General features: G+C 41.2%; 1 protein-coding gene and 17 long non-coding RNA genes across 25 annotated transcripts; all 18 read right to left on the reverse strand.

The window, feature by feature from the left end:
* Window positions 1–31,509: 31,509 nt before the first annotated feature.
* LOC140694083 (uncharacterized) lies at window positions 31,510–36,570 on the reverse strand. Its single transcript, XR_012069839.1, has 3 exons — window positions 36,410–36,570; window positions 31,965–32,035; window positions 31,510–31,756 (listed from the first exon to the last, which is right to left on the reverse strand). It is a non-coding gene; the product is annotated as an uncharacterized lncRNA (long non-coding RNA).
* Window positions 36,571–41,855: 5,285 nt separating this feature from the next.
* On the reverse strand, window positions 41,856–42,679 carry LOC140694068 (uncharacterized). Its single transcript, XR_012069820.1, has 3 exons — window positions 42,562–42,679; window positions 42,263–42,353; window positions 41,856–42,132 (listed from the first exon to the last, which is right to left on the reverse strand). It is a non-coding gene; the product is annotated as an uncharacterized lncRNA (long non-coding RNA).
* Window positions 42,680–47,404: 4,725 nt separating this feature from the next.
* On the reverse strand, window positions 47,405–52,476 carry LOC140694082 (uncharacterized). Its single transcript, XR_012069838.1, has 3 exons — window positions 52,304–52,476; window positions 47,860–47,930; window positions 47,405–47,651 (listed from the first exon to the last, which is right to left on the reverse strand). It is a non-coding gene; the product is annotated as an uncharacterized lncRNA (long non-coding RNA).
* Window positions 52,477–52,525: 49 nt separating this feature from the next.
* On the reverse strand, window positions 52,526–53,275 carry LOC140694074 (uncharacterized). Its single transcript, XR_012069827.1, has 3 exons — window positions 53,158–53,275; window positions 52,859–52,949; window positions 52,526–52,728 (listed from the first exon to the last, which is right to left on the reverse strand). It is a non-coding gene; the product is annotated as an uncharacterized lncRNA (long non-coding RNA).
* Window positions 53,276–57,749: 4,474 nt separating this feature from the next.
* LOC140694066 (uncharacterized) lies at window positions 57,750–58,573 on the reverse strand. Its single transcript, XR_012069818.1, has 3 exons — window positions 58,456–58,573; window positions 58,157–58,247; window positions 57,750–58,026 (listed from the first exon to the last, which is right to left on the reverse strand). It is a non-coding gene; the product is annotated as an uncharacterized lncRNA (long non-coding RNA).
* Window positions 58,574–63,047: 4,474 nt separating this feature from the next.
* On the reverse strand, window positions 63,048–65,106 carry LOC140694063 (uncharacterized). 2 transcript variants are annotated; one of them, XR_012069813.1, is made up of 4 exons: window positions 64,921–65,106; window positions 63,754–63,824; window positions 63,455–63,545; window positions 63,048–63,324 (listed from the first exon to the last, which is right to left on the reverse strand). It is a non-coding gene; the product is annotated as an uncharacterized lncRNA (long non-coding RNA). The 2 variants fall into 2 exon arrangements; XR_012069812.1 differs by lacking the exon at window positions 64,921–65,106 and having other exon boundaries at window positions 63,754–63,871.
* Window positions 65,107–68,345: 3,239 nt separating this feature from the next.
* On the reverse strand, window positions 68,346–69,169 carry LOC140694067 (uncharacterized). The gene is made up of 3 exons (XR_012069819.1): window positions 69,052–69,169; window positions 68,753–68,843; window positions 68,346–68,622 (listed from the first exon to the last, which is right to left on the reverse strand). It is a non-coding gene; the product is annotated as an uncharacterized lncRNA (long non-coding RNA).
* A 4,474-nt stretch (window positions 69,170–73,643) lies between these two features.
* On the reverse strand, window positions 73,644–75,702 carry LOC140694073 (uncharacterized). 2 transcript variants are annotated; one of them, XR_012069826.1, is made up of 4 exons: window positions 75,517–75,702; window positions 74,350–74,420; window positions 74,051–74,141; window positions 73,644–73,920 (listed from the first exon to the last, which is right to left on the reverse strand). It is a non-coding gene; the product is annotated as an uncharacterized lncRNA (long non-coding RNA). The 2 variants fall into 2 exon arrangements; XR_012069825.1 differs by lacking the exon at window positions 75,517–75,702 and having other exon boundaries at window positions 74,350–74,447.
* Window positions 75,703–78,940: 3,238 nt separating this feature from the next.
* On the reverse strand, window positions 78,941–84,262 carry LOC140694064 (uncharacterized). Of its 2 annotated transcripts, XR_012069815.1 has the most exons (4): window positions 84,090–84,262; window positions 79,647–79,717; window positions 79,348–79,438; window positions 78,941–79,217 (listed from the first exon to the last, which is right to left on the reverse strand). It is a non-coding gene; the product is annotated as an uncharacterized lncRNA (long non-coding RNA). The 2 variants fall into 2 exon arrangements; XR_012069814.1 differs by lacking the exon at window positions 84,090–84,262 and having other exon boundaries at window positions 79,647–79,764.
* Window positions 84,263–84,311: 49 nt separating this feature from the next.
* Window positions 84,312–85,061, reverse strand: LOC140694075 (uncharacterized). The gene is made up of 3 exons (XR_012069829.1): window positions 84,944–85,061; window positions 84,645–84,735; window positions 84,312–84,514 (listed from the first exon to the last, which is right to left on the reverse strand). It is a non-coding gene; the product is annotated as an uncharacterized lncRNA (long non-coding RNA).
* A 4,474-nt stretch (window positions 85,062–89,535) lies between these two features.
* On the reverse strand, window positions 89,536–94,867 carry LOC140694065 (uncharacterized). 2 transcript variants are annotated; one of them, XR_012069817.1, is made up of 4 exons: window positions 94,686–94,867; window positions 90,242–90,312; window positions 89,943–90,033; window positions 89,536–89,812 (listed from the first exon to the last, which is right to left on the reverse strand). It is a non-coding gene; the product is annotated as an uncharacterized lncRNA (long non-coding RNA). The 2 variants fall into 2 exon arrangements; XR_012069816.1 differs by lacking the exon at window positions 94,686–94,867 and having other exon boundaries at window positions 90,242–90,359.
* Window positions 94,868–94,907: 40 nt separating this feature from the next.
* LOC140694070 (uncharacterized) lies at window positions 94,908–95,657 on the reverse strand. Its single transcript, XR_012069822.1, has 3 exons — window positions 95,540–95,657; window positions 95,241–95,331; window positions 94,908–95,110 (listed from the first exon to the last, which is right to left on the reverse strand). It is a non-coding gene; the product is annotated as an uncharacterized lncRNA (long non-coding RNA).
* Window positions 95,658–100,205: 4,548 nt separating this feature from the next.
* LOC140694069 (uncharacterized) lies at window positions 100,206–100,955 on the reverse strand. The gene is made up of 3 exons (XR_012069821.1): window positions 100,838–100,955; window positions 100,539–100,629; window positions 100,206–100,408 (listed from the first exon to the last, which is right to left on the reverse strand). It is a non-coding gene; the product is annotated as an uncharacterized lncRNA (long non-coding RNA).
* Window positions 100,956–105,503: 4,548 nt separating this feature from the next.
* Window positions 105,504–106,253, reverse strand: LOC140694076 (uncharacterized). The gene is made up of 3 exons (XR_012069830.1): window positions 106,136–106,253; window positions 105,837–105,927; window positions 105,504–105,706 (listed from the first exon to the last, which is right to left on the reverse strand). It is a non-coding gene; the product is annotated as an uncharacterized lncRNA (long non-coding RNA).
* Window positions 106,254–116,276: 10,023 nt separating this feature from the next.
* On the reverse strand, window positions 116,277–121,348 carry LOC140694079 (uncharacterized). Its single transcript, XR_012069834.1, has 3 exons — window positions 121,176–121,348; window positions 116,732–116,802; window positions 116,277–116,523 (listed from the first exon to the last, which is right to left on the reverse strand). It is a non-coding gene; the product is annotated as an uncharacterized lncRNA (long non-coding RNA).
* A 226-nt stretch (window positions 121,349–121,574) lies between these two features.
* Window positions 121,575–126,654, reverse strand: LOC140694081 (uncharacterized). Its single transcript, XR_012069837.1, has 3 exons — window positions 126,474–126,654; window positions 122,030–122,100; window positions 121,575–121,821 (listed from the first exon to the last, which is right to left on the reverse strand). It is a non-coding gene; the product is annotated as an uncharacterized lncRNA (long non-coding RNA).
* A 7,295-nt stretch (window positions 126,655–133,949) lies between these two features.
* LOC140694062 (uncharacterized) lies at window positions 133,950–158,841 on the reverse strand. Its single transcript, XR_012069811.1, has 4 exons — window positions 158,567–158,841; window positions 155,753–155,903; window positions 154,888–154,995; window positions 133,950–134,208 (listed from the first exon to the last, which is right to left on the reverse strand). It is a non-coding gene; the product is annotated as an uncharacterized lncRNA (long non-coding RNA).
* A 12,312-nt stretch (window positions 158,842–171,153) lies between these two features.
* Window positions 171,154–188,979, reverse strand: LOC140694060 (uncharacterized). 4 transcript variants are annotated; one of them, XR_012069805.1, is made up of 11 exons: window positions 188,380–188,979; window positions 186,807–186,892; window positions 186,219–186,339; window positions 183,997–184,060; window positions 182,562–182,629; window positions 180,470–180,601; window positions 179,015–179,122; window positions 177,055–177,165; window positions 176,616–176,678; window positions 174,309–174,393; window positions 171,154–171,409 (listed from the first exon to the last, which is right to left on the reverse strand). XR_012069805.1 is itself a non-coding variant. In XM_072957528.1 (3 exons), exons 1-2 carry the CDS (start codon window positions 188,957–188,959, stop codon window positions 186,837–186,839), a joined length of 636 nt encoding a protein of 211 aa, XP_072813629.1. In that variant the 5' UTR covers window positions 188,960–188,979; the 3' UTR covers window positions 186,483–186,525; window positions 186,807–186,836. The 4 variants fall into 4 exon arrangements, 2 of the variants coding, with proteins under 2 accessions (XP_072813629.1, XP_072813628.1); XR_012069804.1 differs by lacking the exon at window positions 171,154–171,409 and having other exon boundaries at window positions 174,126–174,393; XM_072957528.1 differs by lacking the exons at window positions 171,154–171,409; window positions 174,309–174,393; window positions 176,616–176,678; ... (4 more) ...; window positions 183,997–184,060; window positions 186,219–186,339 and adding an exon at window positions 186,483–186,525.
* Between the last annotated feature and the right edge of the window lie 99,379 nt (window positions 188,980–288,358).

Raw genomic sequence — 288,358 nt, forward strand, 5'->3', positions numbered from 1 at the left:
AAACGCTCCTGTTCTTGGAAGAGGTCGTGAGAATCCACACGTCCCAAGGGGCATTCCCAAGCCATTCAGACCAAAATTCAACCAGCCCAGGTAAGCCTTTTCCCAGGTTTGGGCCTAGCTAGTGAGCACTTGCCCTTCCCTCCCCTCCACTCAGGCATCCATTTGGAAGGATCAGTACCTGAGCTGCAATGAAGCCATTACGAGAAGAGCAAGCCCCTCCTAGAATCAGAGTTCCTCCAGCTTCACTCTCTGTGAACAACAGTGAACACCTTAAAGGTCAAATAGTCTCGGCTGAAATAGGTAAACTTGAATACTTAGCTCACACCTAGAAACGATGTCCTTCCGCTAGATTCAGCAAATGTTGTGTTTATGTCTTCCCTGGGGTGAAGGGAGTGTGGTAAGTGAGGGGAATCTTTGACTGAACATGAATCTGTATTAGGCTTCAGTTTTTCAAGACAGTGAAGGTAAATAGTACAAGTCAGAAAGTGAACTGAACTGTAAAAGTCGCCAATGACATTAAAGACACAGCTTATGTGGATCGTCTTTCACTTGAGTCAAGCCCCCGGGGGCACTATATCATGGGGGTGCAGACTTGGTTGCGTTAAATGGCTTTAAACTACAGGATCGGATGATTAAGCGTTCTCAACACTGATAGAAAAACACCTGGTTCTCAATAGACTAGCATAACTGCAGCAGGATTCTCCTAGCTAGAATGCCTCTAGGTGCTTTTGGATTCAAACCTAAATGTATATATTTGGTTTGTTTCCTCTTGTATTTTCCTAGAGAGGGATGTTACCCCTTGAAATGCCAACATTGGCCAGTAGGTGTCATTGGGATAAAGGGCACCACATGCACAAGTGTATCCAAGGTTGGGGGTTATTCCATGTTTCCAAAAGTTATTTCATGGTTCCTGTTGGTTTCGGAGGCTTCAACCTTAAAGAGCTGACATGACCCCTTGAACAGTTTGGACTGCTAGTTTGCATTCTATCTGTCTAGCTTTTCCGTAGAGCTGACACAATGTTACCAAAATTGACAAGTCTGGCTTCTAGGTCGATTTAGTGTGTTTCAAAAAATAACTCCATTTTCGTATAACTCCCAAAACATGTAAATGAGTTCTGTTAAACTTCTTAAAGACTGCAAATGGGATATCAACACAATGTCAAAATAGTTGTCTTCGGACAATCCCTCCCACCACGGCTGTATAGAAACAAAGAGCTAAGCAAATATCACATTTCTGTGAAATGTATCTGGATAGTGTTGATTCATCGATGCCCAGTTGGCAGAGAAGAAGTGCAACCTGCACTCACTCGCTCCCATGTACAGAGCAATGGAAACATCCACTCACCCAGCCCTTAGCATAGGACACTGGCCGAAGAGAGGTCTGTTACTCCCAAAGACAGGATGAGGCCTCAGGACACCTGGAAGCAGGAGAATGCAAAGCAGGGAATGGAAACCAGTGCAGGTTCGGACCCCTGGTGATGGAGCAACAAGGGTGAAACTCTGTTTAACTTGGACGCACACTCTCAAGCGGACAGGAGACATGGGTTTGAAGGTGATGTGCTGAGATTTACAAGAGTGCACAGCAGATGCTTGGCTGAGAGAACTCAAAGAAACCAGCGCAAAATATCCCCACAGTTAATTCTGAGACCAAGATCCAAGCTGCCAAATTTGAGGTAGCAGAGGCAATGGTCAGTGAGGCATAGAGCTACGGATGATGGCACACGCTGAGTCTCAGGGATCTGGAGTGCGTTGTGGGATGTGGTGGGTCGAATCAAGAGAGCAAACCGAACTGTGTACCAATAATAAATCAACCACACTGGTCGCGCGGTTGCGATTACCGATATGTCCCATGGCCACACCCAGTACATCTGCAGGACCAGGGACCAATTGGGAATTTTGCCAATAGAGCACGTGTGGGGCTGAATCAGAGATATCGTGCATCTGGTCTGAGGGATCCAGGGGGCCTTGAATTTGAAATCAGAATGAAAAGCCTTAGGATATGCTACATTCATAACCTGGGCTGGGATTATGGTTTGGTTTGAGGCACAGGATGCGCAACAGCTCTGTGGTTGCCTTCGTGCACCCGTGCCACAAGGATGAGAGGACAAGGGAGAGTGGTCCAAGTCCACAGCGTGAGAAGAGGAAGCATTCCCTTCAGCACTATCTCCCAAAGGCGGATGCTACATTTTGGATGGCACCGGCACGGTACGGCACCTAGGACAACAAGGAAGGTCTGCGGGATCATTCCAGCAGGCCCTGATATGTGACATCCATAGATATGCTTCCACTGGTGTTTCTGTAGACAGAGAAGCTCTGGAAAGAACTGATTTCATTGGGACATTCCCGTGGCAATAAAAAGCAGAAGAGCACTCTCAGTTTGCTGTTTTGGAAACACTCCAAAATGACATAGAGAAGAATGCAGAGCTGAGAACTTTTAGAAGCTTCATTTCCACAAGAGGAAGTGTCCTGTGCACTTTCAGAAGTGTGAGATAAGTATAATCAAAATGAAGTTATGCTAATCGAAGTAGTATGGGTTGTTCATCACAACTAATGCAACACCAGCAATTGGAGATATACCAAACAACACACACAGGTACAGGTTATGGCATCAATGTCTAGGAGAAATTGTCCTCACAGAAATCCCATGGAATTGCGTAGAGACAAGAGTCTAAAATTTTCAATTAACAAAGCCCTAGAAGTCTACATTAGATACCTGATATTACCTGACCAGTAGAGATGAAGAAGAACAGTAAAAGAAACAGGAAGTACCATTTTCAGTTCCAAAGATATTGAAGGCGCAAAAGATAAGCTTTCAAACAACTAGTCTGCAAAACGCTATCCAGAACAAGTGTTGAAAATGAAGGTCAGGAAAACACTGAAGAACACCAGTGTCTCAGAATCACAAAAGGCAGAATACCAGAAAAGGGGAAGAGAAAGTCTCAACACGAGCCAAAAATATCAGGAAACTCAATGGTTGTGATAATATCAGGGCTAAAATTCAGTCCTTAGCAGACTAGATAATGCAGAGGGACGCGTGAATGACTGTTGAAGACAGGGGAAGAGAAAAACCTCGGTCAGAAGCAGACATAGGAAAGCAAGTGCAAACAAATGAAAACATTGCAGTTGAACCCTGGGTTAAGACAGGGCATGAAAGAATAGAAATCATGAGTCCCAGATGGAAAAGCAAGAGATAAAGAAACAAAAAGTGTCTGAAAATTTATCTGTAGAAAAATCAGACTGAAACTTGCTGAAAGCCAAGAAAGAATCATCTATGCGAATTCAGGAATTACACAGCATCCGAAGGAGGTGGAATCCCAATAGACCTACCAGCAGCTGTATGATTCAAATCAACAAAGCTCACGAATATCCGAGTGATTTAAAATGCACCTGGAGGAAACAACATAGTCACAAGGAAACCTCCAGAGGGGTTTCAGCTGATATCTCGGCAGCAATATTGCAGGACAGGGAGGAGTGCCAGGACACAGACCATATCCTGAATGGCCAAATGCTGCCACCTAGGGTAGCCTATGCCACATGAACACCATTTCAATAACGGCAGAGCTAGAGAATTCTACAGACCGGCAAATCTTAAAAGAATTCAGCAGTTCAAAAGTTTTTCTAAAAGAAAGGTTGAGAAAACTCCCCTGAATAGAAAAGCAGCAAGATGGAATGGAAAGAAGAAACCATTATTGGAAATGCAAGAAGAGCATGTGTGGCAGAGAAGAAAGAAGAAGAACTTAAGGAGGACATCAAAACCCTAAAGATGGGAGAGGGAAGCAGGAAATCATAGGTGATTGGAAGCACTCTCTTAAGTGAATCAGCTTATTTGACTCTGTTTGAAGCGAAAGGAGAGATGCATGGCCTGACGTGTTTGCAAAACAAGCGAGAAGAAGACCAACAAAGAATCAAACCAACAAACAAGCACCAAAATGGTATGGTTGGCTGACATATACAAAGGGAACCATGATTATTCAAAAGAAAATACTCAAGGTGAGGTCAAGGGTCATTCAGAACGCATCGACCCAGTATCGTGGCTTGCATGTACTCAGCACACTTGTATTCGGAAATCAGAAGCGTGCATTCATATTCGTAAATTTTGATTCATAAGAGCATATCGTGACCTAACACTAATGCCGATTTGGAATCAAATGGTTTCCTAGTCCGTGATGTAGACTTGTATGTCTTCCAACAGGATGAAGGAATGCCATATTCTAGGCTACGTAGAGAAGAAATGTAAGAAGCCTATAACAAAGGCAAGTAGCTCTGCCAAAGTGTACTAAGTGCAAAAGAGACCGACAGCAAAGTGCACATTGGGGTTGGTTTCATTTCTTGGAATTTCAGCCCCCATGAATCCAATGGATCCATGTCCTGAGAGTGTGGGTGTTTCAGCAGAAATCAGGCGACGCATATGTATTCCGGGTATACGGATATTATAGGAACATAAGTCTCCTTTAGTGGGTCCCTGTGTACTGTGAACTGTTAGAAAGTTTAAAGACGTGTGAAACCATCAACTGAAAAGGGACACACTTCCCTCCATTGGTACGGTGCATAGAGCTCTGAACAAAAGGAAAGAGGGAAGAAGAAAGGCCCATGGGACGCTAGTGGGTAGAATCACATTTACCTTAGGAACCTCTCGTCGGATGCAGCCCCTCCCCCAACACTGACAAGATGCAGCAGCCATTGGGGATGGCAGTTAGCGGTTGGATTCCAGGTGGAATGTTGGTGTTTACCGCGAGGCTTGTTGTGGCTGTTGGATCCTAGGTAACCGGGCAGAGTTCTGTGGGTGGATCAGTGTGATGGAGGGGCTGCCGCCCTCTGTGGAGCTTGGCTTAGGTGTTTGGTCCGGGAAGCTGTGTAAGTTCGAGATACTGCTGCTGCCCAAAGACCTGAGGTCACAGGTCAGTTTCCAGAACCTGAAAGGGCAGACAGTGGAAGATCTGCCTGTCATCAGCTTACTGGTCAGGCTCCGAGGTACTTTCAGACTTGCCCAGTCCTGGTGAAGTCGACTTTAGGGGAGACACGAAGAGAAGCTGGCCGATAACCTGGCTGCACGGATTGAGGAGCGATGCGAACACATGGATGAGACATGTTCTGCTACAATGGAGAATACTGGCGTGGAGACAGCTGTAGAGGATACCAGGCTCAAAAGACATTCATGAGACATATTGAAACTCACTGATACAGGCAGAAACATACGGAGTGCCAACGTGGACTTGAGGAAGTTCCTCAATTCTCTTCTCCAATAACGGGTCCAAGGTCCCTGACGTCTGAAGGAGAAGAAATGGCAGAGATGATCAAAACGCTCCTGTTCTTGGAAGAGGTCGTGAGAATCCACACGTCCCAAGGGGCATTCCCAAGCCATTCAGACCAAAATTCAACCAGCCCAGGTAAGCCTTTTCCCAGGTTTGGGCCTAGCTAGTGAGCACTTGCCCTTCCCTCCCCTCCACTCAGGCATCCATTTGGAAGGATCAGTACCTGAGCTGCAATGAAGCCATTACGAGAAGAGCAAGCCCCTCCTAGAATCAGAGTTCCTCCAGCTTCACTCTCTGTGAACAACAGTGAACACCTTAAAGGTCAAATAGTCTCGGCTGAAATAGGTAAACTTGAATACTTAGCTCACACCTAGAAACGATGTCCTTCCGCTAGATTCAGCAAATGTTGTGTTTATGTCTTCCCTGGGGTGAAGGGAGTGTGGTAAGTGAGGGGAATCTTTGACTGAACATGAATCTGTATTAGGCTTCAGTTTTTCAAGACAGTGAAGGTAAATAGTACAAGTCAGAAAGTGAACTGAACTGTAAAAGTCGCCAATGACATTAAAGACACAGCTTATGTGGATCGTCTTTCACTTGAGTCAAGCCCCCGGGGGCACTATATCATGGGGGTGCAGACTTGGTTGCGTTAAATGGCTTTAAACTACAGGATCGGATGATTAAGCGTTCTCAACACTGATAGAAAAACACCTGGTTCTCAATAGACTAGCATAACTGCAGCAGGATTCTCCTAGCTAGAATGCCTCTAGGTGCTTTTGGATTCAAACCTAAATGTATATATTTGGTTTGTTTCCTCTTGTATTTTCCTAGAGAGGGATGTTACCCCTTGAAATGCCAACATTGGCCAGTAGGTGTCATTGGGATAAAGGGCACCACATGCACAAGTGTATCCAAGGTTGGGGGTTATTCCATGTTTCCAAAAGTTATTTCATGGTTCCTGTTGGTTTCGGAGGCTTCAACCTTAAAGAGCTGACATGACCCCTTGAACAGTTTGGACTGCTAGTTTGCATTCTATCTGTCTAGCTTTTCCGTAGAGCTGACACAATGTTACCAAAATTGACAAGTCTGGCTTCTAGGTCGATTTAGTGTGTTTCAAAAAATAACTCCATTTTCGTATAACTCCCAAAACATGTAAATGAGTTCTGTTAAACTTCTTAAAGACTGCAAATGGGATATCAACACAATGTCAAAATAGTTGTCTTCGGACAATCCCTCCCACCACGGCTGTATAGAAACAAAGAGCTAAGCAAATATCACATTTCTGTGAAATGTATCTGGATAGTGTTGATTCATCGATGCCCAGTTGGCAGAGAAGAAGTGCAACCTGCACTCACTCGCTCCCATGTACAGAGCAATGGAAACATCCACTCACCCAGCCCTTAGCATAGGACACTGGCCGAAGAGAGGTCTGTTACTCCCAAAGACAGGATGAGGCCTCAGGACACCTGGAAGCAGGAGAATGCAAAGCAGGGAATGGAAACCAGTGCAGGTTCGGACCCCTGGTGATGGAGCAACAAGGGTGAAACTCTGTTTAACTTGGACGCACACTCTCAAGCGGACAGGAGACATGGGTTTGAAGGTGATGTGCTGAGATTTACAAGAGTGCACAGCAGATGCTTGGCTGAGAGAACTCAAAGAAACCAGCGCAAAATATCCCCACAGTTAATTCTGAGACCAAGATCCAAGCTGCCAAATTTGAGGTAGCAGAGGCAATGGTCAGTGAGGCATAGAGCTACGGATGATGGCACACGCTGAGTCTCAGGGATCTGGAGTGCGTTGTGGGATGTGGTGGGTCGAATCAAGAGAGCAAACCGAACTGTGTACCAATAATAAATCAACCACACTGGTCGCGCGGTTGCGATTACCGATATGTCCCATGGCCACACCCAGTACATCTGCAGGACCAGGGACCAATTGGGAATTTTGCCAATAGAGCACGTGTGGGGCTGAATCAGAGATATCGTGCATCTGGTCTGAGGGATCCAGGGGGCCTTGAATTTGAAATCAGAATGAAAAGCCTTAGGATATGCTACATTCATAACCTGGGCTGGGATTATGGTTTGGTTTGAGGCACAGGATGCGCAACAGCTCTGTGGTTGCCTTCGTGCACCCGTGCCACAAGGATGAGAGGACAAGGGAGAGTGGTCCAAGTCCACAGCGTGAGAAGAGGAAGCATTCCCTTCAGCACTATCTCCCAAAGGCGGATGCTACATTTTGGATGGCACCGGCACGGTACGGCACCTAGGACAACAAGGAAGGTCTGCGGGATCATTCCAGCAGGCCCTGATATGTGACATCCATAGATATGCTTCCACTGGTGTTTCTGTAGACAGAGAAGCTCTGGAAAGAACTGATTTCATTGGGACATTCCCGTGGCAATAAAAAGCAGAAGAGCACTCTCAGTTTGCTGTTTTGGAAACACTCCAAAATGACATAGAGAAGAATGCAGAGCTGAGAACTTTTAGAAGCTTCATTTCCACAAGAGGAAGTGTCCTGTGCACTTTCAGAAGTGTGAGATAAGTATAATCAAAATGAAGTTATGCTAATCGAAGTAGTATGGGTTGTTCATCACAACTAATGCAACACCAGCAATTGGAGATATACCAAACAACACACACAGGTACAGGTTATGGCATCAATGTCTAGGAGAAATTGTCCTCACAGAAATCCCATGGAATTGCGTAGAGACAAGAGTCTAAAATTTTCAATTAACAAAGCCCTAGAAGTCTACATTAGATACCTGATATTACCTGACCAGTAGAGATGAAGAAGAACAGTAAAAGAAACAGGAAGTACCATTTTCAGTTCCAAAGATATTGAAGGCGCAAAAGATAAGCTTTCAAACAACTAGTCTGCAAAACGCTATCCAGAACAAGTGTTGAAAATGAAGGTCAGGAAAACACTGAAGAACACCAGTGTCTCAGAATCACAAAAGGCAGAATACCAGAAAAGGGGAAGAGAAAGTCTCAACACGAGCCAAAAATATCAGGAAACTCAATGGTTGTGATAATATCAGGGCTAAAATTCAGTCCTTAGCAGACTAGATAATGCAGAGGGACGCGTGAATGACTGTTGAAGACAGGGGAAGAGAAAAACCTCGGTCAGAAGCAGACATAGGAAAGCAAGTGCAAACAAATGAAAACATTGCAGTTGAACCCTGGGTTAAGACAGGGCATGAAAGAATAGAAATCATGAGTCCCAGATGGAAAAGCAAGAGATAAAGAAACAAAAAGTGTCTGAAAATTTATCTGTAGAAAAATCAGACTGAAACTTGCTGAAAGCCAAGAAAGAATCATCTATGCGAATTCAGGAATTACACAGCATCCGAAGGAGGTGGAATCCCAATAGACCTACCAGCAGCTGTATGATTCAAATCAACAAAGTTCACGAATATCCGAGTGATTTAATATGCACCTGGAGGAAACAACATAGTCACAAGGAAACCTCCAGAGGGGTTTCAGCTGATATCTCGGCAGCAATATTGCAGGACAGGGAGGAGTGCCAGGACACAGACCATATCCTGAATGGCCAAATGCTGCCACCTAGGGTAGCCTATGCCACATGAACACCATTTCAAATAACGGCAGAGCTAGAGAATTCTACAGACCGGCAAATCTTAAAAGAATTCAGCAGTTCAAAAGTTTTTCTAAAAGAAAGGTTGAGAAAACTCCCCTGAATAGAAAAGCAGCAAGATGGAATGGAAAGAAGAAACCATTATTGGAAATGCAAGAAGAGCATGTGTGGCAGAGAAGAAAGAAGAAGAACTTAAGGAGGACATCAAAACCCTAAAGATGGGAGAGGGAAGCAGGAAATCATAGGTGATTGGAAGCACTCTCTTAAGTGAATCAGCTTATTTGACTCTGTTTGAAGCGAAAGGAGAGATGCATGGCCTGACGTGTTTGCAAAACAAGCGAGAAGAAGACCAACAAAGAATCAAACCAACAAACAAGCACCAAAATGGTATGGTTGGCTGACATATACAAAGGGAACCATGATTATTCAAAAGAAAATACTCAAGGTGAGGTCAAGGGTCATTCAGAACGCATCGACCCAGTATCGTGGCTTGCATGTACTCAGCACACTTGTATTCGGAAATCAGAAGCGTGCATTCATATTCGTAAATTTTGATTCATAAGAGCATATCGTGACCTAACACTAATGCCGATTTGGAATCAAATGGTTTCCTAGTCCGTGATGTAGACTTGTATGTCTTCCAACAGGATGAAGGAATGCCATATTCTAGGCTACGTAGAGAAGAAATGTAAGAAGCCTATAACAAAGGCAAGTAGCTCTGCCAAAGTGTACTAAGTGCAAAAGAGACCGACAGCAAAGTGCACATTGGGGTTGGTTTCATTTCTTGGAATTTCAGCCCCCATGAATCCAATGGATCCATGTCCTGAGAGTGTGGGTGTTTCAGCAGAAATCAGGCGACGCATATGTATTCCGGGTGTACGGATATTATAGGAACATAAGTCTCCTTTAGTGGGTCCCTGTGTACTGTGAACTGTTAGAAAGTTTAAAGACGTGTGAAACCATCAACTGAAAAGGGACACACTTCCCTCCATTGGTACGGTGCATAGAGCTCTGAACAAAAGGAAAGAGGGAAGAAGAAAGGCCCATGGGACGCTAGTGGGTAGAATCACATTTACCTTAGGAACCTCTCGTCGGATGCAGCCCCTCCCCCAACACTGACAAGATGCAGCAGCCATTGGGGATGGCAGTTAGCGGTTGGATTCCAGGTGGAATGTTGGTGTTTACCGCGAGGCTTGTTGTGGCTGTTGGATCCTAGGTAACCGGGCAGAGTTCTGTGGGTGGATCAGTGTGATGGAGGGGCTGCCGCCCTCTGTGGAGCTTGGCTTAGGTGTTTGGTCCGGGAAGCTGTGTAAGTTCGAGATACTGCTGCTGCCCAAAGACCTGAGGTCACAGGTCAGTTTCCAGAACCTGAAAGGGCAGACAGTGGAAGATCTGCCTGTCATCAGCTTACTGGTCAGGCTCCGAGGTACTTTCAGACTTGCCCAGTCCTGGTGAAGTCGACTTTAGGGGAGACACGAAGAGAAGCTGGCCGATAACCTGGCTGCACGGATTGAGGAGCGATGCGAACACATGGATGAGACATGTTCTGCTACAATGGAGAATACTGGCGTGGAGACAGCTGTAGAGGATACCAGGCTCAAAAGACATTCATGAGACATATTGAAACTCACTGATACAGGCAGAAACATACGGAGTGCCAACGTGGACTTGAGGAAGTTCCTCAATTCTCTTCTCCAATAACGGGTCCAAGGTCCCTGACGTCTGAAGGAGAAGAAATGGCAGAGATGATCAAAACGCTCCTGTTCTTGGAAGAGGTCGTGAGAATCCACACGTCCCAAGGGGCATTCCCAAGCCATTCAGACCAAAATTCAACAAGCCCAGGTAAGCTTTTTCCCAGGTTTGGACCTAGCTAGTGAGCACTTGCCCTTCCCTCCCCTCCACTCAGGCATCCATTTGGAAGGATCAGTACCTGAGCTGCAATGAAGCCATTACGAGAAGAGCAAGCCCCTCCTAGAATCAGAGTTCCTCCAGCTTCACTCTCTGTGAACAACAGTGAACACCTTAAAGGTCAAATAGTCTCGGCTGAAATAGGTAAACTTGAATACTTAGCTCACACCTAGAAACGATGTCCTTCCGCTAGATTCAGCAAATGTTGTGTTTATGTCTTCCCTGGGGTGAAGGGAGTGTGGTAAGTGAGGGGAATCTTTGACTGAACATGAATCTGTATTAGGCTTCAGTTTTTCAAGACAGTGAAGGTAAATAGTACAAGTCAGAAAGTGAACTGAACTGTAAAAGTCGCCAATGACATTAAAGACACAGCTTATGTGGATCGTCTTTCACTTGAGTCAAGCCCCCGGGGGCACTATATCATGGGGGTGCAGACTTGGTTGCGTTAAATGGCTTTAAACTACAGGATCGGATGATTAAGCGTTCTCAACACTGATAGAAAAACACCTGGTTCTCAATAGACTAGCATAACTGCAGCAGGATTCTCCTAGCTAGAATGCCTCTAGGTGCTTTTGGATTCAAACCTAAATGTATATATTTGGTTTGTTTCCTCTTGTATTTTCCTAGAGAGGGATGTTACCCCTTGAAATGCCAACATTGGCCAGTAGGTGTCATTGGGATAAAGGGCACCACATGCACAAGTGTATCCAAGGTTGGGGGTTATTCCATGTTTCCAAAAGTTATTTCATGGTTCCTGTTGGTTTCGGAGGCTTCAACCTTAAAGAGCTGACATGACCCCTTGAACAGTTTGGACTGCTAGTTTGCATTCTATCTGTCTAGCTTTTCCGTAGAGCTGACACAATGTTACCAAAATTGACAAGTCTGGCTTCTAGGTCGATTTAGTGTGTTTCAAAAAATAACTCCATTTTCGTATAACTCCCAAAACATGTAAATGAGTTCTGTTAAACTTCTTAAAGACTGCAAATGGGATATCAACACAATGTCAAAATAGTTGTCTTCGGACAATCCCTCCCACCACGGCTGTATAGAAACAAAGAGCTAAGCAAATATCACATTTCTGTGAAATGTATCTGGATAGTGTTGATTCATCGATGCCCAGTTGGCAGAGAAGAAGTGCAACCTGCACTCACTCGCTCCCATGTACAGAGCAATGGAAACATCCACTCACCCAGCCCTTAGCATAGGACACTGGCCGAAGAGAGGTCTGTTACTCCCAAAGACAGGATGAGGCCTCAGGACACCTGGAAGCAGGAGAATGCAAAGCAGGGAATGGAAACCAGTGCAGGTTCGGACCCCTGGTGATGGAGCAACAAGGGTGAAACTCTGTTTAACTTGGACGCACACTCTCAAGCGGACAGGAGACATGGGTTTGAAGGTGATGTGCTGAGATTTACAAGAGTGCACAGCAGATGCTTGGCTGAGAGAACTCAAAGAAACCAGCGCAAAATATCCCCACAGTTAATTCTGAGACCAAGATCCAAGCTGCCAAATTTGAGGTAGCAGAGGCAATGGTCAGTGAGGCATAGAGCTACGGATGATGGCACACGCTGAGTCTCAGGGATCTGGAGTGCGTTGTGGGATGTGGTGGGTCGAATCAAGAGAGCAAACCGAACTGTGTACCAATAATAAATCAACCACACTGGTCGCGCGGTTGCGATTACCGATATGTCCCATGGCCACACCCAGTACATCTGCAGGACCAGGGACCAATTGGGAATTTTGCCAATAGAGCACGTGTGGGGCTGAATCAGAGATATCGTGCATCTGGTCTGAGGGATCCAGGGGGCCTTGAATTTGAAATCAGAATGAAAAGCCTTAGGATATGCTACATTCATAACCTGGGCTGGGATTATGGTTTGGTTTGAGGCACAGGATGCGCAACAGCTCTGTGGTTGCCTTCGTGCACCCGTGCCACAAGGATGAGAGGACAAGGGAGAGTGGTCCAAGTCCACAGCGTGAGAAGAGGAAGCATTCCCTTCAGCACTATCTCCCAAAGGCGGATGCTACATTTTGGATGGCACCGGCACGGTACGGCACCTAGGACAACAAGGAAGGTCTGCGGGATCATTCCAGCAGGCCCTGATATGTGACATCCATAGATATGCTTCCACTGGTGTTTCTGTAGACAGAGAAGCTCTGGAAAGAACTGATTTCATTGGGACATTCCCGTGGCAATAAAAAGCAGAAGAGCACTCTCAGTTTGCTGTTTTGGAAACACTCCAAAATGACATAGAGAAGAATGCAGAGCTGAGAACTTTTAGAAGCTTCATTTCCACAAGAGGAAGTGTCCTGTGCACTTTCAGAAGTGTGAGATAAGTATAATCAAAATGAAGTTATGCTAATCGAAGTAGTATGGGTTGTTCATCACAACTAATGCAACACCAGCAATTGGAGATATACCAAACAACACACACAGGTACAGGTTATGGCATCAATGTCTAGGAGAAATTGTCCTCACAGAAATCCCATGGAATTGCGTAGAGACAAGAGTCTAAAATTTTCAATTAACAAAGCCCTAGAAGTCTACATTAGATACCTGATATTACCTGACCAGTAGAGATGAAGAAGAACAGTAAAAGAAACAGGAAGTACCATTTTCAGTTCCAAAGATATTGAAGGCGCAAAAGATAAGCTTTCAAACAACTAGTCTGCAAAACGCTATCCAGAACAAGTGTTGAAAATGAAGGTCAGGAAAACACTGAAGAACACCAGTGTCTCAGAATCACAAAAGGCAGAATACCAGAAAAGGGGAAGAGAAAGTCTCAACACGAGCCAAAAATATCAGGAAACTCAATGGTTGTGATAATATCAGGGCTAAAATTCAGTCCTTAGCAGACTAGATAATGCAGAGGGACGCGTGAATGACTGTTGAAGACAGGGGAAGAGAAAAACCTCGGTCAGAAGCAGACATAGGAAAGCAAGTGCAAACAAATGAAAACATTGCAGTTGAACCCTGGGTTAAGACAGGGCATGAAAGAATAGAAATCATGAGTCCCAGATGGAAAAGCAAGAGATAAAGAAACAAAAAGTGTCTGAAAATTTATCTGTAGAAAAATCAGACTGAAACTTGCTGAAAGCCAAGAAAGAATCATCTATGCGAATTCAGGAATTACACAGCATCCGAAGGAGGTGGAATCCCAATAGACCTACCAGCAGCTGTATGATTCAAATCAACAAAGTTCACGAATATCCGAGTGATTTAATATGCACCTGGAGGAAACAACATAGTCACAAGGAAACCTCCAGAGGGGTTTCAGCTGATATCTCGGCAGCAATATTGCAGGACAGGGAGGAGTGCCAGGACACAGACCATATCCTGAATGGCCAAATGCTGCCACCTAGGGTAGCCTATGCCACATGAACACCATTTCAAATAACGGCAGAGCTAGAGAATTCTACAGACCGGCAAATCTTAAAAGAATTCAGCAGTTCAAAAGTTTTTCTAAAAGAAAGGTTGAGAAAACTCCCCTGAATAGAAAAGCAGCAAGATGGAATGGAAAGAAGAAACCATTATTGGAAATGCAAGAAGAGCATGTGTGGCAGAGAAGAAAGAAGAAGAACTTAAGGAGGACATCAAAACCCTAAAGATGGGAGAGGGAAGCAGGAAATCATAGGTGATTGGAAGCACTCTCTTAAGTGAATCAGCTTATTTGACTCTGTTTGAAGCGAAAGGAGAGATGCATGGCCTGACGTGTTTGCAAAACAAGCGAGAAGAAGACCAACAAAGAATCAAACCAACAAACAAGCACCAAAATGGTATGGTTGGCTGACATATACAAAGGGAACCATGATTATTCAAAAGAAAATACTCAAGGTGAGGTCAAGGGTCATTCAGAACGCATCGACCCAGTATCGTGGCTTGCATGTACTCAGCACACTTGTATTCGGAAATCAGAAGCGTGCATTCATATTCGTAAATTTTGATTCATAAGAGCATATCGTGACCTAACACTAATGCCGATTTGGAATCAAATGGTTTCCTAGTCCGTGATGTAGACTTGTATGTCTTCCAACAGGATGAAGGAATGCCATATTCTAGGCTACGTAGAGAAGAAATGTAAGAAGCCTATAACAAAGGCAAGTAGCTCTGCCAAAGTGTACTAAGTGCAAAAGAGACCGACAGCAAAGTGCACATTGGGGTTGGTTTCATTTCTTGGAATTTCAGCCCCCATGAATCCAATGGATCCATGTCCTGAGAGTGTGGGTGTTTCAGCAGAAATCAGGCGACGCATATGTATTCCGGGTGTACGGATATTATAGGAACATAAGTCTCCTTTAGTGGGTCCCTGTGTACTGTGAACTGTTAGAAAGTTTAAAGACGTGTGAAACCATCAACTGAAAAGGGACACACTTCCCTCCATTGGTACGGTGCATAGAGCTCTGAACAAAAGGAAAGAGGGAAGAAGAAAGGCCCATGGGACGCTAGTGGGTAGAATCACATTTACCTTAGGAACCTCTCGTCGGATGCAGCCCCTCCCCCAACACTGACAAGATGCAGCAGCCATTGGGGATGGCAGTTAGCGGTTGGATTCCAGGTGGAATGTTGGTGTTTACCGCGAGGCTTGTTGTGGCTGTTGGATCCTAGGTAACCGGGCAGAGTTCTGTGGGTGGATCAGTGTGATGGAGGGGCTGCCGCCCTCTGTGGAGCTTGGCTTAGGTGTTTGGTCCGGGAAGCTGTGTAAGTTCGAGATACTGCTGCTGCCCAAAGACCTGAGGTCACAGGTCAGTTTCCAGAACCTGAAAGGGCAGACAGTGGAAGATCTGCCTGTCATCAGCTTACTGGTCAGGCTCCGAGGTACTTTCAGACTTGCCCAGTCCTGGTGAAGTCGACTTTAGGGGAGACACGAAGAGAAGCTGGCCGATAACCTGGCTGCACGGATTGAGGAGCGATGCGAACACATGGATGAGACATGTTCTGCTACAATGGAGAATACTGGCGTGGAGACAGCTGTAGAGGATACCAGGCTCAAAAGACATTCATGAGACATATTGAAACTCACTGATACAGGCAGAAACATACGGAGTGCCAACGTGGACTTGAGGAAGTTCCTCAATTCTCTTCTCCAATAACGGGTCCAAGGTCCCTGACGTCTGAAGGAGAAGAAATGGCAGAGATGATCAAAACGCTCCTGTTCTTGGAAGAGGTCGTGAGAATCCACACGTCCCAAGGGGCATTCCCAAGCCATTCAGACCAAAATTCAACAAGCCCAGGTAAGCTTTTTCCCAGGTTTGGACCTAGCTAGTGAGCACTTGCCCTTCCCTCCCCTCCACTCAGGCATCCATTTGGAAGGATCAGTACCTGAGCTGCAATGAAGCCATTACGAGAAGAGCAAGCCCCTCCTAGAATCAGAGTTCCTCCAGCTTCACTCTCTGTGAACAACAGTGAACACCTTAAAGGTCAAATAGTCTCGGCTGAAATAGGTAAACTTGAATACTTAGCTCACACCTAGAAACGATGTCCTTCCGCTAGATTCAGCAAATGTTGTGTTTATGTCTTCCCTGGGGTGAAGGGAGTGTGGTAAGTGAGGGGAATCTTTGACTGAACATGAATCTGTATTAGGCTTCAGTTTTTCAAGACAGTGAAGGTAAATAGTACAAGTCAGAAAGTGAACTGAACTGTAAAAGTCGCCAATGACATTAAAGACACAGCTTATGTGGATCGTCTTTCACTTGAGTCAAGCCCCCGGGGGCACTATATCATGGGGGTGCAGACTTGGTTGCGTTAAATGGCTTTAAACTACAGGATCGGATGATTAAGCGTTCTCAACACTGATAGAAAAACACCTGGTTCTCAATAGACTAGCATAACTGCAGCAGGATTCTCCTAGCTAGAATGCCTCTAGGTGCTTTTGGATTCAAACCTAAATGTATATATTTGGTTTGTTTCCTCTTGTATTTTCCTAGAGAGGGATGTTACCCCTTGAAATGCCAACATTGGCCAGTAGGTGTCATTGGGATAAAGGGCACCACATGCACAAGTGTATCCAAGGTTGGGGGTTATTCCATGTTTCCAAAAGTTATTTCATGGTTCCTGTTGGTTTCGGAGGCTTCAACCTTAAAGAGCTGACATGACCCCTTGAACAGTTTGGACTGCTAGTTTGCATTCTATCTGTCTAGCTTTTCCGTAGAGCTGACACAATGTTACCAAAATTGACAAGTCTGGCTTCTAGGTCGATTTAGTGTGTTTCAAAAAATAACTCCATTTTCGTATAACTCCCAAAACATGTAAATGAGTTCTGTTAAACTTCTTAAAGACTGCAAATGGGATATCAACACAATGTCAAAATAGTTGTCTTCGGACAATCCCTCCCACCACGGCTGTATAGAAACAAAGAGCTAAGCAAATATCACATTTCTGTGAAATGTATCTGGATAGTGTTGATTCATCGATGCCCAGTTGGCAGAGAAGAAGTGCAACCTGCACTCACTCGCTCCCATGTACAGAGCAATGGAAACATCCACTCACCCAGCCCTTAGCATAGGACACTGGCCGAAGAGAGGTCTGTTACTCCCAAAGACAGGATGAGGCCTCAGGACACCTGGAAGCAGGAGAATGCAAAGCAGGGAATGGAAACCAGTGCAGGTTCGGACCCCTGGTGATGGAGCAACAAGGGTGAAACTCTGTTTAACTTGGACGCACACTCTCAAGCGGACAGGAGACATGGGTTTGAAGGTGATGTGCTGAGATTTACAAGAGTGCACAGCAGATGCTTGGCTGAGAGAACTCAAAGAAACCAGCGCAAAATATCCCCACAGTTAATTCTGAGACCAAGATCCAAGCTGCCAAATTTGAGGTAGCAGAGGCAATGGTCAGTGAGGCATAGAGCTACGGATGATGGCACACGCTGAGTCTCAGGGATCTGGAGTGCGTTGTGGGATGTGGTGGGTCGAATCAAGAGAGCAAACCGAACTGTGTACCAATAATAAATCAACCACACTGGTCGCGCGGTTGCGATTACCGATATGTCCCATGGCCACACCCAGTACATCTGCAGGACCAGGGACCAATTGGGAATTTTGCCAATAGAGCACGTGTGGGGCTGAATCAGAGATATCGTGCATCTGGTCTGAGGGATCCAGGGGGCCTTGAATTTGAAATCAGAATGAAAAGCCTTAGGATATGCTACATTCATAACCTGGGCTGGGATTATGGTTTGGTTTGAGGCACAGGATGCGCAACAGCTCTGTGGTTGCCTTCGTGCACCCGTGCCACAAGGATGAGAGGACAAGGGAGAGTGGTCCAAGTCCACAGCGTGAGAAGAGGAAGCATTCCCTTCAGCACTATCTCCCAAAGGCGGATGCTACATTTTGGATGGCACCGGCACGGTACGGCACCTAGGACAACAAGGAAGGTCTGCGGGATCATTCCAGCAGGCCCTGATATGTGACATCCATAGATATGCTTCCACTGGTGTTTCTGTAGACAGAGAAGCTCTGGAAAGAACTGATTTCATTGGGACATTCCCGTGGCAATAAAAAGCAGAAGAGCACTCTCAGTTTGCTGTTTTGGAAACACTCCAAAATGACATAGAGAAGAATGCAGAGCTGAGAACTTTTAGAAGCTTCATTTCCACAAGAGGAAGTGTCCTGTGCACTTTCAGAAGTGTGAGATAAGTATAATCAAAATGAAGTTATGCTAATCGAAGTAGTATGGGTTGTTCATCACAACTAATGCAACACCAGCAATTGGAGATATACCAAACAACACACACAGGTACAGGTTATGGCATCAATGTCTAGGAGAAATTGTCCTCACAGAAATCCCATGGAATTGCGTAGAGACAAGAGTCTAAAATTTTCAATTAACAAAGCCCTAGAAGTCTACATTAGATACCTGATATTACCTGACCAGTAGAGATGAAGAAGAACAGTAAAAGAAACAGGAAGTACCATTTTCAGTTCCAAAGATATTGAAGGCGCAAAAGATAAGCTTTCAAACAACTAGTCTGCAAAACGCTATCCAGAACAAGTGTTGAAAATGAAGGTCAGGAAAACACTGAAGAACACCAGTGTCTCAGAATCACAAAAGGCAGAATACCAGAAAAGGGGAAGAGAAAGTCTCAACACGAGCCAAAAATATCAGGAAACTCAATGGTTGTGATAATATCAGGGCTAAAATTCAGTCCTTAGCAGACTAGATAATGCAGAGGGACGCGTGAATGACTGTTGAAGACAGGGGAAGAGAAAAACCTCGGTCAGAAGCAGACATAGGAAAGCAAGTGCAAACAAATGAAAACATTGCAGTTGAACCCTGGGTTAAGACAGGGCATGAAAGAATAGAAATCATGAGTCCCAGATGGAAAAGCAAGAGATAAAGAAACAAAAAGTGTCTGAAAATTTATCTGTAGAAAAATCAGACTGAAACTTGCTGAAAGCCAAGAAAGAATCATCTATGCGAATTCAGGAATTACACAGCATCCGAAGGAGGTGGAATCCCAATAGACCTACCAGCAGCTGTATGATTCAAATCAACAAAGCTCACGAATATCCGAGTGATTTAAAATGCACCTGGAGGAAACAACATAGTCACAAGGAAACCTCCAGAGGGGTTTCAGCTGATATCTCGGCAGCAATATTGCAGGACAGGGAGGAGTGCCAGGACACAGACCATATCCTGAATGGCCAAATGCTGCCACCTAGGGTAGCCTATGCCACATGAACACCATTTCAAATAACGGCAGAGCTAGAGAATTCTACAGACCGGCAAATCTTAAAAGAATTCAGCAGTTCAAAAGTTTTTCTAAAAGAAAGGTTGAGAAAACTCCCCTGAATAGAAAAGCAGCAAGATGGAATGGAAAGAAGAAACCATTATTGGAAATGCAAGAAGAGCATGTGTGGCAGAGAAGAAAGAAGAAGAACTTAAGGAGGACATCAAAACCCTAAAGATGGGAGAGGGAAGCAGGAAATCATAGGTGATTGGAAGCACTCTCTTAAGTGAATCAGCTTATTTGACTCTGTTTGAAGCGAAAGGAGAGATGCATGGCCTGACGTGTTTGCAAAACAAGCGAGAAGAAGACCAACAAAGAATCAAACCAACAAACAAGCACCAAAATGGTATGGTTGGCTGACATATACAAAGGGAACCATGATTATTCAAAAGAAAATACTCAAGGTGAGGTCAAGGGTCATTCAGAACGCATCGACCCAGTATCGTGGCTTGCATGTACTCAGCACACTTGTATTCGGAAATCAGAAGCGTGCATTCATATTCGTAAATTTTGATTCATAAGAGCATATCGTGACCTAACACTAATGCCGATTTGGAATCAAATGGTTTCCTAGTCCGTGATGTAGACTTGTATGTCTTCCAACAGGATGAAGGAATGCCATATTCTAGGCTACGTAGAGAAGAAATGTAAGAAGCCTATAACAAAGGCAAGTAGCTCTGCCAAAGTGTACTAAGTGCAAAAGAGACCGACAGCAAAGTGCACATTGGGGTTGGTTTCATTTCTTGGAATTTCAGCCCCCATGAATCCAATGGATCCATGTCCTGAGAGTGTGGGTGTTTCAGCAGAAATCAGGCGACGCATATGTATTCCGGGTGTACGGATATTATAGGAACATAAGTCTCCTTTAGTGGGTCCCTGTGTACTGTGAACTGTTAGAAAGTTTAAAGACGTGTGAAACCATCAACTGAAAAGGGACACACTTCCCTCCATTGGTACGGTGCATAGAGCTCTGAACAAAAGGAAAGAGGGAAGAAGAAAGGCCCATGGGACGCTAGTGGGTAGAATCACATTTACCTTAGGAACCTCTCGTCGGATGCAGCCCCTCCCCCAACACTGACAAGATGCAGCAGCCATTGGGGATGGCAGTTAGCGGTTGGATTCCAGGTGGAATGTTGGTGTTTACCGCGAGGCTTGTTGTGGCTGTTGGATCCTAGGTAACCGGGCAGAGTTCTGTGGGTGGATCAGTGTGATGGAGGGCTGCCGCCCTCTGTGGAGCTTGGCTTAGGTGTTTGGTCCGGGAAGCTGTGTAAGTTCGAGATACTGCTGCTGCCCAAAGACCTGAGGTCACAGGTCAGTTTCCAGAACCTGAAAGGGCAGACAGTGGAAGATCTGCCTGTCATCAGCTTACTGGTCAGGCTCCGAGGTACTTTCAGACTTGCCCAGTCCTGGTGAAGTCGACTTTAGGGGAGACACGAAGAGAAGCTGACCGATAACCTGGCTGCACGGATTGAGGAGCGATGCGAACACATGGATGAGACATGTTCTGCTACAATGGAGAATACTGGCGTGGAGACTGCTGTAGAGGATACCAGGCTCAAAAGACATTCATGAGACATATTGAAACTCACTGATACAGGCAGAAACATACGGAGTGCCAACGTGGACTTGAGGAAGTTCCTCAATTCTCTTCTCCAATAACGGGTCCAAGGTCCCTGACGTCTGAAGGAGAAGAAATGGCAGAGATGATCAAAACGCTCCTGTTCTTGGAAGAGGTCGTGAGAATCCACACGTCCCAAGGGGCATTCCCAAGCCATTCAGACCAAAATTCAACAAGCCCAGGTAAGCCTTTTCCCAGGTTTGGGCCTAGCTAGTGAGCACTTGCCCTTCCCTCCCCTCCACTCAGGCATCCATTTGGAAGGATCAGTACCTGAGCTGCAATGAAGCCATTACGAGAAGAGCAAGCCCCTCCTAGAATCAGAGTTCCTCCAGCTTCACTCTCTGTGAACAACAGTGAACACCTTAAAGGTCAAATAGTCTCGGCTGAAATAGGTAAACTTGAATACTTAGCTCACACCTAGAAACGATGTCCTTCCGCTAGATTCAGCAAATGTTGTGTTTATGTCTTCCCTGGGGTGAAGGGAGTGTGGTAAGTGAGGGGAATCTTTGACTGAACATGAATCTGTATTAGGCTTCAGTTTTTCAAGACAGTGAAGGTAAATAGTACAAGTCAGAAAGTGAACTGAACTGTAAAAGTCGCCAATGACATTAAAGACACAGCTTATGTGGATCGTCTTTCACTTGAGTCAAGCCCCCGGGGGCACTATATCATGGGGGTGCAGACTTGGTTGCGTTAAATGGCTTTAAACTACAGGATCGGATGATTAAGCGTTCTCAACACTGATAGAAAAACACCTGGTTCTCAATAGACTAGCATAACTGCAGCAGGATTCTCCTAGCTAGAATGCCTCTAGGTGCTTTTGGATTCAAACCTAAATGTATATATTTGGTTTGTTTCCTCTTGTATTTTCCTAGAGAGGGATGTTACCCCTTGAAATGCCAACATTGGCCAGTAGGTGTCATTGGGATAAAGGGCACCACATGCACAAGTGTATCCAAGGTTGGGGGTTATTCCATGTTTCCAAAAGTTATTTCATGGTTCCTGTTGGTTTCGGAGGCTTCAACCTTAAAGAGCTGACATGACCCCTTGAACAGTTTGGACTGCTAGTTTGCATTCTATCTGTCTAGCTTTTCCGTAGAGCTGACACAATGTTACCAAAATTGACAAGTCTGGCTTCTAGGTCGATTTAGTGTGTTTCAAAAAATAACTCCATTTTCGTATAACTCCCAAAGCATGTAAATGAGTTCTGTTAAACTTCTTAAAGACTGCAAATGGGATATCAACACAATGTCAAAACAGGTGTCTTCGGATAATCCCTCCCACCACGGCTGTATAGAAACAAAGAGCTAAGCAAATATCACATTTCTGTGAAATGTATCTGGATAGTGTTGATTCATCGATGCCCAGTTGGCAGAGAAGAAGTGCAACCTGCACTCACTCGCTCCCATGTACAGAGCAATGGAAACATCCACTCACCCAGCCCTTAGCATAGGACACTGGCCGAAGAGAGGTCTGTTACTCCCAAAGACAGGATGAGGCCTCAGGACACCTGGAAGCAGGAGAATGCAAAGCAGGGAATGGAAACCAGTGCAGGTTCGGACCCCTGGTGATGGAGCAACAAGGGTGAAACTCTGTTTAACTTGGACGCACACTCTCAAGCGGACAGGAGACATGGGTTTGAAGGTGATGTGCTGAGATTTACAAGAGTGCACAGCAGATGCTTGGCTGAGAGAACTCAAAGAAACCAGCGCAAAATATCCCCACAGTTAATTCTGAGACCAAGATCCAAGCTGCCAAATTTGAGGTAGCAGAGGCAATGGTCAGTGAGGCATAGAGCTACGGATGATGGCACACGCTGAGTCTCAGGGATCTGGAGTGCGTTGTGGGATGTGGTGGGTCGAATCAAGAGAGCAAACCGAACTGTGTACCAATAATAAATCAACCACACTGGTCACGCGGTTGCGATTACCGATATGTCCCATGGCCACACCCAGTACATCTGCAGGACCAGGGACCAATTGGGAATTTTGCCAATAGAGCACGTGTGGGGCTGAATCAGAGATATCGTGCATCTGGTCTGAGGGATCCAGGGGGCCTTGAATTTGAAATCAGAATGAAAAGCCTTAGGATATGCTACATTCATAACCTGGGCTGGGATTATGGTTTGGTTTGAGTCACAGGATGCGCAACAACTCTGTGGTTGCCTTCGTGCACCCGTGCCACAAGGATGAGAGGACAAGGGAGAGTGGTCCAAGTCCACAGCGTGAGAAGAGGAAGCATTCCCTTCAGCACTATCTCCCAAAGGCGGATGCTACATTTTGGATGGCACCGGCACGGTACGGCACCTAGGACAACAAGGAAGGTCTGCGGGATCATTCCAGGAGGCCCTGATATGTGACATCCATAGATATGCTTCCACTGGTGTTTCTGTAGACAGAGAAGCTCTGGAAAGAACTGATTTCATTGGGACATTCCCGTGGCAATAAAAAGCAGAAGAGCACTCTCAGTTTGCTGTTTTGGAAACACTACAAAATGACATAGAGAAGAATGCAGAGCTGAGAACTTTAAGAAGCTTCATTTCCACAAGAGGAAGTGTCCTGTGCACTTTCAGAAGTGTGAGATAAGTATAATCAAAATGAAGTTATGCTAATCGAAGTAGTATGGGTTGTTCATCACAACTAATGCAACACCAGCAATTGGAGATATACCAAACAACACACACAGGTACAGGTTATGGCATCAATGTCTAGGAGAAATTGTCCTCACAGAAATCCCATGGAATTGCGTAGAGACAAGAGTCTAAAATTTTCAATTAACAAAGCCCTAGAAGTCTACATTAGATACCTGATATTACCTGACCAGTAGAGATGAAGAAGAACAGTAAAAGAAACAGGAAGTACCATTTTCAGTTCCAAAGATATTGAAGGCGCAAAAGATAAGCTTTCAAACAACTAGTCTGCAAAACGCTATCCAGAACAAGTGTTGAAAATGAAGGTCAGGAAAACACTGAAGAACACCAGTGTCTCAGAATCACAAAAGGCAGAATACCAGAAAAGGGGAAGAGAAAGTCTCAACACGAGCCAAAAATATCAGGAAACTCAATGGTTGTGATAATATCAGGGCTAAAATTCAGTCCTTAGCAGACTAGATAATGCAGAGGGACGCGTGAATGACTGTTGAAGACAGGGGAAGAGAAAAACCTCGGTCAGAAGCAGACATAGGAAAGCAAGTGCAAACAAATGAAAACATTGCAGTTGAACCCTGGGTTAAGACAGGGCATGAAAGAATAGAAATCATGAGTCCCAGATGGAAAAGCAAGAGATAAAGAAACAAAAAGTGTCTGAAAATTTATCTGTAGAAAAATCAGACTGAAACTTGCTGAAAGCCAAGAAAGAATCATCTATGCGAATTCAGGAATTACACAGCATCCGAAGGAGGTGGAATCCCAATAGACCTACCAGCAGCTGTATGATTCAAATCAACAAAGCTCACGAATATCCGAGTGATTTAAAATGCACCTGGAGGAGACAACATAGTCACAAGGAAACCTCCAGAGGGGTTTCAGCTGATATCTCGGCAGCAATATTGCAGGACAGGGAGGAGTGCCAGGACACAGACCATATCCTGAATGGCCAAATGCTGCCACCTAGGGTAGCCTATGCCACATGAACACCATTTCAAATAACGGCAGAGCTAGAGAATTCTACAGACCGCAAATCTTAAAAGAATTCAGCAGTTCAAAAGTTTTTCTAAAAGAAAGGTTGAGAAAACTCCCCTGAATAGAAAAGCAGCAAGATGGAATGGAAAGAAGAAACCATTATTGGAAATGCAAGAAGAGCATGTGTGGCAGAGAAGAAAGAAGAAGAACTTAAGGAGGACATCAAAACCCTAAAGATGGGAGAGGGAAGCAGGAAATCATAGGTGATTGGAAGCACTCTCTTAAGTGAATCAGCTTATTTGACTCTGTTTGAAGCGAAAGGAGAGATGCATGGCCTGACGTGTTTGCAAAACAAGCGAGAAGAAGACCAACAAAGAATCAAACCAACAAACAAGCACCAAAATGGTATGGTTGGCTGACATATACAAAGGGAACCATGATTATTCAAAAGAAAATACTCAAGGTGAGGTCAAGGGTCATTCAGAACGCATCGACCCAGTATCGTGGCTTGCATGTACTCAGCACACTTGTATTCGGAAATCAGAAGCGTGCATTCATATTCGTAAATTTTGATTCATAAGAGCATATCGTGACCTAACACTAATGCCGATTTGGAATCAAATGGTTTCCTAGTCCGTGATGTAGACTTGTATGTCTTCCAACAGGATGAAGGAATGCCATATTCTAGGCTACGTAGAGAAGAAATGTAAGAAGCCTATAACAAAGGCAAGTAGCTCTGCCAAAGTGTACTAAGTGCAAAAGAGACCGACAGCAAAGTGCACATTGGGGTTGGTTTCATTTCTTGGAATTTCAGCCCCCATGAATCCAATGGATCCATGTCCTGAGAGTGTGGGTGTTTCAGCAGAAATCAGGCGACGCATATGTATTCCGGGTGTACGGATATTATAGGAACATAAGTCTCCTTTAGTGGGTCCCTGTGTACTGTGAACTGTTAGAAAGTTTAAAGACGTGTGAAACCATCAACTGAAAAGGGACACACTTCCCTCCATTGGTACGGTGCATAGAGCTCTGAACAAAAGGAAAGAGGGAAGAAGAAAGGCCCATGGGACGCTAGTGGGTAGAATCACATTTACCTTAGGAACCTCTCGTCGGATGCAGCCCCTCCCCCAACACTGACAAGATGCAGCAGCCATTGGGGATGGCAGTTAGCGGTTGGATTCCAGGTGGAATGTTGGTGTTTACCGCGAGGCTTGTTGTGGCTGTTGGATCCTAGGTAACCGGGCAGAGTTCTGTGGGTGGATCAGTGTGATGGAGGGGCTGCCGCCCTCTGTGGAGCTTGGCTTAGGTGTTTGGTCCGGGAAGCTGTGTAAGTTCGAGATACTGCTGCTGCCCAAAGACCTGAGGTCACAGGTCAGTTTCCAGAACCTGAAAGGGCAGACAGTGGAAGATCTGCCTGTCATCAGCTTACTGGTCAGGCTCCGAGGTACTTTCAGACTTGCCCAGTCCTGGTGAAGTCGACTTTAGGGGAGACACGAAGAGAAGCTGGCCGATAACCTGGCTGCACGGATTGAGGAGCGATGCGAACACATGGATGAGACATGTTCTGCTACAATGGAGAATACTGGCGTGGAGACAGCTGTAGAGGATACCAGGCTCAAAAGACATTCATGAGACATATTGAAACTCACTGATACAGGCAGAAACATACGGAGTGCCAACGTGGACTTGAGGAAGTTCCTCAATTCTCTTCTCCAATAACGGGTCCAAGGTCCCTGACGTCTGAAGGAGAAGAAATGGCAGAGATGATCAAAACGCTCCTGTTCTTGGAAGAGGTCGTGAGAATCCACACGTCCCAAGGGGCATTCCCAAGCCATTCAGACCAAAATTCAACCAGCCCAGGTAAGCCTTTTCCCAGGTTTGGGCCTAGCTAGTGAGCACTTGCCCTTCCCTCCCCTCCACTCAGGCATCCATTTGGAAGGATCAGTACCTGAGCTGCAATGAAGCCATTACGAGAAGAGCAAGCCCCTCCTAGAATCAGAGTTCCTCCAGCTTCACTCTCTGTGAACAACAGTGAACACCTTAAAGGTCAAATAGTCTCGGCTGAAATAGGTAAACTTGAATACTTAGCTCACACCTAGAAACGATGTCCTTCCGCTAGATTCAGCAAATGTTGTGTTTATGTCTTCCCTGGGGTGAAGGGAGTGTGGTAAGTGAGGGGAATCTTTGACTGAACATGAATCTGTATTAGGCTTCAGTTTTTCAAGACAGTGAAGGTAAATAGTACAAGTCAGAAAGTGAACTGAACTGTAAAAGTCGCCAATGACATTAAAGACACAGCTTATGTGGATCGTCTTTCACTTGAGTCAAGCCCCCGGGGGCACTATATCATGGGGGTGCAGACTTGGTTGCGTTAAATGGCTTTAAACTACAGGATCGGATGATTAAGCGTTCTCAACACTGATAGAAAAACACCTGGTTCTCAATAGACTAGCATAACTGCAGCAGGATTCTCCTAGCTAGAATGCCTCTAGGTGCTTTTGGATTCAAACCTAAATGTATATATTTGGTTTGTTTCCTCTTGTATTTTCCTAGAGAGGGATGTTACCCCTTGAAATGCCAACATTGGCCAGTAGGTGTCATTGGGATAAAGGGCACCACATGCACAAGTGTATCCAAGGTTGGGGGTTATTCCATGTTTCCAAAAGTTATTTCATGGTTCCTGTTGGTTTCGGAGGCTTCAACCTTAAAGAGCTGACATGACCCCTTGAACAGTTTGGACTGCTAGTTTGCATTCTATCTGTCTAGCTTTTCCGTAGAGCTGACACAATGTTACCAAAATTGACAAGTCTGGCTTCTAGGTCGATTTAGTGTGTTTCAAAAAATAACTCCATTTTCGTATAACTCCCAAAACATGTAAATGAGTTCTGTTAAACTTCTTAAAGACTGCAAATGGGATATCAACACAATGTCAAAACAGTTGTCTTCGGACAATCCCTCCCACCACGGCTGTATAGAAACAAAGAGCTAAGCAAATATCACATTTCTGTGAAATGTATCTGGATAGTGTTGATTCATCGATGCCCAGTTGGCAGAGAAGAAGTGCAACCTGCACTCACTCGCTCCCATGTACAGAGCAATGGAAACATCCACTCACCCAGCCCTTAGCATAGGACACTGGCCGAAGAGAGGTCTGTTACTCCCAAAGACAGGATGAGGCCTCAGGACACCTGGAAGCAGGAGAATGCAAAGCAGGGAATGGAAACCAGTGCAGGTTCGGACCCCTGGTGATGGAGCAACAAGGGTGAAACTCTGTTTAACTTGGACGCACACTCTCAAGCGGACAGGAGACATGGGTTTGAAGGTGATGTGCTGAGATTTACAAGAGTGCACAGCAGATGCTTGGCTGAGAGAACTCAAAGAAACCAGCGCAAAATATCCCCACAGTTAATTCTGAGACCAAGATCCAAGCTGCCAAATTTGAGGTAGCAGAGGCAATGGTCAGTGAGGCATAGAGCTACGGATGATGGCACACGCTGAGTCTCAGGGATCTGGAGTGCGTTGTGGGATGTGGTGGGTCGAATCAAGAGAGCAAACCGAACTGTGTACCAATAATAAATCAACCACACTGGTCGCGCGGTTGCGATTACCGATATGTCCCATGGCCACACCCAGTACATCTGCAGGACCAGGGACCAATTGGGAATTTTGCCAATAGAGCACGTGTGGGGCTGAATCAGAGATATCGTGCATCTGGTCTGAGGGATCCAGGGGGCCTTGAATTTGAAATCAGAATGAAAAGCCTTAGGATATGCTACATTCATAACCTGGGCTGGGATTATGGTTTGGTTTGAGGCACAGGATGCGCAACAGCTCTGTGGTTGCCTTCGTGCACCCGTGCCACAAGGATGAGAGGACAAGGGAGAGTGGTCCAAGTCCACAGCGTGAGAAGAGGAAGCATTCCCTTCAGCACTATCTCCCAAAGGCGGATGCTACATTTTGGATGGCACCGGCACGGTACGGCACCTAGGACAACAAGGAAGGTCTGCGGGATCATTCCAGCAGGCCCTGATATGTGACATCCATAGATATGCTTCCACTGGTGTTTCTGTAGACAGAGAAGCTCTGGAAAGAACTGATTTCATTGGGACATTCCCGTGGCAATAAAAAGCAGAAGAGCACTCTCAGTTTGCTGTTTTGGAAACACTCCAAAATGACATAGAGAAGAATGCAGAGCTGAGAACTTTAAGAAGCTTCATTTCCACAAGAGGAAGTGTCCTGTGCACTTTCAGAAGTGTTGAGATAAGTATAATCAAAATGAAGTTATGCTAATCGAAGTAGTATGGGTTGTACATCACAACTAATGCAACACCAGCAATTGGAGATATACCAAACAACACACACAGGTACAGGTTATGGCATCAATGTCTAGGAGAAATTGTCCTCACAGAAATCCCATGGAATTGCGTAGAGACAAGAGTCTAAAATTTTCAATTAACAAAGCCCTAGAAGTCTACATTAGATACCTGATATTACCTGACCAGTAGAGATGAAGAAGAACAGTAAAAGAAACAGGAAGTACCATTTTCAGTTCCAAAGATATTGAAGGCGCAAAAGATAAGCTTTCAAACAACTAGTCTGCAAAACGCTATCCAGAACAAGTGTTGAAAATGAAGGTCAGGAAAACACTGAAGAACACCAGTGTCTCAGAATCACAAAAGGCAGAATACCAGAAAAGGGGAAGAGAAAGTCTCAACACGAGCCAAAAATATCAGGAAACTCAATGGTTGTGATAATATCAGGGCTAAAATTCAGTCCTTAGCAGACTAGATAATGCAGAGGGACGCGTGAATGACTGTTGAAGACAGGGGAAGGGAAAAACCTCGGTCAGAAGCAGACATAGGAAAGCAAGTGCAAACAAATGAAAACATTGCAGTTGAACCCTGGGTTAAGACAGGGCATGAAAGAATAGAAATCATGAGTCCCAGATGGAAAAGCAAGAGATAAAGAAACAAAAAGTGTCTGAAAATTTATCTGTAGAAAAATCAGACTGAAACTTGCTGAAAGCCAAGAAAGAATCATCTATGCGAATTCAGGAATTACACAGCATCCGAAGGAGGTGGAATCCCAATAGACCTACCAGCAGCTGTATGATTCAAATCAACAAAGCTCACGAATATCCGAGTGATTTAAAATGCACCTGGAGGAAACAACATAGTCACAAGGAAACCTCCAGAGGGGTTTCAGCTGATATCTCGGCAGCAATATTGCAGGACAGGGAGGAGTGCCAGGACACAGACCATATCCTGAATGGCCAAATGCTGCCACCTAGGGTAGCCTATGCCACATGAACACCATTTCAAATAACGGCAGAGCTAGAGAATTCTACAGACCGGCAAATCTTAAAAGAATTCAGCAGTTCAAAAGTTTTTCTAAAAGAAAGTTTGAGAAAACTCCCCTGAATAGAAAAGCAGCAAGATGGAATGGAAAGAAGAAACCATTATTGGAAATGCAAGAAGAGCATGTGTGGCAGAGAAGAAAGAAGAAGAACTTAAGGAGGACATCAAAACCCTAAAGATGGGAGAGGGAAGCAGGAAATCATAGGTGATTGGAAGCACTCTCTTAAGTGAATCAGCTTATTTGACTCTGTTTGAAGCGAAAGGAGAGATGCATGGCCTGACGTGTTTGCAAAACAAGCGAGAAGAAGACCAACAAAGAATCAAACCAACAAACAAGCACCAAAATGGTATGGTTGGCTGACATATACAAAGGGAACCATGATTATTCAAAAGAAAATACTCAAGGTGAGGTCAAGGGTCATTCAGAACGCATCGACCCAGTATCGTGGCTTGCATGTACTCAGCACACTTGTATTCGGAAATCAGAAGCGTGCATTCATATTCGTAAATTTTGATTCATAAGAGCATATCGTGACCTAACACTAATGCCGATTTGGAATCAAATGGTTTCCTAGTCCGTGATGTAGACTTGTATGTCTTCCAACAGGATGAAGGAATGCCATATTCTAGGCTACGTAGAGAAGAAATGTAAGAAGCCTATAACAAAGGCAAGTAGCTCTGCCAAAGTGTACTAAGTGCAAAAGAGACCGACAGCAAAGTGCACATTGGGGTTGGTTTCATTTCTTGGAATTTCAGCCCCCATGAATCCAATGGATCCATGTCCTGAGAGTGTGGGTGTTTCAGCAGAAATCAGGCGACGCATATGTATTCCGGGTGTACGGATATTATAGGAACATAAGTCTCCTTTAGTGGGTCCCTGTGTACTGTGAACTGTTAGAAAGTTTAAAGACGTGTGAAACCATCAACTGAAAAGGGACACACTTCCCTCCATTGGTACGGTGCATAGAGCTCTGAACAAAAGGAAAGAGGGAAGAAGAAAGGCCCATGGGACGCTAGTGGGTAGAATCACATTTACCTTAGGAACCTCTCGTCGGATGCAGCCCCTCCCCCAACACTGACAAGATGCAGCAGCCATTGGGGATGGCAGTTAGCGGTTGGATTCCAGGTGGAATGTTGGTGTTTACCGCGAGGCTTGTTGTGGCTGTTGGATCCTAGGTAACCGGGCAGAGTTCTGTGGGTGGATCAGTGTGATGGAGGGGCTGCCGCCCTCTGTGGAGCTTGGCTTAGGTGTTTGGTCCGGGAAGCTGTGTAAGTTCGAGATACTGCTGCTGCCCAAAGACCTGAGGTCACAGGTCAGTTTCCAGAACCTGAAAGGGCAGACAGTGGAAGATCTGCCTGTCATCAGCTTACTGGTCAGGCTCCGAGGTACTTTCAGACTTGCCCAGTCCTGGTGAAGTCGACTTTAGGGGAGACACGAAGAGAAGCTGGCCGATAAGCTGGCTGCACGGATTGAGGAGAGATGCGAACACATGGATGAGACATGTTCTGCTACAATGGAGAATACTGGCGTGGAGACAGCTGTAGAGGATACCAGGCTCAAAAGACATTCATGAGACATATTGAAACTCACTGATACAGGCAGAAACATACGGAGTGCCAACGTGGACTTGAGGAAGTTCCTCAATTCTCTTCTCCAATAACGGGTCCAAGGTCCCTGACGTCTGAAGGAGAAGAAATGGCAGAGATGATCAAAACGCTCCTGTTCTTGGAAGAGGTCGTGAGAATCCACACGTCCCAAGGGGCATTCCCAAGCCATTCAGACCAAAATTCAACAAGCCCAGGTAAGCCTTTTCCCAGGTTTGGGCCTAGCTAGTGAGCACTTGCCCTTCCCTCCCCTCCACTCAGGCATCCATTTGGAAGGATCAGTACCTGAGCTGCAATGAAGCCATTACGAGAAGAGCAAGCCCCTCCTAGAATCAGAGTTCCTCCAGCTTCACTCTCTGTGAACAACAGTGAACACCTTAAAGGTCAAATAGTCTCGGCTGAAATAGGTAAACTTGAATACTTAGCTCACACCTAGAAACGATGTCCTTCCGCTAGATTCAGCAAATGTTGTGTTTATGTCTTCCCTGGGGTGAAGGGAGTGTGGTAAGTGAGGGGAATCTTTGACTGAACATGAATCTGTATTAGGCTTCAGTTTTTCAAGACAGTGAAGGTAAATAGTACAAGTCAGAAAGTGAACTGAACTGTAAAAGTCGCCAATGACATTAAAGACACAGCTTATGTGGATCGTCTTTCACTTGAGTCAAGCCCCCGGGGGCACTATATCATGGGGGTGCAGACTTGGTTGCGTTAAATGGCTTTAAACTACAGGATTGGATGATTAAGCGTTCTCAACACTGATAGAAAAACACCTGGTTCTCAATAGACTAGCATAACTGCAGCAGGATTCTCCTAGCTAGAATGCCTCTAGGTGCTTTTGGATTCAAACCTAAATGTATATATTTGGTTTGTTTCCTCTTGTATTTTCCTAGAGAGGGATGTTACCCCTTGAAATGCCAACATTGGCCAGTAGGTGTCATTGGGATAAAGGGCACCACATGCACAAGTGTATCCAAGGTTGGGGGTTATTCCATGTTTCCAAAAGTTATTTCATGGTTCCTGTTGGTTTCGGAGGCTTCAACCTTAAAGAGCTGACATGACCCCTTGAACAGTTTGGACTGCTAGTTTGCATTCTATCTGTCTAGCTTTTCCGTAGAGCTGACACAATGTTACCAAAATTGACAAGTCTGGCTTCTAGGTCGATTTAGTGTGTTTCAAAAAATAACTCCATTTTCGTATAACTCCCAAAACATGTAAATGAGTTCTGTTAAACTTCTTAAAGACTGCAAATGGGATATCAACACAATGTCAAAACAGTTGTCTTCGGACAATCCCTCCCACCACGGCTGTATAGAAACAAAGAGCTAAGCAAATATCACATTTCTGTGAAATGTATCTGGATAGTGTTGATTCATCGATGCCCAGTTGGCAGAGAAGAAGTGCAACCTGCACTCACTCGCTCCCATGTACAGAGCAATGGAAACATCCACTCACCCAGCCCTTAGCATAGGACACTGGCCGAAGAGAGGTCTGTTACTCCCAAAGACAGGATGAGGCCTCAGGACACCTGGAAGCAGGAGAATGCAAAGCAGGGAATGGAAACCAGTGCAGGTTCGGACCCCTGGTGATGGAGCAACAAGGGTGAAACTCTGTTTAACTTGGACGCACACTCTCAAGCGGACAGGAGACATGGGTTTGAAGGTGATGTGCTGAGATTTACAAGAGTGCACAGCAGATGCTTGGCTGAGAGAACTCAAAGAAACCAGCGCAAAATATCCCCACAGTTAATTCTGAGACCAAGATCCAAGCTGCCAAATTTGAGGTAGCAGAGGCAATGGTCAGTGAGGCATAGAGCTACGGATGATGGCACACGCTGAGTCTCAGGGATCTGGAGTGCGTTGTGGGATGTGGTGGGTCGAATCAAGAGAGCAAACCGAACTGTGTACCAATAATAAATCAACCACACTGGTCGCGCGGTTGCGATTACCGATATGTCCCATGGCCACACCCAGTACATCTGCAGGACCAGGGACCAATTGGGAATTTTGCCAATAGAGCACGTGTGGGGCTGAATCAGAGATATCGTGCATCTGGTCTGAGGGATCCAGGGGGCCTTGAATTTGAAATCAGAATGAAAAGCCTTAGGATATGCTACATTCATAACCTGGGCTGGGATTATGGTTTGGTTTGAGTCACAGGATGCGCAACAACTCTGTGGTTGCCTTCGTGCACCCGTGCCACAAGGATGAGAGGACAAGGGAGAGTGGTCCAAGTCCACAGCGTGAGAAGAGGAAGCATTCCCTTCAGCACTATCTCCCAAAGGCGGATGCTACATTTTGGATGGCACCGGCACGGTACGGCACCTAGGACAACAAGGAAGGTCTGCGGGATCATTCCAGCAGGCCCTGATATGTGACATCCATAGATATGCTTCCACTGGTGTTTCTGTAGACAGAGAAGCTCTGGAAAGAACTGATTTCTTTGGGACATTCCCGTGGCAATAAAAAGCAGAAGAGCACTCTCAGTTTGCTGTTTTGGAAACACTCCAAAATGACATAGAGAAGAATGCAGAGCTGAGAACTTTAAGAAGCTTCATTTCCACAAGAGGAAGTGTCCTGTGCACTTTCAGAAGTGTTGAGATAAGTATAATCAAAATGAAGTTATGCTAATCGAAGTAGTATGGGTTGTACATCACAACTAATGCAACACCAGCAATTGGAGATATACCAAACAACACACACAGGTACAGGTTATGGCATCAATGTCTAGGAGAAATTGTCCTCACAGAAATCCCATGGAATTGCGTAGAGACAAGAGTCTAAAATTTTCAATTAACAAAGCCCTAGAAGTCTACATTAGATACCTGATATTACCTGACCAGTAGAGATGAAGAAGAACAGTAAAAGAAACAGGAAGTACCATTTTCAGTTCCAAAGATATTGAAGGCGCAAAAGATAAGCTTTCAAACAACTAGTCTGCAAAACGCTATCCAGAACAAGTGTTGAAAATGAAGGTCAGGAAAACACTGAAGAACACCAGTGTCTCAGAATCACAAAAGGCAGAATACCAGAAAAGGGGAAGAGAAAGTCTCAACACGAGCCAAAAATATCAGGAAACTCAATGGTTGTGATAATATCAGGGCTAAAATTCAGTCCTTAGCAGACTAGATAATGCAGAGGGACGCGTGAATGACTGTTGAAGACAGGGGAAGGGAAAAACCTCGGTCAGAAGCAGACATAGGAAAGCAAGTGCAAACAAATGAAAACATTGCAGTTGAACCCTGGGTTAAGACAGGGCATGAAAGAATAGAAATCATGAGTCCCAGATGGAAAAGCAAGAGATAAAGAAACAAAAAGTGTCTGAAAATTTATCTGTAGAAAAATCAGACTGAAACTTGCTGAAAGCCAAGAAAGAATCATCTATGCGAATTCAGGAATTACACAGCATCCGAAGGAGGTGGAATCCCAATAGACCTACCAGCAGCTGTATGATTCAAATCAACAAAGCTCACGAATATCCGAGTGATTTAAAATGCACCTGGAGGAAACAACATAGTCACAAGGAAACCTCCAGAGGGGTTTCAGCTGATATCTCGGCAGCAATATTGCAGGACAGGGAGGAGTGCCAGGACACAGACCATATCCTGAATGGCCAAATGCTGCCACCTAGGGTAGCCTATGCCACATGAACACCATTTCAAATAACGGCAGAGCTAGAGAATTCTACAGACCGGCAAATCTTAAAAGAATTCAGCAGTTCAAAAGTTTTTCTAAAAGAAAGGTTGAGAAAACTCCCCTGAATAGAAAAGCAGCAAGATGGAATGGAAAGAAGAAACCATTATTGGAAATGCAAGAAGAGCATGTGTGGCAGAGAAGAAAGAAGAAGAACTTAAGGAGGACATCAAAACCCTAAAGATGGGAGAGGGAAGCAGGAAATCATAGGTGATTGGAAGCACTCTCTTAAGTGAATCAGCTTATTTGACTCTGTTTGAAGCGAAAGGAGAGATGCATGGCCTGACGTGTTTGCAAAACAAGCGAGAAGAAGACCAACAAAGAATCAAACCAACAAACAAGCACCAAAATGGTATGGTTGGCTGACATATACAAAGGGAACCATGATTATTCAAAAGAAAATACTCAAGGTGAGGTCAAGGGTCATTCAGAACGCATCGACCCAGTATCGTGGCTTGCATGTACTCAGCACACTTGTATTCGGAAATCAGAAGCGTGCATTCATATTCGTAAATTTTGATTCATAAGAGCATATCGTGACCTAACACTAATGCCGATTTGGAATCAAATGGTTTCCTAGTCCGTGATGTAGACTTGTATGTCTTCCAACAGGATGAAGGAATGCCATATTCTAGGCTACGTAGAGAAGAAATGTAAGAAGCCTATAACAAAGGCAAGTAGCTCTGCCAAAGTGTACTAAGTGCAAAAGAGACCGACAGCAAAGTGCACATTGGGGTTGGTTTCATTTCTTGGAATTTCAGCCCCCATGAATCCAATGGATCCATGTCCTGAGAGTGTGGGTGTTTCAGCAGAAATCAGGCGACGCATATGTATTCCGGGTGTACGGATATTATAGGAACATAAGTCTCCTTTAGTGGGTCCCTGTGTACTGTGAACTGTTAGAAAGTTTAAAGACGTGTGAAACCATCAACTGAAAAGGGACACACTTCCCTCCATTGGTACGGTGCATAGAGCTCTGAACAAAAGGAAAGAGGGAAGAAGAAAGGCCCATGGGACGCTAGTGGGTAGAATCACATTTACCTTAGGAACCTCTCGTCGGATGCAGCCCCTCCCCCAACACTGACAAGATGCAGCAGCCATTGGGGATGGCAGTTAGCGGTTGGATTCCAGGTGGAATGTTGGTGTTTACCGCGAGGCTTGTTGTGGCTGTTGGATCCTAGGTAACCGGGCAGAGTTCTGTGGGTGGATCAGTGTGATGGAGGGGCTGCCGCCCTCTGTGGAGCTTGGCTTAGGTGTTTGGTCCGGGAAGCTGTGTAAGTTCGAGATACTGCTGCTGCCCAAAGACCTGAGGTCACAGGTCAGTTTCCAGAACCTGAAAGGGCAGACAGTGGAAGATCTGCCTGTCATCAGCTTACTGGTCAGGCTCCGAGGTACTTTCAGACTTGCCCAGTCCTGGTGAAGTCGACTTTAGGGGAGACACGAAGAGAAGCTGGCCGATAAGCTGGCTGCACGGATTGAGGAGAGATGCGAACACATGGATGAGACATGTTCTGCTACAATGGAGAATACTGGCGTGGAGACAGCTGTAGAGGATACCAGGCTCAAAAGACATTCATGAGACATATTGAAACTCACTGATACAGGCAGAAACATACGGAGTGCCAACGTGGACTTGAGGAAGTTCCTCAATTCTCTTCTCCAATAACGGGTCCAAGGTCCCTGACGTCTGAAGGAGAAGAAATGGCAGAGATGATCAAAACGCTCCTGTTCTTGGAAGAGGTCGTGAGAATCCACACGTCCCAAGGGGCATTCCCAAGCCATTCAGACCAAAATTCAACAAGCCCAGGTAAGCCTTTTCCCAGGTTTGGGCCTAGCTAGTGAGCACTTGCCCTTCCCTCCCCTCCACTCAGGCATCCATTTGGAAGGATCAGTACCTGAGCTGCAATGAAGCCATTACGAGAAGAGCAAGCCCCTCCTAGAATCAGAGTTCCTCCAGCTTCACTCTCTGTGAACAACAGTGAACACCTTAAAGGTCAAATAGTCTCGGCTGAAATAGGTAAACTTGAATACTTAGCTCACACCTAGAAACGATGTCCTTCCGCTAGATTCAGCAAATGTTGTGTTTATGTCTTCCCTGGGGTGAAGGGAGTGTGGTAAGTGAGGGGAATCTTTGACTGAACATGAATCTGTATTAGGCTTCAGTTTTTCAAGACAGTGAAGGTAAATAGTACAAGTCAGAAAGTGAACTGAACTGTAAAAGTCGCCAATGACATTAAAGACACAGCTTATGTGGATCGTCTTTCACTTGAGTCAAGCCCCCGGGGGCACTATATCATGGGGGTGCAGACTTGGTTGCGTTAAATGGCTTTAAACTACAGGATTGGATGATTAAGCGTTCTCAACACTGATAGAAAAACACCTGGTTCTCAATAGACTAGCATAACTGCAGCAGGATTCTCCTAGCTAGAATGCCTCTAGGTGCTTTTGGATTCAAACCTAAATGTATATATTTGGTTTGTTTCCTCTTGTATTTTCCTAGAGAGGGATGTTACCCCTTGAAATGCCAACATTGGCCAGTAGGTGTCATTGGGATAAAGGGCACCACATGCACAAGTGTATCCAAGGTTGGGGGTTATTCCATGTTTCCAAAAGTTATTTCATGGTTCCTGTTGGTTTCGGAGGCTTCAACCTTAAAGAGCTGACATGACCCCTTGAACAGTTTGGACTGCTAGTTTGCATTCTATCTGTCTAGCTTTTCCGTAGAGCTGACACAATGTTACCAAAATTGACAAGTCTGGCTTCTAGGTCGATTTAGTGTGTTTCAAAAAATAACTCCATTTTCGTATAACTCCCAAAACATGTAAATGAGTTCTGTTAAACTTCTTAAAGACTGCAAATGGGATATCAACACAATGTCAAAACAGTTGTCTTCGGACAATCCCTCCCACCACGGCTGTATAGAAACAAAGAGCTAAGCAAATATCACATTTCTGTGAAATGTATCTGGATAGTGTTGATTCATCGATGCCCAGTTGGCAGAGAAGAAGTGCAACCTGCACTCACTCGCTCCCATGTACAGAGCAATGGAAACATCCACTCACCCAGCCCTTAGCATAGGACACTGGCCGAAGAGAGGTCTGTTACTCCCAAAGACAGGATGAGGCCTCAGGACACCTGGAAGCAGGAGAATGCAAAGCAGGGAATGGAAACCAGTGCAGGTTCGGACCCCTGGTGATGGAGCAACAAGGGTGAAACTCTGTTTAACTTGGACGCACACTCTCAAGCGGACAGGAGACATGGGTTTGAAGGTGATGTGCTGAGATTTACAAGAGTGCACAGCAGATGCTTGGCTGAGAGAACTCAAAGAAACCAGCGCAAAATATCCCCACAGTTAATTCTGAGACCAAGATCCAAGCTGCCAAATTTGAGGTAGCAGAGGCAATGGTCAGTGAGGCATAGAGCTACGGATGATGGCACACGCTGAGTCTCAGGGATCTGGAGTGCGTTGTGGGATGTGGTGGGTCGAATCAAGAGAGCAAACCGAACTGTGTACCAATAATAAATCAACCACACTGGTCGCGCGGTTGCGATTACCGATATGTCCCATGGCCACACCCAGTACATCTGCAGGACCAGGGACCAATTGGGAATTTTGCCAATAGAGCACGTGTGGGGCTGAATCAGAGATATCGTGCATCTGGTCTGAGGGATCCAGGGGGCCTTGAATTTGAAATCAGAATGAAAAGCCTTAGGATATGCTACATTCATAACCTGGGCTGGGATTATGGTTTGGTTTGAGGCACAGGATGCGCAACAACTCTGTGGTTGCCTTCGTGCACCCGTGCCACAAGGATGAGAGGACAAGGGAGAGTGGTCCAAGTCCACAGCGTGAGAAGAGGAAGCATTCCCTTCAGCACTATCTCCCAAAGGCGGATGCTACATTTTGGATGGCACCGGCACGGTACGGCACCTAGGACAACAAGGAAGGTCTGCGGGATCATTCCAGCAGGCCCTGATATGTGACATCCATAGATATGCTTCCACTGGTGTTTCTGTAGACAGAGAAGCTCTGGAAAGAACTGATTTCTTTGGGACATTCCCGTGGCAATAAAAAGCAGAAGAGCACTCTCAGTTTGCTGTTTTGGAAACACTCCAAAATGACATAGAGAAGAATGCAGAGCTGAGAACTTTTAGAAGCTTCATTTCCACAAGAGGAAGTGTCCTGTGCACTTTCAGAAGTGTGAGATAAGTATAATCAAAATGAAGTTATGCTAATCGAAGTAGTATGGGTTGTTCATCACAACTAATGCAACACCAGCAATTGGAGATATACCAAACAACACACACAGGTACAGGTTATGGCATCAATGTCTAGGAGAAATTGTCCTCACAGAAATCCCATGGAATTGCGTAGAGACAAGAGTCTAAAATTTTCAATTAACAAAGCCCTAGAAGTCTACATTAGATACCTGATATTACCTGACCAGTAGAGATGAAGAAGAACGGTAAAAGAAACAGGAAGTACCATTTTCAGTTCCAAAGATATTGAAGGCGCAAAAGATAAGCTTTCAAACAACTAGTCTGCAAAACGCTATCAAGAACAAGTGTTGAAAATGAAGGTCAGGAAAACACTGAAGAACACCAGTGTCTCAGAATCACAAAAGGCAGAATACCAGAAAAGGGGAAGAGAAAGTCTCAACACGAGCCAAAAATATCAGGAAACTCAATGGTTGTGATAATATCAGGGCTAAAATTCAGTCCTTAGCAGACTAGATAATGCAGAGGGACGCGTGAATGACTGTTGAAGACAGGGGAAGAGAAAAACCTCGGTCAGAAGCAGACATAGGAAAGCAAGTGCAAACAAATGAAAACATTGCAGTTGAACCCTGGGTTAAGACAGGGCATGAAAGAATAGAAATCATGAGTCCCAGATGGAAAAGCAAGAGATAAAGAAACAAAAAGTGTCTGAAAATTTATCTGTAGAAAAATCAGACTGAAACTTGCTGAAAGCCAAGAAAGAATCATCTATGCGAATTCAGGAATTACACAGCATCCGAAGGAGGTGGAATCCCAATAGACCTACCAGCAGCTGTATGATTCAAATCAACAAAGCTCACGAATATCCGAGTGATTTAAAATGCACCTGGAGGAGACAACATAGTCACAAGGAAACCTCCAGAGGGGTTTCAGCTGATATCTCGGCAGCAATATTGCAGGACAGGGAGGAGTGCCAGGACACAGACCATATCCTGAATGGCCAAATGCTGCCACCTAGGGTAGCCTATGCCACATGAACACCATTTCAAATAACGGCAGAGCTAGAGAATTCTACAGACCGGCAAATCTTAAAAGAATTCAGCAGTTCAAAAGTTTTTCTAAAAGAAAGGTTGAGAAAACTCCCCTGAATAGAAAAGCAGCAAGATGGAATGGAAAGAAGAAACCATTATTGGAAATGCAAGAAGAGCATGTGTGGCAGAGAAGAAAGAAGAAGAACTTAAGGAGGACATCAAAACCCTAAAGATGGGAGAGGGAAGCAGGAAATCATAGGTGATTGGAAGCACTCTCTTAAGTGAATCAGCTTATTTGACTCTGTTTGAAGCGAAAGGAGAGATGCATGGCCTGACGTGTTTGCAAAACAAGCGAGAAGAAGACCAACAAAGAATCAAACCAACAAACAAGCACCAAAATGGTATGGTTGGCTGACATATACAAAGGGAACCACGATTATTCAAAAGAAAATACTCAAGGTGAGGTCAAGGGTCATTCAGAACGCATCGACCCAGTATCGTGGCTTGCATGTACTCAGCACACTTGTATTCGGAAATCAGAAGCGTGCATTCATATTCGTAAATTTTGATTCATAAGAGCATATCGTGACCTAACACTAATGCCGATTTGGAATCAAATGGTTTCCTAGTCCGTGATGTAGACTTGTATGTCTTCCAACAGGATGAAGGAATGCCATATTCTAGGCTACGTAGAGAAGAAATGTAAGAAGCCTATAACAAAGGCAAGTAGCTCTGCCAAAGTGTACTAAGTGCAAAAGAGACCGACAGCAAAGTGCACATTGGGGTTGGTTTCATTTCTTGGAATTTCAGCCCCCATGAATCCAATGGATCCATGTCCTGAGAGTGTGGGTGTTTCAGCAGAAATCAGGCGACGCATATGTATTCCGGGTGTATGGATATTATAGGAACATAAGTCTCCTTTAGTGGGTCCCTGTGTACTGTGAACTGTTAGAAAGTTTAAAGACGTGTGAAACCATCAACTGAAAAGGGACACACTTCCCTCCATTGGTACGGTGCATAGAGCTCTGAACAAAAGGAAAGAGGGAAGAAGAAAGGCCCATGGGACGCTAGTGGGTAGAATCACATTTACCTTAGGAACCTCTCGTCGGATGCAGCCCCTCCCCCAACACTGACAAGATGCAGCAGCCATTGGGGATGGCAGTTAGCGGTTGGATTCCAGGTGGAATGTTGGTGTTTACCGCGAGGCTTGTTGTGGCTGTTGGATCCTAGGTAACCGGGCAGAGTTCTGTGGGTGGATCAGTGTGATGGAGGGGCTGCCGCCCTCTGTGGAGCTTGGCTTAGGTGTTTGGTCCGGGAAGCTGTGTAAGTTCGAGATACTGCTGCTGCCCAAAGACCTGAGGTCACAGGTCAGTTTCCAGAACCTGAAAGGGCAGACAGTGGAAGATCTGCCTGTCATCAGCTTACTGGTCAGGCTCCGAGGTACTTTCAGACTTGCCCAGTCCTGGTGAAGTCGACTTTAGGGGAGACACGAAGAGAAGCTGGCCGATAAGCTGGCTGCACGGATTGAGGAGAGATGCGAACACATGGATGAGACATGTTCTGCTACAATGGAGAATACTGGCGTGGAGACAGCTGTAGAGGATACCAGGCTCAAAAGACATTCATGAGACATATTGAAACTCACTGATACAGGCAGAAACCTACGGAGTGCCAACGTGGACTTGAGGAAGTTCCTCAATTCTCTTCTCCAATAACGGGTCCAAGGTCCCTGACGTCTGAAGGAGAAGAAATGGCAGAGATGATCAAAACGCTCCTGTTCTTGGAAGAGGTCGTGAGAATCCACACGTCCCAAGGGGCATTCCCAAGCCATTCAGACCAAAATTCAACCAGCCCAGGTAAGCCTTTTCCCAGGTTTGGGCCTAGCTAGTGAGCACTTGCCCTTCCCTCCCCTCCACTCAGGCATCCATTTGGAAGGATCAGTACCTGAGCTGCAATGAAGCCATTACGAGAAGAGCAAGCCCCTCCTAGAATCAGAGTTCCTCCAGCTTCACTCTCTGTGAACAACAGTGAACACCTTAAAGGTCAAATAGTCTCGGCTGAAATAGGTAAACTTGAATACTTAGCTCACACCTAGAAACGATGTCCTTCCGCTAGATTCAGCAAATGTTGTGTTTATGTCTTCCCTGGGGTGAAGGGAGTGTGGTAAGTGAGGGGAATCTTTGACTGAACATGAATCTGTATTAGGCTTCAGTTTTTCAAGACAGTGAAGGTAAATAGTACAAGTCAGAAAGTGAACTGAACTGTAAAAGTCGCCAATGACATTAAAGACACAGCTTATGTGGATCGTCTTTCACTTGAGTCAAGCCCCCGGGGGCACTATATCATGGGGGTGCAGACTTGGTTGCGTTAAATGGCTTTAAACTACAGGATCGGATGATTAAGCGTTCTCAACACTGATAGAAAAACACCTGGTTCTCAATAGACTAGCATAACTGCAGCAGGATTCTCCTAGCTAGAATGCCTCTAGGTGCTTTTGGATTCAAACCTAAATGTATATATTTGGTTTGTTTCCTCTTGTATTTTCCTAGAGAGGGATGTTACCCCTTGAAATGCCAACATTGGCCAGTAGGTGTCATTGGGATAAAGGGCACCACATGCACAAGTGTATCCAAGGTTGGGGGTTATTCCATGTTTCCAAAAGTTATTTCATGGTTCCTGTTGGTTTCGGAGGCTTCAACCTTAAAGAGCTGACATGACCCCTTGAACAGTTTGGACTGCTAGTTTGCATTCTATCTGTCTAGCTTTTCCGTAGAGCTGACACAATGTTACCAAAATTGACAAGTCTGGCTTCTAGGTCGATTTAGTGTGTTTCAAAAAATAACTCCATTTTCGTATAACTCCCAAAACATGTAAATGAGTTCTGTTAAACTTCTTAAAGACTGCAAATGGGATATCAACACAATGTCAAAATAGTTGTCTTCGGACAATCCCTCCCACCACGGCTGTATAGAAACAAAGAGCTAAGCAAATATCACATTTCTGTGAAATGTATCTGGATAGTGTTGATTCATCGATGCCCAGTTGGCAGAGAAGAAGTGCAACCTGCACTCACTCGCTCCCATGTACAGAGCAATGGAAACATCCACTCACCCAGCCCTTAGCATAGGACACTGGCCGAAGAGAGGTCTGTTACTCCCAAAGACAGGATGAGGCCTCAGGACACCTGGAAGCAGGAGAATGCAAAGCAGGGAATGGAAACCAGTGCAGGTTCGGACCCCTGGTGATGGAGCAACAAGGGTGAAACTCTGTTTAACTTGGACGCACACTCTCAAGCGGACAGGAGACATGGGTTTGAAGGTGATGTGCTGAGATTTACAAGAGTGCACAGCAGATGCTTGGCTGAGAGAACTCAAAGAAACCAGCGCAAAATATCCCCACAGTTAATTCTGAGACCAAGATCCAAGCTGCCAAATTTGAGGTAGCAGAGGCAATGGTCAGTGAGGCATAGAGCTACGGATGATGGCACACGCTGAGTCTCAGGGATCTGGAGTGCGTTGTGGGATGTGGTGGGTCGAATCAAGAGAGCAAACCGAACTGTGTACCAATAATAAATCAACCACACTGGTCGCGCGGTTGCGATTACCGATATGTCCCATGGCCACACCCAGTACATCTGCAGGACCAGGGACCAATTGGGAATTTTGCCAATAGAGCACGTGTGGGGCTGAATCAGAGATATCGTGCATCTGGTCTGAGGGATCCAGGGGGCCTTGAATTTGAAATCAGAATGAAAAGCCTTAGGATATGCTACATTCATAACCTGGGCTGGGATTATGGTTTGGTTTGAGGCACAGGATGCGCAACAGCTCTGTGGTTGCCTTCGTGCACCCGTGCCACAAGGATGAGAGGACAAGGGAGAGTGGTCCAAGTCCACAGCGTGAGAAGAGGAAGCATTCCCTTCAGCACTATCTCCCAAAGGCGGATGCTACATTTTGGATGGCACCGGCACGGTACGGCACCTAGGACAACAAGGAAGGTCTGCGGGATCATTCCAGCAGGCCCTGATATGTGACATCCTTAGATATGCTTCCACTGGTGTTTCTGTAGACAGAGAAGCTCTGGAAAGAACTGATTTCATTGGGACATTCCCGTGGCAATAAAAAGCAGAAGAGCACTCTCAGTTTGCTGTTTTGGAAACACTCCAAAATGACATAGAGAAGAATGCAGAGCTGAGAACTTTTAGAAGCTTCATTTCCACAAGAGGAAGTGTCCTGTGCACTTTCAGAAGTGTGAGATAAGTATAATCAAAATGAAGTTATGCTAATCGAAGCAGTATGGGTTGTTCATCACAACTAATGCAACACCAGCAATTGGAGATATACCAAACAACACACACAGGTACAGGTTATGGCATCAATGTCTAGGAGAAATTGTCCTCACAGAAATCCCATGGAATTGCGTAGAGACAAGAGTCTAAAATTTTCAATTAACAAAGCCCTAGAAGTCTACATTAGATACCTGATATTACCTGACCAGTAGAGATGAAGAAGAACAGTAAAAGAAACAGGAAGTACCATTTTCAGTTCCAAAGATATTGAAGGCGCAAAAGATAAGCTTTCAAACAACTAGTCTGCAAAACGCTATCCAGAACAAGTGTTGAAAATGAAGGTCAGGAAAACACTGAAGAACACCAGTGTCTCAGAATCACAAAAGGCAGAATACCAGAAAAGGGGAAGAGAAAGTCTCAACACGAGCCAAAAATATCAGGAAACTCAATGGTTGTGATAATATCAGGGCTAAAATTCAGTCCTTAGCAGACTAGATAATGCAGAGGGACGCGTGAATGACTGTTGAAGACAGGGGAAGAGAAAAACCTCGGTCAGAAGCAGACATAGGAAAGCAAGTGCAAACAAATGAAAACATTGCAGTTGAACCCTGGGTTAAGACAGGGCATGAAAGAATAGAAATCATGAGTCCCAGATGGAAAAGCAAGAGATAAAGAAACAAAAAGTGTCTGAAAATTTATCTGTAGAAAAATCAGACTGAAACTTGCTGAAAGCCAAGAAAGAATCATCTATGCGAATTCAGGAATTACACAGCATCCGAAGGAGGTGGAATCCCAATAGACCTACCAGCAGCTGTATGATTCAAATCAACAAAGCTCACGAATATCCGAGTGATTTAAAATGCACCTGGAGGAGACAACATAGTCACAAGGAAACCTCCAGAGGGGTTTCAGCTGATATCTCGGCAGCAATATTGCAGGACAGGGAGGAGTGCCAGGACACAGACCATATCATGAATGGCCAAATGCTGCCACCTAGGGTAGCCTATGCCACATGAACACCATTTCAAATAACGGCAGAGCTAGAGAATTCTACAGACCGGCAAATCTTAAAAGAATTCAGCAGTTCAAAAGTTTTTCTAAAAGAAAGGTTGAGAAAACTCCCCTGAATAGAAAAGCAGCAAGATGGAATGGAAAGAAGAAACCATTATTGGAAATGCAAGAAGAGCATGTGTGGCAGAGAAGAAAGAAGAAGAACTTAAGGAGGACATCAAAACCCTAAAGATGGGAGAGGGAAGCAGGAAATCATAGGTGACTGGAAGCACTCTCTTAAGTGAATCAGCTTATTTGACTCTGTTTGAAGCGAAAGGAGAGATGCATGGCCTGACGTGTTTGCAAAACAAGCGAGAAGAAGACCAACAAAGAATCAAACCAACAAACAAGCACCAAAATGGTATGGTTGGCTGACATATACAAAGGGAACCACGATTATTCAAAAGAAAATACTCAAGGTGAGGTCAAGGGTCATTCAGAACGCATCGACCCAGTATCGTGGCTTGCATGTACTCAGCACACTTGTATTCGGAAATCAGAAGCGTGCATTCATATTCGTAAATTTTGATTCATAAGAGCATATCGTGACCTAACACTAATGCCGATTTGGAATCAAATGGTTTCCTAGTCCGTGATGTAGACTTGTATGTCTTCCAACAGGATGAAGGAATGCCATATTCTAGGCTACGTAGAGAAGAAATGTAAGAAGCCTATAACAAAGGCAAGTAGCTCTGCCAAAGTGTACTAAGTGCAAAAGAGACCGACAGCAAAGTGCACATTGGGGTTGGTTTCATTTCTTGGAATTTCAGCCCCCATGAATCCAATGGATCCATGTCCTGAGAGTGTGGGTGTTTCAGCAGAAATCAGGCGGCGCATATGTATTCCGGGTGTATGGATATTATAGGAACATAAGTCTCCTTTAGTGGGTCCCTGTGTACTGTGAACTGTTAGAAAGTTTAAAGACGTGTGAAACCATCAACTGAAAAGGGACACACTTCCCTCCATTGGTACGGTGCATAGAGCTCTGAACAAAAGGAAAGAGGGAAGAAGAAAGGCCCATGGGACGCTAGTGGGTAGAATCACATTTACCTTAGGAACCTCTCGTCGGATGCAGCCCCTCCCCCAACACTGACAAGATGCAGCAGCCATTGGGGATGGCAGATAGCGGTTGGATTCCAGGTGGAATGTTGGTGTTTACCGCGAGGCTTGTTGTGGCTGTTGGATCCTAGGTAACCGGGCAGAGTTCTGTGGGTGGATCAGTGTGATGGAGGGGCTGCCGCCCTCTGTGGAGCTTGGCTTAGGTGTTTGGTCCGGGAAGCTGTGTAAGTTCGAGATACTGCTGCTGCCCAAAGACCTGAGGTCACAGGTCAGTTTCCAGAACCTGAAAGGGCAGACAGTGGAAGATCTGCCTGTCATCAGCTTACTGGTCAGGCTCCGAGGTACTTTCAGACTTGCCCAGTCCTGGTGAAGTCGACTTTAGGGGAGACACGAAGAGAAGCTGGCCGATAAGCTGGCTGCACGGATTGAGGAGAGATGCGAACACATGGATGAGACATGTTCTGCTACAATGGAGAATACTGGCGTGGAGACAGCTGTAGAGGATACCAGGCTCAAAAGACATTCATGAGACATATTGAAACTCACTGATACAGGCAGAAACATACGGAGTGCCAACGTGGACTTGAGGAAGTTCCTCAATTCTCTTCTCCAATAACGGGTCCAAGGTCCCTGACGTCTGAAGGAGAAGAAATGGCAGAGATGATCAAAACGCTCCTGTTCTTGGAAGAGGTCGTGAGAATCCACACGTCCCAAGGGGCATTCCCAAGCCATTCAGACCAAAATTCAACCAGCCCAGGTAAGCCTTTTCCCAGGTTTGGGCCTAGCTAGTGAGCACTTGCCCTTCCCTCCCCTCCACTCAGGCATCCATTTGGAAGGATCAGTACCTGAGCTGCAATGAAGCCATTACGAGAAGAGCAAGCCCCTCCTAGAATCAGAGTTCCTCCAGCTTCACTCTCTGTGAACAACAGTGAACACCTTAAAGGTCAAATAGTCTCGGCTGAAATAGGTAAACTTGAATACTTAGCTCACACCTAGAAACGATGTCCTTCCGCTAGATTCAGCAAATGTTGTGTTTATGTCTTCCCTGGGGTGAAGGGAGTGTGGTAAGTGAGGGGAATCTTTGACTGAACATGAATCTGTATTAGGCTTCAGTTTTTCAAGACAGTGAAGGTAAATAGTACAAGTCAGAAAGTGAACTGAACTGTAAAAGTCGCCAATGACATTAAAGACACAGCTTATGTGGATCGTCTTTCACTTGAGTCAAGCCCCCGGGGGCACTATATCATGGGGGTGCAGACTTGGTTGCGTTAAATGGCTTTAAACTACAGGATCGGATGATTAAGCGTTCTCAACACTGATAGAAAAACACCTGGTTCTCAATAGACTAGCATAACTGCAGCAGGATTCTCCTAGCTAGAATGCCTCTAGGTGCGTTTGGATTCAAACCTAAATGTATATATTTGGTTTGTTTCCTCTTGTATTTTCCTAGAGAGGGATGTTACCCCTTGAAATGCCAACATTGGCCAGTAGGTGTCATTGGGATAAAGGGCACCACATGCACAAGTGTATCCAAGGTTGGGGGTTATTCCATGTTTCCAAAAGTTATTTCATGGTTCCTGTTGGTTTCGGAGGCTTCAACCTTAAAGAGCTGACATGACCCCTTGAACAGTTTGGACTGCTAGTTTGCATTCTATCTGTCTAGCTTTTCCGTAGAGCTGACACAATGTTACCAAATTTGACAAGTCTGGCTTCTAGGTCGATTTAGTGTGTTTCAAAAAATAACTCCATTTTCGTATAACTCCCAAAACATGTAAATGAGTTCTGTTAAACTTCTTAAAGACTGCAAATGGGATATCAACACAATGTCAAAACAGGTGTCTTCGGACAATCCCTCCCACCACGGCTGTATAGAAACAAAGAGCTAAGCAAATATCACATTTCTGTGAAATGTATCTGGATAGTGTTGATTCATCGATGCCCAGTTGGCAGAGAAGAAGTGCAACCTGCACTCACTCGCTCCCATGTACAGAGCAATGGAAACATCCACTCACCCAGCCCTTAGCATAGGACACTGGCCGAAGAGAGGTCTGTTACTCCCAAAGACAGGATGAGGCCTCAGGACACCTGGAAGCAGGAGAATGCAAAGCAGGGAATGGAAACCAGTGCAGGTTCGGACCCCTGGTGATGGAGCAACAAGGGTGAAACTCTGTTTAACTTGGACGCACACTCTCAAGCGGACAGGAGACATGGGTTTGAAGGTGATGTGCTGAGATTTACAAGAGTGCACAGCAGATGCTTGGCTGAGAGAACTCAAAGAAACCAGCGCAAAATATCCCCACAGTTAATTCTGAGACCAAGATCCAAGCTGCCAAATTTGAGGTAGCAGAGGCAATGGTCAGTGAGGCATAGAGCTACGGATGATGGCACACGCTGAGTCTCAGGGATCTGGAGTGCGTTGTGGGATGTGGTGGGTCGAATCAAGAGAGCAAACCGAACTGTGTACCAATAATAAATCAACCACACTGGTCGCGCGGTTGCGATTACCGATATGTCCCATGGCCACACCCAGTACATCTGCAGGACCAGGGACCAATTGGGAATTTTGCCAATAGAGCACGTGTGGGGCTGAATCAGAGATATCGTGCATCTGGTCTGAGGGATCCAGGGGGCCTTGAATTTGAAATCAGAATGAAAAGCCTTAGGATATGCTACATTCATAACCTGGGCTGGGATTATGGTTTGGTTTGAGTCACAGGATGCGCAACAACTCTGTGGTTGCCTTCGTGCACCCGTGCCACAAGGATGAGAGGACAAGGGAGAGTGGTCCAAGTCCACAGCGTGAGAAGAGGAAGCATTCCCTTCAGCACTATCTCCCAAAGGCGGATGCTACATTTTGGATGGCACCGGCACGGTACGGCACCTAGGACAACAAGGAAGGTCTGCGGGATCATTCCAGCAGGCCCTGATATGTGACATCCATAGATATGCTTCCACTGGTGTTTCTGTAGACAGAGAAGCTCTGGAAAGAACTGATTTCATTGGGACATTCCCGTGGCAATAAAAAGCAGAAGAGCACTCTCAGTTTGCTGTTTTGGAAACACTCCAAAATGACATAGAGAAGAATGCAGAGCTGAGAACTTTTAGAAGCTTCATTTCCACAAGAGGAAGTGTCCTGTGCACTTTCAGAAGTGTGAGATAAGTATAATCAAAATGAAGTTATGCTAATCGAAGCAGTATGGGTTGTTCATCACAACTAATGCAACACCAGCAATTGGAGATATACCAAACAACACACACAGGTACAGGTTATGGCATCAATGTCTAGGAGAAATTGTCCTCACAGAAATCCCATGGAATTGCGTAGAGACAAGAGTCTAAAATTTTCAATTAACAAAGCCCTAGAAGTCTACATTAGATACCTGATATTACCTGACCAGTAGAGATGAAGAAGAACAGTAAAAGAAACAGGAAGTACCATTTTCAGTTCCAAAGATATTGAAGGCGCAAAAGATAAGCTTTCAAACAACTAGTCTGCAAAACGCTATCCAGAACAAGTGTTGAAAATGAAGGTCAGGAAAACACTGAAGAACACCAGTGTCTCAGAATCACAAAAGGCAGAATACCAGAAAAGGGGAAGAGAAAGTCTCAACACGAGCCAAAAATATCAGGAAACTCAATGGTTGTGATAATATCAGGGCTAAAATTCAGTCCTTAGCAGACTAGATAATGCAGAGGGACGCGTGAATGACTGTTGAAGACAGGGGAAGAGAAAAACCTCGGTCAGAAGCAGACATAGGAAAGCAAGTGCAAACAAATGAAAACATTGCAGTTGAACCCTGGGTTAAGACAGGGCATGAAAGAATAGAAATCATGAGTCCCAGATGGAAAAGCAAGAGATAAAGAAACAAAAAGTGTCTGAAAATTTATCTGTAGAAAAATCAGACTGAAACTTGCTGAAAGCCAAGAAAGAATCATCTATGCGAATTCAGGAATTACACAGCATCCGAAGGAGGTGGAATCCCAATAGACCTACCAGCAGCTGTATGATTCAAATCAACAAAGCTCACGAATATCCGAGTGATTTAAAATGCACCTGGAGGAAACAACATAGTCACAAGGAAACCTCCAGAGGGGTTTCAGCTGATATCTCGGCAGCAATATTGCAGGACAGGGAGGAGTGCCAGGACACAGACCATATCCTGAATGGCCAAATGCTGCCACCTAGGGTAGCCTATGCCACATGAACACCATTTCAAATAACGGCAGAGCTAGAGAATTCTACAGACCGGCAAATCTTAAAAGAATTCAGCAGTTCAAAAGTTTTTCTAAAAGAAAGGTTGAGAAAACTCCCCTGAATAGAAAAGCAGCAAGATGGAATGGAAAGAAGAAACCATTATTGGAAATGCAAGAAGAGCATGTGTGGCAGAGAAGAAAGAAGAAGAACTTAAGGAGGACATCAAAACCCTAAAGATGGGAGAGGGAAGCAGGAAATCATAGGTGACTGGAAGCACTCTCTTAAGTGAATCAGCTTATTTGACTCTGTTTGAAGCGAAAGGAGAGATGCATGGCCTGACGTGTTTGCAAAACAAGCGAGAAGAAGACCAACAAAGAATCAAACCAACAAACAAGCACCAAAATGGTATGGTTGGCTGACATATACAAAGGGAACCATGATTATTCAAAAGAAAATACTCAAGGTGAGGTCAAGGGTCATTCAGAACGCATCGACCCAGTATCGTGGCTTGCATGTACTCAGCACACTTGTATTCGGAAATCAGAAACGTGCATTCATATTCGTAAATTTTGATTCATAAGAGCATATCGTGACCTAACACTAATGCCGATTTGGAATCAAATGGTTTCCTAGTCCGTGATGTAGACTTGTATGTCTTCCAACAGGATGAAGGAATGCCATATTCTAGGCTACGTAGAGAAGAAATGTAAGAAGCCTATAACAAAGGCAAGTAGCTCTGCCAAAGTGTACTAAGTGCAAAAGAGACCGACAGCAAAGTGCACATTGGGGTTGGTTTCATTTCTTGGAATTTCAGCCCCCATGAATCCAATGGATCCATGTCCTGAGAGTGTGGGTGTTTCAGCAGAAATCAGGCGACGCATATGTATTCCGGGTGTACGGATATTATAGGAACATAAGTCTCCTTTAGTGGGTCCCTGTGTACTGTGAACTGTTAGAAAGTTTAAAGACGTGTGAAACCATCAACTGAAAAGGGACACACTTCCCTCCATTGGTACGGTGCATAGAGCTCTGAACAAAAGGAAAGAGGGAAGAAGAAAGGCCCATGGGACGCTAGTGGGTAGAATCACATTTACCTTAGGAACCTCTCGTCGGATGCAGCCCCTCCCCCAACACTGACAAGATGCAGCAGCCATTGGGGATGGCAGTTAGCGGTTGGATTCCAGGTGGAATGTTGGTGTTTACCGCGAGGCTTGTTGTGGCTGTTGGATCCTAGGTAACCGGGCAGAGTTCTGTGGGTGGATCAGTGTGATGGAGGGGCTGCCGCCCTCTGTGGAGCTTGGCTTAGGTGTTTGGTCCGGGAAGCTGTGTAAGTTCGAGATACTGCTGCTGCCCAAAGACCTGAGGTCACAGGTCAGTTTCCAGAACCTGAAAGGGCAGACAGTGGAAGATCTGCCTGTCATCAGCTTACTGGTCAGGCTCCGAGGTACTTTCAGACTTGCCCAGTCCTGGTGAAGTCGACTTTAGGGGAGACACGAAGAGAAGCTGGCCGATAAGCTGGCTGCACGGATTGAGGAGAGATGCGAACACATGGATGAGACATGTTCTGCTACAATGGAGAATACTGGCGTGGAGACAGCTGTAGAGGATACCAGGCTCAAAAGACATTCATGAGACATATTGAAACTCACTGATACAGGCAGAAACCTACGGAGTGCCAACGTGGACTTGAGGAAGTTCCTCAATTCTCTTCTCCAATAACGGGTCCAAGGTCCCTGACGTCTGAAGGAGAAGAAATGGCAGAGATGATCAAAACGCTCCTGTTCTTGGAAGAGGTCGTGAGAATCCACACGTCCCAAGGGGCATTCCCAAGCCATTCAGACCAAAATTCAACCAGCCCAGGTAAGCCTTTTCCCAGGTTTGGGCCTAGCTAGTGAGCACTTGCCCTTCCCTCCCCTCCACTCAGGCATCCATTTGGAAGGATCAGTACCTGAGCTGCAATGAAGCCATTACGAGAAGAGCAAGCCCCTCCTAGAATCAGAGTTCCTCCAGCTTCACTCTCTGTGAACAACAGTGAACACCTTAAAGGTCAAATAGTCTCGGCTGAAATAGGTAAACTTGAATACTTAGCTCACACCTAGAAACGATGTCCTTCCGCTAGATTCAGCAAATGTTGTGTTTATGTCTTCCCTGGGGTGAAGGGAGTGTGGTAAGTGAGGGGAATCTTTGACTGAACATGAATCTGTATTAGGCTTCAGTTTTTCAAGACAGTGAAGGTAAATAGTACAAGTCAGAAAGTGAACTGAACTGTAAAAGTCGCCAATGACATTAAAGACACAGCTTATGTGGATCGTCTTTCACTTGAGTCAAGCCCCCGGGGGCACTATATCATGGGGGTGCAGACTTGGTTGCGTTAAATGGCTTTAAACTACAGGATCGGATGATTAAGCGTTCTCAACACTGATAGAAAAACACCTGGTTCTCAATAGACTAGCATAACTGCAGCAGGATTCTCCTAGCTAGAATGCCTCTAGGTGCTTTTGGATTCAAACCTAAATGTATATATTTGGTTTGTTTCCTCTTGTATTTTCCTAGAGAGGGATGTTACCCCTTGAAATGCCAACATTGGCCAGTAGGTGTCATTGGGATAAAGGGCACCACATGCACAAGTGTATCCAAGGTTGGGGGTTATTCCATGTTTCCAAAAGTTATTTCATGGTTCCTGTTGGTTTCGGAGGCTTCAACCTTAAAGAGCTGACATGACCCCTTGAACAGTTTGGACTGCTAGTTTGCATTCTATCTGTCTAGCTTTTCCGTAGAGCTGACACAATGTTACCAAAATTGACAAGTCTGGCTTCTAGGTCGATTTAGTGTGTTTCAAAAAATAACTCCATTTTCGTATAACTCCCAAAACATGTAAATGAGTTCTGTTAAACTTCTTAAAGACTGCAAATGGGATATCAACACAATGTCAAAATAGTTGTCTTCGGACAATCCCTCCCACCACGGCTGTATAGAAACAAAGAGCTAAGCAAATATCACATTTCTGTGAAATGTATCTGGATAGTGTTGATTCATCGATGCCCAGTTGGCAGAGAAGAAGTGCAACCTGCACTCACTCGCTCCCATGTACAGAGCAATGGAAACATCCACTCACCCAGCCCTTAGCATAGGACACTGGCCGAAGAGAGGTCTGTTACTCCCAAAGACAGGATGAGGCCTCAGGACACCTGGAAGCAGGAGAATGCAAAGCAGGGAATGGAAACCAGTGCAGGTTCGGACCCCTGGTGATGGAGCAACAAGGGTGAAACTCTGTTTAACTTGGACGCACACTCTCAAGCGGACAGGAGACATGGGTTTGAAGGTGATGTGCTGAGATTTACAAGAGTGCACAGCAGATGCTTGGCTGAGAGAACTCAAAGAAACCAGCGCAAAATATCCCCACAGTTAATTCTGAGACCAAGATCCAAGCTGCCAAATTTGAGGTAGCAGAGGCAATGGTCAGTGAGGCATAGAGCTACGGATGATGGCACACGCTGAGTCTCAGGGATCTGGAGTGCGTTGTGGGATGTGGTGGGTCGAATCAAGAGAGCAAACCGAACTGTGTACCAATAATAAATCAACCACACTGGTCGCGCGGTTGCGATTACCGATATGTCCCATGGCCACACCCAGTACATCTGCAGGACCAGGGACCAATTGGGAATTTTGCCAATAGAGCACGTGTGGGGCTGAATCAGAGATATCGTGCATCTGGTCTGAGGGATCCAGGGGGCCTTGAATTTGAAATCAGAATGAAAAGCCTTAGGATATGCTACATTCATAACCTGGGCTGGGATTATGGTTTGGTTTGAGGCACAGGATGCGCAACAGCTCTGTGGTTGCCTTCGTGCACCCGTGCCACAAGGATGAGAGGACAAGGGAGAGTGGTCCAAGTCCACAGCGTGAGAAGAGGAAGCATTCCCTTCAGCACTATCTCCCAAAGGCGGATGCTACATTTTGGATGGCACCGGCACGGTACGGCACCTAGGACAACAAGGAAGGTCTGCGGGATCATTCCAGCAGGCCCTGATATGTGACATCCATAGATATGCTTCCACTGGTGTTTCTGTAGACAGAGAAGCTCTGGAAAGAACTGATTTCATTGGGACATTCCCGTGGCAATAAAAAGCAGAAGAGCACTCTCAGTTTGCTGTTTTGGAAACACTCCAAAATGACATAGAGAAGAATGCAGAGCTGAGAACTTTTAGAAGCTTCATTTCCACAAGAGGAAGTGTCCTGTGCACTTTCAGAAGTGTGAGATAAGTATAATCAAAATGAAGTTATGCTAATCGAAGTAGTATGGGTTGTTCATCACAACTAATGCAACACCAGCAATTGGAGATATACCAAACAACACACACAGGTACAGGTTATGGCATCAATGTCTAGGAGAAATTGTCCTCACAGAAATCCCATGGAATTGCGTAGAGACAAGAGTCTAAAATTTTCAATTAACAAAGCCCTAGAAGTCTACATTAGATACCTGATATTACCTGACCAGTAGAGATGAAGAAGAACGGTAAAAGAAACAGGAAGTACCATTTTCAGTTCCAAAGATATTGAAGGCGCAAAAGATAAGCTTTCAAACAACTAGTCTGCAAAACGCTATCCAGAACAAGTGTTGAAAATGAAGGTCAGGAAAACACTGAAGAACACCAGTGTCTCAGAATCACAAAAGGCAGAATACCAGAAAAGGGGAAGAGAAAGTCTCAACACGAGCCAAAAATATCAGGAAACTCAATGGTTGTGATAATATCAGGGCTAAAATTCAGTCCTTAGCAGACTAGATAATGCAGAGGGACGCGTGAATGACTGTTGAAGACAGGGGAAGAGAAAAACCTCGGTCAGAAGCAGACATAGGAAAGCAAGTGCAAACAAATGAAAACATTGCAGTTGAACCCTGGGTTAAGACAGGGCATGAAAGAATAGAAATCATGAGTCCCAGATGGAAAAGCAAGAGATAAAGAAACAAAAAGTGTCTGAAAATTTATCTGTAGAAAAATCAGACTGAAACTTGCTGAAAGCCAAGAAAGAATCATCTATGCGAATTCAGGAATTACACAGCATCCGAAGGAGGTGGAATCCCAATAGACCTACCAGCAGCTGTATGATTCAAATCAACAAAGCTCACGAATATCCGAGTGATTTAAAATGCACCTGGAGGAGACAACATAGTCACAAGGAAACCTCCAGAGGGGTTTCAGCTGATATCTCGGCAGCAATATTGCAGGACAGGGAGGAGTGCCAGGACACAGACCATATCCTGAATGGCCAAATGCTGCCACCTAGGGTAGCCTATGCCACATGAACACCATTTCAAATAACGGCAGAGCTAGAGAATTCTACAGACCGGCAAATCTTAAAAGAATTCAGCAGTTCAAAAGTTTTTCTAAAAGAAAGGTTGAGAAAACTCCCCTGAATAGAAAAGCAGCAAGATGGAATGGAAAGAAGAAACCATTATTGGAAATGCAAGAAGAGCATGTGTGGCAGAGAAGAAAGAAGAAGAACTTAAGGAGGACATCAAAACCCTAAAGATGGGAGAGGGAAGCAGGAAATCATAGGTGATTGGAAGCACTCTCTTAAGTGAATCAGCTTATTTGACTCTGTTTGAAGCGAAAGGAGAGATGCATGGCCTGACGTGTTTGCAAAACAAGCGAGAAGAAGACCAACAAAGAATCAAACCAACAAACAAGCACCAAAATGGTATGGTTGGCTGACATATACAAAGGGAACCATGATTATTCAAAAGAAAATACTCAAGGTGAGGTCAAGGGTCATTCAGAACGCATCGACCCAGTATCGTGGCTTGCATGTACTCAGCACACTTGTATTCGGAAATCAGAAGCGTGCATTCATATTCGTAAATTTTGATTCATAAGAGCATATCGTGACCTAACACTAATGCCGATTTGGAATCAAATGGTTTCCTAGTCCGTGATGTAGACTTGTATGTCTTCCAACAGGATGAAGGAATGCCATATTCTAGGCTACGTAGAGAAGAAATGTAAGAAGCCTATAACAAAGGCAAGTAGCTCTGCCAAAGTGTACTAAGTGCAAAAGAGACCGACAGCAAAGTGCACATTGGGGTTGGTTTCATTTCTTGGAATTTCAGCCCCCATGAATCCAATGGATCCATGTCCTGAGAGTGTGGGTGTTTCAGCAGAAATCAGGCGACGCATATGTATTCCGGGTGTACGGATATTATAGGAACATAAGTCTCCTTTAGTGGGTCCCTGTGTACTGTGAACTGTTAGAAAGTTTAAAGACGTGTGAAACCATCAACTGAAAAGGGACACACTTCCCTCCATTGGTACGGTGCATAGAGCTCTGAACAAAAGGAAAGAGGGAAGAAGAAAGGCCCATGGGACGCTAGTGGGTAGAATCACATTTACCTTAGGAACCTCTCGTCGGATGCAGCCCCTCCCCCAACACTGACAAGATGCAGCAGCCATTGGGGATGGCAGTTAGCGGTTGGATTCCAGGTGGAATGTTGGTGTTTACCGCGAGGCTTGTTGTGGCTGTTGGATCCTAGGTAACCGGGCAGAGTTCTGTGGGTGGATCAGTGTGATGGAGGGGCTGCCGCCCTCTGTGGAGCTTGGCTTAGGTGTTTGGTCCGGGAAGCTGTGTAAGTTCGAGATACTGCTGCTGCCCAAAGACCTGAGGTCACAGGTCAGTTTCCAGAACCTGAAAGGGCAGACAGTGGAAGATCTGCCTGTCATCAGCTTACTGGTCAGGCTCCGAGGTACTTTCAGACTTGCCCAGTCCTGGTGAAGTCGACTTTAGGGGAGACACGAAGAGAAGCTGGCCGATAAGCTGGCTGCACGGATTGAGGAGAGATGCGAACACATGGATGAGACATGTTCTGCTACAATGGAGAATACTGGCGTGGAGACAGCTGTAGAGGATACCAGGCTCAAAAGACATTCATGAGACATATTGAAACTCACTGATACAGGCAGAAACCTACGGAGTGCCAACGTGGACTTGAGGAAGTTCCTCAATTCTCTTCTCCAATAACGGGTCCAAGGTCCCTGACGTCTGAAGGAGAAGAAATGGCAGAGATGATCAAAACGCTCCTGTTCTTGGAAGAGGTCGTGAGAATCCACACGTCCCAAGGGGCATTCCCAAGCCATTCAGACCAAAATTCAACCAGCCCAGGTAAGCCTTTTCCCAGGTTTGGGCCTAGCTAGTGAGCACTTGCCCTTCCCTCCCCTCCACTCAGGCATCCATTTGGAAGGATCAGTACCTGAGCTGCAATGAAGCCATTACGAGAAGAGCAAGCCCCTCCTAGAATCAGAGTTCCTCCAGCTTCACTCTCTGTGAACAACAGTGAACACCTTAAAGGTCAAATAGTCTCGGCTGAAATAGGTAAACTTGAATACTTAGCTCACACCTAGAAACGATGTCCTTCCGCTAGATTCAGCAAATGTTGTGTTTATGTCTTCCCTGGGGTGAAGGGAGTGTGGTAAGTGAGGGGAATCTTTGACTGAACATGAATCTGTATTAGGCTTCAGTTTTTCAAGACAGTGAAGGTAAATAGTACAAGTCAGAAAGTGAACTGAACTGTAAAAGTCGCCAATGACATTAAAGACACAGCTTATGTGGATCGTCTTTCACTTGAGTCAAGCCCCCGGGGGCACTATATCATGGGGGTGCAGACTTGGTTGCGTTAAATGGCTTTAAACTACAGGATCGGATGATTAAGCGTTCTCAACACTGATAGAAAAACACCTGGTTCTCAATAGACTAGCATAACTGCAGCAGGATTCTCCTAGCTAGAATGCCTCTAGGTGCTTTTGGATTCAAACCTAAATGTATATATTTGGTTTGTTTCCTCTTGTATTTTCCTAGAGAGGGATGTTACCCCTTGAAATGCCAACATTGGCCAGTAGGTGTCATTGGGATAAAGGGCACCACATGCACAAGTGTATCCAAGGTTGGGGGTTATTCCATGTTTCCAAAAGTTATTTCATGGTTCCTGTTGGTTTCGGAGGCTTCAACCTTAAAGAGCTGACATGACCCCTTGAACAGTTTGGACTGCTAGTTTGCATTCTATCTGTCTAGCTTTTCCGTAGAGCTGACACAATGTTACCAAATTTGACAAGTCTGGCTTCTAGGTCGATTTAGTGTGTTTCAAAAAATAACTCCATTTTCGTATAACTCCCAAAACATGTAAATGAGTTCTGTTAAACTTCTTAAAGACTGCAAATGGGATATCAACACAATGTCAAAATAGTTGTCTTCGGACAATCCCTCCCACCACGGCTGTATAGAAACAAAGAGCTAAGCAAATATCACATTTCTGTGAAATGTATCTGGATAGTGTTGATTCATCGATGCCCAGTTGGCAGAGAAGAAGTGCAACCTGCACTCACTCGCTCCCATGTACAGAGCAATGGAAACATCCACTCACCCAGCCCTTAGCATAGGACACTGGCCGAAGAGAGGTCTGTTACTCCCAAAGACAGGATGAGGCCTCAGGACACCTGGAAGCAGGAGAATGCAAAGCAGGGAATGGAAACCAGTGCAGGTTCGGACCCCTGGTGATGGAGCAACAAGGGTGAAACTCTGTTTAACTTGGACGCACACTCTCAAGCGGACAGGAGACATGGGTTTGAAGGTGATGTGCTGAGATTTACAAGAGTGCACAGCAGATGCTTGGCTGAGAGAACTCAAAGAAACCAGCGCAAAATATCCCCACAGTTAATTCTGAGACCAAGATCCAAGCTGCCAAATTTGAGGTAGCAGAGGCAATGGTCAGTGAGGCATAGAGCTACGGATGATGGCACACGCTGAGTCTCAGGGATCTGGAGTGCGTTGTGGGATGTGGTGGGTCGAATCAAGAGAGCAAACCGAACTGTGTACCAATAATAAATCAACCACACTGGTCGCGCGGTTGCGATTACCGATATGTCCCATGGCCACACCCAGTACATCTGCAGGACCAGGGACCAATTGGGAATTTTGCCAATAGAGCACGTGTGGGGCTGAATCAGAGATATCGTGCATCTGGTCTGAGGGATCCAGGGGGCCTTGAATTTGAAATCAGAATGAAAAGCCTTAGGATATGCTACATTCATAACCTGGGCTGGGATTATGGTTTGGTTTGAGGCACAGGATGCGCAACAGCTCTGTGGTTGCCTTCGTGCACCCGTGCCACAAGGATGAGAGGACAAGGGAGAGTGGTCCAAGTCCACAGCATGAGAAGAGGAAGCATTCCCTTCAGCACTATCTCCCAAAGGCGGATGCTACATTTTGGATGGCACCGGCACGGTACGGCACCTAGGACAACAAGGAAGGTCTGCGGGATCATTCCAGCAGGCCCTGATATGTGACATCCATAGATATGCTTCCACTGGTGTTTCTGTAGACAGAGAAGCTCTGGAAAGAACTGATTTCATTGGGACATTCCCGTGGCAATAAAAAGCAGAAGAGCACTCTCAGTTTGCTGTTTTGGAAACACTCCAAAATGACATAGAGAAGAATGCAGAGCTGAGAACTTTTAGAAGCTTCATTTCCACAAGAGGAAGTGTCCTGTGCACTTTCAGAAGTGTGAGATAAGTATAATCAAAATGAAGTTATGCTAATCGAAGTAGTATGGGTTGTTCATCACAACTAATGCAACACCAGCAATTGGAGATATACCAAACAACACACACAGGTACAGGTTATGGCATCAATGTCTAGGAGAAATTGTCCTCACAGAAATCCCATGGAATTGCGTAGAGACAAGAGTCTAAAATTTTCAATTAACAAAGCCCTAGAAGTCTACATTAGATACCTGATATTACCTGACCAGTAGAGATGAAGAAGAACAGTAAAAGAAACAGGAAGTACCATTTTCAGTTCCAAAGATATTGAAGGCGCAAAAGATAAGCTTTCAAACAACTAGTCTGCAAAACGCTATCCAGAACAAGTGTTGAAAATGAAGGTCAGGAAAACACTGAAGAACACCAGTGTCTCAGAATCACAAAAGGCAGAATACCAGAAAAGGGGAAGAGAAAGTCTCAACACGAGCCAAAAATATCAGGAAACTCAATGGTTGTGATAATATCAGGGCTAAAATTCAGTCCTTAGCAGACTAGATAATGCAGAGGGACGCGTGAATGACTGTTGAAGACAGGGGAAGAGAAAAACCTCGGTCAGAAGCAGACATAGGAAAGCAAGTGCAAACAAATGAAAACATTGCAGTTGAACCCTGGGTTAAGACAGGGCATGAAAGAATAGAAATCATGAGTCCCAGATGGAAAAGCAAGAGATAAAGAAACAAAAAGTGTCTGAAAATTTATCTGTAGAAAAATCAGACTGAAACTTGCTGAAAGCCAAGAAAGAATCATCTATGCGAATTCAGGAATTACACAGCATCCGAAGGAGGTGGAATCCCAATAGACCTACCAGCAGCTGTATGATTCAAATCAACAAAGCTCACGAATATCCGAGTGATTTAAAATGCACCTGGAGGAGACAACATAGTCACAAGGAAACCTCCAGAGGGGTTTCAGCTGATATCTCGGCAGCAATATTGCAGGACAGGGAGGAGTGCCAGGACACAGACCATATCCTGAATGGCCAAATGCTGCCACCTAGGGTAGCCTATGCCACATGAACACCATTTCAAATAACGGCAGAGCTAGAGAATTCTACAGACCGGCAAATCTTAAAAGAATTCAGCAGTTCAAAAGTTTTTCTAAAAGAAAGGTTGAGAAAACTCCCCTGAATAGAAAAGCAGCAAGATGGAATGGAAAGAAGAAACCATTATTGGAAATGCAAGAAGAGCATGTGTGGCAGAGAAGAAAGAAGAAGAACTTAAGGAGGACATCAAAACCCTAAAGATGGGAGAGGGAAGCAGGAAATCATAGGTGACTGGAAGCACTCTCTTAAGTGAATCAGCTTATTTGACTCTGTTTGAAGCGAAAGGAGAGATGCATGGCCTGACGTGTTTGCAAAACAAGCGAGAAGAAGACCAACAAAGAATCAAACCAACAAACAAGCACCAAAATGGTATGGTTGGCTGACATATACAAAGGGAACCATGATTATTCAAAAGAAAATACTCAAGGTGAGGTCAAGGGTCATTCAGAACGCATCGACCCAGTATCGTGGCTTGCATGTACTCAGCACACTTGTATTCGGAAATCAGAAGCGTGCATTCATATTCGTAAATTTTGATTCATAAGAGCATATCGTGACCTAACACTAATGCCGATTTGGAATCAAATGGTTTCCTAGTCCGTGATGTAGACTTGTATGTCTTCCAACAGGATGAAGGAATGCCATATTCTAGGCTACGTAGAGAAGAAATGTAAGAAGCCTATAACAAAGGCAAGTAGCTCTGCCAAAGTGTACTAAGTGCAAAAGAGACCGACAGCAAAGTGCACATTGGGGTTGGTTTCATTTCTTGGAATTTCAGCCCCCATGAATCCAATGGATCCATGTCCTGAGAGTGTGGGTGTTTCAGCAGAAATCAGGCGACGCATATGTATTCCGGGTGTACGGATATTATAGGAACATAAGTCTCCTTTAGTGGGTCCCTGTGTACTGTGAACTGTTAGAAAGTTTAAAGACGTGTGAAACCATCAACTGAAAAGGGACACACTTCCCTCCATTGGTACGGTGCATAGAGCTCTGAACAAAAGGAAAGAGGGAAGAAGAAAGGCCCATGGGACGCTAGTGGGTAGAATCACATTTACCTTAGGAACCTCTCGTCGGATGCAGCCCCTCCCCCAACACTGACAAGATGCAGCAGCCATTGGGGATGGCAGTTAGCGGTTGGATTCCAGGTGGAATGTTGGTGTTTACCGCGAGGCTTGTTGTGGCTGTTGGATCCTAGGTAACCGGGCAGAGTTCTGTGGGTGGATCAGTGTGATGGAGGGGCTGCCGCCCTCTGTGGAGCTTGGCTTAGGTGTTTGGTCCGGGAAGCTGTGTAAGTTCGAGATACTGCTGCTGCCCAAAGACCTGAGGTCACAGGTCAGTTTCCAGAACCTGAAAGGGCAGACAGTGGAAGATCTGCCTGTCATCAGCTTACTGGTCAGGCTCCGAGGTACTTTCAGACTTGCCCAGTCCTGGTGAAGTCGACTTTAGGGGAGACACGAAGAGAAGCTGGCCGATAAGCTGGCTGCACGGATTGAGGAGAGATGCGAACACATGGATGAGACATGTTCTGCTACAATGGAGAATACTGGCGTGGAGACAGCTGTAGAGGATACCAGGCTCAAAAGACATTCATGAGACATATTGAAACTCACTGATACAGGCAGAAACCTACGGAGTGCCAACGTGGACTTGAGGAAGTTCCTCAATTCTCTTCTCCAATAACGGGTCCAAGGTCCCTGACGTCTGAAGGAGAAGAAATGGCAGAGATGATCAAAACGCTCCTGTTCTTGGAAGAGGTCGTGAGAATCCACACGTCCCAAGGGGCATTCCCAAGCCATTCAGACCAAAATTCAACCAGCCCAGGTAAGCCTTTTCCCAGGTTTGGGCCTAGCTAGTGAGCACTTGCCCTTCCCTCCCCTCCACTCAGGCATCCATTTGGAAGGATCAGTACCTGAGCTGCAATGAAGCCATTACGAGAAGAGCAAGCCCCTCCTAGAATCAGAGTTCCTCCAGCTTCACTCTCTGTGAACAACAGTGAACACCTTAAAGGTCAAATAGTCTCGGCTGAAATAGGTAAACTTGAATACTTAGCTCACACCTAGAAACGATGTCCTTCCGCTAGATTCAGCAAATGTTGTGTTTATGTCTTCCCTGGGGTGAAGGGAGTGTGGTAAGTGAGGGGAATCTTTGACTGAACATGAATCTGTATTAGGCTTCAGTTTTTCAAGACAGTGAAGGTAAATAGTACAAGTCAGAAAGTGAACTGAACTGTAAAAGTCGCCAATGACATTAAAGACACAGCTTATGTGGATCGTCTTTCACTTGAGTCAAGCCCCCGGGGGCACTATATCATGGGGGTGCAGACTTGGTTGCGTTAAATGGCTTTAAACTACAGGATCGGATGATTAAGCGTTCTCAACACTGATAGAAAAACACCTGGTTCTCAATAGACTAGCATAACTGCAGCAGGATTCTCCTAGCTAGAATGCCTCTAGGTGCTTTTGGATTCAAACCTAAATGTATATATTTGGTTTGTTTCCTCTTGTATTTTCCTAGAGAGGGATGTTACCCCTTGAAATGCCAACATTGGCCAGTAGGTGTCATTGGGATAAAGGGCACCACATGCACAAGTGTATCCAAGGTTGGGGGTTATTCCATGTTTCCAAAAGTTATTTCATGGTTCCTGTTGGTTTCGGAGGCTTCAACCTTAAAGAGCTGACATGACCCCTTGAACAGTTTGGACTGCTAGTTTGCATTCTATCTGTCTAGCTTTTCCGTAGAGCTGACACAATGTTACCAAAATTGACAAGTCTGGCTTCTAGGTCGATTTAGTGTGTTTCAAAAAATAACTCCATTTTCGTATAACTCCCAAAACATGTAAATGAGTTCTGTTAAACTTCTTAAAGACTGCAAATGGGATATCAACACAATGTCAAAATAGTTGTCTTCGGACAATCCCTCCCACCACGGCTGTATAGAAACAAAGAGCTAAGCAAATATCACATTTCTGTGAAATGTATCTGGATAGTGTTGATTCATCGATGCCCAGTTGGCAGAGAAGAAGTGCAACCTGCACTCACTCGCTCCCATGTACAGAGCAATGGAAACATCCACTCACCCAGCCCTTAGCATAGGACACTGGCCGAAGAGAGGTCTGTTACTCCCAAAGACAGGATGAGGCCTCAGGACACCTGGAAGCAGGAGAATGCAAAGCAGGGAATGGAAACCAGTGCAGGTTCGGACCCCTGGTGATGGAGCAACAAGGGTGAAACTCTGTTTAACTTGGACGCACACTCTCAAGCGGACAGGAGACATGGGTTTGAAGGTGATGTGCTGAGATTTACAAGAGTGCACAGCAGATGCTTGGCTGAGAGAACTCAAAGAAACCAGCGCAAAATATCCCCACAGTTAATTCTGAGACCAAGATCCAAGCTGCCAAATTTGAGGTAGCAGAGGCAATGGTCAGTGAGGCATAGAGCTACGGATGATGGCACACGCTGAGTCTCAGGGATCTGGAGTGCGTTGTGGGATGTGGTGGGTCGAATCAAGAGAGCAAACCGAACTGTGTACCAATAATAAATCAACCACACTGGTCGCGCGGTTGCGATTACCGATATGTCCCATGGCCACACCCAGTACATCTGCAGGACCAGGGACCAATTGGGAATTTTGCCAATAGAGCACGTGTGGGGCTGAATCAGAGATATCGTGCATCTGGTCTGAGGGATCCAGGGGGCCTTGAATTTGAAATCAGAATGAAAAGCCTTAGGATATGCTACATTCATAACCTGGGCTGGGATTATGGTTTGGTTTGAGGCACAGGATGCGCAACAGCTCTGTGGTTGCCTTCGTGCACCCGTGCCACAAGGATGAGAGGACAAGGGAGAGTGGTCCAAGTCCACAGCGTGAGAAGAGGAAGCATTCCCTTCAGCACTATCTCCCAAAGGCGGATGCTACATTTTGGATGGCACCGGCACGGTACGGCACCTAGGACAACAAGGAAGGTCTGCGGGATCATTCCAGCAGGCCCTGATATGTGACATCCATAGATATGCTTCCACTGGTGTTTCTGTAGACAGAGAAGCTCTGGAAAGAACTGATTTCATTGGGACATTCCCGTGGCAATAAAAAGCAGAAGAGCACTCTCAGTTTGCTGTTTTGGAAACACTCCAAAATGACATAGAGAAGAATGCAGAGCTGAGAACTTTTAGAAGCTTCATTTCCACAAGAGGAAGTGTCCTGTGCACTTTCAGAAGTGTGAGATAAGTATAATCAAAATGAAGTTATGCTAATCGAAGTAGTATGGGTTGTTCATCACAACTAATGCAACACCAGCAATTGGAGATATACCAAACAACACACACAGGTACAGGTTATGGCATCAATGTCTAGGAGAAATTGTCCTCACAGAAATCCCATGGAATTGCGTAGAGACAAGAGTCTAAAATTTTCAATTAACAAAGCCCTAGAAGTCTACATTAGATACCTGATATTACCTGACCAGTAGAGATGAAGAAGAACAGTAAAAGAAACAGGAAGTACCATTTTCAGTTCCAAAGATATTGAAGGCGCAAAAGATAAGCTTTCAAACAACTAGTCTGCAAAACGCTATCCAGAACAAGTGTTGAAAATGAAGGTCAGGAAAACACTGAAGAACACCAGTGTCTCAGAATCACAAAAGGCAGAATACCAGAAAAGGGGAAGAGAAAGTCTCAACACGAGCCAAAAATATCAGGAAACTCAATGGTTGTGATAATATCAGGGCTAAAATTCAGTCCTTAGCAGACTAGATAATGCAGAGGGACGCGTGAATGACTGTTGAAGACAGGGGAAGAGAAAAACCTCGGTCAGAAGCAGACATAGGAAAGCAAGTGCAAACAAATGAAAACATTGCAGTTGAACCCTGGGTTAAGACAGGGCATGAAAGAATAGAAATCATGAGTCCCAGATGGAAAAGCAAGAGATAAAGAAACAAAAAGTGTCTGAAAATTTATCTGTAGAAAAATCAGACTGAAACTTGCTGAAAGCCAAGAAAGAATCATCTATGCGAATTCAGGAATTACACAGCATCCGAAGGAGGTGGAATCCCAATAGACCTACCAGCAGCTGTATGATTCAAATCAACAAAGCTCACGAATATCCGAGTGATTTAAAATGCACCTGGAGGAGACAACATAGTCACAAGGAAACCTCCAGAGGGGTTTCAGCTGATATCTCGGCAGCAATATTGCAGGACAGGGAGGAGTGCCAGGACACAGACCATATCCTGAATGGCCAAATGCTGCCACCTAGGGTAGCCTATGCCACATGAACACCATTTCAAATAACGGCAGAGCTAGAGAATTCTACAGACCGGCAAATCTTAAAAGAATTCAGCAGTTCAAAAGTTTTTCTAAAAGAAAGGTTGAGAAAACTCCCCTGAATAGAAAAGCAGCAAGATGGAATGGAAAGAAGAAACCATTATTGGAAATGCAAGAAGAGCATGTGTGGCAGAGAAGAAAGAAGAAGAACTTAAGGAGGACATCAAAACCCTAAAGATGGGAGAGGGAAGCAGGAAATCATAGGTGACTGGAAGCACTCTCTTAAGTGAATCAGCTTATTTGACTCTGTTTGAAGCGAAAGGAGAGATGCATGGCCTGACGTGTTTGCAAAACAAGCGAGAAGAAGACCAACAAAGAATCAAACCAACAAACAAGCACCAAAATGGTATGGTTGGCTGACATATACAAAGGGAACCATGATTATTCAAAAGAAAATACTCAAGGTGAGGTCAAGGGTCATTCAGAACGCATCGACCCAGTATCGTGGCTTGCATGTACTCAGCACACTTGTATTCGGAAATCAGAAGCGTGCATTCATATTCGTAAATTTTGATTCATAAGAGCATATCATGACCTAACACTAATGCCGATTTGGAATCAAATGGTTTCCTAGTCCGTGATGTAGACTTGTATGTCTTCCAACAGGATGAAGGAATGCCATATTCTAGGCTACGTAGAGAAGAAATGTAAGAAGCCTATAACAAAGGCAAGTAGCTCTGCCAAAGTGTACTAAGTGCAAAAGAGACCGACAGCAAAGTGCACATTGGGGTTGGTTTCATTTCTTGGAATTTCAGCCCCCATGAATCCAATGGATCCATGTCCTGAGAGTGTGGGTGTTTCAGCAGAAATCAGGCGACGCATATGTATTCCGGGTGTATGGATATTATAGGAACATAAGTCTCCTTTAGTGGGTCCCTGTGTACTGTGAACTGTTAGAAAGTTTAAAGACGTGTGAAACCATCAACTGAAAAGGGACACACTTCCCTCCATTGGTACGGTGCATAGAGCTCTGAACAAAAGGAAAGAGGGAAGAAGAAAGGCCCATGGGACGCTAGTGGGTAGAATCACATTTACCTTAGGAACCTCTCGTCGGATGCAGCCCCTCCCCCAACACTGACAAGATGCAGCAGCCATTGGGGAAGGCAGTTAGCGGTTGGATTCCAGGTGGAATGTTGGTGTTTACCGCGAGGCTTGTTGTGGCTGTTGGATCCTAGGTAACCGGGCAGAGTTCTGTGGGTGGATCAGTGTGATGGAGGGGCTGCCGCCCTCTGTGGAGCTTGGCTTAGGTGTTTGGTCCGGGAAGCTGTGTAAGTTCGAGATACTGCTGCTGCCCAAAGACCTGAGGTCACAGGTCAGTTTCCAGAACCTGAAAGGGCAGACAGTGGAAGATCTGCCTGTCATCAGCTTACTGGTCAGGCTCCGAGGTACTTTCAGACTTGCCCAGTCCTGGTGAAGTCGACTTTAGGGGAGACACGAAGAGAAGCTGGCCGATAAGCTGGCTGCACGGATTGAGGAGAGATGCGAACACATGGATGAGACATGTTCTGCTACAATGGAGAATACTGGCGTGGAGACAGCTGTAGAGGATACCAGGCTCAAAAGACATTCATGAGACATATTGAAACTCACTGATACAGGCAGAAACCTACGGAGTGCCAACGTGGACTTGAGGAAGTTCCTCAATTCTCTTCTCCAATAACGGGTCCAAGGTCCCTGACGTCTGAAGGAGAAGAAATGGCAGAGATGATCAAAACGCTCCTGTTCTTGGAAGAGGTCGTGAGAATCCACACGTCCCAAGGGGCATTCCCAAGCCATTCAGACCAAAATTCAACCAGCCCAGGTAAGCCTTTTCCCAGGTTTGGGCCTAGCTAGTGAGCACTTGCCCTTCCCTCCCCTCCACTCAGGCATCCATTTGGAAGGATCAGTACCTGAGCTGCAATGAAGCCATTACGAGAAGAGCAAGCCCCTCCTAGAATCAGAGTTCCTCCAGCTTCACTCTCTGTGAACAACAGTGAACACCTTAAAGGTCAAATAGTCTCGGCTGAAATAGGTAAACTTGAATACTTAGCTCACACCTAGAAACGATGTCCTTCCGCTAGATTCAGCAAATGTTGTGTTTATGTCTTCCCTGGGGTGAAGGGAGTGTGGTAAGTGAGGGGAATCTTTGACTGAACATGAATCTGTATTAGGCTTCAGTTTTTCAAGACAGTGAAGGTAAATAGTACAAGTCAGAAAGTGAACTGAACTGTAAAAGTCGCCAATGACATTAAAGACACAGCTTATGTGGATCGTCTTTCACTTGAGTCAAGCCCCCGGGGGCACTATATCATGGGGGTGCAGACTTGGTTGCGTTAAATGGCTTTAAACTACAGGATCGGATGATTAAGCGTTCTCAACACTGATAGAAAAACACCTGGTTCTCAATAGACTAGCATAACTGCAGCAGGATTCTCCTAGCTAGAATGCCTCTAGGTGCTTTTGGATTCAAACCTAAATGTATATATTTGGTTTGTTTCCTCTTGTATTTTCCTAGAGAGGGATGTTACCCCTTGAAATGCCAACATTGGCCAGTAGGTGTCATTGGGATAAAGGGCACCACATGCACAAGTGTATCCAAGGTTGGGGGTTATTCCATGTTTCCAAAAGTTATTTCATGGTTCCTGTTGGTTTCGGAGGCTTCAACCTTAAAGAGCTGACATGACCCCTTGAACAGTTTGGACTGCTAGTTTGCATTCTATCTGTCTAGCTTTTCCGTAGAGCTGACACAATGTTACCAAATTTGACAAGTCTGGCTTCTAGGTCGATTTAGTGTGTTTCAAAAAATAACTCCATTTTCGTATAACTCCCAAAACATGTAAATGAGTTCTGTTAAACTTCTTAAAGACTGCAAATGGGATATCAACACAATGTCAAAACAGGTGTCTTCGGACAATCCCTCCCACCACGGCTGTATAGAAACAAAGAGCTAAGCAAATATCACATTTCTGTGAAATGTATCTGGATAGTGTTGATTCATCGATGGCCAGTTGGCAGAGAAGAAGTGCAACCTGCACTCACTCGCTCCCATGTACAGAGCAATGGAAACATCCACTCACCCAGCCCTTAGCATAGGACACTGGCCGAAGAGAGGTCTGTTACTCCCAAAGACAGGATGAGGCCTCAGGACACCTGGAAGCAGGAGAATGCAAAGCAGGGAATGGAAACCAGTGCAGGTTCGGACCCCTGGTGATGGAGCAACAAGGGTGAAACTCTGTTTAACTTGGACGCACACTCTCAAGCGGACAGGAGACATGGGTTTGAAGGTGATGTGCTGAGATTTACAAGAGTGCACAGCAGATGCTTGGCTGAGAGAACTCAAAGAAACCAGCGCAAAATATCCCCACAGTTAATTCTGAGACCAAGATCCAAGCTGCCAAATTTGAGGTAGCAGAGGCAATGGTCAGTGAGGCATAGAGCTACGGATGATGGCACACGCTGAGTCTCAGGGATCTGGAGTGCGTTGTGGGATGTGGTGGGTCGAATCAAGAGAGCAAACCGAACTGTGTACCAATAATAAATCAACCACACTGGTCGCGCGGTTGCGATTACCGATATGTCCCATGGCCACACCCAGTACATCTGCAGGACCAGGGACCAATTGGGAATTTTGCCAATAGAGCACGTGTGGGGCTGAATCAGAGATATCGTGCATCTGGTCTGAGGGATCCAGGGGGCCTTGAATTTGAAATCAGAATGAAAAGCCTTAGGATATGCTACATTCATAACCTGGGCTGGGATTATGGTTTGGTTTGAGTCACAGGATGCGCAACAACTCTGTGGTTGCCTTCGTGCACCCGTGCCACAAGGATGAGAGGACAAGGGAGAGTGGTCCAAGTCCACAGCGTGAGAAGAGGAAGCATTCCCTTCAGCACTATCTCCCAAAGGCGGATGCTACATTTTGGATGGCACCGGCACGGTACGGCACCTAGGACAACAAGGAAGGTCTGCGGGATCATTCCAGCAGGCCCTGATATGTGACATCCATAGATATGCTTCCACTGGTGTTTCTGTAGACAGAGAAGCTCTGGAAAGAACTGATTTCTTTGGGACATTCCCGTGGCAATAAAAAGCAGAAGAGCACTCTCAGTTTGCTGTTTTGGAAACACTCCAAAATGACATAGAGAAGAATGCAGAGCTGAGAACTTTTAGAAGCTTCATTTCCACAAGAGGAAGTGTCCTGTGCACTTTCAGAAGTGTGAGATAAGTATAATCAAAATGAAGTTATGCTAATCGAAGCAGTATGGGTTGTTCATCACAACTAATGCAACACCAGCAATTGGAGATATACCAAACAACACACACAGGTACAGGTTATGGCATCAATGTCTAGGAGAAATTGTCCTCACAGAAATCCCATGGAATTGCGTAGAGACAAGAGTCTAAAATTTTCAATTAACAAAGCCCTAGAAGTCTACATTAGATACCTGATATTACCTGACCAGTAGAGATGAAGAAGAACAGTAAAAGAAACAGGAAGTACCATTTTCAGTTCCAAAGATATTGAAGGCGCAAAAGATAAGCTTTCAAACAACTAGTCTGCAAAACGCTATCCAGAACAAGTGTTGAAAATGAAGGTCAGGAAAACACTGAAGAACACCAGTGTCTCAGAATCACAAAAGGCAGAATACCAGAAAAGGGGAAGAGAAAGTCTCAACACGAGCCAAAAATATCAGGAAACTCAATGGTTGTGATAATATCAGGGCTAAAATTCAGTCCTTAGCAGACTAGATAATGCAGAGGGACGCGTGAATGACTGTTGAAGACAGGGGAAGAGAAAAACCTCGGTCAGAAGCAGACATAGGAAAGCAAGTGCAAACAAATGAAAACATTGCAGTTGAACCCTGGGTTAAGACAGGGCATGAAAGAATAGAAATCATGAGTCCCAGATGGAAAAGCAAGAGATAAAGAAACAAAAAGTGTCTGAAAATTTATCTGTAGAAAAATCAGACTGAAACTTGCTGAAAGCCAAGAAAGAATCATCTATGCAAATTCAGGAATTACACAGCATCCGAAGGAGGTGGAATCCCAATAGACCTACCAGCAGCTGTATGATTCAAATCAACAAAGCTCACGAATATCCGAGTGATTTAAAATGCACCTGGAGGAGACAACATAGTCACAAGGAAACCTCCAGAGGGGTTTCAGCTGATATCTCGGCAGCAATATTGCAGGACAGGGAGGAGTGCCAGGACACAGACCATATCCTGAATGGCCAAATGCTGCCACCTAGGGTAGCCTATGCCACATGAACACCATTTCAAATAACGGCAGAGCTAGAGAATTCTACAGACCGGCAAATCTTAAAAGAATTCAGCAGTTCAAAAGTTTTTCTAAAAGAAAGGTTGAGAAAACTCCCCTGAATAGAAAAGCAGCAAGATGGAATGGAAAGAAGAAACCATTATTGGAAATGCAAGAAGAGCATGTGTGGCAGAGAAGAAAGAAGAAGAACTTAAGGAGGACATCAAAACCCTAAAGATGGGAGAGGGAAGCAGGAAATCATAGGTGACTGGAAGCACTCTCTTAAGTGAATCAGCTTATTTGACTCTGTTTGAAGCGAAAGGAGAGATGCATGGCCTGACGTGTTTGCAAAACAAGCGAGAAGAAGACCAACAAAGAATCAAACCAACAAACAAGCACCAAAATGGTATGGTTGGCTGACATATACAAAGGGAACCATGATTATTCAAAAGAAAATACTCAAGGTGAGGTCAAGGGTCATTCAGAACGCATCGACCCAGTATCGTGGCTTGCATGTACTCAGCACACTTGTATTCGGAAATCAGAAGCGTGCATTCATATTCGTAAATTTTGATTCATAAGAGCATATCGTGACCTAACACTAATGCCGATTTGGAATCAAATGGTTTCCTAGTCCGTGATGTAGACTTGTATGTCTTCCAACAGGATGAAGGAATGCCATATTCTAGGCTACGTAGAGAAGAAATGTAAGAAGCCTATAACAAAGGCAAGTAGCTCTGCCAAAGTGTACTAAGTGCAAAAGAGACCGACAGCAAAGTGCACATTGGGGTTGGTTTCATTTCTTGGAATTTCAGCCCCCATGAATCCAATGGATCCATGTCCTGAGAGTGTGGGTGTTTCAGCAGAAATCAGGCGACGCATATGTATTCCGGGTGTACGGATATTATAGGAACATAAGTCTCCTTTAGTGGGTCCCTGTGTACTGTGAACTGTTAGAAAGTTTAAAGACGTGTGAAACCATCAACTGAAAAGGGACACACTTCCCTCCATTGGTACGGTGCATAGAGCTCTGAACAAAAGGAAAGAGGGAAGAAGAAAGGCCCATGGGACGCTAGTGGGTAGAATCACATTTACCTTAGGAACCTCTCGTCGGATGCAGCCCCTCCCCCAACACTGACAAGATGCAGCAGCCATTGGGGATGGCAGTTAGCGGTTGGATTCCAGGTGGAATGTTGGTGTTTACCGCGAGGCTTGTTGTGGCTGTTGGATCCTAGGTAACCGGGCAGAGTTCTGTGGGTGGATCAGTGTGATGGAGGGGCTGCCGCCCTCTGTGGAGCTTGGCTTAGGTGTTTGGTCCGGGAAGCTGTGTAAGTTCGAGATACTGCTGCTGCCCAAAGACCTGAGGTCACAGGTCAGTTTCCAGAACCTGAAAGGGCAGACAGTGGAAGATCTGCCTGTCATCAGCTTACTGGTCAGGCTCCGAGGTACTTTCAGACTTGCCCAGTCCTGGTGAAGTCGACTTTAGGGGAGACACGAAGAGAAGCTGGCCGATAAGCTGGCTGCACGGATTGAGGAGAGATGCGAACACATGGATGAGACATGTTCTGCTACAATGGAGAATACTGGCGTGGAGACAGCTGTAGAGGATACCAGGCTCAAAAGACATTCATGAGACATATTGAAACTCACTGATACAGGCAGAAACCTACGGAGTGCCAACGTGGACTTGAGGAAGTTCCTCAATTCTCTTCTCCAATAACGGGTCCAAGGTCCCTGACGTCTGAAGGAGAAGAAATGGCAGAGATGATCAAAACGCTCCTGTTCTTGGAAGAGGTCGTGAGAATCCACACGTCCCAAGGGGCATTCCCAAGCCATTCAGACCAAAATTCAACCAGCCCAGGTAAGCCTTTTCCCAGGTTTGGGCCTAGCTAGTGAGCACTTGCCCTTCCCTCCCCTCCACTCAGGCATCCATTTGGAAGGATCAGTACCTGAGCTGCAATGAAGCCATTACGAGAAGAGCAAGCCCCTCCTAGAATCAGAGTTCCTCCAGCTTCACTCTCTGTGAACAACAGTGAACACCTTAAAGTTCAAATAGTCTCGGCTGAAATAGGTAAACTTGAATACTTAGCTCACACCTAGAAACGATGTCCTTCCGCTAGATTCAGCAAATGTTGTGTTTATGTCTTCCCTGGGGTGAAGGGAGTGTGGTAAGTGAGGGGAATCTTTGACTGAACATGAATCTGTATTAGGCTTCAGTTTTTCAAGACAGTGAAGGTAAATAGTACAAGTCAGAAAGTGAACTGAACTGTAAAAGTCGCCAATGACATTAAAGACACAGCTTATGTGGATCGTCTTTCACTTGAGTCAAGCCCCCGGGGGCACTATATCATGGGGGTGCAGACTTGGTTGCGTTAAATGGCTTTAAACTACAGGATCGGATGATTAAGCGTTCTCAACACTGATAGAAAAACACCTGGTTCTCAATAGACTAGCATAACTGCAGCAGGATTCTCCTAGCTAGAATGCCTCTAGGTGCTTTTGGATTCAAACCTAAATGTATATATTTGGTTTGTTTCCTCTTGTATTTTCCTAGAGAGGGATGTTACCCCTTGAAATGCCAACATTGGCCAGTAGGTGTCATTGGGATAAAGGGCACCACATGCACAAGTGTATCCAAGGTTGGGGGTTATTCCATGTTTCCAAAAGTTATTTCATGGTTCCTGTTGGTTTCGGAGGCTTCAACCTTAAAGAGCTGACATGACCCCTTGAACAGTTTGGACTGCTAGTTTGCATTCTATCTGTCTAGCTTTTCCGTAGAGCTGACACAATGTTACCAAATTTGACAAGTCTGGCTTCTAGGTCGATTTAGTGTGTTTCAAAAAATAACTCCATTTTCGTATAACTCCCAAAACATGTAAATGAGTTCTGTTAAACTTCTTAAAGACTGCAAATGGGATATCAACACAATGTCAAAATAGTTGTCTTCGGACAATCCCTCCCACCACGGCTGTATAGAAACAAAGAGCTAAGCAAATATCACATTTCTGTGAAATGTATCTGGATAGTGTTGATTCATCGATGCCCAGTTGGCAGAGAAGAAGTGCAACCTGCACTCACTCGCTCCCATGTACAGAGCAATGGAAACATCCACTCACCCAGCCCTTAGCATAGGACACTGGCCGAAGAGAGGTCTGTTACTCCCAAAGACAGGATGAGGCCTCAGGACACCTGGAAGCAGGAGAATGCAAAGCAGGGAATGGAAACCAGTGCAGGTTCGGACCCCTGGTGATGGAGCAACAAGGGTGAAACTCTGTTTAACTTGGACGCACACTCTCAAGCGGACAGGAGACATGGGTTTGAAGGTGATGTGCTGAGATTTACAAGAGTGCACAGCAGATGCTTGGCTGAGAGAACTCAAAGAAACCAGCGCAAAATATCCCCACAGTTAATTCTGAGACCAAGATCCAAGCTGCCAAATTTGAGGTAGCAGAGGCAATGGTCAGTGAGGCATAGAGCTACGGATGATGGCACACGCTGAGTCTCAGGGATCTGGAGTGCGTTGTGGGATGTGGTGGGTCGAATCAAGAGAGCAAACCGAACTGTGTACCAATAATAAATCAACCACACTGGTCGCGCGGTTGCGATTACCGATATGTCCCATGGCCACACCCAGTACATCTGCAGGACCAGGGACCAATTGGGAATTTTGCCAATAGAGCACGTGTGGGGCTGAATCAGAGATATCGTGCATCTGGTCTGAGGGATCCAGGGGGCCTTGAATTTGAAATCAGAATGAAAAGCCTTAGGATATGCTACATTCATAACCTGGGCTGGGATTATGGTTTGGTTTGAGTCACAGGATGCGCAACAACTCTGTGGTTGCCTTCGTGCACCCGTGCCACAAGGATGAGAGGACAAGGGAGAGTGGTCCAAGTCCACAGCGTGAGAAGAGGAAGCATTCCCTTCAGCACTATCTCCCAAAGGCGGATGCTACATTTTGGATGGCACCGGCACGGTACGGCACCTAGGACAACAAGGAAGGTCTGCGGGATCATTCCAGCAGGCCCTGATATGTGACATCCATAGATATGCTTCCACTGGTGTTTCTGTAGACAGAGAAGCTCTGGAAAGAACTGATTTCATTGGGACATTCCCGTGGCAATAAAAAGCAGAAGAGCACTCTCAGTTTGCTGTTTTGGAAACACTCCAAAATGACATAGAGAAGAATGCAGAGCTGAGAACTTTTAGAAGCTTCATTTCCACAAGAGGAAGTGTCCTGTGCACTTTCAGAAGTGTGAGATAAGTATAATCAAAATGAAGTTATGCTAATCGAAGCAGTATGGGTTGTTCATCACAACTAATGCAACACCAGCAATTGGAGATATACCAAACAACACACACAGGTACAGGTTATGGCATCAATGTCTAGGAGAAATTGTCCTCACAGAAATCCCATGGAATTGCGTAGAGACAAGAGTCTAAAATTTTCAATTAACAAAGCCCTAGAAGTCTACATTAGATACCTGATATTACCTGACCAGTAGAGATGAAGAAGAACAGTAAAAGAAACAGGAAGTACCATTTTCAGTTCCAAAGATATTGAAGGCGCAAAAGATAAGCTTTCAAACAACTAGTCTGCAAAACGCTATCCAGAACAAGTGTTGAAAATGAAGGTCAGGAAAACACTGAAGAACACCAGTGTCTCAGAATCACAAAAGGCAGAATACCAGAAAAGGGGAAGAGAAAGTCTCAACACGAGCCAAAAATATCAGGAAACTCAATGGTTGTGATAATATCAGGGCTAAAATTCAGTCCTTAGCAGACTAGATAATGCAGAGGGACGCGTGAATGACTGTTGAAGACAGGGGAAGAGAAAAACCTCGGTCAGAAGCAGACATAGGAAAGCAAGTGCAAACAAATGAAAACATTGCAGTTGAACCCTGGGTTAAGACAGGGCATGAAAGAATAGAAATCATGAGTCCCAGATGGAAAAGCAAGAGATAAAGAAACAAAAAGTGTCTGAAAATTTATCTGTAGAAAAATCAGACTGAAACTTGCTGAAAGCCAAGAAAGAATCATCTATGCGAATTCAGGAATTACACAGCATCCGAAGGAGGTGGAATCCCAATAGACCTACCAGCAGCTGTATGATTCAAATCAACAAAGCTCACGAATATCCGAGTGATTTAAAATGCACCTGGAGGAGACAACATAGTCACAAGGAAACCTCCAGAGGGGTTTCAGCTGATATCTCGGCAGCAATATTGCAGGACAGGGAGGAGTGCCAGGACACAGACCATATCCTGAATGGCCAAATGCTGCCACCTAGGGTAGCCTATGCCACATGAACACCATTTCAAATAACGGCAGAGCTAGAGAATTCTACAGACCGGCAAATCTTAAAAGAATTCAGCAGTTCAAAAGTTTTTCTAAAAGAAAGGTTGAGAAAACTCCCCTGAATAGAAAAGCAGCAAGATGGAATGGAAAGAAGAAACCATTATTGGAAATGCAAGAAGAGCATGTGTGGCAGAGAAGAAAGAAGAAGAACTTAAGGAGGACATCAAAACCCTAAAGATGGGAGAGGGAAGCAGGAAATCATAGGTGATTGGAAGCACTCTCTTAAGTGAATCAGCTTATTTGACTCTGTTTGAAGCGAAAGGAGAGATGCATGGCCTGACGTGTTTGCAAAACAAGCGAGAAGAAGACCAACAAGAATCAAACCAACAAACAAGCACCAAAATGGTATGGTTGGCTGACATATACAAAGGGAACCACGATTATTCAAAAGAAAATACTCAAGGTGAGGTCAAGGGTCATTCAGAACGCATCGACCCAGTATCGTGGCTTGCATGTACTCAGCACACTTGTATTCGGAAATCAGAAGCGTGCATTCATATTCGTAAATTTTGATTCATAAGAGCATATCGTGACCTAACACTAATGCCGATTTGGAATCAAATGGTTTCCTAGTCCGTGATGTAGACTTGTATGTCTTCCAACAGGATGAAGGAATGCCATATTCTAGGCTACGTAGAGAAGAAATGTAAGAAGCCTATAACAAAGGCAAGTAGCTCTGCCAAAGTGTACTAAGTGCAAAAGAGACCGACAGCAAAGTGCACATTGGGGTTGGTTTCATTTCTTGGAATTTCAGCCCCCATGAATCCAATGGATCCATGTCCTGAGAGTGTGGGTGTTTCAGCAGAAATCAGGCGACGCATATGTATTCCGGGTGTACGGATATTATAGGAACATAAGTCTCCTTTAGTGGGTCCCTGTGTACTGTGAACTGTTAGAAAGTTTAAAGACGTGTGAAACCATCAACTGAAAAGGGACACACTTCCCTCCATTGGTACGGTGCATAGAGCTCTGAACAAAAGGAAAGAGGGAAGAAGAAAGGCCCATGGGACGCTAGTGGGTAGAATCACATTTACCTTAGGAACCTCTCGTCGGATGCAGCCCCTCCCCCAACACTGACAAGATGCAGCAGCCATTGGGGATGGCAGTTAGCGGTTGGATTCCAGGTGGAATGTTGGTGTTTACCGCGAGGCTTGTTGTGGCTGTTGGATCCTAGGTAACCGGGCAGAGTTCTGTGGGTGGATCAGTGTGATGGAGGGGCTGCCGCCCTCTGTGGAGCTTGGCTTAGGTGTTTGGTCCGGGAAGCTGTGTAAGTTCGAGATACTGCTGCTGCCCAAAGACCTGAGGTCACAGGTCAGTTTCCAGAACCTGAAAGGGCAGACAGTGGAAGATCTGCCTGTCATCAGCTTACTGGTCAGGCTCCGAGGTACTTTCAGACTTGCCCAGTCCTGGTGAAGTCGACTTTAGGGGAGACACGAAGAGAAGCTGGCCGATAAGCTGGCTGCACGGATTGAGGAGAGATGCGAACACATGGATGAGACATGTTCTGCTACAATGGAGAATACTGGCGTGGAGACAGCTGTAGAGGATACCAGGCTCAAAAGACATTCATGAGACATATTGAAACTCACTGATACAGGCAGAAACCTACGGAGTGCCAACGTGGACTTGAGGAAGTTCCTCAATTCTCTTCTCCAATAACGGGTCCAAGGTCCCTGACGTCTGAAGGAGAAGAAATGGCAGAGATGATCAAAACGCTCCTGTTCTTGGAAGAGGTCGTGAGAATCCACACGTCCCAAGGGGCATTCCCAAGCCATTCAGACCAAAATTCAACCAGCCCAGGTAAGCCTTTTCCCAGGTTTGGGCCTAGCTAGTGAGCACTTGCCCTTCCCTCCCCTCCACTCAGGCATCCATTTGGAAGGATCAGTACCTGAGCTGCAATGAAGCCATTACGAGAAGAGCAAGCCCCTCCTAGAATCAGAGTTCCTCCAGCTTCACTCTCTGTGAACAACAGTGAACACCTTAAAGGTCAAATAGTCTCGGCTGAAATAGGTAAACTTGAATACTTAGCTCACACCTAGAAACGATGTCCTTCCGCTAGATTCAGCAAATGTTGTGTTTATGTCTTCCCTGGGGTGAAGGGAGTGTGGTAAGTGAGGGGATTCTTTGACTGAACATGAATCTGTATTAGGCTTCAGTTTTTCAAGACAGTGAAGGTAAATAGTACAAGTCAGAAAGTGAACTGAACTGTAAAAGTCGCCAATGACATTAAAGACACAGCTTATGTGGATCGTCTTTCACTTGAGTCAAGCCCCCGGGGGCACTATATCATGGGGGTGCAGACTTGGTTGCGTTAAATGGCTTTAAACTACAGGATCGGATGATTAAGCGTTCTCAACACTGATAGAAAAACACCTGGTTCTCAATAGACTAGCATAACTGCAGCAGGATTCTCCTAGCTAGAATGCCTCTAGGTGCTTTTGGATTCAAACCTAAATGTATATATTTGGTTTGTTTCCTCTTGTATTTTCCTAGAGAGGGATGTTACCCCTTGAAATGCCAACATTGGCCAGTAGGTGTCATTGGGATAAAGGGCACCACATGCACAAGTGTATCCAAGGTTGGGGGTTATTCCATGTTTCCAAAAGTTATTTCATGGTTCCTGTTGGTTTCGGAGGCTTCAACCTTAAAGAGCTGACATGACCCCTTGAACAGTTTGGACTGCTAGTTTGCATTCTATCTGTCTAGCTTTTCCGTAGAGCTGACACAATGTTACCAAATTTGACAAGTCTGGCTTCTAGGTCGATTTAGTGTGTTTCAAAAAATAACTCCATTTTCGTATAACTCCCAAAACATGTAAATGAGTTCTGTTAAACTTCTTAAAGACTGCAAATGGGATATCAACACAATGTCAAAATAGTTGTCTTCGGACAATCCCTCCCACCACGGCTGTATAGAAACAAAGAGCTAAGCAAATATCACATTTCTGTGAAATGTATCTGGATAGTGTTGATTCATCGATGCCCAGTTGGCAGAGAAGAAGTGCAACCTGCACTCACTCGCTCCCATGTACAGAGCAATGGAAACATCCACTCACCCAGCCCTTAGCATAGGACACTGGCCGAAGAGAGGTCTGTTACTCCCAAAGACAGGATGAGGCCTCAGGACACCTGGAAGCAGGAGAATGCAAAGCAGGGAATGGAAACCAGTGCAGGTTCGGACCCCTGGTGATGGAGCAACAAGGGTGAAACTCTGTTTAACTTGGACGCACACTCTCAAGCGGACAGGAGACATGGGTTTGAAGGTGATGTGCTGAGATTTACAAGAGTGCACAGCAGATGCTTGGCTGAGAGAACTCAAAGAAACCAGCGCAAAATATCCCCACAGTTAATTCTGAGACCAAGATCCAAGCTGCCAAATTTGAGGTAGCAGAGGCAATGGTCAGTGAGGCATAGAGCTACGGATGATGGCACACGCTGAGTCTCAGGGATCTGGAGTGCGTTGTGGGATGTGGTGGGTCGAATCAAGAGAGCAAACCGAACTGTGTACCAATAATAAATCAACCACACTGGTCGCGCGGTTGCGATTACCGATATGTCCCATGGCCACACCCAGTACATCTGCAGGACCAGGGACCAATTGGGAATTTTGCCAATAGAGCACGTGTGGGGCTGAATCAGAGATATCGTGCATCTGGTCTGAGGGATCCAGGGGGCCTTGAATTTGAAATCAGAATGAAAAGCCTTAGGATATGCTACATTCATAACCTGGGCTGGGATTATGGTTTGGTTTGAGTCACAGGATGCGCAACAACTCTGTGGTTGCCTTCGTGCACCCGTGCCACAAGGATGAGAGGACAAGGGAGAGTGGTCCAAGTCCACAGCGTGAGAAGAGGAAGCATTCCCTTCAGCACTATCTCCCAAAGGCGGATGCTACATTTTGGATGGCACCGGCACGGTACGGCACCTAGGACAACAAGGAAGGTCTGCGGGATCATTCCAGCAGGCCCTGATATGTGACATCCATAGATATGCTTCCACTGGTGTTTCTGTAGACAGAGAAGCTCTGGAAAGAACTGATTTCATTGGGACATTCCCGTGGCAATAAAAAGCAGAAGAGCACTCTCAGTTTGCTGTTTTGGAAACACTCCAAAATGACATAGAGAAGAATGCAGAGCTGAGAACTTTTAGAAGCTTCATTTCCACAAGAGGAAGTGTCCTGTGCACTTTCAGAAGTGTGAGATAAGTATAATCAAAATGAAGTTATGCTAATCGAAGCAGTATGGGTTGTTCATCACAACTAATGCAACACCAGCAATTGGAGATATACCAAACAACACACACAGGTACAGGTTATGGCATCAATGTCTAGGAGAAATTGTCCTCACAGAAATCCCATGGAATTGCGTAGAGACAAGAGTCTAAAATTTTCAATTAACAAAGCCCTAGAAGTCTACATTAGATACCTGATATTACCTGACCAGTAGAGATGAAGAAGAACAGTAAAAGAAACAGGAAGTACCATTTTCAGTTCCAAAGATATTGAAGGCGCAAAAGATAAGCTTTCAAACAACTAGTCTGCAAAACGCTATCCAGAACAAGTGTTGAAAATGAAGGTCAGGAAAACACTGAAGAACACCAGTGTCTCAGAATCACAAAAGGCAGAATACCAGAAAAGGGGAAGAGAAAGTCTCAACACGAGCCAAAAATATCAGGAAACTCAATGGTTGTGATAATATCAGGGCTAAAATTCAGTCCTTAGCAGACTAGATAATGCAGAGGGACGCGTGAATGACTGTTGAAGACAGGGGAAGAGAAAAACCTCGGTCAGAAGCAGACATAGGAAAGCAAGTGCAAACAAATGAAAACATTGCAGTTGAACCCTGGGTTAAGACAGGGCATGAAAGAATAGAAATCATGAGTCCCAGATGGAAAAGCAAGAGATAAAGAAACAAAAAGTGTCTGAAAATTTATCTGTAGAAAAATCAGACTGAAACTTGCTGAAAGCCAAGAAAGAATCATCTATGCGAATTCAGGAATTACACAGCATCCGAAGGAGGTGGAATCCCAATAGACCTACCAGCAGCTGTATGATTCAAATCAACAAAGCTCACGAATATCCGAGTGATTTAAAATGCACCTGGAGGAGACAACATAGTCACAAGGAAACCTCCAGAGGGGTTTCAGCTGATATCTCGGCAGCAATATTGCAGGACAGGGAGGAGTGCCAGGACACAGACCATATCCTGAATGGCCAAATGCTGCCACCTAGGGTAGCCTATGCCACATGAACACCATTTCAAATAACGGCAGAGCTAGAGAATTCTACAGACCGGCAAATCTTAAAAGAATTCAGCAGTTCAAAAGTTTTTCTAAAAGAAAGGTTGAGAAAACTCCCCTGAATAGAAAAGCAGCAAGATGGAATGGAAAGAAGAAACCATTATTGGAAATGCAAGAAGAGCATGTGTGGCAGAGAAGAAAGAAGAAGAACTTAAGGAGGACATCAAAACCCTAAAGATGGGAGAGGGAAGCAGGAAATCATAGGTGATTGGAAGCACTCTCTTAAGTGAATCAGCTTATTTGACTCTGTTTGAAGCGAAAGGAGAGATGCATGGCCTGACGTGTTTGCAAAACAAGCGAGAAGAAGACCAACAAGAATCAAACCAACAAACAAGCACCAAAATGGTATGGTTGGCTGACATATACAAAGGGAACCATGATTATTCAAAAGAAAATACTCAAGGTGAGGTCAAGGGTCATTCAGAACGCATCGACCCAGTATCGTGGCTTGCATGTACTCAGCACACTTGTATTCGGAAATCAGAAGCGTGCATTCATATTCGTAAATTTTGATTCATAAGAGCATATCGTGACCTAACACTAATGCCGATTTGGAATCAAATGGTTTCCTAGTCCGTGATGTAGACTTGTATGTCTTCCAACAGGATGAAGGAATGCCATATTCTAGGCTACGTAGAGAAGAAATGTAAGAAGCCTATAACAAAGGCAAGTAGCTCTGCCAAAGTGTACTAAGTGCAAAAGAGACCGACAGCAAAGTGCACATTGGGGTTGGTTTCATTTCTTGGAATTTCAGCCCCCATGAATCCAATGGATCCATGTCCTGAGAGTGTGGGTGTTTCAGCAGAAATCAGGCGACGCATATGTATTCCGGGTGTACGGATATTATAGGAACATAAGTCTCCTTTAGTGGGTCCCTGTGTACTGTGAACTGTTAGAAAGTTTAAAGACGTGTGAAACCATCAACTGAAAAGGGACACACTTCCCTCCATTGGTACGGTGCATAGAGCTCTGAACAAAAGGAAAGAGGGAAGAAGAAAGGCCCATGGGACGCTAGTGGGTAGAATCACATTTACCTTAGGAACCTCTCGTCGGATGCAGCCCCTCCCCCAACACTGACAAGATGCAGCAGCCATTGGGGATGGCAGTTAGCGGTTGGATTCCAGGTGGAATGTTGGTGTTTACCGCGAGGCTTGTTGTGGCTGTTGGATCCTAGGTAACCGGGCAGAGTTCTGTGGGTGGATCAGTGTGATGGAGGGGCTGCCGCCCTCTGTGGAGCTTGGCTTAGGTGTTTGGTCCGGGAAGCTGTGTAAGTTCGAGATACTGCTGCTGCCCAAAGACCTGAGGTCACAGGTCAGTTTCCAGAACCTGAAAGGGCAGACAGTGGAAGATCTGCCTGTCATCAGCTTACTGGTCAGGCTCCGAGGTACTTTCAGACTTGCCCAGTCCTGGTGAAGTCGACTTTAGGGGAGACACGAAGAGAAGCTGGCCGATAAGCTGGCTGCACGGATTGAGGAGAGATGCGAACACATGGATGAGACATGTTCTGCTACAATGGAGAATACTGGCGTGGAGACAGCTGTAGAGGATACCAGGCTCAAAAGACATTCATGAGACATATTGAAACTCACTGATACAGGCAGAAACCTACGGAGTGCCAACGTGGACTTGAGGAAGTTCCTCAATTCTCTTCTCCAATAACGGGTCCAAGGTCCCTGACGTCTGAAGGAGAAGAAATGGCAGAGATGATCAAAACGCTCCTGTTCTTGGAAGAGGTCGTGAGAATCCACACGTCCCAAGGGGCATTCCCAAGCCATTCAGACCAAAATTCAACCAGCCCAGGTAAGCCTTTTCCCAGGTTTGGGCCTAGCTAGTGAGCACTTGCCCTTCCCTCCCCTCCACTCAGGCATCCATTTGGAAGGATCAGTACCTGAGCTGCAATGAAGCCATTACGAGAAGAGCAAGCCCCTCCTAGAATCAGAGTTCCTCCAGCTTCACTCTCTGTGAACAACAGTGAACACCTTAAAGGTCAAATAGTCTCGGCTGAAATAGGTAAACTTGAATACTTAGCTCACACCTAGAAACGATGTCCTTCCGCTAGATTCAGCAAATGTTGTGTTTATGTCTTCCCTGGGGTGAAGGGAGTGTGGTAAGTGAGGGGAATCTTTGACTGAACATGAATCTGTATTAGGCTTCAGTTTTTCAAGACAGTGAAGGTAAATAGTACAAGTCAGAAAGTGAACTGAACTGTAAAAGTCGCCAATGACATTAAAGACACAGCTTATGTGGATCGTCTTTCACTTGAGTCAAGCCCCCGGGGGCACTATATCATGGGGGTGCAGACTTGGTTGCGTTAAATGGCTTTAAACTACAGGATCGGATGATTAAGCGTTCTCAACACTGATAGAAAAACACCTGGTTCTCAATAGACTAGCATAACTGCAGCAGGATTCTCCTAGCTAGAATGCCTCTAGGTGCTTTTGGATTCAAACCTAAATGTATATATTTGGTTTGTTTCCTCTTGTATTTTCCTAGAGAGGGATGTTACCCCTTGAAATGCCAACATTGGCCAGTAGGTGTCATTGGGATAAAGGGCACCACATGCACAAGTGTATCCAAGGTTGGGGGTTATTCCATGTTTCCAAAAGTTATTTCATGGTTCCTGTTGGTTTCGGAGGCTTCAACCTTAAAGAGCTGACATGACCCCTTGAACAGTTTGGACTGCTAGTTTGCATTCTATCTGTCTAGCTTTTCCGTAGAGCTGACACAATGTTACCAAAATTGACAAGTCTGGCTTCTAGGTCGATTTAGTGTGTTTCAAAAAATAACTCCATTTTCGTATAACTCCCAAAACATGTAAATGAGTTCTGTTAAACTTCTTAAAGACTGCAAATGGGATATCAACACAATGTCAAAATAGTTGTCTTCGGACAATCCCTCCCACCACGGCTGTATAGAAACAAAGAGCTAAGCAAATATCACATTTCTGTGAAATGTATCTGGATAGTGTTGATTCATCGATGCCCAGTTGGCAGAGAAGAAGTGCAACCTGCACTCACTCGCTCCCATGTACAGAGCAATGGAAACATCCACTCACCCAGCCCTTAGCATAGGACACTGGCCGAAGAGAGGTCTGTTACTCCCAAAGACAGGATGAGGCCTCAGGACACCTGGAAGCAGGAGAATGCAAAGCAGGGAATGGAAACCAGTGCAGGTTCGGACCCCTGGTGATGGAGCAACAAGGGTGAAACTCTGTTTAACTTGGACGCACACTCTCAAGCGGACAGGAGACATGGGTTTGAAGGTGATGTGCTGAGATTTACAAGAGTGCACAGCAGATGCTTGGCTGAGAGAACTCAAAGAAACCAGCGCAAAATATCCCCACAGTTAATTCTGAGACCAAGATCCAAGCTGCCAAATTTGAGGTAGCAGAGGCAATGGTCAGTGAGGCATAGAGCTACGGATGATGGCACACGCTGAGTCTCAGGGATCTGGAGTGCGTTGTGGGATGTGGTGGGTCGAATCAAGAGAGCAAACCGAACTGTGTACCAATAATAAATCAACCACACTGGTCGCGCGGTTGCGATTACCGATATGTCCCATGGCCACACCCAGTACATCTGCAGGACCAGGGACCAATTGGGAATTTTGCCAATAGAGCACGTGTGGGGCTGAATCAGAGATATCGTGCATCTGGTCTGAGGGATCCAGGGGGCCTTGAATTTGAAATCAGAATGAAAAGCCTTAGGATATGCTACATTCATAACCTGGGCTGGGATTATGGTTTGGTTTGAGTCACAGGATGCGCAACAACTCTGTGGTTGCCTTCGTGCACCCGTGCCACAAGGATGAGAGGACAAGGGAGAGTGGTCCAAGTCCACAGCGTGAGAAGAGGAAGCATTCCCTTCAGCACTATCTCCCAAAGGCGGATGCTACATTTTGGATGGCACCGGCACGGTACGGCACCTAGGACAACAAGGAAGGTCTGCGGGATCATTCCAGCAGGCCCTGATATGTGACATCCATAGATATGCTTCCACTGGTGTTTCTGTAGACAGAGAAGCTCTGGAAAGAACTGATTTCATTGGGACATTCCCGTGGCAATAAAAAGCAGAAGAGCACTCTCAGTTTGCTGTTTTGGAAACACTCCAAAATGACATAGAGAAGAATGCAGAGCTGAGAACTTTTAGAAGCTTCATTTCCACAAGAGGAAGTGTCCTGTGCACTTTCAGAAGTGTGAGATAAGTATAATCAAAATGAAGTTATGCTAATCGAAGTAGTATGGGTTGTTCATCACAACTAATGCAACACCAGCAATTGGAGATATACCAAACAACACACACAGGTACAGGTTATGGCATCAATGTCTAGGAGAAATTGTCCTCACAGAAATCCCATGGAATTGCGTAGAGACAAGAGTCTAAAATTTTCAATTAACAAAGCCCTAGAAGTCTACATTAGATACCTGATATTACCTGACCAGTAGAGATGAAGAAGAACAGTAAAAGAAAAAGGAAGTACCATTTTCAGTTCCAAAGATATTGAAGGCGCAAAAGATAAGCTTTCAAACAACTAGTCTGCAAAACGCTATCCAGAACAAGTGTTGAAAATGAAGGTCAGGAAAACACTGAAGAACACCAGTGTCTCAGAATCACAAAAGGCAGAATACCAGAAAAGGGGAAGAGAAAGTCTCAACACGAGCCAAAAATATCAGGAAACTCAATGGTTGTGATAATATCAGGGCTAAAATTCAGTCCTTAGCAGACTAGATAATGCAGAGGGACGCGTGAATGACTGTTGAAGACAGGGGAAGAGAAAAACCTCGGTCAGAAGCAGACATAGGAAAGCAAGTGCAAACAAATGAAAACATTGCAGTTGAACCCTGGGTTAAGACAGGGCATGAAAGAATAGAAATCATGAGTCCCAGATGGAAAAGCAAGAGATAAAGAAACAAAAAGTGTCTGAAAATTTATCTGTAGAAAAATCAGACTGAAACTTGCTGAAAGCCAAGAAAGAATCATCTATGCGAATTCAGGAATTACACAGCATCCGAAGGAGGTGGAATCCCAATAGACCTACCAGCAGCTGTATGATTCAAATCAACAAAGCTCACGAATATCCGAGTGATTTAAAATGCACCTGGAGGAGACAACATAGTCACAAGGAAACCTCCAGAGGGGTTTCAGCTGATATCTCGGCAGCAATATTGCAGGACAGGGAGGAGTGCCAGGACACAGACCATATCCTGAATGGCCAAATGCTGCCACCTAGGGTAGCCTATGCCACATGAACACCATTTCAAATAACGGCAGAGCTAGAGAATTCTACAGACCGGCAAATCTTAAAAGAATTCAGCAGTTCAAAAGTTTTTCTAAAAGAAAGGTTGAGAAAACTCCCCTGAATAGAAAAGCAGCAAGATGGAATGGAAAGAAGAAACCATTATTGGAAATGCAAGAAGAGCATGTGTGGCAGAGAAGAAAGAAGAAGAACTTAAGGAGGACATCAAAACCCTAAAGATGGGAGAGGGAAGCAGGAAATCATAGGTGATTGGAAGCACTCTCTTAAGTGAATCAGCTTATTTGACTCTGTTTGAAGCGAAAGGAGAGATGCATGGCCTGACGTGTTTGCAAAACAAGCGAGAAGAAGACCAACAAAGAATCAAACCAACAAACAAGCACCAAAATGGTATGGTTGGCTGACATATACAAAGGGAACCACGATTATTCAAAAGAAAATACTCAAGGTGAGGTCAAGGGTCATTCAGAACGCATCGACCCAGTATCGTGGCTTGCATGTACTCAGCACACTTGTATTCGGAAATCAGAAGCGTGCATTCATATTCGTAAATTTTGATTCATAAGAGCATATCGTGACCTAACACTAATGCCGATTTGGAATCAAATGGTTTCCTAGTCCGTGATGTAGACTTGTATGTCTTCCAACAGGATGAAGGAATGCCATATTCTAGGCTACGTAGAGAAGAAATGTAAGAAGCCTATAACAAAGGCAAGTAGCTCTGCCAAAGTGTACTAAGTGCAAAAGAGACCGACAGCAAAGTGCACATTGGGGTTGGTTTCATTTCTTGGAATTTCAGCCCCCATGAATCCAATGGATCCATGTCCTGAGAGTGTGGGTGTTTCAGCAGAAATCAGGCGACGCATATGTATTCCGGGTGTACGGATATTATAGGAACATAAGTCTCCTTTAGTGGGTCCCTGTGTACTGTGAACTGTTAGAAAGTTTAAAGACGTGTGAAACCATCAACTGAAAAGGGACACACTTCCCTCCATTGGTACGGTGCATAGAGCTCTGAACAAAAGGAAAGAGGGAAGAAGAAAGGCCCATGGGACGCTAGTGGGTAGAATCACATTTACCTTAGGAACCTCTCGTCGGATGCAGCCCCTCCCCCAACACTGACAAGATGCAGCAGCCATTGGGGATGGCAGTTAGCGGTTGGATTCCAGGTGGAATGTTGGTGTTTACCGCGAGGCTTGTTGTGGCTGTTGGATCCTAGGTAACCGGGCAGAGTTCTGTGGGTGGATCAGTGTGATGGAGGGGCTGCCGCCCTCTGTGGAGCTTGGCTTAGGTGTTTGGTCCGGGAAGCTGTGTAAGTTCGAGATACTGCTGCTGCCCAAAGACCTGAGGTCACAGGTCAGTTTCCAGAACCTGAAAGGGCAGACAGTGGAAGATCTGCCTGTCATCAGCTTACTGGTCAGGCTCCGAGGTACTTTCAGACTTGCCCAGTCCTGGTGAAGTCGACTTTAGGGGAGACACGAAGAGAAGCTGGCCGATAAGCTGGCTGCACGGATTGAGGAGAGATGCGAACACATGGATGAGACATGTTCTGCTACAATGGAGAATACTGGCGTGGAGACAGCTGTAGAGGATACCAGGCTCAAAAGACATTCATGAGACATATTGAAACTCACTGATACAGGCAGAAACCTACGGAGTGCCAACGTGGACTTGAGGAAGTTCCTCAATTCTCTTCTCCAATAACGGGTCCAAGGTCCCTGACGTCTGAAGGAGAAGAAATGGCAGAGATGATCAAAACGCTCCTGTTCTTGGAAGAGGTCGTGAGAATCCACACGTCCCAAGGGGCATTCCCAAGCCATTCAGACCAAAATTCAACCAGCCCAGGTAAGCCTTTTCCCAGGTTTGGGCCTAGCTAGTGAGCACTTGCCCTTCCCTCCCCTCCACTCAGGCATCCATTTGGAAGGATCAGTACCTGAGCTGCAATGAAGCCATTACGAGAAGAGCAAGCCCCTCCTAGAATCAGAGTTCCTCCAGCTTCACTCTCTGTGAACAACAGTGAACACCTTAAAGGTCAAATAGTCTCGGCTGAAATAGGTAAACTTGAATACTTAGCTCACACCTAGAAACGATGTCCTTCCGCTAGATTCAGCAAATGTTGTGTTTATGTCTTCCCTGGGGTGAAGGGAGTGTGGTAAGTGAGGGGAATCTTTGACTGAACATGAATCTGTATTAGGCTTCAGTTTTTCAAGACAGTGAAGGTAAATAGTACAAGTCAGAAAGTGAACTGAACTGTAAAAGTCGCCAATGACATTAAAGACACAGCTTATGTGGATCGTCTTTCACTTGAGTCAAGCCCCCGGGGGCACTATATCATGGGGGTGCAGACTTGGTTGCGTTAAATGGCTTTAAACTACAGGATCGGATGATTAAGCGTTCTCAACACTGATAGAAAAACACCTGGTTCTCAATAGACTAGCATAACTGCAGCAGGATTCTCCTAGCTAGAATGCCTCTAGGTGCTTTTGGATTCAAACCTAAATGTATATATTTGGTTTGTTTCCTCTTGTATTTTCCTAGAGAGGGATGTTACCCCTTGAAATGCCAACATTGGCCAGTAGGTGTCATTGGGATAAAGGGCACCACATGCACAAGTGTATCCAAGGTTGGGGGTTATTCCATGTTTCCAAAAGTTATTTCATGGTTCCTGTTGGTTTCGGAGGCTTCAACCTTAAAGAGCTGACATGACCCCTTGAACAGTTTGGACTGCTAGTTTGCATTCTATCTGTCTAGCTTTTCCGTAGAGCTGACACAATGTTACCAAATTTGACAAGTCTGGCTTCTAGGTCGATTTAGTGTGTTTCAAAAAATAACTCCATTTTCGTATAACTCCCAAAACATGTAAATGAGTTCTGTTAAACTTCTTAAAGACTGCAAATGGGATATCAACACAATGTCAAAATAGTTGTCTTCGGACAATCCCTCCCACCACGGCTGTATAGAAACAAAGAGCTAAGCAAATATCACATTTCTGTGAAATGTATCTGGATAGTGTTGATTCATCGATGCCCAGTTGGCAGAGAAGAAGTGCAACCTGCACTCACTCGCTCCCATGTACAGAGCAATGGAAACATCCACTCACCCAGCCCTTAGCATAGGACACTGGCCGAAGAGAGGTCTGTTACTCCCAAAGACAGGATGAGGCCTCAGGACACCTGGAAGCAGGAGAATGCAAAGCAGGGAATGGAAACCAGTGCAGGTTCGGACCCCTGGTGATGGAGCAACAAGGGTGAAACTCTGTTTAACTTGGACGCACACTCTCAAGCGGACAGGAGACATGGGTTTGAAGGTGATGTGCTGAGATTTACAAGAGTGCACAGCAGATGCTTGGCTGAGAGAACTCAAAGAAACCAGCGCAAAATATCCCCACAGTTAATTCTGAGACCAAGATCCAAGCTGCCAAATTTGAGGTAGCAGAGGCAATGGTCAGTGAGGCATAGAGCTACGGATGATGGCACACGCTGAGTCTCAGGGATCTGGAGTGCGTTGTGGGATGTGGTGGGTCGAATCAAGAGAGCAAACCGAACTGTGTACCAATAATAAATCAACCACACTGGTCGCGCGGTTGCGATTACCGATATGTCCCATGGCCACACCCAGTACATCTGCAGGACCAGGGACCAATTGGGAATTTTGCCAATAGAGCACGTGTGGGGCTGAATCAGAGATATCGTGCATCTGGTCTGAGGGATCCAGGGGGCCTTGAATTTGAAATCAGAATGAAAAGCCTTAGGATATGCTACATTCATAACCTGGGCTGGGATTATGGTTTGGTTTGAGTCACAGGATGCGCAACAACTCTGTGGTTGCCTTCGTGCACCCGTGCCACAAGGATGAGAGGACAAGGGAGAGTGGTCCAAGTCCACAGCGTGAGAAGAGGAAGCATTCCCTTCAGCACTATCTCCCAAAGGCGGATGCTACATTTTGGATGGCACCGGCACGGTACGGCACCTAGGACAACAAGGAAGGTCTGCGGGATCATTCCAGCAGGCCCTGATATGTGACATCCATAGATATGCTTCCACTGGTGTTTCTGTAGACAGAGAAGCTCTGGAAAGAACTGATTTCATTGGGACATTCCCGTGGCAATAAAAAGCAGAAGAGCACTCTCAGTTTGCTGTTTTGGAAACACTCCAAAATGACATAGAGAAGAATGCAGAGCTGAGAACTTTTAGAAGCTTCATTTCCACAAGAGGAAGTGTCCTGTGCACTTTCAGAAGTGTGAGATAAGTATAATCAAAATGAAGTTATGCTAATCGAAGCAGTATGGGTTGTTCATCACAACTAATGCAACACCAGCAATTGGAGATATACCAAACAACACACACAGGTACAGGTTATGGCATCAATGTCTAGGAGAAATTGTCCTCACAGAAATCCCATGGAATTGCGTAGAGACAAGAGTCTAAAATTTTCAATTAACAAAGCCCTAGAAGTCTACATTAGATACCTGATATTACCTGACCAGTAGAGATGAAGAAGAACAGTAAAAGAAACAGGAAGTACCATTTTCAGTTCCAAAGATATTGAAGGCGCAAAAGATAAGCTTTCAAACAACTAGTCTGCAAAACGCTATCCAGAACAAGTGTTGAAAATGAAGGTCAGGAAAACACTGAAGAACACCAGTGTCTCAGAATCACAAAAGGCAGAATACCAGAAAAGGGGAAGAGAAAGTCTCAACACGAGCCAAAAATATCAGGAAACTCAATGGTTGTGATAATATCAGGGCTAAAATTCAGTCCTTAGCAGACTAGATAATGCAGAGGGACGCGTGAATGACTGTTGAAGACAGGGGAAGAGAAAAACCTCGGTCAGAAGCAGACATAGGAAAGCAAGTGCAAACAAATGAAAACATTGCAGTTGAACCCTGGGTTAAGACAGGGCATGAAAGAATAGAAATCATGAGTCCCAGATGGAAAAGCAAGAGATAAAGAAACAAAAAGTGTCTGAAAATTTATCTGTAGAAAAATCAGACTGAAACTTGCTGAAAGCCAAGAAAGAATCATCTATGCGAATTCAGGAATTACACAGCATCCGAAGGAGGTGGAATCCCAATAGACCTACCAGCAGCTGTATGATTCAAATCAACAAAGCTCACGAATATCCGAGTGATTTAAAATGCACCTGGAGGAGACAACATAGTCACAAGGAAACCTCCAGAGGGGTTTCAGCTGATATCTCGGCAGCAATATTGCAGGACAGGGAGGAGTGCCAGGACACAGACCATATCCTGAATGGCCAAATGCTGCCACCTAGGGTAGCCTATGCCACATGAACACCATTTCAAATAACGGCAGAGCTAGAGAATTCTACAGACCGGCAAATCTTAAAAGAATTCAGCAGTTCAAAAGTTTTTCTAAAAGAAAGGTTGAGAAAACTCCCCTGAATAGAAAAGCAGCAAGATGGAATGGAAAGAAGAAACCATTATTGGAAATGCAAGAAGAGCATGTGTGGCAGAGAAGAAAGAAGAAGAACTTAAGGAGGACATCAAAACCCTAAAGATGGGAGAGGGAAGCAGGAAATCATAGGTGATTGGAAGCACTCTCTTAAGTGAATCAGCTTATTTGACTCTGTTTGAAGCGAAAGGAGAGATGCATGGCCTGACGTGTTTGCAAAACAAGCGAGAAGAAGACCAACAAAGAATCAAACCAACAAACAAGCACCAAAATGGTATGGTTGGCTGACATATACAAAGGGAACCATGATTATTCAAAAGAAAATACTCAAGGTGAGGTCAAGGGTCATTCAGAACGCATCGACCCAGTATCGTGGCTTGCATGTACTCAGCACACTTGTATTCGGAAATCAGAAGCGTGCATTCATATTCGTAAATTTTGATTCATAAGAGCATATCGTGACTTAACACTAATGCCGATTTGGAATCAAATGGTTTCCTAGTCCGTGATGTAGACTTGTATGTCTTCCAACAGGATGAAGGAATGCCATATTCTAGGCTAAGTAGAGAAGAAATGTAAGAAGCCTATAACAAAGGCAAGTAGCTCTGCCAAAGTGTACTAAGTGCAAAAGAGACCGACAGCAAAGTGCACATTGGGGTTGGTTTCATTTCTTGGAATTTCAGCCCCCATGAATCCAATGGATCCATGTCCTGAGAGTGTGGGTGTTTCAGCAGAAATCAGGCGACGCATATGTATTCCGGGTGTACGGATATTATAGGAACATAAGTCTCCTTTAGTGGGTCCCTGTGTACTGTGAACTGTTAGAAAGTTTAAAGACGTGTGAAACCATCAACTGAAAAGGGACACACTTCCCTCCATTGGTACGGTGCATAGAGCTCTGAACAAAAGGAAAGAGGGAAGAAGAAAGGCCCATGGGACGCTAGTGGGTAGAATCACATTTACCTTAGGAACCTCTCGTCGGATGCAGCCCCTCCCCCAACACTGACAAGATGCAGCAGCCATTGGGGATGGCAGTTAGCGGTTGGATTCCAGGTGGAATGTTGGTGTTTACCGCGAGGCTTGTTGTGGCTGTTGGATCCTAGGTAACCGGGCAGAGTTCTGTGGGTGGATCAGTGTGATGGAGGGGCTGCCGCCCTCTGTGGAGCTTGGCTTAGGTGTTTGGTCCGGGAAGCTGTGTAAGTTCGAGATACTGCTGCTGCCCAAAGACCTGAGGTCACAGGTCAGTTTCCAGAACCTGAAAGGGCAGACAGTGGAAGATCTGCCTGTCATCAGCTTACTGGTCAGGCTCCGAGGTACTTTCAGACTTGCCCAGTCCTGGTGAAGTCGACTTTAGGGGAGACACGAAGAGAAGCTGGCCGATAAGCTGGCTGCACGGATTGAGGAGCGATGCGAACACATGGATGAGACATGTTCTGCTACAATGGAGAATACTGGCGTGGAGACAGCTGTAGAGGATACCAGGCTCAAAAGACATTCATGAGACATATTGAAACTCACTGATACAGGCAGAAACCTACGGAGTGCCAACGTGGACTTGAGGAAGTTCCTCAATTCTCTTCTCCAATAACGGGTCCAAGGTCCCTGACGTCTGAAGGAGAAGAAATGGCAGAGATGATCAAAACGCTCCTGTTCTTGGAAGAGGTCGTGAGAATCCACACGTCCCAAGGGGCATTCCCAAGCCATTCAGACCAAAATTCAATCAGCCCAGGTAAGCCTTTTCCCAGGTTTGGGCCTAGCTAGTGAGCACTTGCCCTTCCCTCCCCTCCACTCAGGCATCCATTTGGAAGGATCAGTACCTGAGCTGCAATGAAGCCATTACGAGAAGAGCAAGCCCCTCCTAGAATCAGAGTTCCTCCAGCTTCACTCTCTGTGAACAACAGTGAACACCTTAAAGGTCAAATAGTCTCGGCTGAAATAGGTAAACTTGAATACTTAGCTCACACCTAGAAACGATGTCCTTCCGCTAGATTCAGCAAATGTTGTGTTTATGTCTTCCCTGGGGTGAAGGGAGTGTGGTAAGTGAGGGGAATCTTTGACTGAACATGAATCTGTATTAGGCTTCAGTTTTTCAAGACAGTGAAGGTAAATAGTACAAGTCAGAAAGTGAACTGAACTGTAAAAGTCGCCAATGACATTAAAGACACAGCTTATGTGGATCGTCTTTCACTTGAGTCAAGCCCCCGGGGGCACTATATCATGGGGGTGCAGACTTGGTTGCGTTAAATGGCTTTAAACTACAGGATCGGATGATTAAGCGTTCTCAACACTGATAGAAAAACACCTGGTTCTCAATAGACTAGCATAACTGCAGCAGGATTCTCCTAGCTAGAATGCCTCTAGGTGCTTTTGGATTCAAACCTAAATGTATATATTTGGTTTGTTTCCTCTTGTATTTTCCTAGAGAGGGATGTTACCCCTTGAAATGCCAACATTGGCCAGTAGGTGTCATTGGGATAAAGGGCACCACATGCACAAGTGTATCCAAGGTTGGGGGTTATTCCATGTTTCCAAAAGTTATTTCATGGTTCCTGTTGGTTTCGGAGGCTTCAACCTTAAAGAGCTGACATGACCCCTTGAACAGTTTGGACTGCTAGTTTGCATTCTATCTGTCTAGCTTTTCCGTAGAGCTGACACAATGTTACCAAATTTGACAAGTCTGGCTTCTAGGTCGATTTAGTGTGTTTCAAAAAATAACTCCATTTTCGTATAACTCCCAAAACATGTAAATGAGTTCTGTTAAACTTCTTAAAGACTGCAAATGGGATATCAACACAATGTCAAAATAGTTGTCTTCGGACAATCCCTCCCACCACGGCTGTATAGAAACAAAGAGCTAAGCAAATATCACATTTCTGTGAAATGTATCTGGATAGTGTTGATTCATCGATGCCCAGTTGGCAGAGAAGAAGTGCAACCTGCACTCACTCGCTCCCATGTACAGAGCAATGGAAACATCCACTCACCCAGCCCTTAGCATAGGACACTGGCCGAAGAGAGGTCTGTTACTCCCAAAGACAGGATGAGGCCTCAGGACACCTGGAAGCAGGAGAATGCAAAGCAGGGAATGGAAACCAGTGCAGGTTCGGACCCCTGGTGATGGAGCAACAAGGGTGAAACTCTGTTTAACTTGGACGCACACTCTCAAGCGGACAGGAGACATGGGTTTGAAGGTGATGTGCTGAGATTTACAAGAGTGCACAGCAGATGCTTGGCTGAGAGAACTCAAAGAAACCAGCGCAAAATATCCCCACAGTTAATTCTGAGACCAAGATCCAAGCTGCCAAATTTGAGGTAGCAGAGGCAATGGTCAGTGAGGCATAGAGCTACGGATGATGGCACACGCTGAGTCTCAGGGATCTGGAGTGCGTTGTGGGATGTGGTGGGTCGAATCAAGAGAGCAAACCGAACTGTGTACCAATAATAAATCAACCACACTGGTCGCGCGGTTGCGATTACCGATATGTCCCATGGCCACACCCAGTACATCTGCAGGACCAGGGACCAATTGGGAATTTTGCCAATAGAGCACGTGTGGGGCTGAATCAGAGATATCGTGCATCTGGTCTGAGGGATCCAGGGGGCCTTGAATTTGAAATCAGAATGAAAAGCCTTAGGATATGCTACATTCATAACCTGGGCTGGGATTATGGTTTGGTTTGAGTCACAGGATGCGCAACAACTCTGTGGTTGCCTTCGTGCACCCGTGCCACAAGGATGAGAGGACAAGGGAGAGTGGTCCAAGTCCACAGCGTGAGAAGAGGAAGCATTCCCTTCAGCACTATCTCCCAAAGGCGGATGCTACATTTTGGATGGCACCGGCACGGTACGGCACCTAGGACAACAAGGAAGGTCTGCGGGATCATTCCAGCAGGCCCTGATATGTGACATCCATAGATATGCTTCCACTGGTGTTTCTGTAGACAGAGAAGCTCTGGAAAGAACTGATTTCATTGGGACATTCCCGTGGCAATAAAAAGCAGAAGAGCACTCTCAGTTTGCTGTTTTGGAAACACTCCAAAATGACATAGAGAAGAATGCAGAGCTGAGAACTTTTAGAAGCTTCATTTCCACAAGAGGAAGTGTCCTGTGCACTTTCAGAAGTGTGAGATAAGTATAATCAAAATGAAGTTATGCTAATCGAAGCAGTATGGGTTGTTCATCACAACTAATGCAACACCAGCAATTGGAGATATACCAAACAACACACACAGGTACAGGTTATGGCATCAATGTCTAGGAGAAATTGTCCTCACAGAAATCCCATGGAATTGCGTAGAGACAAGAGTCTAAAATTTTCAATTAACAAAGCCCTAGAAGTCTACATTAGATACCTGATATTACCTGACCAGTAGAGATGAAGAAGAACAGTAAAAGAAACAGGAAGTACCATTTTCAGTTCCAAAGATATTGAAGGCGCAAAAGATAAGCTTTCAAACAACTAGTCTGCAAAACGCTATCCAGAACAAGTGTTGAAAATGAAGGTCAGGAAAACACTGAAGAACACCAGTGTCTCAGAATCACAAAAGGCAGAATACCAGAAAAGGGGAAGAGAAAGTCTCAACACGAGCCAAAAATATCAGGAAACTCAATGGTTGTGATAATATCAGGGCTAAAATTCAGTCCTTAGCAGACTAGATAATGCAGAGGGACGCGTGAATGACTGTTGAAGACAGGGGAAGAGAAAAACCTCGGTCAGAAGCAGACATAGGAAAGCAAGTGCAAACAAATGAAAACATTGCAGTTGAACCCTGGGTTAAGACAGGGCATGAAAGAATAGAAATCATGAGTCCCAGATGGAAAAGCAAGAGATAAAGAAACAAAAAGTGTCTGAAAATTTATCTGTAGAAAAATCAGACTGAAACTTGCTGAAAGCCAAGAAAGAATCATCTATGCGAATTCAGGAATTACACAGCATCCGAAGGAGGTGGAATCCCAATAGACCTACCAGCAGCTGTATGATTCAAATCAACAAAGCTCACGAATATCCGAGTGATTTAAAATGCACCTGGAGGAGACAACATAGTCACAAGGAAACCTCCAGAGGGGTTTCAGCTGATATCTCGGCAGCAATATTGCAGGACAGGGAGGAGTGCCAGGACACAGACCATATCCTGAATGGCCAAATGCTGCCACCTAGGGTAGCCTATGCCACATGAACACCATTTCAAATAACGGCAGAGCTAGAGAATTCTACAGACCGGCAAATCTTAAAAGAATTCAGCAGTTCAAAAGTTTTTCTAAAAGAAAGGTTGAGAAAACTCCCCTGAATAGAAAAGCAGCAAGATGGAATGGAAAGAAGAAACCATTATTGGAAATGCAAGAAGAGCATGTGTGGCAGAGAAGAAAGAAGAAGAACTTAAGGAGGACATCAAAACCCTAAAGATGGGAGAGGGAAGCAGGAAATCATAGGTGATTGGAAGCACTCTCTTAAGTGAATCAGCTTATTTGACTCTGTTTGAAGCGAAAGGAGAGATGCATGGCCTGACGTGTTTGCAAAACAAGCGAGAAGAAGACCAACAAAGAATCAAACCAACAAACAAGCACCAAAATGGTATGGTTGGCTGACATATACAAAGGGAACCATGATTATTCAAAAGAAAATACTCAAGGTGAGGTCAAGGGTCATTCAGAACGCATCGACCCAGTATCGTGGCTTGCATGTACTCAGCACACTTGTATTCGGAAATCAGAAGCGTGCATTCATATTCGTAAATTTTGATTCATAAGAGCATATCGTGACTTAACACTAATGCCGATTTGGAATCAAATGGTTTCCTAGTCCGTGATGTAGACTTGTATGTCTTCCAACAGGATGAAGGAATGCCATATTCTAGGCTAAGTAGAGAAGAAATGTAAGAAGCCTATAACAAAGGCAAGTAGCTCTGCCAAAGTGTACTAAGTGCAAAAGAGACCGACAGCAAAGTGCACATTGGGGTTGGTTTCATTTCTTGGAATTTCAGCCCCCATGAATCCAATGGATCCATGTCCTGAGAGTGTGGGTGTTTCAGCAGAAATCAGGCGACGCATATGTATTCCGGGTGTACGGATATTATAGGAACATAAGTCTCCTTTAGTGGGTCCCTGTGTACTGTGAACTGTTAGAAAGTTTAAAGACGTGTGAAACCATCAACTGAAAAGGGACACACTTCCCTCCATTGGTACGGTGCATAGAGCTCTGAACAAAAGGAAAGAGGGAAGAAGAAAGGCCCATGGGACGCTAGTGGGTAGAATCACATTTACCTTAGGAACCTCTCGTCGGATGCAGCCCCTCCCCCAACACTGACAAGATGCAGCAGCCATTGGGGATGGCAGTTAGCGGTTGGATTCCAGGTGGAATGTTGGTGTTTACCGCGAGGCTTGTTGTGGCTGTTGGATCCTAGGTAACCGGGCAGAGTTCTGTGGGTGGATCAGTGTGATGGAGGGGCTGCCGCCCTCTGTGGAGCTTGGCTTAGGTGTTTGGTCCGGGAAGCTGTGTAAGTTCGAGATACTGCTGCTGCCCAAAGACCTGAGGTCACAGGTCAGTTTCCAGAACCTGAAAGGGCAGACAGTGGAAGATCTGCCTGTCATCAGCTTACTGGTCAGGCTCCGAGGTACTTTCAGACTTGCCCAGTCCTGGTGAAGTCGACTTTAGGGGAGACACGAAGAGAAGCTGGCCGATAAGCTGGCTGCACGGATTGAGGAGCGATGCGAACACATGGATGAGACATGTTCTGCTACAATGGAGAATACTGGCGTGGAGACAGCTGTAGAGGATACCAGGCTCAAAAGACATTCATGAGACATATTGAAACTCACTGATACAGGCAGAAACCTACGGAGTGCCAACGTGGACTTGAGGAAGTTCCTCAATTCTCTTCTCCAATAACGGGTCCAAGGTCCCTGACGTCTGAAGGAGAAGAAATGGCAGAGATGATCAAAACGCTCCTGTTCTTGGAAGAGGTCGTGAGAATCCACACGTCCCAAGGGGCATTCCCAAGCCATTCAGACCAAAATTCAATCAGCCCAGGTAAGCCTTTTCCCAGGTTTGGGCCTAGCTAGTGAGCACTTGCCCTTCCCTCCCCTCCACTCAGGCATCCATTTGGAAGGATCAGTACCTGAGCTGCAATGAAGCCATTACGAGAAGAGCAAGCCCCTCCTAGAATCAGAGTTCCTCCAGCTTCACTCTCTGTGAACAACAGTGAACACCTTAAAGGTCAAATAGTCTCGGCTGAAATAGGTAAACTTGAATACTTAGCTCACACCTAGAAACGATGTCCTTCCGCTAGATTCAGCAAATGTTGTGTTTATGTCTTCCCTGGGGTGAAGGGAGTGTGGTAAGTGAGGGGAATCTTTGACTGAACATGAATCTGTATTAGGCTTCAGTTTTTCAAGACAGTGAAGGTAAATAGTACAAGTCAGAAAGTGAACTGAACTGTAAAAGTCGCCAATGACATTAAAGACACAGCTTATGTGGATCGTCTTTCACTTGAGTCAAGCCCCCGGGGGCACTATATCATGGGGGTGCAGACTTGGTTGCGTTAAATGGCTTTAAACTACAGGATCGGATGATTAAGCGTTCTCAACACTGATAGAAAAACACCTGGTTCTCAATAGACTAGCATAACTGCAGCAGGATTCTCCTAGCTAGAATGCCTCTAGGTGCTTTTGGATTCAAACCTAAATGTATATATTTGGTTTGTTTCCTCTTGTATTTTCCTAGAGAGGGATGTTACCCCTTGAAATGCCAACATTGGCCAGTAGGTGTCATTGGGATAAAGGGCACCACATGCACAAGTGTATCCAAGGTTGGGGGTTATTCCATGTTTCCAAAAGTTATTTCATGGTTCCTGTTGGTTTCGGAGGCTTCAACCTTAAAGAGCTGACATGACCCCTTGAACAGTTTGGACTGCTAGTTTGCATTCTATCTGTCTAGCTTTTCCGTAGAGCTGACACAATGTTACCAAATTTGACAAGTCTGGCTTCTAGGTCGATTTAGTGTGTTTCAAAAAATAACTCCATTTTCGTATAACTCCCAAAACATGTAAATGAGTTCTGTTAAACTTCTTAAAGACTGCAAATGGGATATCAACACAATGTCAAAATAGTTGTCTTCGGACAATCCCTCCCACCACGGCTGTATAGAAACAAAGAGCTAAGCAAATATCACATTTCTGTGAAATGTATCTGGATAGTGTTGATTCATCGATGCCCAGTTGGCAGAGAAGAAGTGCAACCTGCACTCACTCGCTCCCATGTACAGAGCAATGGAAACATCCACTCACCCAGCCCTTAGCATAGGACACTGGCCGAAGAGAGGTCTGTTACTCCCAAAGACAGGATGAGGCCTCAGGACACCTGGAAGCAGGAGAATGCAAAGCAGGGAATGGAAACCAGTGCAGGTTCGGACCCCTGGTGATGGAGCAACAAGGGTGAAACTCTGTTTAACTTGGACGCACACTCTCAAGCGGACAGGAGACATGGGTTTGAAGGTGATGTGCTGAGATTTACAAGAGTGCACAGCAGATGCTTGGCTGAGAGAACTCAAAGAAACCAGCGCAAAATATCCCCACAGTTAATTCTGAGACCAAGATCCAAGCTGCCAAATTTGAGGTAGCAGAGGCAATGGTCAGTGAGGCATAGAGCTACGGATGATGGCACACGCTGAGTCTCAGGGATCTGGAGTGCGTTGTGGGATGTGGTGGGTCGAATCAAGAGAGCAAACCGAACTGTGTACCAATAATAAATCAACCACACTGGTCGCGCGGTTGCGATTACCGATATGTCCCATGGCCACACCCAGTACATCTGCAGGACCAGGGACCAATTGGGAATTTTGCCAATAGAGCACGTGTGGGGCTGAATCAGAGATATCGTGCATCTGGTCTGAGGGATCCAGGGGGCCTTGAATTTGAAATCAGAATGAAAAGCCTTAGGATATGCTACATTCATAACCTGGGCTGGGATTATGGTTTGGTTTGAGTCACAGGATGCGCAACAACTCTGTGGTTGCCTTCGTGCACCCGTGCCACAAGGATGAGAGGACAAGGGAGAGTGGTCCAAGTCCACAGCGTGAGAAGAGGAAGCATTCCCTTCAGCACTATCTCCCAAAGGCGGATGCTACATTTTGGATGGCACCGGCACGGTACGGCACCTAGGACAACAAGGAAGGTCTGCGGGATCATTCCAGCAGGCCCTGATATGTGACATCCATAGATATGCTTCCACTGGTGTTTCTGTAGACAGAGAAGCTCTGGAAAGAACTGATTTCATTGGGACATTCCCGTGGCAATAAAAAGCAGAAGAGCACTCTCAGTTTGCTGTTTTGGAAACACTCCAAAATGACATAGAGAAGAATGCAGAGCTGAGAACTTTTAGAAGCTTCATTTCCACAAGAGGAAGTGTCCTGTGCACTTTCAGAAGTGTGAGATAAGTATAATCAAAATGAAGTTATGCTAATCGAAGCAGTATGGGTTGTTCATCACAACTAATGCAACACCAGCAATTGGAGATATACCAAACAACACACACAGGTACAGGTTATGGCATCAATGTCTAGGAGAAATTGTCCTCACAGAAATCCCATGGAATTGCGTAGAGACAAGAGTCTAAAATTTTCAATTAACAAAGCCCTAGAAGTCTACATTAGATACCTGATATTACCTGACCAGTAGAGATGAAGAAGAACAGTAAAAGAAACAGGAAGTACCATTTTCAGTTCCAAAGATATTGAAGGCGCAAAAGATAAGCTTTCAAACAACTAGTCTGCAAAACGCTATCCAGAACAAGTGTTGAAAATGAAGGTCAGGAAAACACTGAAGAACACCAGTGTCTCAGAATCACAAAAGGCAGAATACCAGAAAAGGGGAAGAGAAAGTCTCAACACGAGCCAAAAATATCAGGAAACTCAATGGTTGTGATAATATCAGGGCTAAAATTCAGTCCTTAGCAGACTAGATAATGCAGAGGGACGCGTGAATGACTGTTGAAGACAGGGGAAGAGAAAAACCTCGGTCAGAAGCAGACATAGGAAAGCAAGTGCAAACAAATGAAAACATTGCAGTTGAACCCTGGGTTAAGACAGGGCATGAAAGAATAGAAATCATGAGTCCCAGATGGAAAAGCAAGAGATAAAGAAACAAAAAGTGTCTGAAAATTTATCTGTAGAAAAATCAGACTGAAACTTGCTGAAAGCCAAGAAAGAATCATCTATGCGAATTCAGGAATTACACAGCATCCGAAGGAGGTGGAATCCCAATAGACCTACCAGCAGCTGTATGATTCAAATCAACAAAGCTCACGAATATCCGAGTGATTTAAAATGCACCTGGAGGAGACAACATAGTCACAAGGAAACCTCCAGAGGGGTTTCAGCTGATATCTCGGCAGCAATATTGCAGGACAGGGAGGAGTGCCAGGACACAGACCATATCCTGAATGGCCAAATGCTGCCACCTAGGGTAGCCTATGCCACATGAACACCATTTCAAATAACGGCAGAGCTAGAGAATTCTACAGACCGGCAAATCTTAAAAGAATTCAGCAGTTCAAAAGTTTTTCTAAAAGAAAGGTTGAGAAAACTCCCCTGAATAGAAAAGCAGCAAGATGGAATGGAAAGAAGAAACCATTATTGGAAATGCAAGAAGAGCATGTGTGGCAGAGAAGAAAGAAGAAGAACTTAAGGAGGACATCAAAACCCTAAAGATGGGAGAGGGAAGCAGGAAATCATAGGTGATTGGAAGCACTCTCTTAAGTGAATCAGCTTATTTGACTCTGTTTGAAGCGAAAGGAGAGATGCATGGCCTGACGTGTTTGCAAAACAAGCGAGAAGAAGACCAACAAAGAATCAAACCAACAAACAAGCACCAAAATGGTATGGTTGGCTGACATATACAAAGGGAACCATGATTATTCAAAAGAAAATACTCAAGGTGAGGTCAAGGGTCATTCAGAACGCATCGACCCAGTATCGTGGCTTGCATGTACTCAGCACACTTGTATTCGGAAATCAGAAGCGTGCATTCATATTCGTAAATTTTGATTCATAAGAGCATATCGTGACCTAACACTAATGCCGATTTGGAATCAAATGGTTTCCTAGTCCGTGATGTAGACTTGTATGTCTTCCAACAGGATGAAGGAATGCCATATTCTAGGCTACGTAGAGAAGAAATGTAAGAAGCCTATAACAAAGGCAAGTAGCTCTGCCAAAGTGTACTAAGTGCAAAAGAGACCGACAGCAAAGTGCACATTGGGGTTGGTTTCATTTCTTGGAATTTCAGCCCCCATGAATCCAATGGATCCATGTCCTGAGAGTGTGGGTGTTTCAGCAGAAATCAGGCGACGCATATGTATTCCGGGTGTACGGATATTATAGGAACATAAGTCTCCTTTAGTGGGTCCCTGTGTACTGTGAACTGTTAGAAAGTTTAAAGACGTGTGAAACCATCAACTGAAAAGGGACACACTTCCCTCCATTGGTACGGTGCATAGAGCTCTGAACAAAAGGAAAGAGGGAAGAAGAAAGGCCCATGGGACGCTAGTGGGTAGAATCACATTTACCTTAGGAACCTCTCGTCGGATGCAGCCCCTCCCCCAACACTGACAAGATGCAGCAGCCATTGGGGATGGCAGTTAGCGGTTGGATTCCAGGTGGAATGTTGGTGTTTACCGCGAGGCTTGTTGTGGCTGTTGGATCCTAGGTAACCGGGCAGAGTTCTGTGGGTGGATCAGTGTGATGGAGGGGCTGCCGCCCTCTGTGGAGCTTGGCTTAGGTGTTTGGTCCGGGAAGCTGTGTAAGTTCGAGATACTGCTGCTGCCCAAAGACCTGAGGTCACAGGTCAGTTTCCAGAACCTGAAAGGGCAGACAGTGGAAGATCTGCCTGTCATCAGCTTACTGGTCAGGCTCCGAGGTACTTTCAGACTTGCCCAGTCCTGGTGAAGTCGACTTTAGGGGAGACACGAAGAGAAGCTGGCCGATAAGCTGGCTGCACGGATTGAGGAGAGATGCGAACACATGGATGAGACATGTTCTGCTACAATGGAGAATACTGGCGTGGAGACAGCTGTAGAGGATACCAGGCTCAAAAGACATTCATGAGACATATTGAAACTCACTGATACAGGCAGAAACCTACGGAGTGCCAACGTGGACTTGAGGAAGTTCCTCAATTCTCTTCTCCAATAACGGGTCCAAGGTCCCTGACGTCTGAAGGAGAAGAAATGGCAGAGATGATCAAAACGCTCCTGTTCTTGGAAGAGGTCGTGAGAATCCACACGTCCCAAGGGGCATTCCCAAGCCATTCAGACCAAAATTCAACCAGCCCAGGTAAGCCTTTTCCCAGGTTTGGGCCTAGCTAGTGAGCACTTGCCCTTCCCTCCCCTCCACTCAGGCATCCATTTGGAAGGATCAGTACCTGAGCTGCAATGAAGCCATTACGAGAAGAGCAAGCCCCTCCTAGAATCAGAGTTCCTCCAGCTTCACTCTCTGTGAACAACAGTGAACACCTTAAAGGTCAAATAGTCTCGGCTGAAATAGGTAAACTTGAATACTTAGCTCACACCTAGAAACGATGTCCTTCCGCTAGATTCAGCAAATGTTGTGTTTATGTCTTCCCTGGGGTGAAGGGAGTGTGGTAAGTGAGGGGAATCTTTGACTGAACATGAATCTGTATTAGGCTTCAGTTTTTCAAGACAGTGAAGGTAAATAGTACAAGTCAGAAAGTGAACTGAACTGTAAAAGTCGCCAATGACATTAAAGACACAGCTTATGTGGATCGTCTTTCACTTGAGTCAAGCCCCCGGGGGCACTATATCATGGGGGTGCAGACTTGGTTGCGTTAAATGGCTTTAAACTACAGGATCGGATGATTAAGCGTTCTCAACACTGATAGAAAAACACCTGGTTCTCAATAGACTAGCATAACTGCAGCAGGATTCTCCTAGCTAGAATGCCTCTAGGTGCTTTTGGATTCAAACCTAAATGTATATATTTGGTTTGTTTCCTCTTGTATTTTCCTAGAGAGGGATGTTACCCCTTGAAATGCCAACATTGGCCAGTAGGTGTCATTGGGATAAAGGGCACCACATGCACAAGTGTATCCAAGGTTGGGGGTTATTCCATGTTTCCAAAAGTTATTTCATGGTTCCTGTTGGTTTCGGAGGCTTCAACCTTAAAGAGCTGACATGACCCCTTGAACAGTTTGGACTGCTAGTTTGCATTCTATCTGTCTAGCTTTTCCGTAGAGCTGACACAATGTTACCAAATTTGACAAGTCTGGCTTCTAGGTCGATTTAGTGTGTTTCAAAAAATAACTCCATTTTCGTATAACTCCCAAAACATGTAAATGAGTTCTGTTAAACTTCTTAAAGACTGCAAATGGGATATCAACACAATGTCAAAATAGTTGTCTTCGGACAATCCCTCCCACCACGGCTGTATAGAAACAAAGAGCTAAGCAAATATCACATTTCTGTGAAATGTATCTGGATAGTGTTGATTCATCGATGCCCAGTTGGCAGAGAAGAAGTGCAACCTGCACTCACTCGCTCCCATGTACAGAGCAATGGAAACATCCACTCACCCAGCCCTTAGCATAGGACACTGGCCGAAGAGAGGTCTGTTACTCCCAAAGACAGGATGAGGCCTCAGGACACCTGGAAGCAGGAGAATGCAAAGCAGGGAATGGAAACCAGTGCAGGTTCGGACCCCTGGTGATGGAGCAACAAGGGTGAAACTCTGTTTAACTTGGACGCACACTCTCAAGCGGACAGGAGACATGGGTTTGAAGGTGATGTGCTGAGATTTACAAGAGTGCACAGCAGATGCTTGGCTGAGAGAACTCAAAGAAACCAGCGCAAAATATCCCCACAGTTAATTCTGAGACCAAGATCCAAGCTGCCAAATTTGAGGTAGCAGAGGCAATGGTCAGTGAGGCATAGAGCTACGGATGATGGCACACGCTGAGTCTCAGGGATCTGGAGTGCGTTGTGGGATGTGGTGGGTCGAATCAAGAGAGCAAACCGAACTGTGTACCAATAATAAATCAACCACACTGGTCGCGCGGTTGCGATTACCGATATGTCCCATGGCCACACCCAGTACATCTGCAGGACCAGGGACCAATTGGGAATTTTGCCAATAGAGCACGTGTGGGGCTGAATCAGAGATATCGTGCATCTGGTCTGAGGGATCCAGGGGGCCTTGAATTTGAAATCAGAATGAAAAGCCTTAGGATATGCTACATTCATAACCTGGGCTGGGATTATGGTTTGGTTTGAGTCACAGGATGCGCAACAACTCTGTGGTTGCCTTCGTGCACCCGTGCCACAAGGATGAGAGGACAAGGGAGAGTGGTCCAAGTCCACAGCGTGAGAAGAGGAAGCATTCCCTTCAGCACTATCTCCCAAAGGCGGATGCTACATTTTGGATGGCACCGGCACGGTACGGCACCTAGGACAACAAGGAAGGTCTGCGGGATCATTCCAGCAGGCCCTGATATGTGACATCCATAGATATGCTTCCACTGGTGTTTCTGTAGACAGAGAAGCTCTGGAAAGAACTGATTTCATTGGGACATTCCCGTGGCAATAAAAAGCAGAAGAGCACTCTCAGTTTGCTGTTTTGGAAACACTCCAAAATGACATAGAGAAGAATGCAGAGCTGAGAACTTTTAGAAGCTTCATTTCCACAAGAGGAAGTGTCCTGTGCACTTTCAGAAGTGTGAGATAAGTATAATCAAAATGAAGTTATGCTAATCGAAGCAGTATGGGTTGTTCATCACAACTAATGCAACACCAGCAATTGGAGATATACCAAACAACACACACAGGTACAGGTTATGGCATCAATGTCTAGGAGAAATTGTCCTCACAGAAATCCCATGGAATTGCGTAGAGACAAGAGTCTAAAATTTTCAATTAACAAAGCCCTAGAAGTCTACATTAGATACCTGATATTACCTGACCAGTAGAGATGAAGAAGAACAGTAAAAGAAACAGGAAGTACCATTTTCAGTTCCAAAGATATTGAAGGCGCAAAAGATAAGCTTTCAAACAACTAGTCTGCAAAACGCTATCCAGAACAAGTGTTGAAAATGAAGGTCAGGAAAACACTGAAGAACACCAGTGTCTCAGAATCACAAAAGGCAGAATACCAGAAAAGGGGAAGAGAAAGTCTCAACACGAGCCAAAAATATCAGGAAACTCAATGGTTGTGATAATATCAGGGCTAAAATTCAGTCCTTAGCAGACTAGATAATGCAGAGGGACGCGTGAATGACTGTTGAAGACAGGGGAAGAGAAAAACCTCGGTCAGAAGCAGACATAGGAAAGCAAGTGCAAACAAATGAAAACATTGCAGTTGAACCCTGGGTTAAGACAGGGCATGAAAGAATAGAAATCATGAGTCCCAGATGGAAAAGCAAGAGATAAAGAAACAAAAAGTGTCTGAAAATTTATCTGTAGAAAAATCAGACTGAAACTTGCTGAAAGCCAAGAAAGAATCATCTATGCGAATTCAGGAATTACACAGCATCCGAAGGAGGTGGAATCCCAATAGACCTACCAGCAGCTGTATGATTCAAATCAACAAAGCTCACGAATATCCGAGTGATTTAAAATGCACCTGGAGGAGACAACATAGTCACAAGGAAACCTCCAGAGGGGTTTCAGCTGATATCTCGGCAGCAATATTGCAGGACAGGGAGGAGTGCCAGGACACAGACCATATCCTGAATGGCCAAATGCTGCCACCTAGGGTAGCCTATGCCACATGAACACCATTTCAAATAACGGCAGAGCTAGAGAATTCTACAGACCGGCAAATCTTAAAAGAATTCAGCAGTTCAAAAGTTTTTCTAAAAGAAAGGTTGAGAAAACTCCCCTGAATAGAAAAGCAGCAAGATGGAATGGAAAGAAGAAACCATTATTGGAAATGCAAGAAGAGCATGTGTGGCAGAGAAGAAAGAAGAAGAACTTAAGGAGGACATCAAAACCCTAAAGATGGGAGAGGGAAGCAGGAAATCATAGGTGATTGGAAGCACTCTCTTAAGTGAATCAGCTTATTTGACTCTGTTTGAAGCGAAAGGAGAGATGCATGGCCTGACGTGTTTGCAAAACAAGCGAGAAGAAGACCAACAAAGAATCAAACCAACAAACAAGCACCAAAATGGTATGGTTGGCTGACATATACAAAGGGAACCATGATTATTCAAAAGAAAATACTCAAGGTGAGGTCAAGGGTCATTCAGAACGCATCGACCCAGTATCGTGGCTTGCATGTACTCAGCACACTTGTATTCGGAAATCAGAAGCGTGCATTCATATTCGTAAATTTTGATTCATAAGAGCATATCGTGACTTAACACTAATGCCGATTTGGAATCAAATGGTTTCCTAGTCCGTGATGTAGACTTGTATGTCTTCCAACAGGATGAAGGAATGCCATATTCTAGGCTAAGTAGAGAAGAAATGTAAGAAGCCTATAACAAAGGCAAGTAGCTCTGCCAAAGTGTACTAAGTGCAAAAGAGACCGACAGCAAAGTGCACATTGGGGTTGGTTTCATTTCTTGGAATTTCAGCCCCCATGAATCCAATGGATCCATGTCCTGAGAGTGTGGGTGTTTCAGCAGAAATCAGGCGACGCATATGTATTCCGGGTGTACGGATATTATAGGAACATAAGTCTCCTTTAGTGGGTCCCTGTGTACTGTGAACTGTTAGAAAGTTTAAAGACGTGTGAAACCATCAACTGAAAAGGGACACACTTCCCTCCATTGGTACGGTGCATAGAGCTCTGAACAAAAGGAAAGAGGGAAGAAGAAAGGCCCATGGGACGCTAGTGGGTAGAATCACATTTACCTTAGGAACCTCTCGTCGGATGCAGCCCCTCCCCCAACACTGACAAGATGCAGCAGCCATTGGGGATGGCAGTTAGCGGTTGGATTCCAGGTGGAATGTTGGTGTTTACCGCGAGGCTTGTTGTGGCTGTTGGATCCTAGGTAACCGGGCAGAGTTCTGTGGGTGGATCAGTGTGATGGAGGGGCTGCCGCCCTCTGTGGAGCTTGGCTTAGGTGTTTGGTCCGGGAAGCTGTGTAAGTTCGAGATACTGCTGCTGCCCAAAGACCTGAGGTCACAGGTCAGTTTCCAGAACCTGAAAGGGCAGACAGTGGAAGATCTGCCTGTCATCAGCTTACTGGTCAGGCTCCGAGGTACTTTCAGACTTGCCCAGTCCTGGTGAAGTCGACTTTAGGGGAGACACGAAGAGAAGCTGGCCGATAAGCTGGCTGCACGGATTGAGGAGCGATGCGAACACATGGATGAGACATGTTCTGCTACAATGGAGAATACTGGCGTGGAGACAGCTGTAGAGGATACCAGGCTCAAAAGACATTCATGAGACATATTGAAACTCACTGATACAGGCAGAAACCTACGGAGTGCCAACGTGGACTTGAGGAAGTTCCTCAATTCTCTTCTCCAATAACGGGTCCAAGGTCCCTGACGTCTGAAGGAGAAGAAATGGCAGAGATGATCAAAACGCTCCTGTTCTTGGAAGAGGTCGTGAGAATCCACACGTCCCAAGGGGCATTCCCAAGCCATTCAGACCAAAATTCAACCAGCCCAGGTAAGCCTTTTCCCAGGTTTGGGCCTAGCTAGTGAGCACTTGCCCTTCCCTCCCCTCCACTCAGGCATCCATTTGGAAGGATCAGTACCTGAGCTGCAATGAAGCCATTACGAGAAGAGCAAGCCCCTCCTAGAATCAGAGTTCCTCCAGCTTCACTCTCTGTGAACAACAGTGAACACCTTAAAGGTCAAATAGTCTCGGCTGAAATAGGTAAACTTGAATACTTAGCTCACACCTAGAAACGATGTCCTTCCGCTAGATTCAGCAAATGTTGTGTTTATGTCTTCCCTGGGGTGAAGGGAGTGTGGTAAGTGAGGGGAATCTTTGACTGAACATGAATCTGTATTAGGCTTCAGTTTTTCAAGACAGTGAAGGTAAATAGTACAAGTCAGAAAGTGAACTGAACTGTAAAAGTCGCCAATGACATTAAAGACACAGCTTATGTGGATCGTCTTTCACTTGAGTCAAGCCCCCGGGGGCACTATATCATGGGGGTGCAGACTTGGTTGCGTTAAATGGCTTTAAACTACAGGATCGGATGATTAAGCGTTCTCAACACTGATAGAAAAACACCTGGTTCTCAATAGACTAGCATAACTGCAGCAGGATTCTCCTAGCTAGAATGCCTCTAGGTGCTTTTGGATTCAAACCTAAATGTATATATTTGGTTTGTTTCCTCTTGTATTTTCCTAGAGAGGGATGTTACCCCTTGAAATGCCAACATTGGCCAGTAGGTGTCATTGGGATAAAGGGCACCACATGCACAAGTGTATCCAAGGTTGGGGGTTATTCCATGTTTCCAAAAGTTATTTCATGGTTCCTGTTGGTTTCGGAGGCTTCAACCTTAAAGAGCTGACATGACCCCTTGAACAGTTTGGACTGCTAGTTTGCATTCTATCTGTCTAGCTTTTCCGTAGAGCTGACACAATGTTACCAAATTTGACAAGTCTGGCTTCTAGGTCGATTTAGTGTGTTTCAAAAAATAACTCCATTTTCGTATAACTCCCAAAACATGTAAATGAGTTCTGTTAAACTTCTTAAAGACTGCAAATGGGATATCAACACAATGTCAAAATAGTTGTCTTCGGACAATCCCTCCCACCACGGCTGTATAGAAACAAAGAGCTAAGCAAATATCACATTTCTGTGAAATGTATCTGGATAGTGTTGATTCATCGATGCCCAGTTGGCAGAGAAGAAGTGCAACCTGCACTCACTCGCTCCCATGTACAGAGCAATGGAAACATCCACTCACCCAGCCCTTAGCATAGGACACTGGCCGAAGAGAGGTCTGTTACTCCCAAAGACAGGATGAGGCCTCAGGACACCTGGAAGCAGGAGAATGCAAAGCAGGGAATGGAAACCAGTGCAGGTTCGGACCCCTGGTGATGGAGCAACAAGGGTGAAACTCTGTTTAACTTGGACGCACACTCTCAAGCGGACAGGAGACATGGGTTTGAAGGTGATGTGCTGAGATTTACAAGAGTGCACAGCAGATGCTTGGCTGAGAGAACTCAAAGAAACCAGCGCAAAATATCCCCACAGTTAATTCTGAGACCAAGATCCAAGCTGCCAAATTTGAGGTAGCAGAGGCAATGGTCAGTGAGGCATAGAGCTACGGATGATGGCACACGCTGAGTCTCAGGGATCTGGAGTGCATTGTGGGATGTGGTGGGTCGAATCAAGAGAGCAAACCGAACTGTGTACCAATAATAAATCAACCACACTGGTCGCGCGGTTGCGATTACCGATATGTCCCATGGCCACACCCAGTACATCTGCAGGACCAGGGACCAATTGGGAATTTTGCCAATAGAGCACGTGTGGGGCTGAATCAGAGATATCGTGCATCTGGTCTGAGGGATCCAGGGGGCCTTGAATTTGAAATCAGAATGAAAAGCCTTAGGATATGCTACATTCATAACCTGGGCTGGGATTATGGTTTGGTTTGAGTCACAGGATGCGCAACAACTCTGTGGTTGCCTTCGTGCACCCGTGCCACAAGGATGAGAGGACAAGGGAGAGTGGTCCAAGTCCACAGCGTGAGAAGAGGAAGCATTCCCTTCAGCACTATCTCCCAAAGGCGGATGCTACATTTTGGATGGCACCGGCACGGTACGGCACCTAGGACAACAAGGAAGGTCTGCGGGATCATTCCAGCAGGCCCTGATATGTGACATCCATAGATATGCTTCCACTGGTGTTTCTGTAGACAGAGAAGCTCTGGAAAGAACTGATTTCATTGGGACATTCCCGTGGCAATAAAAAGCAGAAGAGCACTCTCAGTTTGCTGTTTTGGAAACACTCCAAAATGACATAGAGAAGAATGCAGAGCTGAGAACTTTTAGAAGCTTCATTTCCACAAGAGGAAGTGTCCTGTGCACTTTCAGAAGTGTGAGATAAGTATAATCAAAATGAAGTTATGCTAATCGAAGCAGTATGGGTTGTTCATCACAACTAATGCAACACCAGCAATTGGAGATATACCAAACAACACACACAGGTACAGGTTATGGCATCAATGTCTAGGAGAAATTGTCCTCACAGAAATCCCATGGAATTGCGTAGAGACAAGAGTCTAAAATTTTCAATTAACAAAGCCCTAGAAGTCTACATTAGATACCTGATATTACCTGACCAGTAGAGATGAAGAAGAACAGTAAAAGAAACAGGAAGTACCATTTTCAGTTCCAAAGATATTGAAGGCGCAAAAGATAAGCTTTCAAACAACTAGTCTGCAAAACGCTATCCAGAACAAGTGTTGAAAATGAAGGTCAGGAAAACACTGAAGAACACCAGTGTCTCAGAATCACAAAAGGCAGAATACCAGAAAAGGGGAAGAGAAAGTCTCAACACGAGCCAAAAATATCAGGAAACTCAATGGTTGTGATAATATCAGGGCTAAAATTCAGTCCTTAGCAGACTAGATAATGCAGAGGGACGCGTGAATGACTGTTGAAGACAGGGGAAGAGAAAAACCTCGGTCAGAAGCAGACATAGGAAAGCAAGTGCAAACAAATGAAAACATTGCAGTTGAACCCTGGGTTAAGACAGGGCATGAAAGAATAGAAATCATGAGTCCCAGATGGAAAAGCAAGAGATAAAGAAACAAAAAGTGTCTGAAAATTTATCTGTAGAAAAATCAGACTGAAACTTGCTGAAAGCCAAGAAAGAATCATCTATGCGAATTCAGGAATTACACAGCATCCGAAGGAGGTGGAATCCCAATAGACCTACCAGCAGCTGTATGATTCAAATCAACAAAGCTCACGAATATCCGAGTGATTTAAAATGCACCTGGAGGAGACAACATAGTCACAAGGAAACCTCCAGAGGGGTTTCAGCTGATATCTCGGCAGCAATATTGCAGGACAGGGAGGAGTGCCAGGACACAGACCATATCCTGAATGGCCAAATGCTGCCACCTAGGGTAGCCTATGCCACATGAACACCATTTCAAATAACGGCAGAGCTAGAGAATTCTACAGACCGGCAAATCTTAAAAGAATTCAGCAGTTCAAAAGTTTTTCTAAAAGAAAGGTTGAGAAAACTCCCCTGAATAGAAAAGCAGCAAGATGGAATGGAAAGAAGAAACCATTATTGGAAATGCAAGAAGAGCATGTGTGGCAGAGAAGAAAGAAGAAGAACTTAAGGAGGACATCAAAACCCTAAAGATGGGAGAGGGAAGCAGGAAATCATAGGTGATTGGAAGCACTCTCTTAAGTGAATCAGCTTATTTGACTCTGTTTGAAGCGAAAGGAGAGATGCATGGCCTGACGTGTTTGCAAAACAAGCGAGAAGAAGACCAACAAAGAATCAAACCAACAAACAAGCACCAAAATGGTATGGTTGGCTGACATATACAAAGGGAACCATGATTATTCAAAAGAAAATACTCAAGGTGAGGTCAAGGGTCATTCAGAACGCATCGACCCAGTATCGTGGCTTGCATGTACTCAGCACACTTGTATTCGGAAATCAGAAGCGTGCATTCATATTCGTAAATTTTGATTCATAAGAGCATATCGTGACCTAACACTAATGCCGATTTGGAATCAAATGGTTTCCTAGTCCGTGATGTAGACTTGTATGTCTTCCAACAGGATGAAGGAATGCCATATTCTAGGCTACGTAGAGAAGAAATGTAAGAAGCCTATAACAAAGGCAAGTAGCTCTGCCAAAGTGTACTAAGTGCAAAAGAGACCGACAGCAAAGTGCACATTGGGGTTGGTTTCATTTCTTGGAATTTCAGCCCCCATGAATCCAATGGATCCATGTCCTGAGAGTGTGGGTGTTTCAGCAGAAATCAGGCGACGCATATGTATTCCGGGTGTACGGATATTATAGGAACATAAGTCTCCTTTAGTGGGTCCCTGTGTACTGTGAACTGTTAGAAAGTTTAAAGACGTGTGAAACCATCAACTGAAAAGGGACACACTTCCCTCCATTGGTACGGTGCATAGAGCTCTGAACAAAAGGAAAGAGGGAAGAAGAAAGGCCCATGGGACGCTAGTGGGTAGAATCACATTTACCTTAGGAACCTCTCGTCGGATGCAGCCCCTCCCCCAACACTGACAAGATGCAGCAGCCATTGGGGATGGCAGTTAGCGGTTGGATTCCAGGTGGAATGTTGGTGTTTACCGCGAGGCTTGTTGTGGCTGTTGGATCCTAGGTAACCGGGCAGAGTTCTGTGGGTGGATCAGTGTGATGGAGGGGCTGCCGCCCTCTGTGGAGCTTGGCTTAGGTGTTTGGTCCGGGAAGCTGTGTAAGTTCGAGATACTGCTGCTGCCCAAAGACCTGAGGTCACAGGTCAGTTTCCAGAACCTGAAAGGGCAGACAGTGGAAGATCTGCCTGTCATCAGCTTACTGGTCAGGCTCCGAGGTACTTTCAGACTTGCCCAGTCCTGGTGAAGTCGACTTTAGGGGAGACACGAAGAGAAGCTGGCCGATAAGCTGGCTGCACGGATTGAGGAGAGATGCGAACACATGGATGAGACATGTTCTGCTACAATGGAGAATACTGGCGTGGAGACAGCTGTAGAGGATACCAGGCTCAAAAGACATTCATGAGACATATTGAAACTCACTGATACAGGCAGAAACATACGGAGTGCCAACGTGGACTTGAGGAAGTTCCTCAATTCTCTTCTCCAATAACGGGTCCAAGGTCCCTGACGTCTGAAGGAGAAGAAATGAAAGAGATGATCAAAACGCTCCTGTTCTTGGAAGAGGTCGTGAGAATCCACACGTCCCAAGGGGCATTCCCAAGCCATTCAGACCAAAATTCAACAAGCCCAGGTAAGCCTTTTCCCAGGTTTGGGCCTAGCTAGTGAGCACTTGCCCTTCCCTCCCCTCCACTCAGGCATCCATTTGGAAGGATCAGTACCTGAGCTGCAATGAAGCCATTACGAGAAGAGCAAGCCCCTCCTAGAATCAGAGTTCCTCCAGCTTCACTCTCTGTGAACAACAGTGAACACCTTAAAGGTCAAATAGTCTCGGCTGAAATAGGTAAACTTGAATACTTAGCTCACACCTAGAAACGATGTCCTTCCGCTAGATTCAGCAAATGTTGTGTTTATGTCTTCCCTGGGGTGAAGGGAGTGTGGTAAGTGAGGGGAATCTTTGACTGAACATGAATCTGTATTAGGCTTCAGTTTTTCAAGACAGTGAAGGTAAATAGTACAAGTCAGAAAGTGAACTGAACTGTAAAAGTCGCCAATGACATTAAAGACACAGCTTATGTGGATCGTCTTTCACTTGAGTCAAGCCCCCGGGGGCACTATATCATGGGGGTGCAGACTTGGTTGCGTTAAATGGCTTTAAACTACAGGATCGGATGATTAAGCGTTCTCAACACTGATAGAAAAACACCTGGTTCTCAATAGACTAGCATAACTGCAGCAGGATTCTCCTAGCTAGAATGCCTCTAGGTGCTTTTGGATTCAAACCTAAATGTATATATTTGGTTTGTTTCCTCTTGTATTTTCCTAGAGAGGGATGTTACCCCTTGAAATGCCAACATTGGCCAGTAGGTGTCATTGGGATAAAGGGCACCACATGCACAAGTGTATCCAAGGTTGGGGGTTATTCCATGTTTCCAAAAGTTATTTCATGGTTCCTGTTGGTTTCGGAGGCTTCAACCTTAAAGAGCTGACATGACCCCTTGAACAGTTTGGACTGCTAGTTTGCATTCTATCTGTCTAGCTTTTCCGTAGAGCTGACACAATGTTACCAAATTTGACAAGTCTGGCTTCTAGGTCGATTTAGTGTGTTTCAAAAAATAACTCCATTTTCGTATAACTCCCAAAACATGTAAATGAGTTCTGTTAAACTTCTTAAAGACTGCAAATGGGATATCAACACAATGTCAAAATAGTTGTCTTCGGACAATCCCTCCCACCACGGCTGTATAGAAACAAAGAGCTAAGCAAATATCACATTTCTGTGAAATGTATCTGGATAGTGTTGATTCATCGATGCCCAGTTGGCAGAGAAGAAGTGCAACCTGCACTCACTCGCTCCCATGTACAGAGCAATGGAAACATCCACTCACCCAGCCCTTAGCATAGGACACTGGCCGAAGAGAGGTCTGTTACTCCCAAAGACAGGATGAGGCCTCAGGACACCTGGAAGCAGGAGAATGCAAAGCAGGGAATGGAAACCAGTGCAGGTTCGGACCCCTGGTGATGGAGCAACAAGGGTGAAACTCTGTTTAACTTGGACGCACACTCTCAAGCGGACAGGAGACATGGGTTTGAAGGTGATGTGCTGAGATTTACAAGAGTGCACAGCAGATGCTTGGCTGAGAGAACTCAAAGAAACCAGCGCAAAATATCCCCACAGTTAATTCTGAGACCAAGATCCAAGCTGCCAAATTTGAGGTAGCAGAGGCAATGGTCAGTGAGGCATAGAGCTACGGATGATGGCACACGCTGAGTCTCAGGGATCTGGAGTGCGTTGTGGGATGTGGTGGGTCGAATCAAGAGAGCAAACCGAACTGTGTACCAATAATAAATCAACCACACTGGTCGCGCGGTTGCGATTACCGATATGTCCCATGGCCACACCCAGTACATCTGCAGGACCAGGGACCAATTGGGAATTTTGCCAATAGAGCACGTGTGGGGCTGAATCAGAGATATCGTGCATCTGGTCTGAGGGATCCAGGGGGCCTTGAATTTGAAATCAGAATGAAAAGCCTTAGGATATGCTACATTCATAACCTGGGCTGGGATTATGGTTTGGTTTGAGTCACAGGATGCGCAACAACTCTGTGGTTGCCTTCGTGCACCCGTGCCACAAGGATGAGAGGACAAGGGAGAGTGGTCCAAGTCCACAGCGTGAGAAGAGGAAGCATTCCCTTCAGCACTATCTCCCAAAGGCGGATGCTACATTTTGGATGGCACCGGCACGGTACGGCACCTAGGACAACAAGGAAGGTCTGCGGGATCATTCCAGCAGGCCCTGATATGTGACATCCATAGATATGCTTCCACTGGTGTTTCTGTAGACAGAGAAGCTCTGGAAAGAACTGATTTCATTGGGACATTCCCGTGGCAATAAAAAGCAGAAGAGCACTCTCAGTTTGCTGTTTTGGAAACACTCCAAAATGACATAGAGAAGAATGCAGAGCTGAGAACTTTTAGAAGCTTCATTTCCACAAGAGGAAGTGTCCTGTGCACTTTCAGAAGTGTGAGATAAGTATAATCAAAATGAAGTTATGCTAATCGAAGCAGTATGGGTTGTTCATCACAACTAATGCAACACCAGCAATTGGAGATATACCAAACAACACACACAGGTACAGGTTATGGCATCAATGTCTAGGAGAAATTGTCCTCACAGAAATCCCATGGAATTGCGTAGAGACAAGAGTCTAAAATTTTCAATTAACAAAGCCCTAGAAGTCTACATTAGATACCTGATATTACCTGACCAGTAGAGATGAAGAAGAACAGTAAAAGAAACAGGAAGTACCATTTTCAGTTCCAAAGATATTGAAGGCGCAAAAGATAAGCTTTCAAACAACTAGTCTGCAAAACGCTATCCAGAACAAGTGTTGAAAATGAAGGTCAGGAAAACACTGAAGAACACCAGTGTCTCAGAATCACAAAAGGCAGAATACCAGAAAAGGGGAAGAGAAAGTCTCAACACGAGCCAAAAATATCAGGAAACTCAATGGTTGTGATAATATCAGGGCTAAAATTCAGTCCTTAGCAGACTAGATAATGCAGAGGGACGCGTGAATGACTGTTGAAGACAGGGGAAGAGAAAAACCTCGGTCAGAAGCAGACATAGGAAAGCAAGTGCAAACAAATGAAAACATTGCAGTTGAACCCTGGGTTAAGACAGGGCATGAAAGAATAGAAATCATGAGTCCCAGATGGAAAAGCAAGAGATAAAGAAACAAAAAGTGTCTGAAAATTTATCTGTAGAAAAATCAGACTGAAACTTGCTGAAAGCCAAGAAAGAATCATCTATGCGAATTCAGGAATTACACAGCATCCGAAGGAGGTGGAATCCCAATAGACCTACCAGCAGCTGTATGATTCAAATCAACAAAGCTCACGAATATCCGAGTGATTTAAAATGCACCTGGAGGAGACAACATAGTCACAAGGAAACCTCCAGAGGGGTTTCAGCTGATATCTCGGCAGCAATATTGCAGGACAGGGAGGAGTGCCAGGACACAGACCATATCCTGAATGGCCAAATGCTGCCACCTAGGGTAGCCTATGCCACATGAACACCATTTCAAATAACGGCAGAGCTAGAGAATTCTACAGACCGGCAAATCTTAAAAGAATTCAGCAGTTCAAAAGTTTTTCTAAAAGAAAGGTTGAGAAAACTCCCCTGAATAGAAAAGCAGCAAGATGGAATGGAAAGAAGAAACCATTATTGGAAATGCAAGAAGAGCATGTGTGGCAGAGAAGAAAGAAGAAGAACTTAAGGAGGACATCAAAACCCTAAAGATGGGAGAGGGAAGCAGGAAATCATAGGTGACTGGAAGCACTCTCTTAAGTGAATCAGCTTATTTGACTCTGTTTGAAGCGAAAGGAGAGATGCATGGCCTGACGTGTTTGCAAAACAAGCGAGAAGAAGACCAACAAAGAATCAAACCAACAAACAAGCACCAAAATGGTATGGTTGGCTGACATATACAAAGGGAACCATGATTATTCAAAAGAAAATACTCAAGGTGAGGTCAAGGGTCATTCAGAACGCATCGACCCAGTATCGTGGCTTGCATGTACTCAGCACACTTGTATTCGGAAATCAGAAGCGTGCATTCATATTCGTAAATTTTGATTCATAAGAGCATATCGTGACCTAACACTAATGCCGATTTGGAATCAAATGGTTTCCTAGTCCGTGATGTAGACTTGTATGTCTTCCAACAGGATGAAGGAATGCCATATTCTAGGCTACGTAGAGAAGAAATGTAAGAAGCCTATAACAAAGGCAAGTAGCTCTGCCAAAGTGTACTAAGTGCAAAAGAGACCGACAGCAAAGTGCACATTGGGGTTGGTTTCATTTCTTGGAATTTCAGCCCCCATGAATCCAATGGATCCATGTCCTGAGAGTGTGGGTGTTTCAGCAGAAATCAGGCGACGCATATGTATTCCGGGTGTACGGATATTATAGGAACATAAGTCTCCTTTAGTGGGTCCCTGTGTACTGTGAACTGTTAGAAAGTTTAAAGACGTGTGAAACCATCAACTGAAAAGGGACACACTTCCCTCCATTGGTACGGTGCATAGAGCTCTGAACAAAAGGAAAGAGGGAAGAAGAAAGGCCCATGGGACGCTAGTGGGTAGAATCACATTTACCTTAGGAACCTCTCGTCGGATGCAGCCCCTCCCCCAACACTGACAAGATGCAGCAGCCATTGGGGATGGCAGTTAGCGGTTGGATTCCAGGTGGAATGTTGGTGTTTACCGCGAGGCTTGTTGTGGCTGTTGGATCCTAGGTAACCGGGCAGAGTTCTGTGGGTGGATCAGTGTGATGGAGGGGCTGCCGCCCTCTGTGGAGCTTGGCTTAGGTGTTTGGTCCGGGAAGCTGTGTAAGTTCGAGATACTGCTGCTGCCCAAAGACCTGAGGTCACAGGTCAGTTTCCAGAACCTGAAAGGGCAGACAGTGGAAGATCTGCCTGTCATCAGCTTACTGGTCAGGCTCCGAGGTACTTTCAGACTTGCCCAGTCCTGGTGAAGTCGACTTTAGGGGAGACACGAAGAGAAGCTGGCCGATAAGCTGGCTGCACGGATTGAGGAGAGATGCGAACACATGGATGAGACATGTTCTGCTACAATGGAGAATACTGGCGTGGAGACAGCTGTAGAGGATACCAGGCTCAAAAGACATTCATGAGACATATTGAAACTCACTGATACAGGCAGAAACATACGGAGTGCCAACGTGGACTTGAGGAAGTTCCTCAATTCTCTTCTCCAATAACGGGTCCAAGGTCCCTGACGTCTGAAGGAGAAGAAATGAAAGAGATGATCAAAACGCTCCTGTTCTTGGAAGAGGTCGTGAGAATCCACACGTCCCAAGGGGCATTCCCAAGCCATTCAGACCAAAATTCAACAAGCCCAGGTAAGCCTTTTCCCAGGTTTGGGCCTAGCTAGTGAGCACTTGCCCTTCCCTCCCCTCCACTCAGGCATCCATTTGGAAGGATCAGTACCTGAGCTGCAATGAAGCCATTACGAGAAGAGCAAGCCCCTCCTAGAATCAGAGTTCCTCCAGCTTCACTCTCTGTGAACAACAGTGAACACCTTAAAGGTCAAATAGTCTCGGCTGAAATAGGTAAACTTGAATACTTAGCTCACACCTAGAAACGATGTCCTTCCGCTAGATTCAGCAAATGTTGTGTTTATGTCTTCCCTGGGGTGAAGGGAGTGTGGTAAGTGAGGGGAATCTTTGACTGAACATGAATCTGTATTAGGCTTCAGTTTTTCAAGACAGTGAAGGTAAATAGTACAAGTCAGAAAGTGAACTGAACTGTAAAAGTCGCCAATGACATTAAAGACACAGCTTATGTGGATCGTCTTTCACTTGAGTCAAGCCCCCGGGGGCACTATATCATGGGGGTGCAGACTTGGTTGCGTTAAATGGCTTTAAACTACAGGATCGGATGATTAAGCGTTCTCAACACTGATAGAAAAACACCTGGTTCTCAATAGACTAGCATAACTGCAGCAGGATTCTCCTAGCTAGAATGCCTCTAGGTGCTTTTGGATTCAAACCTAAATGTATATATTTGGTTTGTTTCCTCTTGTATTTTCCTAGAGAGGGATGTTACCCCTTGAAATGCCAACATTGGCCAGTAGGTGTCATTGGGATAAAGGGCACCACATGCACAAGTGTATCCAAGGTTGGGGGTTATTCCATGTTTCCAAAAGTTATTTCATGGTTCCTGTTGGTTTCGGAGGCTTCAACCTTAAAGAGCTGACATGACCCCTTGAACAGTTTGGACTGCTAGTTTGCATTCTATCTGTCTAGCTTTTCCGTAGAGCTGACACAATGTTACCAAATTTGACAAGTCTGGCTTCTAGGTCGATTTAGTGTGTTTCAAAAAATAACTCCATTTTCGTATAACTCCCAAAACATGTAAATGAGTTCTGTTAAACTTCTTAAAGACTGCAAATGGGATATCAACACAATGTCAAAATAGTTGTCTTCGGACAATCCCTCCCACCACGGCTGTATAGAAACAAAGAGCTAAGCAAATATCACATTTCTGTGAAATGTATCTGGATAGTGTTGATTCATCGATGCCCAGTTGGCAGAGAAGAAGTGCAACCTGCACTCACTCGCTCCCATGTACAGAGCAATGGAAACATCCACTCACCCAGCCCTTAGCATAGGACACTGGCCGAAGAGAGGTCTGTTACTCCCAAAGACAGGATGAGGCCTCAGGACACCTGGAAGCAGGAGAATGCAAAGCAGGGAATGGAAACCAGTGCAGGTTCGGACCCCTGGTGATGGAGCAACAAGGGTGAAACTCTGTTTAACTTGGACGCACACTCTCAAGCGGACAGGAGACATGGGTTTGAAGGTGATGTGCTGAGATTTACAAGAGTGCACAGCAGATGCTTGGCTGAGAGAACTCAAAGAAACCAGCGCAAAATATCCCCACAGTTAATTCTGAGACCAAGATCCAAGCTGCCAAATTTGAGGTAGCAGAGGCAATGGTCAGTGAGGCATAGAGCTACGGATGATGGCACACGCTGAGTCTCAGGGATCTGGAGTGCGTTGTGGGATGTGGTGGGTCGAATCAAGAGAGCAAACCGAACTGTGTACCAATAATAAATCAACCACACTGGTCGCGCGGTTGCGATTACCGATATGTCCCATGGCCACACCCAGTACATCTGCAGGACCAGGGACCAATTGGGAATTTTGCCAATAGAGCACGTGTGGGGCTGAATCAGAGATATCGTGCATCTGGTCTGAGGGATCCAGGGGGCCTTGAATTTGAAATCAGAATGAAAAGCCTTAGGATATGCTACATTCATAACCTGGGCTGGGATTATGGTTTGGTTTGAGTCACAGGATGCGCAACAACTCTGTGGTTGCCTTCGTGCACCCGTGCCACAAGGATGAGAGGACAAGGGAGAGTGGTCCAAGTCCACAGCGTGAGAAGAGGAAGCATTCCCTTCAGCACTATCTCCCAAAGGCGGATGCTACATTTTGGATGGCACCGGCACGGTACGGCACCTAGGACAACAAGGAAGGTCTGCGGGATCATTCCAGCAGGCCCTGATATGTGACATCCATAGATATGCTTCCACTGGTGTTTCTGTAGACAGAGAAGCTCTGGAAAGAACTGATTTCATTGGGACATTCCCGTGGCAATAAAAAGCAGAAGAGCACTCTCAGTTTGCTGTTTTGGAAACACTCCAAAATGACATAGAGAAGAATGCAGAGCTGAGAACTTTTAGAAGCTTCATTTCCACAAGAGGAAGTGTCCTGTGCACTTTCAGAAGTGTGAGATAAGTATAATCAAAATGAAGTTATGCTAATCGAAGCAGTATGGGTTGTTCATCACAACTAATGCAACACCAGCAATTGGAGATATACCAAACAACACACACAGGTACAGGTTATGGCATCAATGTCTAGGAGAAATTGTCCTCACAGAAATCCCATGGAATTGCGTAGAGACAAGAGTCTAAAATTTTCAATTAACAAAGCCCTAGAAGTCTACATTAGATACCTGATATTACCTGACCAGTAGAGATGAAGAAGAACAGTAAAAGAAACAGGAAGTACCATTTTCAGTTCCAAAGATATTGAAGGCGCAAAAGATAAGCTTTCAAACAACTAGTCTGCAAAACGCTATCCAGAACAAGTGTTGAAAATGAAGGTCAGGAAAACACTGAAGAACACCAGTGTCTCAGAATCACAAAAGGCAGAATACCAGAAAAGGGGAAGAGAAAGTCTCAACACGAGCCAAAAATATCAGGAAACTCAATGGTTGTGATAATATCAGGGCTAAAATTCAGTCCTTAGCAGACTAGATAATGCAGAGGGACGCGTGAATGACTGTTGAAGACAGGGGAAGAGAAAAACCTCGGTCAGAAGCAGACATAGGAAAGCAAGTGCAAACAAATGAAAACATTGCAGTTGAACCCTGGGTTAAGACAGGGCATGAAAGAATAGAAATCATGAGTCCCAGATGGAAAAGCAAGAGATAAAGAAACAAAAAGTGTCTGAAAATTTATCTGTAGAAAAATCAGACTGAAACTTGCTGAAAGCCAAGAAAGAATCATCTATGCGAATTCAGGAATTACACAGCATCCGAAGGAGGTGGAATCCCAATAGACCTACCAGCAGCTGTATGATTCAAATCAACAAAGCTCACGAATATCCGAGTGATTTAAAATGCACCTGGAGGAGACAACATAGTCACAAGGAAACCTCCAGAGGGGTTTCAGCTGATATCTCGGCAGCAATATTGCAGGACAGGGAGGAGTGCCAGGACACAGACCATATCCTGAATGGCCAAATGCTGCCACCTAGGGTAGCCTATGCCACATGAACACCATTTCAAATAACGGCAGAGCTAGAGAATTCTACAGACCGGCAAATCTTAAAAGAATTCAGCAGTTCAAAAGTTTTTCTAAAAGAAAGGTTGAGAAAACTCCCCTGAATAGAAAAGCAGCAAGATGGAATGGAAAGAAGAAACCATTATTGGAAATGCAAGAAGAGCATGTGTGGCAGAGAAGAAAGAAGAAGAACTTAAGGAGGACATCAAAACCCTAAAGATGGGAGAGGGAAGCAGGAAATCATAGGTGACTGGAAGCACTCTCTTAAGTGAATCAGCTTATTTGACTCTGTTTGAAGCGAAAGGAGAGATGCATGGCCTGACGTGTTTGCAAAACAAGCGAGAAGAAGACCAACAAAGAATCAAACCAACAAACAAGCACCAAAATGGTATGGTTGGCTGACATATACAAAGGGAACCATGATTATTCAAAAGAAAATACTCAAGGTGAGGTCAAGGGTCATTCAGAACGCATCGACCCAGTATCGTGGCTTGCATGTACTCAGCACACTTGTATTCGGAAATCAGAAGCGTGCATTCATATTCGTAAATTTTGATTCATAAGAGCATATCGTGACCTAACACTAATGCCGATTTGGAATCAAATGGTTTCCTAGTCCGTGATGTAGACTTGTATGTCTTCCAACAGGATGAAGGAATGCCATATTCTAGGCTACGTAGAGAAGAAATGTAAGAAGCCTATAACAAAGGCAAGTAGCTCTGCCAAAGTGTACTAAGTGCAAAAGAGACCGACAGCAAAGTGCACATTGGGGTTGGTTTCATTTCTTGGAATTTCAGCCCCCATGAATCCAATGGATCCATGTCCTGAGAGTGTGGGTGTTTCAGCAGAAATCAGGCGACGCATATGTATTCCGGGTGTACGGATATTATAGGAACATAAGTCTCCTTTAGTGGGTCCCTGTGTACTGTGAACTGTTAGAAAGTTTAAAGACGTGTGAAACCATCAACTGAAAAGGGACACACTTCCCTCCATTGGTACGGTGCATAGAGCTCTGAACAAAAGGAAAGAGGGAAGAAGAAAGGCCCATGGGACGCTAGTGGGTAGAATCACATTTACCTTAGGAACCTCTCGTCGGATGCAGCCCCTCCCCCAACACTGACAAGATGCAGCAGCCATTGGGGATGGCAGTTAGCGGTTGGATTCCAGGTGGAATGTTGGTGTTTACCGCGAGGCTTGTTGTGGCTGTTGGATCCTAGGTAACCGGGCAGAGTTCTGTGGGTGGATCAGTGTGATGGAGGGGCTGCCGCCCTCTGTGGAGCTTGGCTTAGGTGTTTGGTCCGGGAAGCTGTGTAAGTTCGAGATACTGCTGCTGCCCAAAGACCTGAGGTCACAGGTCAGTTTCCAGAACCTGAAAGGGCAGACAGTGGAAGATCTGCCTGTCATCAGCTTACTGGTCAGGCTCCGAGGTACTTTCAGACTTGCCCAGTCCTGGTGAAGTCGACTTTAGGGGAGACACGAAGAGAAGCTGGCCGATAAGCTGGCTGCACGGATTGAGGAGAGATGCGAACACATGGATGAGACATGTTCTGCTACAATGGAGAATACTGGCGTGGAGACAGCTGTAGAGGATACCAGGCTCAAAAGACATTCATGAGACATATTGAAACTCACTGATACAGGCAGAAACATACGGAGTGCCAACGTGGACTTGAGGAAGTTCCTCAATTCTCTTCTCCAATAACGGGTCCAAGGTCCCTGACGTCTGAAGGAGAAGAAATGGCAGAGATGATCAAAACGCTCCTGTTCTTGGAAGAGGTCGTGAGAATCCACACGTCCCAAGGGGCATTCCCAAGCCATTCAGACCAAAATTCAACCAGCCCAGGTAAGCCTTTTCCCAGGTTTGGGCCTAGCTAGTGAGCACTTGCCCTTCCCTCCCCTCCACTCAGGCATCCATTTGGAAGGATCAGTACCTGAGCTGCAATGAAGCCATTACGAGAAGAGCAAGCCCCTCCTAGAATCAGAGTTCCTCCAGCTTCACTCTCTGTGAACAACAGTGAACACCTTAAAGGTCAAATAGTCTCGGCTGAAATAGGTAAACTTGAATACTTAGCTCACACCTAGAAACGATGTCCTTCCGCTAGATTCAGCAAATGTTGTGTTTATGTCTTCCCTGGGGTGAAGGGAGTGTGGTAAGTGAGGGGAATCTTTGACTGAACATGAATCTGTATTAGGCTTCAGTTTTTCAAGACAGTGAAGGTAAATAGTACAAGTCAGAAAGTGAACTGAACTGTAAAAGTCGCCAATGACATTAAAGACACAGCTTATGTGGATCGTCTTTCACTTGAGTCAAGCCCCCGGGGGCACTATATCATGGGGGTGCAGACTTGGTTGCGTTAAATGGCTTTAAACTACAGGATCGGATGATTAAGCGTTCTCAACACTGATAGAAAAACACCTGGTTCTCAATAGACTAGCATAACTGCAGCAGGATTCTCCTAGCTAGAATGCCTCTAGGTGCTTTTGGATTCAAACCTAAATGTATATATTTGGTTTGTTTCCTCTTGTATTTTCCTAGAGAGGGATGTTACCCCTTGAAATGCCAACATTGGCCAGTAGGTGTCATTGGGATAAAGGGCACCACATGCACAAGTGTATCCAAGGTTGGGGGTTATTCCATGTTTCCAAAAGTTATTTCATGGTTCCTGTTGGTTTCGGAGGCTTCAACCTTAAAGAGCTGACATGACCCCTTGAACAGTTTGGACTGCTAGTTTGCATTCTATCTGTCTAGCTTTTCCGTAGAGCTGACACAATGTTACCAAAATTGACAAGTCTGGCTTCTAGGTCGATTTAGTGTGTTTCAAAAAATAACTCCATTTTCGTATAACTCCCAAAACATGTAAATGAGTTCTGTTAAACTTCTTAAAGACTGCAAATGGGATATCAACACAATGTCAAAATAGTTGTCTTCGGACAATCCCTCCCACCACGGCTGTATAGAAACAAAGAGCTAAGCAAATATCACATTTCTGTGAAATGTATCTGGATAGTGTTGATTCATCGATGCCCAGTTGGCAGAGAAGAAGTGCAACCTGCACTCACTCGCTCCCATGTACAGAGCAATGGAAACATCCACTCACCCAGCCCTTAGCATAGGACACTGGCCGAAGAGAGGTCTGTTACTCCCAAAGACAGGATGAGGCCTCAGGACACCTGGAAGCAGGAGAATGCAAAGCAGGGAATGGAAACCAGTGCAGGTTCGGACCCCTGGTGATGGAGCAACAAGGGTGAAACTCTGTTTAACTTGGACGCACACTCTCAAGCGGACAGGAGACATGGGTTTGAAGGTGATGTGCTGAGATTTACAAGAGTGCACAGCAGATGCTTGGCTGAGAGAACTCAAAGAAACCAGCGCAAAATATCCCCACAGTTAATTCTGAGACCAAGATCCAAGCTGCCAAATTTGAGGTAGCAGAGGCAATGGTCAGTGAGGCATAGAGCTACGGATGATGGCACACGCTGAGTCTCAGGGATCTGGAGTGCGTTGTGGGATGTGGTGGGTCGAATCAAGAGAGCAAACCGAACTGTGTACCAATAATAAATCAACCACACTGGTCGCGCGGTTGCGATTACCGATATGTCCCATGGCCACACCCAGTACATCTGCAGGACCAGGGACCAATTGGGAATTTTGCCAATAGAGAACGTGTGGGGCTGAATCAGAGATATCGTGCATCTGGTCTGAGGGATCCAGGGGGCCTTGAATTTGAAATCAGAATGAAAAGCCTTAGGATATGCTACATTCATAACCTGGGCTGGGATTATGGTTTGGTTGAGTCACAGGATGTGCAACAACTCTGTGGTTGCCTTCGTGCACCCGTGCCACAAGGATGAGAGGACAAGGGAGAGTGGTCCAAGTCCACAGCGTGAGAAGAGGAAGCATTCCCTTCAGCACTATCTCCCAAAGGCGGATGCTACATTTTGGATGGCACCGGCACGGTACGGCACCTAGGACAACAAGGAAGGTCTGCGGGATCATTCCAGCAGGCCCTGATATGTGACATCCATAGATATGCTTCCACTGGTGTTTCTGTAGACAGAGAAGCTCTGGAAAGAACTGATTTCATTGGGACATTCCCGTGGCAATAAAAAGCAGAAGAGCACTCTCAGTTTGCTGTTTTGGAAACACTCCAAAATGACATAGAGAAGAATGCAGAGCTGAGAACTTTTAGAAGCTTCATTTCCACAAGAGGAAGTGTCCTGTGCACTTTCAGAAGTGTGAGATAAGTATAATCAAAATGAAGTTATGCTAATCGAAGTAGTATGGGTTGTTCATCACAACTAATGCAACACCAGCAATTGGAGATATACCAAACAACACACACAGGTAGAGGTTATGGCATCAATGTCTAGGAGAAATTGTCCTCACAGAAATCCCATGGAATTGCGTAGAGACAAGAGTCTAAAATTTTCAATTAACAAAGCCCTAGAAGTCTACATTAGATACCTGATATTACCTGACCAGTAGAGATGAAGAAGAACAGTAAAAGAAACAGGAAGTACCATTTTCAGTTCCAAAGATATTGAAGGCGCAAAAGATAAGCTTTCAAACAACTAGTCTGCAAAACGCTATCCAGAACAAGTGTTGAAAATGAAGGTCAGGAAAACACTGAAGAACACCAGTGTCTCAGAATCACAAAAGGCAGAATACCAGAAAAGGGGAAGAGAAAGTCTCAACACGAGCCAAAAATATCAGGAAACTCAATGGTTGTGATAATATCAGGGCTAAAATTCAGTCCTTAGCAGACTAGATAATGCAGAGGGACGCGTGAATGACTGTTGAAGACAGGGGAAGAGAAAAACCTCGGTCAGAAGCAGACATAGGAAAGCAAGTGCAAACAAATGAAAACATTGCAGTTGAACCCTGGGTTAAGACAGGGCATGAAAGAATAGAAATCATGAGTCCCAGATGGAAAAGCAAGAGATAAAGAAACAAAAAGTGTCTGAAAATTTATCTGTAGAAAAATCAGACTGAAACTTGCTGAAAGCCAAGAAAGAATCATCTATGCGAATTCAGGAATTACACAGCATCCGAAGGAGGTGGAATCCCAATAGACCTACCAGCAGCTGTATGATTTAAATCAACAAAGCTCACGAATATCCGAGTGATTTAAAATGCACCTGGAGGAAACAACATAGTCACAAGGAAACCTCCAGAGGGGTTTCAGCTGATATCTCGGCAGCAATATTGCAGGACAGGGAGGAGTGCCAGGACACAGACCATATCCTGAATGGCCAAATGCTGCCACCAAGGGTAGCCTATGCCACATGAACACCATTTCAATAACGGCAGAGCTAGAGAATTCTACAGACCGCAAATCTTAAAAGAATTCAGCAGTTCAAAAGTTTTTCTAAAAGAAAGGTTGAGAAAACTCCCCTGAATAGAAAAGCAGCAAGATGGAATGGAAAGAAGAAACCATTATTGGAAATGCAAGAAGAGCATGTGTGGCAGAGAAGAAAGAAGAAGTACTTAAGGAGGACATCAAAACCCTAAAGATGGGAGAGGGAAGCAGGAAATCATAGGTGATTGGAAGCACTCTCTTAAGTGAATCAGCTTATTTGACTCTGTTTGAAGCGAAAGGAGAGATGCATGGCCTGACGTGTTTGCAAAACAAGCGAGAAGCCGACCAACAAGCAATCATACCAACAAACAAGCACCAAAATGGTATGGTTGGCTGACATATACAAAGGGAACCTTGATTATTCAAAAGAAAATTCTCAAGGTGAGGTCAAGGGTCATTCAGAACGCATCGACCCAGTATCGTGGTTTCCATGTACTCAGCACACCTGTATTCGGAAATCAGAAGCGTGCATTCTTATTCGTAAATTTTGATCCATAATAGCATATCGTGACCTAACACTAATGCCGATTTGGAATCAAATGTTTTCCTAGTCCGTGATGTAGACTTGTATGTCTTCCAACAAGATGAAGGAATGCCATATTTTAGGCTACGTAGAGAAGAAATATAAGAAGCCTATAACAAAGGCAAGTAGCTCTGCCAAAGTGTACTAAGAGCAAAAGAGTCCGACAGTAAAATGCACATAGTGGTTGGTTTCATTTCTTGGAATTTCAGCCCCCATGAATCCAATGGATCCATGTCCTTAGAGTGCGGGGGTTTCAGCAGAAATCAGGCGACGCATATGTATTCCGGGTGTACGGATATTATAGGAACATAAGTCTCCTTTAGTGGGTCTTTGTGTACTGTGAAATGATAGAAAGTTTAAAGACGTGTGAAACCATCATCTGAAAAGGGACACACTTCCCTCCATTGGTACGGTTTATAGAGATCTGAACAAAAGGAAAGAGGGAAGAAGAAAGGCCCATGGGATGCTAGTGGGTAGAATCACATTTACCTTAGGAACCTCTCGTCGGATGCAGCCCCTCCTCCAACACTGACAAGATGCAGCAGCCATTGGGGATGGCAGTTTGCGGTTGGATTCCAGGTGGAATGTTGGTGTGTAACGCGAGGCTTGATGTGGCTGTTGGATCCTAGGTAACCGGGCAGAGTTCTGTGGGTGGATCAGTGTGATGGAGGGGCTGCCGCCCTCTGTGGAGCTTGGCTTAGGTGTTTGTTCCGGGAAGCTGTGTTAGTTCGAGATACTGCTGCTGCCCTAAGACCTGAGTTCACAGGTCAGTTTCCAGAATCTGAAAGGGCAGACAGTGGAAGATCTGCCTGTCATCAGCTTACTGGTGAGGCTCCGAAGTACTTTCAGACTTGCCCAGTCCTGGTGAAGTCGACTTTAGGTGAGACACGAAGAAAATCTGGCCTAAAAGCTGGCTACACGGATTGAGGAGAGATGCGAACACATGGATGAGAGATGTTCTGCTACAATGGAGAATACTGGCGTGGAGACATCTGTAGAGGATACCAGGCTCAAAAGACATTCATGAGATATATTGAACCTCGCTGATATTGGCAGAATCATGCGGAGTGCCAATGTGGACTTGAGGAAGTTCCTCAATTCTCTTCTCCAGGAACGGGTCCAAGGTCCCTGACGTTTGCAAGAGAAGAAATGGCAGAGATGATCAAAACGGTCGTGTTCTTGGAAGAGGTCTTGAGAATCCACACGTCCCAAAGGACCTTCCCAAGCCATTCAGACCAAAATTCACCAAGACCAGTTAAGTCTTTTCCCAGGTTTGGGCCTAGCTAGCAAGCACTTGCCCTTCCCTCCCCTCCTCTCAGGCACCCATTTTGAATGATCAGTACCTGAGCTGCAATGAAGCCATTACTAGAAGAGCAAGCTCCTCCTAGAATCAGAATTCCTCCAGCTTCACACTCTGTAAACAACAGTGAAATCTTTAAAAGTCAAATAGTCTCGGCTGAAATAGATAGGAATTGAATACTTAGCTCACACCTAGAAACGATGTCCTTCCGCTAGATTCAGCAAATGTTGTGTTTATGTCTTCCCTGCGGTGAAGGGAGTGTTGTAAGTGAGGGGAATCTTTGATTCAACTTGAATCTTTATGAGGCCTCATTTTTTCAAGACAGTATAGGTAAATATTATAAGTCAGATAGTGAACTGAACTGTAAAAGTCGCCAATGACATTTAAGACACAGCTTACTTGGATCGTCTTTCACTTGTGTCAAGCCCCCGGGGGCACTATATCATGTGTGTGCAGACTTGGGCACGTTAAATTCCTTTACCCAACATGATCGGATGATTAAGTGTTCCCATCACTGATAGAAGAACACCTGGTTCTCAATAGCCTACCATAGCTGAGGCAGGATTCTCCTAGCTATAATGCCTCTAGGTGCTTTTGGATTCAAACCTAAATGTATATATTTGGTTTCTTTCCTCTTGTATTTTCCTAGAGAGGGATGTTACCCCTTGAAATGCCAACAATGCCCATTAGGTGTCATTGGGAGTAAAGGGCACCTCATGCACAAGTGAATTCATGGTTGGGGGTTTTTTCATGTTTCCAATAGGTATTTCATGGTTAATGTTGGTTTCGGTGGCTTCAACAGTAGAGTTGACATGACCCCTTTAAAAGTTTGGACTGCTAGTTTGCATTCAATCTTCTATTTATCCTTAGAGCTGACAAATTTTTAACATAATTGTCAAGTCTGGTTTCTAGGTCAATTTAGTATGTTTCAAAATCTAACTTCATTTTCGTATAACTCCCAAAACATGTAAATGAATTCTGTTAAACTTCTTAAAGTCTACAAATGAGATATCAACACAATGTCAAAACTGGAGTCTTCGGAAAATCCCTCCAACCACGGCTGTATAGAAACAAAGAGCTAAACAAAATCACATTTCTATGAAATGTATCTGGAAAGTGTTGATTCATCGATGCCCAGTTTACGGAGAAGAATTGCAACCTGCGCTCACTCACTCATATGTACAGAGCAATGGAAACATCCACTCACACAGCCCTTGGCACAGGACACTTACCGAAGTGAGGTCTGTTACTTCCAAAGACAGGATGAGGCCTCAGAACACCTGGAAGCAGGAGAAGGCAAAGCAGGGAATGGAAACCAGTGCAGGGTCTGAACCCTGGTGTTGGAGCAGCAGAGGTGAAAATCTGTTTACTTGGACGCACACTCTCAAGCGGACAGGAGACATGGGATTGAAGGTGATGCGCTGAGTGTTAGAAGAGTGCACAGCAGAAGCTTGGCTGACAGAACTCAAAGAAACCAGCGCAAAATATCCCCAGAGTTGATTCTGAGACCAAGATCCGAGCAGCCAAATTTGAGGTAGCAGAGGCAGCGGTCAGTGAGGGATAGGGCTATGAATGATGGCACACGCTGAGCCTCAGGTATCTGGAGTGCGTTGTGGGATTTGGTGGGTCCTATCAAGAAAGAAAACAGAAATGTGACCCCAATGAGAGAACAACCACACTGGGGCGCGCGGTTGAGTTTATCGATATGTCCCACAGTGACACCCAGTGCATCTGCAGGACCAGGGACCAGTTTGGCATTTTGTCAATAGGGCACGTTTGGAGCTGAATCAGAGATATCATGCATTTTGTCTCAGGGAACCTGGGGGCATTGGGTTTGAAATCAGAATGAAAAGCCTTAGGATCTGCTACATTCATAACCTGGGCTGGGATTATTGTTTGGTTTGAGGCACAGGATGCGCAACAGCTCTGTGGTTGCCTTCGTGCACCCGTGCAAAAAGGATGAGAGGACAGTGAAGAGTGATCCATGTCCACAGCGTGAGAAGAGGAAGCATTTCCTTCAGCATTATCTCCCAAAAGCCGTTGCTACATATTGGATGGCACCGGCACGGTACGGCAACTAGGAAAGAACGGTCGGTCTGCCGGATTATTTCAGCAGGCCCTGATATATGACATTCACAGATATGTGTCCACTGGTGTTTTTGTAGACAGAGAATCTCTGGGAACTTCTGGTTCCATTGGGACATTCCCGTGGCACTACAAAGCACAAGCGCACTCTCAGTTTGCTGTTTTGGAAACACTCCAAAGTGACATAGAGCAGAATGCATACCTGAGAACCTTTAGAAGTCTCATTTCCACAAGAGGAAGTGTCTTGTGCACTTTCAGAATTGTGAGATATGCGTAATAAATATGAGGTTATGCCATCAAATTTGTATGGGTTGTTCATCACAACAAAGGCAACACCAGCAATTGGAGATATACCAGACAACACACACAGGAACATGACATGGCATCAATGTCTAGGAGAAATTGTCCTCACAGGAATCCCATGGAATTGTGTAGAGACGAGGGTCTAAAATTTTCACTTTACAAAGCCCTAGAATTCTACATTAGATTCCTGATTTTATCTGAACTGTAGAGATGAAGAAGTACAGTAAAAGAAACATGAAGTTCAATTTTTAGTTCCAAAGAGATTGAAGGCCCAAAAGACAAGATTTCAAACATCTAGACTGCAAAACGCTACCAGATTATGTTTTGAAATTGGAGGTGAGGCAATCACTAAGAGCAACAATGTCTCAGAATCACAAAAGACAGAATACCAGTAAAGGGGATGGGAAAGTCTAAAGACGAGCCAAATAATTTCAGAAAACTCAATGGATGAGATAATATCAGGGCTAAAATTCAGTCCTAAGCAGACTAGATAATGCAGAGGGAAGCGTGAATGACTGTGAACACAGGGGAACAGAAATCCCTCGGTCAGAAGCAGACATAGAAAAGCAAGTGCAAACCAATGAAAACATTGCTGTTGAATCGTGGGGTAAGACAAGGCATGAAAAACTATAATTCATAAGTTTCCCAGATGGAAAAGCAAGAGAAAAAGAAACAAAAAATGTCTAAAATATATCTGTTGGAAAATCAGACCGAAACTAGCTGAAAGCCAAGGAAGAATCATCTATTCGTATTCAGGAAGTACACAGTGTCCAATGGAGGTGGAATCCCAATAGACCTACCAGCAGCTGTATGATTCAAATAAACAATGTTCATGAGCGTTCCAGTGCTTTAAAGTGCACCTGGAGGAAACAACATGGTCACAAGAGAACCTCCAGAGGGGTTTCAGCTGCTATCTCAGCAGCAATATTGCAGGACAGGGAGGAGTGCCAGGACATAGACCATAGCTTGAATGGCAAAATGCTGCCATCTAGGGTAGCCTATGCCACATGACCACCATTTCTAATAACAGCAGAGCTAGAGAATGCCACAGACCTGCAAATCTTAAAAGAATTCAGCAGTTCGAAACTTATCCTAAAAGAAAGGTTGAGAATTCTCCCCTGAAGGGATAAGCAGCAAGATGAAATGGAAAGAAGAAAACCCTTATTGGAAATGCAAGAAGAGCATGAGTGGAAAAGAAGAAACAAGAAGAAGGCAAGGAGGACATCAAAACCCTAAAGATGGGAGAGGGAAGCAGGAAATCATAGGGGATTGGAAGCACTATCTTAAGGGAGTCAGCTTATATGACTCTCTGTTGGAAGCAAACGGAGAGATGCATGGCCTGACGTGTTTGCAAAACAAACGAGAAGAGGACCAAGAAAGAATCAAACAAACAAACAACACAAAAAGGGTAGGGTAACATGAATATTCAAAAGAAAATACTCAAGGTGATGTCAAGGATCATTCAGCACGCATTGACCCAGTATCGCGGCTTGCATGTACTCAGCACACTTGTATTCGGAAATCAGACGCGTGCATACATATTCGTAAATTTTGATTCATAAGAGCATATCGTGACCTAACCCAAATGCCGATTTGGAAGAAAATGGTGTCCTTGTCCGTGATATAGAGTTGCAAGTCTTCCAATAGGATGAATGATTGCCATATTCTACCCTACGTAGATAAGAAATGGTATAAGCCTATAACAAAGACAAGTAGCTCTGCAATAGTGTACTAAGAGCAAAAGAGACAGACAGTAAAGTGCACATTGGGGTTGGTTTCATTTCTTGGAATTTCAGCCCCCATTAAACAAAAGGATCCATGTCCTGAGAATGCGGGTGTTTCAGCAGAAATCAGGCGACGCATATGAATTCCGGATGTACGGATATTACAGGAACATACGTTTCCTTTATTGGGTCTCTGTGTGCTGTGAACTTTTAGAAAGTTTAAAGACGTGTGAAACCATCAACTGAAAATGGACACACTTCCCTCCGTTGGTACTGTGCATACAGATCTGAAACAAAGGAAAGAGGGAAGAAGAAAGGCCCATGGGACCCTAGTGGGTAGAATCACATTTACCTTAGGAACCTCTCGTCGGATGCAGCCCCTCCCCCAACACTGACAAGATGCAGCAGCCTTTGGGGATGTCAGTTACCTGTTGGATTCCAGGCGGAATGTTGTTGTGTACCGCGAGGCTTGTTGTGGCTGGTGGATCCTAGGTAACCGGGCAGAGTTCTGTGGGTGGATCAGTGTGATGGAGGGGCTGCCTCCCTCTGTGGAGCTTGGCTTATGTCTTTGTTCCGGGAAGCTGTGTAAGTTCGAGATACTGCTGCTGCCCAATGGCCTTTGTCACGGGTCATTTTCCAGAACCTTTAAGAGCAGACAGTGGAAGAAATGCCTGTCATCAGCTCACTGGTGATTCTCCGAGGTACTTTCAGAATTGCCCAATCCTTTTGAATTTGACTTTATAGGAGACACGAAGTGAATCTGGCCGAAAAGCTGGCTGCACGGATTGAGGAGAGATGCGATCTCATTGATGTGATTTGTTGTGCTAAAATGAATAATACTGGCATGGAGACAGCTGTAGATAATACCAAGCTTGGAAGACATTCATGGACATATTGAGCCTCGTTGATACTGTCAGTAACATTTTGAATGTGAATGTGCACTTGAGGAAGGTACTTAATTCTCTGCTCCAATTACGGGTCCAAGATTTCTTCCATCCAAATCATAAGAGAAGGTAGAAATGATAGAAGCTGTCATGTTCTTCGAAGATGTCTTGAAATTCCAAACGTTCCACGGGGCATTTACAAACCACTCAGACGACCAAGCACCAAGCCCTGCTAAGCCTTTTCCCAGGGTTGTGCCTTGTTCTCAAGCACTTGCTTTTCCCTCCCCTTCACTCAGTTATACATTTCAGAGAATCAGCCCTTGAACTGCATTGAAGCCAGTAGGAGCACAGGAAGACCCTCCTAGATTCAGAGTTCCTCCACCTTCACTTTCTGTGTACAACAGTGAACTCCTCCATGGTCAACTACTCTCGACCAAAATAGGTTGGTTTGAATTCTTTGCTCACACTGTGAAATGATGACCTTCCCCCAGATTCAGATCATGCTGGGGTTATATCTACTTTGGTGTGAAGGGTGTTTGTAAGTGAGTGGATTCTTTGCCTGAATTTGAATATTTATTTATCCTCAGTTTTTCAAAACAGTATTTGTAACTGTTATAATTCTGTTATTGAAATGAAGTGTAATTGTTGGCATAGATATGTAGTGACACATTTTTTGTGGACCATCTTTTCCCTTCAGTCAAGTACCGGGTGCAAATATGTGGTTGCCATATTTGTCAGGTTTAATTGTGTTTCTCAACATAATTGGATGATTAAACATTCTCATCTTTCATAGAAGAGCACATGATTCTCAATAGCCTAGCAAAACTTTTGCAGTGTTCTCATATCTATAATGTCTCTAAGTGCTATTGAAACCAAGCCTATATAAAAATACATTGTTTGGGTTTCTTTGTGCTTTCCTAAATAGTAATGTTGCCCCTTGAATCGCCAACATTGACCAGTATGTGCCATTATTAGGAAAGGGCACCACATGAACAATGGAAACCCATGGTTGTGGTTGTTAATGATTCTAAGAATTATTTCATTGTTTTTCTTAGTGTTGGAAGCACCAAGAGAAAAGTGTTGACCTGCCTCCTTCATGACTTTTGGCTGGTAATTTATATTTTCTGTGTATTTTTCTTATTTGGGTATTTCAAGCTAATACCTAAATATGGCAACTCTGTCTTGTAGTTAGATTTAGTATATTTCTAAAATATCTTTATTTTGATACACTTCCCATAATATGTAATTCAATTCTGTTAACTATTTGAAAGTCTGCAATGGAGGTATGTACACATTGTCAGACTTGGAATCTTCGAACACATCCTTCCACCATTGATATAGAGAAAAATAGCTAAACAAGGATCAAGTGTCTGTGAGTTATGTCTAAATTGTGTTAATTTATCCATGCCAAACTGGCAGAGTACCAGTGCAAACTTCGCTCACTCTCTCCCATGTATACAGCAAGATAAACTTCCACTCTCCTGGCCCTTGGCTCAGGATCCCTGCTGAATAATGGCCAAACATCTCTTACTTCAAAAGTCAGAAAGAATTCTCACATAACCTGGAAAGAGTAGAAGGCAAAGTAGAGAATGGAAATCAGTACAGGTCCTGACCTTTGGTGAAGGAGCAGTAAAGGGGAAACTGTGTTTTACTGGGATGCACACTCTAAAGTGGACAGGTCATTTAAGATGGAAGACGATGCGCTGAGGGTTAAAAGAGTGCATAGTGGACGTTTGATTGACATAACTGAAAGCAATAATCACAAAATTTCTCTGCAATTGATTCCCACACCAAGACTGCATCTGCCAGTTTTGAGCTAGGAGTGCCTGTGGAATCTGTGTTAGGGGTGTGGCTGATGTCACAAATTTATTCCCAGGGGTTTGGAGATTGTTTTGGGCTGTGGTTGGTACTATCTAGAGAACAGATCTGCCTGGGTCCTCTCTTAATATTAAATCTGCTGGCATATGTGTTGTGGATTAGCTTAGTAACCCAGGGCCTTAGTCACAGCATTTTCACATCCACAGTATAATTGCTCATTTTCTCCATAAAGGAGAAATGGTCTCAATCAGAGCCATCTTTATCTGGTTTCTAGAATCCAGGGCAATTTAGTGTTGAAATAAGATTCTATAGCCAAAAGATCTGCAACTTTCATAGGCAGGATTGAAATTTCTTATTGTCCAAAGCAGAGGTTTTTGAAATGCTCCATGCTTGCCTTTGAGTTCCCATGCCTTATTGACAAGAGTTCTTGGAGCAGAGATCTGATGAAAAATAGGAGAATTTGAAGCTTTTCCATCAACCTTGCCTACCACATGCTAATGCAACTATAGTTGTGGTGCTGACCCAGTACTACACTTAGGACCCAATTGTGGCACTGCAGGATTGTTTCAGCAGTTTCTAATGTGTGACATCATTAAATTTGTTTCCACTTTTGTCTTTGTTTGCAGAGAACCTGAGGGAACCCATTATAAAATTTTGACTTTTCCGTGGCAACAGTGAGGACGAATGCACTTTCATGAGTGTGTATTGGAACAATTCCCTCTCCACATATCCAGCCTGCAGCCCAGAAACCATTTGGAAACCTCTATTCCAGCAAAAATTAGTAGTCCCAGCACTGTCAGAGCTATGATAAATATTTAACCAAAATGACACTCTGCTAACTTTACTAGAATAGGTTATATTCACCACAACAAAAACCGCAGTAGCAATCATAGATATAACAGGCAACAGACACAGAAGGAATGCATGGCATCATTACATACCAAAAACAATCCTCACAGCATTAAAACTAAATGTGCACAGAAATGATTTCACTTACAAAAGCCGTTCAACTCTATAATAGATAACTGATAATCCTTAACCCATAGCGATAGAGAGATATAATAAAGTTAAAAGAACTATTCCAAATTTTCAAAAGACAGGAGTCTCCTGAAAGAACATCCAATGTATTAGACCCCCAAAATTTACTAGAACATGACTTGAAAAGGGAGGACATAAAACACTGAAGGAAATCTTGAGTCTATGAATACAAATGCAGGCTAGTATAAATGGAAAGAGAAACACTTTAGATGAGCCAAATATAATCAGAAAACTCAATGGTGAGAATAGCTAAGCTAAAGACAGTCCAAATCGGACTAGATAATGCACAGGAACAAATAAATGACTTAGAAAACAGGATAATCACAATCACTCAGTCAGAACACGACATAGAAAAGCTAGTGAAAAGCAATGCAAGCAATGCAACTGAAACCTGGGATAAGAGAAAACATACCAGTGTATGACTCATAGGGATCCCACATGGAAAAGAATAAAGACAAATGATTTGAAAAGGTATTTGAAGAAATCAGACTGAAATTTTCTTAAACCAAAGATAGAACCGGCTATCTCAACACAGCAAGCACAGAGCGTCCAAGCATAATGAACCCCAGTAGGCCTAGAACAATATGTATTCTAATTTAAATGGCCAAAATTGATAATAAGGAAATGATTCTAAATGCACCAAAATAGAAACAAGTGCATTGCAAGAGAACTTTTTAATGTCTTCAGCTGATTTCTCAACAGATAGATTGGTATTTTTTTCTTCCCTCTTTCCTTTTGTGTTGATCTCTATTCCAAGAACTGATGAAAGGCAGATTCCTTCAGTCTAAACAAGATGAATGGGCAGAGATTCTAAAAGTGTTCAAGTTCTTGGAAGAGGTCATCAGAATCAACACATCTCAAGGGGCTTTTTCAGAGAATACAAGAGACCATGCACCAAGCCCTGTTTATCCTTTTCCCAGGAGTGGGCCAATGTATTAAGACTTGCTGTTCCTTCACACTCAACCAGCCATGCAGGTATAACCTCAGTCTGCTACTGCAGGAGAATTAGAGCCAGGTCCAATTTTACCAATACTGTAGGGAGAACCTAAGCCTGCTACTACAGGAGAGACAGCACTGTGTCCCATTTCACCAATCTTTCAAGGAGACCCTAAGCCTACTCCTGCTGGAGACTCAGAGCCGAATCACATTCCACCAGCTGTGTAGGAAGACCATCATGCCTTCACTTGCAATGGATCCAGGAATGTGTCCAATTACACTAGCCTTGTAGGGAGACCTTGAGCCTGTTCCTGCAGGAGAAACAGATCTCTGTCGTATTCCACCATCCCTCCAGGAAGATGCAGGGCCTCCTCCTGCAGGAGACTCAGGAATTGGTCCAATTTCACCAGTCCTGCAGGAAGACTCTGAGCCAATTCCTGCAGGAGACCCAGGACTGGGTCCCATTCCATCAATCATGCACTAAGACCTTGAAGTGGGTCCAATTCCACTAGCCTTGCTGGGTGACCCACAAGCCTGATCCTGCAGGAAAATTAGAGATATGTCATATTCCAGAAGCCCTGCAGGAAGACTGAAAGCTTGCTTCTGCAGGAGACCCAGGAATAGGTCCAAATACGCCAGCCTTGCTGGGAGAGCACAAACCTGATCCTGCAGGTGATACACAGTGAGGTACAATTCCAACAGCCCTGCAGGGATATCCTGAGGCCACTTCGGCAGGAAACACATGACTAGGTCACATTCCAATACCCCAGAAGGGAGACCGTGAGCCTGCTACTCCAGGAAACCCAGAACTTCGTCCCATTCCACCAAACCTGCAGTCAAACACTAAGACTGCATCTGCAGAAAACACAGTGCGGGTCACATAACACCAGCCCTGTAGTGAGACTACAAACCTGCTCCTGGGGGAGACCAAGCCATTCACAGAGAATATGAGCCAGCTCCTGCAGAAGAACAAGAGTTGTGTGACATTCTACCAGCTCTGCAGGTAATCCATAGGCTTTCTCCTGCAGGAGACAGACATCCCAGTCCAATTCCATCAGCCTCTCCAGGGAGAACCCCAGCCTCCTCCTGCAGGAGAGCCAGAACTAGATCCCATTCCACCAACCCTGCATGGAAACACTGAGCTTGCTCCTGCAGCATACCCACAGCCAAGTCATATTCCACAAACCCTGCAGGGAGACACTGAGCCTGCAGTTGTAAGAGACCTAGGACTGGGACCAATTCCAACAGCTCTCCAGGGAATCCCTCACCTGCTCCCACAGGAGACCAAGAGCCATCAGTTCTGGTGGGGTCCCTGAGCCTGCATCTGCAAAAGAACCACAGGGTGGAGTCACATTCCACCAGCCCTGCAAAGAGAACAGAACCTGCTACTGCAGGAGACACAGGACTAGGTCCCATCCCACCAACCTTGCAGGGATACCCTGAGCCTTGGACCAAGGAATGGGACAAATTCTGCTAACCTTCTAGGGAGACCATGAGCTTCTCCTGCAAGAGAACCAGAGATGGGTCATATTACAGTATTCTTCCAGGAAGAACCAAGGCCTGCTCCTGCAGGAGATGCAAGAACAGGCCCAATTCCACCAGCCTGAAGGCAGAGTCCAAATCTGTTCTGGCAGGTGACCTAGAGAAGGGGCCCATTCCACCAGCCCTGCAGGGAGACTCTGAGCCTACTACTACAGGAGACCCAGGAATGGGTCCCACTAAACCAACCCTGAAGGGAGACACAGAATCTACACTTGCAGGAACCACAGAGCCAGGACACATTTCATCAGCCCTGTAGTGACCCCTGAGCTGGGTCCAATTACACTATCCTTGCAAGGAGACTCTGTGCCTACTCCTGAAGCAGAACCAGTGATGGGTCATGTTCCAACAGCCCTGCAGGAAGACCTGGAGCTGCTTCTGCAGAAGACTCAGGACAGGGTCTGATTCCACCATCCCAGCAGTGAGAAAACTAGCCTGCTCCTGCAAGTGACCAAGGTCTGAGTCATATTCAACTAGCCATGCAGGAAGGACATAAGCCTGCTGTTGCAGGAAACTCAGAACCATGTGCCATTCCAGCAACACTGCAAGGAGACTCTGAGCCTGCCCCTGCAGGAAACAGAAACCCAGTCACATTCCACAAGCCCTACAGGGATACCAAAGCCTGTACATGCAGGAGACCCAGGCCTGGGACCAATTCTACCAACCCTGTGGAAAGACCCTGAATCAGCTCTAGCATTAGACTAAGAGCCATGTCACATTCCACCAGCCCTTCAGGTAATTTATCAGCCTGCAACCTACACCTTCAAAAGACCCAAGAATTGGACCAATTCCAATGGCACTGCAGGGAGACCATGAGCCATGTCCAATTCCACTAGCCCTTCAGGAAGGCCCCAAGCCTACTCCTGCAGGAGAACCTGAGATTGGTCATGTTGCAACATGAGCCTGCTCCTCCAGGAGACCCAGGACTATGTCCCATCCACCAGCCCTGCAGGGAAACCCTGAGACTGTCCCTTCAGGAGAACCACAACTGGGTCACATTTCACTAGCAATGCAGGGAGACTTAGAGCCTACACCTTCAAGACACCCAAGAATTGGAACAATTCCAGCAGCACTGCAGGGACACCATTAGCCAGGTCCAATTCCACTAGCCCTGCATGTAGACCCCGAGCATGCTCCTGTAAGAGACCCAGCAATGGGTCTCATTCCACAAGGCTTGCAGGGAGAAATTCTGCCTGTTTCTGCAAGAGACCAACAGCTGAGTCACATTTCACCAGCCCTGAAGGGAGACCCCAGTCCTGCACCTGCAAAGGACCTAAGACTGGAACAAAATCGACTAGCCCTGTAGGGGGACCCTGAGCCTGCTTCTGAAAGAGAATCAGAGATGGGTCATATTCCAACAACCCAGCAGGGACAGTCCAAGCCTGCTCCTGCAGGAGTTATAGAGCAGGGTGAAATTGCAAAACCTTGCAGGGACACCCTGAATCTGCTGCTGCAGGAGAAAAATGATGGGGTCTCATTCCACAAGCATTACAAGGATACCCTGAGCCTGGTCTTGCATGAGATCCTGATCTGGCTCCTGCAGGAGACCCAGGACTGGGTCCCATTCTAACAACCCTGCTGGGGAACCCGAGCCTGCACCTGCAAAACACACAGGACCGTGTCACATCCCACCAGCTTTGCAGACTGTAAGACTAGCCCTACAGGAGACCTAGAACCAGGTTACATTACCAGTCCTGCAGGGAGACCCTGAGCCTGATTTTGTAGCTCCCCCTGCACCTACACACATACTTCTATGAGACCCAGATCCAATTCAGGCATCACCACCCCTACGGGCTGAGATGTCTCTGCAACCACCAACACTGTCATCTAATTCTAAGAATCAACCCACTCTCAGACCCGAACTTTACTTCCCTTCTCCTGGCATCATTTTTGTTTCTTTTTTCTGTCATTTCCTTGTTTTCTTTCATGTCATTTAGAGTACCATCTATTTTTATGTTTTAAGTTTACCATAATAAAATTTAGATGTTTTTCCATTTTAAATTGTGCAATTCAGGAGCATTAAGTGCATTCACAATGCTGTGTAACCATCGTCACTGTCTAGTTTCAGACTGTTTCTTTCCTCAAAATAAAACCCCGTATCCAAAGCACACATTCTCTTTTCTCCCTCCCCCAACCCCTGACAAGCCCTAATCCTCTTTCTCTCTGTGTGTCTTTCCCTACACTGGATGTTCCCTATCAATGAAATCATACAAAAGGTGGCTGTTTGTGTCTGCTCTCATATTTTAACAAGGGATTGGTGTTTTTTTTTTTACTTGAAGTAGCATTTTGGTTATTTCAAAGGGAAATCCAGGTGGATTAAATATGAGATATACAAAATGAATATTTTTAGAAACTATGTGCATAATCTCGAGATAGGCACTGCTATTCTATGTGTGAAACCAGAGCCAGGAGGGAGATGCTTAGCTCTTCCTGTGGCAAAACATAACCTAACAAAATAAAAAAAAATAATAATCAAAATCCATGAAAGACAAACCACAACATGGAAATATCATTTTTCATAACCTAAAGTCAGAGAAAGGTTTCACATCCCTGTGGTCCAAAAATATCTTGAAACACTGTGTTCTAAACAGAAACAGAAAAAACACATGCAATTCCAACAAGAGGCAATGCAGGTGGCCAGTGTATATTAGAGATGCTCGACCTCGCAAGTGAGAATGCAAGATGTTCACACTTCGGAGACAGCATTGGTCAATATCACACTGGCAGGCCTTTAGCCTGGTGACAACCAGCTCTAGTGACAACATGAGGAGACAGAGGCCACAGTAGATCCCCTGGAGGGAAGAGTGAGCAGACTATCCTCTCTGGGAGAACAGTATGCAGGATGCATCACAGATCCACAAGTGCACCACTTTTCGAGCAGTGCTAATGCTTACCGTTGATCATACTAAAATTCTTGCACAATTTTTCAAAGATGTCTTTTCAAGGATGTTCTTCACAGTCCTGTTTAAACTACTAGGGAAATGGAAGCAACACTAATGTTCATGGAGAGGGGGTAGGATTCATCAGTTCTGGTTCAGATGGAGGAATGATTGTTGTGCAGCTGGAAAAATGAGTGCTAGGTCTTTACCTGATGTCAAGGAAGCCCTCAGTTTGGATGCCTGTTAATCCATCATCTACATCCAAGATGCCATCTCTATGACCACATATGTGTCAAATCATCATAGATGTAAATGAATCTTGTGGTGTGTGAGAGACAGAGGCAGAGAGAATGAGAGAGATAGAGACTGAGAGATGGTCACCAAACCATTAATGACGGTCACTTCTGGGAGTGGGATTTGCAAATCTCTGCACTTTTCCTTTAGGCAACATTTCAAGCGTTTATAATGTATCTATATTGCTTTACTAATTCTAAGGTATTAAAAGCATATGTTACTTGAGATTCATTCATATTTCATCTATAGAATAAAGTTTATTATTTTTATTTTAAAATATTTGTTACAAGTACAATCAGCATTTATGAGAGTAAAATGATAAATTCTAAAGAATTAAGAATCAGATAAAGAAAAAAACCTTTTGGTGACTCAGACACAGGCCAGCTATTTGGCAGTAAATGGCAGGGTGGGACAGGTTTCTCCAGAAGGTTGTGTATGTTCTGAATCAGCATCCAATAGAGGCAAGGAAAAATTACAAGACATGTACGCTGAAAACTACAACAGCTTGTTAAGAGTAATTAAGAAAGACCTAGCCCTATTTTAAAATTTGAAGGAGCCAAAATGGCAGAGTAGACAGACTCACAGCTTGACCTCTCCCACAAATACGCAAAGAATTACATCTACAAAAACATTGAATTGCACAGAAACCTCCTGAACTCTGGTAGAGTGTCTCTTATTTTGAAATACAGGAAGATTCTCACAAAATATGGCAAGGAGTAAAAAGAGAAAAGAAAAATTCAGTGCAGAACTGATCCTGCAGGGAAAGAGTAGCATAGGAAGAAAGGCACCCTCACACTGGGACACAACCTCTCTAGCTGGGAGATCAGCTAGGAAAGAAGCAGAGCTTCCAAGGTTTGGAGGAGACAGTGGCAACTGCATGGCAGGCAGAACTGGGGAAAACTGACACAGAGGGTCCCTGTGATGACCAGCCCTAGACATGAGCTAGCAGGGATGAGCCAGAACTGGCTACTGGAGTCAGTGAAGAGCCCAGGCAGAGGGCTGGGTCACACTGCAGAGAGGCAGCCTCAGGAAACTAGAGGGCAGTGTGAGCTCTGGCTGTGTGTGTGTGTGTGGAACAGAACAGACTGAAACTCTCATAAAAAAGCACCAATGTTGGTATAATGGGGGAGGAATGAAACACAGCTGTGCCAAAGTCACTTTCTCCACTTGGCTCCATTGTTGGTGTGTTCTCATGAGAAGAGAAATGGGGCTTGGTGATAGCCAACACTGCTACACAAAGGCAGAGCTGAATGTTGACTCCATAACCTGTGCCATTGCAACTTCACAGGCAGGACTGAGATTTGTTTACAGCCCCAGGCAGAGAGGGTGGATTTGCTGTATCTGGTCACTTTGTGGATCCACACCTCTGAGACTTACAGGCAGTGAGTGGAGTTCTGACTCAAGAAGGGTGGCCAGTGAGGGTATTTACAACAGGGTGGTGTATGGTTCCATATGTGGGTGCGGGATTAGGGTTTGAGCTGAACCTGTAGTGGACCACAAATTCATGTGTGTGACTGCACACTTGCTAAGGCAGGTCCAAGGGACTGACACTGCTGGATCTGCACTGATGTTTTCTGGGGCTCAGAACCTGAGGGGCACCAGAGTAGGTGGCTGACATTCCCATAGCTAAGGCAGGGATAAAGCCAACATCAACAAATTGTACTTTGTAAGTCTGCATAACAAGTGACAGGCAACACCACAGAGAGAACTCCCCAGTGAACATCTTCTGCCTATTCTTCTTCACAACTGAATTGCTCCAACCCTGCCTACTACATATCACAGCTCAGAAACGGGTCTAGAAGAAATACATAGAGCCAGAGAAATATAAGTAAAATAAAGAAGCCGAGGAACCACTTTCAATTAAAAGAACAAGAGAAATCCCCTGAAAGAACAATCAGTAAAATAGACTTTGATATTCTACTAGACTTCAAAAAGGAAATGATCAACTCACTGAAAGAACTAAAAGAGACTATCAATAGAGACAGAAAACTTTAAAAAGAAAATTTAAACTATAAAGAAGAGCTAGTTAAAAATAGAAAATTCAACTACAGGCAATCAAAAGAAGACTAGATAATGCAGAGGAATGAATAAATGGCTTAGGAGACAAGATAAAAGAAATAACCCAAAAAGAACAGCAGACAGAAAAGTCAATAAAAACCAATTAAAGCAAGATAATATAAAGTGTGCCAGCCTATGCATAATGGTGAGTCCCAAAAGGAGAAGAAAGTGAAAGGGGGATTGAAAAGTTAGTTAAAGAAATCATGACTGAAAACTTTCCAAACCTTAAGAAGGAAAGAATTATCTAAGTACAGGAGGCACACAGGGTCCCAAACAAGGAGAAACCAAACAGACCTACACCAAGACATATTATAGTTAAAATGGTTAAAGTAAAATAAAATATTCTAAAGGCAGTGAGAGAAAAACAAAGTGTTTGTTACAAGGGAGTCCCATAAGCATTCAGCAGATTTCACTACCTAAAATCTTCTGGCCAGAAGGGAGTGGCAAGATGTATTCAAAGTCCTGAATAAGAAAAAGGCTGCAAACTAGGATATTCTATCTAGAAAGACTATCCTTTAGAACAGAAAGAGAGAAAGATTTTCACAGACAAGCAAAAACTAAAAGAATTCAGCAGTACTAAATCTATGCTAAAAAACAATTTGAAAGTTCTAATCTAAATAAAAAATAAACAGGAAGCTATAGAAATTAAGAAACCATAATTGGAAATGCGATAAATACAGTGAGTTGCAAGGGAAAACATGAGGATATAAATAAGTCAGTAAGTCAATAAAGAAACAAGAAGGCAAACAAGAAAGAGAGAATAGCAAAATCATGAAAGGTGGAAGAGGAGAGGAAGAGAATATATATTTTTTTCTCTTTTTTTTTCTTTTTTCTCTTTGTCTTCTTTCTTTTTAGGATGCACTTGAGCCCACATGACTATCAACTAAAACCAAACAGATGAAGTAAGGGGTTACCATACTTGAATGACAAGATAACCACAAATCAGAAGTATATAATAGAGTCATAAAACCCAAAAAGAAACCAAGCTAATAGAAAAGGAATTTATCAAACCACAAAAATAAAAATAATTAAAAGAAAGAAACAAATAATTACCAAAATCAACTGGAAAACAAATTTCAAAATGGCAATAAACCCTCATCTATAAAATAGCTACTATAAATGTCAATGGACTAAATGTTCCAATCAAAAGAAAAAGAGTGAAGGAGGAGGAAAGATGGTGGAGTAAAAAAGATGCTCAGAGCTCACCCTCTCCCACAAATTCACCAAGAGTGACATCCACAGACACACCCACCACCCAGAATACCTGCTGAACTTTGAAAGAATATTGGCTTCTTCAAAAGATAAAATTTTCCACAAATCTGGTGGGAGAACAGGAGAAAAGAAGAAAAAGGAAAATAGTTCTGGACCATTCCAATGGGGAGGCAGCTGCAAAGTAGGAATAACATTAATACACTGGGTCTCCCCAACTCCAATGGCCAGTTCAGCAGGATGGAGATGGAACCTCAGAGGCTCAGATCTGTATAGAATAGACTTTAACTGACAGAACTAAGTTAATTGGGCACAAAGGGTCCCAACGATCCCCAGCCCTAGACGCGAACCAGCAGGGGTGGGATGGGACAGGCTGTCTGAGTTGAGCAGAGGACTCGGGCTGACTCTACAGAGGAAACCTTGGGGGACTGCAATGTTCTGTGTGCCATGGCTGGGAGAGTATACAGAACAGCCTGGGTCCCCCATAAAATACAAAAAAAAAAAGGCAGAAAACACTGCTGGTGTGCCCTGGGGGGAAGGGGAGCCATAGCCTTTGTGTCCGCAGACCCACAGTGCCATTATTGGAGACTTCTTGGGAGAAGAGAGTCAAGGCACAGCCATAGCCACCATATTTTCTGGTGCATGGTTCCCAGGTAGAGGAGGGGTCAAAACCCGAATCCCTACCTAGGGGCTCCACAACCTCATAGGTGGGACTGAGATTTGTTTACAGTCCCAAGAAGAAGGGACCATTACACACCGATGCCTCTCTGAGTTGGCTCTTCTAAGACAAATGCACAAGAAGCCGTGTTCTGGAACAGAGCAGGGGTGAGGGCTAGTGCAGCTGTTTCCTCTGAGTCCACCTACAAAGCATGGACCTAATGCGGCAGGGGAGCTACCTGCCAACTACCATGCACAAGTGTGGTCCTGGGACCAGGCATCTGGTGGGGGGTGCAGACCACCCATTTACAGATGCTGGGACACAGACCAGGGGCACGACTAGACGGCCTCTGGAACCAGCAAGTGGGGTTTTCACAGCAGGATATGGGCAGGAGTGTGACAACCACAGGAAAAAAAGGAGCTCCTGCTCAATAGCCAGGGCAGATTCAGGCCACCAGAACACCAGCCACACCACCAACAAAGGGGATAACAGGCAAAAGGCGTGGAAGGAAGACTTGGCAACCACCCATAGTTAAAAATAACCTTATGACAAAATTATTAAGAGTGTATATTCTTGCAGAAAGGCCAAGATAGTGGAGTAGAAGGATGCTTGTATCTTATCCTCTCCAATAAATTCACCAAGACTGACATTCACAGACACACCCATCCACTCAGGACATCTGCTGAACTTTGATAAAACATTGCCATCTTCAAAAGACAAAATGTGCCACCAATCTGGTAGGAGAAAAGGAAAAAAGAAGGAAGAAAATGCAAAATGGCTTGGGGTTGGTCCTTTGAAGAGGGAGCAGCAAAGGAGGGATAGTGCTGGTTGACTGGGTCTCCCTCTTTCCAACGGAGAGGTCAGCAGGATGGACAGGGAACCTCTGAGGCCCAGATGTGTACAGAACCACCCTTGACTGACAGAATTAAGTTAAATGGGCACAAAGTGTGACAACAACCCCCAAACCTAGAAGTGAATCAGGGATGGGAAGGGACAGGCTGCTGGATCCAGGCAGACTCTGGATGACTGTACATAGGTAACCCTGGGGGACTGCAGTGTGCTGTGGACATCTGCTTGGATTGTATACAGGTCAGAACAGCCTGGGCCTCCCATAAAATAAGAAAAAAAATAAAGCAAAGCAATATTGCTGGCTTGCCTGGGGGAAGGGGTGTTTCGTCCTTTGTTTCTGCTGACTCATGGCAACATAACTGGTGATTTCTCAGAATAAGAGAGATGAGGCTCAGCCACAGCCATCATACCCACCCAGGCAGACATGGGGTTGAAACCTGAATATGTACCTGGCAGTTCTGCCACCTCATAGGTGGGACTGAGACTTGTTTACATCCCCAGACATATAGGACGTTTCTGTCCTGGTGCCTCTACGAACTCACACCTCTAAGACAAATGAACAAGGAGCAAAGTTCTGGCAAAGAGCAGGGACTAGGGCTGGTGTGGCCATTTGCCTCAAGCTCACCCACAGAGTGTGGAACAGATGTGGAGTGGGGAGTTGCACTGAATATGGGAGCAACCAACCCAACTATTGTGGAGGACTGCTGCACCTGGACACGGCATTGGGAAGGGGCACAACCTGCCCACCTACCATGCAGGAGTGCAGCACCAAGATGCAGCACTGGGAGGAGATGTGACATGTCTACCTACAGGCACTGGGAGCAGCACAGACCAAGGGTGTGACCAGAGGGTCTCTGGAAACAACGAGCTGAGTTCATGAAGCAAGGCAAGGGCAGGAGCTGTGACAACCACAAAACAAAGAGGAGTCCCCATTCAATAGCCAGGGTAGGCTCTGGTTAACAGGTTAATGGCCACATCATTAACCAAAGGGATAACAGACAAAAGGCACAGAAGTAAGACTTGGTAACTACACATATTTAAGAAGGACCTCTTGATAAAATTACTAAGGGCACACAATCTCCACGGGAACATACTCTTTTCTTTTTCTGTTCCATTTTCTTTTACTTTTTAAATGTTACTTCTTAAATAATTTTTATATTTCTATTTTTAATCCCTTTTAAAATTTTCTTTTAAAATACTTTTTATTATTATCTTTCAATTTGTCTAATTTCATTTTTATCCTTGTTTTTTTCTTCTGTTGTGATTATACTCTGTTGTCAAATATTTTTTCTTCCTTTAATATTTTAAAAATTCATCCCAACTCAATTGTTATCTTGTTTCAATATGTTCTTCTGTTATTGATTATACTGCTTTTAAAACTAATTTCTTTGTGCTTAGTTTTATTTCTGCATCCATTTTATATAAATAAGTAAACTCTTAAAAGACCACAGTAGATAATTGATACTCCATAAGCCATAGTGCCAGAGAGATATAAGCAAGATAAAAAAGCAGAGCAACCTGTCTCAATTAAAAGAACAAAATAAACCCCCTGAAAGAACAATCAATGAAATAGACATTGATAGTCTACTAGATGATTTCAAAAAAGGAGTGATCAAAGTACTGAAGAAACTAAAAGAGATTGTGTATAGAGACAGAGAATATGTCAAATAACGAAATTGAAACTCTAAAGAGGAGCCAGTGAAAATTGGAAAACTCATTTGCTGAGATGAGAGTTGAGGTAAAGGATGTAAAATGTAGGCTGGATAATTGAGAGGAATGAATATGTGACTTAGAAGACAGGACAACAAAACAGCTGAGAGACAACAAATAAAAACCAATGAAAGCAATATAAGGGACCTATGGAATAACATAAAGCATGCCAACCTACTCATAATGGGGGTCTCAGAAGGAGAAGAAAGAACAAAGGAGATTGAAAAGATATTTGAAGGAATCATGACTGAAAACTTCCCAAACCTAAAGAAGGAATCAGATATCCAAATACAGGAAACACAGAGCGTCCCAAACAAGGAGGACCCAAACAGACCCGCACCAAGACATATTACAATCAGGATGACCAGGGTTGAGAATGGGAAATGATTCTAAAGGCAGCAAGAGAAAAACAAAGAATGAGATACAAGGGAACCCCCATAAGACTTTCAGCTGATTTCTCTACAAAAACAGTAAAGGCCAGAAGGGAGAAGCAAGGTATATTCAAAGTCCTGAATGAAAAAATGATGCAGCCTAGGATACTTTATCCAGCAAGGGTATCCTTTAGAATAGAAGGAGAGATAAAGAACTTCACAGACAAGCAAAAACTAAAAGAAGTTAGCCACACTAAACCTATGCTAAAGGAAATATTGAAAGACCTACTCTAAATAGAAAAGAAGCAGGATGCTACAAAAAGGAGAAAACCATAATTGGAAAGGTGATTGCTACAATGAATTACAACAGAATAACCATGAAATCATAAAAGAGGGCATCTAAATCATTAAGGGTGGGAGAGGCGAGCAAGAAAATATACAGGTTTCTCTCTCTCTCTCTTTCTGTCTCTCTCTCTTTTTTGTTCTTGGTAGGATGGGTTTGAGCTTATATTACTATCTGTTTAAAACAAACAGATATAGTAATGGGTTAATATATGTACAAAGTAGGTTAACCACAAGCCAAAAAGTTACAATAGAGTCACAAAACTAAAAAGACACCAAGATAATAAAAAGGAAAATTATCAAACCACAAAAAGAAAAAGTAAGGAACAAAGAGGAAATACAAAATGAACTGCAAAACAAAGTTCAAAGTGTAATAAACACATTTCTATCAATAATTAATATAAATGTCAGTGGACTAAACGCTTTAATCAAAGGACATAGAGTGCAGAGTGGATAATAAAGCAAGTATCTACAATACACTGTATAGAAGAGACCCACGTTAGGGAGAAGGACACACATAGATTGAAAGTGAGAGGATTGAAAAAGATATTCCACACAAATGGAAATGACCAGAAAGCAGGAATATCAACAGTGATTTCAAATAAAATAGACTTTAAAACAAAGATTATAAAGAAAGATTAAGAAGGATATTTTATAATGATTACAGGAGTCATAGATGAAGATATTTCACTCATTAACATATATGAACACAACATAGGAGCACCTAAATACATAACAGATAACAAGAAAATACTAACAGATAAAAAGGGAAAATTTGATCGGAACACAATCACAGTAGAAGACTTTAACAATCCATTAACATCACTGGACAGATATTCCATACATAAAATTAATAAGACAACATAGAAATTAAATGATACAATAGAACAATTTGTCTTGGGTAATATTTTCAGAACATTATATTTCCCTAAAATAGAACACACATTCTTCTCAAGTGCACATACCACATTTTCTAGGATAGATCATATACTTTGTCACAAAAGAAGTATTAACAATTTGAAGAAGATAGAAAATATTTGAAGCAACTTTTTCTGACCACAATACCATGAAACTAGAAATGAACTACAGAAAAATAAAGGAGAAATAAATGACAGTATGGAGGTTAAACAACATACTACTTTAAAAAAAAATGGGTGGATGATGAAATCAAAGAAGAAATAAAAAACACATTCAGACAAATGATGATGAAAACACAACCATACAGAACCTATGGGATCCAGAAAAGGCAGTGCTTAGAGGGAAGTTTATAGCGAGAGAATCAGGTCTACCTCAAAAACGAGGAACAACTGCAATAAACAATCAAACTTACCACCTAAAAGAATTAGAAAAAGAAGAGCAAAAATAACAAAAGTAAGCAGAAGGAAGGAAATAATAAAGATCAGGGAGGAAATAAATAAAATAGAGATATAAGGAACATTTGAAAAAATCAAGCCAAGAGATGGTTTCTTGAAAGAGTAAACACAATTGACAAAATTATGTTCTATGCTGGAAATTGACACAACAATGCAAACTGACTATAACTCAATAAAATAAAAATTAAAAAAATAAATATATTAACAAAAGAAAAAAGAAAAGGTAGTTTCTACTCACCAGACTGGAGGAGGGGACTGCAACCCATGCGGGGTCACACCCCATGGGAAAGCCTGGGGTCAGGATCGGAGGAGCAGGGTGCTGTGGACATGATCTGTCACAGGGTTTCTGCAGGAGGGGAGTGTGAGGCATGTGAGCAGGCTGAGGACTGGCCATTTGAGTAAGTTCATGGGCTCTGTGGTGGAGGGGCTCCCCCAAGTTTCTGGACTTGACTCTGGGTGAGTTGGGCAGGTGGACAGTGGCTCAGTGTGAGTCCAAGTCCAGTGGAGGAGGTAGTGAGTTAGATCTAGAAGGACTCCTTCTGGGGTGGGAGGGCCCACAAGGGAGGCAGGAGGCCAAGTCCAGGTGACTGAGAACAGGGTGTGTCCTGCACAGGGCTGCAGGGCAGATGAAAGCATCCAGTCTACAGAAGGTGGAAACACGGTCCATACAAGGGCTCAGCTCAGATGTCACCTCCTCAGAGGAGCCTTCTCTGCCTGCACAGTCTACAGGGACAGCCTCCTCCAAGCACATCTCCCCAGCAGACACCTGCTCCATTTCCTGCATAGCATTCAGGACACGGGCCCCTGCTCCGTACCCAGCCATGGTTCCGCTGCCCTGAGGAAAAGCCCTCACAGGAGCCATAAAGCCCTACACGACCTGGGCCCCACCTCTCTGTCTCCTCTGGCACCACTGTCTCCACCTGGCCCTCTTCTCCTCCACTCCTGCACTCCTGACTTCCCCCAGCCTTATGTGCTCTCCAGAGCACAGGTCCCTCCTAACATGCTGTGTGTGCTCACTGTGTCTAATCCACTGCATGCCTCCCACCCAGGTCAGTAACCAGCACACAGTAGGGCTCAGTAAGTAGAGTATGAATGACTCTTACCATGACTGCTGGGAAGGCTTTTGTCTGTGGCCTACAGTGATCACACACCCGTCACACAATCTCTGAGGTCCTACTGTGTTGGGTGGGTTCCAGATACCGGGCACAGCAGGTAGTGAAGCAGTCAGGTCTCCATCCTCATGCAGCAGACAGCCTGGTGGGGGACACAGAGAAAATTAAGTAAAATATACACAATGTCCGGAGGTGATATGTTCCATGGAGAAAAATAAGGTCAGGGAGGACATTTGAGCAGATTCCTGGAGGTGTTTAAGAAGCAGGGGGAGAGAGAGCCTGGCTGAAAGAGCAGCCATCCCAAAGGCCCTAAGGGCAAAGTGGGATGTATGTGGAGGGTCTTAGTTATCCGTGTGAGTTCTTAGTCCTGCCTTGAGTATGTATGTTGCTTTCATTTGTAAACCTTGATTTCACCTTTATAGCAAATTAACCTGCATCATCAGTCTGCATAATTTAGTCAACTCTGTTTCAGGTGTTGTGGGCACAATGGCAGGCTAATTACTTGGGTTGGTAAAGAATTACCAGCGTCTGAGAAGGGTTTAGGAAAGTTCAATAGGGACACTGCTATAGGCAACATCAGGCCACACAGGCAAGAGGTGCCTACACGAGAGCCAATGTTGAGTGTGTGGGGTCTGTTATTGGGGGGGTGCTGTGCACACAAGGAGGAGGGGGCTGCATGATCAATTCATGCACAGGTACCTTGTTGGTTGTGAGATCTGTCAGGGGCTTCTCTGAACAAAAGGCTTTACCAATTTAATAAGGGAAGGATGTGAGTTCTCTCTTCCTGGGGCAATGAGGTTTCATAGGGTAAACACACAGCAAGAGAAGATGTTTTATAGCTTGTGGAAATGCAGGTGTGCAAAGGGTCCTGCAGTGGGGAGTGGGAGGTAAGGGGCCACTGGGCTCTAGGCACACAGAGAGCCCATGGGTGAGGGTGTATGACTCTGAAGAGTGCCTGCTGGCTTCACACCAGGGACTTTATGTGGAAAGAGGAGAATCTAGGTTATCGGCACGTGTCTACTCAGTGACCTCCCTAAGCCTAACTCTGTCAGGCACCAGGTGGCTATGAAATGAACATGAAGGTCCCCACCCTGAGGACCCCAATGAATGAACATCTTGATATCCTCAAGCCCCTTCCCCTGCACCACCGCCCCACCACATCTGGGTCTCAGGCTTTGACCCTGACATCAGTGGCATCTTCGTTCCCTACATCCAGCTCCTCTGGACATCTCTGTGATGAGCTGTTCCATGTCAGCAAGCCCCAAACTGAGCTCTGCCTTTACCCCATGTTTGCTTCCTTCCTGTGAAGCCCCTCGTGAAGGAGCCACCACTAGCAGGATCCTACAGCTCTGAGGCTCTGCCTTCCCCACCCCTCCGATGTCTCCCAGCCCATGATCCCCTATGGAGGTCCCTATTATCCTCTCCCTCCCACTTCATTCTTGGGATGCACACCAAATCCCTCTTCACAATCTCCCACAAGACAGGTCCAGGTCCACTTGGGGACACTGAGGTGACACAGGCGGATGTTGCTGGGAATGAAGAGCAGGATACTTTAGCAGAGGAGAGGAAAGGGCTCTAAATCCACCAGAACACACGCTAAAGTGGTGGCAAGACACCCATAAAGGGTGAGGCAGGCATCACACTGCAGCCCCGCCCTCTGCTCCCCCAGGGTGCCCTGTGTTTCCTGCTTTGGCCTAGGGGACTCCCCCCTCACTCTCTGTTAGAGGGGTGCCCATCCATTCATTCACACCCTCATTAACCATGTACATGGGTCCTGCTCAATGCCAGGCCTCAGCTAGATGACAGCTCATCCTTGGGGACACAGCTCAGATCTTACCTCCTCCATGAAGCAGTTCTGGATTCCCACCCCCCCTGAAGCTCCTCTGGCCTCAATTGAGACCACTAGGGCTGTGACCACACTCTGATTACATCCCAAGTCTGTGATCTCTGTGAAAGCCCTGGGCCCAATGTAGAAAGAGACTCAGAAAAATGGGGCCAAAACGGGCTAAGAAAAATGTTACTAGTTCTCTATTACAGAGAAGGGCACTGAGCAGAGAGAGGGCAGTGTCCAACCAAAGCCACAGAGGAGGGTCTCAGTGAGCCCTCCCATGGCCCTGTTACTAGTTCTCTGTTACAGATGAGGACACTGAGCCACAGAGAGGGAGCAGAGCCCTGCTATAGCCTTGGCCCCACGACCTGTGTCCTTTATGACTAGCTCCATGCTGCCAGCAGGGGTGTGGGCCTGGAATGGACGTTGAAAGCAGCCTGACCCCCAGGCCCCCTTCATACACAAAGTCAGTCTCAGGAACACCCCTCAAGACCTACCCTATACCCCTGGGATTGGGACCTGATTGCTGTTCCCGGAAGCTGTCTGGGTTTCCCTGTGAATTGCCCCAGGAGGTGCTTGGGACAGCCACAGGGCCCCTGAGGCTTCCTGTCCCCAGCTGAGCAGCTCTGGTCCCCTTGACTGTCCCTGGCCCAGGCCTGATTACACAACGTTTTGGCTGGGTAGCCAGCTGTGGAGATGAGGAAATGGGGGCAACATGCAGATACACGCAGAGGTTCAGGTATTCACTCAACAATCACTGATTCAGGCTTTGCAGTGTGGCTGGCCTGGGCCCAGGCCTGGGTGTCCAGTAGTGAATACAGTCAACCCCTTGAGCCTTCTGGGAAAGCAGTCCTCAGAGAAACGGGCCCTCAGTGCAACCACCCTGCTCCCCATGAACAATCACACTGAGATGAGGCTGCGGCCATGGGTCCCAGTGGAGGATGAAGGGAGGAGGAAAACCCAGAATGGGCACTTACCATGAGCCTGGACACTGGAACCAGATGACCTGGGCTCTGTAATCTGGGGTGGTCACCTCAGCTGTTCTCTCTGCGCCTCAGTTACTTCTGCAGAAATGGGTGATAATGCCTGTCCCTGCCCCACAGATTTTCATGAGGAGTCAGTAAGCTTCTCTAAGGTGTGTAGGACAGTGCCTGGCTATGGGTCAGGATCCTGCTCACCTCACAAGAGTCTGTCCCACTTTAAAGATGATAAAGTCAAATCTAAGGGGGTTATGAGACCAGCCTGGGCTAGCCCCCTTCTCATGGTCTGCTGTCCATGTCTCCTGCTTTTGCATCATACCTCTGCCCCCATATCCACCCAGCAAACTAGGTGCTGAGAATCTGAGCAAATCAGAGTATGAATGGAGGCACACCCTCTCCCCATCTTGGGCACCTGGTGTGGTGGGCAGGTTGGGGATATCGGGCTCCTCCAGACTGTCCAGGAGGCCCAGCATGTCGGTCACCTCATTTCCACTCAACACGGAGTAGGTGTGTGGCCAAGGGCCAGAGGGCGCTGGAGTAACCCAGGGTGGGTGGATGCTAGGTAGGTGTGGGAGGCACAGAGTGGCCCCTGGAAGACAGTGTCCAGGCAGCCAAGGGGCAATGAATGAGGGTCCCCAAAAGGGGCAGAGGACAGAGTCCAGCCTGGACACCACCCCCTGCTGGACCCTGATCTGGGGTGAGAATTGGGACAAGCCAGTGCCCCTCTGGGACTCTACATCCAGCAAAGAGGTGAGGAAAAGTTAAGGAGACCGTGCTCCCTGTATGAGGGTGCTGCTTCCAGGATCCTGGAGGTTCCATAGACCCTTGTGAAGTGGCTGCTGTTTGCAGCCCCATGTGGGCAGAAGAACTGAGGCAGGGAGGACAGAGTGACTCAGGACAGAGCTAGGATTCATCCAGGAGTGTGTGCTGAGCCTCTTGCTAAGAGCAGCCTCTGGGCATCATGGACTCAGGAAGTGTCTTGTCGTCCCTCTTAAGGCTCCTGGCATGTTAGGCAGGAAAGGTCCCAGTGCCCATACCTGGGCCTCTCTGGGTGATTCTGACATGTGGGATCATGATGGTCCTGAGAAAGGAGAGAGAATGTGGGCTGGGCGTCAGGTCTGCATCAGACCCTAATGATGCCCCTAATGTTGTGTGACTTGGAAACTCCCTGACCTCTCTGTGCCTGGCTTTCCAGCCCTGACTCAGAGGACTGCTGTGATTGACACACAGTAGGACCTCAATCAGAGGAAAAAGCCAGCCCTTCCCCAGGAACCTCTCCTCTTACATTCCCAAAGCTAAGCCCATGTTCCACACATCACCAGAGCTGAAACTTGACAAACAGGGCAAGTGAAATCCAGCAACTCCTCCCTCCTGCCTGAGGCCCTTCCCTCCTCAGTGACAGTGGCTCTGAGCAGGTCTCTGCATCCCAGAAGTCTGAACTGAGCCTTGTGACCTGGAGGAGTCCCTGTTCCACACAACTTTGTTTCCAGGTCCTTCCAACAAGACACAAGATCACCTGGTCAGTGTCCTAGCTACAAGGTCCTCCCTTTGCAAATTGCCCCATCACACCCGGGCTAGATGATGTGAGTTCCAGAGCACATGACCATCCAAATGATGACTTCAGGGAAACATCCCTGCCCACACTGCACTCTTCAGAGCCCACCTTCTAAACTAAGGGGTAGTGACCCACGGTTGTGCACACTTTTATCAGAACACAGCCCTCACCCACCCACCATTGGAAACACGTGAGAAGCAGAGATTCCCAAGTGCCTGGACCCCTGTCATCCAGAAAGCAGAGGGTAGGATAACAGACAGAAGGGGAGAAAGTACTTTCAGACTATATATCTGATAAGGGGTTAACACCCAAAACATATAAAAAACTCTTACAATTCAACAGCAAAAAACAAGCAATCTGATTTAAAAAGTGGGCAGAGGAACTGAATAGACATTTTTCCAAAGAAGGCACACAGATGTCTATCAGGTACATGAAAAGGTGCTCAACATCACTCACCATCAGGGAAATGCAAATCAAAACCACAATGAGATACCCCCTCTCACCTGTCAGGGTGGGTGTCATCAAAATACAAGAGATAACAAGTGATGGTGGTGGTGTGAAGTAAAGGGAAACTTGTGCAATGTTGGTGGGAATGTAAATTGGTGCTATCACTCGGGAAAAGAGTAAGAAGGCTCCCCCAAAATTTAAAATTAGAACTTCCATATGATCCAGCAAGTCCACTGCAGGAAATATATCCAAAGGAAATGAAATCACTATGTCAATGAGACAACTGCACCCTCATGTTCACTGTATCATTATTTACAATAACCAAGATATGTAAACAACCTAAGTGTCCATCAGCAGATGAATGGGTACAGAAAAAGTGATGCATATATATGTATATAAAATGGAATCTTATTCAGACATTAAAAAAGTGAAATACTGCCATTTGTGACAACTTGGGTGGACCTTCAGGGTATTATGCTAAGTGAAATAAATAAGACAGAAAGACAAATACCTATGATCTCATTTATATGTGGAATCTACAAAATAAACCGAAACACATAGAAACAGAGATCAGGTTGGTGGTTGCCAGAGGTGAGTCAGGGGGTGATTGAAATTCGGGAAGATAATCAAAATGTACAAACTTCCAGTTAGAAGATAAACAAGTCCTGGGGACATAATGTACTGCAAGGTGACTGTAGTTAACAGCACTGCGTTGTGCATTTGTTAGTTAAGAGAGTACCTCTTAAAATTTCTCATCACAAGGAAAATAGTGTGTCACTATGGGTGATGACAGACGTCAAGTATAGTTAATGAACTGATCATTTCACAATATGCACATGTAACAAGTCATTTTGCTGCACACCTAAAGCCAACAAAGTTATGTGAAAATTGTATCTCAGGAATACTTATGTCAGGAAGCGGGGGTGCGAGCCTGGACTACCTACTGCAGGAACTGCCTTTGCCCTCCAACAGCAGAGGGTGGTAGTTGTGACAGAGACTGTAGGTCCCTCAAAGCCTGGAATGTTTACTCTCTGGACCTTCACAGGTAGAGAGTGCAGACCCTGCCCTGGAAGACAGTGGTCATGGCAGCAACAAAGGCCTGCCTGTATGCAGGCTCAGCCCAGACAGCTCCTATGCTCTGCTGTCACCGCAGTTACTTCCCTCCACACCCTCAGAGGGAGAGGCTTCAAAGTTCTCATTTTACACATGAGAAAACTGAGGCTCATTTGCTTTGAATTATTGACAAAGTGGTGGGAGAAGCTTTGAACTCCAGTGTTCTGATTTCAAACCCACATCTCAGTCCTGATTTTCAGAAGGTGGAGGTCCAGGCACTGGGGACCCTCCACCTTCCTCACTTGTAGTTGTACTCCAGGGCTGCCACCCCCAAGGCGTCTGGGTGAACACATTTAATCCGCTTACTCTGCACCAGCTGAGCCCTTGGCTGCCAGTGTGTTGTCACTGCCTGAAACCAGCTGAGGTTTTACAAGTGAACCATCACCCCCTGCCAGCCCACCTGCCCTGCCATGTGGAGCAGACCCCTCCTAGCCTGGACATTCTAAACCCTTAGCTCACACATTTGCACAACTGCATCAAAAGGGCCCTACTCCCTGTGTGGAGATATCGACAAGGGGAAAGGAGGGGAGTTTGGGGTGGCCGCTTACTGTGAAGGTGACACATGACAGGGACATGTTCATGTCCATAATGGCACTCAATTTGAAGCTTAGAACATGGTCACAGCGAGGGGTAAAAGCTGAGAGGCTACAAGGCTGCCTAGAAAGAGGCTTGACTATTGAATTGTAAATGTGTAATTTAATTTAAACATTAGCCCCCTGGGTGATAAGAATTTGCCCCTAAGGCCAGAATTGGCCACCTGACCCCTGGGAACCCCTCAATTCCAGGATGTAATCATCTGAGCATGGAGGGGGCTTAAATTGGAGTGCTGTCCTCTCAGTCATGGTGCACCTGCCCACGTGTGCACCCATGATCTGCAGTGCTCACACATCAAGGAGGTCCAGGTCATAAGGAAGGGATGACAGACTGTGAGGTCACACGTGTGCCCCTGCAGGGGTGAATGTTGTATAGAGAAGAGCCCCCCACTCTCACCTCCAGGAGGGGTGATGGAGGGAACAGGACTCCTGAGCCCCTAGGCTTAGCAAGCATCCTGGCTGAGGGTGGGGAGGCTGTCCACTCCGAAGTCATAGGTCAGATGGTAGATTGGGGTCCCACCCCCACATCTCACCAGTGAGAACGTCTAGTCTGTTTTCTCTGTAAACTGGAACCCAGTCACCCTCACCCTCAGAACTGGGGGCAGCCTGTGTAAATTACTACACAAAGCCCTGGGCTGTTTCAGGTGCCCGGGGGTGTCCAGCCCCCCTAGGCCCGGCAGGTGGGAGAGGAGTGGTGTGGGTTAGCAGGTGTGACAGCAGAGTTGAGACTTGGCTGAGTGAATGCACTCTAATATCCAGGAACTGGGAGCTACCAGTAGCAAATCTGTTCACTGAGGCCATGTGTACTCTCCCTTGTCATTTATAATCCCCTGTTTGAACAGAGGGCTCTGGAGTCTATTTGCCACATTGTTGCCTGTCACCTCACTGTTGCAGTTCCAGGGTCTCCATTTAGCCAGCTTGAAGGAATAGTCAAACTTTTTCTTAAAACCAGTGTCAGAAAACCAAAGTGGCTTTAAGAAACAAACAGGGCAGGAGAGAATGACTTACCTAACTGAGACGTCCACAGGGAGATAGCTTCAGGCAGGTCTGTACCTGGTGCTCAGTGACATCAACAAAAGTCATCCTTCCCCACCTCTGGGCTCTGCCACTGGTGTCATCTTCACATGGCTGTGCCTTTATGAAAGCAAGATAGTCACCAACTGCCACAGGCTGACATCACCACCCCTCAACTCCCAACTGAAATAGAACTTCTCTGCTCCCAGGATTCCAGCAACTAGGCCTGACCTCCGTGGAGCCTGATTGGGCTGGTGCCCAGCCTTGAGCCAATCACAGTGGCCAGGGAGGATGGAAAATGCTGATCGGCCAGATCAAGGCCATGTGACCATCCTCTTCAGGAAACCTGTGAGCTGTTCACCTGTTTCCAGCTTGGGAGAGTGTGATGTCTCCCAGAGGATTCTGCTTCTAGCACAACCTGCTGGTGGCACAATGAGCTGGAATGAGCCTGTCTGCTTGGTGACAAGTGACAGGTCACTTAGTGGTTCCTTGCTCCAGGGAGGGAGGCATGTCCACACAGTATTGGGGCTTCAGAGCCAGAATGTAGTAGAAAAGCCTCCTGGTCTCCCAAAAGGTGGGAAAGTGAGCAGTGACACTGGAAAGGCACTCCTCTCTGTGGCCCTTGGCTTTCTCCTTGTTACAGTGGAGAGTGCAGTGCTGCCCCTGACAGCCCACTTCCCTGCTTGGAGGCCTTTGCAACAGGTGGAGAGTGCTTGGAAAAGCCCATTTATTCTGAGGAACTGTTATTGCTCCTGGTGGGATCATTATTTTCATGTCACTTGTGAGGTGGGCCCTGAGGGGTCCCTGATCTGGGGGCACAGACACCCACACAAACTTGGCCCAGTATTGCTGTTCATTCAACAATGTCTTACCAAGCACCTACTGTGTGCCAGATTCCCAGGGTAGAGCAGTGATGTTGACAGCACAGGTCCCTGCCTCACCTCATCTCTGCATCCCAGGTGGGGTCACCAGAGTGGGAGTTCAGGAAGCAGAGGATGTGGCCGGATCCTTGTGGGAACCCCTGGGTTTTTCTCTGTGCTGAGGGACCTAGCAGCACACCGATTGTGGGACTCAGTACCCGCAGGACCCAGCATTGATGGGTAAAGGAGAGGGGCATTTCTACAAGCCCATCCTCACTAACCCCAGGCTCTGGAGGGCAGCTCCAGTCTGCTCAAACCCAGGGGGCATCTTCCGACATTCTGATCACCCTCTGGTATTACTCCCCGCTCAGATGCAATTTTCCCTGTGGTAGCTACACTCAGAAAATGTGTTTGTTTCTCTCCCATGTGGTTAAGTGGACTTCAGATGCATGATAGCGATGGAGTGGCTAAGCCTCTGGGCAGATTGCTGGGTGACCCGTGGAACTTGCTGCACATGTTAAGCTCCCCTCTGCCAACCAATGGGCCAGGCCCCACCACTGTTCTGTCTGTTCTACCTCACTTAATCTGCACAGACACTCTTGCGGGACATCCTGTTATCCCCCATCTCTGCTAACCGTGGGTGGACAAAGCTTGGGTTTGAGAAAGTTGCCCAGGTCACATGGTTGACAAGTGGGGAGCTGGGGATTTGCACCCTGGTCCCAGGAGTCTGGATCATGGAAAGGGCTGGGTGGGGCAGCTTATTGCAAAGGGAAGTCCTGCCCAAGCCCCTCCCATGAGAGCCCACCCAACAGCACATCTAGGAGAGTCAGCGTTTCCTGGAACAGATGGACAGAACCTCAAAACTTCTTTGCAGATTGTTTCCATGCTCTTTTGCAAGCACAGAAAGGCCGCAGGCCAGGGAAGGATAAGGCCAAGAGTGTTTTCACTGGGGAGAGTGAAGGACAAGTGTGAAGACACACAGCACTCCCAGCAGCCCTCTCGGCAGAGCCTGCCACTGGGTGAGCAGCTACCGTGACTACCTACCATAACCCTGTGAGGTTTATGCCTGTACAACTCTGCCTGTGAGAAGAGCAAAGTGAAGCTCAGAGAGGTGTGGGGACATTCCAAAAAGAATCAGATAAGGTGGGATCATCACCACCATGCTGTGCAGGTGTCACACTGTCACACTGCTCATGCATGGCCTGCTGGGAGTAGTGAAGGCCTGATAGGAGCACAGGAACACTGTGGTGAAGGTGACGTTTCTACCTGGGACAGCTGGTACCGGGGACTCTAGCTGGTTCTTCATTGTGCCTGCTTTGAGTGTCAGCGTGTTGCAGCCTCATGTAGGGGAAGGGCTGTCTCCTTTCCACACCGGTGCAAAAGGAAGAGCATGTACACACTGGCATCACCATAGACCACCGGCAGGATCAGGATCTGGAGCTCAGAGCAGAAACTGCCAACACCTCAGGAACTGGTGCAAGAGGAGGACCTGAGTGCCCCCTGAAACATTTCTAGTTTTAAAAACATACTTCATTAGGGGGAAGTGATAAACAGTTGATCCCTTCAAAATATTCTGTTATCCAAGGAACAATAGCACCTCAGCATTGTAAGAGGTTTAACTCAGTCATCAATAACCATCACTATAGGTATCAGAAAACAGAGTGTTAGGAGTTACAAAAGGGTATCAAGATCATGCAGGTCTGAACTGAGAACCATCCAAAGCATGTGCTGCATGATAGCCTCTCTAAGCTACCTGAGGCTTGGTCTGCTCCTGACACAGGGAAGATGGTTCTGAGAAAACCACACTCCTCAGGGGACCCCAGGGAGTTGACAGAGTTGAGTTTGGGTTCCTGGTCATCTTCTAAGTCTGGAATTTTGAGATTCTTCTGCACCTGTCCTTCCTCCAGAACAGAATCTGATTCAGGCGGGATTCCAAGGACTGAGGCATGTGCCAGGCAAGAGAGCAGGCATGGCTGGATGAGAGCATCACCAGTGCCATTAAAAAAGAGGCCAGGGCACTGAGATTTCCAGTGATTTAGCATCACGGCTGGGAGGGGTCATGTGTTCTACAGTGAGTTCCGAGTATTCTGCACCGCCCTCGAGGACCTGCAGGGGGCGCACGAAGCCAGCGTGCCTTAGGTGGCGGTGCGCATGCGCAGTCCGCGTCAGCAGCCAGCGTCTTCCCTGGGGGCGGAGCTTGCTTTCCTCAGGGCTGAGAGGGTGGCTCCAAGGAGGCTCCGGGACAGCGCTGCCTGCGTGTCTGCCAGAGGATGCTCCCCGCTCTCTGAAGTTATGCCGGTTTCCCACGGCCTGAGCCCGCTTCCTGCCGGGGTGTGTGTGGACCTGACCGAGCTGGGGCCCCGGCAAACAGGGCAGGAGGGGACGGGTGCGCTGGCGGGCCCGCTTCGACTATTCTCCTCGCTCGCCGGGAGCGGGTGAGTGTCTGTGTCCATCGGGGCCGCTGGGGTGTCTGCGCCCCTGGTCCTCACCGCCCGGGTCCCCCCTTCCCCCGTGTGAACGGAGGTGTGTACACCAAGGGTCAGGTGCGGGGACGCGGGTGTAATGGGAAAGGGGCTGAGAAAGTACTGAGAGTTAAAGAGAAGTGTGTAAAATTACATTATGTTAATTTTTATATTTTAAGTGTGTCAAAGTCAGAGTATATCATGCTTTTACTTTCTTGTCTTTAAAGGAATGCAATCATTTAGTTTATACTTAAAATATGCTTCTCAGCTTATCTCATTTTCAAGTCAAAATACTGCCACGGTTGACATTTTCTCATAATGCAGTGACAATCTTAAACATGTGTGAATATAAACTCATTGAAAAAATCTTGCAGTATTCCATGGTGAGTTGTCTTGTTAAAAATAATATCCAGGCCATTGCTAAATTATTACAAAAATATAAAATTTTTGAAGCACTTTTAGAAGTTCCACACACAGTGGTATTTTTAAAACACCAACCAGTGCATAGTGCTTAAGATCATTTAAGATGAAATATATTCAAACCTCAAACTTTAGAATACTCAAAAGGCAGGGTAATGGCTGCTTTTTCATTGCAAATACATTTTTTTCTTCATAAGTGCAAAATACGAAGGTATTCAGCTAAATTTTGTATATCTTAATTCAAAAGGTGAAATTAGAATATAATCTCCTTATTTTTTATTTTAAGGCTATTTCCCATAAAAATTGGTATTTTTATCTGTAGGTCCTTAATTGTCTATTCATTTGTTTTTCTCTTTTCGTTTATTTTCTTTAACAGAGAGTGCATTCTTGTGTCTTGTTAGAGTTTTTAATTCTCCTAACTTATTCCAAGACTTTCTGACACTGATAGTAAATAATGGGAAAGGCCTTATAGTAACTGCATCTTGTCATGTAGTCAGGATTTTTTTTTTTTTTTTGGATAACTTTTTTTTACAATTTCCACTTGGTTCACAATATTATCCCATTATGACAACTCAATAAAAAATTGTAATCTGTTTACACCAAGACACTTATGTCAGCACAGTGCTTTTGCTGATATAATTTTACATTAGATTATAATATAATATTTGATTTGATTTACATATAGACTAATACCTATTTTATATATTTACACACATATATGAATATCTGCTAAATGCCATTAATTTGCATGGCGTGGTAGCTGATAATATGTGATCTTTCTGACCATTGGCTATTCTTATGTGTCTCTAATGTACTACTTAGAACAGATACTAGAACATCACACCTCTCATTATACAGTATTTTAAAGGTTATATTTTATTTTACTTATTTTTAAACATTTTTTATTGAGTAATAGTCATTTTACAATGTTATGACAAATTCCAGTGTAGAGCACAATTTTTCAGTTATACATGAACGTACATATATTCATTGTCACTTTTTTTTTTGCTGTGAGTTACCACAAGATCTTGCATATATTTAAGATTCCACACATGAGTGATCTCACATGGTATTCCTCTTTCTCTTTCTGAACTACTCCACCTTGAATAACATTCTTCAGGAGCATCCATATCTCTGCAAATGGCGTTATGTAGTCAGTTTTTGTGGCTGAATAGTATCCCATCATATAAATATCCCACATCTTTATCCAGTCATCTTTTGATGGACATTTTAGGCTGTTTCCATGTCTTAGCTGTTGTAAATAGTGTAGAAAAATCAGCTGAAAACCTTATGGGGGTTCCCTTGTAACTCACTCTTTGTTTTTCTCTTGCTACCTTTAGGATCATTTCTTTATCCTTGAATCTGGCTATCTTGATTAGGATATGCCTTGGTGTGGGTCTGTTTCAGTTCTTCCTGCTTGGGACCCTCTGAGCCTCCTGTGCTTGGATATGATTCCTTCTTTAGGTTTGGGAAATTTTCAGTCATGAGTCCTTCCCATACCTTTTCAATCCGCTTTGTTTTTTTCCCCTTCTGGAACTCCTATTATGCATACATTGGCACAGTTTATATTACACATAGGTCCCGTATATTGTTTTGTTTTTCATTTGTTTTTCTCTCAGCTGTTCTGATTGGGTGCTTTCTGTTGTCCTGTCTTCTAGGTCACTTATTTATTCTTCTGTATTTTCTTGTCTGCTTTGTACAGCCTTTAGGTCAGCTCTCATCTCAGCCAATGAGTTTACTAACCCTACCTAGTTCTTCTTTATAGTTTCTATTTAATTTTTGATACATTTTATATACCTAAACACTATTTCTTTTAGTTCCTTCAGTACTTTGATCACTCTTTCTTGAAATCTTGATCTAATAGACCATCAATGTCTATTTCTTTGTTCATGCTTTCAGGGGATTTCTCTTGATCTTTTCATTGGGAGTGGTTTCTCTGCTTCTTCACATTGCTCATATCTCTCTGGCACCGTGGCTTAAGGAGTAGAAGTTACCTACTTATCCTGGAGATGGTGTGCCCTTAATGATTTTATCGAGAGGTCTTTGTGTCTTTGCCCTGCTTCATGAACTCAGCTTGCTGTTTCATAGGCCTTCTGTTGGCACCCTCATCTGTGCTGCTCTCAGTGGCTGTTGGCCAGCAGATTGTGCCCCCTCCTAACACTAGGTCAGGAGCTGAGCTCTTATCCAGTGGGTGGGCAGGTCACTCCCCCTCCTGATGCCACAGTCAGATGCTGTGCTTGGGGGGAAGCAGGTGGGCAGATCACACCCTGTCCCAGCACTGTGGTCAGGTGCTGTGTTCCTGCCAGGAAGGTGGGTGGCTGCCCACCTGCCCTCTCCTGGTGCTGGTCGCTCTGCTGCTCTGTGCAGCTGCCTGCTCTGCCTCGGGTAGGTGGTCTGTAGGTGGGCTCAGGGAAGACCACGGAACAGCCCCGCCTACGCTCTGTGCCAAATCTGAGCTCCTTGTTTCCCTTGGCAGCACAAGTTCTCTGAGGTGTCAGGGTAGAAAAATCCTCTCTGCCTCAGGCTATAAACAAGTCTCAGTCCTGCCTAAAAGGTTGTGGGGCCCCCACGTGCAGATTCAGGTCTCAGCCCTGCCCCCGCCCGGGCACTATGCACAGGAGGAGATGGTAGCTGTGGCTGAGCCCTGCCTCTCTTCTTGCGAGATGTGCCAGTAATGGCACAGGTCTGAGGAGACAAAGGCTTCAGCACCCCTCCCCCCAGGGCACATGCCTGCTTATAGTTTTGTTTACCTTCTGAGTTAAAATTTACCTGACAATGAAATGTATAAATTAGGCTTTTGAAGTTCATCCTTGTATCAGTAGTTGATTCTTTTTTATTGTTGAATTGTATTCCATTGTTTGAATATACTATCATTTGTTTTATCCATTCTCCTACTGATAAATACTTAGGCTTTGGATATCTTTTTTTGCAAGCAAACATTTTTTTTAAAAAATGCAAATATAATATACATGCTTACATGTGCACATATCTTAAGTATACAGCTCAGTGATTTTTCACAAAGTAAACAAATCTATGTAACCTTCATCCAGTCAAGAAACAGAATATTGCTGTTCCACTTTGGGTTTCTTCCCAGATACTATGGCACCCCTTTGATGGATTCACCATCCTAAATTCAGCCACCATGGATTGGTTTTTTTGCTTTTGAAATTTTTAGTCCCGTACATTCCACTTAACATTATGTAAGATTCATCCACTAGTGTTTTCTGTAAACTAGTATATTTATTTTTATTGCTTTAAAGTATACAACTTGTATGCATGTGCCACCACTTATGGTTATGTATTTATTGTTGACAGGTGTTTGGGTCATTTTCTATTTGGGGCTATAACAAATAGTGATTATGAGAATTTTCTGGATGTCCTTTTGTGCTCAGATGTAGAAGCTTCTGAAGGGTACACAGGGAGTGTGTGTGTGTGTATGTATGTATATATGTGTGTGTGTACATATATACACACATATATATATATATATATATATATAACTTTCAAAAAGCCTATTTTCAAAGTATTTGTAAGAATTTATATTCCCACTGGCCATGTGTAAGAGTCCCCATTGCATGTTGCCCTCACCAATGCTTCACATCACTTAACAACTAACTATTCTAGTGGATGTCTAATGGTGTTCCAAGTGTGGTTTTAGTATGTATTTTTATTATTACTAAAGAGGTCAGCCCCTTTTCATAGCTTATTTGGATTTTTTTTTTTTTTATGAAGCACCTGTTCAATTTTTTTGCACATTTTAATATTGAGGTTTTGCCTTTTGCCCCACTGGTTTTTGTTCTCTATTTGCCCTAGATATAAGTCTTTTGTTGGATATAGGTATAGAAAATATATTTTCCCACCGTGTGGCTTTTCACTTTCTTAATGGTATCTGTTGATAAAAATAATTCTGAATTTTACTGAAGTCCAACTTAAAATTCTTCTTTTATGTTTAGTGCTGTGTCCTATTTAAGAACTCTTTGCCATTTCAAAGACATTAAAATATCTCCTACACTATTTTCTAGATGCTTTATTTTGGTGGAGGATTAGGTTATTTATTTTAATGGAGGTACTGGGAGTTGAACCCAAGACCTTATGCATGCTAAGCACACATTCCACCTGAGCTTTACCCTCCCCCAGATGCTGTGCTTTATGTTTCAAATTTATTAGATTTATAATCTATCTAAAATTACTGTTCATGTATGGTACAGGGTTTAATTCAATACTGTTCCATTGGTCTATATGTCTAACTTTAGGTAGTTATCACATAGACTTAATATTGTTTTATAATAAGTTCTTTAACATTGTTCTTTAATATCAGCTTGGCTATTGTTGGCTCTTCAAGCTTCTCTATGTATTTAGAATCAGCTTGTCAAGTTCTACAAAAAAACAGTAACAACAATTAAGTTTTGGGGATTTTGATGTGCACATATAAATCTTTGAATCAGTTGAAGGGGAACTGACATCTTTAAAATGTTGAGCCCTCCAATCCATAAATTTGGATTACTTCCCCTATACTTGTTTTTATCACTGCTGTAACAAATTATCACAAATTTTGCAGCTTAAAGCAACACAAACATTATTTTATGGTTCTGTAGGTCAAGTCAGGAACAGGTATCACTTGGCTAAAAATCAAGATGTCAGCAGGGCTGTATGCCCTTCTGTAAGTCAAAGGAAGAATATATTTCCTTCTCTTCTCTGGCTTCTAGAGTTCACCCACATTTCTTTACCCATGGCCCTTCCTCTATCTTCAAAGCTAACAGCTTTACAGCTTTCTAATCCTTCTTCCAAATTCATATCTTTCTGACCACATCTGGGAAAGATTTTCAATTTTTAAGGACTCCTGTTGTTAGACTAGGCCCATGTAGATAATCCAGGCTAATCTCCCTGTCTCAGAGTCCTTAACCTGATACATCTGCAAAATCCCCTTTGCCATGTAAAATAACATATTCACAGATTTCAGGATTAGAACATGGATATAGGTAGGGGCCAGTGTGGTGCACTATTCTGTTTATCAAACTGTTTAACATTTCACGCTTTCTGACAAACGTACAAGATAGAAGATCCTGATCATGTTTAGAATGCTTCCTCTGCAAAATATTGGGCACTGAGTTTATTTGAAAGGACTGAAAATAATATTACCACAGGAATGGTTTCCTAATTCTACTGACATTTACTTACTTTATACTTAAATACCCAAAATGGTCAGCCAGGAGTGGGATCTTGGCAAATAAAATAAAAGTATAATTCAAGCTTTTATCACTGAATTTATTAGCTAATTCTATTTTAGAAACAGACAGAAAATAAAACAATTTAGAGTAAGTCTGCTTACTTATATATTAAGTGAACATAAAGTTTTAAAAGCATGTCTGAATATGGGATAAAGTGAGCATCATAAAATGTAATGTTAATATTTAGTACCTGCAAATCTCAAACTCCCAATTTATAAACAAGTTCATACTGTATAGCACAGGAAACTATATCCAATACTGTTTTGTAGTAACTTATGGTGAAAAAGAGTATGAAAATGAATATATGTATGTTCGTGTATGACTGAAGCATTGTACTGCACACCAGAAATTGACACAACATTGTAAACTGACTACATATATATATATATATATATTTGAAAGGACTGAAAGGACTATATATACCAAGAAAAAAATTAGATTGCTAACCAACAAAAAATCTGTCAGTAATATAATGCTAGAAACACTGAGACACAAAAGAAAATTTCAGGCATACATCTGTTTATAGAGTCATAGAAAAAATAGTGCCTATGCAAGTCCCTGATAAGCATGAGAAAATAGGAAAGGCAATATAAAGTTCAAAATGCTTTGCTATGTAAGAGCTGCAAGATGACTCAGACACAAACTTAAGTGGTCAAAATGTCTATATAATTAATGATAATTTAAAGTAATTGAGGGCATCATTTTAAATGAGATAAAAATAGCTGCTCAATTTTCATATTACTAACCAAGTCATTTCTGTTTATAGTAGGTTTATATTATTTTTATGTGTATTTATATTTTATAAAGACATCAAATTAGATCCTGGCTGATAACTGACAGTAGAGCAACTGATTGATTTAAATGGGCATCATAGGCTTATCAGATTTCATATGCTTTAAATATACATTAGTTATTAGCTGTCAGGAAGAGTTCAATTTTCATTTATTCTAACATAGCTGTGCCACAGGCATGTTACTCTATTTACAATGGAGGATCACGATAGATATAAAGATATCAAGCCTTATTGATCTTCATAGGGGTGCTTTTATAAGAAAAGGAGAATAAAATAAGGAAAATCTAAAATACTACTTTTTTTATAGTGTTCTAACAGTTTTATCTTTTATTTTTTTAATGAGTTATAGTCCATTTACAATGTGTCAGTTTCTGGTGTACAGCACAATTTTTCAGTCCTTTATGAATATACGTATATTTATTTTCATATTTTTTCACCATGAGCTACTACAAAATCTTGAATATATCTCCCTGTGCTGTACAGTATAAGCTTGTTTATCTATTCTATATATACTTGTCAGTATTTACAAATCTTGAACTTCCAGTCTGTCCCTACTCACACCCCTCCCCCCTGTAAAATACTACTAAATCAACATATATTTTTGAAGAACTATGAAAAATGGGAAACTATAAGTTGTTTCTTTAAATTGGAGCAAAGAGAACTACTTTAACTGGGAAAATACTTAAAATCTGGCAAGTTTTATGATTTCATGTTCACCCCTGACAGCTTTTCTTTCCTCCTTTCTCCTTCAATCTTTATTGGACCTTCTAAAGAATTAAATTACAAAAAAGAAAAAAAGAAAGAAAGAAAATTAAGAAACAGTTCTGCATCTAAAATAACCTCCTAACTGGAAAGATGGTATACATTGTGAAAAATTTACAGCTGCCAACTTATGATCTATGTCTCTGTCCACACTGCCTTACTTGTTAGGAAGGGTCTTAAAAAAAAGTAAAGAAAAATAGCAAATTATAATGGCTTTTACATTTTAAATTCTTTTCTATGTGTCTACAATCTGCTCTATCATGAGTTATTAAGATAAAAATTATCAGCTATACTCTACTTTCCTATCATGCACATTGTGACTCTGAGAAGCACGCACGTTCTAACTTACCATCTGCAGGTGGTGTACAGGTTAATGCAGTTCTCTTGACAATATACGGTTTGTAGTCTAGTTGTCTAACTACTACACAATGGAAAAGATGTAGAACTACTGGTACCACTGCCCTCAGTCTCTGTCATTTACCTTAAACATACCTGGAAAAGTAGATTCAAAAACTCATTGGCAAGAACATTTTTCACACTCCAGATCTGATATTCTTCTAGAGTTAAGATGGCCATTCTGAAAGAGAAGCAATATTTAAGAATACCTTAAATCTTCATTTTCTTATATTATTTGAATTAAATTTGTTTTATTAAACTTGCAATGGTCATTTGTCTGAAAGAAAACTAATGATTTAATGTAGATGCTGTGTATTCATCTGAAAGTAGGCCAGCAAGAGTAAGTTCAAAAGTAACCAAACTCTGAAGTAGTCAGTCATAACATGGGCAATTTATCACCAAAAATCTTCCTCCAGTAAGACCTGGGAAATAACTCACAGTATCTTCCGGTTCAAGGTGAAGTTTACTAACAGAACCCACAAAAGGCTCTGGGTAGAGAAAAAGGACTATTTACTAACTTTGAAAGCATTTTTCCAAACTCTTTGGATTATGCCCTTTGACCCTAACAATTTTCTAAGATCTTTAAAACATCTGGCAATATTATTAGACTTCTTAAGAGATTTAAAAGAATTAAATATATATAATAAATGAGTATCTATATTAACATTTCCTCAAAATAAAATTTAACATTACTTTCACAAGTTGAGTAAAGCAGTATCTTTTATTTTTGGTGTCAAAGTGTACCAAAAATTACATTTATATACAGTAGACAATATTTCTTGGCAGGCAAAAATATAACCAAATGCTTTTTACTTCATGTTTTGAACAATCACCTTAACAATCCTAGATGAATAATAATGTTCTTTGCGTTTATAACTTAATTATATTTTTATTATCTAATGATTTATTATTTAAAGATATTTAATAATATATACTATTAATGACATTCATGTATTCATTCAATATATATTACCATTTATTACAAGAAAAGATTTTAAAGCACTGTGATGGTAATTATTGGCTTTCATGATGCAACTTCCATTGAAGTATATTAACACCAATGTAATGATACAAAATAATGGGTAATATTGTCACCATCTAGTCACCAGTGAATATGGGTAATAGGTTTGGTTGAAAGGTCCAAATTCTATTCTAAATTTTTACCATTTCATTATTATGGTTACACGGAGATGGAGAAGCTAAATGATCTTTTTTTTTTAATGTTCAAAAGTACAGCCATAAGAAGAAACTCGGTGTTATATAAAAATAGACAAGAATGATAACCTCCATACTTATCAAACACCCAGAAGAAAGGCGATGGAAATTGTATCTCTACATAAGGTATTTCCTAATAGAAACTTTCCTGTTTTTCTGTTTTCATATATATCAAATAGAAATGGCTACCTTAGATTTGGGCAGAAAAGTAAATGAAGACGGTTATCTGAATTGCCAAACAAAGATCAAGCGCTGAAAAATTCATTTCTATTATTTATTTCTATTGAGTGTCAGTTAATAAGACTATGATGATTTCTTCTGGATTTGTGATTGAAAAAAATGTTACTTATTTTTCTAAGCCTGTGGAAGACCACTATGGTCTACATCCTACCATCTGCAACTTGGTACACATCAACATTTGAATAGAAAGGGTCAAATTAACTCATATGTGTCTCACATATATGGATTATCTTCAGTTTCACAGGGATACATAGACATTAAGGCAAACCTATTATAATATCTTTAATAAATGTTGTGAAACTAAAAAAATTCAAGGATTTATTCTTTGTAAAGTACATGCTTGTTTCTACTATTATACACTTATTCTGGCTGCTATTAAAGAACTTAGGACAGACCATCACCAATATTATTGAAAAAAATTTAAAAACTATATACACCACCCAGATTGAGATAAAAAATAATTTCCAACATCCCAGATATCCTATTGTCCTTCCCAGTTAAATCACCCATCTTCAAAATCACTATTGTAACACTTATTAAAATTAGTTCTGTCTCTCTTCTAGAACTTCATATAAATTAAATTGTACAATGTGTTCTTTTATTCTGTGGCTTCTTTTGCTCAATATAAGTTTTGTCTTACCATAATGTTTTAAACTGGGAGAAGTAAAGATTATAAACTACAGATGGCAAGGGCTGTCTCTACTTAATTTTTACAAAGTGCCTAGTTTATAAAATATGTTTTTATGTAAATAACACTTAATGGAGTTTTTTAAAGGTCAAATGGGCTTTCCTTAGGGACAACTTGGAGTTATTGTAACCACAGGTCCAAATAAGCATTTAGCAGGGATGATGTAGAAGAGATTCAAGTATGTATATGTAAGGTATGTATACCAATTCAGAATATAATGTATTTTTAGAAGAGAATAAATTAGTCTCTGCTAGACTCACCTTTGTGGTGTCATGTGCATTCTATGTGTCTTCTACAATGTTGGATAGATCCACAAGTAATTCCTTTAAAACCAGAAACCCAAATCAGTAGTTAGGAAAGAGAAGGTATCATTTTTATTAGACAGTAGCTGAAGTATAAAATATTTTCGGTCAAGTTTTTTTTTTTTAATTCCAGAAATAGATTGCTTGTTTGCCTTAAAAATTTATGACAATTTTCCAGTGGTTTCATTTTTTAATTTTACATAATACATACAGTTTACTAAATTTTCTAAGGCAAATTCTCTTCCCAATTTTGCATCTTTGGCTATGAATATTTTGAGTAGCATAATATAGAACCTAGAAGTAGTAAGAAATCTTTTTCTCAACCTCTTTTAAAAAATTCTTCACTCTATGTTCCTGTTGGAAGTTTACATGCAAGATGTATACAATCAGACTTTACCAGGGTATCATCGGTGCAGTTGTCCTTCCAGACCTCTGTGCAACCACGTGTCTCTCAGTTCAACCCTACAGAGAACTCCATCACCGTCAACATCAAATACCTTGAAGCAAACTAAAGAAAAGAAACTCTTATGGAGGAAAATTACTTTTATATTCTGAAGTATAATACATTTTATTACAAGCTGCCCTAATGAAACTACTTATTTCCTCAAACAACTACATTCTGGATTAAGTTCATATTTGGAGGAGATTGTGTCATTAAAGTCCTTTGAACTTGTAGGAATTCCTGTACACTTCACAAGTCTCTCTCCTTATATAATTAGCCAACTTAGAGAACTCTATCCTTCACCTAAATCTAAAGTTAAATTTCTTGCAAACTGAAAAAGAAGGGCCAAGTTACTATACAATATCTCAGATTTTGAGAAGGTAATTCAAGCTTTTAAATTAATTTCTAATATTTATAACTGATCACTTCAGAGTTGATTCTTACAATGCAGAAAATATTCCATCTACATTAAGAATCAACAAAAAGCTGCTACAGTCAGCCCCCTGTATCCATTGGTTCTGCATTCACAGGTATAAACAATAGATCAAAATATATGTATATATAAATTTTCCCAGAAAGTTCTCAAAAGCAAAACTTGAATTTGCTATGCACTGACAACTATTCACATATCGTTTAAAGTGTATTTACAAATAATTACATTTTATTAGGTATTACAAGTAACCTAGAGATGATTTAAAGTATACAGGAGGATGTGCATAATTTATATGCAAATACTATGCCATTTTACATAAGGACATGAGCATCCATGGATTTGGTATCTGAGGGGGTCTCAGAACCAATCCTCAGCAGATAATGAGACATGACTGTATAAAGATTTTGCCTCTCCAATGTAATTAATGTGCGCCCAATATTTTTGCCTAAGAACAATTTCAAATCTTCAATGAAGTTTATATACAACAAGCTAAAAACCCAAAGAATCAGCACTTTGCTAATTAACAACAATATCAGCAAAATTGCTAGTTAGTCTAGTTGGTTAACTTCCACTAGTCCACTGGCAAAAAAATAAATTTAAAAAAAATTTAAGACAACAATTAACCTCAATTGAGAAACAAAGACTTCAGCCTCTTTAATACCAGAACTTTAATGTGAACAAATAATCTATCACAAAGCCAGGTTAGAGTAATGGTATACTATCAGGGGAGATAAAAGAAATCTAAATTTTTAAGATTAAATAATTATCTACTTCACACACCCATGTAATAATTATGCTATTAAGTTAACTGAGTGCATCACAGTACAACATTACTAAAGAATATTGAACTATTAAGTATCATACCCAAAATATGCAGTATTTGTGAAGCTGTATTTTAGAAAGATGCAGAGATAATGACCCTAGTGAATATGTAAGAATTAGGTTCCAATTAAATGTAAACTGCTGCATTTTTCTAAACAAATATGGTTAAGATTTATGAATGTAATATGCTTATAAATTATGCCATAATATTTTAGCTAGGCTTAAAAGATAAATTTAGTATTTAATAAAATTGTTTTATCATAAATTTAATTTTGCTAATAAAATATCAATATACACAGTGATAGAAAATAAGTTGCAATTCAAGTTAAGCAAGACAAATTTTCTATATAGACTACCAGAAAATATTTTCTATATGCTTAACATTTTCAAACACATCATGACTGATGTAGTTCATTTATCATGAATTGCACATTTATCTGGAAAATCAACCATTATTAATAACAAAGATCTTAAATTACTCCACAGTAAAAAAGAATAGATGATTGAACTTTTACACTGACCTCAGTAAAACCTCAGCAAGAGATTGCTATTTGCAAAAGGGATGAAAATTCAAGCCTTAATCAGATGATTTTTCACATGAATGGATGCTAATTTTTTCTCTGTATAGCTTCCAAATTTTGTGATTTTTAACACACTTACATTTCTGTCTTTCAGCCGGAGGTCCTCTGCAACAAGCTGATAGCCCACAGGATATCTCCTTAAAATCTATGTGGCTGTCATGATTTTCATCAAAAGCATTAAATAAACCTGTAAAATAGGAACACAGAATAAATCACAGCCAACAAACTTCCTGTTAATATTGACATGCTCATGAAAGGAGGCATGACTCACATAAACTGATTCAGTTTTTAAAAGTTATCAGTAGTTTCCACTGTCTTAGGAAGTTTGTTTTTTTTTCCCCCCCCTGGCATAATTATAACCAAAATTTAACTTCCTAGAAGAAAATACTATCATTTAGTGTTTGGTTTTGTCTGCATACCTGTCTCTATCTTATATTAATTCCAAAAGTCAAAAGTGATTGTAGAATGTAAAAAACAAAAATGTATTTTAAAAATTTAACTGGAAAAAAGTCAGAGACCACAATTATCCTAATTTGGAAAGACTAAGAAGAAAAAGGAAAAAAGAAGAAGAAAAGTTGAACTCTATCAAAGATATACTGTGTTGTTATTAATGAGCTACATACAGCTCCTTCATGAAGCAAAGAAAACTAACACACTATATTATAAGAGACAGAAATTCTGTACTGCAGTCTTCATTGTACCACTTAATCTGTATAACTAAATATATTAAATTTCAGAAATAAAGGGCAATTTATAATCTAATCCTGTGGTTTTTAAACTTTTCCTAAAAAATAAATGGAATCATTTTATTTTCAAATGAAATGATTTCTCAATCTCTAATTATAAAAAGGTAAAAACATAACTGCACTGCTGAAGTAGAAGCCCTGTCTGTTCTAGTTCCCCTAACAAATATTTCTAAAACACACTAGAAACCTGAAGAATACAGACTGTCTATTTCAAGAATCTAATTCTGTGTCCTCAAAGAGCAGAAAATTGAAGCTAAGAAGTAGTTAAATGACTTGCTAAAAGTAAGAAATTTTTTTAAAAAGTTCTGAATCAGAAGAAGAAACCAAGCTTTCAGATTTCAAATACAGTTTTTGTGATTATCACCCCCAACTGCTCCTTGTAAACCTCATTTAATATATATAGTAGTGAAAAGTTTAGAGCTAAGTGGGGACCTTAGAGATGGTCTAGTCCAGTGGTTTTTAATTTTTTAAGGGTGGGGGAAGGATACAGCAGTGGAACCTTCTTCTATATAAAAGAAATACAACAGACATTCCTCAGCTGAGGAAGAGGTGGGGTCAAGTGTGGAAGCTAGAGCTTTGCCTATTCAGTGTCCACCACCCTGACCATGCACCAGACGCTGAGGCACCGCACTGGAGCACAGTTTCATAAAGATTGTCTTGTTCAAACTGATTTTATATATGAGAATATTCAGGTGCAGAAAGGTAAACCGACTTACACAAGGCTCCAAAAGTGGAACAAGGCTCACGTGTTTAGAAAGAACATTTGTAGAAAATAGAAGGATTCCCACCTTCATTCAGAGATGGACGAATTGGTGGTGAAGGCAATGGGCCAAATGTTTCTAAATCAAATCATCCAGTTCGGGATTGAGCCCTCAGCAACCAATAGCATTTCTCCAGATGAATGATGTCTGATTCTTCCACTGACAATCAAATCAAACAAGATTATAAAATCTCACTCTTCTCTTCTGGACAATTAAGTAGTTCATCCTGATAATGTAACTTCTAAATATACATTTTAATTTCCCAGTTAAACTGTTAAAAAACTACCTAAAACAAAAACTCTGAAAGACAAATATATTGTATCTAAAGTGGCATGAAAATTCAATTCAAATTAACATAAAAGAGGCTTTAAAATGGGAAAAAATTTGCAATTTCCCATTAAGCAGGCTGTTTAATTCCAACATGTAAAATAATAAACTAAGATACTTATTTTTTGCTTCCCACACTTTTATCTGTATACCCTTTGGTGATTTTAATCTGTATCTTGGATTTGAAAATTCTTGATCATAGTCTCTCCTGGCTACACAGGTAACACACTAATAGCAGAAACTGTGTTTGATTTATCCTGTCACTATTGTAACCACTTACACATTTAATACTTATTAAATAAATGTACAAAGGGGATAGACCTAAGCTTCTCCTCCTTGGCCCTAAAATTCTTACTACCCCTCCTATAAAGGCAGGAGCCTCCTCTGTAGGACAGAGTGTAAATGTATCTCCTGAGAAGGATTCCCAACAAGGGCTGTCTTTACAGCATGCTTTTAGATGTTTTTATGGGACATTTCAATAAAAGAATCAAGGACCTAAGCTTCCCAGTATGGTGGGCGTTGTGATGGGCATGGGAGGATGCTCACTTGGGAGGATGAGATGTTAAAGACACTAACAGTGAAAAGGACAGGACAAGATGAAGGGCGATTGGGAAACAGGACCACAGAGATGTGACATCTACTTCCCACTGTCATCTAAGTGATACCTACTTGAAAGAAACATTTCTACAGTTAAATTCTATAATGGGGGGTTATTTAAATGAAGCACAAATATACTCAATGAGTAGATCACATAATTTTTAGAGATTCAGAGTGCAGTAGCATTTTCAGAGTAGTTTTTACATCAATAACTAGTATTTATAAATTCCTGTGTGCTAAACAAGTATGTGGAATTATTTCCATTTTGCTTTTAGACTTACTACAGCTTAACGTATTCACTGCACTGATACAGAGTAATTTTTCTAATGAATAAAAATGATAATGTACAACCTTGTTAAAGATTCTTTAATTTCACCATCACCAGATTTATGAACATTTAGGCCTATGTGTCAGGCCCCGTTTCTTACCAGCTTTTTCACCAACACCTTACATTGAGGTTATATTGCATTACCCAGAGGTCAGGAAATGTTCTTTCACACATCCACATCTTTATTAGGTCCTGTGTCCTCTGAGGAGAAACATTCTCCCCACTTTCACATCCTTCCATTTTACAGCCTAACCACTAATCCTTCTCTAAACACCTTCTAATGCTTTCCAACCTCACCAGCTACCCTAGGATTTTAACTTCTCTCTTCTGCAACTGTCCTCCACTGTATATAGTATCCAATATTCAAGTGAAGTATGAGTCCTCATTTACAGGTCTGTGGCCTCTCTAGATTACAAAGTATTTGGATTCAGTAACCTTGTCCTTTTATCACTTTTGCTGCTAGAGTTCCTTTCATAGGACCTGATACATAGTAACCACACAATAAATACTTCCTGAATGAATAAATGAATGAATGAATGAATAGCCAAGGCAATCTTCACAGCCAAGGCTTCCCCAACCCAGCTCAGTATTCTTTCTGTTATATCAAAGAGACTCTGCCCCATGAAACAATAGACCCTGTACATTTTAACAAATGTATACAATTATTAGGAACTATTATTAGAACAGAGACTAGCACTACTGTTCTCATAGTTATGTCACATAAGTAGTGTATTAAAGCTCGTTCTAATTTCTTGTTTATACAAATCAGCTATGTCTGTCACCAGTTTAAATATTAGTAATTTAGAAAACAAAAGTTATTGATTTATCTACTCATCAGAAATCATTACAACAGATCTATTTACATACCTCTTTTGTCAGTTTATATACCAACTGGAAAAGAAGGGGTGTACAGTCAACTCTGAGGGTATAATTGCCTGCAAAATAAATAAGAGAGAATTTTAATACCTCCAAATGGACTACAAACCTGTATTTAATTCTAACTTTATTTTCTAATTATAAACAATATATAACAGATTTCAAATTCAAGGCATCATTCCTGGAGAATTAAAAATAGGGTGGACCTTACAGATTATTATATTCAGTGAAGTATGTCAGACAGAGAAAGGTAAATATCACATTCTATCACTTATATGTGGAATGTAAACAAACAAAAAAAGATACAAATGAACTTATTTACAAACCAGAAATAGACTCATGACATAGAAATGAAACTATGGTTACCCAAGGGGAAAGGGGGAAGGGAAGAGATATGTTAGGAGTTCAGGATTAACAGATATACACTATTATATATGAAACAGATAACCAACAAGGACCTACTGTATAGTACAGGGAATTATATTCAGTATCTTATAATAACCTATAATGGAAAAGAATCTAAAAACAATGTATATGTATATGTATGTATATGTATATGTATATGTATATGTATATGTATATGTATATGTATATAACTGAGTAACTTTGCTGTACACGTGAAACTAATATTACAAATCAAATGTACTTCAGTAAAAAGAAATAAATAAAATTTTAGAATAGACAGATAGGTAGGGAGATAAATAGACAGGCAGACAGTCTGGCTAAAACTAAAACACAAGGTGGAAATAACTCTTCAGGAGCCAGAGAGGCTGCAGCACACACTCAGGATAGGAGACTGCAGAGGTGGACTCTGCTGCTAAGGCTGCAGCTCCTGCAGTAAAAGTAAGGGTCATTGCTCATTACGGCAGCAGCACCTAGGGGTCTTTGGCAAAGGAAGTGGTAAGGCCATAATGTTCATGTTTTTATTCATTTATTCAATTCAATATGAAGACTTTAGACTAGAGCATGTCAGTAACTAACATGTGTCCTGTGACACTTACCTAGAAATAACCATAATACGATGAAAGCCTACAGATGCACATGCCACATGTCAGGGTCAAAAGGAAGTTTGTAGTGGGTGCTTATTTCAGAGTTGTTCCAATACATACAGGAACTATTTCTGTATGAAATATTTTAGCCCAACTTTTAAAAATAGCTCCACAGGAAGAATGTCAAAAGTACTAAAGTTTTAAGTAGTAATCCAAGATAGGCAAATGGTAAATATACTAAAGAAATTAGGATCAATAGCTTAGTTATGAATCATATTGATTCATTTGAATCATAATAATGTTCTCTCTGGTAAAATGGAGAAATGGAGGTATTATTGAGGCATCTCATAGAAAGAGGATAATCCTAGTTTATGAGTTGGAGTTGATAGACTTAAATACTGGTATACTATTTAATGACAATCTGAAATAAAATTTACCTTCTGTGTATGAGTCTGCATTGATATATGCAACCTCTCTCTCCTGGAGTGTTTTCACATTCTCCTGTAGTTGAAGCAAAGCAGTCACTTAACTCACAGCATTTACAATTTTGGAAATACAAGCAAAACAAATTAATTCAGTAAAAGAGTGGTTTGCAGATACCATTATAAATCAAACACCTATGCTTTTGACCATAATTTTAAGAAAATGCTATTAACTGGTTGATAATATTAATGCAATTAAAACAAGAAAGAAAAATATTAGTGATGCTGTAGCCGCTGTTCATAGCAACAGCAGGGAGACCCAGAGGAAAACTGCCCCTGATCCCCTGCACCATAATATGAAGGGGGAAGGCTCGGAGATGCTCAGCCTCACCCTGGATCTACTGGAAGAGGACTGCTCAAAGTAAGGCCTGGAAAACTGTATTTTTAAAAGGTGTCTCTGGAAATCCTTACAGACATTAAAGTATGAGATCCCTTGATGTTGGGGATCCAAGTAACTTTACCATATTAAAAGTGAGGAAGTTGGAAATTTGATTTATCAAGAATTTTTTGAAAGAGAAGATATTGATGAAAAAGAAAAATATAGGAGGGGAGGATAGAGAAAAAAACTAGAGGGAGAGAAGAGTGGCTATTAGGACAAAGACAAGACATTTCTCACACATACATGCACACACGCACACACATTCTAGAAAAATACAGCAGAAGAAGACTAATGCCATCACACAACATGGGAATATGCAGAGAGAACTCTTTTCTTCTCTCTGTTTCTCTCTCTCTCTCTAGCTTGCTACCTTATAAAAGCAGTTACAGTAAAAACATTTAAAGCTGTGAGTGGTCATCCCACAAATGAGAATTTTCACCTCTGCACTTGACCACATGGGATAGATGACAGCTGATTCTGCGGCAGAGTTTCCATTATGACAGAGCTACAGTAGAAATAAAAAAGATTCCTTAATTATATGTAAAGGTAAATGTGCTGCTGAATATGATCAAGAAGCTAGTAGAAAATGGGAAACAATATTCAAATTGTCTTTTAACTCACATGAATTTAAATTAATGCAAGGCATATTATCTTGTATCTTGGATTTATTTTATCTGTATTTTAAGCTGCTTAAATTATAAAAAGACACATGTATTTCTATATACATGTGTTCACAAGAAATTACATATTTCTAAAAGTAAATGACCTTAATGAATAAGCTCTGATTCATCTAAATAAGTGTATTATGAAATGCATGTTCATAACAACATAATAATAAGACTTTGCCATATAAATGGAATCAAATGTGATACAAGTAACTGTGATTTTATTCCCATACTTATTTGATTCATATTATTATTTTAAAGTATGCAGAAATGAGTCAGAAGGAAGGCATTTTAAAAACCATTCACAATAATAAGAAAGATATGACATTCTTTAAATCAATTCTATAAAATTTGGACTCATAAATGATGAACAAAACAGAGGATAGTCACAGGAAAGTGCTTTTTGGTGCGCCTGCCTTTAAAAAAATACACAAGCCTACCTTGAACATGTAAGAACTTAGAGTTACTGGAAAGAGAGACTAAGGGAAGAAGATGAAAGAAGGGGGTCTATGAGAGACACTTTAAAATAAAGCATTAAGAGCCAGTGACAAATGAAAATTAATCATAATTGAATTAAAAATAAATCCTTGAAATTTTAGAGTAATTCAATTTACAAAATCATTGTATTACACTCCCCAACCAGGCACTTTTGTAAATGGTAAAATATACCTATGGTTACAATTTAGTGTTGAATCCATAAAGGAGAGACTATAATCAGAGTATAGTCATCTAAAAAGAGCATGTTGTTTTCCTGGATAGAAGAAATCCAAGGAAACTGTAAAAACTTGAAAATTAATGCCAAGGATCTAAACAGATTTTCAATAGGCTAATTCACTTGTCAGAAGCAGCTTCCTAGGTTTGACTATTTTCTGAGCTTACAGATTTTACTTACTTATCACAAAACCAATATAAATAGAAACTAAAATATTTTAAAAATAATGAAAAAATTGGTTTGTGCTTAGTAATTAAGAGGTTGTTCTGTTTTGCCAAACTGATGTAAAAGCAAAAACAAACTCTATTTCTTAAATTTTCTTGTTTTTATCCAAATTAAAACAGTATCAGGTAATGGAACACATCTGTGATTACCCTGAGATACATGTTGACCAAGAAGATATGTTTACTGTCTTAGTTACCTCAGCCCATTTGTGGAACCCAGAAGTCCAAATTTTACTGCATCCCAGCTGGCAAAAATGGCAGTTCTTCTCAGTCTTCAGCTTGTAATCATTGTTAACATACATGGTTAGGTACATCTGCCTATAAACAAAGGAAAATTCACTGAAGTCACTTTCTGTCATCACTTGCCATGGAAAAATTATTTACATCTACTAATCAGTTTTCCTAAATTCTGGACAACTTCTTATAAATCAGCAGTTCCACTGGTTAGGTCAATACCTCCAAATACCCAGAAGTCCTGATGATCTCCCAGAATAACACATCTGTCTGGAAAGGAAGGCATTCAAAAGAATGACAACTTAGAATGTATTATAAAGAGCAGTAATTTATGTTTTTAAATTAAACTTCCTCCTGCTTGAGTTTCCTCCATAGAAAACCATCAAGGTACTGTCTCCTTTTAGAATTTACCTTTTTTTCCCCACATTTAATTATATCACATCAACCAGGAAAAAAATATTAAGAGTTGATTAAGATTTACCTTCTCTTACTCCTGTAATCTTTGTAAAAACAAAATGTTTTAAGACATTTTAAAAAATTCACCAACTCACCAAGTTTCACAGATCCTCAGGTAGTTCTGATTACATCATAAATGCTTGTGACTTTCTTGAAGTTATGAACATGCATTTTAACCTTCCTAGAATTTCACAAAGGGAACAAATTACTTCACATAGAGCATTATGTCTAACAGGTTCCTTCCAATGTTTTATTATAAGTCTCAGAAGTACAGAAAACTGTTTAATAGGATGATAAATTCCCATATGCCCACCACCTAAATTCAATCATTGTTAATACTGTTGAACTATTTGCAAGCGAGTTGTGCAAATCATGACAGTTGTCTCCTATGTATTTAAGAATGCACCTTACGGTGAAATCAAATAAAAAAATCAGTATTTTGTATTTTTTCTCCCTCATAGCTCTATTGTTGGTATTTATTTAAACTCCAAAATTATTACTCAACATGAAAAAGAATCTTGTTCTTACCAATTTTTTAAAAAAAAAATGTGTATTTGTCCATTTAGAGCTCAAATCAATTAAGGGATATAAGCCCCAGTTGCTTTTTTTTTGATATTTTGACCAGGGAAGATTTCTGTTTCTGACTTTTCTCTTAAACTGTTACTGAAGCTACATGCTCTGTTTTCCTTGTGTCTGTATGTATCTGTTTATAAATCACATTTTTCATTGTGTACCTCTAGAGGGTATTAGTACATGAGATAATAAAGTCTCCTATGTTAAAGGAACTCTGTTCTAATTGAGTTAAATAAACAGTTTTTAAAAATTCTTATAAAATAAAACTGAACTTCTAATACCTTAAGAGTTCTGAAATTTTAAAACAAGCTTCTTACAGAACTTATAAAATACTTGCAGAATCCAAATTCACATTGCTAAGGCAAATCATTAACCAACAAGGCTCATTCAACCATTTTAGTTTAATAAAAACAGCTATCTCCTCTCTGATTCATCAGTGTGAAGTTTCCCTTTCCCTCTACATTTCAAGCCAGTCAAACTAAAGTTCTGATCATGCCATGCTGTTTCCCAGCCCTGCACAAGCTGTCCTCTGCAGCTGGCGTTTACTGCCTGTCTTGATTCCGTGGAAATCTTACTGTTTGTGTAAACTTAAGCTCAATGAGCACATGTTCTGTGGTCATGCCTCCTTAATACCAGGGCTGTCCGGGGTTAGTAACAGTAACGACTATGATGGTAAGCGCACGGGGCCATGTAGCAGTTACGCGTTCACCACTGTGAATACTTAACCCTCCCCCACAGAAGTGACCAGTGAACTTCGCTCCTTTCCCCCTTCTCTCCTACTCCTTCCCTTAAGTTAACCTAATATTTTGCATGTACAGTGTTTTGACAGTTATCTGAAACACTGTTTTAAACCGTCAGTTGAAAAGGGAAGACAAAATGTTACACCTGGCCCAGAGGAGGAGAGGGGTGGGGGGTGGCTCAGAGGAAGCCGAACAGGACGCGCGGCCTCAGATCACAACACAGCCCCTTTCCTTCCCAAGTTTCGCAGCCGGGAAAGCAGAGGCGTGGGGCCCGGACCGCTTCGGGGCCTTCGTGGGAGGCCGAGGGAGGGACGGAGACACGCGCAGGGCTGGGGAGGGGCCCGCAGGGACTCACCGTCTGTGCAGCGGCTCCTGACCCACAGCTGGGCGGGCGGCGGTGGCGGTTGAGGCGGCGGTGCCGGCTGAAGGGGCTGAGGAGGCAGCAGTGGAGGTACCGGCTGAGGGGGCCGAGGCGGCGGCGGCTGCGGTGCCGGCTGAGGGGGCTGGGCGGGCGGCGGTGGCGGTAAAGGCTGCGGTGCCGGCTGAAGGGGTGAGGCGGCATCGGCGCCGGTACCGGCTGAAGTGGCGGCGGCTGCGGTGCCAGCTGAGGGGGCTGGGCGGTCGGCGGTGACGGTAGAGGCTGCGGTGCCGGCTGAGGCGGCTGAGGAGGCAGCAGTGGAGGTACCGGCTGAGGGGGCCGAGGCGGCGGCAGCTGCGGTGCCGGCTGAGGGGGCTGAGGCGTCGGCAGCGGCTGCTGGAAAGACTTGTGGGACTCGAAGGCTTTCGCCTGGTTTTCCAGGGTCGCCATGGCGGCCTCCCGCCCCGCGTGTACAGCCCCCGGAGTCGCCGGCCCGACCAGCGGCTCCGGTCAGCAGCGGTGGCAGTGAACGAAGCTCGGGGCCACCAGCCGGTGCGGACCCCAAGCGCGCGGCCATCTTGGAGCCGTCCCGACAGTCCCCGCGGCCCCGCGTCCTGCCACGCTCGGCCGGTGGGGCGGGGCCGGGCCGCGGGATTGACAGCGGGAGGCAGTGGCCTCCGCCAATGGCTGCCTCGCTCGCCCCTTGGGCTCAAAGAGCCGCCACGGCTGCTGGAGTCACTGCCGTTCTTCCCGGCGAGGGACGGGGGGTACTACACGGGGATCGGGAGGGCGGTTCGGGGGCGGGGTTGCAAGGCACGGCGAGGAGGGTGGGTAGGGCGGGTGACTTGTGATTGAGGGTCTCTCTCGGCGAGGGGCGTCCCCGGATGACGCATAGCATGTGGCAGGGAGGCCGGGCAGTGGGCTGGGAGCCCGAGACCCCTGCGGGGCGCTTGCCCACCCCGCGGCGCGGGCGGAGGTCCGGCTCGCCGGACAGCCTGCTATAATATGTTGACTGTTACATATTTGGCCTTACCCTTGTTAGTAGCCTCAAATCACTCCTTGTTCACCTTCAGGATCATTACCATAGATATACTTCTGACAATCCTCGTACTTAACTATGTTCCCTCATGCTACAGGGTCATACACATGCTATTCTCACTCTTAGAAATAATCATTTACAGATCAATCCCCTACTCCCCTCAAGGGATTTGCCTATCTAATTCCAATCACTCTCATTGCTCAGCTAATTTGTGAATTCATAAAGCCCATTACATTAACATAATTCCTTAACACCATGTAATTCTCCTTTATCACAATTATTAAAGTATACTTTATAATAACATAAAAACTCTTCCATGCATGAAGGTTGATATTCAACAATTAAGTTCACTGTATGAAGTTGTAAGTACATATACTGTATATTATGAAAAATGTTAAGGAATTACATACTATAGTTAAATTCATTCATATTTTTTTCATAGAAATATGGAAATATTTATTCCAAGTTGGATCATCACTATATGTGTGTGTGTATATATGTATATATCTTTCATCCTTCATTCACAATATAAGTTCTGATAAAATATTGCCAACAATTAACTTTTATACCAAGGAAGGAAAGAAGGAAAGAGGAAGGAAGGAAGGAAAGAAGGAAATGGAGGGGTTTTAGAACTCTTGAGATTGAGACATATTAGATAAAAACTCAGATCTGTACATTTGTATATGATAATTATTTTCCTGAAATTATATAAAAACGCATAAAGAAAACTGAAAGCTAAATATAAAATTATTTACAACCCAAATTTGAGGTTAATTTATATCTTCAATTGATATGCATTTTTTTAAATTTAATATTACACTGTTCCATTGCTATAATCAAATTCATAAACAGAAAACTATATATGATATATAATCCTCTCACCATTTATAACATCTCTGAAAGCATTTTTGAAGTAGAATATTTTATATTTAAAGTTTTTATCATTAGAAAGGCTTTGAATATTTTAACACTATTAGATTTAATTTACTTCATCGTATTATTTTTTCCAATACATATGAAATAATATCTTATATGGTTTTGATTCATTCTTTAAGTAGTTTGTTAATATTGTGTAATAAGTGAATTCATGGAATATTGTTATAGAGTTAGACATTTTTATTTGAAGATGTCATCTTTTGTAGTATAATAATAAGGCCATTATTGTAGGAATGTGAAGAAGTTAGACATTGCTTTTAGTAAAATCATCACTCTAACGGGCATATTGGCAATAGCAGCATGTGGTTAAGATCATGTCAATTTTTTGTAAATCTTTAACAAATTCTGAAATCACTCTGGTTGCTTGCAAATTTATAAAACACAATTACTTAGTGGAAGAACAAGGCTGTAGTCAGTGCATGATAAAGGAATGCTGCTTAATAAATAAGTGAGAAGAATTAAGTTTAATTCAAGGAAAGCAGCATTCTTAAAATATTTTGAATTGATTCGAGAAACAGATTTTATGATTATTTAGCAGAGCTTATATAGACATTTATGTGTGTGTGTGTGTATCCTTCATCTCTGTATCAATTCAAATAAGATTTTGCCAAAAAAATAAATTTTAGAGCCAAAAAACCCAATCAAAAAGAAAGAAAAGAAGAGGGAAGGAAAGCAGGAAGGCAACTTAACATCAAAAAATTACATCATTATTTAGAGTAAAGATCTATATCAACTAAACATTTGTATTGTGACCTCCACATTCCACTAAAACTTATGCCATTTACCTACAAATATAAGCTTTTATTTGCTTCTACAATAAATAATACATAAATTTAATGAAACTGCAGCTCAAAAGACGGAAATAGCATTAGAAATTCAGTCATCCAGTGCAGTAGCTAAAGCATGGGTATGACCTGACTCTAAGCAATCAGAGAACAACCAAGAAAATGTGCCAAACTGTTGGATATCCAGATTTGTTCCCAGGGAAGGGAAATAGGCATATCAAGATAAGTAAAAGAATATACCATGTTTAAAGCTTAATTATAATGCAAAATAGATATATATCTATATCTATTTCAAAATGTTAAATTTAAAATTGGACCAGAAAAAAAATAAATAAAATTACTTCTATAGAGAAAACAAAGAATAGCCTTGTCTTCTTCTATTAAAGACTGACTAGCCACCAAATATTATGGAAATAGCTATAAAGCTTTAAGAAAAAATATTATAATTCTATAATTGTGTTACCACTAATGTTGTTATGTTTGTAGTTAAGCCAAAGTAATACCAAGACATTCAAAGAATCAGAAGGAATGGTAACTATATATTTATCCTAAAAATATATATATAAATACTAAGTAAAGGATACATTTTTTAAAATTTAAGAAGTACGATATGATTATATAAATGCTATGTTAAAGGGTATTGAATCTACAGGTAGACAAAATAAGGATCACGTCTATTTTGAAAATATTTCAAAATAAATGCCAATAAATAAAAGTAATTCTTAAAATGATACTTCCGTCTAACTTGTTTGATTTTGTAAATGCATGTTACTTTATATCAATTTGCATTATTGATTATTATATGGTTAATAACACAGATACAATTAAAAGAAAATTATAAAAAAGTTGAGATAGCAAAAATAACTTTCTTTTCTAATATTTACAAATAAAAGATTTAACAGTGAATTTTTATCAATCATAAGTCTTTATATTTTAAGTATAATATAAAATTATAATGGAGAAAAAAGTAAGCAAAAAATGATTCAAATAAAAATGTTAAGGGGAATAATCGTTTATAACATTTTTGTTTTTTCAGAGAAATGGCATCATAATGCAAGTAATGATGGAAGTAATAATCTGAAAGGCTATTTTGGAAGGGTTGATGTCTTTCAGTTTGGTTGACTGACAATATGCTATTTGACTTTTGGATAACGTATGCCTGGAATTTGGACAGAAGGACAGGAAATTTTAAAGGCTTAATAAAGACAGTAATCTAGGAAATTATTTGGAAACAGGAATTATGTTGATGGTAAACTATGTGAACTATAAAGTCACCTAAATGCATTGAACCATGTATTTAAGAGGAAAACAGTATATATAAAAATATTTATAATTTACACTTGTCATAGTATCATAAGCTATTGAAATGAATGTAATAATTTTAATATGCATGTAATTTGTAGGTTGCAATTCAAAGAAATCAAACACTATTTCACTGCTAAAAACAGACATTATTTTGCTAATATGTGAAAATCAGTAATGTAATTACTTTCATGCATCATTATGATCCGTAAAAGTAATACAATTTTATGCTGAGGCAATTAGATCAAACTTCATGAATAAGAAATATGGTAATGTGATAAACTGATCTTCTGGGAGATGCTGATTTTTCTTTACATGCTTTATGACTCAGGAATGTTTCATACTCCTCCTGAGACAGAGTAGAAAGACAGTGTGAATAATCAAAAAAAGAAAACATGACCGTTGCAGTGACACTCTGTGTTGCATTTGGTGCTTGACCACATCGGGGCACGATTTTACTGTTTTGAAATTTTTCTGCATTTCGTTGTTTATTTTGTACTGCAGGATACGTGGAGACCAAGTTATGCATCTTGTAATTTAATATTGAGATGATCAATTATGGAAGTGATTAACAGATGTTTCCTTTCATCACTCTCTTAGCTTTACTAACGCATACAAGTCTAAAAGTATTTTCATCAGCTGTTGACAGTACAACACTCACAATGTTATTTCACAAAGACCTCAGAAAAGACTGCCAAACATGGAGTACCAATTGAAGTGTAATTTCTTTGGTTTCCAATTTGAATTTATAATTTATGTGTGTAAAATGTTTTTAGTGGAGAGTATGGGGACTGAGCCCAGGACTTCATACATGCTCAACCTGTGCTCTACCACTGGGCTATACACTCCCCCCAAATTAGATTAGATTTGGGGTTTAACATCTGAGTAATATAAATAAGAACTGAAATTTATAAAATCCATGCTATAAAATTCATGATAGGAAGTAAAACATTGTCTAAAATAATGAAAAGACAACTCGCAGAATAAGAAAAGATACTCGCAAATCATACATCTGATGTGAGGCATAGATTCAAAGTATATAAAGAACGTTTACAACTCAACCATGAAAAGATGAACCAAAATTTAATATATGCACTCCAGATATTTCTACTACTTGAACATTAAATTGCCACAGAAGGAAATATGGAATATTGTCAAATTATATAAAGCTACATTTTAATTAGATCTAAAGGAGAACACTATAGTTTCAGAAATTTGGAAATGGGTTAGGAGCTTAAAAATGTATAACACTTTTACGGCTGGAAAGATTCCATTTCCACAGCTCTGACCCCTTCCTTTGATGCTTATGCCCTGTCAATAACATTATAACATTTTAAGTGCTCTACCTGCATAGAAGTTCTCAGCTCTCTGTCTTGAGGATGCTGCTAAAGTCATCCACTAAAATCCAAGTCACGTCTCATTTCTGTCCCCTACAAAAGGTTCACTGGCTTGTAGATGTGCCTACTGGGAAAGTTATTCAAGTTTCTTATCTTGGCTTCAGAGCCTTCCACACGCTGGTCTCGATCTGTCTGTTCACCTGCTGGGGTTCTCAGTAAAGCGTCAACCGCCCCGGACCCTTTTCCTTTCTGAACAGGTCATCCTGCTCTCTAGCCTTGGCATCTAAGCGTGATCAGTTCCTCTGTGCCAATGCCCCAGCTCAGACTGGCTTGCTCCCATATCCACCTCAAATACGCTTCCACTCCGACACCTTTGTCTTCTCTCCAAGGCAGCGTACGTCTTTCCATACGGAGTATCAGGACCTTGTGTCGTGCCCTTTAATTATTGAATCTAATTCAGTGATACAGAGGGGCGTTGTGTAGTCACAAGAAGCATAAATTCTGACGCCTGAGGGGATGAGGGCTAATCCATGTCTGTTAAGAGGAGAGTGACCTTGGGAAATTTACATAATTTCTAGGTTCAAATTTTCTCATCAGAAAAATCATAGGTAATCACTGAACCCATTTTGTTGGTTTAATTCAGAGCATTAATTTGGATCTTGCATACACAATACTTTGCATACTTCCTGGCATATGCATCGATTTGTATATATTTACAATTCTTACCATTACAGGAAAAAAAAAAAACTAAATCCTTGAGGTGCCTGTATCCTGAATCATACCATAAATATTCTTGGCTCAAGCAATGTTTGTTAAGTGATTCTACATACCATGAAATGCACTGTTGGTTATTTTCCCCCACAAATTCTGGCTCCAGAAATATCCATTGAGTGAACAAATTAATCAGCCTAAACTTGGCTAGATTAAATTTTTCTAATCTCTTTCCAATTCTTACTTCAATATAAACCTCTCTTTATATCACATAAACTGTTTTATTAAAATAGCATAAGTAATAATTTTTGAGAACCTTGTATTTTTGAAATTCTATCAGTATTTCCTGGCTTTTACATGTAATAAGATATAACATAACATTCTAGTAGGACATTTATAAAACACCTGTATTGCACTTGATTGGTCAAAACAACATGAACTGTTGGAAACACTGGATATCATCAGAGAAGTTCTGAGCTTTAGTTTGATGTCTGATATACATAAACAACGTGTGATATTAATACTGATGCTAGTGATGACAGTAATTGTCATTTATCAGATACGTTTTATCTAAGTCACTAACTCAGATAACTTTCATAATATTTGGGCTCTGTCATTCTAATATTATGGGTAGAGACACCTGTCTAAATTCGTTAAAAAACATAAAACTAATATTTAAAAAATATAACAACACATGTTTTTGTTAGTCTGACAAATGAGACACTATGAAAAGTCCTCATACAAAACAACTAGTTTTTGGATGAGAGATGTTTTAAAGACATTTCTGGCCAAGGAAACTGCTAAGTTCCTCCTGTTCAAACAAATAAGCAAATAAAGCTGGAGCAAAATCTTGAGCACCGAGAAACTACTAATAACAACTCATTCTGTGAACAAACCCCACATCTGCACTGTCATTGGATTCCTAAGTCTGGGTCTGGGCAGGTCGTTAGAGCTGACTGGAGACTGTGGCTTTAAGTCTGAAGTCCTACAAAAGGGGTAAAGTGCCCAAGGTTGGTGGCATCCCCAGGTTCCTGACAAAGACCGTCGCAGGGTCTCGCAGAAATAAGGGCCTCTGGCTGCCACTGATGAAAACCAACGACATTCGAGTTTAGAGTTAAAGGCCACCAAGCCCAGGACAAAACCTCCACGAGGAGTGAGAATCAGTAGGTTGGATGGGGAGACCTGCATCCCCCAGAGGACTTCAGACTTGCAAACATCAGTAGCAGAATATAAAATAACCACGTATGAATGTTTAAAGGTAAGACCAATGAGGTCACAAAAATGACCAGTAAGAGACTATCAAAAATGACCAGGCAGATTTGAAAGAGAACCAAATGAAACATTTAGGAAAAAAAATTTAGATAGCTGGGGAAAAAAAGCAAACAAACAAGATGAGTGGACCTCTTCAGACTTAACATAAAGAAAATTGGTGAACGGAAGACACCCCCCAAATTGTCTATAATTTTCATTTAGGGGAGATGGAAAATATTTTTTGAAACATTGAAACCTATGAAGGAAAATTAAGAATATCTAACATTTGTCTAATGAGTGCCTTCAAAGGATAGGAGAGAGAGAAGGAAGGTGAAGTTACACTTGTAATTATAACACGTTGAATTTTCCAAAACTGAAGAAGGATAAGGATCCACAGGTATTAACTCACAATCTATACCCAACAGGATAAACTAAAGCAAAAATAAATGGAAATACTGCAATAAAACTGTAGAAACAAAAGATTTATTTTGAAAGAAAAAGAAAAAAAGTTTACCTACAAGGAAGTGAGTATTAAACTGACAGATTTCTCAACAGCACCAGAAATATTTTTTAAAAAGTGAAAAATGTTCAAATTCATGAGAGAAAATCGTTATCAACCTAGAATTCTGTACCCGTAAAATATGTCATTTAAACCAATTTGGGAAGTATTGACGTTTTCATAATATTAAGTTTGACCTATGAATTTGAAATGGTTTTCCTATTTAAGTTTCCTTTCATTTCTTTTATGATTCTTTCTGAAACATAAAAAATAATTTTTATGGTTTCAGAGTCGAAGTTTTACATTTAGTTTTCAAAATTTATTCCTGAGTATATTAGACTTTTTGATGTTGTTGTAAATGAAATTGCCTTCTTGTTTTTAATTTGTTTCTTCAATGTTAGCACACAGAAATACTATACTCTTCAAAATTGATCTACAATTTCAAGGTGATTTCTTACCAAGAACTCAGATGTCTTTTTTATATGCAGCATTGGACAAGCTGATCTTAAAAATCATTAGGAAATGCAAGAGGATCAGAATAACCAAAACAATTTTTAAAAATTAAAGTTGGAAGATTCACATGTCCCAATTTCAAAACTTACTACAAAGTTCAGTAATCAAAACAGGATTATGTTGGCATAAGACTAGACATAGAGATCAGAGAAACAGAATTGAGCATCCAGAAATAAACTCTCACCTTTATGGTCAACTGATTTTTGACTTAGGGTACTAAGACAATGAAGGAAAAATAGTCTTTTCAACAAATGGTTTCTAAACACTTGGTTATCTATATGCAAAAAAAAAAAAGTTGGACCTGTACTTCATGGTTTGTGCAAAAATTAACTCAAAGTGAATTGAAGACCTAAAAGTAAGAACAAAACAATAAAACTAATAGAAGAAAATCAAGTAGAATTATTTCATAACCTTGAATCATTTAGTGATCCCTTAATCACTTAATCACAAAAGCATAAGCAACAAAAGAAAAAAAAACAGATAAAGTAGACATTATTAAAATTAAACATGTTGTGCTTCAAAGAACCCCAGCAGGAGATTGAAAAGACAACGCGCAGAATGAGAAGTGATACTCACAAATCATACATCTGATGCGAGACTTAGATTCAAATTATATAGAGAATGTTCACAGCTCAACCATCATCAAAAGATGAATAATTTTAAAATTAGGAAAGGCTTAGGAGAGATATTTTTCCAATGACGATGCACACATGGCCAATAAGCACATGAAAGGTTGCCAAATACCACTAGTCATTAGGGAAATACAATCAAAGCCACAGTGAGATACACTTCATACCCACTATGTTAGCTAGAATCAAAATGACAGACTATCACTCGTGTCAGCGAGGGTGTGGAGGAATTAATACCCTCCTCCATTGGTGGTGGGGAATGTAAAACGGTGCAGACACTTTGGAAGACAGTTTGGCAGTTCCTCAAAACATTAAACACTCTTATAATGTAGGAATTTCACTCTTAGGTATACGACCAACTGAGCTGAAATACGTCCACATTAAAACTTGTGCATGAGTGTTTATTTAGTAGGAAGAAAGATGGAAATGACTCAACTGTCTATCATATGATGAATGACTAAACAAAATATGGCATATCTGTAAAATGGAATAATATTTGGCTTTAAAACAAAGTGAGAAGGGATGAGAGTAGCACACCATCACATGGTATTTCTGTGTTGGCTGTAATGGACTTAAATAACCTCAGTAGCAAAGATATTAGTAGAAAGTAACAAAATTATTAAAAGGTGAGGAATTGTGAGTATTATTACCTCTGTTTTAATATAATTATTAATTATAAATTTCTACAATTTAATTCATAACAGTGGCTATGTTTAACAACAGGCTGACAAATTTTCTAGGTATTTAACAAAGGGCTCTGTTGTGTCTGTAGGAGTGTGCTGTGCACAGCTGGCTATGCCCCACCCACGGGAGCTGTGACCAGAGAGCTTGTGAGCCCCTCCTGTGAAGAGCCCTGGGTCTCCCTGTCTTATTGTGATGTTTTCTCCACCCTCAGGCTTTATTTCTGGAAATAGCCTACTTTTGGAATGCACCCGCTAACCAACAGGTGCAGTAACTTAACTCATAAACAGAAAAATGAATTTCGGGTTCATTTAGCAGATTGTTCATATTCCTGGTTCTGTGCACCTGTTATAAAATAGGTTTTGGGGGAAAAATGAAGCACTGATGTGCTACAATGTGGATGTGCTTTGAAAATATGTGCTAAGTCAAGGAAGTTGCAAAAATCTTAACATATATAATAATTGTATTTATATGAACTGTCCAGAAGAGGCAAATCCATAAAGGAAATTAGGAGTTGCTAGTGGCCAGGGGATTAAATATGAGGTTTGTTTCGGGGTTGATGAAAATATTCTAAAATGGAGATGGTGATTATGGTTGCACGACTTCACGAATATACTAAAAATGACTGAATGGTACCCTTTAAAATGGCGGGATTCATTCTATGGAACTGTGTCTCAATAAAGCTGTTGTAAAAATACAGATACATGTGACAGCTGAGGACACTGAATACTGGTTAAACAGGTGATGATGATAAGAAATCATGTAAACAATTTTTAGGTGTGATGCTTTGTCATTATGCTTTAAAATAAGACCACCTATGAGTTGATTATTATTGTACAAAATAGATATATGGGAGCTTTGCATTCTGATTTCTACTTTTGATAAAAGTAGATATTTGGAAATTTTCCAGGAACGTAAGGAGGGGGAAACAAGAGTAACATGTATCAATTATATAATTATCAGCATGAAAAGAAGCTAAATCATTCCCAGAGAATTTGTTAGAAACAATAGATGTCTAAGCTGGCTGTGTATAGTATCAACATACAGAACATCTATTGTATTTTGACACAGAGGCTAAAACACAGTGCAAATTCAAGAGGGTAATTTGAGTTTAGTATTTCCTTCCAAACAGAAGATTGTTTTAAAGGTATGTAGCTTCTCAATTTGGGCACAAAGCTGCATTAGAGTTTTAACCTTGACTAACAGAGTTATGACATTATGCTATAAAATTCATGATAGGAAGTATAAAATTGTCTAAAATAATGCCAGCCCTTGTGAGAAAACTAGTAAGAATGGCAAACAATGTATGAGGTTCTAGTCCCAGAATTATTTACTATATCAGATATTCAAACACTTATCCTTCTGGACAAAAAGTCCTGAATAAAGAGAAAATCTCAGATACAAGTATTTGCTTTTCTCATATATTATCAGCAGTCTTGGGTAAGTTAATTAGCACTTTATCTCTTTTATGACTCAGTAGTTCTGGCTAAAAATGCTTTCTGTAAATCTACTCTGTGTTATAACATGTTACATTTTCAGTTCTACTCTGTGATGAGGTTTTTATGTTAAGAGATGAAAGTTGGCAGAAAAGCTGTAAAATCTCTCTTAAGGAACATTGTGTGAAACCAAATTATTTTCTTATTCTCCACATAGGAATTTATACTTTAATTCTGCAGAAATTGTTGGGTGTTGATGATTTAAAATCATTTAAAACCAGCACACTTTCAGTAAGATCACCTTTCCTCCCATAACGTGGGGAACAAAGACTAGGCTAACACAGTGTGAACATCTAACAGGAAAGAATGACGTAGATGCTGGCATTTGTTTTTCCAGGTGATGCCTGTAAATTCTCGATCTTAGTGGAGAATTAAAATGATTTTCCATGTGAGACAGACCTGAGTGCTTGTATCAATATTTCAATTTTAACCAGACTTTAAATAGCCTTTGAAAAAACTCATTGTAAGTTCTTCCATTTAAAGTATGAACATTTCACAGGTTTGGGTTATGTCTTTGAGTGAATCTATGAAATACTTCCATTTGTTATTGGGCGAATTAAATGAGCTGTTTATTTTCTACAGAAAAGACAACTCTAAGTAGAGAAGTCACCTTCCTCAGAGTAAGTTATCAAGGTCAATGAAGAATTATCTGTATAACTTATAAATGTCCAAGTGCCAATAAAAACCATACATGAATTATCCGGACTCTTAAATAATTCACGGGTATAATTACATAAGCCCTGGTGTATCAGATGATGGCGTATGTCTTTTGAGAAGTATTTAAAATGATGGAAGCCATCATTTGAATGGTAAAATGGGTCCTGAGTACACTACTCATTGTTCATAAATTAATAAACTCATTGTTAATAAATAAAAACATGTTGAACTTGAGTTTCCTGATCTTGGCTGAAGCAAGGATGTGAAAGACGTCACAGAAAGTTACTTGCTCAGCATGAGCTGCTTTGTAAAGGTGGTGTGCAGGACATCCGCCTCTGAGCAGGTGCTCTGTCCCATACTGGACTTCTCGGCTCAGAATATTTGGCCACAGTGTCCAGGAAAACCACATTTTAAAGCCAGCCTCCCTGGTGACTGTTATACAGCCTTTTATTTGAGGATAATGGCAATAAGGGGAACACGGACATTCCTCCCATGCTCTCAGGAATCTTTATGGACAGGTCGTTATCCAGCCACGAAAGTCACTGTCTTATGTCACAAGGGGAATGCATTGACAGTTTTTATTCTAGCTCTGTCACCAATTTCCCATACGACCTTTGGCAAATCACCTCACATCTCTAGATTTCAGTTTCCTGAACCACAGAGTGAGGGACTGGGCTAGATGACTTCTGTCCAGCCTTCTGCTTTTACAAGTCCATTGAAGCGTGGTCTGTCATCCTAAGTGAAGTCAGCCAGCAAGAAAAAAATACCATATGACATCGCTTATACATGGATCTTAACAACAACAAAAAAAGAAAAACAAACTTATTTACAAAACAAAGACTCACAGACATAGAAAACAAACTATGGTTACCTGGGGGGTTAAGAGCGTGGGAAAGGATGAATTGGGAGTTGGAGATTTGCAGATACTAATATTTATAAAATAGACAAACAACAAGTTCATACCATATAGCAAAGGGAACTATATTCAATATCTTGTAGTAACTTGCAGTGAAAAAGAATGTGAAAAAGAATATCTTTATGTTCATGTCTGACTGAATCACTGTGCTGTACATCAGAAGTTGACACAACATTATAAACCAACTATAATTGAATAGAAAATGTATATTAAAAAAAGAAAAGAAAATTGCACCACTTGGGGAGTGATGGAAATGCTAACTATATCTTGACTGTGGTGGTGGTATCATGGGTGAAGACATCTATCAAAATTCATCCAAGTATACATCTGAGGAAGGTGTAGTGTACTGTACAGGAACCATAACACAATAAAGGTGTTAAAAAAAAAAAAGAATCACATGAGCTTGTCACTGCGCTCTGTTCAAGCAAACCAGGATTCCATCACACTTACAGGCATATTCATGTCTATTCTCAAGTTAAGTTTACCGTGCAGGTGGATGTACAGATGTTCAGAAGGAGACAGATGTAAAAATCCATGAAGGGAAGTGGCACTGTCATTAGCTAGTCCAGAGCCTTCATTCCTGCTGCATTTAGAAGAATTTTGTAATAGAGTTCTGGGGTCTGGTATAATCTCCAGAAATACAGCACCTGAACATCAGGGCAGTCACTGAAGAAATGGGGAAAGCTCTTTTTTATGGAGCACAGCTTGCCTTGAGGTTTCCTTCCTGAGAAACTGGAGAAAAACTAAAAACACTGGAGCCGAGAACATGGATAAAAAAGGTGAGGGAGTTTTTCTTTAAAAATATTTAATTTTAAACATTTTTATTCCTAATCCATGCAAAAGAAGTGTAGGTTAAAATATCCACTAAAAATTAATCACATGCTGTAAACAGGATGATTTGGAGATAAAAATCACAACTATTTAAAAAGAAAGAAAAAGGTCCCAGACACTTTTTATGTATATGTCATCTCAGAGCCTTAGCTATCACCTTGCATTTCAGAGGAAGAAAATGACTCTCTGTGGAGTTAAAACAGAGAATCTCTCAAAACCACAGAACAGCCGGTGTGGCGCAGGCACTAAATCGTCACAGTGGCACTTACATTACCATGCAGTTCATAATCAAATGTTCTAAACTTGCTGTGAGAGATCCTTTCTTCCGCTGAGATCTGTAGTAACTTGGCTTTAATCTGGTTTCAGAAGTTGGTTGAACTTCACACGCATAGGAAGAAGGCTTTATTTAGATAACGTTTTGGCCCACGGGAAGAATGCTAGCTCAGCCACTCATGGACTCTTCCTGCCTTTCCAGAAGGAAGCCTCTGGAAGTCGTTCTTTGTAGTTCCTTGGAGACTGACAGCATTTCCTACCGTTTCAGCTCCTTTTCTTTACATGATGAAATTATTTCTAGCTTTGTAAAAGCATCTTCTGAATTGCAATGTGGTGATTCAGGTACACAGTTTTCCAAATAGTCTTTGTAGAGCTTTGGAAATATTTCACTCACATCTCTGAGCCCTGTGTTTTTACATTTGTTTTCTTTTATTGGATTTCAACCTTACTCTGGTGTGCCAAGGGGGAAAAATAGTGCCTAATACCTGTTTGTATTTTGACAGAATTTCTTCAACACACTCCGGTGTACGTTTTCCCCTGTTTGATTGTGAACTTGTATATTTTCATTCTGAGAGTATTAAATCAATTAGTGTCCAGTGGGGATGTCGTTTAGAACCCTCCATATTTTTTTTCTGCCTGCATTTCTCACTGACTCATTGAAAGTACTCTAGCAAATTCCTAGCTTTCTTCTTTGATTGGCTTTTAATTTGTCTAGCATCATTTACACTTTTCTTCTTTCCTTATATTGAATAATTCTCTTTTACTCTTAATTTGACTCTGAATAAGAACCAATAAAAATCAGAATAAGTCAATCACACACCTTTAAGGTCAAAAGTGACCACAGGGCTCGTGGTGGAAGTAATTTGTATTCGGTGAGCCAACAAGAGCTCTTCTTAATCTCATGTTTGAAAATGTCAGAGGCTTTTTACAATAAAAATGTATTCTTTGTTCACATGACTGCACAATCCAAGTGTTCTTCATCAGGGTTTGGGGGTGGTTTCCGTCTTCAGCTATCACTTAGGGATCAGTCCTGGAGACGCTGTCAGTTTCTGCAAGTCAGCAAACAGGGGAGGAGTTGGCAGAGAAAGTTCCCCTCTTCGTGCTCATTTTGACTTGGAGGTGAGGCACATCTGTCCTCTTGTTCTGTGGGTGATGACTAGTCACGTGGCTCCATCCAGCTGCAGAGGAACCTGGAAACTGTAGCTCCTGTCTGTCTAGATGACCCTTAGCTGCAATTAACAACATCATGTAAACACTTCATGGACCTTGGTTAGATGACTTGCAAGGAAGTGGGTGCGAGATTCATATGAAGTGTATGAATTCCCACAGTCTCCATTATCCTCAGCTATATTTCCTCGCACCACAGGCACCCCTTTAAAGCTAAAGGCCTTCTCCACTGCAGAGAGGACTGTGCAAACCAACATGCATATAGATCGGAGCATTACTTATATTTTGAACTGTTTATGCCTCTCAAAATTGGGAAATATTATAATATATATTTAGACATTGTGGAAAAACTGATTGGTGCAGACCATTATTATTTCACTAGGAAGCATTTATTAATTAACTGCTTAACCATATGTTACCTTGGTGGTCCTACTCACGAGAGTAATAAAACACTTCATCTGCTGTGTCAGAATTTTATGTTACTTCTCTCTGTGGGTCTCATTGGCTCACCTGCAGAGCAGAAATAAGGCTACCTCCTCCAGGGCACACAGGCACTGAGGCCACTGTTACAAGCAGCTTTAAAATTCACTGTACACTTTCTTGCACAAATAACAAATTCCCCATAAATGTGTGTCCTGTTTAAAGGCTTATTTAAAAAAATGAAAAATAAAAAGACAAATGAACATAAATACAAAACAGATACTGACTCACATAGAATATAAACTTCTGGTTGTCGGAGGGAGAGGGGTGGGAAGGGGCAGCCTGGGAGTTCGAGATTTTTAGATACTGACAGTATATGTAGAATAGATAAACAAGATTATACTGTCTAGCACAGGGAAATATATACAAGATCTTGTGGTATCTCATAGTGAAAAAGAATGTGACAATGAATATATGTATGTTAGCGTATAACTGAAAAATTGTGCTCTACACTGGAAATTGACACAAGATTGTAAACTGACTATAACTCAATAAAATGAAATTAAAAAAAGACATATTTTTAACAAAAAGGAAAATAAAGAGAGAGAGGAAAGAAGAAAGAAAGAAAGAAAGAAAGAAAGAAAGAAAGAAAGAAAGAAAGAAAGAAAGAAAGAAAGAAAGAAAGAAAGACAGAAAGAAAGAAAGAAAGAAAGAGAAAGAAAGAGAGAAAGGAAGGAAGGAGGGAAGGAAGGAAGGAGGGAAGGAAGGAAGGAAAAAGGAAAGGGAGGGAGGGAGGAAGGAAGGAAGGAAGAAGGAAGGGAGAGAGGGAGGAAGGAAGGAAAAAGAAGCCATCAAGTTGATGCAGTCTGGAGCAGGAACCTCAGCTGGGCACTGGTCCTGCAACCAGGAGCTGTGTTACGTGCACTTTGGTGTTTAATGTTGTCCCTAAATAGTGCCTCATACTTAATAGCAAATTATCAAATGTTTTAAGTGGAATATTATCCACAGTAGGACAATGCATATCACGGAAGATGGGCAAATGTATCATTTAGATGTGTTATATACAGACATAGCATTGCAGCAAAAGGTGGCTCTGTTCTGACCAAAGAAATCTGAGCGAAGACTGTACTTCAGACATTTTTTAAATTATACAAATAATTCCACCAATGCCAATTTAAATTTAAAAAATGAAGCATTGGTATGAATACAATATATAACAAAGAAATGAAGCAATTAATCCAATTTAAGGAAAACTGATTTTTCCACTCCCTGAGCATTCCAGGCAAATTTGATCTTTACTTTTAAATTAAACATAAAATTCACTTTGTATTGAAGAAACCATTCAATCATTATCATAGATTCTGTTAGTTATGCAATTAAATATTGCAATCTTATGCATGATTCAATATCCTTAAAAACTCATAATTTAAAAACTTGTTAATATGTAAAATATACCGAGCTGTTGAAATCACAAGGGTACCCCTGTGTGATTATTACTGTTTCTCCCCCCAAAAGAGGAAGAGTTATTTTTTCACACAGGGTAAAAGGAAGTGAAATTTAAAATGTATTTCTCTGATTTAAAATGGACAGAAACGTTAGCTGTTTTGCATCAGAGAGATCCTTTTCAGGATATATATTTGAAGGTAATCCCACATTCAAAGTATTTCAGTTTGGGAAGTAGCCATGTTCATTCCAAATTTCCTTTTGAATCTTAGAAATACTATCATTAGAGTCCTTTCACTGCAATCAAATGAATGCTTTCTCTTTCAGAAACAAACTTGCTGTCATTTTGTTAGACAACTGGTATGAATGCAGTTTTTTCCCGTTTAATTAAAAATTCTCTCAGTATCATGCTTTCTATTCTACACACACACAGACACACACAAGTTCGTTTATCAATTTATGCAAAATAATAGTATAAGATTAATGAAATAAATAAAAGTTAACATTTCTCCCCCCAGTTCTTAAATTACTCAAACTATGGCTTTTGCACAGAGACAAACGCCGTGTAACATCCCTACGCAGAACAGTGCATGTTTTAACATCCTTGTTGCCTATATTTACTTGTTAAATTTCCCAGGATATTTGATTCAGTTATAGATTTCAGGAATACTCATTGCCTTAACGTTTTTCTGGGAAAAAATGTTTGATTTCCAAATTAAGATGCAAAAACTTAACACAAAAGATGAAGTATTACCCTAAAAAAGGTTACATCTACTTAAACAGATCATCTACCTTTATTGTTATGACTCTGATATTTAGTTACTGTAAGCAACTTCAAGGTTCATGGTTGCATTAGGTAAGTAATTCAATAATCACTAAATATTCAATGATAAAGAAGGTACCCTTTTTACTATTATACTCCATTATAACTCTATCAATTTAAATGACAGGTACAAATGTGTCATTGGAAATTAGTAGCTTAGTCAGTGTTTCTCAAATATCCGAGATTAATGTTTCCCAATGTACTAATACCAGAAGAAAAATATATCTTGACACATTTTATGAGTACAATTGAAAGCAAGCTATGTCCAAAAGGATTTGGATAGACATTTAGTTATCACCTTCCTATGTTAAGAACATATTGTCTCTAATTACTCAGTTTTAAGATAAAAAAATACAAATATACACACACTTTTAGAGAAGAAAAATATATCCAAAATTAGGATCAAATAGTTTGAAATTAAAGTGAGCAACTGAAACAAGAAGTATGGCAATTGCAAATTAGTTTTAAATATACTGTATATTCAATTTAATTTTTTTGTTCACACATAAAAAACTGCATAGCACAAAATTGATGTGTAAGAAAATAAATACTTGGAGAGTTCTTATTTAAAAGAAGATGGTGAAACAGGAAATGCTTCAGGAGGTAATTTATGTATTCCAATATGTAATACAAAATTATGAGATAGGCTTGTAGAGACAGAAATGATGGAAATAAGGGAGGGAAATGGCAAATGAGACCTGAGTGCTACTGATGAATGACAGGCGTTGATGAAATTTTCACATGTGATAATCTGAGTATCACATCTTCACTACTGCCGTTTTAGAGCTAGAAGCTGGAAAATGCAATTGATAAAACTCTGCCAAGAAATTAGGTTGATAAAGAAATGTAAAGAATGAGAAATACCTTCAGGGATATGAGTGGCGAAAGTAGAGGTCGTATTTCTGTATAACGAAAGCACTAGGAGAGTAGAAAGCAATGTGGAGAAAATGATAATTTTTAAATGATAGAGAATTTTCTACGTTAAGGTCAATTTTAAAAGTGTCAAATTGAGTAATGCTAAACAGGATAGAGAGGACCAGAAAAACCCCCCAAATCCATAAACATGTTATAAAAACTTAGGACATCAAAGTGAAAGGAAAAACCTCAAAAATTCCAGAGAGAAAAAAAAAATCACTCAGAAAGGAAGAGGAAATTAATATGACATCAGACTTTTCAACAGCAACAATGTATGTTAAGAAAACAATGGATTTTCTTTTGCTATAGAGCTGAAGAAAGAGAACTTCAGTATCAAACTTGAAATTTTACATGGAGCTAAAATTTTTTTTCTTCCACTTTTATTGACATATAATCGAGATACAGCACTGTATCAGTTTCAGGTGTATAACATGATGATTTGACTTAACATACATCATAAAATGATTATCACAATAAGTTTACAGAAACCCATCAACTCATATAGATACAAAGCTAAAGAAATAGAAAAAATTTTTCCTTCTGATGAGACCGCTTAGAATTTGCTCTCAACAACTTTCATCTAAACATAGAGCAGTGTTAATTACATTTATCACATTGTGCATTACATTCCATCATACTTAACCTATCTTCTCACTGGAAGTTTATTCCTTTTGGCTACCTCCATCCAGTTCTTCCTACTCTGAACACCTGCCTCTGGTAACCCCAAATCTGATCTCTTATTGTATGAGTTTGTTTACATACTTCTTTGTATCTTTTTGAAGTACAGTTGACTTACAACATTACATTAGTTGCCAGTGCACAGCATAGTGATTCCATGTTTCTATACATTTTAAGATGGTCACCACTATCAGTCTAGTTATGATCTGTTGCCATACTAAGATATTCCACATTTATTGACTATATCCCCCACACTGCAAATTTCACATCCATGATTCATTTATTTTGCATCTAGAAGTTTGTACCTCTTTATCTCCCTACCTATTTCTTTCCTCCCCCCACCCCTCTCCCCTCTGGCAACCACCTGTTTCTTCTATGTATCTAGAGCTAACTCTGTTCTGTTAAGTTACATTTATTTGCATTCCTTTTTAAATGCCACATATAAATAAAATCATTTTTTCTTTCTCTATCTGACATATTTAACTAGAATAACACCTTGTAGATCCACCCATGTTGTTGCAAATGTCAAGATTTCATTTTTTGTAACTAAGTAATAATCCGTTGTATGTAAACACAGACACACACATATAGCACAGCTTCTTTATCCATTCATCAATTGACGAACATTAAAAAGTTTTCCATATCTTGGCAATTGTAAATAATGCTATAATGAACAAAGGGGTTCATATATCATTTTGAATTAGTGTTTTCATTTTCTTCAGCTAAATACCCAGGAGTGGATTTGTTGGGTCATATGGTAGCTCTATTTTTAATTTTTGGAGGAATATCCATCCTGTTTTCTGCAGTGGCTGCACCAATATACATTCCCACCAACAGTGCCCGAGGGCTCTCTTTTCTCTGCATCAACCCCAGCACTTGTTATTTTCTGTCTTTTTGATAATAGCCATTCTGAAAGGAGTGAGGTGGTATCTCATTGTGGTATTGATTTGCATTTTCCTGATAATTAGTCATGTTGTGAATATTTTTGTGCTTACTGGCCATCCATTAGGTCTTATTTGGAAAAAATGACCATTCAGGTCTTCTGCCCATTTTTAATGGAGTTATTTTTTGAAGTTCAGTTTTATGAGTTCATTGTATGTTTTGAATATTATGCCCTTCTCAGATATATCATTTGCAAATATCTTTTCCCATTTTGTAGGTGCCCTTTTCATTTTGTTGATAGTTTCCTTCATTGTGCAAAGCTTTTTAGTTTGATGCAGTCCCATTTGTTCTTGCTTTTGTTTCTCTTGACTGAGGAGACATATCAAAAAATATATTGCTCAGACCAATGTAAAAGAGCACACTGCCTATGTGATCTTCTAGAAGTTTTATGGTTTCAGAAATTACATTTAAGATTTAAGTCTCTACTTTATTTTGAATTTATTTATGTGCGTGGCATGAAAGAGTAGTCCAATATGGTTTTTTTGCATGTAGATGTCCAGTTTTCCCAACAACATTGTTGAAGTGGCAGTGTTTTCCCCGTTGTATATTCTTCCTTCCTTTGTCATTGATTAATTGATCATACAGGTGTGCGTTCATTTCTGGGCTCTCTATTCGGTTCCAGTGACCTATGTGTCTGATTGTGTACCAGTACCATAGTGTTTTGATTACTGTAGCTTTGTAGTATAGTTTACAGCCAAGAAATCTCCAGCTTTGTTCTTCTTTCTCAGGATTGTTTTGTTTCCACAAACACACTATATTTTTCCATCTATTTGTGTTGTCTTCAATTTTTTCCTTGGTATCTTACAGTTTCCCAAGTACAGGAATTTTACCTCCTTAGTTACATTTATTCCTAAATATTTTATACCTTTTGATGCAATTATAAATGGTATTGTTTCCTTAATTTCTTTTTTTGATAGATCATTGTTAGAGTATAGAAATGTAATAGACATATGTATGTTAATTTTGTATCTTGCAAATTTGCTGAGTTCACTGGTGAGTTTTAGTAGGTTTCTTTGCTGACATCTTTAGAATTTTCTATGTGTAGTATCATGTCATCAGTAAACAGTGATAGTTTTACTTTATCTCCTCCCCCCACTTTGGATGTCATTTATTTATTTTTCTTGTCTGATTGTTGTGGCTAGGACATCCAACACTATGTTGAGTAAAAGTAGCAACAGTGGACATCCTTGTCTTGTTCCTCATCGTAGGCAAAATGTTTTCAGCTTTTCACTGTTAAGGATGATGCTAGCTGTGGGCTTCTCCTGTATGACCATTATTATGTTCAGGTATTTTCCCTTTATAGCTACTTTGTTGAGAGTTTTTTTTTTTTATCATGAATAGGTGCTGAATTTTGTCAAAATATTTTTCTACATTTATTGAGAGAATCAAATAATTATTATTCTTCAATTTGTTAATGTAGTGTGTCACATTGATTGATTTTCAGACATTAAACCATCATTGTAGCCCTAGGATAAAACTTATTTGTTCATGTTTTATGGTCCTTTTAATGTATTGTTCAATTTGTTTAACTAAAATTTTTTTGAGGATTTTGACATCTATATTCATCAGTAGTATTGGCCTATAATTTTTTTGTCTTATCCTTGTTTGGCTTTGGTATCAGAGTGATGTTGGTCTCACAGACTGAGTTTGGATGCATTTTTAATCTGTAATTTTTTGGAATAGTTTAAGAAGTATGAGCGTTAACTCTTCTTTAAATATTTGGTAAAGTTCATCTGTGAAGCCATCTGATCCTGGACTTTTTAATTTCATTACTGATCTGTTCACATTTTCTATTTCTTCCTGATTCAGTCAATTTCTAGGAATTTGCCCATTTCTCTTATGTTTTCTATTTTAGTGATGAATAATTGTCCATAGTAATGTTTTATGATCTTTTATATATCCATGATGCAAGCTTCAACTTCTACTTTTTGATTTCTGATTTTATTCATTTGCCCTTCCACCTTTTTTCCTTGTGATTAGTCTGGCTAAAGATATGTCAAATTTATTTATCTTTTCAAGAATGAGCCCTCAGTTTTCATTGACCTTGTCTATTATTTTCTTTGTATTCATTTCTTTTATTTCAGCTCTGTCTTTAATATTTATATCATTATACTAAATTTGGGTTTTGTTTATTCTTTTTCTAGTTTGTTTATGTGTAAGGATAGGTGGTTCATTTGAGATTTTTCTTCTTTCCTGAGGTGGGCTTATATTGCTGTGAACTTCCCTCTGAGAACTGCTTTGCTATGTCCAATACATTTTGGATCATTGTGTTTACATTTTCATTAGTCTCTAGTTTTTTTTAAATTTCTTTTTTGATATCTTTAGTGATCCCCTGGTTGGTTAGCATTATACTTTTTAGCCTCAACATGGTTTTAGTTTTTTGTAGGTTTTTTCTTGCTTATTTCTTGTCTCATAGTGCTGTGGTCAGAAAAATGTTAGATATGATTTCAGTTACTCACAATAGCCAAAAGGTGGGAGCAACCCAGATGTGTATTAACTGAAAAATATATAAACTAAATGTAGTATACCTATACAATAGAGCATTATTTTGCCAAAAAAGAGATGAAGAACTGATACTACAACATAGATGAAGTTTGAAAATGCTATAGTGAAAAGGGAGAAAAAGGTTTGAAAACCATATATGTGGTTAAAGGTTAATATCCAAAACATATAAGAATCTCCTACAACTCAAAAAACAAAATACCAGGCCAGATGGGCACAGAAACTGTATAGATGTTATTTCAAAGACATACAAATGGACAAGAGGTGTATGAAAAGTTCCTCAGCATCACTAATCATCAGGGAAACACAGATCAAAACCACAACAAGGTATCATCTCATACTTCTTAAGTTGGTTATTATCATCACCTCACACCAGTTAGAATGACCATCATTAAAAAGTCCACAAATGATAAATGCTGAAGGTGGTGTGCAGAAAAGGGAACTCTCCTACACTACTGGTGGGAATGTAGTTTTGTGCATACATTATGGAAAACAGTATGGAGATTCTTCAGAAAACTAAAAATATGATTCAGCAATTGCACTCCTGGGCATATATCCAGAGGGAACTTTAATTTTAAAAGATACATGCACCCCAAAGTTCATAGCAGCACTATTTACAATAGTCAAGACATAGAAACAACCTAAATGTCCATTGACAGATGACTGGATAAAGAAGTTGTGATATACACACACATATACACACACCCATACACACACCAGAATACTACTCAGCCATAAAAATGGATAATATTGGCAGCAACATGGATGGACCTGGAGATTGTCATTCTAAGTGAAGTCAGCCAGAAAGAGAAAGAAAAATACCATATTATATCATTCATATGTGAAATCTAAATAAAAGACAAGTGAACTTATTTAAAAAAAAAACAGAAAGAGACTCATAGACATAGAAAACAAACTTATGGTGACCAAGGGGGAAGAGGGGTGGGAAGGGATAAATTGGGAGTTCACAATTTGTAGATACTAAATACTATTATAAAATAGATTAACAAGTTTCTTCCATATAGCACAGGGAGCTATATTCAATATCTTATAATAACCTATAATGAAAAAGAATATGAAAACAAATAATGTATGTATATATATGACTGAACTATTATACTGTGAACTCAAAATTGACACATTATGAACTGACCATACATCAATAAAATAAGTTTAAGAAAAGATAACAAGTGTTGGTGAGCATGTGGAGAAAAGAAAAGCCTTGAACACTGTTGGTGGTAATGTAAATTGGTGCAACCACTATGGAAAACAGTTCATCAGAGAAGAAAAAATAAAACTAGCACATAATCCAGCAAATTACCCACTTCTGGGTATTCATTTGGAGGAAATGAATTCACTCTTAGCAGGGATATCTGCACTCTTACCTTCACTGCAACATTATTTGCAATAGTCAATATGCAGAAATAACCTAAATGTCCATTAGTGGATGAATAGATTTTTTAAACAAATGTGCTATACATATACAATGGAATATTATTCAGCCTTAAAGAAGGAGGAAATTCTGCCATTTGTGACACTATGGATGGACCTGGAGGACATTATGCTAAGTGAAATATGCCAGGCATAGAAGGACAAATACTACATGACCCCACTTGTATGAGGGGTCTAAAATAGTCAAACTCATAGCAACAGAGAATAGAATGGTGGTTTCCAAGGTCTAGGAGGGAGGGGAAAACAGGGACGGATTAGCCAAAGGGGACAAAGTTTCAGTTGTGCAATATTAATTAATCCTATAGATCTACTTATGGCCCTAGAGATATATGAACAGAGATATAGGGCTTATAGTCAGCAATGTTGAGTTCAGATGCAAGCATTATGGGATCATGACCCACTGTAAGACCTGGCAACTGCACAAGAATGAAACAGGGGCTGCATCTGGAACTGGACAAAATTGAATCAAATTTCATTGTAACAAACTATAGCTAAAGAATTGTAACAATCTCTCACCTATATAATTATATAACAATAGTTAGTCAACAGCTAAAATCTGTGTTTACTAGCACTAACCCAGTTAGAATTTTACCTACTTACTGGAACACTCGAGTATGAGGCTCAGTGCTATTTATGGTGAGATTGAAGGATGCTGTAAAATGTTCACTCATATTATAATTAGAAAAGTTGAAATTTGGCTAGTGCAGGTTGGAACTGCTAAAAAGATTACTAAACTATCCTTACTAAAGTACATTTTTTCCTATACAGTTATGGAGCAAATCTGTTAGATGGGTGCCTGCCATTCAAGGAAGGCTAAATAATTTTAATTCAGGTGTTACCACTGACATTGCAAACCAGGAGCAATGGTCATTTAGATGAGATTGTCTCAAATAATAGGAACAAATTAAACACTATTCATTATAATTGAATAGTTTTATATGTTCCTTAAAATGAATATTTCATGATTTAACATTAATAATGGATAATGGTCTTAGTATAATATGTGTGTCTTACATTAGGAACATTATGTGAAATGATGGCACTGCTCCCATTGGCCCAGGCTCAACCTGTAAGAATAATATAACATATAAAAATTGTTATTCATAAGAGATATTCATAATTATGGAGAAAAAATTCAACCCAAAGCTGTAGACTACAGAGTCCCTCGTGTTAATTATGTATTACATACCAACTGGGAAAAACAAAAGATAGCTGAAGAATAGCTATCAAATTACAAAGTCCATGGAAAAAATAAACATTAAAACTTAACAATAATTTGTAGAACTTTTGTATGATGAAGGAAAATCCTTATACATAGCTAGTCAAAAGTCTGCTTTAATTATGTATCACTGATATATACTCAAACACTATTAACTTACAGAAATATGTGTGTATTTTTAAATTAAATACAGTGGTTTCTCATTTTTAATATAATTTTCTTATATTTAATGTAAGAAAAGTTAAGGCTTCTTGGATATGTACAAAATTAAGAACATCTCAGAAAGAAATCAACTCTGAATGTACAGAAAACCCGATGCTACAAATAGTACCAAAAACTGGAATGCTTGTGGGAAACTGAACTGAATTTAATCTTACAGAGAAATAAGTTCATTACTAACCATATGTACTGCCAAGTAGAGGCACTGTCAGGGGTCACTGTAGGAGATACTGGTAAAGATTTATGAAAATCACAATCACGATGTCAGAGTCAACTTAATGTTCAACTGCTGGTGCAAATTGAGGAAGTACAGACTTTTTACTAGCAGTAGGAGGATGTGCAACAACTGTAGCTTTAATTTCATAAAAGAGACTTGAAAATTCACCATAGCTTTGTACCCAGGCTATCTTCGCGCATCCTGGTTTATTTTTTCTTTCTCAGTAATAACCTTAGATAATCCAATATTTTTGAATTGGCCATGTTCTCTGGGTCATAATTTTTTATTTTCCTAATACCTACAAAGGACAGTCACCACATAATTTTTTCAAAAATGTCAAGTTCCACTTTAACAGCAAAATCTTACAGGTATTATGATCTCAAGCACAGAAGTGGGTCCCTGAAATGATCAAAACAGGAAGCAGAGCTCGTCACCTATCTTGAGCCATTGAAATTCAGCCTTGACCATCAAGGAATTGTGTAGAATTTACATTAGAATTATTTTTCTGAGAGACGGTATAGTATACTGGTTCCTGTAAAGCCCCAATTTGTCAAGTTTTGGCTGTGGACAATTGACCCCTCCGCTTGTCCCTCTGTGTGGACGTGTTAGAATCTGACCCCCATGCTGGCAGTAGAGAAGCCTTGGGCAGAGGGCCAGAGATGAAGGGGCAACTGAGGCATGATCTGTCAACTTTTAAACACACATGGAATAAAAAGATAGGCAGAGTGGAGGGTTACGGTAAGTTTCTGGTGCAAAGCCTTTTCACTATCCATAAAAATGATCATATGCTTTATCAGCTTTGTTGCATTAATAAGATGAAGTCCACCAATAAGTTATCTCGCAGGTGTGGTCACAATTACATTTCTCAATTAAATTTTATTTGGGCATAACTTACTAACAATACATAGTTGTTCACAAGTAAATAATAATTTATTTAAGATATTCATATCTATAACTATAACTAATATTAGGCACTTGTCTCTATTTTTCCTTTTATTCAGCTATTGGAATTAGTGCCAATTTCTTAAAAAAATGGAGCATGCATTTTTATTTATCCTCTGGAACAAATTAGGTAACATAGACTTTCCTATCTAATGCTCATTTCTTAAAACTTATTTGTTTAATACTTAATGGAGTTTAGTCCTTTGTGAAACTTTTAATTTTGGTCCATAATTACTCACCTGTTGCACGTTTATTATCACTTCCTGATTAAGCCTGCAAAATTTGTATTAGTACATTTAACATGTGTTCATTTTATTAAAATGGTAAAATTTTAACTGAGTTATATAGAGCATTCTAATTTTAAAAATCTCTTTTACATCAGTAAGTATAATCTCAATAAATTTTTATGCTATGCATATATTTTTTTTATCCATTTTCCCCTTGATTAAAATTGCCAGAGGTTTGCCTAGTTAATTAGGATTTTCAAAAAATAACTCCTGGTTTTTATTTATTAATTCCACTGTTTTTTTTTAGCATGTAATCTAATAAATGTCTGCTTTTCTTTGGAAATCCACATATTTCACAACCAACTCACAAAGCTTTATAAAATCAATCTTTTCACTTAATAAAAACATTTATTGCTATAAATTCCCAAAAATATAGGTTTTGCCACATTTCATAAGCTTTGATATATAACAAAGTTTTCAAATGACAAATCATTTGTATTAGCAGTTTTATCTACTTTTTGTAATGAGGGTTATTTGAAGGAGTCATGTATGTCTATGTCCAGGAACCATCATTGAACTTGAGAAAGCCCAAAAACCACACATATGTAAAATCACTAAAATGTTGACAAATAATATCAGGATGCTTCTCAGTCATGGGTAATCTGAACCACAAATGATGCATCCACAACTAAAATAGCTTTAATAATTTCTACATAATTACAGTTTATTTATTTTCATTCACATTTATCTGATTTTTGTCACAGAATTTAGATTGCAAATTTCTCCTTATTAATCAGTGGTTATTTGTAAAGTGATAGTTTTTTTCATTATATTTAAATATAGATATCTAGTATGTAGTACATAAGCCTGTATTTTTAAGATGTTAGCCATTAAACTCTATGAATTATATCATTTAGATGTGCTGTAAAATTTTGTATTTTTTGTACTTGAAAATATCTTACTCTGAAAAGTACAAATTAACTTTTGAATCATGGCCATTCTGACTGGTGTGAAGTGATACCTCATTGTAGTTCTGATAAATGCTGGAGAACTGGAGAGGGTGTGGAGAAAGGGGAACCCTCCTACACTGCTTGTGGGAATGAAGTTTGGTGCGGCTGTTATGGAAAACACTATGGAGATTCCACAAAAAGCTAAAAATAGACTTACCCTATGATCCAGCAATTCCAATCCTGGATGTATATCCAGGGGGAACCTTAATTCAAAAAGATACATGCACCTCAATGTTCATAGCAGCACTATTTACAATAGCCAAGACATAGAAACAACCTAAATGTCCATTGACAGGTGACTGGATAAAGATGTTTTAGTATATTTATAAAATGGAATACTACTCTGCTAGAAAAAAATAATAAAATAATGCCATTTGCAGCAACATGGTTGGACATGGAGATTGTCATTCTAAGTGAAGTAAGCCAGAAAGAGAAAGAAAAATACATATGATATCACTTATATGTGTAATCTTAAAAAAAAAAGTACACAAATGAACTTATTTGCAAAACAGAAACAGACTCACAGACAGAAAGTCAACTCACAGTTACTGGGGGGAACGACATGGGAAGGGATAAACTGGGAGTTCAAAATGTGCAGTATTAACTACTATATGTCAAATAGAAAAACAACGATTTCTTCTGTACAGCACAGGGAACTATATTCTATATCTTATGGAAACCTACAATGAAAAAGAATATGAAAAGGAATATATATGTGTACATGTATGACTGCAACATTATGCTGTACACCAGAAACCGACACAACATTGTAACTGATTATACTTCAGTTTACAAAAAAAAAAAAAATAACTGCTTAATCCTTAAAACTATAAGGCTCATTTAACTTTTTAGATATGATGACATTTGAGGGAAAGAACATTTTCTAAAGGTTGAATCATTTTATCTCAGAAAATAAATGTCAGCTCGAAACACCAGACGAACAACGAAACTTTAAAATATTAGTTACATTTATCTTCACCTATGAAAATTAGCTTAAACTATCGAAATGAGTAAAGGAAAATGAATAATGACCACTTAACAAATGAAAAGCTGAAGAAATTTTCCGTCAGGCATATGAGCATGGCCAGTCACGTTACTGTTAGTCCACGCAGGTGGAGAGGCTTACTCAGTGGACAAGGCCTGCCTTCCCCTGTGCATTAAGAGTGAAGCCTTTTTCATTTTCTGCCTCAATGACTTACTAGTTTTATGTAATTCACATACTCAAATATGTTATTAGGATCTCCATATGGTTCAATTTGAGGGCTTAATATTTTACCATGGAAAATATTTATGATCTCCAAATACTGTTTGCAGAATAAGATGCTTGGGACGAACTGCAAATAGGTAGAATAAGAGAGTGATTTAAGAGTACAACTAAAATAAAATCTGCATTTATTTTTAAGATTAATCATCTTTTCCCAATGCTAACCTATACAATATTGTATGTGTTGTTGACATTGTCAAATGTGATCTGACTAAATCGTGTACTGAAACCCTCCTTTAAGGAAATATGGCCTCAAGAACCAACTTTACTATTTTCCTGGCTAATTTGGCATTTAATATATACAGCTATTTATCTTCTTTTGTCAGTATTTTTTGTTATAAATTTTAACTTCTGTGGTTAATATATCTTGCTGGCTCTTATTTAACTTTCAAACAATACCTCTTGCTCTATTGAATTTCCTCTGAGAATAATATATTACAGAGTTATGACAAATTTCAGGTTTCTAATAACCTTTTTAAGAAAATTCACAATCAATGTTTTCTAATTTGAATTTAGGAGCACACAGATATGCACATAGGTGTGTGTATAAAGTGTGTACAGATGCCTATACATGTATATGTATGTGTGTGTATGTGTATATATATAAAGCATGTGTTTATATGTAAATATATATATTCTCCATCATATATATGGGCTAGGGAAGTGTATGACTAGAAAGTTATACATTTTTCCCCTGATGCTAAAAGTCTAATTAAAAATGCACATTTACTCATTTTCTAACAAGGGTTGTTAATCTTGAGTAGAGGAAACAGGTCCATTTTGTGTTTTCTGTATTTCATTTAGCAATAGTTCTTTTTTTAAAAAAAATTATTTTATTATTACTTTTTTTAGTGGAGGTACTGGGGATGGAACCCAGGACCTCATGCATGCTAAGCATGTGCTCTGCCACTGAGCCATACCTCCCCCTACAATAATTCTTTCAATGCCTGTTGGATAGAGTGTTATTACTTCTTTTGTCTTTATCAGGTGGTCTTAGAGAATGAGAAATTGAATTGAAGTATGCTTTGCAATTGAGTAGAGCTTTATTCATGGTCTGTGTTAGTATCAGTCAGGTTTCTCTAGAGAAACAGAGCCAGCAGTATGTATTTACATATGTGTGTATATATATATGTACACATACATATAGATCTGATTTATTGTAAGCCATTGGCTCACAGCATTGTGGAGTCTGAGACTCCCACTGTCTGCAGTCTGCTAGCTGGAAATGTAGGTGGGCCAGTAACATGGGTCTAGTCTGATACCAGCAGACTTGAGACCAATGAAGAGCAGGCACATCACTTTGAATCTGAAGGCAAAAAAAAAGTGATACCCCTGCCCTTGCAGTCAGGCAGGAAGAGCTCCCCCTTCCTTGAGGGAGGGTCAACCTTTTAGTTATACTCATGCCTTCCCCTGATTGAACGAGGCCCACCCACTCTAGGCAGGACAACCCTTCACTTAGTCTACTGATCCAAATGTTAATCGCCTCCAAAAACACCCTCCCAGACACACTCAGAATAACGTTTGACCAAATATCTACACACTCCGTGGCCCAGTCAAGTGGATATGTAAAATTAGCCATTGTGTGGTCTTTAGCTAAATGAAACAAAATCCTGAAGAATGCCATAATGTTAATGTCAAAACTACCTGCTTTATAGCTCTAAACATATGTATTTAGGGGTTGAACATCTATATTTTGGCTGATTTCAGGGACAGTAAAATTGGCCTTAAATTAAAGACAAATAATGCAGGAAATCATCAAGCATTTCAATTTTGCTCAGTGAACAATTTAACTGTTTTTATTTTATTAATTGCAGAGAACCTGGAGAATCTTCTGTAATTGGTGATGCTTTCATGGGCCCCTATTTTTTTTTCTCTTTAAACACATGGGACGGTCGTTTTCAGACATTAGCTGTTAAACAAAAGGAAAACTGTGACACAGGATAAGTGACAATTGCAACAATTGGCAACTAAGGAAAAACACTATGAGAGTTTCCCAGGCAGGGCAGTGATGGCGGATCTTTGTGAGTAAATAGGTGGGAAAACTACTCAGTAGCATGAAGGGAACCTCTTGTAGCTCCAGAGGTTCGCGTATTTTCCCAATTTCATTGTATCATGGGGCTTTTGACTTTAAGGTTTACTGATGTTTGAGGCCTCCCTTTATCGACTGAGGAAATCCCAATACATTTTCATCATCAATTGAAGCTTTCTCTATAGAAAGCTTAGTTTGGGGGTTAAAAGAAGCATAGACTAGCTAACTCTAACAATGAACTTGCAAGGAATGCATGAAAATTTGAGGAAGTAGGTTTTTCCATCTGAGTCTAAGAACTATCCACAGTTAGTGATATCTTCTGAGAATATATAACTTAAATTTTTAAGGTAAAAACTTTGATTGACCAGTCAACTAAACTTTGACAAAGGAGACAAGAATATACAATGGAATAAAGACAGTCTCTTTGGGAAAACTGGGCAGCAGCATGTAAAGCAATGAAGCTAGAACACTCCCTTACACCATACACAAAAATCAACTCAAAACGAATCAAAGACTTAAACATAAGACAAGATACAATAAACCTCCTAGAGGAAAATATAGGCAAAACATTATCTGACATACATCTCAAAAACGTTCTCCTAGGACAGTCTACCCAAGCAATAGAAATAAAAGCAAGAATAAACAAATGGGACCTAATGAAACTTACAAGCTTCTGCACAGCAAAGGAAACCAGAAGTAAAACAAAACAACAACCTATGGAATGGGAGAAAATTTTTACAAACAATGAAACTGACAAAGGCTTGATCTCCAGAGTTTATAAGCAGCTAATATGACATAATAAGGGAAAAACAACCAAATCCAAAAATGGGCAGAAGACCTAAACAAGCAATTCTCCAAAGAAGACGTACAAATGATCAAAAGGCACATGAAAAAATGCTCAATATCACTAATTATCAGAGAAATGCAAATCAAAACTACAATGAGGTATCACCTCACACCAGTCAGAATGGCCGTCATTCAAAAGTCCATGAATGACAAATGCTGGAGAGGCTGTGGGGAAAAGGGAACCCTCCTACACTGCTGGTGGGAATGCAGTTTGGTGCAGCCACTGTGGAAAACAGTATGGAGATTCCTCAAAAGACTAGGAACAGACTTACCATAGGATCTAGGAATCCCACTCCTGGGCTTGTGTCCAGAAGGAACCCTGCTTCAGGATGACGTCTGCACCCCAATGTTCATAGCAGCACTATTTACAATAGCCAAGACATGGAAACAGCCTAAATGTCCATCAACAGATGACTGGATAAAGAAGATGTGGTATATTTATACAATGGAATACTACTCAGCCATAAAACCCGACAACATAACGCCATTTGCAGAAACATGAATGCTCCTAGAGAATGTCATTCTAAGTGAAGTAACCCAGAAAGAGAAAGAAAAGTACCATATGAGATCGCTCATGTGCAGAATCTAAAAAAAAATACCAAAACAAAAAACAGAAATACAAAACAGAAACAGACTGATGGACATAGAATACAAACTTGTGGTTGCCAGGGGGATGGAGGGTGGGAAGGGACAGACTGGGCTTTCAAAATGTAGAATAGATAAACAAAATTACATTGTACAGCACAGGGAAATATATACAAGATCTTACATTAGCTCACAGCGAAAAAAATGTGACAAGTCTCTATATATATGTTCATGTATAACTGAAAATTTGTGCTCTTCAATGGAATTTGACACAACATTGTAAAATGATTATAATTCAATAAAAAATGTTTAGAAAAAGAGAAAAAAAGCAACACTTCTGTCTATAAATTATGACTAAATCCTAGTCATCACTTTGAGAGGTATTTGGATGTGAAAAGGGCCGAGGGTTTGTTGAGCTGTTCAGCGTGTTATGTGTGCTGACTATCCATGACTCCCCTGCTGATGTGGTCAACTACGCTTTTATAGCTTAGGGTTTAGGTTATGAATTTTAGGTGTTAGGGAAAAAGCAGTGTGTGGCTGGGTGACAGTTGAGCGATGCTAGGGGAAAGGGTAAGAGTGAAGAAAGACCTTTTTTTCCTTCCACAACAACCCAGAAAAGCCTGAATCATAGCTGGTGTAACTTCCAGTGGACTTTCAGCCTATGTGTTTGCGTATCTGCTCTGTGATTTCTTTGTGGACAAAAGTATTGTCTTATTCATCTTTATATGCCTTGAACTTAGGCACAATGCCTAGTCCGTAGCAGACATTTAATACAAAATTTTTGACGAGATAAAGAATGACTCAAATGTGGTGGTGCAGAGCTTGATGAATTTAGAAGACAGTATCTGGGCCTGAGGTCAAGATGCAGTTGTACAGAGCCTCCAGGATTTGTGGTGGGGCAGACAGGAGCACTGCCTGGCAGGAATCACTCTAACAACCGCCAGCTTTTAATGTGGAAAAGTTTGGTCTGCCTGCTCAACAGCCTTCTGCTTGGTTAGATCTTCAGGATATGTACTGCTTTTGATGGCCTGAGGTCAGGTTCCCTTGATGGCAAGGGTCCCCTTTTCCAGATAATGAACAGACCCTGAGAAAGAATGCCAATGTCCTTAGGATCTGACACACAATCCTTTCTCTTTCCTGCTGTGATTAATCTGTGAGTAAGTGGTGTTGGCATCAAACAAACCCGAGCTGAACTCCAACTCTGCCAAGTCCTAATCAGGTAACCCTAAGGCGATTTACTTAAGCCTTTCATGTCAGTGAAGGTCCTAGCGGTCAGTGATTGGCGTGCCCCAAAGGGTGTAATTGAAGAGAAACCGACAAGAGTCACAGAAGTGACAAAGGGCGAGGAAGAGCCAGGTCTGGCAACAGCAGAAAGCTGTCTCCACCTGAGGCCTGGAAGGGACAGGACAGGAGGGATGCCACCACGTCACAGAGACAGCGGGAGGCATGGAAGTGCGGCTGCCGAGCCGAGCGGTGATCCCGGAGAGGCCGTCCCTGCCAGAACCTTAGAAGGTGAGTAAATGTTCTGATCTCTGTCTCACACTTCATCCCCTCTTAGTTCTTCCAACTTCCACACCCAACCAGAAGCTGAAGCACCATGGAGCCCGGGAAGAGAAGTCCTGCGGGGTCAGACTCTCCAGGTGTAGAACAAGGCAGAACAATGCAGAGAAGAGATCTGGAGGTGATAAAGATATTCCCTAATCATCAATTTCTCTTTCTGCAAATTGGGGATTATAATCATCTCCTCCGCATGGACGAGGACCAGATGGGATAACGGATGCAAAGCATTCAGCATGAAGCTTAGCACATTGTTAATACTTGTTCAGGATTAAAGTAGCCTCTGAAGGTTTCTCGAGACTCTGATCAGAGGGAACCTAACTGGCGAAAACAATTCTTTTCTAATAAGTCTCTTATTTCAAAACAAATGAAATAGAATCCAAGAATGTGCCTTCCATTTTTAGGATAATATACCCACAAGTTTGTATAGTTGCAAACTTTCTTGACATGATGTTTGGATTCAGAAAAACCCTGGCTCCAATCTGGTCTCCAGTATCTTTACTAATCATTTCCTGTGACCTGGGCAATGGTGTATTTAACATGAGCCAATGTTGTTTTTCACCCATAAAAATAAAGGAAAAATAACCACTACCTTACAGATGTGTATCAAAAGTAAGACAGGGTCTAACACAGCACAGAGGCTCAGAACTTAGCAACGTTATGCTTTGCCATCTCCACAGCAGCTCAGTGTGGTACTAGATATTATACAGCGCAGATACATGGCAGACCTTTCTTTTGCTGCTCAGAGTGTTTTCTTTTTATATTAAAAAGATTTATTTTACGTAGATATTTTAAACACTGTCCATGGATTACCCTACATTAATAGATCAATATCCATGCATTTGAAAGTTTCAGGCAAATATTCTAAAACCAGAGACGGAGATGAATGTTAATATACAATTGACGAAAAGGCAGCAAATCTCAATAATCCTCAAATACACTTTGATGTTTTCTATTACCAGATAGCAAACTCTGAGACCAGGCTGGCTTAACATGCCTCATTTTCCGACCTGACTTTGTTTTCCTTTGACTACGCTACATGGAGTCATTTTGGACAATGACGCAATTTTCCTTGCCCGGCTTGGTCAGGAGACACTAAAGGAAAAAAAAAATGTTTGGGGGGAAATTGAATCACTCTCCCTTCTTTTAGAGGGAACCTGCAAATGTCACTTAATGAGAAATGTTCTCAGTGCAGAAGAATGCACCGTGATGAGTGCGTTCCCCGCTCCCGATGGCTGCATCAAGCCCGCATCACCATCAGCATTCAGCGCGACACCAAGACCCGCAGGAAACCATTCCATTTGTAAAAAGATCAAACATTGGTAGCCCCAAGCTTTTGAAATGGAGCAGAGAAAACAATTTCAGAGCTATTTACTCCCCTGTTCTCTGACAGCTTTTGTCCGGGCTTCCAGTAAGAGAGATTTGCTTTTATAGTCACAATCATTTAAGCAAATACGATGCTTGTGGCTACAAAAAATGCATTTGATTGCTTTCTTTGAGTCAGAAGGCTTTCATCTTGTTTCTAAAATCATAAAGCCCACCAGGCACTGCATTTTTCCAGTATTGACTGACGTCCATCCTATACATTTAGGTAAACAATTAAGGGTAGAGATGATGACAGAGGAACTTTGGTAATGCAGGAAGGAATTTATAATACATGAGGGCTCTTTCACAGTGGAAGTGATGTGCCTTTTGTAGGGCAGAAGAATTGCTATGATTGTTTGGCAATCACATGTCTCATTTCTGATATATTTCCTAGCTTCTTTGTGTATTAACAAGAATATATTGGGAGATCCTTCAGCATTGCTTAACAGAAACATAGATACAATTATCAAACTTGCTGTCATACCCCTGGAAAGCTGTCTCAAAAGCAGGAGAATAGTAAATATAAAAGAGACAGAAGCATCAAGTGTAGTTCCTATTAGGAACTGACGGTTGGCATGCATTCTATGTACACTGCTAATAAAATGAGGGATGAAGAAAAAAAATTGCAGGAAAATGGCTTCCATTCAATTTTAAATGACTTACATTTAAAGTGAATCTCTTCATATATCAAGCTCCCAATTTTATAGAAATGTTAGCAATTTATAGAGACATTCTTTTAAAAGAACATTACTACTATTCTCAATTTATAGTGAGGAATTTCAATAATTTCATGACTTTCCGGAGGTCACACACTGGGTAGGAAAAAAGTTTGCTCCTGGATAATATGAAACAAGAAAATGAAATCTTATAGAATGATGTATTCTCAAATGTTTTCTTTAGACCCGTTTGAGGTTTTACTCTGCCTTAAATATCATATAGATCTTTCTGAAATCCACTCAGCAGCTATGAGCTATTTCAGGCCAATAATTGTGACATGTTCCAAAATAGTCAGCTTTGTTCGACATGTATTTTAGCATCTGTTATGTTACAGGCTTTGTTAAACAGAAGGACCAGGAAAGACAAGATCCTTTCTTCTGTGGAGTTCAAAGCCTTACAGGTAATTGTACGTGCAGCCAATGCTCCAGAAGAAGTATCAGAGGAAGATGCTATCATAACACAGAGAGAGGGGTCAGGCGGTCATGCCTATGGTACTTGTGTTAAACTGAAAATTAAAGACTAACTAGGGATGAACAGACAAAAGGGAGAACCAAAGAAAGTCCAAGAAGCCCAGCAGGACTGGAGTATAAGGTTTATGATGAACAAAAGATGAGGCCCAAGGACTTAAATTAGACTATCTTGCATTAAGATCTATCTGAATTTGCTCAAAGTATCATTTTGTCAAATCAGACTTACTGGAATCTGCAATCGTATATAGTGTCAAGCTTTACTAATAGTGTTAAGGATATAACTAATCTGAAGAATTAGCTACAACAGAGGAAGGTTTGGGACCAACCAGTACAACTCCACATGTCCTTCTTCACACATTACAATGTGTCCTTTGGCCCATATTTAAAGATGCGCTGTCTAAAGGATGCATGGAGTCACCGTTTACATGAAAAGGAATCACACTGCCCATTGCAAAGCTTATGTAACACTTCCCCTGGCGCCATGCCCCGTAAGTCCAGAGTTCATGTTTTATTGCCATGAACCATCCTGTACACACCAGGTACGTTCTGCTACAAGCATTCTATAAATAATGACTCTCCCACTAGGAAATACCAATGTGGGGCTCAACAGCAGGTCTGTCAATAACATGCTTTCAAGGAGATTCGACCAGGTCCTCTTTTCTATTTTGAGGACATTTCATGGTAAAGTGAGAATGTTCTCACAGTCATGCTATTAATTCTTTCTTTTCTACCTGCAGAAACTATAAATCTATGTTATACATTTTGGATTGATCATGAAAGTGATGGCAAAGGCTTAAAGTATCTTAAGCCTGATATATAGAACATACAGTAACATATGGAGGCTAGATGGAAAAAGGAGAAGGTTATAGGCATGAAGACTGAATTCAGACTTTTGGAATGGTGGGATCACTTGAACTAGGGCATCCCACAGTAGTGCCCAAGAGAAGGATGCAGACGCTAGAGTTGTTTATGAGTCAGCATCTGCAGGACTTGGGGATTAATTCAAAATAGGAGGTAAAAGAGAGCAAGGGAATTAAGGATTGCCTATATTTGGGCAACAAGGTAGATGGGGCCAACAGCTGAGGTAAGTAAACATTAGTAGGGGAAATCGATCTTGAAGTCCAAAATATGGTCAGTTTTAGATAAGTCAAGTTTGAACTGATTAGAAAATGTGAAAGGGAAGGCTTTCAGTGAGCAGTTGTATAAAAGGGTCAGAAACCAAGGAGAAAGCCCTGGGCCAGAGAGTTGAGAGGGACTGGCAGAAATATATTAATTGAGGCCATGGGAACTGATGAGTCATCTGAAGAGATCAATTAGGAAGCAGGCCGGAGGAAAGCTGGACAGTTTTAAAGAACGCAAAGTGGATAAGGCAGACGAATAGACCACAGTGTGGAATCGGGAAGCCAAGTGCTGGGCCGATTTTAGATAAATGAAGAGAATGTTTGTGCAAAAAGCTTCTGGGTGTCCAAGCAAACAAAAGCTGCCCTTTGACTTAATAATGTGGATGGGACATTGGACTACAGCCCAAATACAGAGGTGGAGACAGAGTGAGTAAACAGCTCCTATACCAGAAATTGACACATTGTAACTGGCTAAACTTCAATATAAAAAAAGGAAACATATTGGAGCTTCTCATCTAGGCTATATTAAATTTTGAGACTTGTGTCTTTTTCAGTATTCCCCTTGACCGGCAGAGGGCTACACATAGAACATTTTAAGGAATACTTTTTTGAAAAGGAATATATTTGAAAATTATTATCTGAAGATAGGCTGAATCCAGATTAAGTCTTTGTTTTTTCACGTGCGAGGGAAAACTTTCAAGTTTTCCCTCACACATAACTGTCCAGTGTGTTCACCAAACTCTCTTTTCCTATTTTGTAACTGCTTTTTTTCATTTGTTTGTTTGTTTTTTGACCTGTCAAATCTGGTGAGCATGTGTGCACTTGGGGAATAAATAATCCATTCATTTTGGCTCAATCAAAAGAGCAAGAAAAGAAAATTTGATACATGTTATTATAAAATGCACCCCAATGTTCATAGCAGTGCTATATACAATATCCAAGACATGGAATAATCTAAAATTTCCATCAACAGATGACTGGATAAAGAAGTTCTGGTATATTTATACAATGGAATACTACTCAGCCATAAAAAGTAATAAAATAATGCCATTTCCAGCAACATGAATGGACCCAGAGATCATCATTCTACATGAAGTAAACCAGAAAGAGAAAGAAAAATGCCATATCATATCACTCATATGTGGAATATATATTTAAAAAAGAGGACACTAATGAATTCATCTGCAAAACAATAACAGACTTGCAGACATAGTAAGTAATCTTAAGGTTACCAGGGGAAAGAGAGTGGGAAGGGATAAATTTGGGAGTTTGAGATTTGCAAATGTTAGCCACTATATATAAAAATAGATAAAAACCAAATTTATTCTGTATAGCACAGGGAAATATATTCAATATCTTGTAATAACCTTTAATGAAAAAGAATATGAAAATAAATATATGTGTGTATATATATATACATATGTGCATGACAGGGACATGTTGTACACCAGAATTTGACACATTGTAACTGACTGTACTTCAATAAAATAAAATACAGTACAATTTATAGAGGAATGTTATTGACTTGCTATTGAATTATCCACAATACTCTCCTCTTATTTTTGTGAGTAGTGGAAAGATGACTGTATTTCAAATGAAAAGGTACTAATATGCATTGAGACGTTGATATGCTCATATTGATTCTAAGTTTTAAATTGAAAATGTTGGCAAGAGTAAAAACTATCCATTTTTTTAGCTGGAAATAATAATAATAGCATAATAATATATTGTTTTTAAAAGAGATCATATCACTGATTCATCAGCAGTAGGATATTTTTCCTACAGAGGGGCACATATTTTTACTTATTTTCTATTTGGTAATCAATGGCCCTCAGTTGAAAGATTGTTTATTGAATTTAGGAATCAGTATTTAGGCAGGGGAAAGAGGAAAACCATTTGAATGTGAAGAGGATCACTAGTTATCTTTTATTATATTATTTTAATCAACTGAACTTATTGACTCACTGTAGGGCATTCAAGAATCACTATGAGAAATTGCTATTTTGCCTTTTGACTGAGAGGTGGTTCAAGTTTGAGCTCATCGAATCATTAAGGGCTACTTAGCACTTACGTGCAGAATTTCCACAGCCCTTCTGACTTTCAGTGAACTCACTGAGAGAAAAACACCAAAGCTGCTAAACACATAAAACAATTGAGAGATGTGATAACATTTCTGTTACAATTATTCTGATGCTCATTACAGCTCGCCATTCTGAACATCTGAAATGCCATCAGGTTTATGATTCTATAAATCTGCAGAATGCCTCACTGTGAAGTAATGGTCACCTGTTTCCAAATTAAAATGGTATCGTAACACTGGGGGCCAATATGCATGAAGTTGTTAACTCTTATAAGTAAACCATTAAACATCGGGAAAATCTTTCTCCGATTTGCTATTTCTGAAATAGCTATGAATTTAAAGAATTTCAAAGAAAAAAAAAGAATTCCAAAGAGGCGAAGATAATTTTTTTCACTTCTTATTTTGGGAAATAAATTAAGATGTTGCAGACTTCTTGATCCAGTCCTGACTGCAGACGTGGTTAGAGCGAAACACAGCGGGATGTGTATGGAATCCAATCATCACTTTTAAATTAATAAATGAGGAGTTTCCGAGTAGGCATTCCTGAACAGAGGACACAAAAAATGAATTAACATGTATTAGAGAGACAAAAGGTCTAAGACCATGTCAGAAAAAAAATGTATTACACCAGCTGGACTGGAATCCTGCCATTGTGTCCTTGTTTTCTGTAGAAAAGGACACAAGCCAACAGAAAAATTTCCACACTATTTGCTACAGGCAAACATGTTATAAATTCAGCTTCTGAACGTAGCTTCTGAAGTAGAATCCAAGAAAAATTATAACTCCGCAGGTCAAAACATTTCACCTGTCTTCTAGTCCCGACACCAAGCTCATCCACATGGTACCTGGAAGTACCACGTCACCCCAGAAAGTAGGTACCTGTGTTACTGCTGAGAAGAAACGCAGAAACAGGGAGCAGTGGTGGAGGAGGTCCCGGGGAGGACAGGGCCGCCGGCCGCCCCTGAAGCCAGACCCAGTGACCTGCGGCTGCTCCTCTGCCCATCCTCGGGTTGTCAGTGCCACTCCCTGTTCCCGCAGCAGCAGCTGCTTTGGGGGATGCAGCCCCAAGAGAGCGCGTTGCAGGGACCATCTGGGTGGCATGCGGGCTGCACCCCGTTAATCCTCCATGAACTTTTGAGATTCTGCAAGTGGACACGGAGATCTTGTCTTGTGGCCACTGGAGATAAACCTCACGTGTAAGTGCCATTGCTTTTTCGATCTACCAAACTGGAGGCTCTGCCTCTTTCTTCTCTCCTTATGTTCTGAGTAAGGGGGCAGTTTCAGGTTTCAGCCGAGAAGCTCCCAAGGTTGTGAACCAACAAACAGTCTATTTGATTAACTCCAAATTAAACAGATACCAGCGAACTGGGCACATTTACTGTGTTCAAGGGATTCAGTAAATATGTATTGAATTAATGAGTTGCCAGCACAGAATAGAAAGACAAAAGAGGGTGTGTGCTATTTAATCTTACTGTGTCTGAGACTGAGTTTTAGACATAAATTTGGCTCTTATTAATTCCCTTCTTGCTGGGGAATCCCTTGGCATGGTTCCTACATCCTGCAGGTTGGCTGTTTGTGAATATTTTGTTAAACGTGGTTTCCCAGGTGTGCCACAGGGGGCCCAGTGCCAATCCAAGCAGACTTTGGTTCTTGAATCCCTTACTAATTACGTGAATTTAGGTGGGACACTTCCCCTAGACGTGTCCAATTCCCTTTTCAGAGCCATTGTGTTAGTTTCTCTCTCTCTCTATTTGGTCTTCACCATTATATGCATATAACTATAAATTTCTTTTGGGGGCAGTTGTGTGAGAGTTCCCCACTAGGTAAGTGTTCCTCCACCTTCTCAGGGTACAGCTGCTGGGTGATGGGTTAAGTGCACCTTTGACTCTACCAGGCATCAGTAAATACTTTTCAAAATGTACCAATTTACATTTATACAAGAAGTATATTAGAGTTTTTATGTTATCTCATATCACCATCAACACTTGACATTCTGTTATTCTTTAAAGTTTTCCAATTTTAAGAGAGGGAAAAATTTCAATGACACTTGAATTTTCATTTTGCTGTTTACTAGTTAGATGGAACAAATTTTGTCTGTTGTTCATTTGGCATCCCATTTTAAGAATCTGCCCTTTCCTAGGCTAGGCCATTTTTTATTTAATTATTCAGGTTTTAAAAGCTTGATGTGCAGTGGATCTTTATAAGATGAAGATATCAATTCTTTGTTGCTTAAACATGCACAAATAGGTTATGCACATCAGAAGATTCACTCTTATTTTTTGTAACATTGCCACTTCATGAAAATATTTCAATGTCCTCACATTGATCATTTTTGTCCTCTGACCTCTTGGCTTTGGGGGCCTTATTTAGGAAACCAGTATCTGCTTTGATAATCAGCATTTTCTCTTGCATTCTTTAATGTTTGCTTTTTATGTTTATGTCTTTAATCTGTGTGGAATTTAACTATTTGTTGGTGGTTTGTTTTAAGACTCATGCATGATTTAGAAAACTCGAGAGGAGAAGGAAAGGATATTGTATTTACCCATATTTTTACTTTTCCCATTGTTCTTTCTTCCTTCCTGATGTCCCAAGATGCTTTTTTATCATTTCCTTTCTGCTTGCAAGCACTTACATTAGCTGTTCTTTTAGCGTAGGTTCGCTGATGACAAGTTCTCTTGGTTTTCCTCCATCTGAATTCTCTGAGTCTGCCTTGATCTCTGCTTCATTTCTGAAGGATATTTTTGCTGGAAATAGAATTCAGAGCTGACAGTTCTTTTCTCTCAGCACTTGAAATATGTCCTTCAAATTCCTGCTGGTCTCCATCATTTCCAGCGTGAAGTCTGCTGTCCTTTGAACTGTGCTCCCCTGCAGGTGGTTTCCCTCTGTCTGCATCTGAGATCCTTTTCTTTTTCTTCAGTTCCCAGCAGTTTGACTGTGGCGTGTCTTGGCTTGGGTTTCTTTGGCTTTGTCCTTTTTGGATAAATCCTTGCTCAGCTTCTGGAATCTGTAGGTTTATGTCTTTTGCCAATTTAGGATAATTTCAGCTATTAGTTATTTAAGTACTTTTTCAGCCCCACCCTCTTTCTCCTTTTCCTTCAGGACCCCTAATATCTGTGTCATTTTGCTGTTGACATCTGTTGATTGTCACTTCTCATTCAAGTAAAGTTTTCCTGTTTCTTGGTTTAATAAGGGATTTTTTTTTATTGGACCCTAGACATTTGGGACATTATGTTGTGAGAGTGTAGATCTTCCTTAAATAATCTATTTTAACTAATTTCCTCTGGCACTATTCCAGTGGCAGAATGGAGAGGGGTGCTATATTCTTACCATGTGGAGGAGCAGTCAGGATTCTCATCTATGCTTTGTTGATGTAGAAAGAGGAGGGGCTTTTGCTATTGCCAGTTGGGGTGGCAGTTCTGACTCCAGCTTCTCCTTCAGCCCACTTCACTGGCTGCAGTGGGAGAATGTGCCCTCTTTTAAGGACTCATGTGATACGATATGTTCTACCTGCTTACCACTTGGTCATCTCCTATTTTATGGCCTGTAAACTTCATAATATCTGCTAAGTCTCTTTTTCCACGTCACATACCATATTCCCATATTCTAGGGTATAGAGCGTAGAACTTTATGCCCACCACACTGCAGAACTGAACTTTTCAATAAAAATAATATCCAGGTCACGAATATGAGCAATCTATATAATTTTATATTTACTATATTATAATAATCAAAAAGGAAACAGGTAAATTGCTATTAATAATACTAAGTATGTTTTATTTAACCCAATATATCCAAACTATCATCATTTCAATATAATTAGTGTAAACATTCTTATTGACAAATTTACATGCATCTCTCATACTAAGTAATTTAAACTTACAGCACATCTTAATTTAGACTAACCGCGTTTCAGGTGCTCAGTAGCTTACGTGTGGCTTGTGGCTACCATATTGAACAGCTTGGGTTTAGACTGCTTTGGTCAATAAAACCTACAACTTTCTTTTCTTTCCTGACTTGGTCCAGTGTCAAGTGTTGTATGAGGTTTTTACTAGCCTCACAAGCTAAGGTTGTTTGCTTTGTTCCTTAGTTTACTCTGAATGTTCATAAATAAATAAAGATAATATGCTACTTAAAAGATTGATATAACCAACTGAGCATGGTGTTTTGGGCATGGGGTGTTGGGAAGGATTCTTATTATCAGTGCAATTAAGTTACAGGTTGCTGGTTTATTCAGACATTCTCCGTATTTAACCAATTTTGATAATTCAGAATTTTCTAGAATCTATTGATTTTTCATTTTCAGTTTAACAGTCTTACAAATCTATAGATATTATTTTATTTTTATCTGGTTTTGTTTATCATTAAGTATAACCTTTTGCATGAAATTTATAGAAGGATATACTATGTAAAGTAAAACATTATTTTTCAGTATGTAGCTCATTACATTTTTATATTTAATCAGTATAACCAACACCATAATCAGAATATAGGACATTTTCATCATTGTAACAAGTTTTTTTCTGCCTCATTGCAGTTAATTATTTCTTCTTTCCTGGCCTCTGGAAACCACTCTTCTGCTTTTAATCACTAAAGAATAAATTTTTTGTTTATAGAATTTTATGTAAATTCAGTCAGACCGTATGCAATCTTTTGTGTCCAACTGAGTATTTTCAGCATCATTCTTTTGAAATTCATACACTATAATGAATGTATCAGTAATTCAGTCTTCCTACTTCAGAGTTGTATTCCACTACATGGATGTGCCACAACTATTTACCTATCCCCTTTTAGAGTTGCAAATTTTCAATCATATTTTCTTCTATAAATTGTGTAATTTTAGTTTTTTGTTTGTTTGTTCACTCTTTGGCTCATTTTGAATTAATTTTTCTGTATAGTGTCTGGCTCAAGATTAATTTTTCTAAACATAAATCTAGTTGCATTTCAAACTTTATTAAAAAGATGAGTCTGCAGTTTGAAAAGTGTGCTTTTTCTCGACTCACTGGGTTTTTTAAAGTCAGGTAGTATCAGTCAAATAAACTTCTTTTTCAAAATTATTTTGTCTAGATACCTCTTTGTATATTACAGCTTGGATTTTCCTATAAATATTAGAATTAGCTTAACATTGTAACTGAGACTGCACTGAATCTATCAGTCAATCATGTGATAATTGACAACTTAATAATATTGAATCTTTCAATTTATGAATCTGGTATAAATTTTCATTAATTTAAGTCATCTTTATTTTCTCTCAGTGATGTTTTATCATTTTCAGCATCTTGCACATGTTTTGTTACATTATTTCTAAGTCTTTTATGTTTCCAGATTCTATTATGCATGCTATTTCTCAAAATTTCATTTTCCATTTTGTTATTGTTAGCATATAAAAATAAAATTCTCTTGATTTACTCATTTTTCAGTTCTGATAATTTTTTTATATATGCTTTAGAATTTTATACAGTAGGTCAAGTTAGCTGATGGTGTTGTGTTAATCTTAGTTTTTAAAGATTTCTTGTCTTTTCTATCATTTAATAACAGAGGAGTGACATTTGTCTATTTCTCCTTCAAGTTCTGTCAACTCTTTGCTTATGTATTTGAAGTTTGATTGTTGAATATATAGACATCCAGGATTCCTATGTCTTAATGTTAATTGATTGGTGTTCTTCTTTATACTTAATAATATTCCTCTCCCTTAAGCTTATGTGGTATGATACTAATGTAACCACTCTACCTTTGTTATGATTACTGGTCGTGTGGTATATGACCTCTTTAACCAATATTTTACTTATAATCGAACTTTTTTCTTTGTATTAAAGATATTTAATTTGGCTTTTTCACATACAGCATAAAGTTTTATTTTGCATTCTTCCAGTTTGATAATCTGTGTTTATTTGGAATATTTAAATAGTTTGTAGTTAATAAAATGTTTTGGATAAGAGTGAATTTGAGTTTAATTCTACCAGATCTCTATGTGTTGCTGGTTTACTGATGGGCACAGACCCTCCGGTTCCCTTGGCAGGGCTGATGACGGGGTGTGGGTGGGAGGAGTTGAACCCACGTCCAAGTGGGACAGGAATGTCCCAATCCACGGCCAGGGTCACAGCTTTTATCTTTTAGACCATGTCATGTCAATGGAATCTAAATGTTTTCCACCTGTTTGAGCTCGAGGAATAATCAGTCGTAAACTCCCCAGTGGTTGTTTTTCACCCTTACCTTGTGAAGTTTGAGCTTCATGATGAAGGTTAATATATGTAGATTCACATAGTATGTAATCTTTTAAGACCAGCTACTCTCCATCAAAATAATACGCCTGTGATCCAATCGAGCTGTTGCATGCATCAATAGTTTATTCCTTTTTATTGTTCAGTAGCATTCTTTGTATGGACGTGGCAAAGCTTTTGGTTTTGTTTTAAATATGTTAACTCGTTGAAGAACATTTGAGCTGCTTCCACATTTGAAGATTTAACAGAGTTTTTGTAAATATTTATATACAGGTTTTTGTGTAAACATAAATCTTCTTTTCTCAGGGGCGTATACTAGTGAGCAACATTGTCAGGTCGTATGGTAGTCTATGTTTAACTCTATAAGAAATTGTCAACAGATTTTTCCAGAGTAGTTACACTAATTTGCATTGCTATCAGCAATTTATGAGGGGGAGGGTGTAGCTCAGTGGTAGAGTGAGTGCTTAGCATGCACAAGGTCCTGGGTTCAATTCCCAGTACCTCCATTAGAGATAAATTAATAAAATAAATGTAACTACAGCCCCCCAAAAAAGATGCTTAAAAAAGCCCATTTATGAGAGCTTAGTATGGATGTGTGTAGCTATGTGGGTGTATATGTATTGTCATATATGTGTATGTCATCAGTACTTTTAATTCTGTCTGTTATAATAAACATGCAGTGATAGCCTATAGTGGTTTTAATCTGCATTTTCTTCATGCCTATTGATGTCAAAATCTTTTCATCTTCTCTAAGTACCACTTTAAAATAAAATTATGGTGTCATATATTATCTCTAAGCCATATAAACCTGCTCATTTTTATTTTAGTTTTTGTCTTTTTTATTGAATGAAAGGTTCTTTAAATATTATAGTGCTTTACAGGTTTCATAAGTTCCACACAGATGATTTCATATAATCTGATAAAACCCCTTTTTCCCCATCCCTATATTGCCCCTCGTCCCCTTATCTCTCCCCACGGATAACCACTAGTTTGTTATCTATGTCCGTGAATCTGCTTTTTTTTTGTTGATTTATTCACTAGTTTGCTGTATTTTTTAGATTCAATGTATAAATGATATTGTACAGTGTTTGTCTTTATCTATCTGGTTTATTTCATTTAGCATAATGCCCTCCAAGTCCATCCATGTTGCTGCAAATGGCAACATTTCATTCTTTTTATGGCTGAATAGTATTCCATTATATATACACCACATCTTCTTTATCCAGTCCTCTGTTGATGGACTGTCAGGTTGCTTCAACACTTTAGCAATTGTAAATAATGCTACTATGAACATTAGGATTCATGTACCTTTTCGAATTCATGTTTTTGCCTTTTTCAGCTGTATATTCAAGAGTGGAATTGCTTATTTTTAAATCATTGTCAGTGCTTACCTAATTGCATGTAGAATAAATTCATATTTGACTTGTACATTTTGACAGCCGTCTTTCTGAACATTAAATATTTTTGTGTTTAAGAATTTTGTTTTGCATTTGCAATTTGAATGTTATTTTTCTTTCATGCTTATATTATATTAGTTACTGTTATTTTTCTCTTACCACTGCTTTCTGTCCAGTATTTCAACAATTTTATGGTTTTCTTCATCATATCACTCCCTGACCCACCTCCCACTCTAAACCAGTCCTAAGCCATCATGAGAAGTGTCTGCACCTTGAAGTGGTTGGTTATCTATTGCTTAAGTGTTCTATCTCGAGTGGAAACTTTAACCTTGGTTTCTAATACTGAATCTGACTTTCTGCTTTGTAGAGTTTTGAGTCTGGGTCATTCGAGAAAATTTGATTCCTTGGCCTTTATTCCCTGCTCTCAGATGGGGGTACAGCCACTTCACAACTTTTGTCCATTCAGGGTTTTGCACTCTCTGCTCAGCTTATAATCTTTTGAGATAATCATACATTTTTAATTCTACACATGGTCATTTCTTTTGATTTTATTTTACTACATTTGATTTTATTTTATTACTTTACTGAAGTACAGTTACAATATGTCAGTTTCTGGTGTACAGCATCTTGCCCCAGTCATGCATATACATACATATATTTGTTATTGTTTTCACTCTTTTTCATTAAAGATTATTACAAGATATTGAATATCATTCACTGTGCTATACAGAAGATACTTGTTTTTTTAATCTACTTTTATATGTAGTGACTAATGTTTGCAAATATCGAACTCCCAAATTTATCCCTTCCTAACCTTTTTCTTTCAGTGACCAAAAGATTGTTTACTATGTCTGCAAGTCTGTTTCTATTTTGTAGATGAGTTCACTAGTGTCCTCTGTTTTTCTCTTTTTTAGATTCCACATATGAGTGATATCATATGGCATTTTTCTTTCTCTTCCTAGCTTACTTCACTTAGAATGATAATCTCCAGGTCCATCCATGTTACTGCAAATGGCAATATTTTATTATTTTTTATGGCTGAGTAGTGTTCCATTGTATAAATATACCACAACTTCTTTATCCAATCACCTGTTATGGGCATTTAGATTGCTTCCATATCTTGGCTATTGAATAAGGTAATAAGGTGCTGCTATGAACATTGGGGTACATATATCTTTTAAAATTAGAGTTCCCTCTAGATATATGACCGGAAGTGGGATTGCTGAATCATGTGGTAAGTCTATTCCTAGTCTTTTGAGGACTCTCCATACTGTTCTCCATAATGGCTGCACCAAACTGCATTCCCACCTTCAGTGTAGGAGGGTTCCCTTGTCTCCACAGCCTCTCCAGCATTTATTGTTTGTGGACGTTTGAATGATGGCCATTCTGGCTGGTGTGAGGTGATACCTCACTGTAGTTTTGACCAGTATTTCTCTGATAAATAGCGATATTGAGCATTTTTTTGATGGTTGTATTTTTATATACCCCAATCATACCTTTTAGTTAGCTCTTCCAATACATTTTCTCTACTATTGCCATGATTTGGGCCAGAGGTGTCTCCTAAATCCTTAGGTCATCTGGAATTTTTCCAAGTGTTCTAATGGTCTATGCTAGCTCTGTAATCCTATGTAAACACCTCAAGTTGACCTAGAGCATCAATTCACTGCATGTTACAACTACGGATATGCATCTCATTCTGTGATGTTAGCATTCACCTGTGTTCACACACTATTTAATTTCAATAGAAATTAATTTTAAAGACCTGCTGTATAGCACAGGGAACTATATTCAATTTCTTATAAAAGCTATAATGGAAAAGAATCTGAAAATATATGTATGTATATGCATAACTCAATCGATTTGCTATACACCTGAAACTAACATTGTAAATCAACTACACTTTAATTAAAACAAATAAAATTTTAAAAAAAGAAAAAGGAAATTAATTTTTTATTTAATCATTGTATTTTATTTTATTATTATTTATTATTGAAGTACAGCCAGTTTACAATGTTGTGTCAATTTCTGGTGTACAGCATGTTTCAGTCATACACAGACATACATAGACTCTTTGTCATATTCTTTTTCATTATAGATCACTGTAAGACTTTGAATATAGTTCCCTGTGCTACACAGGTTGGTGACCCAGAATGTCTCCAGAAAAAATTATACACCCATGGGATCTTGTGTCAAAAGCAGTCACAAGGTCTGAAAGACAAATACACCTACGTCATCACCACACTTTAGCTAAGATTTACTTACAAGTGATACCTTGAAAATGTGTTGCCTGTGAAAGTAAATGGGCTTCCAAGGATTAAGTGTGATAAAGTAATTTCACACCATCTTTATGAGGCTAGCCATCACAAAGGAAGTGTGGTCTAATGGAAGAATTACTCACCTAATTATCAGACACGAATACATTACACTGAAAGATTGTGTTTCAATTTTTCATTGAAAAATTGCTAAGACCAAATCAAGTTCTTATAATTATATATAGAATTAGCAATGAGTTCCCTAAAAGGATTTTTTTCCTAATTGTATTTTGTCATTACTTTGTGGTCCAGAAAGCTCTGATTAAAATCGGGATTTAGATTCTAAATGTATTATTAATGATTGGCAGAAATCTTATCTGGGAGTAATTAGTATTTAAGATTAGTATTTAAGCTCTTTCTAATTGAAAACAAATTTTGATCATGAGTACTAGAAAGCATACTTAGTACATTTTCTGACTTTAATATATATACTGCTTACACTATATCTCATTTTCTTAATAGTAGTTATATAAGAATCACTTAATGAACATTTTTTATCCATAAATATTATTGAATTCTGCAAAGCAGCACAGGTTAAATAAATTTGTATAAATTTATATTTATATAAATTAAATCAACTGAAACATAATATGAGGGTATGTAACACCAAAGTTATAGTTAAATTTCTAAATAAAAGTTACTAGCTCTCTCCTATTTGAACTTAAGCCCACAAAATCATTTTTCTCCTATAACCTCTTAATGGCATTATTAAATTTCAACTACAAAGCTTGAGAAAAGTGCAGCAATGACTTCTGCCCAGGCAGTCTAGGCTAACTTGTATATTTCTACTGATTTTCTGTCTACTCGCTCGGTCAGTTACTGAGGGAGTGGTGCTGAATTCTTCAGCTGTAATTGTGGATTTATCTATTTTCCCCCAATTCTGTCAGTTGCTGCTTTGTAAATCTTGAAGCTCATTTATGAGGGACATAAATATTTGAGTTCACTATGCCTTCTTGATAAACTGAGCTCTTTTATCATTAAGAAGTGACCCTCTTTATCCCAGGTAAAATTCTTTGCTCTAAAACTTATTTTCTCTGATAGTAATACAACCACTACAGTTTTCTTTTGACTAATGTTAACATGATTGTTTTCTATCCTTTTATTGTAAAACTCTTTGGTTGTTATTTAAAGTGAGTTTTTTTGCAGGTAACATGCAATTGGATACTGTTTATTCATCTAATCTGAGAATCTCTGTATTTAGTGGGGGTTTTTTAGACATTTACACTTAATGTGATTATGGATGTGTTGAGTTTCATTTTACTCTCATGCTTTTTTTTCATTTGTACCATTTTTTCTTTGATATTTCCTCCTCTTTTCTGGCCTCTTTGGGGATTAACTGGATAGTATTTTATATCTTTTATTTGTTGACTTATTAGGTATAGCTCTTTTTGTGCATTTAATGGTTGATTTATGTTTTATCCTTAATACCACTTTGATTTCTCATTTTATTTGCTTTATTTTTCTCTCACTCAATATGTGTACATATTTAAATTTAGAAATGTAGTTTCTATTCACTTACATATTACATAAATATTTTATATTTATATACTATGAGTAATTATTTGAGTGTTTTGAGGTATAGTCATTTATAATATTATACTAATTTCAGGTGTATAATATAATGATTTAATATTTTTATAGATTGTACTCCATTTATAGTTATTATAAAATATTGACAATATTCTCTGTGTTGTACAGTATATCCTTGTAGCTTATTTATTCTATACCCAGTAGTTTGTACCTTCTAACTCCCTACCCGTGTTTTGCACCCCCTTCCCTTTCTCCAATGGTAACCAGTAGTTTAGTCTCTGTATCTGTGAATCTGTCTAGTTTTGTTGTATTCACTAGTTTGTTTTATTTTTTAGATAGCACATATAAGTGATATCAAAAGATATGTCTTTCTCTAACTTATTTCACTAGCATAATACCTTCTAGTCCATCCATATTGCCGCAAGTGGCAAAATTTCTTTCTTTTTTATGGCTGAATAATCTTCCATTGTATACATTTACACCACTTCTTACCCAGTCATCTGCTGTTGGGCACTAGGGTTGCTTCCATACCTTGGCTATTGTAAATAAAGCTGCTATGGACATTGAGGTGCATGTAACTTTTTGAATTAGTGTTGTTGTTGTTTTTTAGTTCAGATATATTCCCCAGAATGGAATTGCTTATTTTTGAATTTTAAATTTTAAATTTAAAGACAAACATTCTGGGGGCTCATCTTCCTTGTGCAGGACCCCTGAGCTGGGGGGCCTGATGTGGGGCTCGGAGCCCTTGCTCCTTGGGGGCAGCCTCAGCAATCGTAGTTACTCTCTTGTCTGTGGGTTGCCCGCCTTGGGGTGCAGGACTTGACTCCAGCATTACTCTGCCCCTCCTGCCCATCTCATTGTGGCTCTTTCTTTGTATCTTTGGCTGTAGAAGATCTTTTCTGGTAGGTTCTGGTCTTTTTCATCAATAGTTGTTCTGTAAATAATTGTAATTTCGGGGTGCCCATGATGGAGGTGAGCTCAGGGTCCTTCTCCTCTGCCATCTTAAGAACTTCAACCCGCATATAATTATTTTTGAACCAGTTGAGAATGAACTGCACACATGAGGCCTATGTAACTAAAAAGCCAGTACTCTTTGTGCATAAATGACCCGACTCCCATTAGTGGGGCACTGGGGTCGTCTGAAAGGGCTAGAGGAGCTACCCGAGCTCATCCCTCTCCAGTCCCTCTCCGTGATTCCACTTTAGTAGCTTGAAGCCAGCTGTTGGGAGGATCCTCAACCCGTAAATGGATTAGGATTAGCCTTGTAAACACCCCGTGGATCTTCCTTCACCCTCCCACTCTTAACGCCACAACAATAAATTATCCAATTCATTGTATCCCCTGATTTGGTATTAGACATTGCAGCAACTAAACAAGGAAAGAAGGTTAAAAAGGAAAAAAAACGCAGGTCTTAATTTTCTACCAGTCGGCTTTCTCATGCTTTTCTTTCCAATTTGATTCAGCAACATCTGATTCAGTTCACAGCAACTATAAATGAGTACTCAGAGTACAACCTTTCTTTTCTTACCAACTCCAGAAGGAGCCGCTGTTGAAGTCTTCCTGTGGACGGGCTATGACTCCTGCAGCCCCCACTGTTGCTCTCTTGTGATAAGCCGTCCAGTGTGAATCATTCTTTGGTTTAAAAAGGTAGAAAGGACTCCATCAAAAATGCGCATCTTTTTGCCTAATGGTGTTGCACTTAGAAAATTGCTTCTTCTGCTTAATATTTTTAAAATTTTTGTTCAACTAGAGAAGAAAATGTAATCAATCACTTACCATGTTTGTGTGTGCATAATATTAAAAGCCCAGTAACCCCAAAGACTCAATTTTGTGGTGAGAATGTCTATTTCTTATTAGTTGTGGTGAAATATATGTCAGATGAAATTTACCATTTTAACCAATTTTCAGTGTGCAGGCCAGTGGTGTTAAGCGTGTTCACCTTGTGCACATAATCGCCAGAAACTTATCATCTTGCAAAACTGAAGCTTTGTGCCCTTTAAGCTGTTCCCCACTTACACTTTCTGCTCTTCTTGGCAACCATTCTACTTCCTTTCTCTATGAATTTGACTACTATCGGGTCCTCAGATAAATGATATCATACATTATATATCTTGTTGTGATTGGTTTAAAACCCAAAGCACAATGTCCTCAAGGTTCATCCATGATGTTGCCTGTGCCAGAATTTCCTTTCTTTTACAAGACTGAATAATATTCCACTGTGTACATGTACCATATTTTGTTTTTCCATTCATTCATACATGGACACCGGAGTTGCTTCCACTTTTTGGCTATTGTGAATAATGCTGCTATGAACATGGGTGTGCATATGTTATATTTTTTAATTAACCTAAGAGATTGACTTAGTAATGGCACAGACTCCAAATTCTTAAACTTAAATAAATTTTCAAGTTGAAATAGTGAAGCTGGCTCTTTTTTACCTTTCCCCTTCTCTGATCTGGGACATTTCACTTATGTCTGGGAAAAAGATTTCCATTTCAGAAAACCCAGAATTTCAAAAGCTATGAATTTCAGTGTCATCACAAAAGCTATACATACTAAAATAAACAAGGATCCTTTTTTCTCCCCTCATTATCTAAGACCAAACCTTCAGCTTTTTGTCTAGATTTATCCATGCATTATCCCATCAGAATTGTCTACTGTCTTATAATGATTTGAACAATAGATGAAATCTCTTTTTTCTTATTCTGGAATCACAGTTACTCTGAAAACTGGACTCCTTTGCATCATACTTTATTGTGAGTAAAATTATGCTCAGTTTTGTTTTTTTTTTTTACATTTTTTATTGATTCATGATCATTTTACAGTGTTGTGTCAAATTCCAGTGTTCAGCACAATTTTTCAGTCATTCATGGACATATACACACTCATTGTCACATTTTTTTCTCTGTGATTTATCATAACATTTTGTGTATATTTCCCTGTGCTATACAGTGTAATCTTGTTTATCTATTCTACAATTTTGAAATCCCAGTCTATCCCTTCCCACCCTCTACCCCCCCCGGTAACCACAAGTCTGTATTCTCTGTCCATGAGTCTATTTCTGTCCTGTATTCATGCTTTGTTTTTGTTTGTTTTTGTTTTTTAGATTCCACATATGAGCGATCTCATATGGTATTTTTCTTTCTATTTCTGGCTTACTTCACTTAGAATGACATTCTCCAGGAGCATCCATGTTGCTGCAAATGGCATTATGTTGTTGGTTTTTATGGCTGAGTAGTATTCCATTGTATAAATATACCACATCTTCTTTATCCAGTCACCTGTTGATGGACATTTAGGTTGTTTCCATGTTTTGGCTATTGTAAATAGTGCTGCTATGAACATTGGGGTGCAGGTGTCATCCTGAAGTAGATATCCTTCTGGGTACAAGCCCAGGAGTGGGAATCCTGGGTCATATGGTAAGTCTATTCCTAGTCTTTTGAGGAATCTACACACTGTTTTCCATAGTGGCTGCACCAAACTGCATTCCCACCAGCAGTGTAGGAGGGTTCCCCTTTCTCCACAGCCTCTCCAGCATTTGTCATTTGTGGATTTTTGAATGACGGCCATTCTGACTGGTGTGAGGTGATACCTCATTGTAGTTTTGATTTGCATTTCTCTGATAATTAGTGATATTGAACATTTTTCATGTGCTTTTTGATCATTTGTATGTCTTCCTTGGAGAGTTGCTTGTTTAGGTCTTCTGCCCATTTTTGGATTGGGTTGTTTATTTTTTCCTTATTGAGTCGTATGAGCTGCTTATATATTTTGGAGATCAAGCCTTTGTCGGTTTCACTTGCAAAAATTTTCTCCCATTCCAAAGGTTTTCTTCTTGTTTTATTTCTGGTTTCCTTTGCTCTGCAGAAGCTTGTAAGTTTCATTAGGTCCCATTTGTTTATTCTTGCTTTTATTTCTTCTAGGAGAAAATTTTTGAAATGTATGTCAGATAATATTTTGCCTATGTTTTCCTCTAGGAGGTTTATTGTCTGTTGTCTTATGTTTAAGTCTTTAATCCATTTTGAGTTGATTTTTGTATAAGGTGTAATGGTGTGTTCTAGCTTCATTGTTTTACATGCTGCTGTCCAGTTTTCCCAACACCATTTGCTGAAGAGACTGTCTTTATTCCATTGTATATTCTTGCCTCCTTTGTCAAAGATGAGTTGACCAAAAGTTTGTGGGTTCATTTCTGGGCTCTCTATTCTGTTCCATTGGTCTATATGACTGTTTTGGTACCAATACCATGCTGTCTTCATGACTGTATCTCTATAGTATTGTCTGAAGTCTGGGAGAGTTATTCCTCCAGCCTCTTTCTTTCTCTTCAGTAATGCTTTAGCAATTCTAGGTCTTTGATGGTTCCATATAAATTTTATTATGATTTGTTCTAGTTCTGTGAAATATGTCCTGGGTAATTGGATAGGGATTGCATTAAATCTGAAGATTGCCTTGGGCAGTGTTATCATTTTGACAATATTGATTCTTCCAATCCAAGAGCATGGAATATCTTTCCATTTTTTAAAGTCTTCTTTAATTTCCTTCATCAATGGTTTATAGTTTTCTGTGTATAATTCTTTCGACTCCTTGGTTAGATTTATTCCCAGATATTTTATTACTTTGGGTGCTATTTTAAAGGGGATTGTTTCTTTACTTTCTTTTTCTGTTGATTTATCGTTAGTGCAAAGAAAGGCAAATGATTTTTGAACATTAATTTTGTAACCTGCTACCTTGCTGAATTCTTCGATCAGCTCTAGTAGCTTTTTTGTGGACCTTTTAGGGTTTTCTATATATAGTAACATGTCGTCAGCATATAATGACACTTTTACCTCTTCTTTTCCAATTTGGATCCCTTTTATTTCTTTCTCTTGCCTGATTGCTGTGGCTAGGACTTCCAGGACTATATTGAATAGGAGTGGTGATAGTGGGCATCCTTGTCTTGTCCCAGATTTTAGTGGGAAGCTTTTGAGTTTTTCACCATTGAGAACTTTGCTTGCTATAGGTTTGTCATATATAGCTTTTATTATGTTGAGATATGTTCCCTCTATACCCACTTTGGCGAGAGTTTTTATCATAAATGGGTGTTGAATTTTACCAAATGCCTTTTCTCCATCGATTGAGATGATCATGTGGCTTTTGTCCTTTCTCTTGTTGATGTGATGTATTACATTGATTGATTTGCATATGTTGAGCCAGCCTTGTGTCCCTGGGATGAACCCCACTTGGTCATGATGTATAATCTTTTTTATGTGTTGTTGGATTCTATTTGCTAAAATTTTGGTGAGGATTTTGGCGTCTATGTTCATCAGTGATATTGGCCTATAATTCTCTTTTTTTGTAGTGTCTTTGCCTGGTTTTGGTATCAGGGTGATGGTGGCTTCATAGAATGAGTTTGGGAGTATTCCCTCCTTTTCAATCATCTGGAAGAGTTTGAGAAGGACTGGTATGAGTTCTTCTTTGTATGTTTGGTAGAATTCCCCTGTGAAGCCATCCGGTCCTGGACTTTTATTTGTAGGGAGGTTTTTAATTGCTATTTCTATTTCCTTTCTAGTGATCGGATTGTTCAAGTGTTCAGTTTCTTCTTGATTCAGCTTTGGTGGACAGTATGTTTCCAGAAACTTGTCCATGTCCTCTAGGATATCCAGTTTGGTTCCATATAGTTTTTCATAATATTCTCGTATGATATTCTGTATTTCTATTTTGTTTGTTCTAATTTCTCCATTTTCCTTTCTTATTTTGCTAATTTGTGCTCTCTCTTTTTTCTTCTTTTTGAGTTTGGCCAGAGGTTTGTTGATTTTATTTACTTTTTCAAAAAACCAGCTTTTGGTTTGGTTGATTTTTTCTATGGTCTTGTTAATCTCTATTGTATTTATGCTCAGTTTTAAAAAAGATTTTCTACTGTAGTTTTGTTTCACACACACACACACACACACACACACACACACATGCATGCAATTTACATGGTGGAGTTCCAGGGCAATAACCCACAGAAAGCCCTCAATGTAGTTAAATGAATTGTGCTGCCTAATGAGTGAATTTCACAGATCCCTTGTGCCAGTCTTGTCTTCCTTGGTTCTGAGTGTGGGGAGGGTTGTTTTCACTATACAGCAATAGGATTTTCACTCATTCACAGTCATTTTATAAAAATCAAATGCAAACTCATGGTTACCAGAGGGGAAAGGGGGGAGGGAATGATAAATTGGGACTCCAAGCTTTCCAGACACTAAACTATATTCAATGCCTTAAAGTAAACTGTAATGAAAAAGAATATGAAATTGAATATATGTAGGTGTATGTGTGGCTGAAACATGATGCTGTACACTGGAAATTGACACACTGTAACTGACTACACTTCAATTAAAAGATAAATCATTGGCCAGTCATTCTCAACCACACGAGTGAAAACCTGCCCTGTGTCACATCCGGCATGACTGATGTTATTCTCATTTGGCTTTGAAAGTGATTCTCCACATGTCTGCCTTCCTTGCAGAAGTGGTTTGCAAGTGTGTTTGTGAATGTATTCATTTCTGAGTCCTAGCTGAGTTGCCAAATGGTACCAGATCTCAGTGTGCTGCTCTGTGAGAAAAGCCTCCTCTTTCACTTTATAAAAAAGCATCAGTAACTGCCAGGGATGATTTAATTGCAATCATTTCCCCTTTGAATCTCTGGACAACTTTCCTGGAGACTCTCTCGTAGGAATTTATCTGGCAAACAGATCTGTCTATACGTACTACAGGGATATGTAATTCAAAACAGATGGACGCACTATCCAAAAGAAAGACATACATGCAGATATTTAAATATTTAAACCTGGGTTTTCATGACTTGAGGATAAAAGATTACTTTTTTTATATATAGATATATATAACTGAAGTATAGTCAGTTTACAATGTTGTGTCAATTTCTGACGTACAGCCTAATGCTTCAGTCATATGTACACATACATACATTCATTTTCATATTCTTTTTCACCACAGGTTACTGCAAGATATTGAATATAGTTCCCTGTGCTGTACAGTATGAACTTGTTGTTTGTGTATTTTATATATGCAGTTAGTGTCTGCAAATCTCAAACTAATGTCTGGTTTGCATAATGCCTGCAGGAACGAGTCTTAATGCGCATTTTTAATTTTGGGCACCCACCTGCCTGGCGGCACAGGTCCTTTCAGTCCTTTGGTGTTTGCCTTCTGCAAGTTCATGACCTCCTACTGTTGAGGCTTAGATACGAGTGGGTGCTTTTTTCTTCTTTTCTTTCATACAGAGTAAGTAAGTTCCAAAAATGTACACAAATCAATGAGGTCAAACTGTGAGACAAAGCTTTATGTTATGGGAACAAAGTGTTAAATTGTATATTTGAGCCGTTAGCCTGACCCACAGTCTGCACGAGGAAGCGCTACAGAAAACAGCACAGACGCACAGCGAGAAGTGTGCCCGTGACCTTGAACTCCTTCTCCTGGACATTTCTGTGAACTCAGACTCCTGCCCAGAGCTCAGCCCTTGGAGAAAAGACCCTGTTCTCCAGAACAGACTGTGTCTAGACTGCCAAGGTTTATAATCTTCCTCTGTTATGCAATATTAAACATTTCCTGAGCAAAACGTGATTTATACTCAGTTGCATGTCTCTGGAATAGATCAGTATATTAAATCATGTAATCATTTGTATTCAAAAGACTCGTTATTATGAAACAGCTGTTCATATATCTCTAAGATAAGGGAACTCCAGAAATTCTTAGGGAAGACAGAAGAAAAATATTTTCTTTGTGAAGAGAAAAATTTCCATCACAGAAACTGCCAGCTCAGGAAAATTGTGATAAAAATGGCTGATTGCTACTTCAGAACAACAAAAACTAAGAAATAGGAATAACAAAGTCATCAAACGGCACAAATAAAATTAGTAAACTTTTTTTTAGTATATTGTAAAATAAATACAAAAAGAGTAAGATTTCAAGTTCATGTACTATTACTAATTAAGGTAAATCCTTGAACACTATGCACCAGCTTAATAATTTCCTATAAAAGTATTTGCATGTATTCTTTGTAATCTTTGATCTTGCCACAGTGTGAGTTATTATGCAAATGTAACATTTTCTTTTACGTTTGATTCGTATTTCTTTTTTTCTTTCCATTTCTTTGAACTTTCTCAGTTTCTCTTATTGCTTGTATGTGTCTGATAAATGATCAAATCACTTAAATTCATGGAACGTAAACATTTGCTTAACTATATTCAATTATACTGCCTTTTTTCAAAAGATTTCTTTCTGTGAATCTCAGACAATGTTCCCCATAAGTGTTTCTCTGCTTTTTACCACCTGGATCAATTTTAAAATATCATTTCTTTGAAAAATGTTGAATCTGAACAGTTCGATAGATCAACTTAAATTGCAGTTTCAATATAACTCATTTGATACTTTCAACTTAAATTGTAGTTTTAATACAACTAATTGACTTTAAGACCTTGGGCTAATAGGAAATTGAACTAAAGAACTAGGATTGAAAAGATTTAAATTATATGTATATATAAAGAGAGCACAAAAGATCTGGGTCACTGTTGTGGTTTAGCTCACATATTCATGTTTATATAAAATATTTTTGCTAGTTGTAAACTCCAGTTAAAATCATATACCTTTATTGTGACCCATGTATTATGTGGACAAGATTTGTATATTTGGGTTTGTGTGTAACTGTGTGCATATTTAAAGACAAGCCTATAACCGTACACCATTATTATTTGAAAAAGTCTGTGAACTATAAAAAGGGAAACTCAATAGTTTGGAAGGAAAATGACCGCCATCAGTCTGGTTTAAGAAAAGCAGCGCGGAGCAGCCCAGCCTGCTTTGTCGCCCAGCGAGCACAGGCTTGTGTGCTACCAGGATACACTCACTTCACAACAGCAACGGACTTCTTTGTTTGTGCTGTTTTTAGCAGAAGAGTGAGAATTCTTAGCAATTACTACCCGCCCCTGTGTTCGTTTTGAATGTTCTTATGCTTCCAAAGCCTGGAGTGGTTTCTTGTTTTCAGGTCGATTTCCATGACTTATTTTCATGACTTACATCACAATGACTTTCAGGCCCCAAACTCAGAATAATACAGAGGTTGGACTTTTTACATGCAAACCATTTTTGAAGATTAGCACTTGGCCATGGGAGAGCACCAAGTTTGACTTTCCACCTTCAAAAGGGAGGAAAGCTTGAGTTAGCTGCATGTGTTGGTATTTACTGTGTATTTAATTAGTACACTGCTGTTATGATCATTTTATTAAGTCACAATGTCATATCCAATGAAGGAGCTAAATTTTCTCTGCATCTATTATGTTCCTACACTATTCAAAATTTATGTACTTTTCAAGATAGACGGATGCGTACAGACGTTCACGTTCAAAGACTGGCTTTGTGACTTAGTTGACATTACAGAGTATGTTGCTTCATGGTTTAAAGATCTGTGTGGATTGCTGGACTTTGTGACGTATGGTTCACTGGATGAGTTGGAAGGCTCTAGAAATTTGACAGTGTCTTCACTGTCCGTAATCTGGTTTCACCCTCAGGGTAATCAAAAGATTGATTCAATAGTTTAGTGTCATGAGACCCTACAAAAGGATTCTATAACCCTCTGATCTTATGTTGTTTGTTACTATAATAAGTTATCAGAATTGAGTCTTCAAGAATGATGGCTCCACACGGGCTGTGCATGGCTTTGGGGCTGAGGGTGTCGGTGTCATCTCCCTGGGGACACCTTGGAGCCTGGCACCACCATGAGCACCCGGTCAGGGTGGTCTGAGGGCCTGAGTCAGGATCTCCAGCTCCTGAGACAGATGTCTTCACAAAAGCTAACCCAAAATCAACTGAATGAGAATTAATTATAGAGAAAAATGAAATGAGTGAGGAAGAGCTCATGAGATGTTTGTGCTGTGATTAGTCTTGCTATTAAAGTTCTGTTTTCTGATGGGTGCCTGAGAAAACCTTTGTCTTTCTTCTTATCTCTGTTTCTCGATGTAGTCAGCTCTGTTTATGTAAAGTGAAATGGAACATTCTTGGAGTGATATCTTACTTCCTATGACCACTTGGAATTCAGGGAAAATACCCTAATATTGGCATAAATACTAAAGATTCTGAGAGGCTTGCAGTGTGACTATAAAGTCTTCACAAGCCTGTCTTTGGAATCTACAGTCTTTAACCCCTGTTAACATCTCTCTGAACTCTAAGGTTCTCAAAACATAATTTGAAAAAACTTCAATAGTATGTATCTATTTCTAGATTTTCAGAAATGCTAATTTTTACATGGATTAGTCCTTAACAAGCTCACTTTAACATTAGAAAAAAGGGACTTAGGGAGAATTTCAACTTCAACTTCCAATGAATTATGAGAGAATTGCTATAAAGGGTAATCATGAATTACCAGTGGGCTCCAAGCGGTGGCCGGCTAATTCCAACCTGCAGACATGTTACAGTTTGGCTTAAGCAGCTTAAAAGAAACATGGACTCAGCATTGAAAAATCAGAAGATTCAAATAAAAATATTCATTTCTGGCACTGCCTGACACTGGAGAGCATCTGCCAGTGTTAGAAATATCTTCCCTCAAGGCCACCCTCGGCTTTTGCTAAGTTGCACTGCCTCTTATAAAAGGGGGGTGTCCTGGGTGGAACCCCTGCTGGTCTCCTTTGCTTCTGTTATCAGCCTGGACCCTAGAAGCATTTGAGTTTACAGTCCCTGATGTTTGTTCCCTTTTTTAATTGAAGTGTAGTCAATTACAATGTGTCAATTTCTGGTGCACAGCATCATGTCCCAGTCATGCGTATATATACATATATTCATTTCCATAATCTTTTCCATTAAAGGCTATTACAAGATGTTGAGTATAGTTCCTTGTGCTATACAGAAGAAGTTTGGTTTTTTATCTATTTTTATATATAGAAATGGAAGCAACCTAAATGTCCACTGACAGGTTTTTTTTCTAAACATGAATCTCTTCTCAATAAATGGGAAAGATTCAGAACAGAAAAATAGATACAACTAAGCTCATAGCCTTTGTAAAGATAATGAGTCAATAAAAGCAGGGTTTCATCTTTCTGGACAATGAACAGTATTAGACATGTGTTCTATTAAAACAAGTAGCCCACTGCAGTCCATCAGGACTTGCTGGGTTGAAAGAGACCATCACAGCATTGTAAGGAAAAATTAGCAACTCTACCGTGTTTAAAAATTCTCTTTATGTCAGCATCATGTCAGAGGCTAAGATGAAAACTGATCCATATTCTTTCTTCACTTAAAAGTCATTTGTGCATAGCTCTGATGAGTCAGAACCTGTGTGCTGGAATACACCTCATGACATTATCCTAAAGGCTCTTGGCTGGTTATAGTTGGAGGCAGATGAGAAGGGAATGCAAGATAATTTAGCAGCACAATCTAAATTGTAATCCATCACTTTCAGTGACAAATCACAGAAGTCACCTATAAAAAGTTTATAAAAAGTCCAAAGTCAAAAGAAACCGCACAGTTTTGTCAATGAGTGTGGAGCTACAATCTTCATGGCTTAAAGTTAATTTGTGATCACTGAACAGAGTTAAGTTTCATCTTTTGACTAATAATATCTTTCCCCAAATAAATTGTAGCAAAGATAAGTTGCAAAGAAACATTCTCAATCATTTCTGTATGCAGATTGGGCTCTGAGAATCCCAGCTACGATTTGACATATTGATCTTATTCGAATACCATTTTCCTTATTGGAAAACAATTGCTCAGTTTTTATTTTGCTGGTTTTTATTACTCAAACTTTAACAACTAGACATTAAGATATGAGAGAATCTGTAATAAAAATATGAAAAGATAAGTAAAGAAATATTATGGCATAGAGGTAAAACTGTTTCTAAATAAGATATTTTTTCAAAGCATCTCATGAAAAATCCAGCTACCTTAATCCATTTAGAATAGTTACAGAGCATTTCAAACCTTTTGAGAACCTTAGCTGCAGAAAGATTAGTCAGTCCTCTTTCTCATTTTAATCAAACATTTCAGCATAAATTCACTCACCCAATTCTAAGGGCCATTTCCTCTGAAATTATCCATAAATCTTCTGTGTCCTATGGTAGAGAAATGTAAAATTTAACAACATTTTTAAAAAGCGTTAAAATTAACTTTGCTGAATTTTTAGTGGAGCCCTAAGTTGAATATGATATCCACAATACTTGGGAAGCTACTGAACACTTGCAAAAAAAATTTGGATGAGACTTTCTGACGTGTGGCTCCATATATATTATTAGTCATTCTAGTTCTTTTATTTCAAGGAAACATTTTTTGACTCTTTCCAAAGCCTTTCATCTTTGGTAAAACTTTTTCCTCTATTGCTAGTATGCTCCATGACCTTGAGCAAATTGTTTACTTGGCTATAGGCTTTTGATCAACCCCATATATAATTAAGATGATAAGTGTTTGAACTTTACAGAGTCTGAAATTAATTATATAGCAAAATTTTGATACCATGCATTTTTTGAGCATTTAATTTTGGAATAATTTTAGATCTGTTGAAAAGCTGCAAAGATAATAGAGAGTTTTGGTTTACTTTTCATTCAGCTTTTTAGTGTTGATGATCTATTTGTCAAAACTAAGAAATTAACATGTATACAGTATTACTAGTTAAAACTTTGGCTTTGTTTGTGCTTCACCAATGTTTCTGCTGCCTTTTTATTTTTCCTGTCTAATCTAATCTGGGATCTAATCCCCAGATCCCACACTGCATTTAGTGCTCAGGTCTCCATAGCCTCTGTCAACCTGAGACCATTTCTCAGTCTTTCCTTGTCTTCACGACTCTCCTGGAAATACTCCTTAGTTAATGTCCCTCCTTGGCCGTGTCCAACATTTCTAGGCACAGATGAAGATGTTGCTGGTGGATGTAACCATTGTCCAGGTTCTTGTCCCATCCCAGAGAGAATTCAGAGACAAGATGTGGAGGTTAAGAAAGCAAAGTGAGGATGGAAAACACACTCTCAACGGTAGGTGGGCAGGCTCAGGTGAGCAGCTTCCCTGAGTTTCTTTGAGAAGTTGGTTACATAGAGTGTAAAAATGAATGGACAGAATACTCATTGGGGAGGGTAGGGTTTGGGGTCCTATTCCCTCATTTTCATCCCAACTCCAGCTTCCTGAAGGGAGGAAGGATTTTTGTTCTTATTTAGTCTGGATCAGAAGTGTCATGGTGTCGGTGCGTGATGGGTGGTTCTAATCTACAAGGCTAATTTTATTGAAATGAGGACATAATAAGCAAGAGGTTACATTCAGACACTGGAGATTCCTGCCTTTTCCCACCTTTCCTTGTCGATTCCAGACACCATGCTACCCCAAACTGTGTGACCACTTATCAGCCCAGAGGTACCTGCTTGTCTTTCTCTGCCCAGGGACCCCTGGTGTCTGCATGGTGAAGGGTTTCCTGCATTTGGCCGGTGCCCCTCCTTTCTGCCCAATTCCTGCCATTTGACCTGCGTCCCCTTTTCTCTGTTCATATCTAGCTCTCTGCCTGCTCTCACAGAGGTTTTAGATTCTGAGGAAGAACATCACAGCTGCCCTTCTCACTGCATCCTATCAGAGTGACGTGATATCAATATGACCTTGCACTGGGGGCACTGGCTTTGATCACGGGTTAAGTCGGTGTCTGTCCAGTTTCTTTCCTTCTGTTTTCTCTTTCCATTCTCCCAGAAGCACAGTCTCTAAGTCCAGCCCACACTACAGGGAAGGGGAATGAAGCTGCACCTGCTGAGGGAAGGGCATTGCAGAACTTGTGTTCATATATTAAAACCACACCATATAGAGCAAGTTTGGCGACTACACAAAGACCCTGTTTCTCTTTCAGTTTCCTACCTATGGGTTCTAATGCCTGTCAATGGATCTCACCTGCTGCAAATGCCTCTACAATATTTAATGAGAATTCTTCTGAAGAAAGATTTGCCTCTTCTTCTACACTGCTTTATGCAATGTAGAAACCTCATGGAGATTTACTCTATTTTTTGCATTATAATCTAATATTATCATTATTGCATTGTTCAGCTTTTCCAAATTTTGCCATTGCGAGTCCTCTCCAATTGGCTCCTGGGGCCCTTTGACGTACACATCATGGCTTTTTGCTTTGTGTTTGTGTGTGTTTGTTGCCCCAGAAGGGGAAGAGAAAAGACCTCAGTTCTTGTCATACCCAAAAGATAAGAATTCAGACAGAACATGCAGTGCTGTGTAGTGAAAGATTTTAAAGGATTTATTTAACACCTCCAAGAACGGGAGGCGGGCTGATCCAAGGGCAGAGAGCAGTGGGCTTTGTCTCTCCTCTTACACCCTTGCTTAGAGGTGGTCTCTTGACTGACTGATGGCTCTTGCCCCTGGAGTGCTGAGTCAGGCTTGTCCCCTTTTGCACGTGTCCTTACCCACGATGCACACAGAGAAACCCAAGGGGGTGCCTCGACCACAATGCTGATTATTTCACAATGAGCACTGAGTCATGTCTGGTTAGACCCTTGTTGCTACTGCACAGTCATGGCTGTCGGGTTCTATCCAGTTTCTTGCTGGCACTCATTTTGAGGAAATAAAGTCCCTTTATGCTGAAGGCGGGCACACCAACATCTAATGGACCAGCCTCCCTCTCCTCCACCTTACCTGTCAGGTGCCTCCCACTAATCTAACTACATAACATGTTCACTTGCATACTTTGTATCTGATGGACTGCAGGATAATGTTCATCTTGTAGTTTCACTGCCTCCACCCTAGGACCATCCCTGCCTCCATGGAGCCCTATTAGTTTCCTAGGACTTCTATTCCTAGCACGTTACCACAAGCTGGGGGGCTTCAAAACAGTAGAAATGACTTTCTCACAGTTGGGAGGCCAGAAGTCTGAAATCAAGGTGTGAGCAAGGTTGTTCCCCTATCTGTTCTGTGCCTGTCTCCCAGCCCTGGTGGCTGCTGGTGACCTGGCTCTCTTTGGTTTGGTGTCATCACAGAAACCTTCTCCTTGCATGTCTCTCCATGTCTTCCCCTGTTTTGCTAAGGATGCCAGTTATTGGATCTAGGGTGCATCCTAATCCAGTATGACCTCATATTAAATAATGACGTCGGCAAGAACCCTACTTCCAAATAAGGTCATATTCTGAGGTTCTGGGTGGACATGAAATTTGGAAGGACGCTAGTCACCTCACTAGCATTTTAGAAACCAAGATCTGGGCACTGCATTTTAAAATGAAAAATCAGTGTGTGTATGTCTATGTATAATATACACATAATAGATGTCATCATTATATAATTATTTGTAAATAAAATGTGATATTTATAAGATGTTACAACCTACTTGATGAGTGCATTGCCTTTTTCCTTTGTTTTAACCTGTATTTCCAAGTCAAGTATCTTCCTTAGATATATCACTTAAGATATATTTAATCTCTGCACTTTGAATATGTATCTTTCAAAATAGCTTTGCAGAAATCAAATCTTATTGAGAGAGATGATTAGACAGGCTTCCTGATTCAGGCTGGTTATCAACAAAGGGAAGAAGGTGCCAGGCTGTTGAAAAACAGGACCTTTTCTATTCCCCTGCAGCCGGCACCTCAATTCCAAGGACACAACCACATACCGAGACATTTGATGTTCTACAACTGCAGTGTCAGTCCCGAGGACCTATCCAAGTATCTCTTTTTTTGTTCTCTTTCTGGCCAAAGTTTCTGTTTTAGGGCTGAGCTCTGTGAGAGAAAAGAGCAAGTAATAGAAGATGTTTGAGGGGGAGGGTACAGCTCAGTGGTAGAGTGTATGCTTAGCATGCGCGAGGTCACAGGTTCAATCCGCAGTCCCTCCATTCAACAAATAAATAATCATGTATATTCGAATCCATATCCAAAATTATAATGATACATTCACAGACATAACGTTACTTTATTGTTTTCATATTTATGTAAATGACACTATGATATACATATTCCTTTTTGATTTTCTTTTAGTCTTTCATTTTTCAAGATTTATATTATTAAATACAGAGTGTTTTAGTAGCTACACATTTACAATGTCATGGATATAAGAAAATGTAGAATAATTGAAAATTCATTTCTCTATTACCCCAAATGTAGGTTGTTTTGTTTTTCAATATTAAAATCATTCCTTAATCGGTATCTTTGCACAAAGAATTACTGATCCTTCATGTATGTGGATGACTCTCGAGGATATTGCTAAACGCCATGTTCTCCAAAATAGTTATTCTTATATATGTATGCTTACTAGCAATGTAAGCAAGGTTCTGCTTCTCCAAGTCTGTGCCTAGTTGATATTATCATATATATAATGTTCTTTTACATATCTATACCATATGTTTATATTTTTACCATTGATAGATGTGAAATTGTATCTCACTGCCTTAATAAATATTTTATGAAAAAGATTATGGAAATGAATATATGTATATTCATATATGACTGAAGAATTGTGCGATGCACCAGAAATTAACACAACATTGTAAACTGACTATTACTCAATAAAAAAAAATAAAAATCAAAAAAGAAATAATTTCCTTAATTTCTAATAATCTCGAGCTTGGAAAATACGGGGATATTTTTGGTCATCCCAATTCTCCTTCTGTAATTTGTCTGTTCAAATCCTTGGTTGATTTTAGTTATGCTTTGTTTTTATTTTTAGAAACTGTTAATGCATTCAGATACTAAATCTTGTCTAGTCATATGTAATGCTAACATAATTTTGCAGTTCACAGCTTCTGTTTTATCTTCTTTTATTATCCAGAGATTCCAGATTTCCACGTAGTGAATTAAATTGTGCTTCTCACTTGTGGGTGGATGTGTGTGGCAGACTGTGTGTTTGCGTATGATGTACACATAATTATTTTAAAAATTCTTCTTTTCCTCAAGTTATATATTCTTTTAAATTATGTTTCTTCTATCTAGATTCTATTTTTGCATAATACAAGGTAAATACTCTTTTATATTTTGTTTTTCCATTTGGACATCCAATGTTTCCAACATCACGTATTAAATAAGCCATCATCTCTCTAGCAATTATGGTTGAAAACCACTACTTCTGGTACCTTCTGTATCAACATGTATGTGTGGTTTGCTTCTGGGCCACCTTTTCAGTTCCATTTCTCAACTGTCTATCCTCATGCCAGAACTATAATATCTTTTTTTAATCTCTTATTTTTAATTTTGGGGGGAGGGAGGTAAGTAGGTTTATTTCTTTATTTACTTTTAGAGGAGGTACTGGGGATTGAACCCAGGACCTTGTGCATTCTAGGCATGCGCTCCAACACTGAGCTATACCCTGTCCTCCTTATAGTATCTTAACTTTAATCTATTTTGCCACTTTTTAAGTCAAGTCTTCCCTTTTTGCTCTTCTATGAGTGCAGTATAACACACTGGTTTATCATGTAATATTTGAAGGTAACACACCAGGGTTCAAATCTCAGTTTTAGCCTCATTTGCCAACATGCCATCGGCAAGTTACTTAGGTTTCCCATGTTTCGGTTTCTCATCTGCAAAATAAAAACATTATTGGTTCCTATATCATAGTGTTCTTTCAAAAGTTAAATATCCTTCTTCACCCAAAGCATTAGAATTGTTCCTAGAAAATAGTAAATGCGTAATATTTAGTCAGGATTCAAAATTGTCTTGATTCTTCTCGGTGTTATACTCTGTACATTTTAAAGCCAACATTTCAAATAGTTTAGTAAACCGTCTCCAGATTCTGAACTGAAATTTCACTGAGCTTATAGAGTAATTTACATTTTCTAGCCGATTCTCTGAAATCGCTTTGTTTGGACAGCATTAACTCCTAACCCTAAATTATGACAGATATACATTGTTAGTCCTGATGAGCAATATTTTATGAAGGTGTATTGTAAAACTTCATGACTATAAAAGGAGTTTAGAAACTGGGGGATTTTTAAGGATAGAGGAATAGCAGAATCAATTAACCCCTTGTGTTACAAATGGGAACGCGAGGGTCACACTTGCTCTGTGTGTCCCGAGGCCTGGAGCAGGTCTGAGGCCCAGTGACTGACGTGTGGCTATCTGCATGCACTAGAAATTTCTTTATCCAAAAAAGCTTTGCCATTATTGGTCATTAAAAATAACAAGACACTAATGCTAAAACTCTACTGAACGTTACTTAGTGCATTTTTGATGGCTCTAACTACACTTAAATATTTTAAAGTGGTCCAGGTCAATAGGACCATAAATTGATGTTCTGGAGTATATTTAATCGTTTCAGCTGCAAAACAAATAATAGCATAAGAATCAGCTTTTACTGTGTGGATTTCGGCTCAAGTCATAGCCCTCCTTTTTTCTTTTTCCTCCAAAGCCTATTAACCACTTACCCACTCTGTAAACATCTGGGGGCTGGGCACATCCTGGCCAGCTCTGGTTTGGGGCTGATGCAGTCTCAGACACGCCAGGCTCTGGGCTCAGCGAGTCCGTCCAGATGACGGCCTGGGGAGGAAAGTGTGCTGGTCATGTTACTCTTAAGAGCATCTATTTCATCAGTCACACCCACCTGATGGTAAAAACCGTATTTGACTGCAATGCATCTTTCGAATCCTGCTTCACTGTCACCTCCTCTGTGAAGCTGTGTCCAACATCCACCAGAGGAAAAGGAGAAAATGTTTTTGTAAATAGCGCCTTCTTTCAAGAAAAAAATAATATAACTATTTCATAATTGGATACAAGGCTGGCTACCAGATGATTTCTTCACAAATTTACTACACCTAAATTTTATTTGTATCTTTTTAAAAATTAAAGTTTAGTCCATTAAATGTGCAAAACAAAAAAAGAAAATCTACTTGGCACACTTTCAGACTTGATCTATTTGTGTTAATTTTTGTGTATAGTGTAAGGTAATGGTCCAGTTTCATTGTTTTGCATGTGGCTGTCCAGTTTTTCCAACCAGTGTGGAAGAGATTCTTTCAGAAGATTTCGGTGTTCTTGAATTGGCAAAGACTTGTTTTGTGTCTTATTGTATAATCCACCCTGGAGAACGATCTGTGTGCTCCTGGGAAGAATGTGCGTTCTGGTGCTGCTGGATGAAATGCTTTGTCTGTGTCCATTTGGTCTAATGTATGTTTCAGTTTACATATTTTCTTGTTGATTTTCTGTCTGGGTGACCTACCGTTTACCAACATTGGTGTATTGAAACCCCCTATTATTATTGCATTATTGTCTATTTCTCTCTTCACATCTTTTAGTATTTTCTTAATAAATTTAGGTGGTCCAAAACAAATTCATGATGATGATTATGCTTTTGGTATTGTTGCTTGTGAGCCACAAATAAATATCCTGGTGATTAGGTTTAAAAGAGGAAAATTTCTACTTATTTCCTCAGGTAGTTTTGCTGGGTTTCAAGCAGGCAGAGTCTTAATTCACTTTCCTGTCTTTAAATCCTTGAATCCTTGAAAAGGATTTTATAGAGGAAAAGAAAGTCTGCATTTGTTGTCCGCTCGCTGGTCCATTTTGCAGCAATTCAAAGCAGGATTTGTGATTTCCAGTCCTTTTTGGATGCATTGGCTCAGAGAGCTAGGATTGAAAGGCTTTCCTGCCTCAAAGCCTCTGTTTTCAGTAGCTTGTAACCAAACTAATTAACTGAAATGAAGTGAGTCATGTTTGTTGTCAGTTGAAAAGTGAATCTGGCCCTATGGAAACAAATTCCGTAAAGTTACTTTAGAGGATCAGATTAAAACAATTACATATTTTCACGAAAATATGTTAGTGGTGTGAGTCAGCCCAGATTCAGCGTCACTTACATCCAAACAAGTAACAACCATCCGAGGACCATGGCGCTTTGCCTGTTTTTTGTTCTCATCAGGAACACGAGTGTGGTCTCATCATGTTACAAAAGAACACTTGATATGTTAGAAACAAAACAAAACAAGCTATTGTTCATTTCTAGGAATATAAGGGCAAAACCAGCAACAGTTATAGGTATATGATAAACAGCCAGTCACGTGGGAATTTGTTTCTTCACTCCTTCCTTAGTAGTTAAGTAACATCGAACAGGTTACTTAAGTATTCTGTGCTGTAGAACCAAGAAACAGCACCCAATTCATGGCATTGTTATAAAAAGTGAAGTAAGCCAGGAAAAGAAAGAAAAATACCATATGATATCAGTCATATGTGGAATCTAAAAAAAGAAAGGGAAAAGAAAAGAAAAATAGGACATTAATGAACTCATCTACAAAACAGAAAGAGACTCAGACATGGTCAACAGTCTTATGGTTACCAGGGGACAGTGTGTGGGAAGGGATAAATTTGGGAGTTTGAGGTTTGCAAATGTTAACCACTAGGTATAAAAATAGATTAAAAACAATATTAAATATCTTGTGACAACCTTTAATGAAAATGAATATATGTAAATACATGCATGACTGCGACATGATGCTGTGCACCAGAAACTGACAGTTCATATTTGACTATACCTCAATAAAAAAAAAATAATAAATAAAAAATTTTAAACTCAAGTGGGATGAGAACCAGCTTCTAGATTTGACAAGGATGTATGGTATCAGTAAAACAGAGCATAAGCTCTGAATGTACAAAGCACAGAATTTTTGCTTATGACAGGTTAAATGAAGGCATCTGAAACTCAACTTTTCCAAAAGGAAACTGACCTGTGTTCTGTAACACGTGCCCATCCTAAGTCGGAATGTCCTCTTGGTCTGCCCCACCTCTTCCCAGCCTGTTTCACCACATGGACAGGTGATGAGCAGAGATGAATCTGCTGTCACTTCAAGATCACCCTCTCCACACAGCACAAAGTCCGATATCCTTGGCACCATATATAAAAACTTGGACACATTCTACTATTCTAAATATTTAAATAATATTGAATCTTTAAACAATACACTCTTCTGGTCAGTCATCTTCAAAAGAACATGGCAACAGTCATTTTTCCCTTCTGTCTTATATCTTGTGAGGGATTATGTGGCATTTTGTTAAGAGCAGAGATCTGTTTAGGACCCATCCTCCCAGGACGCTTGGTTAGAGGAACCTGACCACCCCCACTGTGCTCTTAAGTAACTTGAATATTTGTGTCAGGAAGGCCTTGAAAACATGAATAATGGGGGCAATGGGTCCAACAGGCATTGAAAGTGATGCTGTCTAAGTACTTGTGGGGAGATCTTCTGCATGAGTTTCCCAAACTATTAGGAAAGAGAAATCAGAGCCTCATTTGCTCAGCAGTTGCATTTCTTGAATGAACATAAATAAAATAGCAGTTTAGTTTTATGCAATCATGTCTGTGAACTTAATGTGTGCCAGCTCACAAGAGAGGAATGCACTCAGTGGACTGTCACATCAGCTCTTTGCATAAAAAGACCAGATGCTAGATGGTGGTGAACTTACCAAGAGGATGCACTGTGTGAAACTGGTCCAGGGGGACCCCACGAGCTTTTCTGTGAACTGTTACTTGAAAGTCTATTATGCTTTTTTTTTTAACCTTCTAATGCAAAGGAATCTGCCGACAAATTTAAATTTAATTTAGAATAAATAAATCTGCAAAAATAATTACAGTGCTGCATCTTTTGTAATAAACAAAGGGCCTCTTCATTATTTCCAAAATGACTAACATTATTTCTGATAACTAAGTTTCTTATAAGTAATTAACTCCTTCAGTAAAATTTAAGTCAGTGTTGATGGTTTATTTTCTACTTATTTTAAGGAAGTCAGTGATGTCTCATTTTTATTTTGATTTCTTTAGGGTTTTATCAGGTACTTTATGAAATATACTAGCTATGTTTTAGCCCCAGCATGCACACTTTTAAGCTAGAAAAGTTCTTGGGTTGAATTGTAATAGTAGTAAATAACTCATTCATGTAAAATAGCAATTTTTATTATGGGAGGTAATAAGAAAAAATCCTAGCTCGGCGATAAGTGGTGACAGTTTCCATTCTTTCTTGTTAGTTTCTCTTTAGAGCAACTGTTAGAATTTCAGTTTTAATCACAGAATATTGATGTGTTTATTAAATAGATAATGATTATTTCAACCATATTAACTAAGTTAGATAAGTGAAAAATGCAGTAGATGTCTAAAAACATAGAATTTTGATTCCAAATTGCAGACTGGAAATCTGAAGCACAGGTCAGGGAACTTTTCTTGTAAGAAGCCAGGTAGCAAACATCGTAGGCTTTGCAGGTGGTGAGGTCTTTGCCGAAGCTATTCAACTCCGTTGCAGTGAAACATCCAGAGGCAGAACATAAACCAACATCTGTAGCCGTGTTCCATCAAATTTGCAAAACAGGCAGCAGACTGGATTTGATCCACGGACCAAAACTGGCTGACCTCTGAACTCAAGTGTTCAGAAACCCATGCCTATATTGTGACCAAAATGTCCCTGAGGTAACAGTGTTGTTTTGGATCTCAGAGTTTGGCATCTAAACCTGGGTTTGACTCCCAACCCAACCTTTCCCAGCTCTATGACGTTTGACAAGTTACTTTGTGTTTCAAATTCTTCAACTGCAAATGGAAATAAAACCTATTTTGTGAAAAAATATTGGAGAATTCAGTTTGGTGCAGCCATTGTGGAAAACAGTATGGAGATTCCTCAAAAGACTAAATAAAGACTTACCATAAGACCCAGCAATTCCACTCCTGGGCATATATCCAGAAGAAACCCTAATTCAAAAAGACACCTTCACCCCAATGTTCATAGCAGCACTATTTACAGTAGCCAAGACATGGAAACAGCCTAAATGTCCATCAACAGATGGCTGGGCAAAGAAGTTGTGGAATGTTTATACAATGAAATATTACTCAGATATAAAAAAGAACATAAAGCCATTTGCAGCAACATGGATGTTCCTGAAGAGTGTCATTTTAAGAGAAGTAAGCCAGAAAGAGAAAGAAAAATACCATATGATATCACTCATATATGGAATCTAAAAAAAAAGAAGACAAATGAACTTAGATATAAAACAGAAACAGATTCACAGACATAGAATATAAAGTTGTGGTTGCCAGGGGAGAAGGGGATGGGAAGGGACAAACTGGGAGTTCAATACTAACAGGTATATATAGAATAGATAAACAAGTTTATACTGTGTAGCACAGAGAAATACATTCAAGATCTTGTAGTAGTAGCTCATGGTGAAAAAGAATATGAAAATGAATGTATGTATATTCATGTATGACTGAAAAATTGTGCTGCACACCAGAAATAGACACTACATTGTAAATTGACTGTAACTCAATAAAAAAAATTCAAAAAAAATTGGAGATAATGACCCAGATAATTCATGTAAAGTGCTTAGCAGAGTGTATTTGGACACATGAAAAGCAGTTAATATACCTTAGCAGTGTTCTCACTTTTCTCTAAGATTATAGAAATACTATATAATATAATATAATATATACACTGTATGATTATCATTCTTCTCTCCCTAATATTATATATTACATAATTCATAAGTCATGCCATTTATGCAGTTCAACCTGACACAGATATTATTTAATTAGGAACAATTTTGTTTTTGAAATTTTTATTGCCCAATAACTTTTGGTGTTTTTTCCCCTTTAGTTTTGTATGTATGTTACTTACAATATCTAAAACAGCTCTGTATTGCTTTAATTGAACACACTTTCATTTAGTCAATCAATTTGGGGGATAAAGGTAGGAATAGGCAAAATAGGAAATGCTAAACCTAGACACTTTAGAATTAAAGAAAACTGGATAATCTGCTGTATTTAATTAAGCTGGATTCACATTAAACTAAGTGATTCCAAAGGTTTTCACAAGTTAACCACCAGTTATATGTAACAGCAACATTAGGAAGAAATAAATTTGGTCTTGAAAACAAGGCAAATGAAATACATGCCTTTCATGTTTCAACTCGTACAAATTGGTAAAATCTAGACTTCAAAAAATAAAAATACAATCAACATTTACCTTGTACCCTTTCATCTGTCAATGGACATTTAGGCTGTCTCCATTTCTTGGCTATTTTAACTAGTGCTGCTCTGAACATTGGGATGCAGGTGTCTTTTTGATTTAGGGTTCCTTCTGGATATATGCCCAGGAGTTGGATTGCTGGGTCATAGGGTATGTCTATTTTTAGCTTCTTGAGAAATCTTCATACTGTTTTCCATAATGGTTGCACCAAACTACATTCCCACCAGCAGTGAAGAGGGTTCCCTTTTCTCCACAGCCTCTCCAGCATTTGTCATTTGGGACTTGTGAATGATGGCCATTCTGATTGGTGTGAGGTGGTACCTCATTGTAGTCTAAGATGTGGTATATATATACAATAGAATACTACTCAGCAATAAATAAGAATAAAATAATGACATTTGCAGCACCATGGATGGACCAGAGATTGTCATACTAAGTGAAGTAAACCAGAAGGAGAAAGGAAAGTGATACCATATGATATAAGTTATATGTGGAATCTAAAAACATGACACAAAAGAAATTATTTACCAGACAGGAGCAGACTCACATAGAAAACAAACTTATGGTTACCAGGGTGAAAGGGTGGAGGGAGGGAAAAATTGGGAGTTTGGGATTTGCAGACACACATTACTATATATGTAAAATAAAAAACAAATTTCTACTGCATAGCACTGGGAACTATATTCAATATCTTGTAATAACTAAAATGGAAAAGAATATGAAAAGAAATGTACTTGTATGAATGAATCATTGTGCTGCACACCAGAATTTAACACAATGTTGTAATCTGATTATACTTCAATTAAAAAAATTTACTTTGAGTTATAAAAATAACTTTCAGTGACATTTTTCTTTACACCGCATATATATACATATTTGTATAAATGTATATATGACTATATAATTGTCTAAATATATTGCACAATTTTTGGTCTCAGTAGAGTTTAGTAAACAGCTGTGTTGATCATAATTAACCTTCTGGTCTTCATTCCGCAAAAGTGAACACGACTCCTGAGCTTGCACCCGAGGGCCCTGGGATATTCAGATTATTACTTTCATTTCACCTGATAGTTACAGTTTTTTATCACGTGTCACCTGGTACAAATCAATAAAAATCATACTGCTTCACCTTTAATTTACCTGCAGTCTGAATGCAGTAGTAGCCTGACTGTGGGATTAGAGCTTTGTGACACCACAATGCTCAAGGTGTTTACCCCTGTTTGCTCTTTTTCAGAGAGACATGAACTTAATATGTACACCCAGAAATTGATGAATTATCTTGTTTCTTCTAAGACCATACTGAGTTTGAATTCTGGAAGAAGATGATACTTTTTGTTGAACTCCACAGGTGACTTGTACCCAGTAAAACTAGAAACGCATTGTTACCAAAGTGCACATTTTGACTATTGGAAGTTTTACATATTTCAAGATTTTAAAGAATTTTTAAACACTATCAAATGATTTTTGACAGCATGGATAGTGAAGATATTCACAAATGTCTATTTGAAATCTCTTTTCTCCCTTGTACATTAATCACTACTGTGATTTAGAGTAATCACAGGACTTTATCACTACTAACAAAATGTGTTAGAATTTTACCATTTTTCCATTTAGCCCTGATGGTAAAAAAACAAACACACAAATAGTGAGTCACCAGAAGTCAGCTTACAAATTAAGTAGCTCTCATTCTCCTTGGTTTCTTTCAAAACCTCAGTTGGTCGGATGCTCAAAGAATTCCTGAGCAGTCTTTTCTCATTTGATTCTAACAACTGTAGGCCAGAAACCAAGATACCTTAAATACATAAATATATAAAGATGTGGTTTACCTCAAATGTCTAAAGCTCCAGAGTTCTTCTACCAGAGGCAATCTAAGCTTAAATTAATTGAAAAATCAGGAAGGAAGTAGTTATCAAACAATACAGAATTTTTTTTAGAGATAATGATCTGCTTTTCCCCTCAAAAAGAGTAAATGTATCAACTATAATACAACCTTCCCCAACACAAACCAAAATAGATTCCAAAAATCCATCTCATACTCATCATACTTTTATATGAGTTTTAAAATATGCTTCCCCCCAAAAGTTACTTGTAATTTTTTCTCGTGGTTGACTGGTGATCTTAAAGATTCTATTTAAAGATAACATTTTTAAGGAATCTGGCAACCTACTGCTCTAATGTTGACATGACTTCTCTACATAGAAGTCAGTCCCTGAAAAAGGAGACTGAAAACCTGGAGAAGAAAGCAACTGAGTGAAGCTGGTTGGAGTGAGTGACACAGGAGAGGGTGTAGAGGCCCCCAGGGAGGACCTGGAGGGTCCTTGCTGCTCAGGAGAGCCAGTGGTGCCTCTCTCCCCAGCTCTGTGCTGGTGGCATGTTGGTCGCTTAATACTGGCCACGGTACATGGTAGGTCAGAAATGCTACAAATCAAGTCTGCCTTTCTTTCTTTTCTTCTTTTTTCCTTCCTTCCTTCCTCTCTCTCTGTCTTTCCTTTTCCCCTCTCCAGAGCCAACTCTTAAAGATTTACAAGCACACTCCTGAATCCAAACCCTGTTAGAGTAGTTTCTGAAAAAGACTCAAATACATTTTCTTTACATTTATAAAGCATTAAGTGATAATCTCACTTAGAATGGTGATGAGTAGAATGAATAAGGAAATAAGAATGAGTCAAAATCAATAGTAGTCGCACCACTTTGACTTTAGATGATAGACCACAGTTTATTTTTTAATTCATTCACTTAATCACCTCTGGCTTGGTGCTGTGTATCCTGCATGCCAAATGCTATGACTGAGTCCAAGAGTTTTGAAGATGAGTAAGAAAAACCTGCCACTCAAAGAGCTCACATCTGAAGGAAAACTCACATAAACAGAGAATATGTATTAAATGCAAATGTAGAGATGTGCTTGGGATATTGTAAGAATACCAAAAAGAGAACCCGTAACAGTGTAAGAACTTTATGACGGACTTCTAGAGGGCACGGCATCTAACTTTTCAATGAAGCTCCTTGGAATGTAGGTACTACAATGTATACAGTTTACTAAATCAGTAACAAAGAAATGGTTCCTGCCACCTAAAATCCTAAATTCAACAGCATATATTTAAGATGCCTAACTGTATCAAAACAAAAACACCACTCCAGTCTAAAACAGATCTCAGCTCCCTTTGAATCCAAGTATATATCCATCACAATATCATGGCATTTTCTGTGTTCAAATTGTCAAAGAGAACTTGATTTGTTCTCAGACTATGAAACAGAAGGTGCATGTAATGGAAAGAAAAGCAACATTTTCAATGTAGGTTTTTTTTTAATGGCTCAGAGAGTTATAACCCCAGGTATATATGCTTTAAGTTTCATTTCTGCATATGCCAAAGAAAATATATTTTGTACTTGGCATACAAGAGGAATTTACAAGACCTTAGTTGAAGAAATTATAAATTCTTTAAAATGTTGTCAAAAAGTAATTCAAATACTGGAATGCACAGGCCATGTCTAGACTGCATCAGATGCTTTGTGAGGATATCCAGAGGTACTATTACTGCCTTTGCAAACAATCGAAATTAATTGTAGTTTTTGTTAAGTCATTCACACTGGCAGTGATAAAGTCCATTTTGGACCACTGGCCATTGAGTACTGACACCAGAGAAATCATCTGAAAATCTAAGGTCTAAGGAAGAGAATATTTTTGTCTGTATCTGAGGCCGTCCAGCTTGACTAAAATGAATGTGATACTGGTTAGACCCTGAGCCATGGCTTCCAGTCATGCCATTTCATGAAAGCTCATTTTCCTCAACTAGTTTGTGTTGAGCATCTGTCACTGAGGTGTCATTAGTAAATTTCTAGAATGTTCCCCACTGTAATTTTCCAGGGGTGAGGCATAAAACATAGAGAAGATACAAAAAAAATGGTTCTTAAAAATAAGTATGTCAATAAACTACACATATTTGAGATGTACAACTGAATGAATTTTGATAGATGTACATGCCCATGAAACCAGCACACAATCAAGATTGCTAACATTTCCATCACTCCCCAAGGGGTGCAGTTTCAAAATCCTAATTTATACAGGAACTATACAACAATAAATGTGTTTTAAAATATATAAATATACCTGTCAGAGGATCATCAACTTAGTAGATGCCATGGAGCTATTCATAGGGATAAACATGATCAGAGCTGCCATATAGAAAATTAAAATAGTGATCTTGGTCATTATTATGTAATAGTGAAAACATGCCAATTGGGTTCACTAGGATGAGAGGATTATACAAAAGACAAGCAAATTTAAAAATGGAAATCTAACTGAGAGCTGGAGAGTGCTTTGCATTTTCAAAATACTGTCAGAAGCATCATCTCATTTAATCCTAATAAATTCTCTGTTAAAAAAAGAATTATTTTGACAACTGCACTGCATGTGAAGTTCAGAAATGTAATTTAAGTCACTTGAAGACACAGGAGTAAAAAGAGCTAGACTGGAAATTTAATCAGCAATATTTATACCCCAAAGTATAAGATGCCTGATTGTATGAGATGGTTTTTCAAGAAAATTCCTTCAGCTTACCTGATATGAGTCATTTGACCATGAATGGACAATGAAAGTTACCTCTGATCACCAGAAGTATTTTCCTGAAAAACATGGCAGGTGGTGGGGTGTTCTGGCCCATTCAGAGTAAGCCTAGGGCCCCAGGGCAGGGACTGTGGCCCCTTATTAATATTCAATCATGAATTCCCTCTTTTTCTTTTGAAATACAAAGGAAAACATGATAAATTTCTTCCTCAGTTCTTTGTAGGAAATAGACAAGAAGGCTTCCAAAGCAAAAATCTTAAGCAAGTGATTCTATAGAACTTCCTTCTCTTTCAGTATAGGGATGCTGGATAATTCCTGAATGTAGGGGAGAAAATATTACTGTGAGAAGGAAGATTTATTCCCTGGTAATAGCAGGGAATTTCCTTGAGACTATCTAAGAACAGCGATGTTGTGTAACCTGACTTCTATGCTTCCTGGTAGTTGTAAGTGAGGTCTGGCTTTTGAAAATGTTGGCTCAGTGACAAGGAGGGTATGAAACTCACCTTTAGTTCAATTTATTGAGCACTGGCTACGTCCAAAGGTGCAAAAGTTATAGGGCAGGGACAGGTTCAGTTCTGAATCTTACTTCTTTGTTGAGAAATTCTAATTGTTGCCCAAACGAGAATATACAGATTCAGAGCTCTGTTCTTTAAAACGTCACATCACAGCAGCAGTGCCTCCATCTGAGAATCAATTTGGCGAGGCTGTTTGGCAGAAAGGCCGGAGATCAGGGTGGACTTTCACACACAGAGCAGCAGACCACAAAAATGAGCTGGACACCTACACTGGAGACAGGTCCACATTCCCTGCAGGTGAGCTTGGTTAAGTATGGACCCACAGATTTCTAACGTCTGGAGGCTGCTCGGTCATCACTACTGCACTAACTGGAGCTGATTTATTATTGCACCAGCTATGGTTCCTGCTTTAAAGCAGAGGTTTTTCTAACTGCTATACTGAGGTCACTGTGTATAATTTAAGGGCTAGGGAATAATAATTCTAAGTGGAGCAAAATATTTAACACAAACAAAATTTCAGTTTGCATATAATTAAAGTGTAACACTAGAGATTCTGAAACTGGTAAGGGGACATTTTAATTAAGTTGTTTCATGCTCAAAGGAAGATTGGCATCAGTTTCATTAAAGGTTTTACAAAGCTCCCCTCGTCCATTCTGGTTTTCTGTTGATGTTCTTACCTTCATCTTCCTCGCATTTCACAATGTCTTGAGTTATTCAGGCTCAGTGTTTAAATAGGGGTAGAGCGTTACTGAGAAGAGACAGTAATAAATGGAAATTGGTTCTTGAATTTTTCATCCTAACCAGAACTATATTTCCCAGAACTTCTCAGCCAAACAGTGAGCTTGTTCTATTTCTGGAAAATTTACATTCTTTTTTTTTTTTTACTTTAGATGTTTTTTTCAGTTACAAAACCTTAAAGATCAAAACCTATATATATATTGAATTTTTTTCATATGCTCAGCACTGTTCTAGTTGTGTCAGGAATTCAAAAAGATGAAACCGAGGCCATGACCTCAAGCCCTGGCAATCTAATCTAGCATTGTGCAGGGAATAAAGACCAGGAAACAAGGCGGAAAGTTAGTGGTTAAGTCATGCTTATGACATGCGTTCCCCCAGCAAACATTCACAGGGCATATTGTTTCAGATGCTCTTCTAGGGGCTGTTCATACAAAACTGAACAAAACTGATGAGATACCTGTTCCAGCATGGCTTAAAATGCAGTAGAGCAGACAGTAAGCAAGGTAAAAAGTAAATATATTAAAAAGAAAGCTAAGCAGGAGCATTGAGGAAGAAAGTGTTACTGGGCAAGTCAGGGTCAGTTGAGGAATCTCTGCAGGGCACTCAGTGAAGGACTCACTGGGTAGAAATCTGAAGGAAATGAAGGACTGAATTGGCCATAGAGGTACCTGGAAAAGCACATTCGGGCAGCAGGGATGTCAAGTGCAAATGTCCTGTGGCAGGAATATGTTTAAAGGGGCACAATAGTAGATGAAGCAAAGACAGAGGGAGCATTGGATTATGGGGTGCCAGATCATTAAATGTAGTTCATTGTAAGAACTTTGGTTTTCACTTGGTGTGAGACAGCTTTGAGATAAGAAGGGACAGAAATCAAGTGGTCGGTAGATAGTGTAAGAAATTAATAAACAGAAACCTCACTTAAGTAGAGCCGGGAGACCAGCAGGGGTGCTCTCAGGCAGAACCCAACAGGAAGAAGGAAGTCTCCACTTCTTTCCTAGCAAGGACTCAGCCATTGAAAAGCCATGGGCTCTTTGTTTATTGCAGCACCCCCCAACTTCCTTTCCCCTCTATAAAAGCGGCTCCTCCCCTTGCCCTGTGGAGACTTGCATGTGGCTCCCAAGACTGCAGACCCTGATTTGTAATTCTCTGCTGACTCCAAATAAACCATCTTTGCTGGGGAAATGTCTGGCAGTCTGTTTCAGGATAGGAAAAAGGATAACTTCAGGATTTGAAATTGGAACCGGATTTTGATAGGCGGATAGTGTGAATTAGTGTATTATTATGAATAAAAATCTCAATCTGAGCAAAGACATGGTTGAGACCTTTAGAGGCCTTCAAGGTAAGGTGCCTACTTTGCCCTGAATTGAGAAAACCTCCTGGGATGGGATAACAACTGTGGAACGAAACTACTGATGGCCTCGAAAGATATGAAAAGAAACTTGCATGTGATAAGAGAGAAGAGTTCAGAATCTTGGAAGTTTTTGACCTCCAGACTTTGAATACATTGGAGAGAGACCAGAGCAGGACAAGAGACAAGAGGAAAAATAGAGAAAAAAGAAAACTGATTTCTACAGCAGTTTGAAAATTCAAACTTCGATTCCTTGCCCTCAGTGGACTTTGAATTTCGCCCCCGGTTTGTGAATGTCAGTGCTTCTGTATGGATGGAGCCATTGATAATGGTAATCTAGTATGAAGAATGTGGTAACGTGTGAACATTTACTGCAGTGGAGTAACCTCAGGCTAACCCCCGCTGATCATTCAGTTGTCCACATTTTGAGAGGAGACAATGTTTTGAAGCCTTTTTTTCTAACAGTAAAATAATAATAATAAAAAAGGACTTTAATGTTTGCCTCCTACTGCTTCTCTGACATGGAAAGATTTTCACACAGGTTGATACACGAGGTAAAAATAAAAATTGTTTTTGCCGAGCCATTGGACTGCAAAATGCAATAAGTTTCTAACTGGCCACACTAGACCAGTGTTTATGACTGTGGGGGACTTGCTGATGGCAGGGTATACTCTTAGGTGAGTGGGGAATTTGGGAAATTCTATTTTCTATATGTGACCTTTAGCAAGTATAGAAGATGAGAGAAACATTCTTTTCAACCTTGACTGGTTTTGCAAAGTAATCCCCTTTAACTGAGTTGTCACTGTCAGTGGATGGTTAAGCTAACTGAAGTCAGTTTACATACGTGAGCTGGAAAGTTTCATTTTCTGAGCCAAAATCAAAAAGGTGTAAGGGAGCATTTTGTGAATAAAGAGCAACAGTGTTTCAAATATGTTTTATGAATTGCTGGTGATCTATTCATGTCAACACTTAGTTGTTGTTACTGGCTTAAATGAGTCAAATCTGGCATGGAAATATACAGCAATGCCCTGATTACAACACACAGTCATTTACTGATGGGGAGAAACAGAAAGCAAGGGTCTAAGACAAGGTTCCTTGAACTGCGGCCCATGGACCAAATCTGCCCCCCTCCAGCTTATTTTTATAAATAAAATTTTATTGAAATACAGCCAACTGCATTCATGGCTGCATTGCTGATGGCTGTTTTTCCAACACCATGGCAGAGCTGAGTAGTTGCTATAGAGATTCCCTGCACCCAGAGCCACATGTGTGATTACTATGTGACTTTTCATACAAAAAATTTGTTGTGTCCATTCTTTTAAGAGAAGCCAGGGGCCTCATGAAACAGCTGTGAGTGTGGTTGTTTACGGAGAGCTTCTGTGAACATCCACCATCATTCAACGTCTGATTTATTAGTAAAAGTAAAAATAGATTTTCCCAAATTCTGTAGCAGTAACGTTTTTGGTTGCCTTAGGAAGAGGTGTATTTATTTTTACGGACCAGACTAATACCAACACAACGAGTTAGCAACACACCAAACAATTGTTAACACTCACGTTTCTTGACCAAGGCAGTAAGTCATCTTTTTGTTCTCAGTGCCTTTTATTATAATAGTGTTGTTTTCAAGCTACATGAAAGAAAACTGCTGCTTGCTGCGATCACAATGGAAAGGCAATTTACTTTTTTTTTTTGTATTTCTTTTTATTGAAATATAGTCAGTTTACAATGTTGTGTCAATTTCTGGTGTACAGCACAATGTTCCAGTTATACATAAATATACAAATATTTATTTTCAAATTCTTTTACACCATAAGCTACTATGAGGTATCAAATATAGTTCCCTGTGCTATACAGTATAAACCTGTTTATCTATTTCATATATAGTAGTTAGTATCTGCAACTGTCGAACTCCCAGTATATTCCTTCCCACTCCCTCCCCCCGGTGACCATTAGTTTGTTTTCTAATTCTGTGAGTCTGTTTCCATTTCATACATAAGTTCATTTGTCTTTTTTACATTCCACATATAAGTGATATCATATGGCATTTTTCTTTATCTTTCTGACTGACTTAACTTAGAATGACATTCTCCAGGTCCATCCATGTTGCTGCAAATGGCATTATTTCATTCTTTTTTATGGCTGAGTAGTATTCCATTGTATATATATACCACAGCTTCTTTATCCAGTCATTATAGATGAGAAATTCAGATCTATTACATGCCACATATACCAACCATTTATTTAAAAATTGAAATTTGTTGTGTTTACTGAGGAGATTATCCATTTTCTCTCTTTTGGAGAAAAGCTTTATATGCCTCTGTCTCATGCATGAAAACTCAGCAGACATCACACTTTACAAACAGAAGAGAAAAACTTGAATTGTGCCATCAGGTGATGGAAAAGCTAATTTCAGTTACCAAGTACATCAGCTATTTTTATTATTGCTGGCAGAGCTGTCACAGCCTTTGTTTAAAAAACTGAATTGATGAGTAATAAAAAAGTCAATTTTCATTTGTTTCAAGATAATTGTGAAATTTTTTTTGAAGGAACTGAGCTTCTTTCCATTTTTGCAACAGATTTTAATTCTAATGTAATAATCAGCTAAAATAGCAGGAATGGTTGAGAGTAGCTTTTCTCAGACTTTGTGGTCTCAAAACACATTCCCATTCAAAACTTAGAGCATGAAGGAGTGTTTTGTTTATGTCAATTGTATCTACTATTGGTGTTCATACTATTAGAAATTAAAACTGGGTAACTTTAAAATATTTATTAATTCATTTTTAATTCTATTTGTGGTAAAGTACACTTACCCTAAAATTTGCAATGTTAACCATTTTTGAGTGTACAGTTTAGTAGCTTTAAGTATATTCATATTGTTTTGTATTATTAATTTATTTTTAAATGACAATAATCCACACAGTACATAGTGATATAAACATTTTTAATGCAAAATGACTATTCATTTATTTTTAAAAAGATAAATACAAAGATTTTTCTCCCAACATCTATAAAGATAAAAGTGGCATTGTTTTACATGATTTTTGTAAACATTTCTTTAATGTTCTGGCTTAATAGAAGATGCTGGATTCTCATATCTGCATTTGCATCCACTATAGCACAGTACGTTTTTTGGTGTAATTATATGAAGAGATGTGGACTTGGTATAAATATGTAGTTAAAAAAAGAAGAATATTTTAATAGCCTTTCCAGATAATTGTGGATTTGTCATGTAGCCTGCACTGTGCACATGAAACAGAATAAAAATATGAAAGGCAAATGATATCTTTGTATACTGAAAAATAATTTTGACCCCCCGAGGTCCTCTGTAAAGGACCCACATGGGTCCTCAGACAATTACCAGTCTGGAGTATATAGTACTGTGCAAATTATGATACGACTTCTTGGAGGCAGGGGGTTAACACCAAACACTGTAGTTACTTAAAAATCACGTTTTTAATTTTTCAAGAAATTGTAAAATAAACACATCACATAAAATTTACCATTTTAACCATTTTTAAGTGTAGAGTTCAGTACAGTTTAACAGTACTAACTATAGTCCCATCATTGTGCAACAGATCTCTAGAGCTTTTTCATCTTGCAAAACTGGTACCCAGAGGCCGTATATCCAACATGCACAAGAATAAAGTTGAACCCTTACCACCTGCTTTATTTACTGATTTCACAAGTGACATCTTTTATAGTGTGTAACATTAACAGAGATTTATAGCTACTTCTATGGTTTTATCTTTTAAATTATGTACAGAATAAAAAGTGATTTAACTATCAACACTACAATGCTACAGGATTATTTACTTGTGTATATATCTCCTTTACCACATAGCCTTATAGCTTTATATGTTTTTATGTTTCTGTCTAGCTTCTTTTCATTTCTACTTGAAGGAATCCTTTTAGTGTTTCTGCTAGGGCTAGGGCAGTGGTGATGAATACTCTCAGCTTTTGTTTATCTTGGAAAGTATTAATGTCTCCATTTTTTTCCAGCTTCATAAAGGTATAATTGACAGATAAATATTGTATATATTTAAGGTATATGACTTGACGTTCAATATACATATACTTTATGAGGTAACCACCACACTCAAGTTAACGAATATATCCATCACTTCACATAGATTTCATTTTAGTGTATGTGGTGAGATTACCTAAGACTTGCCCTTCCATCAAAGTTCAAGTATGAAACGAAGTGTTAACTATAGTTACCATGCTTTACATTAGGTCTCCAGAACTTATTGATCCTAATTAACTGACATTTTATATCCTTAATCAACATCTCCCTGTTCCCCCTCTCCCTGGTCCCTGGCAACCACCATTCTCTGTTCTGCTTGTATGAATTTGACTATTTTAGTTTCCACATATGAGTGAGATCATGGAGCATTTGTCTTTCTGTGTCTGACATATGTCACTTAGGAGTATGTCTTCCAGGTTGATCCATGTTGTCACAAATGGCTAGATTTCCTTCTTTTTTTAAGACTGAATAACATTCATTTGTGTGTGTATCATTTGCACATATACAATTATATGTATATAAATAAAACATAAATGTATATATACATCCACACATATTAAAGTTGTTTGTTCATTAGCACAAATTTGTTTATTAACATTTGTCTGTTGACACATGTTTAAGTTATGTTCAAATTTGGTTATTGTCAAAGATGCTGCAATTAATATGGGAGTGCAGATATTTCTTCAAGATACTAACTTCATCTTTTTAAAAAATATATAACCAAAAGTGGATTGCTGGAACTATCTGTAATTTTTTGAAGAACTCCCATTCTGTCTTTGTAGGGGTTGTACCAATTTACATTCCCACCAACAAGATACAAGGATTCCTTTCCTCCACATCTTCACTAACATTTATCATTTGTCTTTTTGATATACCCATTAACAATGTTACCAAGAACACACACTGGGGAAAGGATAGTCTTTTCAATAAATGGTGCTGGCAAAGCTACATGCAGAAGAATTAAACGGGATTCTTACACACGTTTTACAAAAATCAACTCAAAATGGATTAAAGATTTAAATGTAAGATGTGAAAATTTAAAACGACCAAAATAAAACATTGAGTAAAGGCTTCTTGGCATTGGTCTGGACAATGTTTTTTTTTTTTTTTTGGATATGACCCCCAAAACACATGAAATAAAAGCAAAACATAACAAGTGGGATTGCATCAAATTAAAAAGCTTCTGTACAGCAAAAGAAGTAAACAGCATGAAACGTCAGATTATGGAACTGAAGAAAATATTTGCAAACATGTATCTGAATAGGTGTAAATATCCAAATATATAAGGAACTCTTACAGCTTAGAAGCCAAACAGTAAATAACCTGATTTAGTAATGCAGAAAGACTTGAGTAGTCACTTCTCCAAAGAAGACATACAAGTGGTCAACAGGTATAGGAAAGGGGCTCAATGGCATTAATCATCATGAAAATGCAAATATCTGTCATTCTGAAGGACAGTTTACTGGATGCTGTATTTTTGCTTGGTGTTTTTGTTTTTGTCTTCTTTTAGTATTTTGAATTTATCAACCCATACCCTTCTGGTCTGCAAGATTTCTGCTGAGAAATCCATTGATAATCTTATAGAAGCTCCCTTGTATGTAATGAATCATTATTCTTTTGCTGTTTTCAAGATTCTCTTTTTGATTGTGATTTGCCAGTTTGATTATAATCTGTTGGTGTGAGTCTCTTTGGATTTATGTTAATTGGAATTTGTAGAGTTTCTTGAATTTGCACTTCCATTTCCTTCCTCAAGTTTGTAAAGTTTTGATCATTATTTATTCAAATAGGCTCTCTGTTTCTTGCTATTTCATATGCATCATGAATCTATTGCTTTCCTGGCATTATTTCATAGACTCTTAATTTCTCTTGTGTTTCTTCATTTTTTTTCTTTTAGTATCTCTGATTCAATATTCAAGTGACCTGTCTTTAAGTCTGATTCTCTCTTTTTCATGATATCTGCTTCTGAAGCTCTCTAGAGAAAATGTCAATTTAGTTATTGCATTCCTTAGCATCAGAATTTCTATTTGGTGCTTTTTCATAGTTTCTGTCTCTCTTGATATTCCCAATCTGTGCATTCATTGTCATCATGATTGTATTTAGTTGTCTATCCAAGTTATCTTTAGCTTATCGAGCATCTTTAAGACAGTTATTTTGAATTCCTTGTGAAATATTTGCAGATCTGTTTCTGTATAGTCAGTTTCTGGAGATTTATTTTGTTCATTTGATTAGGCTACTTCCCCCAGCTTCTTTGTATACTTTGTGGTATTTTGTTGAGATTTGGGCATTCGAAAAAACAGATGTGATTATAGCAAAGTTGCAGGATATAAGGTTGATATATAAAAGTTAATTGCCTTCCTATATGCCAGCAATGAACAAGTATAATATGGCATTAAATCCACAATATCATTTATATTAGTGACCAATAAAATGAAATACTTAGGTATAAATTTACCTAAGATTTACAAGATCTATATGAGGAAAACTACAAAATACTGACAAAAGAAATCAAACAAGACCTTAATAAATGGACAGGATGACTCAGTATTTTCAAACTGTTAGTTCTTCCTCCCAATCAAAATCTCAGCAAACTATTTCATGGATATATATATAGAAACTGACTTTAAAGTTTATATGAAGAGGCAAAAGACCCAGAACATCCAACACAATATCACAGAAGAATGAAGTTGGAAGAGTGACACTCTCTGACTTCAAGCCTTACTATAAAGCTACAGTAATCGAGGCAGTGTGGTTTTGACAAAGTAATAGACAAAAGTATCAATGGAGCACAACAGAAAGCCGAGAAACAGACCCACATAAATATAGTCAACTGCTCATCAGTGAAGAAGCAACGGCAAATGGCGCTAGAATAGCTGGACATCCACACTTTGAAAAATGAATCTAGACATTGACCTTAGAGCCTTCACAAAAAATAACTCAAAATGGATCACAGGACTAAATGTAAAACAACAGACCTACTAGGTAAATATAAAATAAAAGTCCTAGAAGATAACATAGGAGGAAGTCTCAATGACCTTGGGTATGGCAATGCAATACCCATGGCATGATTTGTAAAATAAATAGTTGACAGGTTGGATTTTATTAAAATTAAAAACTTCTACTCTGTGAAAGACAGTGTTAAGAGAATGAGAAGATAAGCCATACACTGGGAGATGACATTGGCAAAGACATGTCTGATAAAAGAATGGTACCCAAAACATTTGAAGAACTCTTAAAACTCAGTAAGAACACAAACCAATTAAAAAATGGGTCAAGAGCCTTAACAGACACCTCACCAACGAAGATGTACAGGTGGCAATAAGCACATGAAAATATGCTGCATATCATATGTCATCAGGGAAATGCAAATCAGAATAGCAATGAGATATGATTACACAGTTATTAGAATGGCCAAAATCCAGAACACTGACAACACCAAATGCTGGCAAGTATGTGGAGCAACAGGAACTCCCATTTGTTGTTGGTGGGACCTCAAATTAGTATAGCCACTTTGAAAGATAGTTTTAGCAGTTTCTTAGAAAACTAAACATACACTTTCCATGTTATCCGACAGTCACATTTCCTGGTATTCACCCAAAGGATCTGAAAACTTATGTCCACACAAAAACCTGCACACAGATTTTTATAGCATATTTATTCATAATTGCCAAAACTTGGAAGCAACCTTGGAAGATGTCCTTCATTAAATGAATGGATAAATAAACAGCTGTATGTCCAGACAATGAAATAATATTCAGCACTAAAAAGAAATGAGCTATGGAGCCATGAAAATACATGCAGAACTTCAAATGCATATTCCTGTGAAAGAAGCTAATTTGAAAATGCTATGTTCTGTAAGATTCCTATATATTTTGGAAAAGGCAAACTATGGAGACAGTAAAATTATTGATTACCACAAGTTGGGGGTCGGGGGATGAATAGATTGAGCACAGAGGACTTTTAGGGCAGCGAAAATATCTGTAGGCTACATAGTGATTGATAGTTGTCATCACACATTTGTCCAAACCCACAGAATGTACAATACCGAGAGTGACCTGTGATGTCAATGATGTCTGGTTAGGATGTGCCAGTGTAGTTTCACCAGGTTTAACAAATGAACCGCTCTGATGGGGGTTGTGGATAACAGGGGAGGCTGTGCATGTGTGGGGGCAGGGGGTATATGGGAAATCTCTGTACTTTCCCTTCAGTTTTTCTGTGAGCCTAAATCTGCTCTAAAAGAAATAATGTCTTAAAAAAATTTTTTTAATTACAAACAAACAAACCAACAGCCACACCTCTCAGTTTTACTGTCTTCATACCTTCACTCAGGGAAAGACCTTGACTGTAAGCTTGGCTGGAGATTTGGGGAGTACCTAAAACCTTTTCTGAAGCTGTATCTTTTCTGAGCTTGTGCGAATATTCCCCAGCTAAAGAAGTTTACCCCCTTCTCTGGATCGTGTAAGCTCTTGCTCCTCCTTGGTGTCCATCTGCAGTAAGGTGGTCTCTCCGATTGTGTCTTGGTGGCCTTCAACCTGGCCCCAAACTGCTAATCATGTTGGTGCTCTGAGTCAGGCCAGATGAGACCCATCCCTTGGGTAGCCTTCTGGAAAGCTGGACCATTGACTCACAGTGCACTCTTCTTTTTCTCTTCTGAGTAGAGAGATGAGCCTGGGGGTTGGCAATTTTATCCAGATCAGGCTTTGCTGTGACAGGGTGTGGTGGGCAGATGCAAGGAACCTTCCTCCTGGATTCTGCCCGGTGCCTTCTGGCTTTGCACTCATCCAGGGAGCTGCAATATCTTACCTGGTTTCTGGCGTTCTCCCAAAGGCACTTTGGGCCATATGTTGTTAACTCCATGCTTCTGTAGGGGAACCTGGGCCTGAAACTTCCTACTCCACTATCTTGCTGATATCACTCCAGTAAATCTCTTTTGAAATATACATTTTTACTGGAAAGGAATCTAATAGTGTAGTTATGAGTAGAACTTCCTAAAGAATTTTTTTTAAACTTTCAAAAACACCTTTTGCTTAAAATGCATTTTGGCTCATTTAATCTTTTTTTAAACGCTTAGTGTGCTTGACTAATTTTAGAAATCAGCAAAGACATTTTTTATGAAACATCACATAAGTCAATAGGAGCATTACATTATTAATATCTATTTTCAGTGGCCATGATTGGCTTATTATTCTTCCTTTGCCTGTTATAATGTCTAATATATCATCATGAAGAGAAGCAGTATTCAAAACCTAATAAATTTTGTTATGCTTTAAGTGGCTACAATTGAAAAAGTAAAAACATTTTCCAGCATGACTTAGTTTCAGGTGTGCAGGTGAAAAAGGAGATAGCATACTAAAGCACTCAGTCAGTGTTAATTCCCAAGAGAATTTTACTCAGGGTCATTTGTCTCTCTCTTTTTTTTTTTTTTTGCATAAAAACATATGTAAGGAAAATTAAGCAATGATGTGTTTTTAAAAGAATTACAAACTAAATTGAATAATTGCTTTTCTTTAAAAGAAACATAGTGTATTGAGAAATTCATAGCTCTGATAATAGTTGATCAATATTGTGCTTCTTTGCCCAAATATAAAAACATTAACACTAATGAATTTATTGAGCATTCTTTATGGACAAGGTCTTCAGGACTGCTGGAGGGTATTTCTCTACCATCACTTTGGCAATGACCAAAGAACATTAAAATTTGATTTTTTTTCTGATAAGTAAAGCACATAGAATTACTACTTCTGACCATGCCAAGGTATGCAGATATTTTATATTTAGAGTAAAATATTTCAAAAAAGATACTTTTCTAGAGTAACATTTTTTTTGAGCCAAAGAATAAGTCTCCAAATGCATTCCCATTGGACACACTTGAGTATTCCTGCTTTTAGGGATAAATCCATTGGTTAAGTGGATTAAGATATAAATAACAGATCAAGACCAACTCGAATAATGATATGTAAGACAAGGATATTTAGAATTCGGACTTACAGGAAGTTTTGTATGTCTTTAGAAAACATGCTTTTCAAATTCAAGATGACATCTACAAATATCAGCAATAATGGATATAAATGACAGATTTTTAAAATTTTGACTTTCAAAGTTTTATACCCTTTATGCTTGCATGCTTTGTCTCTTTATCTCTAAATCAGTATGTCTGTCTGTTTTCACATCTACTTATCTGTCTCCGCAATTTGTCTATTACTCTATTTCATCTAAAAATAGTTTTGGGAGCATGTATAACAAATATTTCAGTCAAGAGCTGGGCACTGCAGGACATTTACCAGGTTGGAAGTCCTGTCGCAAATATTTTTCTAAGTTCTCATGAACAGAATTCCTTCAATCTCTTTGCTCATTTTCTGAAGAGTGAATGCAAGTCTGACAAATATTTGATGAAAATATGAATATTTGGTGAGCGTAATTGGGGGTAGGTGGAGAATGAGAGATTTGTTTGGTAATTAATCTTACATTTGCTCTACAAATTTTGTCAAGGATTGAAGCGGAATGACAGATAGTTTGGACTCTAATACTTGAGGGTATATTGGATATCTAGTATTATATGAGTTAATCATTGATTAAAATTTAATAAACCAAAGACTCAGAAAGAACTAGAAAACGATTCATTTCTCCAAACCGTTCCTCCTCCTGATGGAATGCTAATGTAAATTATCACCTGGAGCGAGGTCAGCCTGGTAACTACCCTCCTAGCATTGTTGGCTTAGCTCTCAAAGTTTGCCCTGTTAGATTTTCCCTCTTCCTGCCCAGATGTTACTTCACTGATCAGCCTATGTCTTTTTGGCTCATCTTAGGCCAAATGAAATATCGCAAGACCACCATCAGGGTAAGATGTCATAATAACAATTATAGTGCAAGATGGCAGTGCCAGACTTCCTTCAGTGCTTCAGATGGAGATCAAAGCAATGGAAACTTTGCTTGACTAAAATTGCTAAAATTCTTGAGGTTTTGGTGACTGTCTTGCTGGCTTATACTCTTTTAGCTTATTATGAAACATCTCCAAACCCTTGATGTCACAGTGATTTTGCCAGGCAGCACAATGGGTCTCACTCTGTTGCATGTCTATACACTTCTTGTGGGTCTACTTATTTCTGGAATTTCTTCACTTAAAAATCACAAAGGAATAATTTCCATTGCAGTCTTGAGTTTATGCTCATTTATTATAAAATACAGCTAGACACTTGCTGTGGAAACCAGTAAATCTCTGAAATGCCTTATGTTAAAGTAGAACAGAAATAAACTCATCTTTAGAAAAAATATGTCTCCTTAAGTGTATATGAGTTTCCTTTAAGGATGAAATAATCCACATTTCTTGTCCAGGAAATATTTTTAGGTTAAATCTTTATTCTTTTGGTGACTTGTTTCTGGGAAAAGACCAAGCCCTATCATACACTGAGCCACAAATGTCAAGGCAGATGCAGTGGGAGGCAACTTGCAAGAAGTTATGGTGACTGATAGAGCAGATCATAACGTATAATAATTGCCACTCCCTTAGTTTACAAACATTTTCTGTTATATAGTTAACAGATTCATAAATCAATGCTGGCAAAACAAACAAACAACAACAAAAAAAACTAAAAACAGGATATTAAAAATTACCAAATTTTTTTGAATTTGGCAAAAGTCCAATATATCCAACATTATGTAAAATACAAATGCTGGCATACAAAACTGAAAACGTACTATTCATTCAGAAAGGGCATTTTTCACTGTACAACTTTACTCTTGACTTAGTCATGTTCCTTTCTTCCATAGTTTGATGAAATGAATGGTATATTTGAAAAATTCGAATGAAATAAATAAGATATTAAGGTGCTTGTGATTGGAATAGTGTGGATTATTAAAATGCAGCGTTTTACACTCTGAATCTAAAAAAGTATCACTTAATCTAATTAGCCACCAAAATACAGTGACATTTTTGTCCATCTGTTACAGCATTACTCAAAAGTGATAAAGAGCTTTCAACTAAATTTGAAAAGCATGCTTGTGATAGTTTGGCTTAATAGGAAAGACTCTACAGTACATGTGAAGCCCACTTTGATCCTCATTAGGAGACATCCAAAAATACAGTCACTCCACAGGAAAGGAGAAACTAAGCATGAATTTCCTAGTTTCAGAAGATGTGATCACATAGTCTGACAATATATAGGCTGACACTTAAAATTTATCCATTTGTGTGCTCAGGAATAAAATGTATGTGACATTTATATGTCTGAATGCCTGCAATAAAATAAAATATATATATATATATATACACACACTACACTACTATTTATTTACTTATATGTTTATTTTAAAATAGTAGTAAAATAATAATTTAACTGACCACAAATAGTAGTATATGTGTATATTATTTTACCAATGCTATTAATACTATATGTAAATGTATATACACACACTATTTATGGCTAGTTAAATTATTATTTTAAGTGTATATATATATATATCTCACCTGTATGTATTACTATATAATGTTCAGTAAAAAAAAAGCTGAAATACAAAGTTAATATGTAGAATGATCACACTTTTGAGACATGGCATTTATTAGGATAGGATCGGCCATTTGGCAGTCAAAGACAGAGCTTTCAGTTTTGGATCACTCATACACACAAAGGCAGACAAGGGTCAGGGAACCCTCCTTCATCTTGAAGCCATGTCAGTGGCACATGTGGTCCCCAAGGGCACTGTGTTTAAGAAGGGAGGGGTGAAGGAGCTACACCAGCCCGAGCTGGCATGCCCAGAGGGTGAAGCATGTTTTGTCACCACATCCATCCTCCAGAACTGGACCCCAAGCCCACACACACATTCAAGAGATCCTAGGAAATGACAGGGATGCAGGAGCATCTGGTGAACACTAACTCTGCCACAAATGTACTACCTTTAGAGAATAAAATATTCTTTATGAAGGATGCTATTAACATCAAGATATTCATAGCTTTCTGAGTGTTTGATTATGGTTAATTTCAATTTGTACTTTTCTCCCCTTTCCCAAATACTCCATAATATATAATGTTTCCATAAAGTAATTTTGAAAGTATTGAAACTGCCAAGTAGTCATTGACTCCATGTCATATTATTATATATATTCTTTTCAAGTGCACATGGAACATTTTCTAGTATTGATCATGTAGTTGGGCACCAAAGAAGCCTCAACAACTTTAAGAAGATAGAAATTATCTCAAGCATCTTTACTGACCACAATGCCATGAAACTAGAAATCAACTACAGAGGAACAAAGGAGAAAAAAAGGAAAGCATGGAGATTAAACAACATGCTATTAAAAAAATCAATGAGTCAATGATGAAATCAAATCAGCAGTTAAAAAATATCTTGAGACAAATGAAAATGAAAATACAACCACATGAAATTTATGGGACACAGCAAAGGCAGTGCTAAGAGGGAATTTTATAGTGATACAGGCCTTCCTCAAAGAAGAACAATCTCAAATGAACAATCTAACCCACCAGCTAAAAGAACTAGAAAAAGAAGAGCAAAAAACCACAAAAGGCAGCAGAAGGAAGGAAATTATAAAGATCAGGGAGGAAATAAATAAAATAGAGATTAAAATAAACCATAGAAAAAACATCAGTCAAATCAAAAACTGATGTTTCTGAAAAGTAAATAAAATTGACAAACCTCTGGCCAAACTCACAAAGAAGAAAAGAGAGAGAAGCACTAATAAGCAAAATAAGAAATGAAAATGGAGAAATTACAACAAATAAAATAGAAATACAGAATATCATACAAGAATATTATGAAAAACTATATGGAACCAAAATGTATAATCTAGAGGAGATGGACAAATTTCTGGAAACATACAGTCCACCAAGACTGAACCAAGAAGAAACTGACCACTTGAACAAACCAATCACTGGAAATGAATTCAAATTAGCAATAAAAAATCTCCCTACAAATAAAAGTCCAAGACCAGACGGCTTCACCAGGGAATTCTACCAAACATACAAAGAAGAACACATACCAGTCCTTCTCAAACTCTTCCAGAAGACTGAAAAGGAGGGAATACTCCCAAACTCATTCTATGAAGCCACCGTCACCCTGATACCAAAATCAGGCAAAGACACCACCAGAAAAGAGAATTGTAGGCCAATATCACTGGTGAATATAGACAAAAAAATCCTTACCAAAATATTAGCAAATAGAATCCAACAGCACATAAAAAAGATTATACATCATGACCAAGTGGAGTTCATCCCAGGGACACAAGGTAGTTCAACATATGCAAATCAATCAATGTCATATGTCACGTCAACAAGAGAAAAGACAAAAACCACATGATCATCTCAATAGATGCAGTAAAAGCATTTGATAAAATTCAACACCCATTTGTGATAAAAACTCCCATCAAAGTGGGTATAGAGGGAACATATCTCAACATCATAAAAGCTATATATGACAAACCTACAGCCAGCATAGTACTCAATGGTGAAAAACTCAAAAGCTTCCCACTAAAGTCTGGGACAAGACAAGGATGCCCACTATCACCACTCCTATTCAACATAGTCCTGGAAGTCCAAGCCACAGCAGTCAGGCAAGAGAGAGAAATAAAAGGGATACAAACTGGAAAAGAAGAGGTAAAAGTGTCACTATATGCCAATGACATGTTATTATATATAGAAAATCCTAAAAGACCCACACAAAAACTACTAGAGCTGATCAAAGTATTCAGCAAGGTAGCAGGTTACAATATTAACGTAAAAAAATCAGTTGCATTTCTTTACACTAATGATGAATCAACAGAAAAAGAAAGTAAAGAAACAATCCCTTTTAAAGTAGCACCCAAAGTAATAAAATACCTAGGAACAAATCTAACCAAGGAGGTGAAAGACTTATACACAAAAAAGTATAAACTGTTGATGAAGGAAATTAAAGAAGAGTTAAAAAAATGGAAAGATATCCCATGCTCCTGGATTGGAAGAATCAATATTGTTAAAATGGTCACACTGCCCAAGGCAATCTACAGATTTAATGCAACCCCTATCAAATTACCCAGCACATATTTCACAGAACTAGAACAAATCATAATAAAATTTATATGGAACCACAAAAGACCTAGAATTGCCAAAGCATGACTGAAGAGAAAGTAAGAGGCTGGAGGAATAACTCTCCCAGACTTCAGACAATACTACAGAGCTATAGTCATCAAAACAGCATGGTATTGGTACAAAAAAAAGACATATGGACCAATGGAACTGAATAGAGAGCCCAGAAATGAACCCACAAACTTCTGGTCAACTCAACTTTGACAAAGGAGGCAAGAATATACAATGGAATAAAGACAGTCTCTTTAGCAAATGGTGTTGGGAAAACTGGACAGCAGCATGTAAAGCAATGACGCTAGAACACTCCCTTACACCATACACAAAAATCAACTCAAGATGGATCAAAGACTTAAATATAAGACAAGATACAATAAACCTCCTAGAAGAAAATATAAGCAAAACATTATCTGACATACATCTCAATAATTTTCTCCTAGAAGAAATAAAAGCAAGAATAAACAAATGGGACCTAACAAAACTTACAAGCTCCTGCACAGCAAACGAAACTGTAAGTAAAACAAAACGACAACCTACAGAATGGGAGAAAATTTTTGCAAATGAAACTGACAAGGGCTTGATCTCCAGAATATATAAGCAGCTCACACAATTTAATAAGAATAAAACAAACACCCCAGTCCAAAACTGGGCAGAAGACCTAAACAAGCAATTCTCCAAGGAAGACATACAAATGATCAATAGGCACATGGGAAAATGCTCAATATCACTAATTATCAGAGAAATGCAAATCAAAACTACAATGAGGTATCACCTCACACCAGTCAGAATGGCCATCATTCAAATATCCACAAATGACAAATGCTGGAGAGGCTGTGGAGAAAAGGGAACCCTCCTATACTGCTGGTGGGAATGCAGTTTGGTGCAGCCACTGTGGAAAACAGTATGGAGATTCCTCAAAAGACTAGGAATAGACTTACCATATGACCCAGGAGTCCCACTCCTGGGCATATATCCAGAAGGAACCCTACTTCAGGATGACACCTGTACCCCATTGTTCATAGCAGCACTATTTACAATAGCCAAGACATAGAGACAGCCTAAATGTCCATCAACGGATGACTGGATAAAGAAGCAGTGGTATATTTATACAATGGAATATTATTCAGCCATAAAAAATGGACAAAGTAACGCCATTTGCAGCAACATGGATGTTCCTGGAAAATGTCATTCTAAGTGAAGTAAGCCAGAAAGAGAAAGAAAAATACCATATGAGCTCACTCATATGTGGAATCTAAGAAGCAAAACAAAACAAATGAAATATAAATACAAAACAGAAACAGATTCTTAGACATAGAATACAAACTTGTCGTTTCCAAGGTGGGGGTGGGTGGGAAGGGACAGACTGGGATTTCAAAGTGTAGAATAGATAAACAAGATTATACTGTATAGCACAGGCAAATATCTACAAGATCTTATGGTAGCTCACAGAGAAAAAATGTGACAATGAATATATATATGTTCATGTATAACTGAACTGCTCTACACTGGAATTTGACACAACACTGTAAAATGATTATAAATCAAAAGAAATTGTTAAAAAATAAAAATGAAAATATTGAAACTGCCAAGTAATCATTGACTCCATGTCATATAATCTTAGCTTTTTATTATTTTTAGAAACTGTTCATTTACTTTTATTTTTTAAATCACTTTTTCTCTCAGTTAAAAATAACTGTATTCTGTTAGCATTCACTTTGTGGTGGGTAATATAAAATGTATGATCATAAATAATTAGATTTTAAGATTGAACAACTTAAACACAGTTAAATGTATTCTGTCAATGTGGTAGCATAATATTTGTAAGTTTATGCTAAAACTATAAAAAACAAACTGTCAAAACAGGAATAAAAAGATAATAAACTCTGTAGCTGAGAAGACATGATGGGAGAAAGTAAGAGAATGCATTTCAGTTATAATCGTTGACAAATGTCAAAATCTCAAACATTTGTGTCCCTGAGACAAACACGTGTACCAACTAAGGGGTATGAGTATTGTGAAATCTTTTATTTTTCAAATCAGTTGTTTCAGCATCCATCTTTTGAAGTATATCAAGACATCCATCTCTCTCTCATGAAACCCAGTTTGGGCTTGAATCATCCCAAGAACTCAGAACTCTTCCACTGAAAATGGTCTGTCAGCTGGAGATCATCATCCTTCTAAGTGAAGTCAGCCAGAAAGAGAAAGACAAGTACCATACAACGTCACTCATACTTGCAGTCTAAAAGAAGAACAAAGAAACTAATGAACTTATGTATAAAACAGAAACAGACTCACAGACATAGGAAACAAACTCCCAG

This window comes from Vicugna pacos, unplaced genomic scaffold, assembly GCF_048564905.1.
Source record: "Vicugna pacos unplaced genomic scaffold, VicPac4 scaffold_20, whole genome shotgun sequence".
In the NCBI taxonomy this organism is placed as follows: Eukaryota; Metazoa; Chordata; class Mammalia; order Artiodactyla; family Camelidae; genus Vicugna; species Vicugna pacos.

Bases quoted from the DNA above. Each gene is read 5' to 3' on its own strand.
- LOC140694060 (XM_072957528.1), bottom strand. From the start codon at position 188,959: ATGGCCGCGCGCTTGGGGTCCGCACCGGCTGGTGGCCCCGAGCTTCGT. The intron at 186,893-188,379 runs GTGAGTCCCTGC...GTGAAATTCTAG, and splicing joins CAGGAGCCGCTGCACAGACG to GAAGGTTAAAATGCATGTTC.